Source organism: Saccostrea cucullata, unplaced genomic scaffold (genome assembly GCF_032062105.1).
Source record: "Saccostrea cucullata isolate Sc308-1 unplaced genomic scaffold, CSIRO_AGI_Scuc_v1 ctg159, whole genome shotgun sequence".
Taxonomy (NCBI): Eukaryota; Metazoa; Mollusca; class Bivalvia; order Ostreida; family Ostreidae; genus Saccostrea; species Saccostrea cuccullata.
The window spans coordinates 452,488-727,923 of NW_026936852.1; the positions used below are offsets into that span (position 1 = coordinate 452,488).

At 33.2% G+C, this 275,436-nt stretch overlaps 9 protein-coding genes, 3 long non-coding RNA genes and 2 pseudogenes across 22 annotated transcripts; 10 read left to right on the top strand and 4 right to left on the bottom strand.

Moving 5' to 3' along the window:
- Positions 1-9,404: 9,404 nt before the first annotated feature.
- Positions 9,405-13,177, top strand: LOC134246725 (A disintegrin and metalloproteinase with thrombospondin motifs 9-like). Its single transcript, XM_062729081.1, has 5 exons — positions 9,405-9,524; positions 9,688-9,962; positions 10,229-10,423; positions 12,375-12,528; positions 13,047-13,177. Exons 1-5 carry the CDS (start codon positions 9,506-9,508, stop codon positions 13,082-13,084), a joined length of 681 nt encoding a protein of 226 aa, XP_062585065.1. The 5' UTR covers positions 9,405-9,505; the 3' UTR covers positions 13,085-13,177.
- Positions 13,178-21,733: 8,556 nt separating this feature from the next.
- LOC134246728 (C-X-C chemokine receptor type 2-like) lies at positions 21,734-22,894 on the top strand. Its single transcript, XM_062729084.1, has one exon. The coding sequence runs from the start codon at positions 21,893-21,895 to the stop codon at positions 22,892-22,894; it is 1,002 nt and encodes a 333-aa protein (XP_062585068.1). The 5' UTR covers positions 21,734-21,892.
- A 9,914-nt stretch (positions 22,895-32,808) lies between these two features.
- Positions 32,809-37,719, top strand: LOC134246739 (uncharacterized). Its single transcript, XR_009987702.1, has 3 exons — positions 32,809-32,935; positions 36,763-36,854; positions 37,559-37,719. It is a non-coding gene; the product is annotated as an uncharacterized LOC134246739 (long non-coding RNA).
- A 1,085-nt stretch (positions 37,720-38,804) lies between these two features.
- LOC134246740 (uncharacterized) lies at positions 38,805-41,374 on the bottom strand. The gene is made up of 4 exons (XR_009987703.1): positions 41,302-41,374; positions 40,482-40,583; positions 39,731-39,815; positions 38,805-39,000 (listed from the first exon to the last, which is right to left on the bottom strand). It is a non-coding gene; the product is annotated as an uncharacterized LOC134246740 (long non-coding RNA).
- Positions 41,375-50,246: 8,872 nt separating this feature from the next.
- On the bottom strand, positions 50,247-56,720 carry LOC134246744 (uncharacterized). 2 transcript variants are annotated; one of them, XM_062729103.1, is made up of 5 exons: positions 56,477-56,720; positions 53,674-55,116; positions 53,422-53,572; positions 52,597-52,735; positions 50,247-51,446 (listed from the first exon to the last, which is right to left on the bottom strand). In XM_062729103.1, exons 2-5 carry the CDS (start codon positions 55,107-55,109, stop codon positions 50,731-50,733), a joined length of 2,442 nt encoding a protein of 813 aa, XP_062585087.1. In that variant the 5' UTR covers positions 55,110-55,116; positions 56,477-56,720; the 3' UTR covers positions 50,247-50,730. The 2 variants fall into 2 exon arrangements, with proteins under 2 accessions (XP_062585087.1, XP_062585086.1); XM_062729102.1 differs by lacking the exon at positions 56,477-56,720 and adding an exon at positions 56,164-56,300.
- A 1,048-nt stretch (positions 56,721-57,768) lies between these two features.
- Positions 57,769-93,563, top strand: LOC134246745 (uncharacterized). 8 transcript variants are annotated; one of them, XM_062729112.1, is made up of 20 exons: positions 57,769-57,793; positions 74,673-75,543; positions 77,328-77,509; positions 79,867-79,940; positions 80,752-80,871; positions 80,995-81,074; positions 81,633-81,796; positions 81,923-81,966; positions 82,110-82,208; positions 82,694-82,858; positions 85,815-85,910; positions 86,013-86,114; positions 87,252-87,368; positions 87,876-88,050; positions 88,401-88,516; positions 91,325-91,421; positions 91,791-91,873; positions 92,212-92,341; positions 92,884-92,981; positions 93,365-93,563. In XM_062729112.1, the coding sequence occupies exons 1-20, from the start codon at positions 57,784-57,786 to the stop codon at positions 93,467-93,469; spliced, it is 2,928 nt and encodes a 975-aa protein (XP_062585096.1). In that variant the 5' UTR covers positions 57,769-57,783; the 3' UTR covers positions 93,470-93,563. The 8 variants fall into 8 exon arrangements, with proteins under 8 accessions (XP_062585096.1, XP_062585093.1, XP_062585088.1 ...); XM_062729109.1 differs by lacking the exon at positions 57,769-57,793 and adding an exon at positions 59,887-60,621; XM_062729104.1 differs by lacking the exon at positions 57,769-57,793 and adding an exon at positions 67,576-68,444.
- A 6,059-nt stretch (positions 93,564-99,622) lies between these two features.
- Positions 99,623-102,339, top strand: LOC134246726 (probable G-protein coupled receptor 85). The gene has a single exon (XM_062729082.1). The coding sequence runs from the start codon at positions 99,953-99,955 to the stop codon at positions 101,084-101,086; it is 1,134 nt and encodes a 377-aa protein (XP_062585066.1). The 5' UTR covers positions 99,623-99,952; the 3' UTR covers positions 101,087-102,339.
- Positions 102,340-111,853: 9,514 nt separating this feature from the next.
- On the top strand, positions 111,854-218,625 carry LOC134246747 (prestin-like). 3 transcript variants are annotated; one of them, XM_062729114.1, is made up of 19 exons: positions 111,854-112,418; positions 121,253-121,579; positions 121,812-121,922; positions 122,348-122,574; positions 123,001-123,165; positions 124,168-124,329; positions 127,603-127,685; positions 127,919-128,066; positions 134,783-134,896; positions 135,177-135,254; positions 135,503-135,598; positions 135,937-136,043; positions 136,295-136,364; positions 137,047-137,232; positions 138,953-139,114; positions 139,365-139,419; positions 139,596-139,711; positions 139,936-140,029; positions 218,127-218,625. In XM_062729114.1, the coding sequence occupies exons 1-18, from the start codon at positions 112,358-112,360 to the stop codon at positions 140,026-140,028; spliced, it is 2,361 nt and encodes a 786-aa protein (XP_062585098.1). In that variant the 5' UTR covers positions 111,854-112,357; the 3' UTR covers position 140,029; positions 218,127-218,625. The 3 variants fall into 3 exon arrangements, 2 of the variants coding, with proteins under 2 accessions (XP_062585098.1, XP_062585097.1); XM_062729113.1 differs by lacking the exon at positions 218,127-218,625 and having other exon boundaries at positions 111,855-112,418; positions 139,936-140,507; XR_009987704.1 differs by lacking the exons at positions 139,365-139,419; positions 218,127-218,625 and having other exon boundaries at positions 111,856-112,418; positions 139,936-140,028.
- LOC134246750 (uncharacterized) lies at positions 130,241-132,739 on the top strand. The gene is made up of 4 exons (XR_009987705.1): positions 130,241-130,394; positions 130,669-130,773; positions 131,071-131,232; positions 132,359-132,739. It is a non-coding gene; the product is annotated as an uncharacterized LOC134246750 (long non-coding RNA).
- Positions 145,842-164,136, top strand: LOC134246749 (prestin-like; annotated as a pseudogene).
- On the bottom strand, positions 173,484-174,737 carry LOC134246753 (neurotensin receptor type 1-like). The gene has a single exon (XM_062729116.1). The coding sequence runs from the start codon at positions 174,735-174,737 to the stop codon at positions 173,484-173,486; it is 1,254 nt and encodes a 417-aa protein (XP_062585100.1).
- Positions 197,155-218,125, top strand: LOC134246748 (prestin-like; annotated as a pseudogene).
- Positions 218,626-227,322: 8,697 nt separating the features above from the next.
- Positions 227,323-243,554, bottom strand: LOC134246727 (uncharacterized). The gene is made up of 6 exons (XM_062729083.1): positions 243,384-243,554; positions 237,972-238,175; positions 235,933-236,193; positions 233,301-233,588; positions 227,932-228,046; positions 227,323-227,753 (listed from the first exon to the last, which is right to left on the bottom strand). The coding sequence occupies exons 1-6, from the start codon at positions 243,445-243,447 to the stop codon at positions 227,585-227,587; spliced, it is 1,101 nt and encodes a 366-aa protein (XP_062585067.1). The 5' UTR covers positions 243,448-243,554; the 3' UTR covers positions 227,323-227,584.
- Positions 243,555-258,203: 14,649 nt separating this feature from the next.
- On the top strand, positions 258,204-274,146 carry LOC134246754 (protein crumbs homolog 1-like; the record flags this gene model as incomplete). Its single annotated transcript, XM_062729117.1, has 4 exons — positions 258,204-258,288; positions 268,057-268,260; positions 269,477-269,740; positions 273,859-274,146. Coding segments are annotated over exons 1-4 (814 nt in total), but the record flags the coding sequence as incomplete, so codon positions are not given.
- Positions 274,147-275,436: the final 1,290 nt, after the last annotated feature.

Below are 275,436 nucleotides of genomic sequence, written 5' to 3' on the forward strand. Positions count from 1 at the left end.
GAAAAAAAGCACTTACAATTCTCTGAATTAAATGAAATTTAGGGGACACAATAGTATATATGCATTCTTTAAGATATTATTGAGAATTTAACATCATTTTATCAATTTCATGAATTTTGACTGGATCTACAGTGCGTAAGTAAAATGTCTAACAGTAAAAAATCGTTTCGTTACATTAACATTAGCCGTAATGGCGATGTGTACCAGACATAAATTCCAAACAAATATTAATTTTGGTGAATAATCTTTTAGTACATATATTTCTAAGATTAATTGAATTGATGAATTTTATATTACTTTTCCAATGTAAATATTAGGAAAGCTTTCTTAACGAGGCTAGGGGGTGGCAGCCATTTTTAGACTATTTCAATCTCCTTTAAAAGGAGAGCTCCATATAGAGATATACAAAATGATAAAATTTTAAAACTAAAATATATGAATTTTTTCTTTGCCAAATGATAGTTGACAGCTAAATATACCATATCTAAAAAAATAAGTTAAATATTGTGGTTAATTTAAGATTAAATTTTTGACCCGCCAGCCTCCTTAAGTGTAGCCATTTTGTTATGGACGCACGAGTCACTGTATTGTTACTTAATATGCCTCAGTAACATATCAAAAATATATAAATTAATGTAAGATATATACCAATCATTACTGTAGCTTGAAAGAACATTTAATACACTATTAACTAATTACATAATTTTTACAGTAATGGTCTACACGAAATAAATGCAAGCATCAATAAAAGTGTAGCCATTTTGTCACAAGTACGAAAAACGTCATTTTACACACTGCGTACATATGACGTTGGGAGCGTCAAATTATTATCGCCGTTGCTTTTTTTCATGCAGGTCCGTAGTACCAGCTCACAGGTACTTGTGGACATGCAGGAACCCCCTCCCCCCCCCCCTCCCCTGATATTCAACCCCGGAGCTTGTTGGACATTTTTTCACAAATTACATTTATTACACTTAATCATCATGTGAACATGTACCATAGGAAAAAATTATGAAAACCCCAAAGTGATATCGTTCCACGGAAAAATATCCTACTGCATTATAAGACATCCCCCCTCCCTTCTTTCACCAAAAACAGTAAAAAGCTTTTAGAATTTTCGTGATAAACCAGATTTTCAATAATGGTGAAACGTCTCCATCCCTCCTTTTTTCACCCCCTCAATATACTAAATTGATACTTGAGCTTGAAGATGATTTTTATTCGTGTTCCACAGTATTCAAGACTAGTCTGAACAGCAGCCTACTACATGTACTTAAGCTGACAAAAGCAAGAAAATTTCAATTTAATATAAGACAGATAAGAATAGATAGCGATTACCTATTATAAAAAAAACCAATTCATATCACAATGACACATCAGCACACATAATCAAAAAATCTAGTTGTGTACTCAGCATATAATTTTTTATTCAAAATGACACCAGTTCCATTGAAACGTAGGAAGTATAAAAATTTTAACTCTCGTTTTTTTTCTTTATACACCCAAAGCACATGCAGACCAATATAGAAATAAAAGACTTGTACTGACTTAACTGAAAAAAAATTGAAGGAGGTTGAAAGGGAATACTATTTATGTATTTTCTCTTTGTAAGACAGACAAGTGAGAAAAATAAAGAGAGGAATAAAGGACATTCACTGAGTGTCTTTGTCATTTCAGTAATTAAAATTTTACAATTTATTAATAAGATTTATTTATAAACATCTAAATATTTCAAAAAGAAGGTTCAAACATTGAAAATTATGTGCCCTTTTATAATTTTTTTTATTTAAAAAAAAATTAAATTCATTTAAAGATCTAAAATATGCATGTATATGGTTCAAAACATTATAACAACGTTATGACTTTTTAACGTTATTTTGACGTAACGTCAATGTGTACCAACACCGTGCGCAACGACAATTTAATTATTTGTGATGTACAATAAAATATTAATTCGAGAACTTGAACTCATGCATGTAAGCGATGTAGATCATATCAGAGGCATTTTAAAAAAATCATAGACAGCTGCCTCCAACTCGTAAATGTGCCATAATCCTTGTCATTTACAAAAATATTTTGTTAAAAAGCATTCAGATAGACACAAGTTTTCTGAAGATGATAATAAAAGAATGCTTGAATTTCTGATTGACAATATCCAGAGACAAGGTCTTCCAAAAATCTGTAGGAATTCCCAAGGGTACCGATTGCACCATGTTATTAGCGGATCTTTTCATATCTAATTGAGCAGATTTTATTTTTTTTAAAAAAAGCAATGTGTTCATATGAGAAGACAAAAGCACACACTTGCTTTGACATTAAATTCAGAAAAAGATTGATTATACTTTTGTCCCCAACTCTCTACATTATGAACATAAAACAATACAAAATAGGAGCAGAGCAAACACGAACCCCCAAAACATCAGAGGTGGGATCAGGTCCCATGGAGGAGTGAGCATCCCCTGTCGTCCGGTGACATCCGCCTTGTGCTCCTTGTCATGATCGAGAAATAACAGCAAAATCCGTAGTCAATTCAGTGTATAAATAATGGACTAACAATTAGTATGAAAAACATCAGTCAGCATTTGACTCAATCATGAATGATAAATTGTAATTGCTGACAAGGTCATTGCATCGACCATAGAACTTACGAAATGATGACTTTAAACGAGACTGCTGAAATTCTTGTTTAAAGTCATCACGTTTATCATAGAGCTTGGTTGTTAGATTGCCATTAACGTCTTTTTCAAATGAAATATCTAAATATGTAACAGATGTGTCAGACTCTGTAGTATCTTTTATCTGAAGCTCATCAGGATATATCGTATCGACATAAGAATGGAAATTGCCATTGTTATTTCCTCGGAATTTTTAAGTATCCACATTTGATTTACACCAGTTCTTGAATATATTGTTTCACAGTACTCTTGAAGTTTCTCCTTCACTACTGTTACTATTCTTTGCAGCTAACTGTAAAGTTTCACATTTCGTCACGATCTTTTTCGTCAGATGCATCCAGCGTAAACAATTCACGTGATTGGTCAACTCAAATTATCAACATTGATACGGAAATAGTCTGTTGCACGAGCAACCAATCAGGGATAAGAAGAAAGTTCCAGTCGTAAAGCTTGCGGTTAGGAGGCGTGTACAATTTACCTTGAGTGCAGCTGTCAACTAGATGGTGACGTCACGTGAAACTTTACAGTCAGCTGCAAACAATAGTAATATCTTAGTGAGGAGTAAAGAAAGAGGCTTGGTTGAACATTTACTGGAACCTGCTATACTTTAATCAAGTTTTCATATTTATCTAGATCCATTTAATTATAAAAAAAAAAACACGTCGTACTTTTATCAAGATGTGTTCTTGCCATCAGTTATAGGACAAAATATGTGACAGAATAAATAAAATACTGGTATTCAATTGTTTAGTGAAAACTCTTAATTAAAGGGGAAATTAATTATCGAATGCTATTGATATCAAACATCCATATTAATGCATATATGCTCTCCTTTCTCTATAATATTTACATTATTTAAACATTTAAATTAAAAGAAATCTAAAAAAAAGACCAGTAATTTGAAACACGATTAATTGGACTGTCTTAAAAGTAAACCCAAATAACGAGAACTGTAGATATTTTTAAAATAATTTTAATTAATGTGAAATATCATTAATTTGAACACGAGAAAATTAACAATGAATATTGAATGCTATTTTTGAAATACATCGTTCACTTTGTCATTTTTTATTTGAATCAGAGGCAAAAGACTTCATCAAGAGCGAGTCACAGTCAAACCATCCGTGTGGAAACATTTCTACTCTTTTATTTTACAAACGGGGAATTACGAAAAGGTTTGTTTGATTTTTTAAATTCATAAAACAAAAAGAAGGTACAATTCGTAGTAAAAAAAATGTGTTAACGCTTCAGATGGAAAAGAAAGTATCCATATTTCGTACCAATCATTATTTATACTTGCTTAAAGATTGGCAGATGGCGTATCTAAATCTACCCCGTTCTGTCTGTTTTGGTAATGATTATAATTGTCGATTGACTGTTAAACATGTAATACACAACAGATAGACAAAAAAGTAATGAAGCTCAAATATACGTCCGTTTAAACAATACGAAGCGGGAGCAGAATAAACAGGGTCCCCCAAAACATAAGAGATGGGATCAGGTGTCGAATAAGAAATGCGTACCTCAGAGAATTGTAACAGGTTTATTTAAAAGTGTAAGAAATATTAACGACAGTTGAAAACTACAGTAATTGCTTAACATGAACTTTGCTTTCTTTTTTTTTTTTTTACTTTTTCAAAATAAACAAAATATTTGGACGTGAACTTAGTTTTGACAAGCGAGAATTTTCCTAAAACTTATTCTGTCAGTTTTTATGAAGTATTGACTGTGCAAAAAATAATTTAAATTGATTCTGATATTGTAAAAATGTTTGCTTCTTTGGAAAGTGATTAATCAATATTCAACGTTTCGATGCTTGCCATAGCATAAGTGACTGCAGTCTTATATGATCATATTTAATTTAAAATTTATTGGAATATAACCGAAATTATATCTGTTTTGAGACAAAAAATTAAAAAAAAAAAAAAAAAAAAAAAAACAAACCTATACTGGATATTTTCTTTTAAAACAAGTACAAATTTACTAGTAATTTTGGCTAGAGAAAAGGGTTTAATTCTAGAATCTTTCACATACCTGATCATGACAAGAAGTGCGCAACAGAGCGATGGATAGGGAATGCTTGATTCTCTATGGCACCTGATCCCACCCATGATGTTTTTAGAAGACCGAGTTTGCTCTGCTCCCAAATTCTATTATTCCAATGGACATTTTAGCTTGATTATTGCTTGTTATCTCCATATTTCATATACTCGTACTAAACACTTACATACCATTTCATAGGAAATCTTTTACAGGACATGGAAAAATGGTTCATAAAATTACTGTTAGCCTTGGCTTCACTAGAAATTGTGGTCATTACTAGAGGCATTAAGATGGGTACTTTTACAGGTAACTATGTAGAATTAATGAATTAAATTTCGTTTTAGCTATGCATTAAAAATATCAAAATCATATCATAACAAGATGTGTTAGTGAAGCACTGATGTCCCAGTATGGCAGCTTGTGGCAAGGATTGAAATATCTCAAATGCAAGTTAAACTCCAAGGTCAAGGTCAATAGGTCACAATTGTTGGTATCCCAAGGAAGGTCTTTTCACAAGAAATACTCCTGTAAAATATCAAAACCCTGGTACCAACGGTTAAAAATTATGATCAATTTTAATTTTTTTTGTAGTGGATCAACCTCAAAGGTCAAGGCCAAAATTGTTGGTATCCCAAGGTTGATCTTGTTACAAGGAATGTACCTGTGAAATATGAAAGCCCTTGTACTAACGGTTCAAAAGTTATAATTAAGGTTAACATTTTATAAAGTGGGCTAAACTCTAAGGACAAGGTCAAAAAGTCAAATACATTGTATTTTAGTACCCAATGAAACGTTTTGTCACAGTGAAACAATTGTAAAAAATGAACACCCTAGCACCAGTTATTCGAATGTTATGGCTATAATTAAAGTTCGGAAATTTTCTGTAAAAGTGGGTCAAACTCCAAGGTCAAGGTCAGGGGGTCAAATCTGTTTGGTACCAAAAAAGGGTCTTGTGAAATGAGGCTCCACACAACTAAAAGTTAAGGACTAGGTTCAAGTTTTGCGCACAAACAGACAAAAAGACAGAGAGTCAGATGGACGGACAGGGCAAAATCTATATACATGTACCCCGAATCTTCGATTACGGGGGCATAAAAATACTTTTATACGTTACATGTATTTTGACGCTTAAGGTCAGATGACACGTTCCTATAAAATGCTTGGATATGTATTTTATCTTTTGGTGTTATATCAAAACTATCAATAATTGTCATTTTATTGTAATTTGTAAATTGTTACCAATACTTTTTTATGCCCCGTAATCAAAGATTCGGGACTATACAGTTTTTGTCCCGTCCATCCGTCTGTCTGTTTGTATAGCTGCTCATCTGTTTGTCCAAAAAAAACTTTTGATTGGGTAAAGCTATAGCTTTCATATTTCACATGTGCATCCCGTGTGACAAGGCCTTTCTTTGGGTACCAACATATATGACCTCTTGACCTTTACCTTGGAGCTTGAGCCACTTTTACAAGAATTTGTCAAACCTAGGCACAACTTTTGAATAAAGGATGCCAGGACTTTTATACTTCATTGTGATAAGAACTTTTCATATATACATATATTTGACCATGTGACCTTGAACTTTGAGTTTAACCCACTAAAAAATCTGCATGGACATACCTTTTGAACATTTAGTCCTAAGGCTGTCATATTTTACAGATTCCTTGTGACAAGGTCTTCATTTGGATTCCAAAAGTTTTGTCCTTCTGACCTTGAAGTTCGAATTACTTTCGAAAAAGGTTATCCATGGCCGTAACTTTTAAAAAATAGTGTCAAATAGTGCCAGAGGTCTCACATTTTACAGATATATTCATAGAGATAAGTCAATTTTTTTTTGGGGGGGGGGTTATCATTAACAATTTCCCAAGATAAATTTAAATCCAGGCTTTTCGACATCATTGACAGCTGCTTTTTTTTTTTTTTTTTAATAAAAACGGAACTCATAAATTTACTTACCTTATCTTGACATAAAAAAGATGTTTCAGTTTCTGATTGACAATATCTATGTTTTTTTTTTGGAGACAAGGTCTTCCAACAATCTATCAGAATTCCCATGGGTACCAATTGCGCCCTGTTATTAGCAAACCTATTTTAATATTCACATGAAGCAGAATTTGTGCAAAATCTGATGGGTGAAAAGAAGAAAACATTTGCCGTGGCCTTCAACTTGACATTTAGATATATCGACAACGTATTGTCAATTAACAATGGCAATTTTCATTCTTATGTCGATACAATATACCCTGGTGAGCTTGAGATAAAAGATACCACAGAGTCTGACACATCTGTTTCATATTTGGCTATTTTACTTGCATGAAAAAGACGTTAATAGTATATAACAACCAAGCTCTATGATAAACGTGATGACTTTAACTTTTCTATCGTCAACTTCTCTTACTTATGCAGCAATATACCTTCATTGCCTGCATATGGAGTTTATATATCTCAGTTGATTCGATACGCAAGAGCAATTCTAAAAGGAAGTAAATTATTGTCAAATAAGTTGATGAAACAAGGATATCAACAGTTTCGTTTAAAATCATGATTTCGTATGTTCCATGGTCGATACAATGACCTTGTCAGCAAATACAATTTTTCATTGCATTTTCCCGTTATTTCCCGATCATGACAAGGAGCACACAGCGGATGTGACCGCTCGGCAGGGGATACGCGCTCCTCCATGGAACCTGATCCCACCTCCAATATTTTGGAGGTCTGTGTTTGCTCTGCTCCTATTTTGTATTGTTTATGGACTTTCAATCTTGAATACAGTTAGTTATCTCCATATGTTTCACTCTATCTCTTGACCTTAATTTGCGATAATTTATTTTGAGAAACTTGAACCTTCGCCAAAAGCTGTCATACGGGGGGCATCTGTGTTTCAAAAACACATTAAAAAAACTACAAAAATTGAAATGAGCAAATCAAAATAATATTAATCTTTATAAACAAAAATTTAATAATAGTACTTGTATATTGTTGTGTTCAGCAACTGCTCTACCTTGTCTTCATTAAAAAATATAAAATATTAACATTTGTAAATGGGAAGCTACTCTGCTAAGTCTGCTTCAACATTTTCTAGACGTTATGAAGTTAAAATGTAACTTCTCAAAAAACTTCAAGGATCTTTTAGAAAATTAAAAAACCTTTTATTAGAAAAAAGTTACAAACATTAATACTCATGACTTTTCCACACAAAACTTCATACAGTCTCGGAAGTTATAATTTATTTTTTTGAGTAAAAATCACTCTACTTCTACACACATTGGTATTAATAGGATGCTGGAGGTCCTCCTTGACAACTACTATGTTGTCCTTGGAAACCAGGGTTTCCAAAAATCTGTTGATTTAATTGTGTTCCTTTTAGCGACTTTTTAATGCTTATATTAAACAGAATCTAATCTATATCTTTTAAACTTCTGCGTGAGAGGTATACGACCTCAATTCAACATTCAGCCATACTGACGAAGGTGTACTTTGGTATATACATGTACTAGCATTTCCATGAATAGTTCAGGTATATAGTTTACGGATAAAAACTGTTCTTTATCTTCACATAATGATTGATTCATTGTATGTTGTTTAACGTCCCTCTCGAGAATTTTTCACTCATTTGGAGACGCCTCTTCACATAATGAATATTGTCCTTTGTTTCCATATATATGTGGAGATAAAGAACAGTATTCAACCTCAAAAGTTCTTTAAAGAATACAAATTTGGGGTAGAGCAAACACGGACCTCCAAAACATCAGAGATGGGATCAGATGCCATGGAGGGGTGAGCATCACCTGCCGGTCGATCATACCCGCCGTTTGCCCCTTGTCATGATTGGGGAATAACAAGAAAATCCGTTGACAATTTAGTGTGTAAGCAATCGCCTAACAATGAGTATGAAAATGTCAGTCAGCATTTGACTTAATGATAAATTGTATTTGCTGACAAGGTCATTGTATCGACCTTAAAACTGAAAATGATGACTTAAAACGAGACTGCTGGTAGTCTTGTTTCAGCTACTTGTTTTTCAATAACGTACCCCGTTTTAGAAATTGTACATACGTAGGGCATACTCTTGCGCATCGAGTCAGCTGAAAAATATCAACACCGTTTGCAGATGATGAAGATATTCTGCTGCATAAGTAAGGAAGTTGACGATTGAAAAGTTTTAATCATGCCATTTCTCATAAATCTCAGTTGTAAGATTACCATTAACGCCTTTTGTAAGTAAAAATATCCAAATGTGAAACAGATTTGTCAGTCTCTGTGGTGTCTTTTATTTTGCGCTCATCGGGATATGCATGTATCGTATTGACATAAGATTGGAAGTGATCGTAATTAATTTGTGAGATGTAAAATAAAATTAGAGGTAAATATCGAACTTTCGAGAGGAATGTCAAACAACAATTTTATTTGATAAATCATCTACATATAAACAAAGGGGTGTACATTAAGGATCCCTCAAATAACATTTTGATGAGACATTCCTCTTTTATGAGATTATTATAAAAAAAACTAGATCTGTTAATAAACAATTACATCGTTAAAGATTTCTCCTTGTATGGCAGATTCTTCTACACGATGGGCCTACATGACGAAGATGAATATAAACACCACAACAACGGAGACTACTGCTCAGATCTGGACCGGGTCCCTGACAATGTGTTTACACGCATGCCTAGGAAGGACTTCCTGTATCGGGGTTATCTTCTCCAGTAATTCTTATGAATGTCTGCTCCAGAGAAGATCTTCCCTTAACATAACACAGATTGCTGCAGACTCCGAGTTTTATATGATGGAATCTGAGAGAAGTATGGCAAAATACGTGTACTCCGAAAAATTGCAAAACAAGCTGCCTGAAAATGATTTTTTTAATAACAAAACACTGATTTGGGGCAAGGATTTCTTTCTAGTAGACAAGTAGTAATGAAATTTTGTTGTTGAAATCTGTATGGAAAAAATGTTTTAATGTAGATCCAGCCAGCTGTTCGGAGATAAAAGAATGCTGGCCTTCCTCTTATGATGGAGAATACTGGTTATATCCAAAAAGATTTGGCAGAAAATCCCCAGTGAAGGTCTATTGTCATAACATGTCTTCACCAGAAACAGCGGAGGAATATGTGACTCTACAAAGACAGAACTACTTTATCGGCCATGATGCATCCCATCTGATTTCCTTCGCGCGTTGTACTAGGAATTCTCTTCCTATAATGAGAACCGAGTTTTCAAAAGTCCGAATAAATATTGAGGTACTGACTTTATTTACAGCGATATCATCCTACTTACGAATTATTTTGTATTTTTTAGAATTTCATGATCACATCTGTTTCTCTCCCTCTCTCTATTTATCTCTGTCTCTCTCTGTCTCTCTCTCTCTCTCTCTCTCTCTCTCTCTCTCTGTGAGGGTGTGAGTGAGAGGGTTTGTGTGGGTGGATGTGTTCTTATGTTTGTTCTGAATTTTTGGTTAACATTTTATTGCTGAAGAAAATGAGCTTATTATAAAGTTTATATTCAGTCGATGAGCGTTGTGCAGGAAGATTTCACTTTTGCAATGACAACTGGAAACAGTAGCAAAGTTGAGAATGTACCATTCGGTACAAGCAGCGATTGTACTGCTGAAACTTGGTGGGAGAAACGCTGGGGGCCTTGCCAGCTGGAAGGAACATTTCTTATTGATTTACAAGACACGGGACTATCTATTGTCAAATCGGTAATATGTTATCCAACAAAATAATAAAAACGTAATTTGAAAGATATTTGTGCTCTAATGTTAATGTTTATTAAGAGAAATTCCATAGTAAATCAAATATATTTCAAAACTTTCAATATAAATCCGCTAATCAAAATGAAGTATCAAATGAATTTATGAGTATGTAGCAAATGATATTTATGAAAACTAAATATAACCTTTTTAAGATTAAAGGCACTTGTGTCAGTTCTATGATTACATGTTGTAATTGTTAAAATTGAAATATTTATCTAAGCATCAACTCCTGGCTTTCAAATCGCTCACAGAAAAAACTATTGTATGCTTAAAGAGACCAATAAAACCTAATGAAAATAACGTTTTCTTATTATGTTTTATCATGTTATCAAGAAGTAATTAATATCTTAACAATTTTATTTTTATCATTTGCAAATAATTTTTATCTGTAAAACAATGTAAATACAACTGTATGCGTCATCTTTGCATAATTTGACAGTGTACAAAAATCCAGTTACAATTTTCTGGCGTCTCCGTATGAGTGAAAAATTATTGAGAGGGACGTTAAACTACAGTCGTTTGGCCAGTTCCGGATTTTGGCCAGTTCCGAATAATTAGTAATTTAAGGACTGATAATTAATAAATTCAACGGTGTAAAAATAAATTGATTTCTATGGTAGGAAGGCTTATTCATGAGTGTTTGAATTACGTGAAGTTTTGATTTTTTGCCCTCAGTTTGGTTTCGTTATCGTACTTGAAACAGTCGACATACTTTTACAATGCAACAAATCTGAATCACCGCGATGCGTAAGTCTGCAGAAAAACCTCTGTAGATGCATAAATTTTTCACATAAAACAACGTTCTAGGTATCAAAAGTAAGTTTGATATGTACTCTAACATATACTAAAAACTTGTCAAAAATAAATATTTAGAACACTGGAAGATATCGAAATATTTTCGTGCTCTTATTTTACCAGTTCCGAATACCCATTTTAAACACTATTATAAATTCACTCTTCGATGTTTTCTTCATTGTAAACGTGACTTATTCTACCCCTGCTTGAAAAACAGGAAGAAGCGGTATATAGTAATGGGTTGTTTGTCCATCCATCCGTCCGTCCGTCCGTCTGATATGCTCTGGGGTATCCATTTCTTGTCTACCACTGAATGAAATTTAATGAGGCTTCAAAGAGTTTAATGAGTCTTTCACAGAATCTTTGTTGAACAGTGCCAAAGTGCACCTATTCTATTTTTGGATCTGGTACATAATTTGGACTCCCTGAGAAAAACATAGATACTGCCATTCTTTGTGATATTGAAAGGTATATACATCCATCTCTTGTCCGCAATTCCTCCTATACCACTGAATAAGATTTAATGATTCTTTCACATATTCTTTATTGCATTGTGACATTGTGACCTATTATTTTACACATTTATTTTGTCTCAAATAAAACATGGACTTTGTTCAATAATCATAAAGGAGGCGTGGGGTATGTTAAAAACAGTGCCCACAGTACATCTACAACCTTTGGAAATACAAATAATTTATTGGTAAGCAATTAATTTAACTTTTCTTAGGCATGCCAATGGATAACGTCTGGGACGTATATTTTTAAATTTAGGGTTGAATTGAATAAGAATCTCTAGGGTATCCGGAATCGGCTTATTCGTAACTGGTAAAATGGACACCTATGGTTTGCGAAATAAATATTTTTGAGGGAAGGCTGAACTTTTATGAAACAATATTTAATTCCACAAGTCATCGAACTACCTTGACAAAACACTTAGATTTTGAAATAAAATATATTTGTAGCACCGTCGAATCGGTTTCTTATTCGGAACTGGCCAAGTAACTGTATATACAATTAATCAATCAACAATTATCTGATTTCAGATGTTTAGTTAAATACATGTATTTTTGATTAAGATCAAGCTTACATATCTTTCGTGAAGGTCGGATGGGTCAACGGTAGTGCAGATTGGTTCAGTGAAATTCGACAATTCAGTCGATCCGCCGACTCCACAACAGTAAGCTGCCTCGTGATTGGTTGGTGTGGGAACTGTTTACCAAATGATACCATTATACTTGAACCTCTTACCGGAGCAGGTATAACATATATTTTGTTCATCGGTTTCTACAATATTTTTTATCCTTTCGGATTACCAATGATATTTTTTTAAACTTTGGAGTTTGAAGTTTTTATCTCACGAGTCACTCAAATAGTTTTTTTAAAAAAAATATTTCCCACTTGGAATACAGAATTTTAACAAGGTTATAATTTTTTTTGTTATAACACAACTCTATTTTTTGGAAGGTCACCTGGTAAAACTAAAAAACTTTATACAGACTAAGTTTTGTTGAATTGTGTCAATGCCAGAATTTTTCCAAAGGAGATTGGAATTTGGGAAAATTCTGTACGTATTGGTAAAATTTTAGTTTCAATAGGTAAAAAGTTTCAAAATGCATTTTATTTTCCCTAAATCAATACCAGTCATAGTGAGTATTTACTGAACCCTCCCCCCTTTTTTCAAAAATAAATCTTTCTAATTTTTTTTTCATTTTGACGCTGACCCAAAACTGAATACCATTTAGTTTAATATCATTCATTTTTACATCTTTTACAGAAACAACTGGAACAGCGCAGACAGTGATTTGTGACTGAATGGTGAACATTAGATGACTTTAGTAATGTGTTCACAAAATTTATATGCTAAACTATCCAAATCACATATCAAATTAAAAATATTCCGAATTTACCGACACACTTGTCAAGTGCATAAAATTATACTTAATAAAGTTAAATATCACAGATACGGTAACATCAGAATGTATATGTGCGCTGCTAATGCATGATTATATTTTTAGCTTTACTGGTCATAGACCAGAAGAGCTTATGCGACCTTACGTCTGTCCGTCTGTCTGTCTGTCTGTCAGTTTGTCTAGCTGTCCGTCTGTCTGTAAACAATTTTCAAAATGCGACTCCTCCTACAGTTTTGGTCTGATTTCAATATAACTTGACACCTGTGTATCAATTTTTGATTTCGATGAACGGTGTTGCCGTGGTTACTAAAAATAGAAATTTCTTGGAAAAACTTTCAAAATGCTACTCCTACAGATTTGGTCTGATTTCAATATAACTTGGCACACAAGTAGACAATACTAAGGTACATAATTCTTTGATCAGTTTTTTTTTAGTTCGGTGAACGGTGTTACTGTGGTTACTAAAAATAGAAATTTCTGTAAAATTCTTTCAAAATGCTACTTCTCTTACAGTTTTGGTCTGTTTTCAATATACTGTAGAAGTACTTTTTCCGCGTGGTATTGATTTACGCTATGTACGCGGACACAAATTTTCCGCGGAAATTTGTCCAAGCGTACTTAATATAAATGTAAGGCATATGGGACAGTCTGAGAAATCCGCGTAATATTCTACCCGCGGATTAAACAGAAATTGAGATTCCGCGGAATTATGACCCCGTGGAAAAAAGTACGTCTACAGTAACTTGGCACACAAGTAGACTACACTAAGATACATAATTCTGTAAACCAGTTTTTGATTTCGACGAACGGTGTTGCCGTGGTTACTAAAAATAGAAATTTCTGTAAAATTCTTTCAAAATGCTGCATCTCCTACATGTTTATTCTGATTTCAGTATAACTTGGCACACAAGTAGACTACACCAAGATACATAATTCTGTGTATCGTTTGATTTCGATGAATGGTGTTAGCATTGTTACTAAAAATAGAAATTCCTTTGAAATTCTTTCAAAATGCTACTCCTCCTACAGTTTTGGTCTGATTTCAATATAACTTGGCACACAAGTAGCCTACACTAAGGTACATAATTCTGTGTATCAGTTTTTTTTTATTTCGACGAACGGTGTTGCCGTGGTTACTAAAAATAGAAATTTCTTTGAAATTCTTTCAAAATGCAACTCGTCCTACAGTTTTGGTCTGATTTCAATATAACGTAGCACACAAGTAGACTACACTAAGATACACAATTCTGCATATCGGTTTTTGACTTGGATGAGCATTATTGTCTTGGTTACTAAAAATAGAAATTCCTGATAAATACTCTCAAAATGCTAATCCAAATACCGTTTAAATTTCATTATAATATAATGTGGCATGCAAGTAGACTACACTAAAACATTAAGAGACCTAATCAAGGATCATTTTTCTATTTATTGCTGCTGTAAAGTTTCAATTCCCAACCGCTGAAGTACTTTTCTCTTCCTTTGCTATAAGTACAAGCCAGTTGAGCTTCTGGATATTGTTTATATTGCTATCCCAAGAGCAGGGAAGGACACTTTATATTTTTTCTAAGGGAATGTTCCTTATAGGAAGATACTGTAAAACAATTTCTATTATTTAGACCTACTTTAACTCGCGAAAATCCATTTTCTTGCAGAACATCTCCTCAATCGAAAAAAAGCAATTGTCGCAGATTGATTTCAGAGAGACAAATCGCGAATAAGAATAGACGCCAATAAAAGTTGCTTTACAGTTATACCCTTGCCCTTTCATATTGTACTGTATTTTGAATCTCCCATTGTAATGTATGAGGGTCATTCAAAAAATACGTAGACAATGTTCCTCATCGTCAAATTATTATTACAAAATTATAGATAACACATTTTCGTAAATAAAAACATTTATTTTGTCGAAATGTGAAGTTTCATTCCATTTGATTTGATTAAACAGAACTCATGTTAGCCGATTTTGAAGCAACGTGTTTTTTTTTAACCGCGGAACACGGTTAACCAACATAAAATCCAAAACAACATCGTTAAAGTTTCTCAAAATTACTCTACTTTTTAATTTCATACACGGTTTGTAGCGTTTTCTCCATTCATAATAACGTATCCATAACACTTGATACCTAGTTTGCTAACAATTGCGCAAATATCTTGAACTAGAATGTCAGTGTTTTCAAATTCTTTACTGCGTAACTCTATTAGTTCCGCAACAGTGAAGCGCACATCACATTTAATGAACAGATTTTAAACGATAACCTGTTTCTTTGCATACAATCCATCGTCCGATTCAAACTCGCTACCACTCAAAAATTGTATTTTCCATTTTATACAAATACACGGCTTATTTTTCATGCATTTTCTGGTTTATACAGGATTTGTAAAGTTTGTTAAAGTTTCCCGAATGCAAAGCAAAATTTTATTGCTACTCTTTGCTCCATGACGTCCTCCATCGTCATGTTTTTGCCTTTTTTAATCAATATATATGTACTTTAGAAACTGATATCTTTTAAACGGAGCGATATATTACATTACCGAATATCATCGTAAGTCATACAGCAAGACTAGATTTAAACATATCAATTTTATTTCGTTTCAGATTCATTTATTAGAGGTATGGCTATAGAAACTATAAAGTGAAAATGAGTAAATTACTCAATTTTGACGTTGCTCAGTGACCCCATTTTGCTGTTCTAAATCTTTATTTATTTTTAAAAATATGAAGATATATTCAATTTTTTTTCATTCAAATTGTTCGAACAAGATCTGACAAGATCATTGTAGCGACCATAGAACTTCTGAAATGATGACTTTAAAACTGTACTGCTGATATTCTTGTTTTATCAACTTGTTTGTCAATAATTTACCTCGTTTTAGAAATTGTACATGCGTATCGAATCAACTGAGAGATATGATTCCCGTATGCAGGTGTTGAAAGTTTATTGCTGCATAAGTAAGGGAAGTTGACGATTGAAACGTTAAGGTCAAAACGTTTATCATAAAGCTTGGTTGTTAGATTACCATTAACGTCTTTTGAATTCAAGTAAAATACATGTATATAAATATCGAGTTGAAGGCCACAGCAAGTGTTTTCTTCTTTTCACGTACACGATTTTGGTCAATTTTAAATACAGTATCAATTTCAGAGTACTTTTGATATAATGTGCTTTATTATTTAAATATTTACAAATTTTAAACACTTTAATGAACAAGATAATTTGTAAAAAAAAAAAATAATAAAGTGTAACCCATCTAACTGAATAAATGGTGAACAAAGGTTGTGTGAAAAATATTTCTCTTTATTTCATCATTTTAGAGAAGATAGATTTCTGTTTTTTTCTTTCTTTGTCTTTTCATAGTAAATGAAGGATAGGCACTTCCATGTCCCAGTGATTTTTTCACAATGTACTATGAAAAACATTGGGTTTGTGGATACTTGATTTTTATGGTTTGAGAATGTTAAGTATTAATGCATATCACAGAGTCATAAATTCTTTCCATACCTCTAAAATGACGGAAATTATAAAATACCCACAAAATCAGTGATTTTACAGTATTAATTAGCTACAAGGGCAGTTTCAGTTATGATTTTTAATGTTAATTTCATAGGTTATTGACATAATGGTCACATTATAAACTGGACAAATCTCAAGCGAGCTTTATCTCCATTTCATTTGACAATCTTTCGCCGCAGGGCAATTGGATATCTCTCGGACTGAATAAATTTTCTAATTATCCCCCTTATATAAATTAAGTCATTCGTTATTGAAGTATCTCTTCTGCTTAAATTTACTATTGTTATAGATCTGTTGATGGACTAACCAATATCTCTTTTGACTGAGGCTGGACTTAGGAAGATTGTGGCAAGTGCAAGTTACATAGATAAGAACTAATTAAATGAGTATAGTATTTCTCATTCTGTCTAAAAATAAAAACCTCGGGGAGATTAAATGTTCAGCCAAGTGAGTATTTAAAGTTTCAATTTAATAAGATTTTTGTACAGCATTAAAACCAAATTAACAAAAACACACATTCTTAAATTTATTTTGATCATTAAGTGTTTATTTTTTCTCGGTGTTTATACGTGTATAATGTAATCCCTCATTTTTTCTTTCTTATTTGCAAAATTATTTGATATAATCTGAATTCCATATAGAGAAGTTCATTCGCTTCCATTTTTTACCTGTTTGCGAGTTAAGAACCAATGCTCTGTCTTAAATAGTTTAACAAATGCAGGGGCGGATCCAGCAATTTTTGAAAGGGGGGGGGGGTTCCAGGGTTGTGTCCCTCTAACCCCCTCCCCCCTTACACACTCTCAGGCAGATTCACACACACACACACACACACACATGTATGGAAAAATATAAGATTGTGGAAAATAATATCTTTTTTCTACGTCCTTTTTTCTTTGAAAAGGTACCCCCAGTCCGTCTAAAAAATCAATACATTTAAAAGCTACTGAAGCCTTATAATTGAATGGATTTGCAGCATTTCCGAAGAGTAGAATGAATTTTCTTAAAGAATTTAAAAATCCTTTTTGGGATGGGTATAAAACAATTAATGAATTAAATTTTAGTTTCTTCATAAGATTTAGTAAAAAAAAAAAGGCACCTTCTTGTATATATAGCCAACACAGCCAAATTAAGATCGCGGGAATCTAATATCAAATTTAACCTCGCATGTTACATATCATATATAAGATGTATAAAAATAAGTAGAATATTTTCTACCATTCACTCATAAAAAGTAATAGTAAAGGTGAATGGAAAAACTAAATGTGTGAGAATATATCTATTCAATACATATTAAAGTCAGACGTACAAATGCTTATTCTCGGGAAACGTTTTATCCCCCTTCTTTCTCTCTCTTTCTCCACTTGGCAAAAAATAAAGAGGGGGGGGGGGTTCCAACCCCCGGAACCCCCCCTCTGGATCCGCCAATGAAATGCGTTATTCTTATTCCTACATATTAGGAGCTGAGTAAAATGTATAAGTTTTTGGTTTTGATTTTTTAAAGATTTGGTTGCTACATGGAATGATAATTTGCAAAACTATGCATTCAAAGTAAATATGGAGTTTACGAAGAGAATTAGTTTAAATTTACCATTTACGAGGGTTGTTCGAAAAGTTCGTGGACAACTGTCATATCTTTTTTATTTGACGTTATATGTTATCCAAATTTGGTAAAAATATTTTGACAATAAATCCAAATGATATGTATTAATTTTGACAAAATATTATGATTGATTAAAAAGTTATCCAGATTTTAAAAATGCAAAAATAGGATCGCGGAGCAGGTCAAATTTTAGTCAGTTACAGACAATACAATAAGTAATGTCGATAGTCATGTTCTCTGTAACATGGAGGGAAAACGAAAAACTACCTAGAAATTCAAATGAAGAATTGTTACATCGATACTTGTACCAAATAATGGTTTTATATTTTGCTTTGTTGAAAAGAAATAAACGTGAGAAGATAAGTAGTCCTTATTGAAGACGACAAAAACGATGACGTTTTAGAACGTCACGGAGCAGCAGATACCGAAGCAATTTTGCGTTTTTCTCAGAAAAAATCCTGAATAAACTCTAAAAATGTTGAAGGAATTAAGAAAATATGTCACAAGCGAGTTGTGCATGTGTGTACAAATAGTACAAGCAATATTTGAGTGACAGAGACTCTGTATCGGATGAGGATGACCTGTGAAGAAACGGTTTTACTGTAAACATCTGAAAAAAAAACTTTAAAATTTGAAACGTAAATGAAAGACAAAGGCGCTTCAGAGTTTATTATCCTGTGAAAGCAGAGTTAGGACTAAAAGAAATTAAAACCTTAACAAAGGAAATTATACACTGAGATCAATTCTTAAAAAATAAATGTCAAGTATTAGAAAAAGAATTGAATGAATGGGCATTGGAATATTCTGTGTGAAATGTAAAGGTATAGTATCTATTATGAATTCTCGACGCTATGTGTTGACGTTACATTGCCGTTTTGTGTGCTCCGCGGGTACAAAACATGTTGATTTTAAAATGGAGTAAATTTATTTGTGTTAAATCGAATGGAATGAAACTTCACACATAAACATAACAAATATTTTTATATATTACAATGTGCTTGTTTTAAATTTCCAGTGAGTAATATAACGAAGATAGACATCGTCCACGAACTTTTCGGACAACCCTCGTAGATATTAACTTATTGAGCTTTTATGTTCTAGAATAATTTAAACATAATAAACCAAAATAATGACAATTGTCTATGATTGACGTAAACAGAAGGCTATTTTGTGTGAAATGGTGTTGACAAAATTGTCATCTTGTGAAACAAACAGCTTCCTTACTACGGTGTAGCTATGATGTAAGCCAAAGGACAGTTCAAAGCCACCAGGACTGAAATTACTTTTATTGTTACCTCATGTCCGTAATGACTTACTTGGTTTAATCTCTCTTTTCATTACTTTATAAATATATAAACCGTTCACGGTAGCTCAGTCGGTAGAGCGCTCGCTTCGTGATCGGGAGGTCGTAAGTTAGTATCTTGGCCGCGACTGACCTAGTCGTTAAAATTGGTAGCAACTGTTCCTTCGCCATGCGCTCAGCACTTTGAAGTGAAAGTTGCGGGTCCTTCGGATGAGACCTTAAAAACCGAGGCCCCGTGTCAGCGGCAGGCGTTGGCACAATAAAGATCCCTCACTGCTCAATGGCCCGGAGTGCCGAGTAAAGGTCAAAATTTGAAGCCCTTCACCGGCATACGGTGACGTCTCCATATGAGTGAAAAATTCTCGAGAGGGACGTTAAACAATATACAATCAATCAATCAATATAAATATTTAAAGATAACGAACAGTTTTCAAACTAAAAAGTTCAATGAACAATACAAAATAGGAGCAGAGCAAACACGGACCTCCAAAACATCAAAGGAGGGATCAGGTGCCATGGAGGAGTGAGCATCCCCTTCCGACCGGTCCCACCCGTCAAGTGCTCCATGTCATGATCGGAAAATCCGTAAACAATTCAGTTTGTAAAAATGTCTAACAATTACCGGGGATAGTATGAAAACCGTCAGTCAGCATTTGACTCAATGATATATTGTATTAATTTTGCTGACAAGGTCATTATATCGACCATAGGAATGATGGCTTTAAATGCTTTTGCTGATTTTCTTATTTCATCGACTTGTTTGTCAATAATTTACCTCGATTTAGAAATTGTTCTTATGTAGAGCATATTCTCGTGTATCGAATCAACTGAGAGATATGTATTTCCTTTGCCCATACTTTTCAAATTGTTATATTATATTCGGTAATAAATCTAAATCCAGTTTTAAACCCCTACAAAATAAATAAGTTCCATCTTTGTAAAGACCATTTAAAAATTTATTGTATCAAGTGCCAAATTTAATTTTTTTTAGTATTAAAAGTTTCAGTATCATGATAACCTTGTCTTGTATTTAACTACCGGGTAGCTGTTTTGCGTGTTTCAGAGTATTGGGGTTTGCATACTAGTTTACTTGATATAGTTTTCCTTAGAAAAACTTTATTTTAATAGTTTATATGCTACAGTGTATATAAGGAAAATTGACTTATATATTTACTTTATAGACTAGTAATTGTTCATTATTATAGCTGTCTGAGAGGAATTGATCTTGAACTGCTAAGACTAACACAAAACAAAATATTGCATAGGTAAACTAGTTTATTATATACAACACAGCAAATAACATATCTACAAACAACAAGTATTAAACATTCAATTTGGAAAACTGGGGACATACAACTGTTCTGCATTTACAAATTAAATATGAGTTATCCCCCTTTGAAAAAAAAAACAAGTTGAAACATTTACTTAATTCCCATGGTTTTCAGTATACGTTGTTGGCTATTTATGCGTGGATGCTTGCCAAATTATACACTGTATATGAATAATGATCCATTTATTTGCAACTAATCTTTATTATACTGTCATTGTATTGTAGGCATGAGTACATTATTGTTCATTGTCGCAAAGGCCAGAAAGGGATAACAATTCACAAGTGAGTATTTAGATTTCAAGATTATTATGAATAAATCTGGTAAAATTGACCCAGGGCGCTTAAAAACAAAAATAAAAATATATTTTGTCTTTTTAGATTCACATTTCAAGGAATACTTTATTTCTTAAACGTAAAACCGTTCTAACAACTCCGAATGACATGGTGTATTCCGAATATAATTTATTTTTTAATACAATGATAATCTCTGTTTTAATTAAGATATTCTTAGATATATAATCAGAGAAAAATGTGGCAATTTGGGCTAGGAGCTTTTTAATATTAGGTCTTCGAAAAACTATTCATGTAATTTTAAGTTTGTTACAAACGGTTTCTTTATGTAAAAACCGGATGATTTGAAGAATGAAATACCGGTATGTGGAGATCATTTGCTTAAGTACATCGGGAAATATTTTGAGCACACTTGCTAAAATACTACTTGTATGAAATTAATTGCTAGATTTGCAGAATTCTTTTAATTTCTTAAAAAGGTATCTTTTATTTTATTTTTTTATTTTCAGAAATTCGTTCTTCCGTTTCAGGCAAAGACTTCATTCTGAAGCAAAAGAACATTAGAAATGTTGTTAAAGGCATCGATATTAGCAACTGGAATCCCGCAAAATCCGGAAATGTCATAACACAAACAGCCTTTAATATTTTATGAATATAATATATCTGATAAGATGGAGGAGAAATACATGTTTAATGTATGGAATTTAACATTAAATGTATCGGAAATAACCCATGACGAGATTGTTAGAATTAACCAAGATCCATACTCCAACGAATCAATCCAGCTTTTGAATTTCTTCACATGGGAGTTCTACGATTCACCCACACTCAAATGGTTGGCCGTGTCCATTCTAATCATTGGAGCTTTTGGACTTACTGGAAATTTCGTCGCATTTATGAAAATTGTGTGCAGTAAAAAGTATCGTACGCCAACATTTGCAGCCATCGGATGTTTAGCATTACCTGACTTTTTCATGATTATACATTGCTATATCATCAGCTTCACGAATCTTGAAACTCATTTGCATGATGAATTTACTTTTGATCAAAATTTAGTCTCTTTAAGTGATGTGTACGATTTTCTATTTTATACGACCTACTATTGCTCACTTGGTCACGTGATATTTTTATCCATTGTACGATATATATTGATATCTGACCCTCTAAGGAGTAAGCATTATCTTACAGTGTCATTTGTCACTCGATATTCCATTATAATTTGGTTTATTAGTTTCATTCTATCTATTTGCACTGTGATTCTACTTAAATTAGACCTGAATCTGACTAAGGGTCAATCCTATCTAATTCTGGCCACACTTCGGGCAATAGTAGGACTTATACCTATTTGCATTATAGTCATATTACATTATTTCAAGTTGAAAACACTGAGAAATTCGTCGGTTTGTAGTCGTGTCCAAAACAGAATGAATTTTATCATTGTATTAATTCTCTCCGTCTTTGCCTCCTATCAGATATGTGTGGTTTTCAAACCAATTTTATGGGTACTGGACATAAAATTTAAGATTGCAAAGTCAGTTTGTAATATATTTTTTACAGTATTGGAGCTGTTTGGATTTTTACATTTTTCCTGCAATCCTTACATCTATTTTTTCATTTCGGTTTTTGTTTCTAAATCCAAACATAACTTAAGTACGCAAAATTGTACCACATGAACAATTACCATAATTTATTCTATTGTTCTTACAAATGATGTATTTTCAAACAATGAATTATATGGACAATTTACCATAAAAAGCTTTCATAGAGTTGTACTGATTTTGAATATGACGGTAAGAGGCTTCTGTGTTTATTCCTTATCATTAGATCAGATTGTTTTGAATACTAGTAGTTGATTTAACTAAATCTACATTTTGTTTTCTCCAGTGCATACATTTAGAATGAAAATTGAAAAAATATCCATATCTTATGTCAGCTAACGTTTTAACAGAATCATTCAAAAAATATTTTTTTCAAGTGTTTGTCTAAGACGTTCAAAACATCTTAAACTTTTATCAAAACACTTCTGCGGCTTATTAATTTCCTTTGCGATCATAGAAAATTTAATTGCCATTTGGTAATGATTCTTTAACTACTCAACAAAATGTTGAATATTTCAAGACTATTCCACTCAACCTTTTGAAAAAAAATTGATCGTTCCCTAAAGAAAAATTACTATAGTAAACTACAGTAAATCAATGTTCCAACTTTTTACTATAGTAAATCAAATTCCAAAGTTAAAACCATAGTAAATCAAAGTTTCATAGTTTTTACTATGGTAAATTCTAGTTCCAAGGTTTTCATCATAGCTAATCAAAGTTCCAAAGTGTTTAATATAGTGGTTCAAAGTTGTAAAGTTTTCACTATAGTAAATTCAATTTCCATCGTTTTTACTATAGTAAAGCGTAGTTCCAAAGTTTTCATCATTATCGTAAATCAAAGATCAAAAGTTTTCACTATACACATGTAGTAAATCAAAGTTCTAATTTTTGCCATAGTAAATCAAAGTGATAAAGGTTTTTTTTCCCATTTTTTTAACAACTTATGTATGTGACTTTTTTGTTCAACTGTTTAAAGGGGTTGATATTGGGACTTGTTTTTTGTGCACATCTTTATTTAAATTCACAAAGTTGTTAATTCAAATGCAACATTTACATTTAAAAAATACATGTTAACTGATGTTGATGAATCAAATATTTTATTGTAAATGACATATATTTTATAGAATATATTCTTTTTCTCCATAAATAAAACTAACGTTTCATCTACCTAAAATTAAATAGATTTGAATAAATACTGCTTATTTATCTCATACGTTTTGGGGATACAGCCCATTAGATAAACTTATGCTTTATCCACAGGTAGATGCTTTATCAACAGCACTTCCGGTTTTGACACGATACCTCGCTTCAAGATTTTATTTTATTGAAACTTTTATTTGTGAAAATTATTGCCCTAATAAAATAAATGATAAATATTGTCAAAAACAAGAAAAAGACTCGTATATGAAGTGTCTTATTTTATCAAGGAACCTGTATTGGCGACCTGAAGACCCCCCCCCCTTTAAATCGTTTTTGGAGAAAGTAAAGCCTAGCGGTTAATTTGTTGTTTTAAGATTCCTTTAACTTCTTCAATAATGCTTTCTTGCATTATACTATGTATGCCTACCTTGTAGTGTAGTTGTAACTTACCATGGATCATCAATGAATCTTCAAGTAGGCCCCTAGCCTTGCCTTACAAGTTTTGTACTGCCATCGTCCAAAGAGTTCATTTTCACGATCCCATGGTCCTTACAACTTTCAGTCAGACGTTTGTTTGATGTAAAGCTCCAAATGTTTTCAAAGACGCAGATAGCAAAAATTCTAAATTTTGAACACGATCTACATTTCAACATCAACGGTCCAACGTCATCAAGTTATACGTCATCAATTTGAATTAGCAATCATTCATGAAGTTTCGCAGTGGAAGTCTCAAAGTTTGTTTAAACGGAAGTCGTTTGAGATAAATAGAAGATATATAATTGTGTGATTGTATCAAATCACACAATATAGAAATCCTCTATTTATCGGCGCAAGAGACAAACTTTAGATTAAAATTCATTTCTTGTACATAACCAAAGATTCTCTGAAGCCTTAAGATTTAATCATAAAATGTACAAAATGGGAATAAAAAAATAATTTCAAGGGTTTTATAGTATACTTAATCAAAGTTAAAAGTTTTACTATAGTTAATTAAAGTTCCAAAATTTTCATCATTGTAAATCAAAGTTCGTTCCAAAGTTTTTACCATTAGTAAATAAATTTTTCAAATCAAAATTCCAAAGAAAGTTTTCAAAACTACAGTAAATCAAAATTCCAACGTTTCTACTTAAGTAAATCAAACCTCCAAAGTTTTCAAAATAATACATCAAAGTAACAAAGTTTTCATTATAGTAAATCAAAGTTCCAAAGTTGCTACTATAGTTAATCAAAGAACCAAAATTTTCACCATAGTAAATCAAAGTTCCAAAGTTTTAAATATACAGTAGTAAATCAAAGTATAATCACGAGTAGACCTCATCAAAAGAAATAATTGTATAGTATACGAGGGATGTTCAATAAATAATGTCATCGGTGCTCGGAAAGAAACAAAAAACGCTTTTCTATGATTTAGTCTAAACGATTAAGCTAAAACATTCTCTTTTAATTAAAACACATGTCTGTAACATATTTATTCCATTTCTAATTGTTTTTAGAAAACATTTTTGAGTATGACTCTTCGTATACTGGAATATGACAGATCCTATGATTTCCTGTACTTGTTTTGTTTTTTCTGAAAGGTGGTTTTTTTCAGGTTTGGGAAATGAAACAAATCAAAGGTAGAAAGTGCTGGCCAATATTGTGGGTGTGACAAAATATTAACTTTCTTTTTAACCCAGAACTCCTTTACTCTTCATGGCCTGTGACTTTGGACATTAAGCTAAAACATAAACCTTTCACTTTTTTTGCAAAAAAATTCTTTCTAGACTCTTCCAGAAATTGAAATTACTCACCTAATAAGAATTTGAACAACAAAACCACTAATATTTCATATAAAATTGTTTTTGTGCTCTTTTCTTTAATTGTAAATTTTTTTAAAACAAAATGGATTCAAGTTTTATTATCTGTTTGAATTTCAGACAAACATTGATGAGTAAAGTTTTTAATTTTTAAAAATAATTGTTTTGATATTCCTACACGCTGTCGTTTTCACTCATTTTTCAGAATATAGGATGACCTTTGAGTATTAAACTTTTTTACTATTAAATGATTCTTTAGAACAGTGTAAACCACCCTAAAATTATGTCAATTAAATTTGCAATGTGTCTTAAAGTCAATCAAACATACTCGGCGATAATGTGTCGAACTTTCGCAAATATACATTGGTTGTTGTAAGTCGTTGTCGCCAAGGACGGTACCCATTTTGATGCCCATTATATCATTGTTCCTTGAAATCCACCTGCTCATGTGTGTATAAAACAGACATTCGTTGTTGTAAATTTCACACATTTCAGTTAATATATCTTTGGGATTCTAAATAAGTTTAACAGGAGCTTAAATGAAGCGTTTAATTTCATTCTAGTTCAGTTTACTGAGTCTTGACTATTCATTTTAAATGCAGTGTCCCGAGTAGCCATTGTTTTCCTTCTTCTCACAATGAAACAATGTGATGTAAAGTGGTCAAATAAACTGCTATCAACTCATTAAAGATTCATTAATTAAAGAAAGTCAAACTTAGTGTCATATGATTTCTATGTTGTATGTCAACCAGCTAATGACATTATTTTTTGAACGTACCTTCATCACCTGCATACGGGGTTTATATCTTTAATTAGTTGATTTTGTACGCAAGAGCATGCACTAGGAATGAACAGTTTCTAAGTTATTGACAAAAAATTGATGAAACAAGACTATCAACATTCTAGTTTTAAGTCACCATTTTATAATTTTAGAGTCGATACAATTTTAAGTCAAATGCTGACTGAAGTTTTTCATAATAACTATCGGGCCATTTTTGCACAATGAATTATCAACTGATTTGTCCGCAAACAGCCTTAGTGACTAATCAACAGGGGATGTTTGGTCCTACATGACACCTTATCCCACCTCTGAAGTGAAAGAGGTCTGTGTCTGCTCCTGTTAATTGGACTTCTGAGCTTTAAATATTGTTCTTTATCTCCATATAATTTCATCATAGTGATGAGTACTAATTTTAGACTCAAAAGTAAAGAAGTGACATACTGATGCATCGCTTAGCCTATTTAAGCCGTGTTGGGTAATGAAAAGTTAGGCAATGTCTATTGTGGTCAAGAATAATAAGTCTTCAATGAGTGGAGCAATAGGAGTTTTGAGCTAAGGTCAAGCTAGAGTATGACAGTTTGATGAGGATTTGATAAAGATAAATCAAGCTAATTAATTAATAGGATGGCGCTAATGTTTCAGATAATCATCTATTAGAGCTAAGGTTCGTTTATACCCTGTGTAATAAGTGTGACATTTTAAGAATTAGGAGAGTGCTTAACTATGATTTAGACAGTACATATGCTAGCATGCTAAATGTAACATCTTTCTTTTGTACTCTGTCTCCTCATTGTACTAGTATATATGTAAATAAATCAGTACATTGTTTACTGACTTTTTAGTGAACTGAGTATTACAAGTTACAAGGATTTATTAACCAAGGATATTTTAACTACAATTGGATATATATACAGTGGAATTAAATGCTCAGTCACCTCCGAGACATTAGATTGACTGTCGTTAACGCCCCCTACGTTCAGATTCAACAAAGAAACACGAATAAACTCTACCGGGTATTGATTGTTGATAAAACGTCACCGATATATAACTGAGTACCAAAGCATTGTCTTTTTATGCAGGAGTTCTAATTCGAATTCCGCTACATATAATTATAATACGAGGCGTTATCAAAAAAATTCGTGGACTAATGCTATAAAAATGTAAACTAAGTAATCATTATTTACAAAAATTATTTACAGGAACATAAAGAAGGATATGGAGATAACGAACAGTATTCAATCTCAAAGTCCATATAACAATACGAAATAAGAGCAGAGCGAACACGGACCCCCGAAACATCAGAGGTGGGATCAGGTGCCATGGAGGAGTGAGCATCCCCTGCCGACCGGTCACACCCGCCGCGTGCTCCTTGTCATGATCAGGAAATAACAGAAAAAACCCGTCGTCAATTCAGTGTATAAATAATGGACTAACAATAAGTATGAAAAACGTCAGTCAGCATTTGACTCAATGATAAATTGTATTTGCTGACAAGGTCATTGTATCGACCTTAGAACTTACAAAATGATGACTTTAAACGAGACTGCTGATATTCTTGTTTCATCAACTTGCCTGTCAATAATTTACCTCGTTTCAGAAATTGTTCATACGTAGAGCACGATCTTACGTATCGAATCAACTGAGATATATATATATGCAGGTGATGAAGGTATATTGCTGCATAAGTAAGGGAAGTTCGATAGAAAAGTTAAAGTCATCACGTTTATCATATTGTTTGGTTGTTAGATTACCATTAGCGTCTTTTTCAAGTAAAATATCCAAGTATGAAACAGATGTGTCAGACTCTGTGGTATCTTTTATCTCAAGCTCACCAGGATATATCGTATCGACGTAGGAATGGAAATTACCATTGTTAATTGACAATACATCGTCAATATATCTAAATGTCGAGTTGAAGGCCAGAGCAAGTGTTTTCTTCTTTTCACGCATAAGATTTTGCATAAATTCTGCTTCATATGAATATAAAAATAGGTCTGCTAATAACGAAGCGCAATTTGTACCCATGGGAATTCCAATAGATTGTTGGAATACCTGGTCTCCAAAAACCACATAGATATTGTCAATCAGAAACTCAAGCATATTCTTGATGTCAACTTCAGAGTATTTATGTGTGCAATCAGAATCTGTTTTAACAAAATAATTTTGCAAATGACCAATGACGAGGTAAGTAAATTTACGAGTTCCATTTTTATTGAAGAAGCAGCTGTCAATGATATCAAAAAGCCTGGATTTCAATTTGTCGTGGGGAATTGTTGTGTATAAAGTTGAAAAGTCGTAAGTTTTTAAGCTGTTGATTTTTGTAAAGTCTTGTGATTTCAAATTATCCAAGAGGTCTTTAGAATTTTTTAGAATCCACATCTGATTCAAACCACTTCTTGAATATATACTTGCACAGTACTCTTGAAGTTTTTCGTTCACTACTGTCAATATCTTAGTGAGGAGTAACAGAAGAGGCTTGGTTGAACATTTACTGGAACCTGCAATGTATCTTTGTTTGTAAGGATTCTTATGAAGTTTCGGAATCCAATATATATAAGGTAGTTCAAATTCATTTTTGGCTCTGTGGAATATTAAAAGTATTCAAAACTGACACGTGATTTTGAAGAATTTCTTCCTTAGAAAGGGAAGCATGAGTATAAGTAGGATTACCATTTGTAGAATTAAAAGTTCTTCTAGAATGAAATTTATATAATGAACCTTACAAACGAAGACAATGTTGTTACCTGCTTTGTCGGCAGGAACCAGTACGTACTGATCATGTAATCTATCTAATTCTTTTTTCACTTCTGGTTTATTGAACACAGAAGGATAGATGGTTTTCATTTTTCCCCTCAATCTCCTAATACGCGACTTCAACATAGATCTAATATATTTTATCCATTCTGATAAGGTGTCAACGTCTTTTTTTCATATCTGGCTCATCGTCTGGCGTAATTTTCAAAAGAATCCATAATATTTATGAAATTTCGACGCCAGTTGAAGGATCGGGGTTCCCTATATTTAGGACCTTTTAAAATAAGTTATCTAAGGTCCTCATTACTAACTATATTTACGTCACCTGTAATAAAGTGTCCAGCAGGACTATAGTTATAGGGCGAAGAAGAACATGAACACGAAGGAGGATTATGTTTCAGATAGTCGGTATCCAGGCCATGTAAAGTGTTTTTGTAATTGAAAAGTTTGGAAGCAATGGTAGATGTATATATGTAGGAAATACAAGGTATAGTCTTTAACTTGAAATATGGTGGAATTAATATAAATAACATTAATATAATCGATGAAGAAGTGTTGAAAACGTTGATAATTTGTCAAATTACGCTTTTATAAAATAAAAACACTATATGCTCACTCGGCGCTGTCGCATTTTGTTTCGTTTTTTCAATGTCCGCTCCAACTATCTCATACACTTACATGTACCTTGATGAGATTCCCTGGAACTGAGTGAAAACTAAAAGACAGATGATACAAACATAAATATGGATGCCTGGATTGGTTTATATAATTTTTGAACTATTTTGGTTGTAAATGATACAAAAAATTTCTAAAAGATCAAGGATGTTCAAAGTCCAACCTTTCTCAAACCATCCTTTTCTATACATGAATAAATATATATTTCTTAGTTTTTTAAAGGCTAAAAAATTAAGATTATTGACATGAACACATATTTCTTGCGCTGATCAGCGCGTCACAGAATATAGGAAATAGAATGCTAGTTCACTTCACACATTCAACCCTAAGAAAATGTATTTTGATAGTTTATCTGTTACATTGTATAAAAGTAAAAAGTTGATTTGTATATGTACTTCCCATGGTGTCAGTGTGCTGTGACTGTTTATGCACATCTCCGCTGGCCAAGTGTCCATTCGGTTTTCCTCATCTCTTGGGAAAAATTGGAAGATGAGGGAAACGAATCGCACACTTGGCTAGCGGAGATGGTTTATGCATAGATGCTTGCCAAATTATCAAATGATGGTCCATTTATTTTCAACAAATGTACATTAAACCGTCTTTTTATTGTAGAAATGGGTACATTATTTTACATTATAGCAAAAACCAAACGGAGTAAGTATCTAGATTTTTAGATTGTTATGAATAAATATTTTAATCTGACAAAGTTTACCTAGGGCGCTAAACAAAACAATGAAATCATATTTTTATCCCCAATGCAAGATTTTTCCCCCGCGAAATACACTCAGTTGAAATAAATGTAATTTGATTTAACGCCATCAAATGACAAGATACACCTCGAATATAAAAATAAAACGATGTTTTCTATTTCAATTAAAATAGTGGCTTCATGAACTTGGAGTTTCCCAATAATTTTTAGATTATCGGAATAATATTAGGATGATTCATAGTTTGTCCCAAACGGTTTCTTGTGAATAATTGCAAGCTTTTAAAGACAATATTTAATTTTACACTATTTAAGAATTGTGCCACTCATTCGCTTGTGAAATATTTGGAGCTTAAAATGACTCTTATCTGAACAAAATACGAATCTTTATTTTTACAGAAACACTCTAACAAATCTAATTAACATAAAACAAAAGAATAACAAATATAAAAAAATAATAAACTTAATTACATACTGTACATGGACTATAAAATAGGTTACAAAATAATGCAAAATAATACAACCTCATGATTCCTTTAAAAATTAGACCACATTGTTTGTAGTAAACTTGCTAGAAATACCAATTTCATGAAAGAAAATGTCAGATTTGCAATTTTTTTTTATTTCTTTCCTTTTTGAATAAATTTTTATTTGCTTTTCAGAAACGTGATCTGCGTGCAAAGAATTTATTTTGAAGCAAAAGAACATTAGAAATGTTGTAAATGTATCGATAATGGCAACAGGATTCCCATTAATATCGTAAAACAAACAGCATTTCAATATTTTATAATTATTGTACATCTGATGAGATGGAGGAGAAATATATAAATAATGTATGGAATTCAACATTAAATGTATCGGAAATAATCCATGACAAGATTGTTAGAAGTTACCAAGATTCATACTCAACGAATCAATCCAGCTTTTGAATTTCTTCACTTGGGAGTTCTACGATTCACCCACGCTCAAATGGTTAGCCGTGTCCACTTTAATCATTGGAGCGTTTGGACTGACTGGAAATTTTGTCGCATTTATGAAAATTGTGTGCAGTAAAAAGTATCGTACGCCAACATTTGCAGCCATCGGATGTTTAGCATTACCTGACTTCTACATGATTATACATTGCTACATTAGTAGCTTCACGAATCTTGAAATTTACTTTTGATCAGCAGTTGGTCTCATTAAAAGATGTGTACGATTTTCTATTTTATACGACTTAATATATACATTTGTGGTATCTCTCCATTATATAAACATACAGAGAGAAAATATCTTCAATTCTGTATGAAGTTTGTCAGAGGTCAGAGGTCAATACGTGACCTAATCACACGGCGCAATAATATCTACCGGTACATAAATTATAATGTGACCTGCTCTACTTGCTTTTCATGTATAAAAATGAATAAAATAAGCAAGTTAAATGATAATTATTTTATTTTAAATGTAAACAAGTATTTCATACAGTTTTTGGGCTATCGATTCAACCTGTGTACATAGAGAAAGCTAGGAACCTAGCGTTTGTTTACATTTTTCTTCACTTTTGTCAGCTGCACAGTCTCTAACGTTCATCCTTATTTTTTGGATAGACCTTTGGTTAAATTTTCATGATAAACGTTTATTTTATCTTTAAATTTTACTCACGATAAATGTGTAAATCTGTTGGAAAATATCTTTGCAATCATGCCATGAACCGCTGCCAAACATCTCGGCGTTTTTGTAGTTCAATGTAAAACTGTCGCCAGTGTCTCCGTGTTTATCAGTGTTTTACAATAAGTATGCCTTTATAGTCTGTCCCACCAAGTTACTGTAAGCACTTTTCGCATAAAATCTCAAAATATATAAATACCTTGGCTTTCAACCCAGTTCCGATCGATAGATCATTTTTTTTCCAACCTTCCGCCGTTTATCCGAACCCTCGAGGTCAACCAGTGTATACACACGGCGGCAAATTCAAAGTCTACGGAGATTTAACGTGGTAAACTCGTCCATTAGCGTCTAGATTACGGGGCCGGGAACCAGTTTTCGAAGGGAGTAGTCGTCCTTTGCAAAGTAAATTTCCAAAAAATCGTTAAAAATTCAAGGAATTAATTTAAATTGCTTTTATCGATAATATAACTTTTACTTTGAATTAAAATAAATTTTAACAGCATTTAACAAATTTAATTATAAACTACGAGAAAATAGTCCGAATCTAACGAAGTACAACTTGTGGATAATGGCTGTGGGCATGATGATGCAAGCTTGCCAGGCGCAGTGTTTAAAACGTAAGTTGTTTATATATTCTATGGTACTTTTTGCAGCTGTTGTTGTTTTCCTAACTTATATACACACAAGAAAGAAGTGTCTACAAATGCTAAGAATATAAATATATTTCAAAACGCGTGATATTGCTGACATTAGAACAACAGCTCTGTTGTTAGTGCTCATGGTAACCGTTCGTGTTCAGTAACGGTCTGAATGTAAGCCCATGTGTGGAATATGAAAAGGGGTGTTTCTATGATTATAAAAGAACACGAATATGGTTAAACAACTAGGTGAAATAATACCAAAAAGAATATAACAGCTAATTAACTTAGTAACTAAAGTTTTAAAATTTTATTCCTACTTTCATTTTCAATTTATAACATTCCATGTACATACTACATGCATTTGGCAAATAAATAATAAGCTAGAGATCTAAAGTGCATTTTTATTTTTTCATTTATGTGTAGTATCAACACCCTGGGGACATCAAAACAGTTTTCAATAGATGACACATTGGAATTATTTTTCAAAACTTTTTATAATATTAAAATGTGCATGTAATTTTTCATCAAGTCTTTGGATTGAGTTCTATAATGGTCATTTATGTACATGCATGCATATTGATGAACTAATTAGCAGAACTAGGCATAAAGTAGATGAATATGCACGTACTGTTTCAGAAAATAATGATTTGTCTTGACCTTGCAGTTTAAATGAGAAAGTAATTATATATGTAGTATTCATGAAAGGAAAACAGAAAAACTAAATAGAAGAACATGTCTGAATAGTTTGATCAGCACAAGAAGTTAAGATAGGCTGAATTATTTCATCTGAGTACAGACTTTAAAATAAAATTGATATACATGTAACATCAAAGCAATCGGCAATCCTCGGCTGACTCCGCTCCGCTCCATTCAAACCTCGGATGTGATTAGTGGAGGAATACGCATCAGATCCTTACATTTCTCCGCCGGAAACTGCCTTATCACTCATTTCATATTTCGCTCTGCATAACGTTCTTCGAAAATGTTTCTTAATTTGTGCAATTCTTTATCGTAAACAGGTTTTGATTACAATCTCATGTTAGTAGGCTTTGAACGCAAGAAAAAACTGTTGAGTATGCCACAAAATAACTTCGATTTCAAATGTATGACATTTAAAAGAAATTCAAATAAGATCACATGACTGAATCAGCAAGATGGTAGATCAGCGTTGACGTCCGAGGTTATGTGCGAGGCACGAGTCATCCGAGGAACTCCGAGTGACATCAAAGGGAATCTTCCATTACCCGGTAATACTAGCTGTCATGCACATATTCAGAGTTCAAATTCTCAGTCTGGTCATCTCGAAAAAAAAAAATTTGATTGCCCTGTCCCAACCAACTGGCTAAAATGACTCAAAACTTTTTTTGTATTCAGGAGAACACATTATTAATTTATAATTACTGGTAATTTTTCTGAGAATAATTTTCTCATCTACCTTTATACCAACCTAATCCTGAGGGGTGTTGCTAAAACGCGGAACGGAAAACGGAACGGAACGGAAAACGGAATATATTATTTTGGCTTAAAATACACAAAATTTATCATAAACGATATATCTTGTACATATTCACCCCCCCCCTATTAAATACAAGTTGATTTTGTCATGCTCAGTCTCTTTTTTACGAAAATCGCTAACATAGCAGTCACCTAGAATCGAATTTGAAAAGGGGGGATGAACGAACTTGAAAAGTATTTGACAAGCAAAAACACAAAAAAGAAATAATTGTTTGATTTGGGAGGGGGATAAGTTCCAACTCCAACATCTTTCAATACTATTTTTTTTTTACACTATCTTACTGCATTAATTACATTCACAAAAAGTGTGAGGATGTCAACTTGAACGAACATTTCCGTAGTAAAAAGGTTATGACTGGGTGGGGATCAAATATTTGATATCTAGATGAACCATGAAAACAGAAATAAAATGTAAAAAAAAAATTATTAAGATTACGTTTACGGCAAGCTCGAATAAACATCTCATATACACACTGGTTGTTAAAATTTTATTCAGAATAGAGTCGCTTTCTATATATTTAAATTCTGGATAGACAAATTTGGAAAACTTTCATGTGGTAGATATAATGCAGAATATTTGCATTCAATGAAGTTAAATTTTGTTTGTTTGTGGTACATGTGTGTGTGTATTAGGTGGGGGGGGGGATGTATATGAATGACCTCGTAAGAAATGAGTTTGTTTTCCCGCTCATCGGAAAGGTCTGAGAAGTTGTAATAGGTATGCCCCCCCCTTTTTGTATCCAAATTATACATAAGGTTTAATAAATCAATTTTTAATGTGATTGCGGGCCCCTAAACAGACCCCGAAACTGCCGCTCCCCCTTTCATGATTCGCGAATTCGACACTGCGTGCATAATCTGAATATCATAACTAGTTATTTTTGTCTTTACATACATTGACATTGGAAACAAATTGAAAAGGGGGGGGGGGGTCAGTAAAAATTTTCCAACATACAACAAATTTGACAAGCCGAAAAAGGGGGATATGTCCTTTGCCCGAGCACAAAAATCCTATTTCGTGTGTGTGTGGGGGGGGGGGTCGAATTTTTTTCAGTACCATTCTTTCCATGGAGAGTGTGTATGACTCATAAATATATAATAGTTTACAATAAATTTTTATCAGAAATGATTTTTACAGCAAGAATATTGCTCTTTTATCTGATTTATATCGAATCTATGTTATTTGTTTGACAAAAATTTTCCGTTTTCCGTTCCGTTCCGCTTTCCGTTCCGCGTTTTAGCAACACCCAATCCTGAGTTGGGAGAGGGCAGGCCTCGATCAACAGCATTGTTTTTTTCTATAAAGTCCTATACTGCTCAAATGTGAACTTAATTTGAAAATTTCTGTTTCCTTAATTCCAAGATTTTCATTTAAAGTACTTGTTTTTAAAAACCGTAGAGCATAATTAAAATATTTTTGTTTGATGTACCCTGACACACATTTTTCAAGGTGGGTAGGTACGTATCTTTTTTGGCTTAATAATATTGATCAAATTGATATCAAAGTGTCATTAAAAAATTCCAGACTTGACAGAAATTTATTAATATTTTCAATACACACTGGATATCTAGACAGATGAAATATATATTGTTAAAAAATTATTAATCTAAAAGCATCCAATAGAAATCACATACCACAATTTTAAAAGGAAACAGTATCTATTTCTAATAAATAAAACAATTTTTTTTTAAATCAAAAATTCAAAGTGCTGAAAAAATGATTGGGTTGGGGTATTTTTGATGGGTCAGTCTGAGTACATCAAAGAAATTTGTTTATATTGTTGCCCTTATTTTCTAGTACTGTATTTGGTTGACTTGAACTTTGACCTACTTTACAAAGATACCCCAGAAACTTTAAATTAACTAAAGACTTTTTTAAATATTGAGTGATGTAATTAACATTAATTTTATACATGTTTATGAGCTCATAAAACTGTTCTTTTAAACTATATGATATTCAGTAAACCACAAAAACTGATATCTTAATATTATGAAAATACATTGGGATGGAATCTCACAAAGTGGATTGTGCAATGTGACAATTGCTTTGAAACATGTAACACATGTAAAATGATAAATAATTATTTATGATGATTTCAACTTAATTATTCAGTTGAGGGTTGCATTCTGTATATGCTAGTAGCATAAAAATAGCTGACCACTCTTAGATTTTATAGATACATCTTTAAAGAAGCTAAAAGCAGGTGACATATGTGTTCCTTGGAACACTTTAGTTTGTAATGATATTGATGTCCTGTACTCTTTTATAACACTTTCTCTTCTTTCAGCAATGTTAAGCTTGATTTAGCCACTGCATTATAAGGAGAGAAGCAGACCAGAAACCCTGACTGAAGTAAAGATGATTTGCATAACAAAGGCAGTAAGTTTACTATATATAATATTCAAAGGTCTTCAAAATATCCCGTCTCTTTTAAATACATGTATTGAGAATGATTTGTTGAAGCTCAGCACCTGTCAGATGTGAATACATGTTACATTTTTCCCTCATCATTCGTAATCTTCTTCCAAAGAACCACTGGCCAGAAAAGTTGAAACTTATGCAGAAGCATCCTGGGGTAGTGTAGATTCTAAATTATTTAAATTATGACCCTTGGGGTGGGGTGGGACCACAATAGGGAACCCAACTTTTACATTGAAATATACAAGAAAAATCTATAAAAATCTTCTTCTTTGACATTACCAGTACTAGGCAAGCAAAACTGAAACTTTTGCAAAATCATTGTGGGATAGTGTAGATTTTAAATTGTTCAAATTATGACCCCAGGGGTTAGGTTGGGTCACAAAAGGTATAACAAGGGGGAAATCTGGTAAAGAACTGCATCATCAAAGCTATTCAGGTAATTATAAGTGATGTGGCTCATGAGCCTCTTGTTATATAAGTTGATATTTTACAGAAAATTTGAGAAAATATTAACTGCAAATCTGTGTCTAAGCACCTGTAATACTGCACTATCTCACCATTTGAAAGAATAAACAAACATTGATAAAAAAAAAATGTAATTATAACTGAAGCATAGAATATTTGATTATACTTTTATTGCTTACAAAATTATGTTTTTATAGGATGAATAAATCACAAGAGTCCAAAGTTTTGATGACCATGCAGAGTCGAGATATTGAAACAAAGACATGCCTGCACTGTTCACTCAATTTCTCAGAATAACGTGTCAAATTGAAATCCATCTTATGTTGGACTAAACAATCAGGACATTTTTCTGGATCACAGGTTGTGTTTACATTGTATATCATATGAATGAGAAAGATTTTGCTCTTCCTATGTATACTTCAGATTGAAACCTGAAAATGAGAATTGACCAAGTATATGTATTTTTGATAAGTAAACAATTCATATTAATATGATGAGCACAATCTGAATTTTTATTGGATCTTTATTAGGGATGTCAAAATTGTCAATAATTGATATTCGAATATTCGATAGGAGTATTCGAATATATTCGAATATTCGATAAAATAAATACATTTTGCATTATAAAGTATATATTTTAACTCTCCTGTCAGCCAGTATATGTGGAAAGTCATTATTTTGGAATTAATTTTACGTAGAGTATTGTAAATGCAAACTCATAAAATTTTTAAAATTGTACAGAGTATATGAAGAGTGTACATCTAAAATGTAATGATTTTTTTTGCAAATTCAAAAGCTTCTTTAGTATTTTCCAAATTAAATGATCGTCCTACCAAAGTCTACACTACTTACTCCAATTTATACCAATTTAAACAATTATCTACTGAAGAACAATTAAAATCAATTAATTTTTGTGAAGTAATTTCCCGATATTTATTTTTAATGATATATACATAAACAAAGGATCCATGTGTTTTTTTTTTGTAAAACTGTGTCCTTACAACATTATAAACTGATTGTAAGTACTTGGTACATGTACCGTTATACCACTGATTAAATGATCAAAGACTAATTTATTCCAATAATTACACTCTTCACACTTTTACAGTAATCCTAGGACTGTCTTTTAATTTTTTTTTAAATCAAATCATATTCATGTCAACTGTACAAACTTCATTCAATTTCAAATAAAACTTGTCAGATTTTTCTCTTTTCTACTAAAAAAAACCGAATATTCAAATCTCAAATTTGTATTCGAATATCAACTCATCGAATGAATATTCGAATATTCGAATATTCGTTGACATCCCTAATCTTTATATTTCACTTTGCACAAATTTAAAAGTATTTTTTATGCACTGAAATCTTTATGACGATTTAAAATGTTTTATCATTAATTTTTTTTCAGGCACAAAGTATTGACAAAATCAAAGATTACCTGGTAGTCTGCAAATGGAGTGATCATTGGATGAGGCAGACAACACCATTTTCCTCGGAAATTTTAGAATAGAGGCAATCTCCATCTTCATAGATGACTGATGTCGACATTTTCTCACTTCTGTTTCATGTCTTTTCTACAGCATGGACTCCAGCATCAGTGGGCACTTGACAATTATTCTTCTTATTTTGTTCTAATATCCTTAAATATAGGACAAACAATTCATTTATCTTTTAAAATATTGTTAAATTTTACTAAATAAAATGATGAAAACAGTGCAAACAAACTGGTTTATCCTATAATCTAAAGCTGTTTTATGGTTCAAGCATTTATAATTTTACAAGACTTATTAAAAATCTGTTAAGGTACTTGGATTCTCAGCCAAGAAGGATAACTCTTTAATTTATAATTTAATTCAGAATCTCAAAATGAATCTTGAAAAATTAAATCTCTTCATGCAACAGTTTTTATTTTATCATGATAATGTTTATAACTTCTCAATGTCCTTTAAGGTTGTTTGAAGTTCTCAGAAAGGTCTTGTAGAAAGTCGAAATGTTAACCTTATATAGTAAAACTCTGTTAAAGAAAAGTCAATGGGACCTATGAAAATACTTTGCTATAACCATAATTTGTTTTATCCGTTTAAGGAATTCATTAATTTACATAGCTGGGGATCCAAGGTTACCTCGCTATATCTGTGAATTCGCAATATCTGTGTTCATATCTAGACAAATTTTTGATATAAAATCTCTTACTTAAATATGAATTTTACTCTTAATTCACACAAATAAACAGAAATAATGATTTGACATTTGAGGGCGAGACAGCACCATGACAATGGGCCGAGACAGAGATATCTCAGCCCCGAGGGAGAGACAGCTGTACTCAGGCCCCAAAAAATTATAGTCTTGTTTCCTGTTACCCAACCTACCTTAATTTTTCGCACCTGACCCTACAGTTTTTTAGGTTTGGAAAAAATCTGGAATTTCTGTAATTTCATGTTCCATGTTCTAAAACTGAAAAAAAAAATAATGTATATTCAAGTGGTATTTTACGAAAGACGAATAGGGCCACATAAAAAAATATTTTTATATCGTAATTACGAGATCTTTTCTCGTAATAACGAGATAATTAATTCGTAATAACAAGATCTTTTCTTGTTATAACGAGATCTTTTCTCGTAAAATTTTACGAGATAAAAATATTTTTTTATGTGGCCCTATTCGTCTTTCGTAGTATTTTATGATACTACCGAGTATATGTTTTAAATATGGACTTTCATAACATACTACTTGAGTCATGCATCAAAAGAAAAATTTAATTTGTAATGAAAATATTGGTTTCTGACATGTTTAATTTGGTTTTGTATTAGTTCATATCAAAAATAAAAAGAAATTAAAAAATAAAATAATTTTCCTGCCTACCTACCCAATTTTTTTTCAGGCTGGTAGCAGGAAACAAGATAATTATTTTTTTGGCCTTACAAGGCACTGTCTCACCTAGTCCAAAACATCTGTATCAGAGCTGATATACTACTAGGTATATGATATAGGCATATATGCATGTTTGCGTACTAGGGAACTGTCTATGAATAAACTTACTTTGAAAATTTACAAATACAAAAGGAAAAAAAATTGCTGGGACTCAAAAATCAAACTCAAGAAACCTGCATTATTTCATACCTTCAATATATATGTATCTGCAGGTACTTATGGCTTAATATGTATAATGTACATGTTTGTGCTTTTCTATCTTGTAGTTGCACCAGGCAGCTATTCAGATTCCTGCAATGAAAATTTTTGTTCTGAAAACTCATAAAAATTAAAAGGCTTTCTGTTAAATTGTTTTATTGAAATAGAGAAAGGAAAAAAATTATAATATATTTTAAAAAATCATAATCCTTCACACTTGCGTTATGTATTTTAATTTTATGTGTATAGGAATATTTTAAATTTTGGTATAATTCTGTTATATTTAAGGTAAACAAAAATGTATATCCTGGGTCTGAATTTACCTAACACCGATACATTACAGGAAGGTTTGGAAGGGCAAGGTCAAAATTCATTGGTGACGTAGTTTAATTGATGCAGACAACAAACGTTGTTTTGCACCGAGATTAAAAATAAAATATCAACGAAGGATTTATGTGTTCAAAGAGTTGGAAGTATAACAAAGTCAAGAAATACTGTGGCATGTGCATGTGAGGACATCACTTGTTCACATACTGTGACATAGAAACGATAATATGACTTATTTTGACCGTGTGTTACAGTTTTTTAACAAACGTAAAGGAGTTGGATTTATAAGGAAAGCTAAGGTGAAACGTTAAGGTAAGGCAGCAATTATAATTTTTAAAAATCTTAATCCTAGTGATATTACTTTGATTGATCTCTAATGTTACGTGTTGGCTATAAATTATAAAACTAATTTTACTTGAGCTAAATTTGCAGTAGCCTAGCCTCGATTATTCTATCGAAATGTTATGTATGAATTGAGTCATACCTCTTTGCCTTTATGCAGTGACTAACCCTTTTATGAATCTTTGGTCCCTTGGGTCTCAGTCTGGGTGTGAAAGTTTGTTGAAGAAGTAATATTTCTTGTAGTATAAATATATACTTGGAGGTCTCGGGCGTTATAGGTTTTTCGGACGTCGATAACCATAGAGCACTCCCGAACGTGTGTGACGTCATTTCCTTACTGACGACGACGTACGGAAAATTACGAACAATGGATGATCCCCTTCCGAAGTGGTGGCCATTTTGACAATGTTAAATCTCCGTAGACTTTGAATTTGCCGCCGTGTGTATACACTGGTTGACCTCGAGGGTTCGGATAAACGGCGGAAAGTTGGAAAAAAAATGATCTATCGATCGGAACTGGGTTGAAAGCCAAGGTATTTATATATTTTGAGATTTTATGCGAAAAGTGCTTACAGTAACTTGGTGGGACAGACTATAGTTACTGAAACCGTGGAATGTTTTTGATCAAATTGCAAATTAACTGGCTCGGACAAGTGACTCAGTCCATCGGATCCATCCATCCCTTTCCAGCGACCGAAATTCCTCCAACTTTTTATCATCAAACTTCGGACGTGTTTCTTCTGTCTTTTCAGCATCGATTATCATTTTTCACGAATAAAATATTCCCCGACAACAATCTGTTTACTATTACTGATCACAAGTAGCCTTTCACAAAATATTCCCTTCGAAATAGATTCCTTTGCTTAATGAATCTGAAGCGTAACCGCCATGCAAGCCGATTTACACCTTGCGTCATTTTTCAAAATCTACGACGGACGGTTAGTGCAATAATTTAAATTCGAAAATATTCAATTGTCTGTCTCAAATGTATATATAAGTAATAAATAACAAGTTTATAAACTTCAATGGGAATTGAAGTGGGTCGGTACGTGATCAAATCTTCTGAGAAGGCCTTCGGCCTTCACAGGATTTGATCACGTGACCGACCCACTTCAATTCCCATTGAAGTTTATAAACTTGTTATTTATTTCTTAACTATTGCTCACTTGGTCACGTGATCTTTTTATCCATAGTGCGATATATATTGATATCTGACCATCTAAGGAGTAAGCATTATCTTACAGTGTCATTTGTCACTCGATATTCCATTATAATTTGGTTTATTAGTTTCGTTCTAGCTATTTGCACTGTGATTCTACTTAAATTAGACCTGAATCTGACTAAGGATCAATCATATCTAATTCTGGCTACACTTGGGCACTAGTAGGACTTATACCTATTTGCGTTATAGTCATATATTACATTATTTGAAATTGAAATCACTCAGAAATTCGTCAGTGAGTAGTCGTCTTCAAAAAAGAATGAATGTTATCATCGTTTTCATTCTCTCAGTCTTTGCCTCCTATCAGATATGTGTGCTTTTCAAAGCAATTTTATGGGCGCTGGACATAAAATTGAAGATCGCAAAGTCAATTTATAATATATTTTTCACAGTATTGGAGCTTTTTGGATTTTTACATTTTTCCTGCAATCCTTACATATATTTTTTCATTTCGTTTTTTGTTTCTAAATCCAAACATAATTATCGTACGTGACATCGAACCAGTATTGATACTAAATATTATTTGTTCTAATGTTTCAAAGGTCAAGCAATATATTATATGAATTATTTACCATAATAGGCATTTTAAAGCTATCAAAAAGTTGTGATTATGTTGAGGCTGACGTTAAGTGACTTTTGTATTTATTCTTTGATCCGGTTGTTTCAACGAATTTTTAAATTAATGAATTATTAAGTCTAATGAATCATTAAATTTTTAATGACACATTTGTTAATGAAAGCTAAAAAACGTGTTGTACAAACCCTTTATTAGAGTCTTATTAGTTAATGAATCATTAATCATTTAAAGAATTCATTACAGAAGAATGAACATTTATTAAGGAGATCATTAAATACGATTTTTTTTTTTGACTAGCTGATTTTACTAAATCTAGATAGATTTTTTTCAGTGCTTATATGTAGGATTAAAAAGAAAATGAAAAATGCACCATCCATGTCTTATACAAGCCGGCCTTTCAACAGAATAATTAAAAAAGCCTTTTTTCAGTGTTCATTTAAGCCGTTCAATAGATTTACAATAAAATATCTAATTTATCCTGGTTGGCTAACTTTTTTATGATAAGGTCACTTCAGGACATGAGATATTGCCGTTTTAAATATTTTAGGTTTTAATAAATGTTATAATGGTGAATGGGTCTTTTAGAAGAAAAAATAGAGAGATGATTGTTTAATATAATTATTTCGAGTCGTTTCTTTTTATTTAGAATTAGAGATTTAAGGGACTATAGTTGTAAAGGACTTAAAGCATCTCATTTTTCTTAAGAAAAAGGGGGCAATTTGATTTTTCAAAACAATGAAAATTCTTTCTCTCTCATACGTTTTACTGTACTAAAAAATGTTAGTTTTTATCTGTTTAAAGTTAGCTCATTCATTGAAATTTTCAACACCATATCAGTTATGTACAGTAAATACATATATAAAGGGTGTTAAGAAAGTTCATTCCACATTTTTCTTTTATTTTCGAAAAGAAATACGATGAGAAGATATATACAATTTCTGATATTTCATGTTTACAGACTTTATTCTTATAACTGATAAGGTTTCAACTGTCTTCTGTTGAATCAATAAGGGGAGGGAAGGTATTAAAACAGATTATGTCTGTTCAGATAAAATTAGGGATGACGTATATTTGTGACATATATTAAGCACACAGGTCAAAACGTACTTTCAAATACTGTGCAAAAATAATCAAATCGGTAGAAAATTTCAACATGACAAACCTATTGTTTTAAAAAGTGATCTTTCGCTGTTACATCTTGTCTGACGCAAGATATGCTATGATGAAAGAAAAGTAATTTTTTCCTTGATTTTCACTTAAATTGACCAGCATTTCTATCATTAAGAGTGCTTTAAAGATATCACATATATTTTCATATGGGAAAAAAACCCCATGACTTCTTGCTAGAAATGAACTGCTACAAATCTAAAGGATACTCTTCTGATATTTTCAGACTTGTTAATTCTTGTTTTTAGTTAAGCACTACCTTGAAATTTTTGAAAATATTTCATCATGGAACGAACTTTCTTAACACCCCTTACATGTTAAGGGAATAGCATAGGCATCGAAACCGGGCGAAGGCCGGACAAGGGGAGGGGGCTGACCCCCCCCCCCCGACTTATTTTGGAAAAAATATACATCGTATTGGCACTGAAAATGCGGCTTACCCTTCTTTTGAATTGGGTTTATTACTCCCCTCTCCCGTTTTATTTGTTACCGACGCTTATATAATGGAAAGGTAAAGAGTTCGGCTGAGAGATCCTTTTCCCGTCTTCTGCTCTTCTCGACGGGAGTATAAGTTTTTCGATAGATAAATAAAAATCAATGCTTTGTGGCAACGCACTTTGAAAAAATTACGCACTTTTAAAATTTTTTTCAAACTGCGTTAAAATTAGGACAAAATCAACGCACTTTGAAAAAAAATTTCAAAGTGCGTTAAGAGTGTACATTAACATTTTTTACCATGTGGACATTTAACGCACTTTGAAAATAATATGTATGAAACAAATACTCTAGACTTAGATTTTAGTAACTGAGAGAAGCAATGCGTAATACATGTAAATTAAAACTTTTTTCATGTATTGATTTACCCTCATTGAGAACAAGGAGAAGTATATAGAAGGTCTCTCAGCCCAACTCTTTTTTTCTTATACTTAGCTTTCGGTAGGAATTAGAAAGTGGACCCCCCGAGTTAAGCTTCAACCAACTTTTAATGTCTATATTATGCAAATCTTTGCAAATTATTGGTGTAACTACCCCCCCCCCCCCATTGGTACTGATGCCTATACTACACCCAAATATATGTATTTGCATAACTTGTGTGACGTTGAAAACTTTCAATAAATTATAGTTTACATAAAATGCATGCAAACTGGAAAAAAATAAGCACAGTAAAAAATTTAAGAGAGAAAAAAATTTCAAAGTATGGAAAAATCAATATCACTCACTTTCACACCCTGAAGTGACCTTGACACCGAAAAATTATCCAACAGGTTCAATCATTTATCATACCTGAGATTTTCAATAATATTGACAAAGCCATACACATTTTTTTTCAAAGTGCGTTAACATGGTCGATATCAACACACTTTGAAAAGAAATTTTATTTTTTCAAAGTGCGTTGATTTTGTCCTAAATTTAACGAACTTTGAAAAATTTTTTCAAAGTGCGTAACTTTTCAAAGTGCGTTGTAACAATGCTTTCCCTAACTAAAATTTAGTTCAGAATTTTTTTTTTACATATTTTCTTTTTCAAAGTGCTTTAGGTGTCTCCATGGTAAAATATATTGATGTAAACTTTTAACGCACTTTGAAAAAATTTTTCAAAGTGCGTTGAGTTGGTCCCAAATTTAACGCACTTTGAAAAAAAATCTTCAAAGTGCGTTAATTTTGTCCCAATTTTAACGCACTTTGAAATTTTTTTCAAAGTGCGTAATTTTTTCAAAGTGCGTTGCCACAGGGCATGGACACAGTTTCAACTGAATTTTATTAACCAATTTTAATGTTAACAGTTCCTACCTATAGCCCCATCTAATGATTAGCAAAAATTTTAACATCATTTGTTGATTAACATACGAGATACAGAACTTAAAGTTCTTCATAATGTAAACAAGGCTCGTGCCTTGTTTTTGTTTACAAAATAGAAAATATCATATTTATAACAAAATGAATTCAGAAAATCAATGAAAACTGTCGAATAGTATTTAAAATTAACTTTTTTGTTGAAATTATCTACTTTGAACAAACATATATTAGTATATTAACCTATGTAAACAAAAACATGACACGGACCTTTTTTACATAACAAAGATTTGGAGCTCTAAATCTGTCTTATATCGCAACAACTGACGTTCAAATTTTTGATTATCATTAGAAAAACCCTATTTAAATATTTGTAAAAATGGAAAAATAAATTTTGAAATTTTAGCTGAAACTGTGTCCATGCCCCTTTAACTTGATTGACTCATTAGCCATGTTGTGTATTTAATGATGTTGTCTTGTGGTTGGAATCCTCTAGGAATGTCTTCTAAGTAAGATTTTCCTTTTTTGGTCATTTTTACTTTCATATTGACATAAAACCCTTATAAAGTCTTCATGTTAATACTGCTTCTTTAATTTTTACAAAATGACTGTATATGTATGAAATATGCTTAAAACGAACATCTATTGGGCTTTAAAAATCCATTTGAACATCACTAATGGAAAGCAGACGATGAGCAGACCTCGAAACATCAAAAATGAGATAAGGTACCATGGTGGAATATGCGTCCCCTTACAACCGAGCCCACCCTCACGCTCCATGACATTACCAGACAATCGAAAATCGAAAGAAATTCGTCGACAATTCAGTTTGAAAATATCGACATAACAAGCAATATGATTATATCTAATAACAATTAAAGTCATTATTTTGAATACAGAATTTCGTGAAATGTTGACGATAAATAATTTTTTGTTAAATGATTGCTTCTTTTCAAAAAATTGTTCGTTAGTTGTAAAAGCTTTTTGGTTTTTGAATAAACACCATTTGCAGCTGATAATTGCAAATTAAAATCAAAGTACTGAAAGTACTGAAAAGCGGTTAGCATGCTTTCATCGAATATGTACAGTGTACATTAACAAAAAATGCATTGAATGATAATATTAAAGTAGGCATGCATATCTTTTTCCAGTGTCATCAGCGAAGAAGCAGACACACTGAATTTTGTAGTATTTAACTAAATGGTATAACCAATAACATCCCAGACTGATATCACAAATGTTTGTTTCAAAATATCAACCTGAGATTTTCAGTTTGAAAGACAGGAAGTTCAATTTCAAAAATTTCTCCCTAATTGTCTCCATTGGTGGCATCCAAAAGTGCTCAGAACGAAAAAAAAATTATGTTGATGTTGCAAATTTAATTGGCTTTCATGCTCTATTGATTCTGAAATTAGGTAACTGTAAAGGCTGCTATAGCAAACAACTCAAAAATAAAATAAAATGATAATTCAAATTCTTTAGATTAATTGATTTGGAACTGTACATAGATCTTTAGCTGGCTAGTCTGAGAAAAACGGATGGAAGAGCAGAGAATTAATTAATTTCAGTGAGCTTCAGTTTCGTAGGCTCACTGCGGGTCAGCAGGTGTGACCTGTCACTGGGGATGCTTACTTCTCCTAGGCACCGGAACTTTCAAGGATACGTTTTTCTTTTGAGACCGATCACTGTTCATTCTGTATTTTGATACAGATACTGAGTACATCTGTTTATTAATATTTATGAACTAACAGGAAGAAAGACAAGTAAACAAGATAATATAAGAAATATTATTGACTTTTCATACAATTAAATGTTCGAATAAGTAAATGGTATATGACAATTATTTAAAAAAGAGTCTTGCACGAGATGTATAAACGAACATATACTGAATATTTGGCAAATATTTTTCATGAAAATTCTTTTTACTCTTATTCGGAAATGCTGCAGATCCATTCAATTTTATAAGGCTTCAGTAGTTTTTGAAATGAGTCTTTTTATTCGGACTTGGGGTACCCTTTCAAAGAAAAAGGATGTAAACAACGATATTATTTACCACAACATTAAATCTTTCAACACGTGTGTGTGAATCTTTGCTTGAGAGTGTGTAAAGGGGGGGGGGGGTAGAGGGACATAACCCTGGAACCCCCCCTTTCAAAAAATGCTGGATCCGCCCCTGAGAAGTGAAGTAAATCAGATGTAGATACTTTAAGAAAACGTAAACACCATTTGCAGATGATAATTGCAAATTAAAAAAAGGAAGTTATATAAGACAAATTAAAATAATTGCGCTTATTATAAAGTGTTATACTGTGCAACAATATTCGAGAAGTGAAGTAAATCAGATGTGGATACTTTAAAATTCCAAGGAGAATTTGAAATCACAAACTTACCAAAATTAATAACATAAAAAATTAACGACTTTTCTAATCTGTATACAACCATTCACTACGATAAACTAAAATTCAGGCTGTTTGAAATCATCGACAGCTAATTTTTCAATAAAAAATGGAACTTAATTTACTTACCTTTGTTATCGCAAAATTATTTTGTTAAAACATTCTGATTTCACACACGAGTGCCGTAGAGTTCATGTTACAAAGATGCTCGAGTTTCTGATTTTATTTTGCAGAATTTATTCAAAATCTTGTAAATGAGAAGAAAACACTTGTTGTGGACTTCAGTTCGATATTTAGATGTATCGACGACGTATTATTAATTAACAATAGTTATTTCCATACTTAAGTCGATACGATACATCCTGTTGAGCTTGAGATAAAAGATACCCCCGAGTCTGACACATCTGTTTCATACTTGGAAATTTTACTTGAAAAAGATGTTAATTGTAATCTAGCAACCGAGCTCTATGATAAACGTTATGACTTTAACATTTCTATCGTCAACTTCCCTTACTTATGCAGCAATATACCTTCATCATCTGTATACGGAGTTTATATCTCGGTTGATTCGATATGCAAGAACAAGCTCCATTCTCATTTTTTATTTTGCTACATTGACTGTTTATTGATAAAGAAAGTACATGAAGACTACTAAGTAAAATTAAATAATTTGTATATGAATTGTATGTAAATCTATATACTGTTTTAGGCACCAACTCATACCTAGTATAATATATTACAGCAATAAGTATGAACACTAGTGCTAATGTCTCAGATACATAATTTATAGTTACATGTATAAATCGTTACAATTTGCATAAAGCTTATAATCTTCTCAATAAATAAACAAATAGTTTAAATAGATAAATAAATAAATAAATAAATATCGTCATAAAAAATCATACATACATAATTGACGTAAGAAAGGAAGACATTACAAACTTAAAAGAAATAAATTTAGATATTCTGCATCAGTTTTCAGAAATAGCAGCAGTGCAGAATGATTTTCAAGTTCTATTACTGATACAAGCATTTCACTTAATTAACATGCGTAATCATCTCTTGAGTCCTATACATAATCAAATACATTGTAATAATAAAACCTAATTTAAATATGACTTGCTCATCTACAACCTCTATACAATAACATAAAAAGTTTTGTGTGCTTTTTACGTACATACTTCTAAAACATTTGAAAAGTAATTGATAGATAAATATCTTTCAAAATTTAATTTATAAGAATATTTATTATTCCTTGATATAAAAGAGTATTATAAAGTTATGTTAAAATACATCTAATCAAACGTATGACATTGTGCATATATAGCAGAGCAAAATACTCAGGTTTGTTTGGGACATTCATTCGAAGTACATACATGTACATGTAATTAATTAAGGGATCATCGTCTAGTTTGTTGGGTACTCCTGGCCCAGGATATTAACGACAGTTGGAAATGGTATAATTTTCATAACGGGTGACTTAAAATATAAGTTAAATCTAGCCTCCTTAACGATAGTTGAAAATGGTATAATTATCATAACGGGTGACACTATCGATGATGTCTCTTGTATACCCAACAAACCAGACAGTGATTCCTTATATTTCCATTTCAATGTGAAATAAAATTATAAAATCAGATTTTAAATATGTTGTCCAATATTGAAGTTACACGAGGCCTCCCATGCCAATTTCAATTTTTACATTCCGTTAGAATTATTATGAAACATATGGAGATAAAGAACAGTATTCAAAATCAAAAGTCTATAAAACAATAAAAAATAGGAACAGGGCAAACACGGACCTCCAGAACATCAGAGGTGGGATCAGGTGCCACGGAGGAGTGAGCATCCCCTGCCGGCCACATCCGCCATGTGCTCCTCAATAATTAATCAACTCAACTAACTTTCAAAGAGTTATTAGAGAAAACAAACAGAAATGGAAATATGTACTAGAATGGAATAATCAGGTAAATATAATACACCGAAATATCAGAGGTTTTGTTATTATCAATCATCAATGTATCTCAAATATTAAGTAACAAAATGGCTACAACATTGTAATCGATTATAGCTAGAGTAATGGATAAATACAGTGTACTTTACAAATTATTAATAGTTTTTAAGTGAAAAGATAAAATTAATTTTAACTTTTACTGTTAATCATACTAGAATATATTCATGCATGTTTTGTCATCATCGGCGCAAACCACGGCCAAAATGAAGTACAATCCTCTCTCATTCTAGAAGGAGAGAGCTATATGCCGACTCCGAACCGTGGCTTGAGACGATGGTTTGTCATCGTATTAACAAAAAATACGTAAAATATTGAAGTAAAAAAGGTAGATATATTAAAGTCATTCTAATTTATATCAGTTGCACATTGAGATATTCAAAGACTGTTATTGTTTAAGTCAGTTTAGCCGCCACATCCACCACATGCCCCACAACTTCCGCAGGATCCGCCACAGCCTCCACAACCACCACAACCTCCACATCCGGCTGTGTCCGGGATATCTGTCTGGTTATCTCCAACTGCTCCGTTTTCGACCGGCGTTTCCTCTGCAGCTGGCCGAATTTCCTCTGTTGGATCCGCATTATTTTCTCCTGTTGGTGCCTCATCTGCCGTGGCTTCCATAACATCAATAGGATCCAAAGCATACATGTATCCCACGCCATTTTGGTCGGTTTTAGATCCAGAAGCTCCTTCTGCTCCATGTTTTCTATATATATACTGATTATTAGGTGTTTTTTCTACGTATCCTGCTGCAACGACAAGTCCGAGGTCTTCCGATGGCAAATGTTTTATTTCCTTCGTGCCTCTAATAGGTGTCCCGGATATTGCAGTCGCACCTTCTCCTTCCGGTGTCAGAGGTCTTGGCTGACATAGTACGTGCAACAAAGCCACACCAAATGCTAACGCTAGATTTTCTGCTATCTCATTCTTCTCAGATGCTATCTGAATGACGCCATGTTGTAAGTCAACATCAGTCTCGTGAAGGTGAAATTTGAACACGTTTTCCAGATAAGGTAGGGCCAATTCACTCCAACTATTACGTGTGCACTTGAAGAACCGAATACTTAATGTTCCTGGACTGCCAGGAACGCCCTTTCTTCCCTTCCGGTGTTTTCCGCCTGTCAAAATAAACAAGAATTTAAGAAGTTAACGTCACATCACGGTTGACCGTAGTATGCATGAAAACACAGCCTTTATGAAGGATTGATGCAGGAATTCAACCTACGGTTGACTTAGAAAAAGACATACTCCATCTTAAGGCTACATCCTATCTCATGATGACAGATCATTGTCTCATGTAGTCTTCAATTCCGAGCTTTCCATTCTGATGTCTATGGTTTTACATTTGTGACCGGGTTCACAGGTGCGTGAAATTCAGTCTTTATATCGGGTCTCAATAGCTCAGTGGTTAGAGCGTTGGCACGGTACGCCAGAGGCCCTGGGTTCGATTTGTTTTTTTCACCACCTGTGATATTTGGCGCCCAACGTACAAAACCCATTGTTCCCTTGGAATATGCTTCATGCATTTCCTTAACTCCTAGAATTCGAGGACGAATTTCTACGAAGAGGGGGAATATGTCACCGTGTTCACAGGTGCATGAAATTCAGTCAATAGTCAATACTGGATAGCTAAGTGGTTAGAGCGCTGGCACGGTACGCCAGAGACCCTGGGTTAGAGTCCCGGCTGAGACTTGAATTTTCACCACCTGTGACACATTTAACCCCGGTAGTTGATATATACTGTCTTAAGTCTTAAAATGTCATGAGGTAATTTTCAAGAAATGAATTACATGTATTGGTTTACAATAATGAGGCTTGACCAAGGACATTTTAGGGAATATATTTGAAAAGAAAAAAAAATCTCTAGAAACGAAATACAATGTACATGTAACAGGCACGTAGCATCGTTTTTGAAAGTGGGGAGACCAGCCAGTGATTTTTTTTTATTACCTGTAAAAGTTGAAAAGCAAAAAAAAAAAAAAAGAAAAAAGGAAAATGCCCAAACTCGAAAATCCTATTTCGGGGGGGGGGGGGGGCAACATTATTCAATGCCAATTTCCTTTCACTTCCAATTTTTTTTCCATACAATACTACATTTCCTTGATGTCACTTTATTGTGGTTAGAAGTGGGGGGGGGAAGCCCCCCCCCCCCCCCCCCCCCGTTGCTACGTGCCTGTATTATTTGAATTTAAGGACATGGGCGTTAGCTTGTAGCCTTGTACCCTGGGACATAACATTTGTAAAAGTTAGATTCGAGGAAATGTTTACCTGGCACACCTGACTTGCCCCTCCTGAATCCCGTCCATTGTCCCGTCAGTATCCCCCAATCCCCCTCCTTATTCTTGATCAGAAGAGACCGCTGTCCAGAGAGGGGAACGATGGTTGGAAAGCTTCTTGGCTCAGCCACCTTAAAAATTTATGATATTAAGCGCCGTGTATTTTAAACCTTTATTTACTTTTTTATTTGTTCATTTGCAGGAGATTCTAAATTTGACGATCAACAAGGTATTTGAGCTATGCGGATCACGTGACAAGATGTAACTTGACAAGGTTATTTGATCTATGTGATTCACGTGACGAAATATTACTCACTTCAGATGACAAGATTATTTGATCTGTTTGGTTCACATAACGAAATCTTACTTACTTCAGATGACAAGGGAATTTGATTTGTGTGGATCACTGGCGACATGTTACTTACTTCAGATAACAAAATTAATGTATTTGATCCGTGTTTATCACGTGACGAGTTGTTACTTATTTCAGTTTGATTCGTGCTGATCACGTGACATGTTACTTACTTGATCTGTGTGGATAACGTGACGAGATGTTACTTATTTTTTGATCTGTGCTGATCACGTGACATCATGTTACTTATTTCAGATGATGTTATTTGAGCTAAGCGGATCACGTGACGAAATCTTATTTACTTCAGATGTCAAGGATATTTGATTCGTGTGGATCACGTGACGACATGTTAATTACTTCTTTGATCCGTGCTGATCACGTGACGATATGTTACATGTACTTCCTTCAGATGACAAGGGTATTTTATCCGTGCGGATCATGTAACGATATGTTAAATGTACTTACTTCAGATGACAAAGGTAATTGATCTGTGCTGATCACGTGAGCTACAGCCGCCATTCTGTCGTGATAAAACACCTGAATGGCTGACATCAAAAGAGGAAGGCTGTGGATTACTCGACAAGTAAAGGTCAAATCACCATTATGATTCACAAACCTAAAGAGAATGTATATAAATTTAATAATGTGCAATCATTAATAAAAACAGCATAATCAGATACGCGTATATGTTGTATAAAGATAAACTTAGATTTATACTTGTGTGTTGCAACGATGCACTGGTTGTCCTTTCCAGTTGGTAACCTGGGTAACGGAATTGGTCCCCACATTTGTTTCACATGTTCAGGCATGATACATATTCTGTTGTCGTAATTTCCGTTTTTCAGGAAAAGGAGACATGGTCCTGTTTTCGGAATCAATTTTACTGAAGCCTTGAGCTGGATACGAATGTTTTGTTCCTCATCTATAGTCAGTGTTTCAGAAATCTCCGTATCGTTTTCAGCAGATGCATTCTCAACGTAGCTAAGCATCTGCAAAACACACTGTCCTAATTGTTCATAAGTAGACACACAGAGGGGTTTGTGAATTTGAAGAAGTGTGAATTTAATCGTGTTATACAATTTTGTGTCAAATGTAAAATTTATTTTTTTCTTCTTGTCCCATTTCCTGTTTGGTCCCTTAAGAGCACCAATTTGAGGCCCTTCTTTATCGTTTGCCAAAAATTGTATCTTGATTTTGAATTTTCTCAACTCTTCTGGAAGTCCTTCAATTTCTACGCAATCCAGTTGAATATTTGCAGTCTTGGTTGAGAACTTCCGAACTTCCTCTGTGTTAGGCGGATTTAAAGCGTCATAGGGTGGGTCCCCGCGGAACATAGCCCCCGCCTTTGAAAAATTTTCTTTGAAGATTTCTTTCCAAAGCTCTCTTGTTTTCTCATCTGCCTTGTTCAACTTTGACCCAGGAGATCTATCAATCACAGAGTCGTCATGGTTAAAAAGCTTACCCAGAACATTCTCTGTATCTTGTTTGTAACATAACGGATGTAGTTGATGCGCATGCCAAACAATATCCATATCGTAACATGGAACCAGAAATACCCCTGGATTTTTCAATTTCAAATAAAGCATTTTCTGATATCGATCTACTGCCTGTTGTAGGTATTTCCTGTCCTTGAAATGTGGTAAGGACACTTGATAATTAAAGACACGCTGGCGCTGAGCAGCCGCCATGATGTCGTATGAAATTTTACTTTCAAATTCTGGAATAACTTCCGGAATATTTTCCAAATCAAACGGAACATCCGGATACTTTTCGTTCCAAAGATTCTTGGAAACAATTATTTCTTTATCCCTCTCTGCAGTAGAAAAAACCTTGTGATCGACTGTATGACCAAACATTTCCTGACATGCCTCTTCGTAATTGAGGGGAGACAACAAATGACAGTGCCATACCCATTCGATATCTAATGGGGCTGGCAGAACTTTGTCTTCATTTCCTGCCGCTAGAGGGAGCCAGTAAGTTTCGTATCGATGTAGTGCAGACTGGATGAACTTTTTGTCAAAGAATTTACTATCGTTTTCAATAAGATGAATAAAATCCAATTCTTTGAGTGCTGCTTCCACCAAATTAAGACCAAATGTTATTTTTTCGTTAAAATTTTCCTCACTTATTTCGGAGATGTCTTCTTCCGCCATATTTGATCTGTAAAATTTTTAGATATACAACAAAACAGTTATAAAACTATGTTGTTTTTATCTCTTAATTATCTGTTTACAAACCAGACAAAAAGTTGAAAAGCATAATGCCTGTGGAAAAAAAAAAAATAAAAAAAGCTTTGAAAATATATGTTCACTTGTAAGAGATAGGAAGAGATGTAAACTCTAGAAAGCAGCTGAAGAGTCAGGCAAACTGGCATTAATTTAATTATCCAAAACTTCGTGAGATCAATAATGAATATGGAGAATAAATGAGATACAAATTAAACGAATTAAGCAAACGCTGGTGATTTATGGATCATTAAAAAGGCCGAGGCCGCAGAAATACATCAAGCTATACATCTTGGGGTGTATGTGGGTACACATTTCTATTAGGTTTGCTATGTACAAGTGTATATATAAACGAATATATTTTGAATTGTGTCTAGGTTGGGATCTAAGGAACTTTTATAATTACAGTATTAGAAATGTTAAAAGGGAAGTGAAATTATAAACGTCAATTAACAAGAACCTCTGCAAGTGAGTATGCATATTGTAAGAATAACTTTTCTTGTAGCTAAACTCTAAATATTAAGAGAGAGAGAGAGAGAGAGAGAGAGAGAGAGAGAGAGAGAGAGAGAGAGAGAGAGAGAGAGAAATGGGTTTTTCAGATCTTTTGCAGATACCGCTATTCAACATTACGCATCTCGGCATTAATAACCCCTGAGTTTGCTTTTGCTGTGTGCTATCGTTTACATCTTTCTCCGCGTAGTTTATTGGATCAGCGATGCCTCTGTCAATTTTATACACTTCGGGCACTCGGGGAAATGTAAATAACACGGAAAATTTCATTTCCAGTCCGACCATCTGACGCAAAATCGTTACCACACTCTGGCCGCACCGGTCACTCGGTGACCAATTTGGAAAAAAAAAAGGATCAATGAATTTAAAGAATGTCGAAGCAGTGAACAATTTAAATCAAAGACAACAGTGGCAAAAAAGACTATATATATAAAATCTGTGAGGAATAGTTTCTGAAAGTAAATTAACTTACTTATGCCTTATCCTTCCTTTTTCAATTTTGCATGAATATAATCCTGTATACATGTAAATATCATCTCAAACATCATGATACACTCAAGGCTAATTAAATGAAACATCCTTTTTACAAAAGCAACTGTGTTAATTATGTGCATCTTTCACTTAAGTGGTTGAAAGTAGTTTTAGCTTATCCTGCTTCTACAATAACATTTATTTAAATTTCCCGATGCAGTATATAAATTGATCAAATTTATTCTCCTAACCATGGTAAAACAAACAAATAAAAGAGACAACAACCAATTAATTGGAATCAATTATTGTATTACCTGTTGATGAATTCTGACCGGAAGCAGACACTACACTGTGACGTCACAATCTTTCTGCAGCTAATAGTGCATCATGTACATTGTCGTGACTGGCACCACTTGCTTGTAACAGATTGGAATTTTAGGAATATTTCTTCCGTCAGGGAGCCGTGAATATGATCAATAACAACCAGTATAGGCTAATAAGCCAGGAATAGCTAGCGAGGCGAGCAGCGTCAGATCTGCATTGCTTCACTCGTCTTATCTTGGAAAATACTTTACTTCTCCCCTTCACGGCTCTTCGGAGTTCCTGATGCAACGGAAATTTTATCTAAAATAAGTTAACACGTGGCAGAGAGAGAGAGAAAGAGAGAGAGAGAGAGAGAGAGAGAGAGGATTTTATTCAATTATTTGAATGCACCGCAGCACGTATTCTTGACATATATTTATGTATGCCAAAATGAAAAATAAATCGGTTTATTTGAAAGTTTAAAAAATAACTTCATATTTTTCTTGGTTGTAACCGAGATTTATACATACATGTATATATACGGACAGAGTAAAAAGTCGACATTTACTGAATAGGATTATCCAAAAAAAGTCAGAAACCAGAATGAACCCTTCTATGGACTTTAATTTTTTTTTTATAATTCGTGCTTTTTAAAAACACAAAACCAGTCGCCTGGGAGGCGCGCAATGTTTAGAGCGTTCTCTCGAGCCACTGAGTAAAAAATCCTTATGTCGCGGGTTCGAATCCCCCTGCGGAATGTGGAGGCAGGTCCTGGATGAGACAGTATAAACCAATATAGTTGTAGTTGTATACGAAAATAACTGTCTGTAAGCATTCCACAATATTGGCGTGTGTTTCCGAAAGAGAATTTGAACTAGAATTGTTAAGGATGACCGATTCGACCTTTTCTCCTGCGTTGTGCATATTGGTAAATTTCCTAAACTACCTTTCCCGCCGAGTTTTACACCCTGTGTCAATTAATTCCATAGTAACGCATGGCGGGAAAAGTGGCGTGCAGCTGAATGCACAGTACCAAATAGACACGTAAAGCCACGGGCATCCTATTTTCCTTTTTTTTCTTTTGCGTTTCAACGTTTTTAAAAAGCCTGTCTAACACACTTTGTGTATATATGTAGTACTCGCTTTTAGTACTCAACACATCCACGTTGATTGCAAAATTTATAGGTACATCCAAAGCACGACTTGATGTAGGTGACAATTGATGCGCGTGTTAACAAGGACAAATCGAGGATAAACTCAATAGGCCCTGAACCAAATTCTACTTGGTGGATGGGAAAACTAACTTTACATTGTAATCATGATTACAGGTATTTATTTTGGTTCTACGTGGATTTCTTTAAGTGAGAACATTTATTGAACTTATTTTATATTGAACCCTAGTTTTAAGTTTGTGCCTTTTTTCAGGTAAGGTTCTTGACAAGTGTAGTTATTAGTTATAGGATTTTATTTTAAGCATAATTTTAAATTTTCACATAAATTCGGATTAACACTTTTTTATAAAATAGAATTATTTGGGTGCTTGAAAAAAGTCCCATCCACATAATCTGCAGTAAATCGGTTTTGTTATTATAATATTTTTGAAATATCATAAATATTCATGTATGATTATATCAATTGTATTCTTATATAAATATATGTACAACACAAAAAATGCAAATTACTTTTTAATGAATATTTACATGCACTTCGATTGAAATATTGGGTCAAGTACAAAATAAGACGAAAATGGTCCCATCCACATAATCTGCAGTAAATCGGTTTTGTTATTATAATATTTTTGAAAGATCATAAATATTCATGTATGATTATATCAATTGTATTGTTATATAAATATATGTACAAAATAAAAAATGCAAATTACTTTTTAATGAATATTTACAAGCACTTCGATTGAAATATTTTAGTATAATAAAAACCAAGAATAGATCTAAAATAACAACACAAACTTTAATTTTATTTTACAATTTGACAGGTCGACAGGTAGACAGGTCGACAGGTTGACAGGTCGACAGGACGACAGGTCGACAGTTTTTTTTTTTTTTCATAATTCAATGTATATTTATTTAGTTATATCACTACAAGTATCATCTTAAGGGTGGGGGGGGGTGTCACTCATATCATAAGATACATGTAACTGTACATTGAATGCCTAAAAGTGTAATTTCCATTCTCTTTTTATATGCACAATGTCTGATAACAGTTAGATGTATACATCTCCATTTGACAATCCAAACCTATGACGACATGTTGACAGGTCAAGGGAATTACATATTTAAATAAACATGTCTACCTGTCTACCTGTCGACCTGTCAACCTGTCTACCTTGAACCTGTCTACATGTGACCTGATATAGACCTGTCAACCTGTTAAGCAAACATAGTAACATTTGTTTGAACAGATAATCTTTTAAATTAATTTATATGCAAGATTAAATATCTTGTTTTGTACATTTATAATCCATTTGATATAATAATTGGTTGACGACATAGAATGCAATAAAGAATGCAATCGGTTGGTATAATTCACCAACAATGGCTCTAAATATTCATTAAAATAGCATACATTTAATTCATATACAAAATATGCTAATTTATATTGTTTTGTACATTTATGAATATAAATGAATATGCAAAAATATATATTATTACGAGGAAAAAAATGGAACTATTTTCGTCTTATAATGTACTTGAGCCGGAAATTTTAATATAATGTCTGTTTCCCCCTTCTCGACTCAGGGTAAAATTTTTGGGTAGTTAGGTAGGTGGAAAAATCTTTTTTGAGAAAATTACAAAATATTTGTTGGTCAAGAGAGGGCAACCAAACTATTTTTAAAGATGGTCTTAGGCTTCATATTTTAAATATTTATTCATTCACACGTCCTTTCTTTGGATAACAATGTTTTTGGTATCTTGACCTTGGAGTTAGACTTGCAGTTGAGAAACTTTTACCCTCTTCAAAAGCTGCAATACGAGAGCGTTACAATTGTCGTGTTTTTCAAACACAACTTTTTCTTCTTTTCTTTTTTTTTTTAACTGAAAAAACCTAATCTTCACAAGCTTGCCATTTGTATTTCAAGAAATTGTTCTCAAGTAAATTCTATATAAATAAAAGTAGCAGAACAAATATACATGTATGCATCTGGATTGAACTGAAGTATTTTTGCTTTGATGGAATTTTTTTTTTTTAAATTATTCGTATTAATTATATTTTGAAAACGTCTCCGTTTTTCGTAAATGGTCCAAGTTTTATTCCGGATTATCTTTCTTGACCTTGTATTCGTATAAGGGACAAACGATTGATTCCCACGCATCTCTGAAGAGTGGCAATTGCTTGATTAGCCTCAGGTTTTGAATCCTCCAATAATGAAATTACGGACATCCCAAAAAAACCTGGTAGATTGTCTTTACTGTCTTAGAACTACTAGCAGGAAATCGTTAAAACGCAGAAAAGCACTAACATGATTGGATTACATTTGATGTGTATTCACAAATTTCGAGAATTTTTGTGAGAACAATAGCCAGACAAAATGATTTTTTATGTCTTGACTATCTGTCAGCTATGGATTCTAAATTGTCACAGCAGCAAGCTAGCATCGTTTAGTAGTCGGAGCGATGTTGCGATAAAAGCCTTAGAAGTGATAATAAGAAAATCAACATCTCACACGCTGTTATATGCTTACATACGTATACCTGTACGTGTTGTACATGCCTTGTCATACTACTGACTGTAGTATTTACATTACACCAGGCTCTACCGTTACGAGTCATCCTGGAAAATTATAGATGTCACTTAACAAAGAAGTCAGGGTGCCCGGGAAATGTTATGGTGCCAGCCCCCAGTTTTGTATATCGGAGTACTTTTATCAATGAGATTTAAGAGTGATATGTCATAAGAGGTACTTCCGCTATCAGATGAAGAATTCTTCTTCTTGGACGACATCCTTAATGAAGACTGAATCCTCTTAAACAAATCAGATTGCTATGTTTGTGTGTATGTGTCGACTTTTCCTGGAGTTTTCTATAATTTTCTAATTAACATTGGAACCGGTATCACTACCTCTCCGGAATGTTAAAGTGGGTGCAAGTTGTTAATGCCAAAGTTAAGTCCAAAATATGGAAGTCTAAGGCTCTAAACAGTAAGTACTGATATTGAACAAGTTTGTGGTTGCGAAAATCCCCATGACGTCAGACGTATAATACATGTATTTGAAGTCGATTGTTATTGTAAGTGTTTGTTCAGAAAGTCACCGAAAACAAAGATATCTTTTATGATTCTATTTTTGATAGAAGCTAAAGCTTGCTACTTTGATTCTTGCTGGGTGTGAACAATATCTAAGAAACACTGTATGAAGTGCGGAATATCAGTTATGCACAGCAGGTTACTTATAATTAGTTATAAAAATCAGACACGCATATAAATATGCACATGTTTTAGAGAAAATTGTTTCTTGTTTGAATTTCGTGGTTCGTATTACTTTGTTTTTTATACGTAGTCTGACTACGGAATGTTTCGTTTATACCTGAGGTAGGTGAAGGACATTTATACCGAGGGTCAAGGCTAATTATCAACAAAATCTATCAACTGAAAAAAAACATCTCTAAAATATATGTACAAAACAAAATATAATTGAGATGTGTTCGTGAAATACTGATGCTCCCATATGGAAGTCAAACTCCAAGGTCAAGGGATAAAAAAAGTAACCCAAAGAAAGGTCTTGTTCTCAATGAATATACCTGTGAAATATGAAAGCCCAATGCAAGCTCTAGCCATGAAAAAGTAAGGGTCAGGGTTGAAGTTATTTAAATGTGGGTCAAACTCAAAGTCAAGGTTGAAAGGTCAAATTAAAGATATACAGGAGAAGGCCGTATTATTAAATATATATGTGAAATCTTAAGCCCTCGAACGGTTACCAATTGTTCAAAAGTTATGACCAAATTTAATAATTTTTTTAATGTAGGTTAAAGATCAAGGTCAAAAGGTCAATTTTTTTTATATTCAAAGAAAAGCCTTGCTTCATGGAATAAACTTGTAGATTATGAAGGACCTAGTTCTAACTGTTCAAAAATTATATTCAATATGATAATTAATTTTTTTTTCAAAGTGCGTCAAACTTAAAATTCAAAGTCAAAAGGTCAAAAATATTTAATTCTTGGAAAGGTCATATCACAATGAATATACAATTAGGTAAAGTATGAAGTAGCAAAAACTGTCTAAAAATAATAACCAAGGTAAAAGTTGGGAAAATTCTTGCAAAATTGGATGGGACTTCAAGATCACGAGGTCAACTTTTTTGGTACCTAAGGGAAGGCCTTCTCACATTAAATGCTCTAGGTACAATGTGCAATATAAGAGCCATAGCATTGCTTTGAATTAATTAAGTACTCTAAAAACACTATTTTTCCAGCCATCTTTTATTTACGTTTAGTTAGTTTAAAATTTTATACAACGCAAAACTAAAAGTACTGTGAGTACTGAGCTCACTAAATGATACCCCCGCCTCCCATATGATTATTACTACAAAGTTTTTTTTTTGCTGTGGGATACCCATCTTTTAACCGCAACTCCTCTTAAACCACTAAATGAAATTTAATCTTTCTAACATAGTGTCATTGTGACTTCCTATTTTACTTTTTTGAGGTTTCAAGTAGCAAAACATGGACACTGCCATTCTTTCTGTAATATTGAAGGTTACCAATCTCTTATCTGCAACTCCTCCTATACCAAAAAGTAAAATTTAATGGTACTTACAAGGATTCTTTATTACATAATGTAATTGTGCACCTCCTATTTTACTTTTTTGATCTGACACTTATTTTGGGTCTACCAGACCAAAACATTGATTTTGCCATTATAACCATATGGGAGGCGGGGTATCATTTAGTGAGCTCACTGATCACAACACCTCTAGTTCTTTTTAAGATCAGAACAAACATTTTAACTTAATTCGTCTGAAAGTTTTCTTCATCCTCGGTGCTCGATGCAAAAACAGGTCTTTGGCAATGTGTGGAAGTATGCAACAAAGATAAGGCAATGTCTACCAAGCAAACGTCGAGCAGACTAAGTAAATTGGTCGATTCCATCACATACATACTCAACAATGACAACAAAACCGTCTTTTCTGCTTTCCCAGATTCAGGATTCAGTTGTACTCAAACGCCTACCAATACCTTAGTATTTACAATACCAAAGCACAATGACTGATTCTTGTGAATTTTCTCATTTGAACCAATTTGAAAGATTTAGTTTGAGCCTTACAGATGAATTAATAATTACCGTATAATTGTCCGCAGCCTGTAAACTTCACATAGATTTAGTGTCTTCTACGGTACAGGACAAATGTAAACATGCTACATGTAGTTACTTATTAACTAATGGGTATAATGAAAACTAGAAGTTCTAGATGAGCAGTGAGCCCACAAAATGATTTCCCCGCCTCCCATATGGTTGTAATGGCAAAGTCCATGTTTTGCTCTGAGAGACCCAAAATAAATGTCAGATCAAAAAATAAAATAGGAGGTGCACATTGGCATTATGTAATAAAGAATCTTTGAACATATAATTAAATTTTATTCAATGGTATATATAGGAGGAGTAGTTATGTTTTCATGTAATGTCGCGTCGTGCTTTCCATAGTTTGGTGCCTGCATTTCTCAATGATAAAATGTAGTAAGCCATGTATTAATGCATTAATCATTATACCCCCCGCTTGAAAAGCGGGAGGGTATATAGTAATCGTTAATTCCGTCCGTCCGTCCGTCTGTTACGCTTTGGGGTACCCATCTCTTATCCGCAACTCCTCTCATACCACTGAAGGAAATTTAATGAAACTTTCACAGAATCTTTATTACATATTGCCATTGTGCACCTCCTATTTTACTTTTTGATCTGACATATTTTTTGGATTTTCCAGAGCAAAACATGGACACCATTTTATTCATATGGGAGGCGGGGGGTATCATTTAGTGAGCTCTTTGCTCACAGTACCTCTAGTTTTTTTAAAAATTGCTTGAAAAAGCATGGAATAATATATACCAAGGGAAATTGATTACTAAAGGCAGACTGATACAAGACCAGGACGATACTGTAATTTACACTTTGGTATGGTTTTTTCCAGCAATTTTCTCTCAGAAAATGCCTCCAAAATCAATTGTTGGTCCTGTTGTACACGATAAATTTCATTATCTAATATACGTAAACCTTTCCATGATCAAACCCTATATTTATAAAATCATAGTTGATTTAAAAAACTGTAATAGAAGGGGAAAGTTTTGTTGAGGCAGAAAGCTTGATGCAATCTTCCAGAAGCTCAAATTCAGAATGTCAGTTGAATCCATACTTTATTGGGATGCTTAAAAACTAATTCTACTACTAAATATGACCTAACTGCAGTCCACCCAATATTTGTATATTTGATGCCAAGCTTCAAAACTTATACAGTACTATAAGTATATTTACCTAATAGGGCGGTTTTAAACTTTGACTTTCAGCATAAAAAATTCGCATCCAACGTCCATGTTGGGGTTTTGTTAAAAAACACGCCTTGAACACTGTTGAAAGGTAAAGAGAATAGTAGTAAAATATATGGTTAATTAATAAATGTAATGGTTGAAGCAGGGGAACGCACACTGCCCAGAGTTGGCGACAATATAGCGTTGCCGTAAATTGAAGGTTTTTACGATGATTGGATCGGAAGCGACCGGAAGTAATGACGACGAACGAAAGTCGCGTCCTGGATAGTAATTATCATCTGTAATCTCTGAAAGTTCCACATTGATATCTTTTTACCGTTCTTGAGATTATCCATGGACAAAATGTCATTTCGTGACGGCGGACATAACGTGATGGCGGACAAAACGTGACTCAACAGTAGTTCTCTCAATGTCTAGAACTCATTTAAACATTTTTACAATTTGTATTTTAAGCACTACAAATGTATTCTTAAAAATTTTAATGCCCTGTATTCAATATTTTGCAAAAATCTATGATTATTACATGTAATTTTGTGCAACGTAAAGAAATGATTTTATTTTAAATTGAACGAATCAACATCAATTTTTTAGTTTTTTCAAATAGAAATTTCTGATTTTCCTTAGTTTTAACAATAATTGGATGTGATTTGGTTGAATTTTTATAGGTATATACTCCGAGACAATAAAACCTATGTTTTTTATGGGTGGTTTTGTTAGATTATGACTTATTCAAGATTTTGAAAAATAAACAGTTTGACAGAAAATTCTGAAAGTACGGGCCATAAAACTTAAACGAGCTCACTTTTGATCTCAATCTCACTTTTAGCACAGGAATTACTAGTAGAAAAGAAAGTGAGACTGGGATCAAAATTGAGTTCATCTAGCTTTTATCCCCCCCCCCGCAGGAACTGATTTTGCATCGGCACATTATTCAATATATATAACTTGCGTTACCCTCTTGTATACATTACTGCAAATGTCATAACCATATTATAGTGTATGCTAAAGCTGTATGTACCGGAGAAAAACTTTTAAGATTTCTGCAAAAGAAACAATAAGTATATCATAAACACATCTCTTTCAGACGGATTTCATATGAATTGTACATAGCACTTGACTTTAAAACCTTTAATGATTTATGTGGGTGAGCTTCCATTTATCCGTCAAATATGAAATCTCATCCTATTCCATGCACCACTGTCCAATCAAATTGAATACAAAATCATCCCGATAGGGAAATCTGATTTTTTTCCGAGTTGACGTCCGAAGTCCTTAACAAAAGAGCGATGTTGTGCTTTACATAAACGATTGTATTTTCAATATTTGTAAAAGGGCTCCAGGACATCCTAGCTCAAATCGATACTTCAATTTGTTTAACATATACGAGTAGTCTGTGCAATCTACGTTTGAGTAATACGTGGAACTTTCTTTCTTTCTTTCTCTCTCTCTCTCTCTCTCTCTCTCTCTCTCTCCAGCAGATATAATAACAGATTTATGAAAAATTAAGAGCAATGTTGTTAATTGATATAAAAATTATTCAAATAAATGTTTATAAAGTTGAGAAAAGCTACATGTATCTTTCATAAATGCGAGAGACATAAGTGTATATGGTTTACTAGAGGTGGATGGGGGTAACGTCATATTTTTAATCACTGGCGGATTTAGAGGGGGCAGGGATTATCCCCCCTTGTACCGAAAATATGCATAAGATTTGATAAATCATTTTTTTCTGATCAAAATTTGTCTGTCGTCGTTGTCGTTGGTGTTGGCGTCGTCGTTGTCGTAAACTTTTTACATTTTCATCTTCTTCTCAAGAAACGATGGGCCAATTTCAACCAAACTTGCCACAAAGTATCCTTGGGTAAAGGGGATTCAAGTTTGTTCAAATGAAGGGCCACGCCCTTATTTAAGGGGAGATAATTCAGAAATAGTGAAAATTTGGTGGCATGATTTAAAAATCTTCTTCTCAAGAACCCCTGTGCAAGGAAACTTGAAACTTATCGGGAAGCATCCTCAGGTAGTGTAGATTCAAATTTGTCCAAATCATGACCCCTGGGATAAGGGCGGGGCCACAATGGCGGATAAAAGTTTTACATAGAAATTTATAGGGAAATTCTTGAAAAATCCTCTCAAGAATAGCAAAGCCATGATTAGTCATATTTATATGGAAGCATCCTTAGGTAGCGTAAATTCAAGTTTGTTCAAATCATGACCCCTGGGGGTAGGGCGGAGCCCACAACATGGAGTCCAAGTTTTACATAGAAAATCCTCTTTTCAAGAACGACAAAGCCATGATTAGTCAAGCTAAGCCCCCCCCCCCCCCCCCCCCGGTTCCGACGCCTATGATATGAGTGAAAAATTCTAAAAGGGACGTTAAGTAAAACAAAAAACAGGAACGGTCATCTGTTCATAATAACGGTCAAGAAACATTCCAAGTCTTTTTTCAGTCATTCTATTAAGTAACTTCAGTTTTTCAAATTATGACTTGTAATAATGACATCTTTTTATCAAATAAGACAGTAAATCTATCAAATCGTCATGTTTGTTACACTGTAGGGATTTTGCCCACCTTATTCACCCATCTTCTTTTATTGGCTTAAACTAGGGTGAGGAATCATTTTTCGTCACACAATAATTATGTAACCTTCAGCGTCTTAAAATCATCGCCGTTCCTCATCTTCATATCCTTTTAAGATAATTTAACTATCACTTAACAAGTTTGAAAAATCCTGGCCAAACCAAATTATCGCTTTACTAAACAATTAACAGAGATGTTATCGACACAAAATCTTCCAGATCAAGCCTATTCGCATAGGGCAGTGCACTATTATCAAAAGAAATATCCCATTAAAGATGTTTACAAACAAATACCTTTTTACAAGCGCAAAGTATAGTGTTAATATTAAAAACAAAATGTAACGAATACTATGGGGATAATCAAGGCATGTTTATCAAGGCGATAAAACTTTTATGGAAAATTAAGCAATTTAGTTCTAGTTTGAGGTCCGCGTTCGATGGAATGTTATCGGTCTATAGATTGAGTTTATTTGAAATATTTTGTTTTATGCTGTGTCACCCCTGGTCTCTTTGTCCGAACAAGAGAATTGCATTTTTGGTTTTTAAACCCCCATTTGGCGCCGTCTGATTTTCGGACATCGGTTGATTAAGTGCTTTATGTGTTACAGCTTTACTTATAATCTCGAGGACATACGAAGGGCTGCTATGGTAGTGGAAATATTTTGTGTTTTGTACCTTCGGCAAATACTAGTGTCTGTGAAAAAGCCGGAGTTGGCAGCTTTTAATTGAGTTAATTATCGCCCTTGAAAAGTCGCCTAGTCCTTAAAATGATCGGCCAATATTTATTTACCTCTTAAAAAGAAACTCCAAATATGTACAAATAAAATTCAAGGATATTGGGCAACAATACAAATACCAGATTTCTTAAGCAAACAAATTCACTTATGGTTATTTATTTAAAAATGTTACGGAATCTCACCCAGGGGGCAGAGATTTTATACTTAGTTCATGAGTGTTCATGAGGGATTTAATCCCCACTGCATCAGCGCCTTTTTCAGATCTTTCTTAATTACGGAAGCTTTGTAAGCTACCATTCGTGTCCCGCAAAATCCGAGTGTAGAATATATACCTCTCAATTTCACTGACAATAGAAGTCAATCCGCTAGATTGCATTTTATCCGTAGAAAGCCGCATTTATCCAATTTGTATCACTCTCCGCGATCAATGGACTATTGTCGTGTTTAAATTCGGCCTGTATTAAGGAGAAACATTTTCATTTTATTATTTTGCACATGATGAGGGTAGTGTACGTTTTATGTACACTTGAACAAACTTGACATCATTACAAGAATATACTGTTCTGTGAGAAAACAAATCAGGGATCTATTTTATCGGGAGCGTAATGCGATTTGATCCGCCATATATCGCGGAAAAGGAACGGAGCGACAACTTATTTATATAAAATGTATGTAGAATTATTGATGATGTGTAAATGTGAAAAATTCTATTAAAGAACGCAAAAGCTTTTAGGGAATGAATTTAATAGCAGTAAGATAAAACGACGCCCGGAGCCTGACAAATGTTTCCATTGGGATCTAGCTGGCGTTTTGGACTATGTGAAGTCGATTGAAATCTTTCACTTATAAAAGGACTGTAAAAGTCACTCGCTCTTTTCCCATCTCAGAAACACAGAGACAGTAAAATGATAAAATGACCACCTTTTCTGTGATATTAATTATATTCTGATACTGAAGCATCACGAGTTCAGAAATGGATCTAGCTCGATCACGATTTTTAAGGAAACAGAAAAGCGCTCCATGCTTGTATCGAGATAGGACGGACGGGGCGGATCCAAAGATAAGCAGGCGTAGATCGGAGGAAGGTGGTCTTGACGGGGATTCTGTCAGACGCCTGTATGGGAAGTTGTTTTATCCCCGTGTCAGGACAATATCCGAGTCAGCTCTGGAGGAAGGTGAGAGAGACTCAGAGAGAGAGAGAGAGAGAGAGAGAGAGAGAGAGAGAGAGAGAGAGAGAGAGAGAGAGAGAGAGAGAGAGAGAGATTTTTTCTTTAAATAGTTTATTTTCTTTTAAAATGATATAGTTGAAAATCCGTGTATCTTTTTTGTTTTATCTAGTACTAATATCATTGAATAGATATTGTTACCATTTCGGAATCGTTGATAAAATACATATGTATTTGATATGTATAGCAGTTGTAAATGTCTATCATTTTTAGCTTCTAGATTATTTGTTTAAATACACATCTCTTTAACAGAAAATATTTCGGAAAGATTTAGATTCATTTCAAATAATAAAGACATTTGCAGATTGAGCAAGAGATATTTGTTAATCATAAAGACAGTGAAAAGTTAAGTTAAGTATGTGTGAGATAAATAACTGCCAACTATTCCGTGCACGCGTCCGACAATTGCATACCGAGCCCGATAAATGTTTACACCTGCATTACATCAGGGACACGTGTAACCGCCGATATATATATATAAAGCTACATCAGCTATGTTATCGGAGACATTGATAGGAAATTACAAAATGTGCATATTTATCGCGGAGGTATTTAATTAATTTATCGTACATATTCAGGTAACATTCTTTCTCCCACATTTCTTCAAGTATACAGGAAATTGTTCAGAGAATCCAGCGACTTAAAGATATTATTAATATAGGTTCAATACCAAAAGCGAACTAGTAACCTTTTATTTTCTACAGAATCGAGTTGACTTTTTTATTTTCAATTTCAAGACAAGAGTCTTGCTGAGTGGCTCTTGAAAATTCTTGAATATAAATCTCTCATCAAAATTCTGGCAGTCCTCTTGCTCAACATGACACAGTCTCTGCAACATAAGACAATATATAGGTCCAGATTTAAATTCTGTAGCAAAGAATTTTTTGTGTTGGGCGAAAATGTATGTTCCTAATTAAACAACAGAAAGAATTAAAATGGTTTAATAAATGTTCAACATAAAACATAGTACATGAACATACCTGCGACACCCAGGTGAGCTTCTAGGCAAATGTGCCTCTCCTTTACAAAGCTGCTTGTTTCAAAACTCGCGTCTCTTGGTCTGTTAATATGTGACATACAGTAATTTATTTATGAAAATGCTTCATTTTGTGTAAAAACTGGTTTTGATGAAATTATATTTTATAAAAAAAAAAAAAAAAAAAAAAAAAAAAAAACTTCTAATATTTTCCTTTGTGAGGCGGCATAATTTGATTTGATTTTGGATAAATAATCAGTTCTGACTGCGTTTGGAAAATTTCCTGATTCCCAGAAGAAAGTTGAGATGAAAATACAAAGCGGAGAGATTCATTACCTAAAACACAAGGCAAAATTAACGATATACTCAATAGATCCGTAGCTATTCCAATAAACTAAGCTGATGATCTCTTTAGGATAGACAAAACTGACCCCCGTCCTTCAGTGTAATAGGATTACCTTAAAAGACCTGGGAACCCGGGGTGCTCTGCTGATACTTCAGACATTGTGTTGACGGGATTATGATCAATATTGTCATATTGTAAAACGCTTAACGTGTCAAGTAGTTGCCTTTTTATAAGTGGGAAGGTGCCACAAAAGGCTACAGCAGTAAAAATTGGGGGAAACTTGGGATGACGCGGAATGGCGAGCAGGTGCTAGATTGGGAAAGAGAAAGGTTAATTAACGCTCAGAGATGGCTACAGTTAAAATGGGGAGATCTTAAAAGTAAGTCTAGATTGAATTAACTTAATGTACATGTATTCCCTAAAATATATCACGCTCTTTTTTGTCTGTATAGATGTAACGATAATTATTTTTTTTGTTATTGATAATGGATTTTAGTATTAAGTACTAGTATTTGTATTTCACCCTATGTTCATCTTCGCTAGCCAAGTGTCCCTCTTGGGGAGATGAGGGAAACGAATCGGCCTTTTGGCTATAGCGAAGATGCCCTATGTTGAGTGAAAATACTCGTAGAACAAAATGTATCATTATATTTAAGATGAAAAATTCAATTTTGAAAAAAAAAAACCAAGGTTCCTTAATTTGAAGCTCTTTAGACCATTAGTATGTTCGAACGAATGAGTTAATAAAAAAAATAATAAATAAATATCGTCAAACTTCATTATCTAGAACCCAACGGGCTGAGAAAAAACTTCGAGATATCCAATGATTCTAAATAATGAGGGTGAAATACTTGAAGAATATGTGGCTAGGACCTCCACATCACTCCTACATATCCATGGTCTTCGAGATATCGGATTTCAACTGTAAACATTCCAGTCAGTCATCAATTATCAATTCCTCTTACTTCATAAGCAAAGGAAGCGGCGATTGAACAAAAAAGTATTGGTTTTATTAATAATATATAGATACAACCGAATGATTTCATAGACTTTTTGTAGCCCGAATCTGAATCGATATCTGACTATAATTTCTAACTTCATCAGAAACGGATTTTAATGAATTGATTTGGAGTCATATCGAATGCCAGGTTGCAATTTAATTAATTGAGCTAAATCCTTGGCATGAAAGATAAGTTTTGTCTTGTATATATAACTTAAGCCCAACTTTTTTTCTTTTCTTTTTTTTTTTTTGGGGGGGGGGGTCTTATCAACTTACGACATTACTATCTCATTGGAATCATTTGAATGAAAAGGTTGATTTATTTTTATATCTTTAACATGCAGGATCTAAGAGTTTTTCTTTTGCATTGTGATCACATATCCTATTTGCAAACTATGAAGCCTTATTAATTAAAAGAAATGAATGCTATAAAATTCAAAATTATACAGGCACACTGAAGACGTACAATATAGAGATAATTAGGTTAAGGCGGAACTTGTAAAATCCTTGTCTGGCTTTATCTGTCTGAAACAATACTTCAGAGAGAGAGAAAGATAGTCTGCCAAGACGACCAGAGAGAGAGAGAGAGAGAGAGAGAGAGTATACAAAGTATAGTACGAGCTCATCATTAAATAACATGTAGATTACATTTAATTTTCCTACCCACAGTTCATGTAGCTAAATTCATTTGATCCCATTTTATTTGCATATTTATTTTTTTATTACTGCAGAATCATTTTAGACCAGCTTGAAAACTTAATTATCAATTATTCAACAATTTTAGTCCCTGTTAGGAAGTTCTGAAATACCAGGCAACTAATTTCAAAATTATAGGGTAAACATGTCCAGATTTTTTATCGAACCCTTTATCACTTTTTGCTTTTCATTAAAATTATCTATACACACAGCTTACGTTTAGAAGGAAAAAATCAGACCCATTAACATTTTAATTTTAACCTATTATTCTTAGTGCTTTATTCAAAATAATGAAAATATTGAATAAAAACATACAGGTGGTATATTTTTGTTACTCGTTCAATAGACATAACCCCATGTACAAATTTAACGACATCATGGTTATATTTTAAATAAAAGCTTTTCTTTAACTTCTAATAAAGTTATTAGTGGCTTTGTCGCCATTGTATTGGAAGAAAATATTTGCTTCTGTTCTCATGGTAGATTTAGAAAATTTTTACATTTCAATTCCTAAATGAAATTTCTTCCCATTCTGTCGCCAAAATGAAAACATCAACCGTCTACCCCTACTGACATGGCGCTGTTCTCATACATCAGTGAATCGCTTGCCACAAATCTCTTAATTGTGTATTGTATACCTATAGAATAAATATTTGTCTTGACGATTTCAAGATCGAGTGAATTTATCTTTGTTGTATAATTAAGAAAAAGTTCATCTAGTAAAACAGTTTGGGGGATGATCAGATCATTTAGGGTTTATCTAATCCGATAAATTATAAATTCATATACAGTTTGATACACTAGAAACGAGTTCACTATACTTTGAATAAATAAATCTAAAGGAATACCTCATTAAATTGCGGGGGGAAAGTATGTTATTTTATCATCGAGCTTTAATGACTGTTGAAATGCTGCATTTATGTTCGAACATGCCTAATACTGTTTTATAGACATTGCTTTGAATTTTATAATAATGCTTTTGAGTAAAAAGATTTTACTGGAAGTGCAGCTAGCTTCCTTAAGATAATCGGATTTTAACAATACAGAACAGCTATAGAAATATAAGTTGGGTTTTGTTTATTTTTTTTTTCCTAAAGTTCTCCGAGTTACCTGAATAGTTATACAGTCTGTAAAACTAGTGAACGGATCTTAATGCGTACATTAAAAGGTTTGTTTTCATTTACGATATTCTACTACCAATATTTTTCCCTATTCAATATAAGTTTTAAAATAAACTATCGGGTATACTTGTAAATTCCAAGTGTGTAGACCTTCATGGGAAAAAGGTGTATCGCAGAGAAAGAAAACAACTTAAATTAATTCGCCTGTTAAGAGGTTTTGTGAAGAAATCTTCGAATATTTTTATTTGAAACGACCAGAAATGTTTATATAAAGTTTTTATTACCCCAATGTCTATCTTGTAAATTTTATGTAAAAGGTGGACTGATTTTCATAATGTCATCCAAAATTAATATGCGTCGTAGAAATAGTGAATCCTCAATTTTGGGGAAATTCGGTAGGAAAACGGGACTTGCTCGACGTATTTCCGCTACTTCGGGCAAAATTCGATGGGAACTCTTTCCACATACTGGTAGGCAATCTTTTTCCTGCGCCGAATAAGCAATGTTTAAAGAATACAGATATCAATTGAATGTCAATTTTGTTTTCTTACATATTTACTTAATAAATTATTATGTGGAATTTGATATAATTTTGGTTTATTAGATCAAATATTTTGCTAATACTTAATTATGTTGATAGCCTGTGAACTGCCAAAAACAAACTTTTATGCAAAATAATATTATCCTAATGCTTTGAAAATGTTCAAAATCGTGTATGTATACTCCGGCATACACTGATAGTGTTGTATATACATGAACAGTGATAGTGCCAGGAGGTCAAGGGCTTTGTATACATGTAGCCTGTAAGTTAAACATGACGTCATATATAATGAACCGAAGGTCAAGGTCTTTTGTGGCAACGAATGTAGAGCTGGGTATTGGCTAGGAAGTTCGTAACAATCCTACGATATTTTTGACTTTATTGCAATATGTATGCCAATATTTTCAATGTAAATTAAAATTTGATCCTTTCCTACTTTATTCAATTCCATTTGTATGCAAGATGTACAAACTCTGTAATTATGATGGCTATTCAGGGGAACAAAACGTTGATATAATTATGTTCCGGAAGCTGATTTGAAATCATAGTGTTATATATAAACCTGCAGTTTTAAATACAGATATGCACTGAAATGAAGCACGTTAGACCTTTTGCATTGTTGTTTGGCATGATCGCAAATGCACCTGACACATAAAACGTGATATTCTAATATAGAAATATCGAGTACAAGCATATGGCCGGTATAACGGTACTACAATAACGTAACACAATGCGATAATTTTTTGTCAAAGAATCGCAATTCATGGGAATATTGGTATTATAAGAATACTAAAATTGTCACAAAACAAACAAAAGTGGCAAAACATGTTGAACCATCAATATTTTGATACTTGTAGTCTTTTGATTGCAGATTTTTCAACGGAGACTTTTTTAATGATATACACTTGTGTACTTATGATGTAAAAATGAACTTGAAAACCAATGAAAAGACTTTATTCATGTCATTTGGTAAGGTGATTCAGCTTTTATTTCCTTTTCTTAAATTACTCGTGTACGTGAGGGATCTGTGCATCGTCTCAAGCCATTGTCCGGAGTCCGCATATAGTCCTATGAATGGGAGAGGATCATACATATTGGCCGTGGTTTGCGACGATCAACTCTATGTGACATTTGAAATTTTGAGATAAATTCAATTTATTATCAATAGGCCTATATACCGGTTTTCTATTTTCTGTTTTGTGCATATTGAGGCTATGTTCCGGAAGCTGATTTGAAATCATAGTGTTATATTTTGTGAAACCATATAAACCTGCAGTTTTAAATATTTCAGCTGAAATAATTTTAAAAAGTTCCCAATTTAAATAATAAAGTATCGAAACTGTTTATACATGTATTTTTAAGTACTTGTACGTGAAAGCATGACGCGTTCACACAAGAAAGCACCTATTATAAAAATATAGAGCATTAAAATGGTTCAAGGGGCTGTCGATGTTCTGCATTTAGAGGAATGACAAATATGTATCTTTTCTTTTGAAGAAAAAGACGAACAGAAGAGTCACGTGGAGAGTGAAGCAGACGTTAATAATGAACAGACGACAGAGCAGGACAAACCCCCGCCAGTTCCACCTCGGAAGTCAAAGGTCAGAAAATCGTCCCGGAATTTCCTTGGCAACAGTTGGCCCCATGATGCTCAAAGAAATCTGAAAGGACATCTGGAAAACAATGAAGGTGTTTCTAACACCGGCGTGGGACAGACCCCTACCGAATGGAGGTCTCCACAATTTAGTCGTTTTTCTAACCCAGAAGGTCATTTGTTTAGTGATGTCAAAGACATCCTTAGTGATGACATTAACCAAGGTCATCCTCAACCTACCATTAATAACAGCTCACGTGTTAAACCACGCCTTATGACCTCAAGGTCATCGAGTTCACTCTACAGTCAAAAGGACGATGAAAAGTACCATGACTTTCGACGACGATTGTCGATCAAAAGTAATGTTTCAAACCGTGAGAACTTCTATCCAGGAAATATTTCAACAAATCTGGACCAAAATTGGAATTTGTCTCAAAGTGCTTCCCCAGATCTACGACGCTCTCCTAACTCCTGGCCTCGACTTCAGATGACAGAAGCGGAGAAGGAAGAAACAGATCAAGTTGAAGACCGCGTTAATTATTCATATGCAGGAAAAAATGACATAAGTGTTGCGAGGTCTAAAAGTTTGAATGACACTGCGGCACGAGAACAAATCCAGTTACATGGTAACAGACCGCATTCATTTAACGGACTCTTTGATAAGGAATTCTTGACGGAAGCAAACCCTATTGATTCTGATCAAGGGCGGATGGATACATCTTCAGGAACGAGGACACTGAGATCTCAAAGAAAATTCTACAAAGACTCCAACAGGTAGGTAATTATTTTAAATACCTGTAAGACATGTAGCATTCCTTGAAAATAATACGTCTGAAGTTCCATTTATCACTTATTAACTTATACAGCTTATTATGTAAGAATCATTTTTTTATGATCTCTGAAATCTATTCTAAATAATTATTCTTCCTACGTTAAACGTAATTTTGCCAAGTTTATGATTTAAAAAGTATAAGGAAAATCTTAGTTCTAGCCAATTTGAAATGAGAACAGCATAAATGTATAGAGGCGTGTGTCTTATAATATCTTGTGTATGTGTGGAAGGTTTAATTTCTTGTCACTGTATGTATATCTTGCATAGTTTTGTATCTACTTGCACTTCAATATCAAACAAGTCAATGTCTAAACTATATCTCATACAAGCTAATTCAAGGAATTAAGTCCCCTCGTATGGAAAGAAGTTTGAGATATATATTACATAGACTCTCATAGAGCTAATTGCATGGCTAGAAACTACATATAATTCCCTTGAAACCTGACCCTTACATCTCAGAATCATAGTTGTGTTAAGATCTATAGACGTATTGGTATTAGAAAACCATAAATTTGCGACCATAACCAAAGTCAAATTTCAAATCACATTCACTTCGAATATAGAGATTCATTGTAAAGGCTTAGGGACTTTAAAGAATTGTCATCTGGAAAGAAAGGCGTTATAAAGCCCAACAAAATGACGGACAGACAGACAGACAGACCCAAATTCGAGATTTCCCACCTTGAACGGAAGTTGGAGACAACGAGGACACTTCCTTGCCGTTGTTGTCGAGATATGGTAGATTACAGTGTATACCTTTGTTCTTGAAAATTGTTGATAATGACAACAAACTATTAATCCCATAACTTAAAAAAATATTGAGAAGATGATTGTGTACAATGTATAGATATTATCAGTATATAAGTTACCAGGGAAACGGTGCACTTGATTTGAGAATCGAATGTCAAGGTCAAAAGCTGTTCCTTTCACCTTGATAGCTGTTCCTTTCACTGCCTTTAACCTTGACCTTAGATTTAATTTTCCTCTTCTGGACATCACTCAGTCGCAGAAAAACGACTTCAAATCAAGTTGTATCGGGTACTTCCTGTATTGTTAAGAGTCTCCGGATACTCATCCGCACCAACATAAAATAGACACTGATCAGTCAGTATGTAATAGTCCTATGTAACATTGCTCTAAAAGAATGTAATATACAGAGGATAATTATTACAAAAATTATATAATTATGTAATTGAAGTATATTAAAAAACATTGTACTAATATGCTGTCCGGAAGAGTTCCTATTACTTGGCAGCATTGTTGATGAAACAACAGGTGGTTGGTGCTTAATATACACATTGATATTGCGGCGTGTGTCATCAGTTTTACCTGTAATTTATAAGGTTACTTGAAGGGATTGGCTTTTCTTTAAAGATGTCGATTTTTACGTCACATTTCTAATAAACTTGAGACCAATATTGGTTCAATGTTTTTTTCATTTGATATGAGGCAATTTTTAGTCTTTTTTGTCATTTATAAATGTCAGGTTTAACAGATTACTAGAGAAAAAAAACTTTAGCAGTGTTCAGTGAAATATGCCATTCTGTGGTTCTTTGTCTTGGACTCGGATATTGCTTTTGTTATGATGGAAGATTCCTAGACCACTTAAAAAAAAAAAAAAATCTGATTAAGAAATGGATTTGCGGAGGTGAAGGAATTTTTTGTGAAATATCTGACATCCTGTTTTGTGTAAAAAGACAAATATTTGATATTCTTATATTTTCAGTGGTGTTGAAATCTCGCGCGAAGTTAATTTGCCGACAGATAGCGAACTACACGCGGTGTATGCTGGGATACCTGGACTAGAGACCGGATCTGTAACCGTGCTGTCGTCCCCTCGTATCTCTCCGGACATATTTCACGACATTCCCGGACTCACAGTGACGTCAGAATCGGAAGATACCTCAGGTAGAAAATCTGTTCATTGAAAAAAATTGAAGTTTAAGATATTAATAGAAAGCATTGAATTTATTTCAGTATGTATGGACGCTGCAAATCTGACAGCATATAAGACTATTAAATAGTTTTAATGGGCATTTACATGTACATTTTTATTTTAAATTATTTTCTTAAAAAGATATGAAATCATTCTTAAATGTTGTGAGTGGTATGGAACAGTCCAGTATTAAAGTTTGCTTGGGAACTTCTTCTACCTAAACAGGAAAAAAAAAACCCCTCGGAAATCGAACGTGTTCGATTGTGTTGAACCTTGTATTTTCTCAAACTAGATTTTTTCCTTAATATTGAAGGAAATATTAGAACTACCATGATCATGAAAATTAATTCCAACTGAAATAAAAAGGAAAGCAATATCACACAAAAGTATTGTCAGTCAATGTTCATCTATGAATGAAGCCAATCGAACACATCGGTAATAACAGAATCTACGTGATTGTAAGGTTATGAAGAATGTCACGTTATTATTATATTGAATACGAAGATTTGTAAATTATTATTATGAATATTTTTTTAATAAATAGAAAAATTTTAAACTGTAAACATATAGCAAAATTGTCAATTGTCCGAATGGTACAGTAGTTTGAGTGTGGCTAGCGAGTCGGAATAAAAGTATTCATCCTTACAACGGTTCGGCTCCCACTGCAGGATTTGAGACCTGTCGTGCAGACACCTTATAAACCGTGGTCCTGTGTCGAAGCAGGTGCTTGCACAAAAATCCCTCAATGTCGAGGGCCATAAGTTCTGAGTACAAGTCTAAATTTGCAGATGTCCACCGGCAAGAATGGCGTCTTAACACGAGTGGAAATTTATCGAAGGGATGTTAAACAACCAAACAAAAAATATTTCAAACGTTCACAATCCTGATTGTATTGTCTATACAGTACAACATCGAGCAATATACCCCGTCCATACCAAAAAGTTTGCTAATACAGTAAAACGCGCTAATAGAGAAGTCCGAAGGAACGGAAGATTTTGGTTTCGTTATATCCGTTTTGATTGATTAATTGTACGTTGTTTACCGTCCCTCTCCAGAATTTTTCACTCATATGGAGACGATATACCACTTGCTGGTGGAGAGCTGCAAATTTTGTCATATGCTCGGCACTTAGGGCCATTGACCAGGGGGGATCTTTTTTGTGCCAGCACCTACTGTGACACGGGACCTCGGTTTATACGTCCCTACGAAGGACCGGTCTCCAAGTCCCACAGTGGGATTCGAACCCACGACGTAAGGATTGGCTCCTTAATTCACGAAGGAAATTTGTATACGTGGTTATTAGAACTACCAGGATCATGAAAATTAATTACAACTGAACTAAAAAGGAAAGCAATATTACACAAAAGTAATGTCAGTCAATATGTTCAGCTATGAATGAAGCCAATCGAACACACCAGTAATAACAGAACCTATTCAACCTACGTGATTGTAAGGTTATGAAGAATGCCAAGTTGTTATTACATTGAATACGAAGATTTTAAAATTATTATTATGAAGTTTTTTTGTAATAAAAAGAAAAATTTTAAACTGTAAATAGCAAAATTACCAATTGTCCGTGCATGGCGCAGTAGTTTGAGTGTGGCTAGCGAATCTGAATAAAGGAGTTCATCCTTACAACGGTTCGGCTCCCACTGCAGGATTTGAGACCTGTCGCGCAGACACCTTATAAACCGTGGTCCTGTGTCGAAGTAGGTTCTTGCACAAAAATCCAAAGAAATGTTTCAAACGTTCACAGTCTTGATGGCATTGTCTATACAGTACATCAACTTTGCTAACACAGTAAAACGCGCTAATTGAGAAGTCCGAAGGAACGGGGGATTTTGGTTTCGTTATATCCGTTTTGATTGATTGATTGTACGTTGTTTAATGTCCCTCTCGAGAATTTTTCACTCATATGGAGACGATATACCACTTGCTGGTGGAGAGCTGCAAATTTTGTCCTATGCTCGGCACTCAGGGCCATTGAGCAGGGAAGGATCTTGTTCGTGCCAGCACCTACTGAGACACGGGACCTCGGTTTATACGGTCCTTACGAAGGTCCGGTCTCCAAGTCCCACAGTGGGATTCGAACCCGCGACGTAGGGATTGACTCCTTACTTTGCAACTCAAGAGCAGACGCTCTAACTACTGTGCCACGCAGGAGACTAAATCCGTTTTGCGTATAACATATTTGAAAGTCAGTGGAAATGACAACTTCGCTTAAAGTATAAATTCATTATTAAGCGTGTTTTTATGTAATCTTAAAAAATTAGTGTTCGAAGAAACTCAGTTAGACTTTAAGATAATAAATTATTCCTGTTGTGTTAAGCAGGTGAATCCAATACTAGTGAATCTCTGATACACCTACAGAAAGGACAACAATTTCTAGCGGTCCCCAGGAAGGTTTGTATTTTGTATACTGAGTATTCTATTGAAAAATCCGAAATGCAATTTGTGAAGTCATGGAAGTCGCAAAGAAGTTTGAATCAAATGAAAAGAAAAAAAGGAAATATATTATCATAATAATCAATGTCAATTAAATTCGTAATACATGTACATAGAGGTTTGGATTATAACTTTATAAACATTTAGATATAGAACCTCTATATTACTTTTTTATATACGATAATTAACAGCTTTCTGATTTTCTGTAACCAAAGTGCTCAGATGTGCGTTAGTAACTGACACATATAACAAATATGATGTTTTGTGATGAGAATTCATAATTGTGATGCAATTACATGCAGTTAAAATATTTATCATGTGTAGCTTTACGGGAGATGATGGATATCTTTTTAACCTTACAGACAATGATAAACGATTTTTAGAGTGAACATGTTTTATTTTATTAATAATATACGGCGCGTGCAAACGTGATATTTGATATCGATCAAATTTAAATCTATAAGTTTTGAAACGTTATTATAAATTGAATAATAAAAATAATGCATAACCCATGCGATGTGATTTTTCCTGTAAGCTCTGGACTACTGAAATATTTTCCTCCTTATAGGTTTTAATGATGATACTATATAAATAATGGATTAAAATTCAAAGTGCTTTAGACTATATTCGATGCTTGAGATTGAAAAAAAGAATATAGAGATTGTAATAAATGTAACGAAATAAGCGTTTTTGTCGGCGTTTGATTGAATTTTAATTACTATTGAATAACCATGAGAATGTGAATTCATTCATACATGTACATGTATAGGTTCATCGAGGACGGAGACGCCGCCTATCGGCCAGCGTTAGTTGTTCCGAGGAGAGTGATAATGAACCCTCCCCTCCACTGTCCCGCAGAGGTCGAAGGTCAGCTATCGTGGATACCAAGGTAAAACTCTTATGATATTTCGCAGAAACGTGTACAATATAAGAAAACAGTAAATTTTAAAGAGAAGTAAGGCATCTATTTCGGGCCAGTTTAAATTATTAACGCCTCTAGTTCTTTTCACAGAATGTCGGCGATGTGTCCCCTACAAACCTCTCACCCGAGGGTTCCCCGGGGAATTCCTGTGATGAGAGTGAAAATCGTGGGTAGGTTAAAGTTAATCATTATGATAAATTTAATGATCTTGTAAAATGATAAAATTTTAATTTTCATGAGTAATTCACTACATTTTACTTTGAACTATAACTTTCGATCGGAATGTGCAATTAAATACAACAATACACGTACAGTATTTATTCAATGTATGTTGTTTAAAAAAAATGCTTTACAAGACATGTATTTACAACATGGATATTTATTATTGAACCATATGCAAATCAAATATAGATTTGTATTATGTCATTATGATAAATATATCTTGACAATATAAAAATACCATAAAAATATAAAAATATATATAAAATATATATAGCATACTATAATAATATTCTAATAGTAATAAATATTTTTATGGAAAGTAATTAACGCTTCTTGAAGGAATGACGATAGTATTGGAATGCCATGATTTATGACCAATAGAAAAAAAGTTAACATATATTTATTGGCACCCTTAATTGTGATAATTTTGTGACAGAGCAATTGTAGAGAGTAAGTTATTTTTGCTATAAATTGTTGCCGTTTTACTGTTTTCTTGGTGTTTTTAGCATGAACAGAGTTCAGCGACATCGCTCCTCGCTGGAGACCACCATGTACACACATCCTAGCGAGCTGTTGGGTGGTGATCAGCACAGGAAGTTGTTGAAAAGGAACACAATCGCCGAGTTCTCTCTGTCTCGTGGTCCTTCTGCGTCAGCCAATCAAAATGATGGTAAGATTGGAATTACTACAAGTATGACTGACAATACAGTTCTATAAGGTTGGTAGGAATTCCAAAATACATATTAACTGAGTTTGATGGTTTTGGACAGCTAGATACCTCTTATATTTCTTTCAGATTCTAAAAAAGGACGACAGTCTACATTTTCCCTGCTCAAACTTGTGAGTATAGTGTCTGTTTAATATATCAAACATGTATTAATAGTTCAAAAATAAGATGGTTATAATGAACAAAATGTGTGAAATCATTTCTTAAAACCCTTTAGCTGTAATACTTTTAAGAATTACACGTTTTCTCTCTGTAGATGCGCTCTCGTAGCAAAGAGTCCATGGCGAAGCTTGAAGATGTTCTGGCAAATATGAAACCCAGTGAATTTAAGGACAACCATTTACTGGCTTACAAAGTACGATAACTCGAAACAAGCAGTACGTCAGTCCAAATAGTAATGGTCTAACATATCAGAGAACTTCCTGTCAATTATAAGACATTTTTTTTTCCTGATTAAAAATGTATAATTATGCTTCAATAGATTAAATACGCTTCTGGGTATATTTTTTCCCTTACAAAGAAAACAATCAAAGGTATTAGATGTAAGCAAATTTTACGTTATTTCAATGTGTAGAGAATTTATAAGGGAAATGGCAATTAATAGATACCTTAGAATAAAATAACTTTTACTTAATTCCGATAAATTAACATAAGCAAATTCATAAGAAGCGTTAACTATAAGAACATGGTTTTACCAGCTAGGCATATAAAAGTATATAGTTTACTTATTTGAATTGTCTGTATGGAACAATCCTTTATTTCAGTAGAATTAACACTTCGTATACATCTGTAATTGAAAAATGCCACTGAATTGCTTAATTTAATTATCACATTTATTAGAATTTACATTGGTCTGAGCTGATAGCGAGCACGGACAAACACAATGATAAAGCCAGTGATCAACTACAGCTCACAGAAAAGGAGCGGAAGCGGCGCGAGGCAGTCTGGGAATTATTCCAAAGCGAGTGTGTGTTCCTTGTAAATCATCTGATGGTCCTCAAGCATGTATGTTTATCAAAGGCTTGGTAGTCAATAAAATACTTTTATTTTTTATGACTCTTGGCAATAGATCAATGTTAAAATTTTGAAATATGATTTTTTGATATTTACTATAATTATTATAAATAAGTAAATACAATCCCTCTGAAATAAGGACATTCATACATATAATTTTTTTTGCAACAGCTGCGACGTTAATTCCCGTACTAACAACCAAAGAAATCATTTAATTTTGTAAATATGCCGTTATCACAGTTATTGTTTCCGGGTTGATTTGATATTCAAGAACAAATAAGTACTTGAAACAAGGATATGAACAATCTCCTTTAGAGTCAACATTTTGCACATCTTATGGTCGATTAGCTGCAGAACTGTAGAATAATGGTTTCATATTTTAGTCTTTGACCATAACGCTATAGATCCTGTAAAAAATATGCAATTTACGGCGCAAGCGTTTCTGCACATGGTTGTTGAGAATTAGTGCTCCACTTTCCAGCATTGATCAATTAATTACCTTCACTATACAATTCTAGACAGATTATTTCACCATTCTGATAATTTTATTCGCATCCCAACCCTTCTTACTTGTCAAGTTCAAGTTCATGTTCAAGTTCATTTATTCTCTCAAAACTATTTAAAATACATGGTACATGAGGACAATGAAAAATATTTACAGCATAAATATATTCAGGTCAGAGGTATAAGTTAATGATATACATAATCAGAAAATGACAATGTGGGAAAAAGATAAAAGAGAAAAAACACGTATGATACGTGTACAAAATGAAATAAATAAGGAGAAAAAAAAATTATGGAGGACAGACTAAATCATATATTTTTAATATAAACATACAAAGTTTTTTAAGTGACATAGCATCTTGTTTTGTCATCAGTTGGAAAAATTTCAAAATATTTGGTCTAGTAAAGTAATATTCATTAATATACTTTTTCCTAATATTTGACAGTGCATTACATTCAAGTATAAAATGGAATTCATCGGCAACATGTTTAGCATTACAAAGTGTACATAATCTATCATTTAATGGTATACATGCCCATCTTCCCAGCTCAACTTGTAGACGGTGATTAGTAGTTCGGAATTTGACAAGTATTTTTTTAAATTTTAATGGTAAAATATTTAAATAATTTTCACACTCAAAATTTGTTTTAAAAGTTTTATACAAAGTGCCTTTAGAAGAACTATTAATATCAGAATGCCATTTTTGTGTAAATTGATCTTGTAATCTTTGTTTAACAACAGAAGTAACCCAGTCTTGATTAGGATTACAATGAAATTGTTCATTCCAAATATGAGATAGACCACATGAGTCAAAAATACGATGAAGAGATTGTGAGTTAGCAATTAAATATTGATATAATATACATGAAATTTTCTTATCTGTGCTATTCACTAACTTACACCAGAATGAGACTATTCTTGAATAAATAAGAACAGATAGTGGGAAACGCCCTGTTTCACCATAAACCATATAATTCGGGGTACTACTTTTCAAGTACAGAATATGTTTCAAAAATTTTAAATGAACACATTCAATGATATCTAGGTTTTCAAAACCCCAGATTTCACAGCCATAAAGTAACACTGGTAAAACCATTTTATCGAACAAATCAAGTTGACATTCCACAGGGAGGTTAAATTGTCTTATTTTTCTGATAACACCATACATTGCCTTTTGGGCTTGCTCACAGAGATGTTTCTTGGCTTTTAAAAAAGAGCCAGATCTTGAGAAAATGATACCAAGATATTTAAATTCTTTGACAGTTTCGAGACTCTTGTTATTATAGTAAAAAACTCTTTTGTTTAAGCGACCTTTTGAAAAAATTAATATTTTAGTTTTCTCAATATTTACTTGTAATTTCCACTCTGAGCAGTAGCTTTCAAATTCATTCAAAGCATTTTGTAAATCATCTGGAGTTTCTGCTAAAATAACAGTATCATCGGCATATAAAAGTATAAGAAGTTTCAAATACACACATAAATCATTTTCTATTGAAGTAGTAAGACTTTGTAAACCAATTATATTTCTATCAACAAGATAATTCTCTAGGTCATTAATGTACAATGAAAATAAAAAAGGAGATAAGTTTTCACCCTGTCGGACTCCGACATTACAAAAGAAAAAATCGCTTGTTGTATCGTTCATCTTTATAAGTGATTTAATTCCCTGATACATATTTGTAATATACGTAAAGCATTTGCCTTTAATTGTTTACTCCAGAGACCGTTTCTCCAAACAGTGTCAAACGCTTGCTTGAAATCTATAAAAGCACAAAAAAGTTTTTTCTTACACTTCATAAGCGTGTTTGATAAAAAATGTAAAGTCAGGATATGGTCTAAAGTAGAATATATTTTCCGAAAACCTGCTTGATTCTCTCTCTCTACAGACCAATAAAATCACTAAGTTGCTTTGATCTTTGTCAGATGGCAAAAGTTTAAAACAAGCAAGTTTTTTGGTCTTTAAAGACGACTTTAAAGGGTCATGAGGTATAAATAAAATGCTCACATTGGTTTAAAAATGTCTCTAGAAAGTAAATTGATTGACCAATTCTGGAAAGTAGAGAAACCGTGCACAGAAAAGCTTGCACCGTAAAATGCACTTTATTTTCATTACAGATTATAATCGTTATGGTCAAAGACTAAAAAAATAAAACTATAACGCTATATTTCTGCAGCTAATGGTCGATATAATGACCTTGTCAGCAAATAAAATCTGCCATTAAATCTCTCACTGACGTTTTTCATACAAATAGTAAGGCCATCCTTTTCACACTGAATTATCCACGACAGGGAATGCTTACTCCTACTTGGCACCAGATACAATATATCACCTCTGATGTTTAAGTTATTAACTATATTAAACCACGCGACTTTAAGGTTAGCGAAAAATACGTTTAATACTAGTAAAATGTATCATACATGTAAAAAAAATTGTTTTTGTAGTGTTTTATGGAACCACTAAAGAAGTGCCAAGTTGAAGGTCATCTGATGTATGCCGAGCCCGAAGATTTGTTCGGTAATCTTGACGAATTATGTTACGTAAGTGGAATAAAATAAAGAATTTCGTCAAGGAATATACATTTTTTATATGGTGTTATCAATCTATTATACTTAAAAAATACGTGTTCCTTTGTTTTGCAGGTTAGTTACACATTTTGTAAAGACTTTATTGCTACATTGGTCAAAGCCATGAGCTCAACAGAATTTGGTAGTACTACGGTCCTTCTAAAGGCGTTTGACAGGGTGATTTGATTACTACATTGTTTTTTATCAATGAAAATCTGCAATATAAATGCAGGAATTAGTTAATTTTTAAATAAACATCTCTAAATCCAGTCAATTAGATGCACCTATTTTCATCACTGTTATTTTCTATGCTTTTCGTTTTTATAGATTGTAAACGTTTTGAAAAACATGTATATGATAAAAGATTTTATGTGAAGCTTACCGAGTATTTATGATCAGATCAACATGTGGCTGCATAACTGACAAATACAAATATTACTAATGTTTAATTCTGCAAACAAATACTATGCCCTTACTGACTGCATTTATTTGATGTACATAACATCATTGATAATTGGGCATTGCCATATGAGTGAAAATTTCTCGAGGGGGACGTTAAACAAAATACAAACAAACCAAAAAAAAAAAAAACAAAACAAAAATTGATAATTGCATCCTAGATGTATACTTCGAAATTAAAAAATGTTTAGAAGTCTAGGTCAGTTCAGATCTTTGGTCTCGACACAATCGCCATGTCAATATAGCTTACATCTAGATGGATTGATTGATTATATGTTGTTTAACGTCCATCTCGAGATTTTTAACATATATGGAGAGGTCACCGCTTGCCAGTGCAGAGCTGCAAATTTTGACCTATACACTCGGCACTCAGGGCCATTGAACAGTGAGGTTCTTCCTTGTGCCAACACATATTGCAACACAGAGTCTCGGTTTAATACGGTCTCTTCCGAAGGGCCGGTCTCCACGTCCCATAATGGGATTCGAACCCGCGACGTAATATCAACTTCTTACTCCACTGACGCTCTAAACACTGCGCCACACAGGTGACGCTTACATTTAGATGTTTATTAAAGTGAATATGGGTATTATAAAACACTGACACTAACAATAAAGTGATTTTCATTTCCCGTGACTCCAAAATATATTGTGATCTAACAGATATAAAAAATGCTTTTATAACAAGCAAAATGGTCCGCCTCTTACACCCCGTTATTCGTTTGTTTTACGGTATCTGGTTTGTTTTACGGTATCTGGTTTACAAAGACTATTGTATCTACTGATCTAAATTCTTTTCGTGAATTTGAAGACCTTAAGAAAACAGAAACCGATAAGATTTTATTTTATTTTTGCCAGTTCTCTTCACATTCCAAAGATGGAGATGTTTACCACACATACTGCTTGAATTATACCAATGCTTTAACGTACTTAGAACGGTTACGCAGAAACGATGACTTTCACGAATTTGAAAAGGTAGGTCGTTACGGTATTTATTGCAAAGAGTAATTTATATCTTTTTCAAAAATTTTCAAACTTATCATTTCGTGATTACCGACAGAAATGTTTATTCCGGTTGGATCTTGGCTGAAAGTATTTGTTATAATGTCCTAAGCCAAAATAAAATTCAAAGTACTTGCATGCCTCTGGAAAAGTTCTAAAGCTCATTGTTTCAAATATAAAATGTGATGGACAGCCAGAAGGCTTTACGTACAAGCAGAGAGGGTGCATGCAGGGGAGGAACAGTCTTGTATAGAAATACACTGGTCATCCTTGTTTAAATTTTTCAAAATCGGCGAAGTATAAATTTCAGACTATATCCGTACTTATAAATTTGTATTTTCAATAAAACAGCCTGTTTGATGTCGCTTAGTATAAAGTTCTTACAATTAACATCTTGTATGACCAAATTTGTTTCAATAATATCTTGTACAAGCATATAGGTATATAAGTGTTTCACATTGCATAGTTTGCTTTTAAAAGGCATGTTGTCAAGATCCCCGATGCCAGCGATTAAAGCTTACAGACCTTCTGGTGGCCCCATTACAGCATTGTACCAAACTACCTCTGTTGCTGAACAACATCCGGAAGTACACAGAAGTTGAGGATGAAGTTGACAAATTAACGGAGTCAATATCAAGAGTGGAAATGTCTCTTCGTAAGAAAATTTCAATTTACAGAAATCAGTCTTCTATATTAATCACGCTCTCATCAACATTTTATTAAAACAAATGACTAAATGATTAATATGATTATTGTTTAACGCCGAGTCGGCCATATTTCAGCCATAATTCGGCACTGTGCATGCAAATTCAAAATTTTTATTGAAAAAAGACGTATGAGCGCGATGATGGTTTAAAAAAAATCATATAAAAAATAATTAAGAGCTAATATAGACTTTTCAATGCTGAAACCATTGTTTAAAAAGGATGACTCAAAGATCTATTACATAAAAATAGGTGTGGCATTCCACCTTAAGAAAATTAGACTAACTTTTGTTTTGAACAGAAAAAATGGAAGACAAAATGCAGTGGGCAAAAAATTACGAGAGAGTGCAGGAGATCGCACGCCAACTGTCATGGCCGCCGGTGACCGACCTTGACCCTAGAGTTTTCATTCCAGAGGCAAGTTAAAGGAGTGGGCTATAAAAATATATTATGTTAATCATATATTCCAAGCCCTCTGATTGGCTTAAGCTTGGTCTCATGATTAAGTATATAACATCATATAGACTTGAGTTACTATTTATAGTATCTGAAATGCATATCGACTTGATGTTTCTTAAAATGGAGGTAATTTTCCGTAAAATAAAAAATTAATTGTAGTGATTTCACAATTATAGCTAATACAATATATGACTTGATGTTTCTGAAAAAAAATACTTCAACTTAATTGTATTTAAATTTGTAATGTTCTGTAACTGATAAGACGTAACAATGGCCTGAACTAGGATCTACTTAATATTAGAACATATTGAATATCTTTGTCAAAATTGATACAAAACATAATCAAAAAGATGTACATTTATAGTATTTTCAATTAGTAAATCATCTAAAATACTCAAAAAATTGAAAGGAAACACATTTATATTAAACTGCTAAATTTATTTTGATTTCTAGTCTCTAAGTTTTAAGAGAGAAAACTTGTGGTTTGTTCCCATTTTTTCAAATTGTTTTTTATTAACTTCTGTAGCCCTTTAATTTGGTCAATCCATAGATATATCGACTTCGTGCTCGGTCAATATGCTTTTCTGTGAAGTCGATATATCTATGGATCGACCTCTTATATAGCATTTTCTTTACTTCTAAATACTTATCAAATAACTTTTAAAAACCCATCATTTTGTGTTGGAAAATTATTTTCAGTATGTACTGATTCCTGCTGACAAAGCAGGTACATGTAACAACATTGTCTTTGTTTGTAAGGCTCATTATTTAAATATTGCATTTTAGAGGAACTGGGATTTAATTGTACTAGCGGTAATCCAATAGCCCCTTTTCATTGTCAGTTTTAAATATTTGTTTTATATTCCTAAGTAGCAGAATAAATTATTAAGTCTTTATTGGATTCCAAAACTTAAAAAAAATCCTTACTAAGATACATAATGGTTCCAGTAAATGTTCTACCAAGCCTCTTTCTTTACTCCTCAGTAAAACATGAACAGTATTGAAGGAGCAACTTCAAAAGTACCGAAAGTACCGAAATCATGAAATTTTACTAAAATCAACAACATAAAACATACGACTTTTTATATATATTTTACACAACTTAATATACAACCATTCATTCAAACATTAAAGTCCAGGCTTTTTGATATCATTGACAGCTGCGTTTTCCCTAAAAATGAAACTCGAAAATCTTTACTTAACTTGTCACTGGTCATTTGCAAAATTATTTTGTTAAAAAGCATTCTGGTTGTACACACAAGTAATCCAAAGTTGATAGCAAAAAGTTGCTTGAGTTTTTGATTGACAATATCTATTTGGTTTTTGGAGAACATGTTTTGCAACATTCCATTGAAATACCCATAGTACCAATTGTGCTCGTTATTAGTAGACCTATTTTTGTATTCATATGAAGCAGAATTTGTCCAAAATCTTATATGTGAAAAAAAAAGCTTGCTGTGGCCTTCAACTCTTCATTTAGATATATCGACGACCTATTGTCAACTAACAATGGTTGTTTCCATTCTCATGTCGATACGATATATCCCGGTGAGTTTGAGATAAAAGATACTACAGAGTCTGACACTTTTGTTAGATATATAAATATTTTACTTGAAAAAGACGTTAATAATAATCTTACAATCAAGCTTTATGACAAGCAAGATGACATTAGCTTTTCAATCGCCAACTTCCCTCTCTTATGCAGCAATGTACCTTCATCACACGGGGTTTATATCTTTCAAGTGACTTTATACGCAAGAGTATGCTCTTCATATGAACAATTTTCAAAACGAGGAAAGTTTTTGACAAACAAGTTACTGAAAGAAGAATATCTGCAGTCTCGTCTAAAGTCATCATTTCGTAAGTTTTATGGTTGATACAATATTCTTGTAAGCAAATACAAATTATTATTACTTAAATCAAATGCTGACTGACGTTTTTGTTACAAATTGTTTAGTCATTATATACACACTGAATGGTCGACGAATTTTTCGGTTACTAGTATTTCCCAATCATGACAAAGAGCATACGACGGATGTGACCGGTCAGCACACTCTAAAAGAAATATCTATGCTGCACTTATTTTCACTGACATTGAATGAATGTTTTATGATAAATTGTAGGCCTAAGTAAATAATATCTTTATAACGTAAAAAATTACAGAGTGGTTGAAATTTTGTCTTAGTCATAGGATTTTTTGTGAAAAGTGCCACAGATCCTGAAAAGACGTTGTCACCGAAAATATATCCAACCAGGTTCAAATAATTATTATCATATCTAAAATGTGCTAGAAAATTGACTAAGTCGTGCCTAAATATGGTCGATATTAACGCACTTGGAAAAAATTCGAAGTGTGTTAACTTGGTCCCAAATTTAATGCAGTAAATGCAAATTGAAAAAAAATGTTCAAAATACGTAATTTTTCTAAGTGCATTGTAGCAGAGCGCACGGCGGGTGTGACTGGTCGGAACGGTATGCTCACTCCTGTATGACACATGATCCCACCTCTTATGTTTTGGAGGTCCATGTTTCCTCTGCTTTTGATATGTATTGTTTAAATGGAGTTAAGAGCAAGATTGCTGTTCTTTGTCTCAATATCATTTCATTTACATATATTACTGATCTCGTGGAACAGATTCTGGATAAAATTATCATGGTATAAATCCTTTAATGTAAAAGAAAACAAAAAACAAAACTGGAGTAAAAATCTAATCTTTGACTTAAGTAAATATATGGTTAACTTTTAAAATTTAATTTTGTTTACAGTATTTAAAGTCGACATTACTAAAACAGCCATGTGAGCACCTCCTGCTGACGTGCCCCGACCGGCAGCTTCTTCTTGAAGGGCAGCTCACTCTAATAGGTGGGGTCCTTAAACCTTTCTACAAGTAATTCCGGTCCATTTTCTGTTTTGCGAATGGTTTTGGATTGTTAGTGTAAAGGACATACTCGTGTATTGATCAACTATATGTTAATTTATTGATCAACAAACATTTATTGCAAATATTAGTGAAAAAAATATACCTTTACTTTTATTCATGTAATCTCACACTTATATGTATACTATATGACTGGATACTTTTACGTACATTTCATATACTTTTGATTGTTAATTCTTCGTAACTTAAAACCTTTTAAAGTGTAAGCATTTACAGTTTAAATTTTACTTGAATTTTGTTTTTCTTAAGATTTAAGATAGTACTGATTAAATTCATTTCGTCATTTTTTACAGAACCCACCAAGATTCTGGATATGTATCTTTTTCTCTTTGATGATATTTTATTACTAACTCGGTTGAAAAAATCTGCTAAAAAAGTAAGACATATTTTATTTCAATAGTGCTTAAATTATGATTTATTCTTTTACTGTTCAGTAAAATACATAATCATTATCTCTAAAAAAAGTTTGCTTTTAATTACTCGAGATTTTTAAGCTAATTCGTAGTCAAAACCAAACAATTTTATCATACTTTGTGAAGCAAACTGAATTCGTATTTTTTTTTTTAAAAAAGCCATTTATATGCAAGGTAGAATTGTGTTTATTATCAGATGGTCAATGATTCCTAACAATAATAAGTAATGGTAAAAAAATGTTTTTCACTTAGAACTATCCTAATCTCTAGGTGAGCGATGTTTTATTTTATCGTTGTGTAGAAACAGCAGACCTCCGGGGGTGACTTGAAAACCCCACTCCCCGGGGACAGGTGTCTGTACACGGTATACAAACAACCCATCTCCCTCGATAGAATCTGTCTGCATGATATTCCACCAACCGAAACAGTGGGTGAGTATTGGTAATCATGGAGAAGACATAGGTCTAAAGGTTGTGCTTTTATGCTCACTCCTCCATGGCACCTGATCCCACCTATATGATGTTTTGAAAGTCCGAATTTGCTCTGCAGCTATTTTGTATTGTTTTATGGACTTTTGATCTTGAATACTAGTTCGTTATCTTCATAATTTTATGTTTTATTTTATTTCAAAATGAATTATACATTTTTATTTTAAAACAAAATAATTGACACAGATTAAAAAATTAACAGAAAAAATTTTATGTCTTGATCCTTAAAATTAGTATTTTTTTTATATATATATAGAAACGGTTATTAATCGCTAAAGTATCAAACTATTCAGCTTAGCGTTTCGAGCATATACATGTAGTTATTTATCTTTAGGAAAAATCATAAATGGACTATAATCACTTGCTTCGGAACACACACACTAATATTTCAAGCAAGAAAATATTGTGACTTATTAACATGATTAAATGAACACAAGAATTGCCTCTTATTTATTGATATTCCGAATCCAATCTATGTTTTTCAGCTAACGGCATCAAGTCAGCATTCGTACTGGTCCAAATCAGCCGCTATCAACAAATTATTGGAGTCTTCACGCTTCAGTGCTCAAATGATGCGGCCAAGGTTGGTTATTGGATCCTCAGTGTAGAAAAAAAGGAAATCAAAAGTTCATAGACGGAAGATAGCAATTTTAATTCTATGATCCCAACACTATTTTTTACGTGCAAGGAATGTTTGCGAGCTTTGTAACTCAAGAATATTTCTATTTATATCTTTAAATGCGTGTATGTGCGGAATAATTCAGTTGAAATATTGATAATTCTCAAAAGACTTTAAATTCAAACTGAAAATTACAAAAAGAAAATCTTTTCACTTCTGTGTAGAAATCGTTCTGATAATCTTTAAAACACAGCAATTTTCTACATTCTTTTACAGCTGTTTAACTTTTTGGCATGATGCGTGAATATGCTTAAATAAAGAATCATAATTCTACTATTTTATTGTAGCTGAAGTGGATGGATAAACTCCGAGAGGCTAAGGAAGGATTGGAGAGTGTGGTATCCAGACGAGGAACGAACTCTTCCGATAAACAACCCAAAAATGAAAAGTGATCAAACTGACAGAATTAAAGAATTCATGTTTTGTTGGAAATACAATGAATTTTTATTTTGATTTAAAAATAAAAAAAATTAAAGTGTATATAAAGGAGTAATGCTTCTTTCTATTCCAGTATAGAAGTCCTCATCCAAAAGAATTGATTTTTCTAAACTTTGAGTTGTAAATTTTTTAAGGTTGAAACTGATTTCCATTTGAGAGAGCGATTACAGGGGTTTTAAATCCAAATATCATAACAAACCAAAATAAGCATGAACAAGGTCAGTTTAAGAACAACCGGTACCCTGTATAGCAGCTGATGACCAATTAAAGTTACTGAAAGGAGGGACTTTTCAGTAAAATAAATCTGTACGTAAAATATAAAATTCCCAGCACCAAACGCACAAAAATTGTATCCAAGATTACTTTGATCAAAAAGAACAAAATCTATATACCCGTAAATCACTGAATACAGGAACAGAATGATTCACAAAATGTGTTTGTGAACACTGACATTCCCGTAGGCACCCCAAGGCCTATATTAAAGGTATTCAAAATTAATGGTTGAAAATTCGAATGAATTTCAATTCAAAGGAGCGTGGGACCAAAAGAAAGGTCTTGTCTTAAGGAATACTCTTTTACAATCAAAACCTTTAGGACTTACCATCTTAGCCACAGCACTATAGCTCACCGAGAAAGGTCTGCAATTTTAAAAAATCTGTTGATTCAGAGTACCCGATACCGATGAGCTTGAAATAAGATACCACAGAATCTGACGCTTCTGTTTCATATTTGGATATTTTACTAGAAAAAGACGTTAGTGGTAATCTAACAGCAAAGCTTTATGATAAACGTGATGGCTTTTACTTTTCAATCATTAACTTTCCTTACTTTTGCAGCAATATGCCTTCATTACCTTCATACGGGTGTATATCTCTCAGTTGATTCGATACGCAAGAGTATGCTCTGTGTATGAATAACTTCTTAAACCAAGTTAATTATTGACAAATAAGTCGATGAAACAGGAATGTCAGCAGTCTCGTTCAAAGTCATCATTTCTTAAGTTCAATGGTCAATACAATGACCTTGTCAGCAAATACAATTTTTCATTAAGTCAGCTGACTGACGTTTGTCATACTAATATTTTAGGCCATAACTTACACACTGAATTGTCAACGGATTTCCCCATTATTCCCCGATCACGACAAGGAGCATACTGCGGCTATGACCAGTCGCTAGGTGTTTCTCTCTTCTCATGGCACCTGATCTCACCTCTGATATTTTGGAGGTCAGTGTTTGCTCTGCTCCAATTATGTTTTGTTTTGGACTTTGAGCATGAATACAGTTTGTTATCTCCATATATTTCATTGAGGTTTCTCAAATACATGTCAAATTCTAAGTTTGGCGGTTAAAAAAGTTGATACCAAAGAAAGACTAGGTGAGAAGGGTCAAAGTTGTCGGTATCAAAAGGAAGGCCTGCACATGGAAATTACCCATGAAATATGAACACCCTAGGACTAAATGTTCAAAAGTTATGCCTAAATATAAAAATTGGTCACACTCCAATGTCAAGGTAAAAGTTAACATGCATGTAAAGGTCTTATCACAATAGATTATCTGAAGAATAAAAGCTCAAACACCATTTGTGTAAAAGTTATGAAAAATTCAAAATTTTGTAAGTCTAAAGTTTGGTAAATTCTTGCAAAATTGTGTCAAACTCTAAGGTGATGACGAAGAGGTCAAATATGATGGAACTCAAAGAAAGGTCGTGCCACAAGGAATAAACTTATGACATTGAGAGCTGTAGCTCCAACAAATCGAATGTTATGGAAAAAGTTGAAAGCTTTTGCGGAAAAACAGAAAACAGCTTGACAGACTAACGGACAGTGCAAAACAATGTAAACCCGCATCTTTGATCAGAAAACTGCCAACCACCAAAACAAAATAGATTTAAAAAGAAAACGGAGAGTGCATCATTCCCTTTTTCTAACTTTTATACATCTGTCGAGCATGTTATGGTCTGAATAAACTAAAAAATGTTGAGTTTAATTAATATCAATACTGTCTTAATAAAAATGGAATAATAGAATATAAATGCACAGCTGTTGGTCTTTTGAGTATTAGATTGAAATGAAATCAGCGACAAAAATACATGAGAAATTGGTGGTCGATAATGTATTAAAATATCGCAATATTTAAGATTGTCACTTACTGAAAAAATTCTGAGGTTTAAGTTAATTACGAAAAGGGTGGTCTATGATAAAGGGTTTATCTACAAATGATTTCACTGTGGTTCCTTCTCCATCACAAAGTCTGGAAGATGTTCTTTTTTAGTCTTGAAATTTAAGAAACCCTTTCTGTCGAACACTTTTCAGTAGAATGACACGGTTTGGATTTAAACCTACATATGAACCTGCGTGTACTGATAACTGTTTGGTGTTCCAAAGACCAGAATGGATTTTGATACAAAAGTGAAGAATGGTTCTATAAATATCAATATCTAGCCATCCAAGGTAAGGATTTTTATTGTTTGTTATTCTTTAATAGTAAAAATCATGAAAATAATTTAAAAATAAACATTTCAAACTAATAATATACTTACACTTATGATATATATCCTAGTTTTCAGTTTTTGTTTTAGATAGTGTTTAAGGTTGGGCATTAAATAATGAAAGAGTAAAAAAAATTATTAATATGGTGTTACTGTAATCGGAGAAAAATGCAAATGAAATAAGTTTCACGACTTTGCTGGCCAAGAATTACAAGGAAGGATTAAAACCCTCGTCTTGCAAAGTTGGTAACAACGTACATGTTTATATATTTGCAATGGACATGTATTGAATTATACACAATACTGTCATTATTGAGCAGAATTGAACGATCGATTGGTCCTCTGTCGTTTTTCGTCCAATTTGAGAATGTTTCGGTCATATAGAGACGGCACCTCACACTTAGCACTCATGGCTTTTAGAAATTGAGGAATCTTTATCGTGACAACACCTGCCGTGACACGGGGCTTCGTTTTTTAACATCTCATCCAAAGAATCTGCAACTTTTGTTTCAAAGTGTCGATCGAACGCTTGGCGAAAGAATTTTTTTTATCAACTTTGGTTAAAAGCGGCCGGGATTCAAACTTACAAACTTCCGATCACAAAGCAAACGCTGACTGAGCTTTGTACAGTGTACCATGACGGGCTCATCGGGCAGGGAGAAAATATTTTGAGCGTATTTAAAAAATAGTAGCCCTCGTGGTTAGAGTGTTTGCTCTAGAATCGCGGCAAGAGGAGTGGATCCGAACGTCGCGGACTCGAATCCTTTTGCGGACCGTAAAGACCGGTCTTTCGGATGAGACGGGACAAGAAAATAGAGATCCCTCGCAGTAGCTGCTTGCAAGAAAAAGACCCCCACTACTCAGTGGTCCTGAGAATAGGTCTAAAAATTTCAGCGCTCCAACAGGCTTTAGTGGCGTTTCAATATTCATGAGTAAAAAAATTCTCGAAAGGGATATTAAAAACACAAACAAACAGTCAATGAATCCAGTAAAAAATAGATTGTATTTCATTTCTTACACAGTTTTGCACCAGTCAATCATAGTTGTTTAAAAAAACACTTAAAGAGTGAATTTATATTATGAAAATAGAGATAACAAGAGTAATCAAGTCAAGACTCCTTCGAATGAAGGATATGGGGATAACGAACAGTATTCAATATCAAAGTCCATAAAACAATACAAAATAGGAGCAGAGCAAACACGGACCTCCAAAACATCAGAGGTGGGATCAGGTACCATGGAGGAGTGAGCATCCCCTGCCGACCGGTCAAACCTGCCGTGTGCTCCTTGTCGATATCGGGAAATAACGAAAAATCCGTCGTCAATTCAGTTTATAAATAATGGACTAACAATTAGTATGAAAAACGTCAGCCAGCATTTGACTCAAGGAAAAATTGTATTTGCTGACAAGGTCATGGTGTCGACCATAGAACGTACGAAATGATGAACTTTTGAACATTTAGTCCAAGGGTGTTCATATTTCATGGGTAATTTTGTTTCATCAACTATTTTGTCAATAATTTACCTCGTTTTAAAAATTGTTCATACGTAGAGCATGCTCTAGCGCATCGAATCGACTGAGATATGTAAACTCCGTATGCAGGTGATGAAGGTATATTGCTGCATAGGTAAGGGAAGTTGACGATAGAAAAGTTAAAGTCATCACGTTTATCGTAGAGCTTGGTTGTTAACCATTGGTGTCTTTTTCAAGTAAAATATCCAAGTATGAAACAGATGTGCATGTCAGACCTCTGTGGTATTTTTTATCTCAAGCTCACCAGGATATATCGTATCAACATAGGAAATGGAATTTTTATCACTGTTAATTGACAATACGTCGTCGATATATCTAAATGTCGAGTTGAAGGCCACAGCAAGTGTTTTCTTCTTTTCATGCATAAGATTTTGCATGAATTCTGCTTCATATGAATACAATAATAAGTCTGTTAATAACGGAGCGCAATTGGTACCCATGGGAATTCCAATACGTTTTTGGAAGACCTGGTCTCCAAAAAGAACATAGAAACTCAAGCATCTTTTTTATGTCAACTTCAGAGTATTTGTATGTGAAATCAGAATGTGTTTTAACAAAATAATTTTGAGAATGACCAATGACGAGGTAAGTAAATTCATGAGTTCCATTTTTATTGAAATAAAACAGATTTGGAGCAGAGCAAAAAAAAAAGATCCCATTAAACCATCACAGATGGGATCAGGTACATGTACCATTGAGGAGTACTTATCCCCTGCCGACCTGTCACACCCGCCCTATGCTCCTTTGACAGTTCGTAGACAATTTATTGTGAATATATTGTTCAAGCTTTGCAAAATGTTTCTTTAAACGAGACTGTTAAATTTTCTTTTTCTTTTCTTTTTCAACAACCTGTTTGTCAATATCCTGAGTCGTTCTAAAAATTATTCATATTTATTGCATGCTATTGCGTATCAGATAATTAAACCCATATTCAGGTGATGATGGTATGTTTGCTAAGTTGACCAGAGAACAGTTGAAGTCATTACTTTGTCATTAAGTTTTTATTCTCAGATTAACCTTTTTCTCTCGTAAATTGATAATTTATGAAACGTATGTGTCAGACTCTTTATGATAACTAATCAACTTAGAAATGAACAAAGATATAGTAATTGTTAATTTTAAAAACATCAAATTTAAGGATTTGGGGCAAGATTACTAAAAATAAGTGTGAAAACCACACAGCTTGTTTATATGCACATTTTCAAGTAGAGTGATTTAAACACCAGTAATTCACACTTAAGTTTTCAATATTCTTTATATCTAAACTCTGTTTATTTAAAAGCATAAAAAAATAACTTCAGGGTATCAATTGTTTTTTTAATATAATTTTGCAAATTACCAATTACGAGAGGCGTAAATTTAAGAAATCTAATTTCATTGAAAAAGCAGCTCTGCATAAAATCAAATAGTCTTGACTTTATTTTATCGGAAGGGTGATATTTGTATGAAGTATTAAAATTCTTTAATTTTTGGTGTATTGGTAAATTTTGTGATTTCAAATACATGTGTTTGGAAAGTCCCTCGAAAATTTTAAGCTTTCACATTTGATTTACACCACTTCTCAATATTATTGTTTTACATTACTCCTTCATTGCTGCATATTTCTTAGAGAGGAGTAATTTGAGAGGCTTGATAAAGCATCTAGTGGAACTGACTAATAAATGTATCTTTGTTTGTCAGGACTCTCATGTAGTTTATCCAGTGTAGATATATGTATATTACTTTAATAACTAAATATACATGTATTATTGTTTAATTTTGCATTTACATCTAGCAGTTCAACTTCTTTTGTATTATAAAAGAAAATAATGTACATGAAGTATACTTTTGTTAAAATTAACATTTTTATGAATAATATATGCTTTTTAAAAAATAACCAACTTCTGCAAGAAACATGGGCTTTAAATTTTCTGGATGTTGCTGCATTGACCTTCATCCTGTATAAATTGAACATTACGCGACAGAATGAACAACGGAGGCTTCAATTTTCACAGCCCTTACACCATTAATCCTTCCCTTTTTATTATTTTGTGGAATATAAATTTAGTTTGGTCTCACTTATTTTGAATACCGATAGCGCTTTTTAGCGATGGTCAGAGTGTTATTAGGTTTGTTTGCGAAAAAAAGTAACGCTGCGCCTCGTCTAATTGTAGTTGTAACTTTTTCATATCTCTGGAAATTGCTTTTTCTGTTATTAAGCTAACAATTTAAGGGAAATCAAAGCCGAATCTCTTCCATTAATGCTAGAGCAAGGACAATAAGCGGTAATCGATATTTTTTGGCAGAGGCATCAGCAATGTTGACTTTATAAACGTTTCTCTATATTGATCAGAGACTACTCAAAACAAGTCACGTGGTACATGCTCTTGCGTCGAGGACACTTTCGTAAACAATTACGTGAATTGCTCGAAAAGGATGAGAGGCTATGCTTTATTTCACTCCGTCTATGGATGGGTATCAGTTAAAGACATCGCGGAATCTCCAAATCACACATCAGTAGTTCTTTCTATAAAAAGTTATATATCCGGGGTATTTGCCGTTATGAACGCGGTTGTAAACGTAGGCTTACTTGCTGGAATTCTTTTAATTGGAACTTTTGGTAATTTGCTGATTATTGTAACAATAACACGCAACACGACATTTCACAGGGCTCCATTCTACTTCCTGCTCAATCTTTCAATTTCCGATTTGTGTCGAAGTCTGTTTTGTATACCATTTGTGATTGCTTCCATTGTACAAGATGTCGGATGGATTCACGGAGAGGTGTCATGCATAGCAATTGCTTTTACTAACTTTTTCTTTGTGTTTAATTCGTTTATCAGTCTGATGGTCATTGCAATTGACCGTTACATATCAGTCGCCTATCCTTATTGGCATAGACGTTGGCTGCAAGGACCCACAAGTCTCACGCTGGTCGCCGTCGGCTGGATGCTATCGGCGTTGGTTTCGCTCCCACCCGTTTTCAGTGATGGATCATACACTTTTGTGGAAGAGGAAGATCAGTGTACTTTCAAATACACCTCCTATAAACATAATGACACGTTTGGATTTCTTCTTGTTCTAACGGCCGTGCAATTCGGCTCCGTTTTCATTTACGCAAGAATATTCATTTTCCTACGAGACCATCGACGAATGAAGCCTATTGAAACACCAGCTGCCATTAGTTCAAACTGGACTTTTACTGGTCTTGGGTTACGAAATATGTTCCCCAACGCCTGGAATGGACTCCCACTTCGTCCGATACCGACCATTACCCAGGGACTATCTAGTGGCCAGGGACACATTGGTCCAGCGCGGGAGAGGAGAAATGAGCACCTTACTCGTCTTTTCTTTGCTCTGACTTTGTGCATATATTGTTTGTGGGCCTTCTATTCCATTCAGTACTTTCTGTTGATTTTTACTGATACAGTGATTCCCAAAAGTGTTCGACGAATTACCACCTTGGCTACATTTTTACAAGTCTGTGTATCTCCTATTACTTTCACATTTCATTACAGGAAACTTTTGTTAAATAACTTACATTTCTATTTGAGAAGGGAATACAGTTAGGTTAATTTCGTTTTTAACTTTTTATCTTATTTGCTTAAATTGTAAAAATTTTGGTCAAACTTCGTTCCACATCTGTTGTTTGTCAAGTACCTTTTTTGATATTTTGAAACATGTAACTACCTTATAGTTAGTTTACTGTACATTGTACAAAACAAAATAATTTTTAAAACATCTTTGCCCTGTATCAAATCAGAATCAGTGTCGAGATGGCAATATGATATATGAAGATAACGAACAGATATCAAGCTCCAATATCCATCGAAACAATAAAATTCATAAGCAGAGCAAACACAGGCCTCTAAATCAAAAGAGGTAGAATAAGTTGCCATGGAGGAGTAAGCATCTCTTGACAACCGGTCAGACAAACTGTGTGATACTTGTTAAAATCAGGAAAAGGGGAAAAAATCAGTGGACAGATCATTGTGAAAATAATTGCCCAATCATAAGACAAGTATGAATAACATCAGTTATAGCTTTTTAGCAGTCTAAAACGAGGTGGGTTATTGACAATTAAGTTGATGCCACGAGAATATCAGCATTCTCTTTAAAAGCAATGATTTCGTAAGTTCTATGGTTGATACAATGACCTAATCAGAAATTCAAATTTATCAAACGCTGACTGACGTTTTTCATTGTTAGGTCATTATTCACACATTGAACTGTCGATGAATTAAATTTTTTCTGTTATTTTTCGATCATGACAAGGAGCACACGGCGGGTGTGACCGGTTGGCAGGGGATGCTCACTTCTCCATTGTACCTGATTCCATCTTTGATTTTTTAGAGGCCCGTGTTTGCTCTACTTCAAAATTTACATTATTTAATTGACATTTGAGCTTGAATAATGTTCGGCATCTCCATATTTTTCAATGACTGACTGTTTGATTTAACTCCGTATTGAACATGAAGAGGACTACCGAAATATTGATTGTAAACGAGACTTTGGTTATCAATAGCTTGTCTCTTTTTAGAAATTATTCGTAGGTAAAGCGTACTCTTGCAGATTGAATCTGCCTGGATAATCAAAAGATTAAGGAGCAATATGAAAAACCATATATCCTTCTGTATTCAATAATCCATGTGAAAAAAGAATTAATTTAGATGGATTTCATGATCAGTATGTATTGGTCCCTGCTGATAAAGCAGATAACAACATTGCCTTCTTCTGTAAGGTTATTTCATTATATATATTGTATTTTAGAACAACTTGGATTTAATTCCTCAAGTGGTAATTCACCTTATACTCATCGATCCCTTTCAAAAACATATGTCAGTTTTGATTATTTTTAATATCCCAAAGAACCAAAATGAATTTGAACTATCATATTTATACTGGATTCCGAAACTTCATAAGAATCCTTACAAAGAAAGATACATAGCGGGCTCCAGTAAATGTTCAACTTTATACACAACCATTCCCCGCTATGAATTAAAGTCCAGGCTTTTTGATATCATTGACAGCTGCTTTTTCAATAAAATGGAACTCGTAAATTTACTTACCTTATCATTGGTCATTTGAAAAATTATTTTGTTGAAAACAGTCTCATTGTACATACAAGTTCTCTGAGGTTGACATCAATAAGATGCTTGAGTTTCTGAATGACAATATCTATGTTGTTTTTGGAAGCCAGGTCTTCCAACAATGTATCGGAATTCCCATGGGTACCAATTGCACCCCATTTTAAGCAGACCTGTTTCTGTACTCATATGAAGCAGAACTTGTGCAAAATCTTATAAATGAAAAGAAAAAAACACTTGCTATAGCCTTCAACGTTTAGAATATCGACGACGTATGGTCAATTAACAATGGTAATTTCCATTCTTATGTCGATAGAACATATCCTGATGAGCTTGAGATTAAAGATACCACACAGTCTAACTCATCTGTTTCATATTTGGATATTTTACTAGTATTTGAAAAAACGTTAATGATAATCTTACAACCAAGCTCTGTGATAAACGTGATGACTTTAACTTTTTAATTGTCAACTTCCCTTACTTATGAAGCACTATACCTTCATCATATGCATACATGTACGTAGTTTATATATCTCAGTTGATTCGATACGCAAGAGCATAATCTATGTATGAACAATATCTGAAACGAGGTAAATTATTGACAAACAAGTTGATGAAACAAGAATATTAGCAGTCTCGTTTAAAGTCATCATTTCGTAAGTTCTATAGTCGATACATTGACCTTGTCAGCAAATACAATTTATCATTGAGTCAAATGTTCACTGACGTTTTTCATACGTAAATTGTTTTTCCATTGTTTATACACTGAATTGATAACGGATTTTTCCGTTGTTTCCCGATCATGACGATGAGCACACGGCGGATGTGACCGGTCGACAGGGGATGCTCACTCCTCCATTGCACCTGATTCCACCTCTAATGTTTTGGAGGTCCATGTTTGCTCTGCTCCTATTTTGTATTTTTTTTAATGAACTTTTGACCTTGAATATTGTTTGTTATCTTCATAATTAAGTTTTTAATAAATAAATTTCACAAGTAGGCGATAAGTGATTTTGACATTAGGAAGATTAATTAACGTCATCATGTTTGCTATAGTTTTGTTGTTAGTTTATACCGTCTTTTTCTAGAAAAATATTCAAATATGAAACAAATGTGTCGTCAGAGTCTGTGGTATGTTTTAAATCAGGTTGTGACTGGGATAAATCGAGTCTTCATTTGGATGGAAGTACACATACTCAGTTACATTTTTAAAATACATCGTCGTTTTTAGATTTCGAGTTGATGGTAACAAGTGCCTTAATTATGTATAATTTTTTTTAATATAAATTTTGCTTCATATGAATTTTAAAACAGGTATGCTAATAACGGGGTGCAATTTCCAACAGATCGGTCATTGTAAGAATTTAATTGGAAAATCCTATTAGCTAAAAATGTGTAGCAATTGTCAGTCAGAAATCAAGCATCTTTAATTTCGCCGTATACATAAAAATATTACTAACCCTGTGTTCTAAAGATTTTTACTACGTCCACCACCAGACTTCAAGTCATTGAGAGCTATTAAACAAGAGTTTGGAGGAGTGTTTTATTGTGAAAGTAGTAAAAAAACAAATTTTGTGAAGACACAGAACACGGACTGTAGAGTCATATTTTGAGATAGCATTTCAAATAAACGAAAAATAAATTTAAAAACGTGCACTTTTCGTGTGTTGTGAATTTTCAATGGGTGACATTTTAGAATATTTTCAGCCCATCTTTTTGGAGCTTTACAAATCAATGCTTGAACAAAAATCAAAATTCAAGAGATCTATAATTCTCTTTTGGGGGGGAAAAGTTTCGTCAAGAAAAGTAGTTTATTTTTATAGCTTTAATATTGAATTATCTTGAAGGTAGCATTGAAACAGAAAAAGGATAAGATTAATTTTGCAAAGGATTATCAATAGAGATTATAGAGAAAATATCTAATAAAACATGTACATGCACGCTGTAGTCAAAATGATGTTCAAGCCAGCCACTGTTACATGTAATATTAACTATCTATAGAAACCCCTTGTTTTTGACAGGAATATTTACCATAAAATTTGATTTCTTGAAAATGTATTTCAAAGACAAAAAAAATGATTTCTTTATCAGTAAAGTTTGAATAATCTATCTGTCTCGGGACATTTAGTCTCCGTCAAAGTTGCCAAGATTTCAAGACGACAAAAAAGAAAAAGAAGATGGTGTACTCTCTTAGATGTCTCCATGAATAAAGATGGCTCTACAATCATGTAATTGCTAATCAATGCTAGAAAATGGGAATTCAAGAATGAAAGTGTTACGTAACATGATGGTACAGTGATCTTCCGGGATTACAAGAGCAGAAGCATGACACAGCAATCGTCTCTGATTCAGTAAAATTAGGACAATTAAAATTGATTTTCTGTCATTTCAAGAGTCAAAAATAACTTTTTTGTATAGATTTATGCGCTTTACTCTTGAACGAATGTTTACTCGGACATTGCGTGGCTAACTGGTACGAGCTGTTGATTTCCTAGAATGTACATGTAGCTCAGGGTATCTGTGTGAGGTGGTAACGAACGGTATTCCTCCAATTAAACTAGATGTTAGCAGGACTAACACCGATCAACCTTTGAAAATATTAAAGGTGGGATTCGGTGCCATAGAGAAGTAAGAATCCCCTGTCAATCCTACTCATTACACCCGCGTCGCGAGTCGCTTTTCATAAACGGAAAAATCCGTGGACGATTTACAATGACCTAACACTTTGAGAAATTTCAATCTTCTTGAGAATATTGTTATTGATCAATTCAACTTTGTTTTTGACTTTTCTTCATAATCTCCCTTTGGAAGCAATCTTGGTCCTCAATTCAAGCTATTTAGAAAAATCACTTTACCCAATGCATTATGTTATTTTTTGTGGAAATTAGCTCAGTACTGAGGAAATATAGCATACATGAAACGTTTACAGATGGACGGACAGAGGGACCAACGGGCGCAGGAGAGTTGGTGATCAGAAAAACTCCTTGAACATTTAAATCGGGTGAGCTAAAATATAGTGGAATATTTTATACGCCATATTTACATTAAAGGCATGGCCTTGGATTGATTTGAAGCTTTGGTTTTGATTTCGTTTCGTTCAAGTATAATATATGGCGGACGAGAGATTTTAATCAGAGAAAATTCTGTGAATGTTTTAGATACATATGGTGAAATGCTGTACCAAAGCCATATGCATGTAGCTCTCTCAAGTAAGTGAAAACTAGAACTGCGTGATCCTTTTGGATTCGTTAATTTGGTGAAATCTGTGTGCAACGCGCTTGCATCATTCTCGATAATTTCTAAACTTCATAAAAAAAGAACAAAACGGGACGAAAAAGTTTAGAGTCTTAGATAGACAAACATAAATTAATTACAAAAAATAAGAAAATTACATACATGTACCACGGATTAAAAAAATTGCTAGTTGTATATTACCAATACATGTATTTATTAAATTTTTAACAAAGATCCTATGAAAAAACTAACTGGAGTTGAAGTAAAAGAAAAATAAAAATTCAATGTATAAAAAGGACATACTTGCTTCTGTACAACGTGTTATCTTCAATTTTGCCAAGAAATTTAAGATTAGAAAGTACGTATCTTATGTGATTAGTAACCAAAAAGTATTGTTTATTATTTAAAGCTGAAAATTTTAGAAATTAGTAACCAAAAAGTATTGTTTATCATGTATAGCTGAAAATTTTAAAAATTCAAAATGTTTTATTTAAGTCAAACATTTAGGTTACTGCATTTAAAAAATGGATCTCATCATCCAGGTATGAATGTGTTGAGATTACAACTGATACATTTTGAAAACGATTTTTTTTCCAAAAGATGACGCTAATTTTACACAAATTATGATAGTGAATTCTTAGATTTAATTATGTCTGAAGATACATAATTTTGTTTGTTTTCTATTATGCTTAATCATTGTGAATTTGTCATCAGGATGGTTTTATTGATTTTCGACTGAACATTTTTGTTTTATCATCATTATGTCCTGTTTCCAACGTATTTGCTATTTTTTTTTTTATTTTAAAGCCTTTGTGATGCATAGTCTCTCTCTTCAAAGGGAAGGTACTCCATTTAAATAATTGTACAATAGCCCCAGTTCTCTGTCCTTGAGAGCGGAGTTTGCCGAGGATTGTCGAAGAACACCTCGGATCTTTCAGATAACGGAACAAAAAAAGTCCGAGATAATCCGATAGATTCAAGGAATCAAGGGCAGGAAACCAATACCAATCAAAACATAGACGAAAAAGTTCCAAATGGATTGTTTACCATCTAAATATTGACTGTTCGTTTTGTAGAATTTTATGAAGATGCGATCCAAATCATGAGAGAAAAATAAATTGCACTAGTAAGTTAAATATAAATCGTCGATTGATCAAGTTTCTATTCCACCTAAATTTATAAATATCTTGACAACTTACTTGTCACGTTTCATGGACATTTCGAATTTCCTCAATTGCAGAATCTTGTGTTTATCTAAAAAAGTTTAGAAGTCAGACTCGGTGAACTGAATAGTAAGAATTTCCAAGTTTTCATTTTAAATATTCACCTTTTTGCTGATGTCTGGTTGTGACATTGTTTTCAGTAACTGAATCTTGGGACATTTCGTATCTTGATTCCACAAATTGACAAAGTCATAGGTGAAAAATTGTAACGTTCTCATCAGACCTGAAAATTCTATCTTTTATATTTCACAGTGACTTGTTCTAAATTGTACACACTAAGTTCACGTTCTGTGATGAAAATGTTATGCCTCGGTGTGTAATGTACGTGTATATATTTCTAGTTCTCTTGCAATGACTGGGCAAAAACTTATCTACTCGAGTCTTCAGGTTGAACTTAACTTATAAGTAATTTACCTGTAAGTAAAACTGTAAGTCTTTAGCATTTTTTCAAGTAATTTCAAAGGGAAGCACAGTAGTGCCGAATTACAATTATTTATTTGCCTATTGACATGTTGAACTTATTTATTTACGAAGGCATAGGTGACATCTAAGGGTTCAATATGTTTATTGTTCATAGGAGTTTTAACTTTAATCAAAATTACCTTCAAGCATTGCAATATAGGAATTAACAATCCGTGAAATTGAATATAGGTTAATTGTTCAAAATTGATTAATTTAGTTAGTAAAGGACTAAAGTTACTTTCAAAAGTAAATAAAACTATCAATAAAAGTATCAAAACATCAATAAAGTATTGACATTTCATGTTGAAAATTGTTTTAAATGCTACATGTGTATTTCATGAATAAACAAATGAAATTCATTGCCATAAAGGTAGGTTGATATTTTGTATTTAAAAAAAAAATAATTTGAGTGTAAATTACACAGACTTGTCATTTACATGATTTAGGCATATTTCAGTAAGTGTAGTGCAATAGACTTTATATTTTGGTAAAAATGTTTGAATGTATGCAAAAATTCTAAACAAATTCAAAATAATATCATCAGTTGGTTCACAAAATAATATCAATATTTTAAGCATACGATTGTAATTTTTAAAATCCAACAAAGAAGTTGCAATAAATTGCTATATTTAATATGTGTTTAAAATAAAAGTTAATTGCACCACGAAGAGGAAGGATGGACATCATTGTGCAATAAATGTGTTACTGTTATCTGTATAAATTTACTTCAAATACCAAGAATATTTCTTAGTCTTCACATTCCAACACCTGCAAAAACATTCTTCAAACAATACGTCTGTATGCATGCATGGTGAAAATTTTATAAAAAGTAAATCAAAATTAAATATTGCAATTGACCAATAATGTGTTTTCATGCCCTTTCTTCAAACGGGGGTAAACAATTCTCATTTCTGAACATGCATTTTTTTTGTTGCACTACAGGTGCCATTTTAATACATGATGATCATGAATATGTATAAGATATGCAGTGAGAGTATATGTGCATATAAAGATCATTTGTAGTTAAATATGTAGGCTTTCCTACTGCTGTTCATTCAGAATGAATGAGGATTGCTTCATTTTAATCATAATTGTTGCTTAATTTAACTACTAGACAATTAATATCCTTTCCGCCTTGCAAATAGTAAATATTCCACTTTTAGAAAATCTGCTTGCCCGATTATCCATAACATTTTTAATATTGTTTCATTTTATAACAAGTTTTAGAAAGTACATTTTTTGCTGTTCACAGTTGACTGTTTAATGTCATATAAACTGATTTTCCTACTGAGCCAAATCAATTCTTATCAGAAATAATTTAATACTAATAAATCATATTTATATTAATACTTGATGACAAGGAGAAAATATTTTATTTGTTAAGCTGTTAGCTAGGCAATCTTTAAATAAATGTTTCAAATTGCTTCGCGGTTTATAAAGCTGCCCTTTATTCCCAGTACAGAATGAAAAAAAAAATGTTTCCTTGAGGTAGTGACGTTAGATATTAAAGGTGTTGAGTTAGACATTTTTCAGTCAGTCAATCGAGATCAATTTTTTAACTCCACAGTCAAAATTTTATTTTTTCTTTAAAAAAAGATTTTTTTTCCAAAAAAAAATTCCTAGAAAGGTGAAGGTGTCAATTATCTCGGGGGAAGCGCGGCTAATTAGTTGACGCTATTCCTGTTGTAAAGCATGCAAACGCAGACAAGGTACCATGTGCCTATGCCTATAGACCTCTTCAGGTGATTATATTCTGCTAGTAAATAGCATGACTAAATTACAATTTCAGTAAAACATGCATATAATGAAGTGCCAATTATTGATGTATGATTTTGCTTTGTTATAAATGTAATTCGTTATATCCCTTGAAGTTAACAATTTACTTTTAATGAAAATTACTTTGCTGTAAGTGTCTATTTGTTAGAAGTGTATTTCACAATATGTTTTGCATTCAAATTATAATGATAAATACACTGTATTTTAGGGATGGGTATCGCCAAAAATTTTGTATCGCGATATATCACGATTTTTTCCCACAGTATCACGATAATAAATTATCATGATATTTTTAAAAGCAGTTTTTACAATGATTTTACATGAAAAGTCCTTAGGAAACGAGTATTTTAAATGACTTGTGACATGACCTTTCTAATGACCTCACATATTTACATGCGTATTTTTTTCTAAAGAATATTCTAGAAAAACAAAATTTTACTTTCTTGAAATTTTTATATATATAAAATCAATTATGTTTGGACAGTAAGATGCCGTTCTTTTCACTCTTTACAACATTTTTTATACTTTCTGCAATTGCATTTTGAAAGACTGAACAAATAAATGAATAATTTCTGGACTTTATAATATGTACCTAAAGACCGGTATTTAGGTCTCCATATCATGATATGTATCACGCAACAAAAAATCGCGATATACTGGAATACCGATAAAATCGCACATCCCTACTGTATTTACATTAGCAAATGTTTTCTTTAATAAAATAACATGTCTGTTAAAAGCAAAATGTATATATGTCTTTTGTATAGATCTATACATAAACACGAGTTCCTAATGACATAAATGTTTGACTTAATTTCTCACTAAAGTCATGGGGTTGACTGAATCAATTTAATTAAGAGATCAAACTGGTGCCGTTGAGTTTAAAAAATAAAACATTTCACACGGTTAAGATTGTGATCAGGAAAATATAAAGTACGAACTATGCAAAGCTCATTGCAAAGCATCGAGTAAGTCTTCTGTCAGATTTTCAAATGAACTGCTTGTGAGATGGGTAAATGATAAACGAATCATTCATAAAGAAGAAGGCTTCCAGACCAAAAAAAAAATTTGATCGGTATTTAATATTTTTATGATTGAAATCTATATTGATTTTCGTTTAATAAAGCAAATCAAGACTACATGTACTTCCGGTCTGACATAAAATTGATGTCCAGAACAAATGTACAGCCCCTCTAGATTCCTTTTTATAGGAGCCAGCCACTTTTTCGAGATGTAATTTGAAAGTTCTTGTTATTTGGCACAATTTTAGTTCTATATATTTAACAAAATATTTCCAAGTAAAAAGATAATTAAGTTAGAAGAAGTGTTAGAAATATTGAAACTCTCGCTTTTCAGGCCATAATGAGCGTCAATGTGCAGTGCTTCCGGTGGAAGTAAACTATATATTACAAATCTGTATTAGTTGCTTTATCTTGGCTGAAAGTTGACATGTGATAAATGGTTTAAGTTAACTTAAATAATTCCCGGAAAGACTGACCCTCCAAAATTACTTCATCGCAAAAATTTTGGGACTTGAAGCAATCTGATTAAAATCAGATCTTTGTTACGCTCCGAAATTCTGATGGTTGCTGTACAGTATGCAGCGACCATAAGAATTTTAAAGCATAACAAAGATCTGATTTTAATCAGATTGGGACTAGAAGTGACATCATCAAAACAAAATAAAGAGTTATCTGGAATTTTTAATGTTCTATTAGACCTGAAAATATCTCATGAAAATCAAACATGCCGTTTTAGAGAAATCAGGTACATAAAATCAGTACGAAAAAAAAAAAACAATAAGAAAACAGTGGAAAAGATCGAAACCTAAAAAAAGAAAAAAAAGTCTTTCGTTGAAGATGGAAGATCTTAATAAGTCACAAATGTAAACATAAGTAATAAGGTACCATTTTAATACATCCATCAGGATATAAATAGGGTTTGGTACAATTAAGAGATCAAATTTACCATGGAGCCCTTCAGAACCAACCTGAATTTAAATATTCCGATATATGCTGAAAGATGAAACCTTATTTCTAAATTAATTACTGTACTTTTAATTACTTTATAATTAAGGTTAGATTGAAATTAACATATAACTTAGATGTACAAATTAAATGCTGTTATGTGTCCTTAATTTAACAACAAATTACTTCGTTGGTAACAGAATAGATGCATTCAGTTTGGTCTTTGATGATGCCTGCAGTTAATATAATTTATTTACCATAAAAATCAACAAACATAATAAGATGTCCTTAATATTTAACAACCAAATCAAATGATTGAATTGAAATTTAAATATTTTGTCAGGTACAGCTATAATCATGAATCAACAATTGTAATGCTGAGAGATAATGATCATGCACACCTACACTTACAACTTGTGTTTACATCTAATTTAAGTTTAGATTTCCTGGTAATCAGAATATATAGACTGACAATTATAATGATGTATATTCATACAATTACAACTTTGTAAAAAAATAATTTTTAAAAAAATATTTACCAAAGTCCTTCCAGTTTGACTGTTACAAACTCCCCACAATTATAAGACATCCTGTATTGTCGGTTCACTTTAGGTTAGATTTTTCCGGTTTTCCTTTCACGGTGTGATCAATATCTCTCTGAATTCTGCATCACTGCCTTTTGTACCTTACAGTGCTGGCTAATTTCTGTGTATTTGTACCTGTATCTCAGTATTATACCGGTAGTGACAGGTGTTTATAGATTATAAACAACAGCTGTATGTCTATACTCTGTGGAGAAAATTCACCACGTGATTGTTTTTAAAATATGGAGCATTTTGTATGGAGACTCAATGATGCTGACTGTTCGAAGAATTTAGCTGTTTGAATCTTTTAATTGAGCTGTGTTTTATGGAACTATAATGACTTGGGAAGGACTTGACATTTTTGTCTGTGTGTCTGTACAAACATCCAGACTTTCTGCGAGGGGAACTTTTTATTATAGCTTTTGATTAATGGTAATCTGAGATTTCAGAGGGCAGACCTGCTTTTTGTCATTCTTTGTGTGTTTCTCACAAAAGAGGAGGAATCAAAATGAATAGAAGGAGACACTATAATAAAAAGCCCCGCTCCAGATGGATCCACCACATTTTTGGTAGGTGTAATATCCTTATGTTGCTGCCTAATATCGATACTTGTCATTCATTATATTGAAAATTGATGGTTACTAAAGGGAGAGTACTCTTAAACTTGTTTACACACTGTGTACGGGCATTGTTATCTGAAAGCTTATAGAGCCCAGAGGTAGAGGAAAAATAAAAGCTGTCAATCTTTATAATGAATACATGCCTACAGATAGATTGATTTAATCATGTATATTAAAAGGAGCCAGTGTCTCAGCTATTTCATTCTAAGGATGTTAATGTAAAATTGTTTACCGTACTAGCTATCATAGCTATCATGTGTTGATGTCATTTAATGCACAGACGATGCACAGCATCATATAATAAATACATGCCTACAGATAGATTAATTGATTTAATAGGAGTCAGTGTGACTGCATGTCTGAAGCTATTTCATTCTAAGGATGTTGTTTGTAAAATTGTTACCAGCTATCATATATGATGTCATTTTAATAATGCACAGCTGCAATATATTTCAATGTTTAACAAACATCATAAATTATTCTTTCTTTTTGTTGCTTACAAGCTTTTATCTTCTTAATCATATGGTTTTAAATTATCTTAATAATTAAATATTTATTATTGTCATACCCCATAATAATTCAAGCAATTTTATATTGGTTTTCATCCAAATATTGATGTTCAGTGCATTTATGAGTTTTATGCTTTCTTTAGAAGTGTTAATTTATTAGTTTATAGATATAATATATTTAATTAAACTCGCAGGAAATGAAAATCACTTCACTATAAGCATCATTTCTTTATAAGGGTGTTCACTATAAGCATGCTATACTGTATGTACTTGAAACAAACTGTCAGTGTCCAGCTAGCATTTTAGGTCTTGGTGGGGTCATGATGTGACCTAAATAGTTCTAGTGAACATGTTAGAATGAAAATTATGGTAGAGATTGAATTTAGAACATTGATTCAACAATGAAGATCTGAATATATATATGAGCAAATTTTAAGGACCATGATTTAGACTGCAGTTAATTTGATAAATACAGACATTTCCTTTATGTGACAGTTTGTTTATTTTTGTGGTCGTACTCCTTGTCACAGTTTAACTGTGGAATTAATTTTAAAAGGTTGATCTTGACATTAAATTTATCCGTTTGTAGAGTAGTAGAAATAAATGACACAAGTCACCTCCAACAGCTTGATCCAAGCTTAGTATAAGTTTAGGGGGATTGGGGGGGGGGGCTCTTTTGTGGATGCTCTTTAATATAGGTTATATTATATAGGTTATATTACATATAGTTACTTGCTTAAAACTACAGTTGCCAGGCACGTAGCTCTCCACCAGCAAGTGGTGGTGTCTCCATATGAGTGAAAAAACAAACGTAAACAATATATACAATTAAAAAGAAAAGAAAGCCAAAGAGAGAGCGGGAGAGCATGGACAGGCGTATATTATTTAAAGCGTTAAATATCATTTTTGCAAAATATTGGAAAATAATAATTAAAAAAATACTTAGAAACAATTTAGAATTAACAATAAAAAAATTAATGAAAATCTACAGAATCAGTTTAGGGGAAAATATGAGAGTATGTACACCTCACTGAAATCTGAATCAAAAGATTTTCCAGGATTTTGGTTTACTATCGAATATGGCAGAGTTTTTTTTCCAAGTGTAATTACATTCTTAAAGAGTTTCTCTATGGTAGATTTCACACTATAAAACCCCAGTTGGCTCTTTTAAAACAAACGATAATTTTATTTAATGCCTAAAATTTCAATTTCTATTACTGGAATGCCTAACTTCTGTAACAATATCCCCCCCCCCCCCTTCCGCCTTCAAAAAAAAAAACAAACTAATATCTGATTTGTGCGAGAATCATTATTCAGCTTTATATATGAACATTAAAAATCGAAAAATTAGTAAAATTTAGCTTTACCTTAAAGAAAATAACAAGTCCTCTCAAGTATTGACATCCGTGACACTACCTTAAAACATTTAGCATATACGAGGGCCGTTCAAAAATTACGTATTTTACAAGTTTTTTAAATGTTGCAAAAAGTACCAGATTTGTGAATATTTAGGTACATTCATTTTAAAATGTATACAATGTACATAGGGAATGTGCAAGAAAATGAGTTGAAAAGAATTCCTCTCTTTGTTATTTTAATCTTATAACGGCGTATTTTAATATTTCCGGAAATTTATATATTTTGACTACCAATAAAAGTACGAAAATGCTGTAAATTACACCATTTAAAAAAAATTCGTTATAAAGTTATCAAATTATAATTATTTATTATCCTGCAAGGAGTCTAAAATTGTTTTAGTTTTTCGTAAATCCACCAGCTTTTGGACATATCCTTTCTACTTTTAGATTGATAAACAAACCGCATTTTGTACAAGGTAAGCCCTATGAGATACAACTCACTTTTGACATGTGGCTGTAACAAATATAAAAATTTAAAAAATGCTATCAGTATCAAATATGCACATCTGTTATGACGCATATTAACCTTTTATTAATAATCGGGGTCAAAATGCAACGTGCCTCCTATAATTTCCCGTGGACATACGCGTCTACATTTAGACCTACTGTTTATGCACTTCCTGATTGCACAAATTAGTAAAAGAATAAATTTTTTGTTAATGCTTATATGGGTAGGTGGTTATGATATATGTACCTTGTTATAGTTAAATTTTGTGGAAATATTATTTTTTCATTACACCTTATGTGTTTCAAATCATTTATTAATCATTTTGTTTCACGTATAACTTTGAATTCTTTAATTTCTTCAAAAAAGATTCTATGCCTGTTTTGCACATTATTTCTGAAAATTTCATTAAAACCACTGTATTGTAATATAGGAATCTTACAAAGACTTGGTTTTTAAAAAATTGCACAAATTAGTAGTAAATAATTTTTTTGTTAATGCTTATATGGGTAGGTGGTTATGATATGTGTACCTTGTGATTTATAAACTAGTGTATATTGGTTGGGCAAGTGAAATTTTATCAAACACTCTCCCGTGGACAGGTGACTTAATCAATTATCAAAAATAAAATCAATATGTATGCCAATATTCTACTCAGTATTTTTTTTATATATATTTATAAATAAGTACAAGTTAATGTTTTGCACAAAAATTCAGGTAAAAGTGAATTTAAAACCACTGTATATTTGTGTTAACAGTGGTTAAAAAAAGTGGAAAATGGGTGTATAGCACTACCGAAAAATAAAGTTCTTTTTTTGGATGATTTAAATAATATTATTTTGAATGCATTCAACTCCTAGCTGACGCACATAAATGTCATTTAAGAAATTTTTTTTTAACCTAAAAAGAATTAACATTTAGATATTTTGTAAACATTGAAACTTACATGTGAGCACTAAAAGGTTTTTTTTTTCTTTATTGAAAAATAAACAACTACAAATTGAAATTATGTAATAACATGACGTTAACTGTGATATAGGGTGATGGTTTAGAAGGGAATCTTTGATATTTGATTACTTGTTTATTTACATGCAGAGGTACAGTTGTTGAATTTCTTGGTGTAATTTGATTTATTGTTGTATTTCTATAATGACATCTGAATGACGCAATGGTTTGACCTAAATAAGCAAGACTGACCTGTCAAGTTACACAAATATTTCATGTACTGCATTAAAAAAAAATAACATGTTTGTAAGAATTTCTTATTCTCATTTGTTCCAATGATAAGATAATTTCACATTTTCAGGCAAAAAGTGACGTATTGTAATTTGTTTTCCCTGTAAGCATTAAACAAAGTGTGGTATAAACTGTTATAATTTACCTGCGCTGCTTACCTGTGAGGAGATATATACGTGAGACTGTCATTCTCTCACCTGGTCATTCCGTTACTGCAGGCTCACCTGTGCAGTAGCTGGTGTAACCACAGAGTTTAAATAATCTGGTCAAGGTGTAACAAATTACCTAGGAGTTCATAGATTTTATCACTGTCATTGTGAAAGGTCAGTAATTAAAAGTATTAACCAGTCAAATGAATTTACAATATATGTAAAATGCATTTATTTTTGCCTTAGGATTAAGTAAATGTACATGTATTTTGTAAGTAGGCAATATTTAATCATGATAAGCAATGATTAGATTGCAGTAGTTGTACTTGCATATTTGCTATTAACACATAAATGAATGTACCTGCATGTTTAAATGTCATTGAGTAGTTTAATTGTTAACCCTGATGTACCTGAATTTTATTTAAAAAAAAAAATTTGCAAGATGCAGATAAAAAAAAAGTAAATTTAAGTGATCAAGAATTTCAAGGTGTTTTAGCTTTTAATTTTTATGCAGATCATTCAAAAGATTGTTGATGAATTATTCTTACAACACATGAATTATGAAATGATAATAAAAAAAAAATTAGAGGAATTTAATTTAATGCTATTATATGCATTAACAACTGAAAAAAGTTAGCAACACAAGATAAGGCTTAGTATGAAATGTCTTACAACTCAGTGGTACTTTTTGAGTCACTAGGGAGATAAGATAGGCATATATCAGTACATGATATAGGTCTGCATCGAAATTTGTCATTCCTCAAGTTTTGTTTTTTGGGCTGTCTGAAGTCTTTAGACATTTTTAGTGCACCATGTACTCTAGTATATTTAAGAATGCAGACTGCTTGAAGTTTATGAAAAATTTCAAGATTTTATTTTTTCTGCCATTTTGCTGTGAAAATAGAATGGAATTTATATAAAAAAATTCTCTAATTAAGACTAGATTAATACATACAGTATGTAACCATATTGGGCAAAATTAAACACACGAGTATATATCCATCATGTTAGGTATTGTTCTGTTCTGTCATACCATGAGGTCACTTACTGCTATTAAAGATGCAGGACCATCTAATCTGTAGGTATTTTTTGGATAAAAATAAGTTTTCCATGAACTTGACACAATTTTTTAAAAAATTCGAGGCCTAAAAATAGAAAACAGAAGCCGTGGTGATAACACATGAATTAAATCTACGCATACGAAAGAGTGCAGAAATTGTTTCGATCAAAACATAAACATTTTGTATCAAACTGAAGAAATTGATATGAACCTTTGTCTAACTCAACTAATAAAGTATTTTGATAATTTAAAACTGAAAATATTAACTGTAAATAACACTAGTAGACAAAGTACTATCCTGCGTATTATTATGACTGTGTACGCATCATCCATTGTTTACTTCCGGAAAAATTATTAGTTCGTACCTGATGAAATTCGGAGCAGTTCAGAAAGGTTTCCAGACTGAGCAATTATAAAAATTTCTACTTCAAATCAAATTAAATGAAAAATGTGAATGTATATTATTCATAGTTTTATTTTTAGTATGTTAATGAAAAAATAAAGTTGTTATTAAAACTCGTAAAAAAAATCACTTTTGTGAAATCTAGCATGAAGATTATTTTGACCCCGTCTTTCAGTACTATCTCAGTACTTTGATTATTTCAGTTTTGAAGTTTTGACTATAAGGTTCTTTATCCTTCTGTTCACTCATTTAATGCTAACAATTCTTCAGAAGTCCCATTATCTTGTAAATATTCATTACAAAAAGATTGCACAGTTTCAGCCCACCTTAAATCAGTGGGCAAAATTCTGAACAGAAGAAAATCAAGAAATGTCTTTGAACTTCATGATTTTATGAACTTGCCATGGTTAGTTATCCTTATCAGAGTTACCTCTCTTATCAAAGGGTTTTAATGAACCTTAATAAACATGATAAATCATACTTTAAAACCTTTACCAGTTAAGGTTTGGAATTGAAATTTTGAAAGTATAATTTTGGACCATTTTATTCTTTATGAAAGCTTCCTTAAAGTCCATTACAATCCGCTGTTCTTTCCAAAAAATTCTAAATTCCTTTTTAAGATTGAAAAAAAAAATTAATCAAATGATCATGAGTCTTAAATTAGCACTTTCTTAACCTGTCTTTTGCATTTCACAATTTGCTTTAAGAGAACTTAAATTATGATATTATATTTTCGGCAATGTCCATCTTGACTTTGACCTTTTAACCTTGACCTTTCTGTTAAAACAGATTTATTTTTCATGCATGTGAACAAGAGTTCAGCAGATAGTAAATCACCCACAGCCTTAATGCATGTGATTTAACAAAAGATGAATTAGTTTTACATGTAAAGGTGTCCCATTTATCTTCTAAATGGACTCCATGTCATTTGTTGGGGGGTCAGTTTTATGGGTCTATAAGCAGTTCCAGTGTGTAGAGCTATAATAGTTCATTGTCTTTCAGGTGTGATGTGAAAGAGAACATTTGTTAGAATTAATGTGAACTCAGACATATATATACATACAGTTTAACTTCAGTATCATGAACTCTATTATCTTGAATACCATTGATATGTTGAATTGATTTGGAAACCCCAATGTACTTTTTCTTTAAATATTTTACCTTGAATGTCTCAAATCTTTTTATATCTCAATTTTTTCCTCCAGTTCCATTGGGATCAAGATAATGAAGATTGATTGTATATACTGAAATCTTTTAAATATAAATACTATCAATTGATACCAAAAATTTAATCTAAAAGCTAAGGGAATCTGAATTCATAGGTCTTTTTAACATATCACTGCATGCATGCATATATGCATTTGTAAGTAAGTTAAGTTCACTTAATTATTCACATAAATTGATTTCTTTAAAGCTATATTACAAAGTATCTGTGAATCCTTTCATAGTGTAATCAATAATATCCCCTCATTTTTTGCAACTAAAATGTAATTTCCATTCACATTACAAACTAATCTAGTTGTCACTTAGTAACTTTGATCCAAATTGCTCATCTTCAAAATTCAAATAGAATGTTATAGGCCTGTAAGCTCTTGTCTTAGGAAATTATTCAGTTTTGATGAATTTTATATCACTGGGATATATCAGAAGGATTAATGGTTTCTATTCTCGTTGGTTGAACATGTATTGTTTGTTTAACAAAATCATAAATAACATATGGAAAGCTCATTAAATCAAAAATCATGGCTGGAGAAATTCTTGAGTGTGCATTGTAAAAGTCTCAGTTGCACAGAGCTGTTGTATGGGATAGATCAAGGTAGTTTAGTCTTTGATGTACAGATAAGCTGGATTTTAAGTCTGGCACAAAGTCCTGCACAAGTTATATTGTGGTATATATCACCTGGACTTTCTTTTGATGTTGATGTTCTTGGGTGCCATGAAGTACTTTGGTGTGTATTTTTCTGATTAAAGGACATTTATAAGTTTGATACAGAAGTATTAAGTAAGTATTTCCAATGTAGAGTCAGTTAGATTCAGTGTCCTTGAAATGGCAGTTTTCATTTAATAATCGAATTAAGCATTAATTGCAACAATTTACAGAATTATCATCGTCGGAAACCACGGGAGGTAAGAGAAGCGAGACCGACCGTGGGTTTCCGACGATGCAGATCCAAATTATAATAAATTTTTAGTAGATGCAGAGATGTGAAAAAAAAATTAACAAGCTCTTTATTGACTAGTAATTTTATTTTACATCTTAAGTTATTACATCTGCAGATATTTCTTAGTTCTAAATGTTTTAAAAAATGATACTTTTAGAAGTGGCATTGAGGTGCCTGCATGTCGTTAATGATATGTCATCTTAAACATGTTAAAATTGCCGGTGACGTGAGCGGTAACCTTTTATTGTGAGAAAAAGAAATGTCGGTGAACTTCAATTATCTCTGCTCAGTTTTATATTGAGTTTGATTTAATTTCCCTTCAATTTTTCATCAACTTGCAAGAATTTACATATCTTTTGTCAGACCAATATTATTAGAATGAACGCGAGACATGGAAGTCTTAATTAATAACATAATTCATATTTATAACAAAAAAATTCAATCAAATTAATACATGTATATTTTTGCAAACCAATTAATGATTAATTACAGACACTTGATGTCTTCATTGATAAAATATCTGTATGCTTTACTCATGATAATAATAATATTGTTATAGTTTAGGGATATTTTTATCAACGAAGAGATTAAAACATCAAGTGTCTGTGCAATTAATAGCAAATGTAAGTTGATTTTATCATGAGTCTAACAATCTCGTCATATCCTGTAATTTACACATGTTACGAGACGATGTACATGATGTAACAGCTAGCACTTAACTTGTGTGGACAGCGTCAGATACTAGAGTGGTCATGGAAGAGATAGGGACGTCTCAATATTATCTATTTACTTAATAAAATGGCTGATGTCATCTTCATGAGTTCACGGATGTATGTTGCATATAGTTTGTTAAGTGCACATAACTGAAACGTATAGCACAGATTATTTTATATTCATATTTATCAATAAACTTCTTCAAAACATTGATTGATTGACAAAAGATGAGATATGAGACATTAATTGAGTAGGATTGTGATCCACAGAGTAAAGGTCATCCTCAATGTGAAGGTCACACTGAGGAGGAAAATGGTAATGTACATTTAAATCTAGGAAAAACTGCTTATGAAGTATGTGTTATGTATGTATCTACATACTATAAGTGCACTATATACTCATAATAAAGTTATAAAATTTATTAAATTTCACTTCAGAAATTCAATATTTTCATGTTATTGGATGGTAAACAAAATAGAATTTTGACTGCTGATTGATGAATATAATTTCTAAATTTGCATTAAATGAATTTTCTAACTTGTGCTATCCCAAATTAATTTTGCGATGATTTAAAAGGATGTGTTTTCAGGTAATACAGTGCAAGCATGCTGTTGAAATATTATTTTCTGTAAAGTACATATGCTCAAAACAATTAATCTAAAATGTTTTCACTTCTTATTTTTAAAGGTAAGAAGAAGATGAGTTCTGAGGATGTGGAGTCACGGGAATCCCTATTGGAGCCGAACGGACAGGCCAAAGTGGTGGTGGAACGGCCCGTCTTCTCCCAGCAGAAATTTGATGAGGGATTTAGCCCGGGGTCGCGACCCCAAACCACATTTAAGGAAAGTCTCCTTAAGTCCTGCAAAAAGTGCCAATGTTCCAAAGACTGCTTCCTGAGTTTTCTGTATAGGATTTTCCCATTTATTGGAATCATGAAGGACTATAATATTCGTACGGATCTGACGGGGGATATCGTGTCTGGACTCACCGTGGGGATCATGCATATCCCCCAGGGTAAGGGAGATATAAATATAGCACAGTAAATCCTTCAGGCCTGTTAAGTTAATTCATTTAAATGTTCTATACATAAATATCATCTTTTATTCCCGTACATGATGTGTCAAAGTTAACACTGGCTATATTATACAAGATTTCAGATTACAGAATTAGAAAAGTTTTACTGTTTATACAAACTTTCAAAGTTAATTTTATGCAAATGAGATTTGAATACAATATTGTGTTGTAGGTATGGCTTACGGAATGTTAACCACTCTTGATCCAGTGTATGGCCTCTACACTTCATTTTTTCCTGTGATTATTTATTTCTTTTTTGGAACCTCCAGGCACATTTCTATAGGTAAGATATGGATGCCATTCATGGAATACTAAGGCTACTATAATCAATATATTTTATTTTTATGTTACTTAATCTACTTCTTTGTTACTAAGTCAGAAAACCATTTCAGTTTATTGCTATATTGGATTATTTCATTTTTTTTTAGCTCACCTGAGCTGAAAGCTTAGTGAACTTTTCTGATCAGCCATTGTCCATTGTCTGTCTTTCTGTCTATAAACTTTTCATATTTTTCAAGAACCACTGAACCAATTTTAACCAGTGAAGCGGGAGTTAAATTCATTTCTTTAAATAATGAGCCATTAAGCCACCCTTACAAGGAGAGATAATGGGCGAAGAAGAGGCAAAAATATTCACCACATCAGAACATTAATTGGCTCACAGACTTCTTGTTTTTTTTTTACTAAATAAAATAATTATAATTGTAGGTACCTTTGCTGTAGCATGTTTGATGATGGGCTCTGCCATTGAGAAAGGATTAAAGTCTCCAAATGTACATATTATTACGACATGTGTCAATGAATCCATCACCATGGTAACCACAAATCTGACCAATCAGAGTCTTCCCCTGTACACACTATCATGTAGTGACAACACAGAGTCTGTCAAACTGGAGATAGCGATGGCCGTCACTTTTGTTGTTGGTCTTATACAGGTGATTATGGTGTCCAGTTATCACAGTAAAATGAAATCTATTGATCGTGAGAGGAAAGAATTTTAAGGGGGAACAATTAACTCTTGGCTCACTGGGACATTTTATGCATAGTAAATGATACTGATTCAAAATTTCTAATGTATACAGAGGATGGTAATGAAAGTTAATTTCAAGCAAAATTAGAATTTATGTGGAAATTTTTCAGAAAAATCAGAATCATAATTTATTTTATATTTCATTATGATATACTTACTGAAGCATAAGTATTTTCTGGACACAGTAATCAGTTTATCTTTTCTTGTCCATATTACAAGACTAAATTGCATGTATAAAAAGTACTTTTTATTTTACTTTATGTAGTATACGTATATAATTATAGATGAACTAATTTCTATCAGTTGTTAACTGTCTATGTACCTTTTGTAGCTTTTGATGGGTGTGACCCGCCTTGGTTTTGTGACGACCTACCTCTCTGACCCCCTGATTAGTGGATTCACCACAGGGGCAGCTTGTCACGTGTTTACCAGTCAAATCAAACACGTGTTTGGAATCACAACTGACCGCTACAGTGGGGCTTTTAAACTTATTTATGTAAGTATAAGGGTGTGCATGTTAATTTAAGTATAAAAATGCCATTAATCAAAGTTGAAGAAATGAACAGCTATAAACAACTTTTACATTTAAGGAAGTTTTATCCCTTTGTGGGGTCAATCTAGGGTTAACCATCTTGGTTCACAGCTTTCCCTCTATAACATACGGCCATGGCTTACAAATTAAATTCTCATTTATGTTCTTTATGATTTTTTGTTTCCCCATTAATTGACATTAAGGAATGGTATAAAAATTGTTTGTAAGATACAAAGGAGACAGTTAGGTCTTAGATTTGAATCTGCATGATGAGGCAACCAATGCTTCAAATGAGACTGTATAAATCAAGGTTCTGTGTGTGTTTTAACAAGACAATCCTTCACTGCTTAAAAGCTGTAAATGGTGCATACAGATCTAAATTTGAAGCCCTCCACCTGCAACTGATGGCTTCTGAATATGATGGAAACATTTTCAAGGGATGAGATTTTTAATCGACAGACAATCAAACAAAGGATATAATGAGAAGATTGAATGTGGTGCCAACGAAGAGAGATAACTCTTAAGAATGTGAAAGTTGGCGATTGTCTGTTTGTCTGTTTATATGACAGAATTAGTCTCTATGATGAGGATGGTAAGATTCTGCACTCAGTTCACATTGACACTTGGAAAATATTACAACTTAAATGTTCCTGTGTTTGAAAAGATAAGAAAGTTAAAGAGCAGAATTAAATCTCCAGAAAGATGATGTACTGGTTGAGCCTTGATGTGCTTGTAGGGGGACATCGCAGCATTGCAGACATTTATTTTATTTCATTACCAATAAGATTAACTATTCTAATAAACAAATATTGTAGGAAATTAAGTAAGGAGTTACATAATTTTTCTACAAGATGGTATTTGCTAATGAAAGGAAATTAATTTATTTTATAGCCTCAATTTAAAATTTTCGCATTTTGTGTTATAAGAATATTACTCTCTATAATTAGTTTTCTTTTATGGTTTCAGACATACATTGATTTCTTTGGAAAATTGGCACACACCAATGCAGTAACCCTAATAGCCTCAGTACTGTGTATGGCAATGATCTACGTTGTGAAAGAGTATATCAACAATAATCCAAAGATTAAACCCAGACTCAAAATGCCAGTCCCTATAGAACTCATTGCTGTAAGTATATATTAATTATCATGTAATCTCGCGAGAAGCACCACTTGTGAAATAAAATTACTCGCTTTTATTTAAATGGTAATGAATTCAATGTAAAATCACTTGATCAATTGTCCACTCCAAAATTAATGTTCTCGCGATTTGTCATTAAAGTGCCATTTCACGATAAAAAGTGCTCACGAAAAATAAGGAATCTACAGTAAGAATTAACTGAAATCCCCAGGATCAATCTGCTTCACTCCATGGCATGAGCTCGTAAAATATGACAATATAAATCCTTGCAGGCTCAAAAGACTTGTTAGTTAAAGTGTACAGAATTTGTTGCTGTAAGTACTGTAGATTCCTTATTTTTTGCGAGTACTTATTATTGTGAATGAGTTCTTCAGCGTCAAATCGCGAGAATTTTACATAGATTTAAGCACCATTAAAATAAGGAGAGTCATTTTATTTTACGTGTGGTGCTTCTCACAAAATTACGCTATAGGGTAGGGTAGTGTAATTTCGACCACCTGGTTAATTTCGACCGTTCATAAATACCTTAATATATTTTGTTTATGGCGTATAATTTTGTATGTAAATTTATATTAAGCAGAAAGAAAAGGTATTTTTAATATATTGTGTCCAAAATAATTTGATTTCCATGAGCGTTATTAAGATCGTTATTGGAAAATTACACCAAAGAATAGGCTTTATCACCCGAAAAATTACAGACAAGTATATTTTTTGCCATGCACTATGGCGAACTATCACCTAAGAAAAATCTTCTATGGAAAGACAATCAATGGATATCCCATTTATCAAATATTATTTTTAAAAGGAAATTTATACCCTTTTAATTTATAGTATTCAGTTTTTACAAATTAAATTGCAAATCAGCTAAACAGAAATCGGCCGAAGTTATCCCTACATGAATACGGCGTCAGTGGGTAACTTCGACCAATGTAAAATGTAAAATGACGCAATTTACTATCTGTCACCAGAAAAAATTCATGACCGTCCGCAAAAAATATTAGGATTAGTATTATGTACATTAATATCTGGTAGAAACTAGTACTACAATAGTGAAAAATTTACATGCAGTTTAGATGCCTGTACATGTAGATTTGTAGAATGCCTTAAACAATTGGCAAATCGGCGTCATAGTCATCTGGTGCACTCGATGTCTTCTAATTAGTACATTTTGAAAATTGTTATTTTTTTGTCAGTATTTTTACTCGATCTTTTGTGCTGTACAGCAGAAAAATTTAATTTCATATTTTTTAGCTCTACTGGTCAGAGACCAGAAGAGCTTATGCGATAGTAATGCGTCCGGCGTCCGTCCGTCTGTCTGTCTGTCCGTCTGTAAACAATTTTTCAAAACGCTACTCCTCCTACAATTTTAGTCTGATTTCAATATAACTTGGCACACAAGTAGACTACACTAAGATACATAGAATAGTGCATCGGTTTTTAATTCCGATGAACGATGTTGCCATGGTTACTAAAAATAGAATTTTCTGTGAAATTCCTTTAAAACGCTACTTCTTCTACAGTTTTGGTCTGATTTCAATATTACTTGGCACACAAGTAGACTACACTAAGATACATAGAATAGTGCATCGGTTTTTAATTCCGATGAACGGTGTTGCCATGGTTACTAAAAATAGAATTTTCTGTGTAATTCCTTTAAAACGCTACTTCTTCTACAGTTTTGGTCTGATTTCAATATTACTTGGCACACAAGTAGACTACACTAAGATACATAGAATAGTGCATCGGTTTTTAATTCCGATGAACGGTGTTGCCATGGTTACTATAAATAGAATTTTCTGTGAAATTCCATAAAAACGCTACTCCTTCTATAGTTTTGGTCTGATTTTAATATAACTTGGCACACAAGTAGACTACACTAAGATACATAGAATAGTGCATCGGTTTTTAATTCCGATGAACGATGTTGCCATGGTTACTAAAAATAGAATTTTCTGTGAAATTCCTTTAAAACGCTACTACTTCTACAGTTTTGGTCTGATTTCAATACAACTTGGCACACAAGTAGACTACCCTAAGATACATAGAATAGTGTATCGGTTTCTGATTTCGATGAAAGGTGTTACCATGGTTACTAAAAATAGAATTTTCTGTGAAATTCCTTAAAAACGCTACTCCTTCTACAGTTATAGTTTGATTTCAAAATAAGTTGGCACACAAGTAGACTACACAAAGATACATAAAATAGTGCAATGGTTTTTGATAAGTACATACCAGTAGAGCTACAGTCTTGACAGAGACTTCTGGTTTTAACTATATTAGAGCTGATGCCAATTATTTCCTTTGTATTGTCCCATCGGTCGAAAATACCCCGTGTGCGGTCGAAATTACCTAACACACATTTCTTGTAAATCAAACGCATTTATTTCATATTATGACCAAAAATATATACAAAATCTATGTAATCCAAAAGATAAAAGGTATTTCGAATGTAAAAGGGTCCAGTAAAAGTTGTAGCATAACATAGCAGTGACATACTTTAACAAATCTTAAGTACAAAAATATAATCGGTCGAAATTACACCACCCTACCCTAATTAAATCCATGTCTATAATTAGGAATCTATGGTATTGGTAATGTTGAGACCTCAAAATTCAAGTTCCTATAAAATGCATTGATGTAAATGCTGATAATGTAGACCAAGACCCCAAATATATCCCTACAGAACTTGTAACTGCATGAGTATTCATATTCTACCCCCAGACTCAAAATGGCTATACCACGGTCCCAGTAGTACTCATTGCTGTATATACAGAAAATATTTTACAATATGGCATTTATGGCAAATTCAGCTGACTGTAGAATCATTTCAAATCATGGAGAGTCAATTTTTGTTGGTTCATGGGGACATTTTTTCATGCTGTCACTGGGTAACTCATATTTTTAGAAGATTCAGTGAATGAATATATTCACAAAAGAATTTTTGGGATATAAATTGGTGGATAAGACCCATTAAAGGCAAAGAATGGAAAAGATAAATTGGTGGATAAGACCCATTAAAGGCAAAGAATGGAAAAGATTCTCTTTTCTGAAGGATATTAATTTTAATTTGTGAAAAAAATCTACAGGTCATGAGTATATACTATATATATGATATTGATAATGGAAAGCTGTGTCCTATAAACAAACTTTAGTTCAAAGCATTAGAAAATGAGATGAATCAGTTCATATGTACACTGTATGCTTTGTATCTAGTACATTGTAGCATATAAAATCTTTCTTAATCTGTCATTTCAATTTCAGGTAGTACTAGGAACTGTGATATCCTACTTTGTAGATATTAACAACAATTACGGAGTCAAAATAGTCGGAGATATTCCCACAGGGTATGTGATCATACGATGCATTATTGTATAAATATTAAAGAATTATTTCATTTTATTCATTTGTTGGGGAAAAAAATTGCTGATTATACAGTATGACTTTTTCTCACTTTGGTGAGCTAATATGAGATTAGATTGATAATTCTTATGATTGGTACATTTGTGTTTGACAACTCCTGTAAATTTTTGAGAGATATTTACTATCAATTAAAAATCTTTTTGACTTTAATCTTCAGACTTCCTGTACCCACTGTGCCAAACTTTTCCCTGATGCCTGATGTGATCTCTGATGCCTTTGCTTTAGCTGTTGTTGTATTTGCTATCTCTGTATCTATGGGCAAAATCCTAGCCAGGAGACATGGATATGAAATCGAGTCCAACCAGGTATTTATAAACTGAAACTAGTCACATACATACATACAGTTGTAATGTGTACTCTAGAAAAATGTCTATATTAAACAAACAAAATATGTTAAGCCTAAATCATGTAAACCATTTTTTTTTTAATATTAAGTTTTTGAAAGCACTTCAGTGTTACAAGTTCTTGAAAATTCTGAATATTTGAAAAAGGCACAAAAATGGATGCACTAGGGAAATTACACCAATTGTCTGTTTCTGCATGGTTTTTAGTTGCTGTATGTTGAGGACCTCTATATGCAGACGTCAACATATTGAGATGTAATGTACAAACGTTTCTTCATTACAGGAGTTGATTGTCTATGCTATAACTAATGTTGGCAGCTCTTTTTTTCATTACAGGAGTTGATTGCATATGCTATAACTAATGTTGGCAGCTCTTTCTTCATTACAGGAGTTGATTGTCTATTAGGGCTGTATCAATATATCGATATATCGATACGTATCGATATTCAAGAAAAATATCGTATTGAAAAATAACTTCCAATAAGTATCGGACATACCATTTTTAGCTCTACTGGTCAGAGACCAGAAGAGCTTATGCGATAGTAATGCGTCCGGCGTCCGTCCGTCTGTCTGTCTGTCTGTCTGTCTGTCCGTCTGTCTGTCCGTCTGTCTGTAAACAATTTTTCAAAACGCTACTCCTCCTACAATTTTAGTCTGATTTCAGTATTACTTGGCACACAAGTAGACTACACTAAGATACATAGAATAGTGCATCGGTTTTTAATTTTGATGAACAGTGTTTCCATGGTGACTAAAAATAGAATTTTCTGTAAAATTCCTTAAAAACGCTACTCCTTCTACAATTTTGGTCTGATTTCAATATAACTTGGCACACAAGTAGACTACACTAAGATACAAAGAATAGTGCATCGGTTTTTGATTTCGATGAACGGTGTTGCCATGGTTACTAAAAATAGAATTTTCTGTGAAATTCCTGAAAAATGCTACTCCTTCTACAGTTTTGGTCTGATTTCAATATAACATGGCACACAAGTAGACTACACTAAGATACATAGAATAGTGCATCGGTTTTTGATTTCGATGAACGGTGTTGCCATGGTTACTAAAAATAGAATTTTCTGTGAAATTCCTTTAACCCCTTCACTTCCGTACCGGTCAAATTGACCGGTGGCGCGTTAAAACACGACTTCGCGAAAATAAGATCTCCGTATCTATTTTGTGGTAGCATGAAGGTATATAAGCTATATATCATCTTTTTGGAAATTTTCTCTACTTTTAAGATATCTAAAAAGATTATATCTTGATAGTCAGTATTTAATCGATTTTACGTTGTAAAGACAAACGAGACTTTTTGAAAATGGCGTAATTTTCCAAAGCGATTGTCGATTTTTAAGACGATTGTCAATTTTTTTCCTGATTAACTTTATTTGAAAGCATGGTATATTCTTAAAGCATATTTTCTCTACTTTTCAAATATGTAAAAATTATTGTTATTACTTTAAGGTATATTTTAAAAACAAGAATTTTCTTGCACTTGTGTGTTTTTTCTCGATTTTATTCGTAATATTTAAACAAAGCTCAGTTTTACGTTTATTTCTGTGTTGAAATAGGGAAAACAAAATAAAGCTGGTAAAAGTACAGAAAATTTCCTTTCCAACAAGCCCTTATAGGCCTTCTTACGCTCAGTATTTTCTTAATTATGATAATTTGAATTTGTGACCTTCGCATACTTTTTATGGAAAAATCGGTCAATATTTACATGTAACGTCAAGGTCGATATTGTTGCGTATTACTCGAAACAACAAATTCTTTTATAAGACTTTTTTGACCATTTAAATATATTTTTTACTGAAATAAATGCATAATACAAAAAAAAAATAGATTTCAAAAAACAAATTATACTTTCGTTCTGCCTTTAGTGTTCAGTGAATATTGATTTATTCATCTACATGTAAGCCCTAATGATGTATTTTTCATGAAGTGATAATACAATATTGATAAAAATTGTAGATTTCCGAAACGTCGATCTTTACTAAAAAAAATCAATCAGATTTTTAAAATATTGTTGTATCTTCTTATACTGTATACTTATTAATTTGCAATTTAATTAGATCTATATTTTAACAATACAAAAACTCGTATTTATTTATAAATAAACTGTATCACTGTATGAGTTGATACGAATTGAAATAAACACGTGTTTCCGCTGTGATAGCTGTAAACAAAAACATGATCCGAAATCTGAACGTCAATTTTCATGATTATTTCACGACGAAGATCCTCACATCAATGAATCAAATAATACGGACATGCCTTTGGTATTAGCAGGTGAGAATACGTGTATATTGACTGAAAAGTTTAAGATTAAAACGCATTAGTTCACGTTCAAAAGAAAACTAAATGTACACATGTACTAGATCTTTATGTTTCAGTGTGCGTGTTTCGTATCGTTCAGCCAATTCTGCATTGTTTTTGAACTTTGATGCTTTTGACAATCACTCGTAAGTTCAAAGTAAAATCAAAGTTGTCATAATAATGGATAGTTGTTTTCAGTATCAATGTACCAGTGTGTACATGTACAACTTTCACATTGAAATTTTAGGGTGCTTTCACCATATGCAACAATACTTTCATCTGTGAATACCCACTTTCTAAGCCCACCATGAACTACGAAGGTCAATTAATATGTAAGGACACCAATGAACAGGTAAATTTTTGTTTTGGTATTGAAAATTTCTGTATTTTTAAAATTTCAAAAAATAAAGTCTCATGATATCGCATTCATACAAGTTTATAAACATTTGATTTATATTTTGAAAAAATAAGTGTTTCAAACACATAATACTTATGATGCTTGATTTTTCATACAGACACATTATTTAAACATGTAATATCTATCTGAATGAATGCCGAGATATGGAACAAGCTGTTTTTATAGACTGCTGTTGTATTTCCAATCTGCATAAAGTATGTGGTTAGCATTTCCATTTTCTCAATTTTTCAGACACTTTCCAATTATGGTACATCATATACATGGGTGGTCAAACTCACTGGATGGTTTATCAACACTCCCATGCTCACGAACAGCCTTGCCCCAGGAATTTTGCCCTGAAGTAACATTGCAGTCTATTGTCACCTTTTTTTTACAACCCTGGCAGCCATGCAGGTATGAAATCTATGAAAGCCATGAAGGGACATAGAATTTTTAAAATTTATAAAAGTAAACCGAGTTCTTGATTTATACAATCCGTTCTCTCGGATTGACAATCTGTTATAACAAATTGCCAATTCATTCTCACAGATTATCAATTTGTTCCCTCAAATTACACAATCCGTTATCTCAGATTGTATAATTCATTCTCTTAGTTTAAATGATTCATTCCCTCGGAATGTAGCATGATTTCGTTTAAATTATTTATCTGTACATGTTGGATATGGTAATACATGTTTAAAAAATAAAATGTTGTAGTATTTTACATCCTAACTTTTATTACATATTACGGTCCAAAATGAGAAAAATACATGAACATTTTCAAATCCATGTGCTAGTACTGATATTTGTACAACAAAAAATCTTAGAGGTTTTTGTGTTACTTGTATATTAGAATAATTGAAAGTCCTAGATAGTAAAAGTGAATATGGGTCCTGTGTAATCATAATATTTCTAAAATAAATATACGTTGAATTAGTTATGAAAGAGGTTGGAAACGACCGGTTGCTGAAACAAAATAAATAGAACGCACTTATTGATTAAAATGGTTGGATGTATCTGTACATATATGTAATGAAATTCAAATTATGAATCAAGGGGGCGAATTAGTAATCCTTAAGATCGGATTGTGTAATCCGAGATCTCATATTATAAATCGAGGGAACAATTTAGTAATACGTGGGATTGGATTGTCTAATTTGATTCGATATCATTTTTTACTTTTTTGAAAAATTTACATGTCCCTTCCTGGCTTTCGTAGCAATCTAATGCCAATTTTTTTTTTACATGTTGCGATAGCGTAAACAGAGGTCTGGCTTTAGTCAGCTTGCCATATATGCTATTTCTTTTAGTTCAGTAATTTTACCATGACGGTTTACTACAAGGTTGTTGAATTATCAGTCCTGATACATTGACTTAACAATATCATTTAACTACTTGGATCACATAATAAATACAATTTTAATTTTAAAAGGAAAATCAAATAAATGTAGTAATTTTAGCATTCTTAATTTTATTTATAAATATAAATTTATATACACAATGACATGTATCTGTTTCAAAATACTTAAATCTTTTACAGGATAGAAGCTGATCACTTGTACTTGACAGCAAATAATAATGGACAAGTCAAAGAATTTCCTCCAGTCTTACAGAGAAATGACAGTTGATAAAAGAATGGTGGACACAAAGTAAAAGTGCTCTTCAACATTTTGTTGAAGATTTCAGTCTGATTTGGAATTCATCTTGCAATATTTCTGGATTTGTATATTTGGATATAAGCGTCAAATTTTCAACTTATTGACTAAACAGTTATGTGTTAAATATTGCCAATGCTATCTATTATTATTATTTCCCTCCAAGATAATATGTCAAGTCTTTATTGTACCCCTTAAGCTCTGTTATACCAGAAAAATCTTGTAATGAAATCATTTAGTTTTTTTTTCTTGTTTGATTAAATCCATGAAAATAAAGATTATTTTAATTGGCGTCAAGAGAATGGATTTATTGTTTAACAAAAAGATAGTATACATGTTTTGCTAGGGCTTTGTAAGAAGCAGACCAGAATTCTTTGCTTGCAAATTTTGTCGTTCGCCATTTTTATTGCGTCAACTATTAGATGATTTATCCATGTTTGAAGCATTTCATAATTGATATTTACTTACAGTTTAAAGCAGAATTCTGTACTGATATGACCTTGACCCCCTGAAGAACAAGAGTGTCAAGGTCAATTTTTAATACAAAAATGTTCTTTCATCTTTCTGGCCCATATCTTACAAACAATATGATGAAATATACAAAAAGTGTCTAGAATGTGTCCAGAATGTGAAATAACAAACATGTAAATAGCCAAAAACTTTAAAATGATGTTGCTTAGCAACCACTTAAAGGTCATTAAACAGATATTTGAACTAAAATGATGCATGGATATTGCAGTTCTGATCCCTTCTTGAGAGTATATTCAGAATTTTCCATTTCAGCATCCATTGTGTAAAATTATGGCAAGAATATTGAAAAGTGTTGAAAAAAATTGATGAAACTTTTGCACTTATTTGACCTTTGACCTCCTAAAAATAGTTCTAATGAGGTCAGACTTTAAGACAATTTATCTGTTGTATGTCCCTTGTAATTTTATGACCTCACATCTAACTTTTATATGTGCTGGGATGCATAAATGTGTCTAGGATGAGTAAAAAATGTAAATTTCTGCCCGAAAATTAAAGAATTCTGCGTTGCTTAGCAACCCCTTTTAAGTAATTATATGCAGAATTGAAAAAAAAGTTTATGTGTTTCATGTAGTACATTATAATGCTCTTTTGTGGGTATATCCCAAATTTCCTATTTCAACACGCATCATACTTAATATTTAGCTTAAACATGAAAAAGTATCAAAAAATCCCATAAAATTTTGCACTTAATTGACCTTTGACCTCAATTTTTACTAATAAGGTCAGTGGTTGAGTATCTAAACAGTCATAAAATATCATCTGTAAGAAATTTCCTACAACATGGTATGCATTATGCCTAGCTTTCCCCTTGGATAAAAAAATTAGAAATAATTTAATAATGCCATGTCAACAGGCCTCCAAAATCACGTAAAATGCGCCGGAAGAGAAAGGGTTAAAACGCTACTCCTTCTACAGTTTTGGTCCGATTACAATATAACTTGGCACACATGTAGACTACACTAAGATACATAGAATAGTGCATCGATTTTTGATTTCGGTGAACGGTGTTGCCATGGTTACTAAAAATAGAATTTTCTGAGAAATTCCTTTAAAACGCTACTCCTTCTACAGTTTTGGTCTGATTTCAGTATAACTTGGCACACAAGTAGACTACACAAAGATACATAGAATAGTGCATCGGTTTTTGATTTCGATGAACGGTGTTGCCATGGTTACTAAAAATAGAATTTTCTGTGAAATTCCTTTAAAACGCTACTCCTTCCACAGTTTTAGTTTGATTTCAAAATAAGTTGGCACACAAGTAGACTACACAAAGATACATAAAATAGTGCAATGGTTTTTGATAAGTACAAACCAGTAGAGCTACAGTCTCGACAGAGACTTCTGGTTCTTCTAATTCTGTTAAAAAGATGGGAATTTCAATCACTAAAAATTATATTTCTTTTTTTTGAAATAAAACTGTTCAATAATTATATAATTTGTAAGGAAATAACACAGTTATTTTAATTATTACAAAATACAAAGAGAATTTTATTTGAACATATTGATTTTGCTGTCATTAATAGTTTTAATTTGAAGTATTATTTGTAATGACAATGAGACAAGAACTTTAAAATGGGTAATAAAATACTTAATTGTTATGAAATTTATGCATCAAAATGATTCATTAACCTTTTCTGATGGATTTGTTTTAGAGTCCAATATATCGCATATCGCTTTAAAAAATATTGTATCGTATCGTATCGAAATTTTTGGTTCAATACACAGCCCTATTGTCTATGCTATAACTAATGTTGGCAGCTCTTTTTTCATTACAGGAGTTGATTGCCTATGCTATAACTAATGTTGGCAGCTCTTTCTTCTCTTCATTCGCATCTTCTGCTTCCCTGTCAAGGAGTCTCATTCAGGAGCATGTAGGAGGAGTCACTCAGGTCAGTTGCACAGGGTCAGAGGTCAAAGGTCACATTGTACAAAATGTATAACTATCTACAATATCAATGATTTTATGCTCAACATTTCCTTAAAGGAGAGTATCAGATGCACAAACTTACATACTGATTTTAACTTACTAATCTATGTACAATGGTCAGCTCTCTTGTTTCCCCCTCTGATATACAGTATCTGAATCATGGTGTATTAGAGATAGACCTGATTGATTGATAGCGACTTACTCACCCAGTAGAGTTATGTTCTTCTTTTCTCCTTCCACAGTTGACTGGGCTGGTATCTAGTGCTCTGCTCCTCCTTGTACTTCTTGTATTAGGGCCATACTTTAAAACTTTACCCAAGGTAAGCTCTAAAAATCTTTAAATCTTGTGAAACACATTTTAGCACAAACAAATCCACGAAGGTTTCTTCACACATAAATTGTAGCACAAAGCAATTTTCCCCCAAATATTCAGCCTTCATACTGTGTGATTAAATATCACTTTGATATCTTTCACATTGAGACAGACTATCACTTTTATTCCATTATTAAATCAGAGTATTTCACTAAAATGAAAATGTAATAAATCTGTTTATTTCTTACTTTTCAGTGTGTTCTGGCAGCAATCATTATTGTAGCTCTAAAGGGGATGTTCCGTCAGTTCCTGGAACTTCCTAAACTCTGGAAATTGTCCAAAATTGATTTTGTAAGTTAAAAGTTCTACTTGCAGTGGAGCCTTGTTGATATGGATGTTTCAGCTATTTTGTGATTTTCATGGGAATCAATTATACTCATATACATGTATCTATGTATACTAGATGAGTTTAAGTTATTTAGATAATTTATCTTGAAGATTTGCATGGGAACTAAACCGTCCATTTTACATAGGCTCAACTGTAATTTCTTGGTGTTATCTTTTCTGGTACATTGATATTTATGTGAACAGACTATTGATATATCAATCAGCTTTATAAAAAATACTCTATCTCTGATTACAATGAAACTCCATATTTGTTTACAATATAATCTTATCTATAATTACAGTTGATCTGGATCCTGTCTTTCCTGGCCACTGTGATATTAGATGTGGATCTAGGACTGTTATTTGGAGTTATTGTAGCTATATTCACTGTTGTATATAGGGTACAGAGGTATGTAGTATTATATGAATAAGCCCACAGTCTCTTTACATGTTTGTTTTCTACTTCTTATAAGTATTAGATTAAAAAATTTTAATTGTTTGAATTTCAAATTTTCTTTTAATTAACGGGAGATTTATCAATGGCCCTTAAATATTTCTCTAAAAGTTTTCAATCTGGAGACTTGTCTGAATAGATTTGAAAAGTAATTGACAGTATTCTTTCTCTTTCATTGTGTATAAATGATACTTATAAATTTTCAGACCTTATGTATGTGTGATGGGGCAGATACCAGGGACTGACATCTACAGAGATATTTCTGTTTACAAAGAGGTAAGGCCAAAAAAAATTAATAAATAGTTTCTCAGGCCAAAAAAATCAAAATCCAATGCGGCAGGCAGGCTTTTTTTTTTTTTTTTTTTTTTTTTTTGGAAGCAGGTTTTAAACCTTTAAGTCATTGTTGAATAAAATGATAATAATCTACTAATTCTCAGTTTTTGTTCTCTGAAATTAGTTATAATATATATTCAACTTTGAATAATGTTATTCCAAACATTCCTTTAAAAGTTAATTCATAAAATACTGTCAATTTAGAAGTCTAATAAAAACGTCTACCTTAGCATTAATGAAAAGGGGATTAACTCGATTTTCTTCTTCAACTTGGAAAAATAGAAAATTGGGTTATTTCCCTTTTCAATATATCAATAAAATTGATCCATGCGGCCGTTTTTGAACTGATGCGGCGGTGCCTGAGAAACTATTGATTAATTTTTTTTGGCCTAAACAAGACTTAATTAAATCTAAATTACCATGATCTTCTTGGAAGACTTCTTTTCAATTTTTTTTTATACAGAAAGTGTATTTCTATTTTTCTAAAAACATTTTTTTTATTCTTTTATCTACTTGTGTTAAAGTTTTATTTATAATAAAGCATTTGTTGGAAATTTTTTTGACTAAAAAGACTTTCAATTCAAAATTCCATTTTCAAAAAAAAAAATATACATTTTTTTTTCAGGCACAAGAAATTCCTCGTGTAAAGATTTTCCGGTTTGAAAATGCCTTATTTTTTGTGAGTGTGGAACATTTTAAAAACAGTCTTTTTAAGTTCACCTGTAACCCACGGCATGTGAAACAGGACATGGAAACAGCTAGGCATCGCATACAGAAAGAGAAAGACAAGTTTGACAAAATAACATTCAAGGTACATGTAATAAACTCTTCATTTGTTAGCATATCAACTAATCTAAATTACTTAAAAAATACATGTAACCGTGTAGTTTTGTTGTTATTAGTTAATGTAAACTTAAATTTAAAGGAATGAAAATAAAAATTACAAAATATAATCTATATATATAACTTGCCTTATTTCAGTAACACTTTTGCCCACATTCCTAATTTTACATGTAAATATTTTCATCAGTGTTAGGTGATTTTGACAGTTAATCATCACTTAATTTGTTAATGGTAAAGAAAGTAATCTAGTAGATATTGATGGTAATTATAAAAAAAATCTCAGGAAAAAATATGATTTTTCAAACTCAAGGAATCCAAGTTAACTTGAACATGACAGAGTTATCTTTCCTATATAGTGTTAAGCTAATATTGGTATGTTACTATCTTCTGAGCAAGATTTAGATAATATTGAACATGAAGAAAAAAAAACTAATTTTGCTATTTATTAGGGCCCCGCAAGGATTTGCGGGTGCCCTATAGTAATCACTCTGTCTGTCCGTCTGTCAGTCTGTCATTCTTCCGTCCACAAATTTTCTGTTTTTTTCTAATAACTTTTTTTATGGTTGACCAATCAAGTTCAAATTTGGTATGGTTGTTCAGTAGGCAGAAATACATATTTTGATGCTAAGTTTGGTTCTCTATGTCTTCTGGTTTGGAGCTGGGGTGGTGGGGTAGATGCCTTAACTATGCATAATAGTGAATGGGCAAAGAGAGGTAACTCCTGAGAATGTTGCCATTGTAAACTGGGAAGGCTGTGCAATTGTCCTTTGGGATTAATTAACCATCCACATGAAGAAAATCTTAAGCATTATCTTTATCTGTCACATTGAGATTAATTACTGTATCGCCTTTGTCTGCAAATGAACTTTGTTTTGAAGTTAAGGTCGATTTTGAATGATGTGTACATTCTCTGAAATATGAATTTGAAATAATGTTCATACTTTATTTTGGTTAAAATACCGTACACAATGATTTATGATAATTTTATTGAATTCTAAAATCAAGATATATATATTGTATATTAAGATATCTTTATTTATTATAACTACTTTATTTTTTTAATTACCGGTATTTTTTTTTTTTTGGCTGCCTTAATGCTGTTAATTTTAACAGGTAATCAGATAATATCCCCATTCTGTCAGTGCTGAAAAAAGTTTTTATTGTAAATTTAGAAGAAAAGGATGAGAGAGCAATACAATTAATCCCCTGGGATTAATTATCTTGCTTGCTGCAGAAAATTTAGAGGCTTATCTTTATCTGTCACATGAAGATTAATGAACACCTCTGTCTGTAATTAACTGATGTTTGTTTTGAAGTTGAGGTCAACCCTGGGTGATATTTGCATTCACTGAAGGATTGCATTTTATAAAACACCTGCTTAAATCTTTTTTAAATACACATTTAATTTAGTTTTTTTTTTATAAGACAAGAGGTTTTCCGTGTTTTATGTAAATACAAGGTTACTATTTACAGGTTTTTGGACATTCAGGAATTATCTTGAAATTTTAAAAATACAGTTGTTACTTATAATCTTCATATATTGAAAAAAAATGTAATGAAGTAAAACTCTCATTCAATGAGCTGCACCCTTATATTTCTACCCCTCAGCGGGGCCCTTGCTGACTAGTCAGTTTTCTAGTTGTGTGAAGGTACTGAGAAAACTTTAATAATATCTTGTATATATACAGAATTCCACTGATGAGGTTGAGCTGGCGGTGAATGGGAACGAGACCCAGATTTCAGAATTCCAGTCCTCCATTGTAGAACCACAGGTCGACTTTGACACAATCATCTTTGATTGTTCTACATGGAGTTTTATTGATGCCATGGGCGTGAAAGCCCTCACATCAGTAAGTGTTTTAAGGGACCTATTTTTTTTATCTCTTCTTTTACATATAATGCTTCAGTATAATTGGCCCATGCTTTTATTATAATGTACATAATATATATACTGTGTATATATTTTTGTTATGAATTAATTGTTCTATATTATTAATCAGACATAAGATTGATATTTTTCTACAGATAAAAAAACATACATGTAATGTCAATGAAACGATTTTCTTCAAATTGCATAATATTTTTTATTAATTCTTCCAGGTTGTCAATGACTTTCGTGAAATTGACATTAAAATTCACTTGGCGTTTTGCAAAGGTAAATTTTGTAACACTTACATGTAAGCTAAAAAATTCAAAGATTTTTAAACTTTACTTTTCTTTGTGTACATTTCACAATTGTTTTTAGTGTTATTTTAAAGAGAAAGATTAATCCATTTAGTGTAAATGTCTCTTAGACATAATTTTTATATGAATTGACTTACATTTTGTCAGCTGGAATTCGAGAAATGCTTGAGAAGACGGGTTTCTTTAGTTGCTTAGACCGACACAACTTGTTTGTAACAGTACATGATGCTGTTCTACACGCTCTACACCAGAAAGCTAATGGAGTAAGTTATAAATAGATTAATTTGACGTTTAACTTTGACAAGATGGCTAATTATAAAATACGGAGTTGAAAAAATATAACTTAAACGTTATCATGCAATGTTGAAGGGCAAGGACAATAGTTTGCAATTTTCTATGTAGGATTAAATATCCCAGTACGTAATGGAGCTAAATGGGTACACCTTTGCTGTAATTAGTTGTTTAATTGTTGTAAATGATTTATCAGGATGTTGACTCGGACTCACCACAAGATGGCGCTCCAGACTCGGTAGCTGTGCAGTCCACTAGCAGTGGGAGTGAGACCGATGATAAATCGTGAGGTTTACAATGTTTCTATATGTAACTGACACAAATTCTGGTCAAGAGATCAACCCTGTTCAATCTCAGGCATTATCAAACTAACAGCATTCCACCCAGCCTTTGTGTGTATGTCACATGCACAAACTGAATCAGCTGGTCTAGGATGATTATAGGAGTATTTCACACCGTTAACGTTGTATATTCAGCGATGTAGGATGTAAAGCTAAAAATTTATATAATGCTGGGATCTCACCATTTTATATTCAACATGTGTAATGTGTGCCATTTTGATATTCAACTGTGTCAAAATCGGTTTTTCATTGATTTGATGTTGGGTTTTAGAAATGGTTTCATTTTTTCTTCAGTTCAATTCCTTTTATTTTAGCACTTTTCATTTCCTTTTGTATAGTAGTTAGACTACAAGTATGTGCTGTGAACTGAGAATGAAGTCATTTCACTCAGATTTGTGAACTGAAACTTCTCACTTGGTAAAGTTCTTTTTTTTAGTACATCACAGATTATTATTTGAATCTTGTTGTCATAATCTAATAATCTCCATGTTAGGGTGAGCCATCAGAAGAAAGGTGAATTTGCAATTGTTATGAATGTTTTATAAACATGTTTCTGTTTTGTTAGAACTTGTACAGATTTTCTTGTATGCAGTGATGTAACTGTTAAATATTTTCAGGTGACAATGATGCATTTTTTTGTGAAAATCAATGTTCTTTTTCTATAGATTTTTTCCCTCTATATATGCAATATTATTTACAGTTTGATGTTTGAAATATGCATGTGTCTGTGATCATTTTATTTAAGGTTTTATGAGTTCCTAAGTGTACACAGTGGATGAGCTCAAACATTGTATTGTTCTTCATGAAATAGTACTACATGTATGTACTACATATCCATAAGTCTGTGTAATTAATGATTGCTTACCACTGCATTTTACGGTAAAACTCGGTTATAACGAAGTCATGGGGACCTATGAATTTACTTCGCTATATCCGTAATTTGTTATATCCAAATAAGAAATACGTTCAATTTATATAGCTGGGGATCCAAAACAACTTCGTTATAACCGTGAATTCGCTATATCCGTGTTCATACTAAACAAGTTTTGTTGTACACTCTTTACTTTGAAAATATTGGCAGTGTTTTATCACTTTGTTGTTAAACTCAAAGGGAATCTGTATGAAAATGTAATAACCTGTGAGAAATATATATATTTAGACAAAAACCAAGGATTTAAAAAAATCCAGGCTCTAATACTATTTGAATATTTCCTCTCAATTGCCGGTAAACATACCTTCTTACACAATGTTTTATTTTCCTTTTTTGTCTTTCAACAAATTTGATGCTTTAGAGAGTAATTGACTGGGTGCAGTGACATAAAAATTATCTCTGATTCCTAAATTTTTACATCACACACTACTGTAAAATTTCAAGAATATTTCATAGAGAAAGCAGAAGTCAAGCAAGTATGGTAATAGAGGAAATTAATTCCATAACACCTGCTTTTAGTTTCTCAAGTTAGAAAAATTCAGTACATTGTAACTTGCAAGGGTTTTAGAGCATATGTCTTTATTGTGTTTATTGTTTGTAGGTTTAGTGAAATTGGTACATTATTTTTTTGTAAATTATTTTTTTAAGCAACATTTTTTTTCTTTATTGTACATGAATATGGATTTAAACTGGGCTCTGAGAAATTTGTGATTTTTCATGACACAATTGTAGAGGGTGTGGAAAATGTAAGATTTATGAGTATTAAATATTTATGTACAATGTTAAGTTTAGTTATTCTGAGTTTAACTTTCTGCTTTGTTTTTTTTTTTCCATTCCAGTTTGAAACATTTGCAAGTCGAAAAATTTTATTGTTGTGTTTTTAAGAGGTATTTTAACCACATTATATATAACCATTATCCTCTGTATACATGAATTTATTTTTTCAAAATAAAGGTTGTCATCACATGGATATTGTTTTTGTAAGATAGGTATTTAATGCAAAGATATAGAAGTAGACAGACAGAAATATACTCTCACAGTATCTTGGAAATCCTCAGTAGAAATGTGCATATTACTGTATTGGAATCAGAAGTTTCATTATCATTTAAAAATGTTTTAAAAAACTTTAGGTTTGGAATGACATTTCAATAAACAATGCTGTAGATATAAAAAAAAAAACTCCAAAACAAGTATTTCTAAAACACTAGCCATATGCTATCCCTGATCCCCCCTGAGTAGTTTTTTTTTATAAGCACAGCTTTTCTGAACATCTGTTGTCCAATGTTTGGCTGTCTAACTGACAGTTAACACAGTGACTTAACATTTTTAGCTTCTCAATAACCACAGGGTCAATTTAAACTAAAGATAAAAACTATAGCTCTAGATACAATTTCTCAAAGCATATGTGCAAAAACACATGTCTGGATGTTAAGATGCAGTAGTTTTTTTGCATTCAAGATCAAAGGTCCATTAAACAATACAAATTTTGGAGCAGAGCAAAGACAGACCTTTAGAACATCAAGGATAGGATCAGGTGCTTTTGAGGAGTGAGCATCCTCTGCAAACTGGTCATACCCGTCATATGCTCCTTGCCATGATCGGGAATTAACGGGAAAAAAGTCATGTTTGTACGTGAAAGGAATGAAGAGGGGGTGCTTTTTCTACTGTGATCAATACTCATTTCTTTAAGCATGTTACAACTTATGGTTCAGTTCGGGGTGACATACTCTATTACTTACAGTAGCAGATTATCTAGTTTGATTTGTGCCTCTTTCTCCTCGTCACCTGATCCCACCTCTGGAATTTAATTTCCCAGATTCGTATTTCATGTACTTTTCATAGATGTTTATATATATTTTTTTTCAGATTTATCACTATTGTTTATATATATATTTTTTTATTTCTCGTTTTCAGACAATCTTTTATATAAATCATTCATCTTAAAACATTGCTGTGACGTCATGCCTTTGTTCTTGCAGTCTAAAAATTTACCTGTAGCCGTCCGATAATAATAATTACCAGTCTGATAATATAATATCGGACGGCAATGATAACAAAATCGGACGGTATTTAAAAAACAAAAAGAAGAGTGAAATAAAGGTCAAATATGTCCAGAAACCCCCAATAAAAATGCTAGGAAACAAATTCAGGGAAAGCAAATGCAAGGAAATTAAATTGCTACAAAATAGCAAATCCATGAAAAAAAAGAAGTTTAAACCTTCCACAAAATTAATGCTTTCCACTCTTTAAAAGAATTTTTGATGCAGCACTTTGAATAAGCGAATTTAAATCCATTTCTGCAAAAGAGTCTGAAAAACTCCTTATTTTATGTTTGTTCCCCGATGGCCACACTTTTAAAACCTGAGAATATTTCCATTATCTAAACTAAAACTTCAGGGTAAAAATCCGCTTTTTTACTTTCCATGGTGATGGTTATAATATCACCCAAAATTATGTTGGTATCAATGTCAATTTATGCACATCATAAATAAAATTGTTCCCCCAAATATTTTTCACCACCGGACCCCTGTCCTGCTAAACTAAACAACTGCCATTGAATGAATGAAACGAAACAAGAGTTCACTCACTTTTTTTATTGTCTCATTTCTTTTATCTACTTATCAGATGGGTAGAAAACAATGGATGCCTAAACTCCCATTGTGTTATTATCGGACTACTCCAGGTAACTTTTGGACATTTAAATGGCAATGTTTTAAGTAAGATATATGCCTCATACTATTCTATATGTAAAATTATCAGACAGTTTTCGGCCCTAACGGGCCTCAAACAGTCTGATAATTTTACATATAGAACAGTATTCGGCATATATCCATTACATACATGTATATGATTGGTTTCTTTAAGGTGCAAAGGTTTTTGTTAAGGCATATTATTTATGTCTATTTAGCACTTGTAATTTATAAACATTTCGTTTTCCCTTGATAATTTCCTTTTAAATATTCTTAATAATTATCAGCTAATTTTTCGCAACAAGGAACTGTGGAGCCAGTCTTACATTGTACATTTATCTAGATTTATCAGTGATTTAAGTTTATTTTTATGTATAGATAAAGAAAATACCTCAATATTTATTTGCATAAATTTCTTAATATACTCTCTCCGTTAAAATTGTAATACAAGTCATCTAGATCGTTTCCTATTTTGAACTTAAAAAAATCTTTACAGTCTTTTAGTCGGTTACAAAAATGGATGTTGAGTAATAAACAAAAGAAAAACATCTTCGATGAACTTCGGATTCGGGAAAAAAGCAATTTAATTTCTTATCATTTATGAAATACAATATGAAATACCTAAGTAAAATTCAACATATTTAAAAGCAGTCATTACGATTTTTAATAAGTCAAGTGAATAGATAAATACTGCTAAAATTTTTGTAAGTCATTCAGCGCATAAAATTGTAAAATTGATATCAGATTGAATTATTAAAGCAACAAATATATATCTTGCATTGAATTTGATATTAATATTACAATTTGTGCACTCAATGTTCCTCAAAAATGTGAGAGCAGCATTTATTTATTGCCGACATTGATATGTTCGTAACGTAGATTTGGTTTGGTTTTTGAACATACTCTGAGAGTCGGACAAAAGCACGGGCGCTTGTTTTTGTAAAAAATAATCAACGCATATGTAGTAGTATAATATCACAAGGTACATGTACCCTACACCGAATAACACGGAATTACCCCTCAACAGAATCACACTTATTTACAATTTCAGGGGAAGCGCTCTAACAAACTTTCTACTTTTGGTGGAAAAAATTATTACAGAATACTGTGGGTTGAAAAAAATATACAAAATAGCAAATAATGGACAAATCACACTCAGTAAAGGTTTACAGGTGAAAACAAATTTCAGAATATGTATATATATAAACTTAAGAAATATATATCAAACCATGTGAATTTTATTGGGAAAAGCAACATGGTAAAAAATCAGCCTATGTGATTTTTAAGATTTTTCGTCATTTTGTTTTTCCTCATAAAATTCACCTGGCTTGGTATAATTTTGTCAAGTTTATATTACACTTTTAGCATCAAAGTAACATATTCTGAAATTTATTTTTACCTGTAAACCTTTACTGAGTGTGATATGTCCATATTTGCTATTTTATTGAAATATTACTAATATTTTCCAAGTCTATTTCATTTTCCAGTTCTAGGGAGACAACATTCTTAACATTATCCACTTTGTCTAAACATGTCACATGATATTAAGTCTCTTCCAAAGAAAAAAAATTGTATCATCTGTCCTTTAACTTTAGTCAGCATTTGATTAATAAGATTTTCCATGAAAATATATTTTAATAATTTCCCCAAATTAATAAAGACTTATCCTCTCATGTTTAAAGTGCACATTCCCCACACAACCACAAGAAAAGTCTGGTCGCTCCTGTAAAAGACAACAAAGGGGGTCAAATGAATTCAACACTCATCCAATATACAGCACAATTTTTTTTTTTATAGATTTTTGAGCATCCTTAAATAACCCAGGGTTATTGTCTTATCTACATGGTTTACCTGAGTTTATAAAGCGACGCAGAATATCTGATCGCACGTGATGTGATTAAAATAAAAAAATCTGACTGAATAAACAAACGGGTGAAAATTAAACGCAAGCCATATCGCTGCAAAAGGAAAAATCCAGTTTTGATTTATTTTGTTATTTCTGAAAAAAAAGTAACACAGAAGACGAAAATGGCGAATCGTAGCTAGAGCACTTGAATGGACAGTTCATCATAGCAGGCGAGTGGCGCGTAAGTTTATTATTTTGTTTTACTATGTTCAGGTACAATATACGTTCTCTCAGAATATATAATTTAGAAATGATTTTGCTTTAACCGTTTCAAAGATGGAAGGAACATGACTTCTGATGACAAGGATTTGAGGAGGTCCTTTCTGGATCCCAATGAACACGCAGAGGTGGCGGTCCAGAGATTTGGTTTCATTAAGGAGAGTCTCCTTAAGTCCTGTAAAAAGTGCCAATGTTCCAAAGACTGCTTCCTGAGTTTTCTGTATAGGATTTTCCCGTTTATTGGAATCATGAAGGACTATAATATTCGTACGGATCTGACGGGGGATGTCGTGTCTGGACTCACCGTGGGGATCATGCACATCCCCCAGGGTAAGAGAGATCTAAATATAGCACAGTAAATCCTTCAGGCCTGTTAAGTTTTAAATTGCTTAAAAAATTGCGTAGTTTTGTGTGTTGTTTCTATAGAACTAGTGAGGCACATATGTGACAAAATTTGAAGTACTTTAAAGGGGATGGAGATCCCGAGGTCTCACAAATTCATGTTAATACATAATAATTTATTCATAGCACCAATTCAATTCACTAAAGCAGCATCATATATAGAGAGCCCATTGTAGGATGCCACTTAACCCAGATATATCCAATGATGTTCAATTGACAAAAAAGAGAAAGAAAGTGATTTTATTGCAATTTACAGAGAGTAGTTTAAAAGACCAAAATCGACACTGCTTTATAGATATTTCATGAACACTTCTTTTATTTCAATTGAGCAGATAAAGAAAACTATTGAAACCATTAACTGAACTAAAATGATAATTATTATCATATGAAAGATACTTATTCCTTTAAATATATAATACTGAAATTGATTAAATTATCTACTTCTACCAAAATGATGCTATTTCTTATAAAATGTTAATACGTTTAAAACATCAAGGATAGCATAAGGATAACAAACAATATGACATAACTAGAATTGAGTCAGAAAACAAAAGATTAAAAGTAAAATATTGATCGATACTGTTGCTTAATTAATGCTCCACACTATATATTTAAAAAAAAATTACATGCATGATGTATAAACAAAATCTTTGAAAAATTTCTTTCTTTTAACTTTGAAATCTTATATTTCCTCAATTTCATACATTAGATAGGAAATAAAAATGCATTTTGGTGATTTCAGGAAGGTCCATACTTTTGCGGATCCGGTTTTACTTTTACACACTAATATAAAATTCTGCTTAACACATTTTTAATTGAAATTATATATTTTGGGTGCTTGAAAATAATTAAGTAAGTATATATTTATTAATTATATTGTCAATTTGCATACAAAACATTTAATATTTACTATTAATGGAAACTAGTGCTAATTGTAACGGAGACCGTTACAGATGTTCCCCAAACGCTCCCCAACTCCCTTTTGGTGCCATATTCCCTGTAAACTTCATTAAATAAGACAAACTCGATGCATTTGAGACTTTAATAACGTTTACCCAAAAGTGTACAAAGTCCATTCAAATTTTGCTTGCGTATGTGAATGCATGTGCGTAATGACCATATCATCTTGTCTACACAATGTGCTAAATATTAAAGCATTTAATCCAAAAGTAATTAAAAGATACGCTCATTCAAGTGTTCTTTTTTTTATTTTGCTCATTTCACGTGCACGCACGTGCATACATGAGCATGGTGACCATATCTTCTTGTAGATGTCCGTTACATCTATCTATGTTCTAAATCCCACCCCGTTTGATTGAAAACCAAGGGAGTTATAGCTGTTTAAAGTTTCAGCCAATCAGAATGCAGCGCACGTACATGCACGTGTATGCATATGCATGGTGACCATACCTTCTTGTAGTAGTCCAGTATATCTATCTATGTTCCAAATCCCATCCTGTTTGGCTGAAAATCAAGGGAGTTATAGCTATTTAAAGTTTAAGCCAATCAGATTGCAGCGCACGTGCATGCACGTGTTTTCATGATAATTGCTATATATCTTGTTGTAGGATATCCTAATGCATGGATATTTTCAAAATTTCAAAGGATTTCGTCAAAAAATAAGAAAGATATTGAGACTTTAGTTTCAGCCAATCAGAGCAAAGCGCACGTGCATGCGCGTGAGATCTTGCTATTTTGACCATGTCATATTGTCTATGCTTCTAATATATCCTTATATTTTAAGTTTCATAGCATTTCATCAAAAATTAAAAAAGTTACGCCTATATCAATTAAATCGGTCATTTCACATGTTGCACGTGCACGCTCTTGCAAGCACGTGCGCGCAAAATGACCTTCGTTCCGCAAATCTACATAACATGTCTACTGACCCTAAAAACATTTCACCTTAGTCGGATGTATAGTTTACGAGATCATTCCCGGACAAAAAAGTACCCAGGAAGAAGAAGAAGAAGAAAAATAATAATAATAAGAAACAGAGTAAAAACAATATGTTCCCCAACTTCGTTTGGGGAACATAATTACCACTTTACACTCTATCAATATGATTTGTATGTTTTAGCACATGCACAGATACAAAATTCATAATAACCTAATTGAACCCAAACTTTTGTTTTTTAAAACAAACTAACATGAGATCATTTTTATAGATTTTAGGCCTATATCTTCTTTTTTAATTTCACTTTCTTAATGAATTTTGCAAAAAATGATTGAAAAACTTGATATTCAAAATATGGGGGTATACTTGTTCAAATGGCTCTTTTGTTTTGTTTCTGGTCAATCATAGCAAAGTTTGTGTTTTTATTAACCTTAGATATAATTCTTACTTATTTCAAATTAAAAATGGCATATAAACAGTTTAGATTTTGAGAATTATTAAGAAAACTAGACAGATTCAACTTCAATTTTTTATTCTTTTCCAGGAAAATTTCAAATATTCTTCTGGCAAATGAATATTTTTGTTTCCAGAAGTTTTTATTTTCCACAAGTTTTTACATAAATTTGATGTGATTTGGTGCATAGCTAAATAAAATATGATCTCACACTTCTTTATGATTAATTTTGGCTGTTGAATATTTAGTGGTATGTACTCTGAGACATGTTGTATGAAAAATAACCTGCAAAGATTTGTCTTTTATGGGTGTTTTAGTTAGTTCCTGAGTTATTCAAGGTATTCAAGTTAAAAATTGATCAGTTTGACAGAAATTTTTTAAAGTACAGACCTACCTTTATAATATGCAACTATATACGGAAGCAAAGAAATGTATTAACCCTTAAAGAAAATAACCTGATTTAGAATGGTTCAGACTAGTTTCTCTAGAGCATGTATTCAAGTCTTTTTATTTAATGAAAATTTAAATCTACAAAGTTTATGAAATTAAAAAGAATTAGAATAACGTTTTTTTTCTGAAATCAATAACATTCCGAATTCATACACTTTATACAACCTGCACATGTTTGTTTATCCCATGATATGATGAAACAAAAGCTAAACTTTTGATATAATAGACAAATTGTTTTTTTACAATAAAAAGGGAACTCGAAAATGTTCATATCTTGTAATTGGTTCAAAATATATTTCTAAAATCACTCTTATTCTATAAAACATTCTTTTTCAAATAAAAAGGATGCCTGATTTTCTTATTAACAGCATTGTTCTAGTCTTCGGAGACTAGGTCTTCCAACAGTTGTTTAAACATTTTTCATGATTTTACATTTTCATGAGGGAGACTTTATAAAAGAAAAGAAAGCACTTCCTGTATTCTGCAATTTGACATTCAAATATATCGAGAACGTTGATGTTTTATTTATGTTTTTTATATTTCCAATAATTACTTGGACATTTTACTTGAAAAAGACGTTAATGGTAATCGAACAACCAAGACTTATAATAAACGAGATGACTTTAACTTTTCAATCATCAACTTACCTTACTTTTACAGCAATATACCTTTATTACCTGCACACGGCACACGGAGTTTACTGGTATATATCTCAGTTGATTAGATACGCAAGAGCATGTTCTACGTATGAACAATTTCTAAAATAAGGTAAATTATTGACAATCAAGTTGATGAAACAAGAATATCAGCAGTATCCTTTAAAGATATCATTTCGTGCGTTCTATGGACGATATAATGACCTTGTCAGCACATACAATTTACCATTGAGTCAAATACTGAGGTTTTTCAAACTAATTTTGTCGTCCCGAACGAAGTCGGTTGTACGCGTGTTTCTGTTATCCAGGCTGTTTCTCGGAGATGGCTGGGGCAATATTCCTGAATCTTTCTTTAAAGGACGACCACTGGTTGTTGTTCTGTTTTGTGGTCATTCGTATTCAAAATAGCTACCGTTGCCATGGAAACCTGCAAGAAGCGACGAATTTTGTCCGCGAGTGTTCTCTCTGGTCCCTTAAGCATTCGTCATGAAACTTTTTTTATTTTAGTGATAAGTTATTGTAGTTGTGCGATTCGCATATAAAATGTTCAAATAATCGATTATTGCCATGGAAACCAGGGAAAAGGAGAAATTCTTTAACTTTGACTTTTAAATCAAAGTACTAGAAGGACTGATACGAAGTGATGGTTGACCAAGCTTAGCTAATGGGTACCGTTTTAGCAATACTAAATCGACATACAATATTGCTTGCAATAGTAGACTTTCTAGTTGTTAGTCTATTATTTATATAATAAATTAATGAAGGATTTTACGTTATTTTCCGATTAAGACAAGGAGGAACGGCGGGTGTGACCGGTCGGCAAGGGATGCTCACTCCTCCATGGCACCTGATCCCACCTCTGATGTTTTTGAGGTCCGTGTTTGATCTTCTCCTATTTTGTATAGTTTAATGGACATATTTACTATTCGTTTTCTCCGTATATTACATAAGTAATGATTATATACATGAACAAAAATCATAGCTCTTGCTAATGAATATGCATAGCTATGAATAGCTATTAGTTTCTCCCAGGAATTGAGGTTTCGGAAAAATATTGATCTAAAGAACCTATTTATTTGTATATAGAGACGTCCAAAGTTCGACGAATTAATGAGATTTGACGGTTTATTGTACTATACAAACCATGTATCTTGTAGGTATGGCTTCTGCATTGCTTACCACTCTAGACCCAATATATGGCTTGTACACTTCATTTTTCCCTGTGATTATTTATTTCTTCTTTGGAACGTCCAGGCATATTTCAATAGGTAAGGCATGAATGTCTGACAGAGAATGTTAAGTCTACAATGAATTCTGTGAAACTTTCATGTTTTGGGGAAATTGTTCATTTTTTATTCAATTAATTAGTTTCGGTTTTGGAAAATGTAAAAGTTCATTACATTGTCTAGACAAGTAAGTTTCACTGCATGAGTTTTTATTTTTTGGGGAGTTCTTATTTTTTTCAAAGATTCACAAACATGGAATTTGTATTGTCCAAACATTGTGACGATTAATAAGCAAGGTTGCAGAAAGAGAGAATGTTGAACATCATGAACAGTTTACAATATCATGATTTTTGGGAATTTTTTATTCGCATCAATAATATCCATCATTATATCCATTAATTTGTTTGATATTTCTTTACAAGTTCATTGCAATATTTATCACCTAGTTTTTGTTTTTCTAAATAGCAATACTTTCCTCATACTTAAATGTTTGAAGGGGTCCATGCTGTAGCAGGTTTGATGATGGGTTCAGCCATTGAGAAAGGTTTGAAGTCTCCAAATGTACATACATGTATTATTACGACTTGTGTCAACGAATCCAGCGCCATGGTAACCACAAACCTGACCAATCAGAGTCTTCCCCTGTACACACTATCATGTAGTGACAACACCGAGTCCGTCAAACTGGAGATAGCGATGGCCGTCACTTTTGTTGTTGGTCTTCTACAGGTGATTATCATGTCCATCTTTGACATATAAAAATTATATAAATGATGAGCACTGTATTTCAACAAGTTTTGTCCAGAAAATAAAATGTCTGGATTATCTGTGTCCGTGCTAATTAGAATTTACTTTATAAATAAATCACCGTACTTTTTGAATCAAATATATGTAAACTATTGATTAGCTTTCAACTGTCTTCATACCTCTTGTAGCTGTTGATGGGTGTGACCCGCCTTGGTTTTGTAACTACATACCGGGGCAGCTTGTCACGTGTTTACCAGTCAAATTAAACACGTGTTCGGAATTACGACTGACCGGTACAGTGGAGCCTTCAATCTTATTTATGTAAGAATAAAGATGTACATGGGTTTAGATGCACATAATGCCAGGCTCGTCAGAGAAAGTATTTACAATGAGTTGTGTATTATAATGTTGTATAAAGTTGACTCTCTTTTGGTTTCCTGTTGTCGTTTCAGACATACATTGATTTCGTCAGAAATCTAGCTAACACCAATGTAGTTACCCTAATAGCCTCAGTACTATGTATGGTGTTGATCTACGTTGTGACAGAGCACATCAACGACAATCCAAAAATAAAACCCAAACTTAAAATGCCAGTCCCTATAGAACTCATAGTTGTAAGTATATTGACGTAATAAATATCAGACATCTCAAAATAGTGATCCTTATAGAATTCTTAGCTGTACGTACTGAGAGTAAAACCCAGACACAAACAACCAGTCCTTATAGAACTCATAGCTGTAAATAAAAGGACAGAATAGACACAGACTTAAATGACCCGTCCATATACACCTCATTGCTGTACCTATATAGACAGAATAGAAAGGGAATTATGCCAGTTCGTGCTAGAGTTTCTAATTAACAATCTCTATATGGTTTTTGGAGACCAGGTATTCCAACAATCTACTGGAATACCCATGGGTACAAATTGCGCTCTGTTATTAGCAGACTTATTTTTATATACATATGAAGCAGAATTTGTGCAAAATCTTATGCGTGAAAAGAGGAAACACTTGCTGTGGCCTTCAACTCGACATTTAGATATATCGACGTTCGACGTATTGTCAATTAATAATGGTAATTTCCATTCCTACGTCGATTCGTTATATCCTGGTGAGCTTGAGATAAAAGATACTACAGAGTCCGACACTTCTGTTTCATACTTGGATATGTTACTTGAACAAGACACTAATGGTAATCTAACAACCGAGCTATATGATAAACGTGATGACTTTAACTTTTCTATCGTCAACTTCCCTTACTTGTGCAGCAATATACCTTCATCACCTGCATACGGAGTATATATATCTCAGTTGATTCGATACGCAAGAGCGTGCTCTAATTATGAACAATTTCTAAAACGAGGAAAATTATTGACAAGCAAGTTGATGAAACAAGAATATCAACAATTCATCATTAATTCAAATGCTGACTGACGTTTTTCATACCAATTGTTAGTCAATTATTTATACACTGAATTGAATTGACGACGGATTTTTTCCGTTATTTCCTGATCATGACAAGGAGCACACGGCGGGTGTGACCGGTCGGCAGGGGATGCTCACTCCTCCATGGCACCTGATCCCACCTCTGATGTTTCGGGGGTCCGTGTTTGCTCTGCTCTTATTTTGTATTGTTTTACGGACTTTGAGATTGAATACTGTTCGTTATCTCCATATCCTTCTTAGATCTGTACATATCTAGACAGAATAGATATAGACTCAAAATGCAAGTCCCTATAGAACTCATTGCTGTAAGTATATAGACAGAATAGACGCAGACTGAAAATGCCAGTCCTCATAAAATTCAAAGCTACATGTATAAGTATATGAACAAAAAAGACTCAGACTCAGAATACCCGACCTTATAGAACTCATAGCTGTCAGTGTGTAGAAAGAATTGAAAAAATGCTGAATAGAAAAAAAATTACATACCAATTGCAAATCAATAATCATGTTACAAATTAGTATGTTGAATAATAATTCAATTTTTTCTCTGTGTGTCGTCAATTTTCAAATTTCTTATAAAGATATTGATATTTCAAAATCAGTCAGGTCATATTTCAATATTTACATTTGCAAATATAATGAACCAGTTGAAGAGAAAATATGTTCAGATTTGAATGAACTTATTTGGGGGTCATAGGTCATAGCACCGCGACCGAATCACACGGGATTCACAGGATTTGATCACGTAACCAACTAAGTTCATTTCTAAGAGAATTCTTTAATATTGTTGTTTAATTCTGATCTGAAAATAAAAACATTTTAGCTTAAAAGAACAGTAAACATTACAGCATCAAAAAATAAAAAAAATAAAATAAATCGATTAAATTTATGGTTCTCATCTTGTACAATAATATATATATATATATAAATATCAATCAAAATATCATAATAGCTTGTGTTTTCTTTGAACTGCCATACAGACTTTATCTAGTGCTTCCCTTATCTCGAGGACTATAAAAATTGTTATAATTTTTTTCTTCCATTTTCAGGTAGTGCTAGGAACTGTGATATCATACTTTGTAGATATTAACAGCAATTATGGTGTCAAAATAGTCGGAGATATTCCCACAGGGTATGTGATCAGGCACTATTGAGAATCATTCCACTTTATTCATTGTTGGGAAACAAAAAAAAATTGCTTTTCATACAGTTTAAAATTTTCTTACTTTAGTGAGCTATGGGAAATTAGATTGATAGTTCTTATGACCGGTATTTATTTGTGTTTTATAATACCCGTTGATAATTACTAGATAAAAAACTTTCTGACTTTAAATTAATTTCTAGACTTCCTGTACCGACAGTGCCAGATTTTTCCCTGATACCTGATGTGATTTCTGATGCCTTTGCTTTAGCTGTTGTTGTGTTTGCTATTTCTGTATCTATGGGCAAAATCCTGGCCAAAAAACATGGATATGAAATCGAGTCCAACCAGGTATTTACAAAAAGGAAAATGTTTTACAGAATTAATCAAATGTTGTGTAGGATAATTTCTCTTCAAACAGAAATATTAAGCATATCCATTCCAAATATTTCCAATTAGATATAAACAGGTTTAGGGCAGTACCTTCAATTACGTCAACATGTTCAAGTTCTCTACAAAACTATACATATTAGACGTTTTATTAAATTAATTTTATTAAAAGGAAACAGGAAAAAACTAAATAATTACATCAATTGCCAAGATATGATTTTTAGTTATGTTGAGAAATCTCGATATGAGATCAAATTGAAATTATTTCACAAACCTCTTTTTATGACAGGAGTTGATTGCCTATGCCATAACTAATGTTGGAAGCTCTTTCTTCTCTTGCTTTGCAACTGCTGCCTCCTTTTCAAGAAGCCTTGTTCAGGAACACGTTGGAGGGGTCACTCAGGTCAGTCACACAAGGTCAGAATTCAACCATCATATTATACAGGACTTATATTTTGTATCTGTAGTAGAAGGATATGGAGATAACAAACAGTATTCAATCTCAAAGTCCATAAAACAATACAAAATAAGAGCAGAGCAAACACAGACCCCCGAACCGAAACATCAGAGGTGGGATCAGGTGCCATGGAGGAGTGAGCATCCCTGCTGACCGGTCACACCCGCCGTGTGCTCCTTGTCATGATCAGGTAATAACGGAAAAAATCCGTCGTCAATTCAGTGTATAAATAATGGACTAACAGTTGGTATGAAAAACGCCAGTCGGCATTTGACTCAATGATAAATTGTATTTACTGATCGACAAGGTCATTGTATCGACCAAAGAACTTACGAAATGATGACTTTAAACGAGACTGCTGTTATTCTTGTTTCATCAACTTGCTTGTCAATAATTTACCTCGTTATAGAAATTGTTCATACGTAGAGCATGCTCCTGCGTATCGAATCAACTGAGATATATATATATTCCGTATGCAGCTGATGAAGGTATATTGCTGCATAAGTAAGGGAAGTTGACGTTAGAAAAGTTAAAGTGTAATGAAAAATATTTAAGGACCCCATTGGAACTAAGCCATACTGGCTTTCATGGGCTATCCATGGGTTTAGGCATATTTAATACAATATATTTATTTGAATTATATAAAAATAAGATTTATTTGTCAATTTGTTTTATAACATCTCTTAAATTATATATTTCTATTTTTATATCGTGTTAAATACTCACACCTCAATGCTCATGTACATTGCATACTTGCCTATACCTGATTAAAATTATTATTATTATTACATTTATGTCATCGATGGAATGATCCGGTATGTAGTTAAATATCCTTGGTTGAAGCGTTTATAATGCTCTAGCTGTTTTCACTTTTCACAGCTGACAGGACTGGTATCTAGTGTTCTGGTTCTCCTAGTGCTCCTTGTGTTAGGTCCATACTTTAAAACCTTACCCAAGGTAAAAATGTAACATCAAGTTTTAAACTTGTCTTTTCCACGGTCTTCTTTTTTTTATTCATAAACGTTGTATGTTCGAAGAATTTACAAATATAAATATATGTAAGAAAGTTTAAATATTGTTTTTTTTTCAATACACAGAGCACACCTTTACTTTTCAGTGTGTTCTGGCTGCAATCGTGATAACAGCTTTAAAGGGGATGTTTCGTCAGTTCCTGGAGCTTCCCAAACTCTGGAAATCGTCCAAAATTGACTTTGTATGTTGTAATTGCTTTGTAAAGTGGAATTTAATTAATGTGAATGTTTCATCTCTTGTGGGAAATTCATGGTAAAAACATATATTCAGATATTCCAAATACGCATGAGGAATCGGGACGCCAGTTACAGCTGTATTTAACTGTTTGATATTTTAACTTAAATTAATTACAAGAAAATATTATAGCTAGTTTGGTCCTGTTTAAATGATATTTCCGTTAACAGTATAATATATATTTAATATAATTTGTACCTGATAAATGAATGATTCGATATTCCTAATCATGGTATCATTTTGAAGATGTTATTAAAATAAATGCTCCATTAAATAAATTTACAAAATTTTGATTATTGTCCAATTAATTTTACAAGTCTATGGGCAGCGCATGTTTTTATCAGATATTGTAAAAATATTTTGAATTTCATACAAATCTTGATGAAAATATGCACAACCTCCCTCTACATTAAATTATGAAATAACGTTACTTACCGCAGAAATTTTGAGGAATCAAAATTTTCTTTTTTTCATCGATGGCAGATAACGCTAAATTTTAAATGCAAAATGACTTGTGAATTTGGTTCATTTAACTTTTATCGTTATCTAGTAATACGTTTTTAGCTAGTTTAAAATTAATTTAAATTGTTCAAAATCTCTTCATTATACATTGAATACCTTAATTACAGCTGATCTGGATCCTGTGTTGTTTTATCCCTGTTTACAGTGTGTAATCTTTATCTAATTACAGCTGATCTGGATCCTGTCTTGTTTTATCCCTGTTTACAGTATGTAATTTTTATCTGATTAGAGCTGATCTGGATCATGTCTTGTTTTATCCCTGTTTACAGTATGTAATATTTATCTTATTATAGCTGATCTGGATCCTGTATTGTCTTGTCCCTCTTTACAGTATAATCTGCAAGTTTATCTTATTACAGCTAATCTGGATCATGTTTTGTTTTCCCCTCTTTACAGTATATTCTCTATTTTAATTAGTGCTGATCTGGATCCTTTGTTGTTTTATCCCTGTTTACAGTGTGTAATCTTTATCTAATTACAGCTGATCTGGATCCTGTCTTGTTTTATCCCTGTTTACAGTATGTAATTTTTATCTAATCAGAGCTGATCTGGATCATGTCATGTTTTATCCCTGTTTACAGTATGTAATATTTATCTTATTATAGCTGATCTGGATCCTGTAATGTCTTGTCCCTCTTTACAGTATAATCTGCAAGTTTATCTTATTACAGCTAATCTGGATCATGTTTTGTTTTCCCCTCTTTACAGTATATTCTCTATTTTAATTAGTGCTGATCTGGATCCTGTCTTGTTTTATCCCTGTTTACAGTATATAATCTTTATCTTATTACAGCTGATCTGGATCCTGTATTGTTTTGTCCCTCTTTACAGTATAATCTTCAAGTATATTTTATTACAGCTGATCTGGATCATGAATTGTTTTGTCCCTCTTTACAGTATAATCTACAAGTATATCTTATTACATCTGATCTGGATCATGTCTTGTTTTTCCCCTCTTTACAGTATATTCTCTTTTTTAATTACAGCTGATCTGGATCCTGTCTTTCCTGGCCACTGTGATATTAGATGTGGATCTGGAACTATTGTTTGGAGTTATTGTAGCTATATTTACTGTTGTGTATAGGGTACAGAGGTATGTAGTATTCTATGAATAAGCCCACTGTTATTTTACATATTTGTTTTCTACTTGTTATAAATATAAAATTGAAAAATTGAAAACTTGGTTATCTCGAACCTGATGGGACTGTGAAAAAACTTTGAGGATTGGAGATATCGAAGGTTAAATACCTAAAGAAAATGTGGTTAGGACTTCCAAATATCCATGGCATTCGAGATATTTGAGTTCCAGATACCAAAGTTCAACTGTATTTGAATTTCAAATTTTCTTTTAATTAATAGGATATTTATCAATTGCCTTTATGTATTTGTCTAAAAGTTTTAAGGTATTTCATTCGTGAAATTTGTCAAATCAAGGATTTATTGAGAAGTATATTTTGGATAAGAAGTCATACAGAGTGACTCAAAATCGCAGAGAAAATAGGTGGTCAGTGACTCGGTGTTCATCTTACTGATCTACGGTACAATGAAGTTGACCTTTTAGCACTTAGATTTTAACTATTTGGTTAATTACTTAAACCTTAATAATATAATATCAGATGTAACCATGGCAAAAATATGATCTTATCGTACGTAAAATATTTTTGATAATATGTAGGGTCAGTGATGTAAATTTTGAAATATTGGTCAAAATATGTGATTTTCAGGCAAAAAAATGTGTAAATTTTATATTGACATATTTAACATATCTTAATTTTTTGCAAAGTTTGTTCAAGAAAGGCGTACAACTTGTTCTAAAAATATTAATTAAGACTATATTAAATATTCCTAGCAATATCATAATGGAAAATATTCTCTGAGTAAAAGTATGTGAGGCTAAAGTTCCAAGATATTAAATTTGATAATTGTGCAGATTTGCAGAATTATCTGCTAAATATCCTTCGACCACAAAAAAAGTCCTTTAAAATATTGATTTCTGTAGCTTTTTAAGCAGTTTTTTCGTCGAATGATAAAACATTAACATTGTTGAAATTAAGTATGTTATAAAAATTGAATTTTAATAAATAGTTTTGAAGTAAGAGGTTCTGTGTGAACTTTTACAAAAAGCTGACCTACCTTTATTTGGAAACTTGTATAAATAGATTTGAAAAGTAATTTTCATTGTGTATAAATTACATCTGTAAATTTTCAGACCTTATGTGTGTGTGCTGGGACAGATACCAGGAACTGACATCTACAGAGATATTTCTGTGTACAAAGAGGTAAACAAGAAGCTCAATCCTACCTTTGACATCGTGAAGATTTCAATTTTTTTGTAAAGAAAATTTCTGTTTTTCAAAAAACGTTTTGTTTTATTCTTTTATCTACTTGTGTTGAAGTTCTACTTTTCATAAAGCTTCTGTTAAACATATTGTTACTTTAAAAGACTTTTTAATTAAAATGCTATTTTCGAAAAAATATAATGTATACTGGGAAATTTTCGCCCCGTTTTATTTTCGCCCCTTTCGCCCTCTCGTTGATTGGGCGAATTTAAAACGGGACGAATTCAAATTACACCTCATAATTTCTTAAACAGAACTATGACTGGGCGAATTTAAAACGGGGCAAAATTGTTCATAAGTTCAAAAGGGCGTAAATAACACGGGGCGAAAATAACCCAGTATACAGTATATACATTTTTTCAGGCACAAGAAATTTCTCGTGTAAAGATTTTCCGGTTTGAAAATGCCTTATTTTTTGTGAGTGTGGAATATTTTAAAAACATGCTCTTTAAGTTCACCTGTAATCCACGACATGTGAAACAGGGCATGGAAACAGCTAGGCATCGCATACAGAAAGAAAAAGACAAGTTTGACAAAATAACATTCAAGGTAATAAACTCCTCATTTGTAAGCATATTTAACTAATCTAAATTACTTAAGAAATACATGTACTTGAATCTGTGCGGTTTTGATTGATAAGTTAATGTAAATGTATAAATTTAAGTAATACAAATAAAATTACAAAATACTTATATCACTATATATATCATCTGTGCCTTACTTCTGTAACACTTTTGTCCACTTATTCTTCATTTTACATGTAAATATCTTCATTAGTTTTAGGTGCTTTTGACAGTTAATTATCACTTAGTTTGTTAATGGTTAAGAAAGTAAGCTAGTAGATATTGACGGTAATTACAAAAAAAATCTCAGGAAAAAGTATTATTTTTAAACTCGAGGAATCCAAGTTAACTTGAGCATGACAGAATTATCTTTCCTGTATAGTGTTTAGGATATCCGATCCTCAGCATGGAAAGATAACCCCAAAAATGAAGCTTGAAAATCAAATTTTTTCATGCAACAATTTTCATTCTGTTCATCTTTATAAGATTCAAGGTCTTTGAAAGTCTTAGAAAAGGTCTTATATAAGTTGACATTTGTACCGTATGAAAGGGGGAAAAAAATTCAGTTTTAATACAGTTTTAGAGAAATAAAATTTTCTTGAATCCAGCGTTAGATACACCAATGCTTATTAGCATGATATGAAATGAGAAGTGTTTTGTGGTGTCTTGCAATGATAGCAAAAGCCTTTTACACTATGTATTATAGCATACATGACGGAAATAGAAGAAAAAAATGCCAAATAAGTATAAAACACATGAATGCCTGGATACCTAAAGTTTTTTAACCTTAAATATATTTGTAGCACAATTTGCAATTAGAATATGCATTGCTGATATTCCAATTCACTTTTTCTGCAAAAATATGGGAAATTTGACAGTTTTCCCTATATTATATGATTAACTTTAATCTTTATCTTTAAAGAAATACTGTGAATAAATTTACATAAGTTTGTGGATTCAGAAATACTTTTATAAGTATTTTTGATTACTTAAGTGCCAATTTTATAAACCGGTATGTTATTATCTTCTGCGCAACAGTTAGATAATATTGAACACGAAGAAAAAACTAATTTTGCCATCTATTGTGTGAAGGTACCAAGAAAACTTTAATAATATCTTGTTTATATTCAGAATTCCACTGACGAGGTTGAGCTGTCGATGAATGGGAACGAGACTCAGATTTCAGAATTCCAATCCTCCATTGTAGAACCACAGGTCGACTTTGACACCATAATCTTTGATTGCTCTACATGGAGTTTTATTGATGCCATGGGTGTGAAAGCCCTCACATCAGTAAGAGTTCTAAGTAACTGACTTTTTAAATTTCTTTTTAAAATATGCGATTTTGTTTGATTGGCCCATGCTTTTATCATAAGGTACAGACAAATATATATATATATATATATATATATATATATATATATATATATATATATATATATATATATATATATATATATATTATTAATGAAACAATTTTTTTTCTAAAATGCACAATATTTTTTATTAATTCTTCCAGGTTGTCAATGACTTTCGTGACATTGACATCAAAATTCACTTGGCTTTTTGCAAAGGTAAATTTTGTAACAATTAAGCTAGAAATTTTTTTTAAAAAAATCAAAATTTACTGTTTTTTGTTTAATACTTTCCATTTTTTGTGTGCAATCTTTAAAAGAAGGATTAACCTAAGTAATGTAAATAGTCTTCAAGACATTATTTTACATGAATTTACTTATATTTTATCAGCTGTAATTCGAGAAATGCTTGAGAAAACGGGTTTCTTTAGTTGCTTAGACAGACACAACTTGTTTGTAACAGTACATGATGCTGTTCTACATGCTATACACCAGAAAGATAATGGAGTAAGTTATAAAAGATTAACTTGATGTTTGTTTTTGACAAGATTTCTAATTAAATACAAGTACATTGTCAAGTATTTGAAAAAATATGAGGTTATCTTGCAATGTTGATGGACATGCAATTGTTTTAATGTTTTCTGATTCTTTATGTAGGATTAAATATCCCTGTATTTTACAGAGCAAAATTAGTACACCTTTGATGTAATTAATAGTTGTTTAATTGTTATAAATGATTTGTCAGGATGTTGACTCCGAGTCACCACAAGATGGCGCTGCAGATTCCTTGGTTGTCGTGGTGCAGTCTGCTAGCAGTGGGAGTGGGACCGTTGATAAATCATGAGGTTTATAATGTTTCTATGCAACGGACACAAACTCTTGTTGAGAGATCAACCCTGTACAATCTCAGGCATTATCAAACTAACATCATTCCACAAAGCCTTTATTGTGTGTACATCACATGCACATACTGAATCAGCTGGTTTGTGATGATTACAGTATTTCGAACTGTTAACATTATTATATTCTGCGATTCAGGATGTAAAGCTTAAGATTTATATGATGCCAGGATATCATCATTTCATATTCAACATGTTTAATGTGTGCTATTCTGATATTCAACTGTGTGTCAAAATCGGTTTTTCAATAATGGTTTGATGTTGGGTTTTAGATCAATTTCTTTTATTTTAGCACTTTTCATTTCCTTTTATATAGCTGTTAGACTACTAGAATGTGCTGTTAAATGTAAATGAAGTCATTTAACTCAGAATTGTGAACTGAAACTTCTCACTGGGTAAAGTTCCTTTTAGTACATCACAAGTCATAATATGAATCTTGTTGTCATAATTTTGTTAGAACTTGTACAGATTTTCTTGTATGCAGTGATGTAACTGTTGAATATTTTCAGTTGATGATAATGCATCTTTTTGTGTGAAAATCGGTGTTCTTTTTATATAGATTTTTTCCCTCTATATATGCAATATTATTTACAGTTTGATGTTTGAAATATGCATGTGTCTATGATCTTTAATGAGTTGAATGTACACAGTGGATGAGCTCAAACATTGTATTAATTGTTCTTCCTGAAATAGTACTACATGTATGTACAACATACCCATAAGTCTGTGTTATTAATTTAAAAAAAAAATGGGGCTCTTATATTATATGAATATGAATATTTTCTCTCAATTACCAGAAAACTTTGCTTTTTACTTTTTGTTTTATTTTCCTTTTTTTTGTCTTTCAACAAAGCTTATAAGAGTAATGGACTGGGTGCAGTGACATAATTATCTCTGATTTGTAAGTGTTTACATCACACACTGCTATGAAATTTCAAGAATATTTCATAGAGAAAGCATAAGTTAAGCAGGTATGGTAATAGAAGAAATAAATTCCATAATACCTGCTTTTAGTTTCTCAGGTTATAAAAAAATTAAGTACATTGTAAGTTAATTGCAAGGGTTTTGGAGTATGCCCTTTTTTAGCTCACCTGAGCCGAAGGCTCAAGTGAGCTTTTCTGATCAAAATTTGTCCGTTGTATGTCGTCGTTGTCGTTGTCGTCGTTGTCGTCGTTGTCGTAAACTTTTCACATTTTCATCTTCTTCTCAAGAACCACTAGGCCAATTTCAACCAAACTTGGCACAAAGTATCCTTGGGTAAAGGGGAATCAAGTTTGTTCAAATGAAGGGCCACGCCCCCTTCCAAGGGGAGATAATTATGAATTTGTGAAAAATTTATGGCATTTTAAAAAAATCTTCTTCTCCAGAACCGCTGGGCCAGGAAAGATGAAACTCATGTGGAAGCATCCTCAGGTAGTGTAGATTCAAGTTTGTTCAAATCATGACCCCCGGGGCAAGGGTGGGGCCAAAATGGCCGACCCAAGTTTTACATAGGAATATATAGGAAAAATCTTTAAAAATCTTCTTCTCCAGTACCACTGGGCCAGGAAAGATGAAACTCATGTGGAATCATCCTCAGGTAGTGTGGATTCAAGTTTGTTCAAATCATGATCCCCGGGGCAAGGGTGGGGCCAAAATGGCCGACCCAAGTTTTACATAGGAATATATAGGAAAAATCTTTAAAAATCTTTTTCTCCAGAACCACTGGGCCAGGAAAGATGAAACTCATGTGGAATCATCCTCAGGTAGAGCAGATTTCAGTTTGTTCAAATCATGACCCCCCAGGGCAAAGGTGGGGCCAAAATGGCCGACCCAAGTTTTACATAGGAATATATAGGAAAAATCTTTAAAAATCTTCTTCTCCAGAACCACTGGACCAGGAAAGATGAAACTCATGTGGAATCATCCTCAGGTAGGGTAGATTCATGTTTGTTCAAATCATGACCCCCGGGGCTAGGGTGGGGCCAAAATGGCCGACCCAAGTTTTACATAGGGATATATAGGGAAACCTTTTAAAATCTTCTTTTCAAGTACTTCAAAGCTACGATTTGTGATATTTATATGGAATCATCCTCAGGTAGTGTAGATTCTAGTTTCTTCAAATGATGAACGCTTGGAGGGGGGGGGGAGTAAATTCAAGCCTTATGTGCTCAGGTGAGCGCTGTGGCCCCTGGGCCTCTTGTACACATTGTGTGTATTGTTTATAGGCTTAGTGATATTGGTACATTATTTTTGGTAAATTATTTATTTAAGCAATATTTTTTCTTTGTAGTAGTTACCCCATATCATACTGTTGGTTATGTGTAGATACCCGATGGGCGTGGTCATAATGACACGAGGGAGCGTAGCTCCCGAGTTGTCATTATGACCAAGCCCATCGGGTATCTACACATAATCAACAGTGTGATATGGGGTAAATGACTTGTACCATAGTTTTCAAAAATCATTCATATGTAAGTCAGCTTAGGAGTCGGTCGGACTGATTGAAACATTAAGTGTTTGGTTTCAAAGATGCATTTGGATTTTATATGATTTTACGCTCCTTCGTGTCCTTCTGACCACGTCAATGGAATACAGGGTAAGTGATTTGTATACAATACTTTTCAAATTTTGCTACAAATTTTGCCCTATACACGGCACTCAAGGTCATTGAGCAGTGAGGGATCTTCTTCCAGTCAACACCTTCTGCGACACGGGACCTCTGTTTATACATTGTACTTATAGGTCTCCACGTCCCACAGTGGGATTCAACTCCTTACTTCGTGACTCTAGGGCAGGCGCTTTAACCACTGGGCCACGAAAGCGACATAAAAATTAAACATATTTTAGACCTGTTTAAAAAGTTTGATTTATGTAATTAAAAAAAATATAGAGAGTTTAGTTTCAATGATATACTGTATGTTAAATTGATATGATAATTTTCTCGTAAATTTCAATCGTCAAAATTACATACTAGTAATTCTAATTTATTATCAACTTGGTTTAACTTAAATTTTTGTAAACCTGATACAAACTTTGCCGTGCACATTGGTACGTAGCGTAGATTAAAATGTTTGTTAGAGGTTATGTATATTTCAATTCAATGAAAATTAGATCTTTGATCGGCTAGTCCGCAATCGAAAAGATTATTTAAGTAAGTACAGTAGTGTACACTTGTTTTTACGTCAAGTATGTTCCGTGTTTCCTTTGCTGGTTATCAAAAGAGTGATATATTGGAATCTACTAAGCTAATGTCACCCTGGTCATTACACTATTTAAAAAGTTTAAAAAATCAAGCGATTTCTGAAGGTTTTTTTTTTCTTCACTTTTAACTAAAGTTAAAGTATTAATAACCGTTTTAAACTGTTATTTATTACAAAATACTGTATACAATTGAAAATTTTTTACTCTCCTAAATTTGGTATAACAAGCCCGTGTGATTGTTTCATTTAAAAACCGTGCATGATCGTTTTATAAATAGTTCTTTTGTCCCGACTCGATGGGCGGAGTAATAGAAAAGTGTGGGTTATGTACAGAAAACCCACACTTTTAACAAAAGAAATCACACCTAACTATGGTACAAATTGTACATATATATGGATTTAAACTGGGATCCGAGAAATTTGTAATTTTTCATGACACAATTGTAGAGGGTTTTGAAAATTTAAGATTAATGAGTAATATTTATGTACATCGTTAAGTTTAGTTATTATGAGTATAACTTGCTGCTTTGTTTTCAAATTGTTTCTTTTTTTCATTCCAGTTTGAAACATTTGTAAGGCAAAAATTTTTATTGTTGTGTTTTTAAGAGGTATTTTAACCTCATTATATATAACCATTACCCTCTGTATACATTAATTTATTTTTTTCAAAATAAAGGTTGTCATCACATGGATATTGTCTTTGTAAGATAGGTATTTAATGCAAAGATATAAAAATAGACAGACAGAAATGTACTCTTACAGTATCATGACATTGAAATTCTGGGTAAAAATATATTCATATTACAGCATTTGAATTAAAAGTTTCATTATCATTTAATAAATGTTTTAAAAAGCTTAGATTTGGAGATACATTTCAATGAACAATGATGTAACTGTTACCTCCAATGGTGGGGTAGTTTTTCTTTTGATGTTGGCCATATACTTTAAATCAGTCAGATAGAAAACCTATGAATTCCAATTTACTATACATGTAACTTCTAGGGGGCGGAGCTTAGCCGTACAATAACTTCCAATGTACCGTACAATAACTTTCAAAAGAATTCAATAGTTTTTTTGGCGCCCGGATCAATAGATCCGAGGCGTATATTGTTATTGTCCTGTCTGTTTGTTTATTTGTTTATCTGTTTGTCTGTCTGTTGTCAACTTTAACCTTCGCCATGACTTTTGAACCATGAGAGATAGACAGTGTCATATTTGGTATGCATATTTGACCATTAAAGCTCTTTCAAATAGCACCAAGGTCAATGACCTTGTGACCTTTAATGTGACCCAGATGCTAAAAATAGCTTTTTAAAAAAAACTTTCGCCATAACTTTTGAACCATGAGAAATACTAGTAGATTCTTCATATTTGGTATGCATACTCCACTTATGAAGTTTTTTTCAAATGACACCAAGGTCGATGACCTTGTGACATTAAATGTGACTTATCTGCAAAAAAGTTTATTTTTTAACTTTGTTACCTCCGGGCGCATAGTGTTTCACAAACACATCTTGTTAAATATTTTTTCTTTAATTTCTGTAAGCTTAAACAACATATCTATCTAGAGGAAACCTTTTCAATCTGTAAATGCATACGTGACAGGGATGGGGTAATTGAACAAAAAATAATTGTACTTGACTGTAACTAATTACATTTTTTGTAAAGTAATTATAAGTCAATTAATTACATGTTTTACAAAGCCTGAAATTTAATTGAAGAAAATGTCAAAGTAATTGTAATTTTATTAATTACTTTTTAAAGTAATTGACCTCATTCCTGAATTACTATAGTACGTGAAAACCATTTTTAAGAGGAAAACATGCAAACTCATTAGTTAACTGCTTAAACAAAAAATACAAAAAAAAAAAAAAATACACAGAATTTTACGAAAAGCATGTATGTTCAAATGAAAACAAATAAATTAAATTTGACAATATTAAAACACGCACAATTCGATGATTTTCTTCAAAGTACCTGTTTCCTGGGTTCCTTGAGTTACATGCACACTGATACATGTTCGTATAATATACAAGAATGCATTCGGACTTTTTCACAATTTCCATAATTTTGACACCTGTGGCTACGGTACTCCATTCGGATTTTCTCCGAACATGCAACCATATCCGTAAAAACAGCAATGAAGCGGATCATGGTGCGGACGGATCCAGGTTTCCAGTACCTTATGTTTTTTTTTTTAAAATATTCATACTGCTTAAATTAATCCATCAAATACAAATGCACACTCGTTTAACATCAGTTGACTTTCCAATGTAACCATATCTCCTTCAAACTTTCTGATTTGTTTGAAGCGTCTACGATGGACCTATGCCTGTGTCGTAATGTCGCGTGCAGTTTGATGTCGAGGGGGTGACTATGCAAATGAGTTGAGGATTTGTAAAAATTGTGAACAACTTTTTTATGTATATGTATAACAACTCTATTTTTAAATATATAGTTTGTAAATTTCTTTTGTTTTTTATTTAATTCCATTATTGTTAAAGGTAATCATGTATATTCACTTTGTAGTTTGTTGTATTGGGTATATCTTTCCATTCTGAGAACAATGTACATTGTATTACCATTTAGAGAGTTCAGATATCTCACAAACAATATTGATGTTCTAGAAATTGAGAATCATCTGTCTCTTAATACGACTTTGAATTTAAATACCAATAACTGGATTTTGTGTTGGGAACTTTTTTAGCCTGATATTTTGTGATCTTTCTTGAAGGACATTGAAGGATACTCTTTGATAGACTGCAGCGATTGTGACTCTAGACGATGCCATATCAACTGTGAATCGATCTGACTCTTCCAGCTAATACGTAGTGTGATATTCATATTCTCATAAAATTTACAAGATATTTCATTGCAAAAATTAAATGTGTGTCACCTTATAGAATGTGGAAACCACTGAGTTGGATCTCTCTTTATTGACTCTATGACTTTTATATCTTGCTGAAATATTTTTAACTTTTATTTGGAATTGTGCCTTGTTATGTTTTCGTAATTTGATAGTAAAACATGATAAAACTGGATATATAAATAGTTATTATTCTACTGAATTAAGAGTATCTTATTTGTACTATGAACTTCTTTGTAAATATGCTTCTTCAATTACAATTCCATTTATTTCTAGGGATGCAGTAATCTTAGATGCAGTAATCGGATGTGTGCTTACTTTGAATTTGCAGTAATCATGTGACGCTCAAATAAATTTTCTTGACTGAAATTAAGTTTAAAATTGCAGATGTATGTTCAATTATTAAAAGGATCGAAATTTTATGACGTTACAGTGCCTTCTAGCAATTTAAATGAAGATTTGAAGTGATCTCAGTGTAAATGTGGACACGTTTTCCGTGCCTTGGTCGGAAGTTTGGTCGAATGTTTGTGAAAACGGGTCGCAAGTTTTTGGGTCTGTTGCTTGCAATAAAGTGTTGAAATATATCGTTATTGGATAGGCTTTGCTTGAGCATTGAATGTTTTGTCTTATAAAAAATATCAAAGATTGTTCACCGGAACACATACCTCTATCCTTGTTTTTCTGCAGCAGTAATGCCTAGGTCACATTTAAGCCGATGGTCGGGTGACTAAATTTTTCTGGTCTTGTCGGCTGAAAGAACATGATCGGCCGATACAGTATCGGACGACACTGAGCAGTCACATTAATTCCTAGGGACACCGACGACTTGGATAAATAACACAAAAAATCTTTTTTCTTTAGAAATCCGCAATATTTTTTCATAGATCTATATTCAGGTAGGTCACGTTAGTAATTTTTGCATGGCAAAGTGGCAAAATCTTATAAAATTGTGACTCAATGTTGAAAATGTGTGCAAAATTTTGTATGGAATTGCATAAAAACGACAAATGGTGCATATCTAAGCAGCAAAGAAAACTTAAGATTTCTTTATACCTTACGGATTAATTATTCATGTTATTTCCGTTCAAAAAATTTATATCAATCCATGCATCAAAATTTTGGCTGTGTTATGTATCCTTACTAGATTAAATATTCACAAGTCGACCAATCGTCGTCCGATCATCGAACTCTGGGCTACAGTCTGATTTTAAGCGTCGGCCGAAATTTTAAACACCCTTATTGTCCAACGACGGACGACCGACTTAATAAACTGACCACCGATGGTCGGACGATGATCGAAGGTTGGTCGACGGATAACTTCAATTGAAGGAATCGGCCACCGATGCATAAAAAATTATAACTTGGACCGATAGACAAAAAATTGGTCGGCCGACAATAAAGAGGTCAAAATCGGGCAAGACAACGGCCGATGAACTGACGACTGTCACCCGAAGAATCATATGATTTCTTTCGTTTGAGGAACGAATTAGACAGAAATCAATTTCTACTTGGTGTGATAATGAATTACTTTTTCGGAATTGCAAGGTTTTCATTCGAATACCTGGTGAATATCACGTGGTTCTTTAGAACCGGTCTCGTTAGCAGGGCTATATAAGAGGTGAATAGTGGTTTAAATACCAGTTTAGGACGACACGTAGAGCACGATAAAGTTTAACTTTTATCATGATTTATTCAATCCAACATAAACATGTATATATACAAATTGATTTTCATATTTTACATAATTATGTTATGTACACTGTAAAAATAAAGCTGCTGCGTGTCGTTGCTATGTCCAAATGGTGTGTTTGTTGTTTATTGTACTTTCATTTGAAAGTAATGCATGGATTTAGAGTAGAACCATTTTTGCTTCAAAACCCGTCGACCGTTGGTCGTTTTTGGAAATGTGACTGAGGTTTAAGTCTTACCGTGTAACCGGAAGAACGCGCAGTGATCATTTTTAATGCTTACTGACACCGCAGTAAAGTATCGGTCACATTATCCAGCGATGGGGTATACGATGAGAAACCGATGCATTTTTTTATGAAAATGGCGTGGTTGCCAGCCGGGCACCACTAGTGATCGGACAGTGACTGAGGCCATTTTGCAAATCGGTGGGGTCATCGGTAGGAAATAATTCGTAGTTAAAATTCAGCGATGTCTCCAACGATGCCTCACGTCGCTCCTCATCGGCAACCTATCATTAAAACATCTTTCAAGGATCGGCCGATGTATGGCCGAGCATCGTCCAATATCCGTTGAATCTGAGATCATCGGGGGGTTGAGTGGTGTTCAACAGATAACGGCCGATCATCGGTCGATGTTCGACCAAACATTGGCCCGTAGTCGACCGATGTACGAACGATGTTCATCAATGTATGAGCGATGTAATATACATCGTCCGATTATCCTGGAACATCGTTTTATGATTAGCAATGCGTCACTAGGCCTTTGTAATTCCGGCCGGCATCCATGTCACTTTTATCATCAAACGCATTGGTTGCCGATCGTTTACCCATCGCTGGATAATGTGACTGATACTTTAAAGACTACTAGGCCGATGTGGACCGATGTTGGGGCATCGTTAACACCACGGATAACCACCGATTACCACCGGTCTACGGCTACCGGCCGGGAAATGTGACCTAGGCATAATCATGTCACCGCTTACGCTTGTCAGGGGGTGCTTTAAAGAGCCGCCTCTACATTCTGTTGAACTGAATTGTAACGATATATTGAAACGATATATTGTAACGATAAAATTTTACCGTATTCTGTATGTAATGCAAAACAGACCATGCACAATTTTAAAAACGTTGTTTTTTTTCGAATAATTATTATTTTATGCATTAACTTCACTCAAAAACGAATTTTTGCTTAAGCGGTCATTGAAAATAATGACCGGATCATTATATCCCACGTGCAATGATTCCTAGGTCAGTATTGCTGTAAATAGTACCATTTGGAGTCATTGTTGTGTTTTAAAGTTTTCTTACCAGCCAATCAAATTCGAGTATTATCAATAGATGAATAATAAAGTTTAATATGTACCACATTGTTAACTGTTTTATCTGTTATTTTACTTAAAAAGAAAGTTCATATTGTTAACTGCAGATAATGATAATTACTTAAGACTTACATAACTTAATTTCTTTTTACTGCATAAAGTTTTAGGCACAATCATGTATTTTTATTATTCACTAAAGGGAGGTTAGTAGCTGTGATTGCACTTGTCAAACTGAATACAAAATGCGGTAATTTTTTAACAATCTTTGGGCTCATAAAAGGAATTACAGTATGTGCCCCTATGTCTGAAGCCTAGATGTTCAACTTTGTGGTATATGAAAAGAACACAAGTAGTCAAATTGACTAATAAATGATCATTGCAAAATTCCATAATTTCAGACATATGTAATATCAAAACAAGCAGTTTTGTATAAAATAATATACAGTTTGTAGCTGACATTGTTCGTCAGCAGCAATGACTCGAGTTCGTTGTTAAAAAAAAAAGAGATACAGGTATAAATTCAACAGTAAAATTCTTATCCTTGTCAGTCCATTTCAAAATCTTAGATTCTATTAATAATTATCGTAAATATTGTAGAAATTAGAGCTTCGATCACGGTCAAATAGAAACAGTTACTTCCCGTTTGTATAAAAAGTCGTGTGGTCCTATTTTTAGCAAATGTACATTCTGTATCTTGTGAAAAATTCGCCATAACGATGGTTTCGTCAAGTTAAAATTACATACAAATGTGTGTATTTTTATAGATAAGGAAATTTAGATTATAACTTAAAAACTTAAAACAAAATATTGATTTATTTCTAGCTTCTGTATTTCTTTCAAAACTATTTTTAACACCTGTGACCTTGAACGGAGGTAAGCACCCACATAGCATTGCATAGCAAGAAATGCTCAGTTATCAAAGAGAAAAAGGAACAGAAAGAACCTCTTAATACTTTAGTACTTGTCCAGGCGAAGTTGTTACTAACCAAACATTTTGTTTTCAACCTTACTATCCATCTCAAGCAAAAAAATGTTACCAGTTTATTTTTCTCCTTTATTTTCATCGTATTTTTTTCGCCGAGTCTCAAAACAAGAATCTTTTAATTTACAAGTGAAAACAAGATCTCATTCAACTAGGCACTTTTCATTAAAAAAAGATTACACAATCTTGATTTATTTTATTGAAACATTATGAGGATATTTTCATTTTTTAATATTTTTAAAACAGATAATTATAATCAATTATAATCAAGCTAAAATTATTTGCATTGAAATGGCTTCCTCATTGCGATGGTGATTTAGCGGTAAACATCAGAAAACTTTAAGTTAATTTGATGGTGGCCACGCGTGTCTAACAAGGTGAAAGAGATATACACAGGGACTAGCAGCTAAATTTCAATCATTTTCAAGTACCCAATGATGGACCTTACTTTATTTGATTGTCGGGGGAATACAGAACAGGTAAATCTGAAGGCGGTGCTTATTATCTCGGGCTTTAAGCATCTTCATAATGTGTGGATTTAATATACTACTTGTATTATGACACATTTGAGTTTAGTTTTGATGATGCAAGAAGATGAAGTAATGAAATATTTCATGTCAGGAGAAATAAAAAAATCCTTGTTTTTAAACTTGAAAAGATGAGCCAAGATGGCTTGGGTGAGCGATGTGGCCCATGGGCCTCTTTATTTGGTATGTTAATTTTCCAAACCTATGATTCTGGAGACTTTATTCTTTTTATAGATTCTATTTTCAATACGTGTACTTGTACTGTAGAATCTTTTTTAAAAGTGCCGTTCCCTACACATGCTACAGTTATGATTATAATTTCAAAATTTAAAAACTTTTTCGGATTCATTATTTTTTTTTACAGGAACGATAATAATAGACCGTTTCATAGTAACTGTGGTACTACTCTTTTGCAGGGCAAAATGATATAGTTTGGTGAAATATGACATAAAAAATTATTTAAAGTACATCATTTAATTATCTGTCAACAAAAACTTAGCCAAACGTTATTATGTTGCCCTGCAAAAGTGTGGTACCGCAGTAATAGTTACTGCTATTATATAATTTATACAATATACTGTGAAATAGTTTAAAATAAGCATTGTAGATCAACACTTTTCATGGAATTTCTTGGTGAAAAATATCCTTATACCCTGAATAACATTACGTAATTTGTATATATCTACAATCCCTCCCCTCTCCAGTGTCTAAAGAGGCAGCATTTTAAAGAAAAGCTAGTATGCATAGTTCTTGGGACTTGAGCATTCCAACTGTTATCAATAAATCATTCCCATTTTTTGTTCCTTTTTGTACGCAGAAAATATTGTCAAATACATGTAAAGAGGTCATGTCTATACAATTTATACAGATTATACAATCTGTATTCAAGTCAAGTTATGGCAATGTGTTGGTGGCATACGTTTGATGAATCGAGCTCTGGGCCGACTTTGGCGACAGAAAGGAACAAGGTTACGGAGTGTTTTTCTGAAAGATTTGTTAACAGCACAGTATAAGATGAAATTGATTGAAAAGTTCAGAGCTTGCATAAAATTCGTCACATGCAGTATAATATTGTGGTAGTAATAGTGCTTGTTTTTACCAACGGAGTCAACTATGTGAATCTTGGCATAAATAAACTTAATGATTTCAGATGGGGAAACAAGCATTAAAAAGAGCACAACCACTGCCAGTAATGTGGCGGTCACACTGTTAAGGGCACTGTCAAAGCTTCGCCTGCAATGGGAAACCATTCCCGGTTTTCTGGTTTTTATTAATGAGCTCTGTGCCAGGTCTTTTTTAGGACAACCATTACATCTGTTGTTGGATCTGGAGGAGGAATGAGTGCCTTGTTCCTCTGTGCTTTTCATTGAGGAGCAGTACATAACAAAGTCGTTGCTCTGTCCGGGGGTCAGCTCTCTGTGTATACGTTTTGCCCGGCGAATCTTCCAGACCAGACAGATATTGAAGAACAGGAGGGCAATACATGGAATGAAATCGAAAATAATAGACCACAGCATTCTTCGTGTTTGGTCATTGTAATTTTTACGTCTCTCAATTCTGTACAGTCTGGAACCATCAATGCACGTCGTTTCTACTATTTCTGACTCAAAAAACAGTGGTATTATAGAAAGAATGCAGATCATGTACACCAGACAGATAGCAATCTTGGTCTTTTTGACCGATATCAGTTTCCTGGCCTTAAAAGGATGGCAGACAGCAAGGTATCTTTCCCCTGCCATTACCACAATTAACAAAGTACTGTTGATGATGAAGAAAGTGATGAAACCATTTCCAAGCCAACGATAGTAGAGGACTCCATTTCGCTCTCGATATGTTTCCTGTGGTGGCAGTATGGTGAACAGTAACGCCAGGAGACAGAACATGAAGTCGGAAACAGCTAAAGCAATTAATCCTATATGAGCTGATTTTTCCATCTTTGTTAAACAATGGTTGACCTTTTCTTTGGTCAGTACGAGCAGATTAAGGATGTTTCCCATTAATCCAAAAGCACTGACAGCTGGCACCCCGACCTCCATGAATATAAAGTGCATTTTCTTTTCCAGAATCGACTCCATGCTGTTATGCTCAACGGGAATGGAGAAATTGTCTTCACTCAGATTTTTGCATGCAGCCATCATCTGAGAAGATAAATCTAAAGTCTATGAATATCAGACAAAACTATTTATAGGCTTAAATTTATTAAATGTCAATTTCAAATGCAAAATCAATTCATTTAATTAATGTCACGCTGAAGTAAATATTTTCGTTTTAGTTCTGCATTTGATGTGTTATTGATTTGGAGGAGTTGGTAATTTTCTGGGAGCACTGACCCCAATGTTTTTACACAGAACCTTATAGTTCACATGTTTTCCCAAATGGTAAAACGGATCAGGGAATTAAAAATGTTTAAAGCCATCCTTGAAAAACAAGTTGTGAACAGATAGCTTTTGTATGCGTACTTATGTCTACGTCATAGTTCTGATGCTAGTTGTGATCAACTTCTGATTTCATGTGAGTTTAGGTTGGATACCTTTCTATATCACTTTTTTAATGACTTTCAAATGTGATAATTGGTGAATAAAGCTTGCTCTTATTTGTAATAAAAACACAACAACATGCTTTTGGACAGTTTTCCAAGATTATGCTTGCATCTTTTCTTGCAGTGTTTATAGATTCAAGATTTTTTTTCTGGACCATGGGACCCTTAGTTCCCCCGTATCAGGGATGGGGCATCTTCCCAATAATCAAAGGAAGTTTTACATGTAGCGAAAAAACTGACTGGCCAATTTGGAGAGAAATACTGGATTTTATAGACTTTGTGAAAAATTTTAGCAATTCACAGTTTTTGGCCTTTTCTGTTGCTTTGCTTGTAAATGATGTTGTGATGGCAACACAAAATTGATTTCTGAAAAAAAACCCAGTAGAAATACAAAATTTTATTTTTGTACTATTTTCATATACCCGTTGTTGATTTGGAACGATTTAAGACTTTTGGACTTGAATAACACGGATTTGTAGTGCTCTTGATATTTGGAATTTCTTTTCTGGCTTATTTTAGCAATGATTCCTTGTCAGTTTTGGCTCCTGGTTTTATTTTACCAAGATGAGATCTGATGTCAACCTCATCATTTATATGATGCTTGAATGTACAGATCAAGCCCAGTTATTGATTGTTTGATTGAATGTTTAAGGGGGCCGACTATGGTTTTATTGTGTAAAAACTACAATAGCAAAATCTTCATTTTTATACCATATATAATATACATTAACTTTAGTGTGCTTGCAAAGTTTGGCCGAAATCTGCAATCCAGGTATTTTAAGGGACCATCTCAAAATATAGGTACATTTACTATAGGATTATATAGGGAAATGTCAATTTTAGCGCTTTAAAGCAAATTATACAAATACTACGATAGACTTTTTGTTCAAACTATAATATATGATGAGTAATACTATATTTTACATTATTTGTAAGAAACAAAAACTTCTACCGCCTTGTTACCAGAGAGGTCATCTCAAAAGGCCAAAAATTAACGAATTTTCCTGTTTTTTATAGAGTACTACAATATATGATGGGCACAAAGGTATTATATTAAAAAAATATAAGAATAATGGAGAAATTCTCAAATTTCTATGTTTTCAATTTCAAGAGCGTATGTTTAACACTTTTTATTTAATAACATTTTTATTTCCACTTTCTTTAAGAGCTTCAACTCATTAATTTTGTTTAATTTTATTAATCAAGTGAAAAAAGGTGCTTTAAAACAGTAAATACGCTTCATTTTACTATGATGCGTGAAATATTGTGCAATAGAAACTATAGACGGCCCCCTTAAATCGCAGATGAATAGACACTTAATAGAAGTGTTCTGTTAATTATGCATTGATTTTTGTAGGTCATGCCTTTTCCCTATGTAGTATTATTTTGTCTTGATCTTTTAAAGATTAATACTTAAAAAAAAGAAAATCATTGCATTTATATCCTTTAGAGAAGAAACTTTCAAAATTAGTAAAAATACTAAAATTCAAGATACATGATTCAACAATTGTATTTTCATAACAATAAGTACTTTCAGATGCTACTTTTCACATCTGAAACAAATCTTAATTTCAAAACAGTAGGGCTATAGAGGCTCTGGTTTAATTTACAGAACAGTCAAACCTGACATAGTAACAACTTGTATTTAGTTAATACATTTATAAATATATTCATCTTTTAAATTTCTTCCAAAGATTTTTTTAAAATTGAATTTTTTAAATATTAGTACAGAGACTCCCTGTTTAATGCAAAGTATAATAATTTTCCATCCTAAAGCAGTTGATGATCCTGAATAAAAGTGCATTTAACGGTTTTCAGCCCTGCTTTGTACAACAAAGGTAATGAGCATTCTTAGAGCATTGCATTAACGATACTATAGCCTTACAGAAAGTGTGATTTGGTTCTGAAAAATAGAACAGGCCTTGATTCATTCAAAATCACCAAAGTGGAACAAAATGCATAACACTTTCAGCCAAAGTCAAATTGGAAACATAGTCCCAATTAGCAATTTTTAAAAATGCATTATTCCATAAGAAAAAATTTCAAAGTATGACAAAATGCAAACTTGTTTGCAACTCAATTAGGTTCACTCACATACCAAAATTCAGTTTGTATTATCTGCCAGTGTTCAGGGTAAAGTAGGGGGGTGGAGTAAGGCATACTGTACAGAAAGAAAAGGGGAACAGACAGATGAATTATAGAAAGACCTAGGGAAACCTACAGCATGGTGCCATATACTTTTTCAAAACTTCAAAGTTAAGAAAGATTTAAACAATGTCGTATAGATTTTTTCATGAAGAGAAGTATTGGGTACTGATTGCTCAACTTCTTTTTTCTAAATGGCAAAATAAACACAGCAATTAATTGTCAGATGTGACGTACTACAAATGTGTTCATACAATTTATAAAGAGTGAGCATTAGAAATTTCAAAATGTTTACAGATAAACAAGTCTACACTTTGGAAATTTTTAAAGTGTTGCAGAGAACATGGAAATCAACATAGAGTTGCAAAAATATGCCACAAACATAAAACCCTGAAATATAACTGACAAAGGAGGATGGGCACTTTCTTGCCCACTTTGATATAAAAATTCTGGCTTAGGATAACTTTGAAGAATATAACGGCAAAATCAAACAACAGTTAATTTCTTGTCGCACAATACAATGGACCCTTCACTCCATGGGGTTATACAAGGCGATCTTCTCGGAAGTCTGCAGGAATATGGAACGTTAACAAAAGAAACACTTAGCTTGGTGCAGAAGGAAGTTACATTGGAATGTCAATAACCAGTGAAAGGTGGTGATGTTTTATGATGAAATGATGTTATCATTAAACCTGACAGAAAGTTTTTTAAAAATGTGAAGAGATTCATCAGAAAATGAAGACCTGTTTGCTTGGGCCATTTGGCCCACTCTTAAGATAATGGTATCGGAATGAATCATATACAGTGCTATGGGGAAGGTAGTTAAGCATTCATAAATGGAAATATGAACTCTCAGATAAGTTGGTCTCCCAAGTTTCCTGATTTGAGTCCAATTAAGAATGTTTAGAGCCCAATCAAGAATTTCTAGATCCCAATCAAGAATGTTTAGATCTCAATCAGGAATGTTTAGAGCCCAATCAAGAATGTTTAGAGCCCAACAAAGAATTTCTAGAGCCCAATCAAGAATGTTTAGAGCTCAATCAGGAATGTTTAGAGCCCAATCAAGAATGTTTAGGGTCCAATCAAGAATGTTTAGAGCCCAACCAAGAATGTTTAGAGCCCAATCAAGAATGTTTAGAGTCCAATCAAGAATGTTTACAGCCCAACCAAGAATGTTTAGAGCCCAATCAGGAATGTTCAGAGCCCAATCAAGAATGTTTAGAGCTCAATCGGGAATGTTTAGAGCCCAATCAAGAATGTTTAGAGCCAAATCAGGAATGTTTAGAGCCCAATCAAGTATGCTTAGAGCCAATAAAGAATTTCTACAGCCCAATCAAGAATGATTAAAGCCCAATCAGGAATGTTTAGAGCCAAATCAAGAATGTTTAGAGCTCAATCAAGAATGTTTAGAGCTAATCAAGAATGTTTAGATCTCAATCAAGAATGTTTTACTTTCAATGACAAATAAAATTTTAAAAACAACAGACTTTACCTGATCCACTATGTAAATGACTTAAAAACTCAGTTACTGGTGATAACTTTAGTTTTATTAGAGATTTTTTCACTGACATTTAAATGAACATCTCCTTAATGCCTAAAAAGACCCCTATTGATATTGAGGTCAAAGGGTCAAATGTCATGGTCAAAATTTATACCTTTTGTCTTTGTGTAACACTTTCATTTCTATATGATAATATTCTAAAATGAATACGCCTTATGACTTCAAACAATTCCTAAGTGTTTTAATGTTCAAAGGTCAAGGTCAGGAATTAATGTGTTGCATACATAGTTTTCAAATAATAACTTTAATTGTCTATAAGCTTTTGATAGTTTGACTAATTTTTCTGTGTATTTCAAAAACTAAATTTAATTCAACAAGCTGTAAACCAAATTAACATTGAAAGGGAATAGACGCATTTTTTTTTCATTTCACAAACATTTTTCAAGAAATTCTATTTATTTCAAAGAAAATGATGAGTTTTCTTTAATTATATAAAAACTTGAGAGCAAAATAACTTCCTTTAAATATGAATAAAATTGAATTTATTGCTGAAAACTTACCCAGCAGTTACATATTTTTACTTATCCTCAAACAAACAGTGATATAAAATAATTCCTTTTTTCCCCATCTCAAAGAAAGCATCACAGCACAAGTTTTAAACCTGATATTCTAGCATTAAATTGCTGCTGCATTTTCAACAGTGCTGGCTTCTAAATCTGCAGGCTAGATCTCTCCGACACTATGGTCTACAAGCCGAGGATTTGAAAAAATATTCACTTCCAATAATTCATGAAAAATTACAAGAAACATGTTTCTATAACTATTATTGGATTTTAAAAAATCTGCAGATTTGTCAGACAGAAGGACAAATGAAACCTCTCTCATAATTAATTAGTGTGTGTTTGTCATTTGGACTGATTTGTCTGCATAATGAAGTATTGATTTCGTTATTTCACCAATAAATGGGGGAAAAATTTATAGCATAAAAGCAAGAGGATGTTAAACTGGGAGGAGATGGACAGATGATACTCTGTACTATTGTATAACTAGGATACAAGGAAAGACATAAATATAAACTTTGAGTTTTACTTGCCCTTCTGACAAGTCTTAAACATGCATATTGTCTAAAATGGCTGATAAATTAATGTTTATTATTTATAGCTTAATTACGTTCACGAACATCTCCCAACAACATTTATACTTTCATTGTGATTTTACTGAAAAAAGAAAAAAATGGACATCTGATTTTGCTTTTATACTTTTTAAAGCAATCTTTATTTCTTATATACTAAGTAGGAATGTGTTTATAGTTGTAATACAAGTGTTTGTGTTCTAACTTGTTTAACAAAATAATTGCCCTTGAAGCATGTAAAGAAAAATTACAATTGCAGTTGTTTAAAAGTTTGTTTTTTGGACAAGTCCACAGGAAAAAAATGTTAATATTTACCATTTGCATAAATACCACCAATGCAAATCTCCTTGCCAATTAATTCTTGCTCATGACCAATATGCAATTTGACTTTATATTTGAATGTTGATACCTCCAAGAATCGCTTATTTTGACACTTATTCTGAAATATTTGGTTCCTCTCCTTATGACACATTAAAGATCCAGTGAATAGTTACATACAAATGTTAGAAAAGTGTAAGACGTACAGTTTGGAAAGAACTTTAAAACCACATGTTCTGAAACCATCTAAAAAAAATTCTGTACTTTACTATGATTTCATTAGTTCGATCTATGTACTTTTTTTGTTAACTTAGAGTTCTAGGACATTTGTGTGACTTCAAAAGGCTGTTTTACCATTAATGAAGTTTTGCGGAAGGAATTTTTTTTTGTAAATGACTGGACCTCTAGCTTGCAAGCTGTTGTTTTGTTATTTTTGGAAAAAATTATTCAAGAGATACTGAGGCACTATGATAGGTAACTCAGGAGAGAGTCCATTATATTCAAATGATTTACAGCAATCCATCTTTAACGTTATAAACCTTACACATATTAAAAAAATGATCATCATAATTGTGAGTAATTCTTGTGCTCATGCATAGAAGCGTGAAAATAATTCTTAAAAAGCTAGACATGAAAAATTTAAACTAAATGTATAATTTGAATGTTGAAAAATATGCAAACTAATGTATATGTAAGTCTTGAGGGTTGTCCAGTAAAATTGTGGACAATAATTCTGTTGAATATAAGTGTATAGATGCTCACACGATTCTCAAATTTTCAGCATTTAAAAATTCGGTACATCTGCCCCTTTTTTGTTGGCAGTTTTTTGAAGGATTGAGATGGAAAATGATAAACACAACAGATCAGATGCACAGCTTTTTGTAGACGTAGTAATTCAACGATAAAAGAAGATTTAAACACCAGATCTAGACAACAACATCACTATAATCTTTAGTATACAAGTGCATGGTTGAATATGGGCTTTGTTAAGCAGAAACCTTTTCATATTTAAGTCTCCGATTTCAAACATACATTTTGCAAAAAAGCATATTTGGGTTAGGGGGTGTAAAGTTTCTTTAAGGAAACAATTAAACTAAAAAGGCTATGTCCTCTTTCAAAGGGAAATAATTAAGAAATTAGTGAAAAGGATAAGGTGACATACGGTCCCTGGTAAATTTATACAAAAAAAAATGTCCAAATTTACTCTAATTTTTGCATTCCACTTATCACTGAAAGGAGAAAATTGTACCTACATGTAACTGCGCTCACATGCCAGTTTTAAAAAAATTGTAATATCTAGCTTGTTTTGACGAGATAGACGAATCAGATTTTCAGACGTAAGAACAAATTTATATGCTTATTGAGGCACTGGCGATACTTTTTAACTGACCAATCAGACAAATGAGATGCGTTGCGAGTGAGTATTACAAAAGTATGAAGGAAATTTCTTGGAAAAAGGCTTATTTTACCTGCTTTTCAGTATATTTTTTTATACCTTTCAGTCACATGTTAGACAAGGATCTATTATATTTTTATGTACAATTTCCAAGATCACTAATACAAACAATTGATTGATAAATATACATAGTTAGCTCTACTGGTCAGAGACCAGAAGAGCTTATGCGATAGTAAGGTGTCCGTCGTCCGTCTAGCTGTCTAGCTGTCTATCTGTCTGTAAACAATTTTTCAAAATGCTACTCCTCCTACAGATTTGGTCTGATTTCAATATAACTTGGCACACAAGTAGACTACACTAAGATACATCATTAAGTGCACTGGTTTTTGATTTCGATGAACGGTGTTGCCATGGTTACTAAAAATAGAAATTTCTGTGAAATTCATTTAAAACGCTACTCCTCCTACAGTTTTGGTCTGATTTCAATAAAATTTGTCACACAAGTAGACTACACTAAGATATATTAAGTGCACTGGTTTTTGATTTCGATGAATGGTGTTACCATGGTTACTAAAAATAGAAATTTCTGTGAAATTCATTTAAAACGCTACTCCTCCTACAGTTTTGGTCTGATTTCAATATAACTTGTCACACAAGTAGACTACACTAAGATATATTAATTAAGTGCACTGGCTTTTGATTTCGATGAATGGTGTTGCCATGGTTACTAAAAATAGAAATTTCTGTGAAATTCATTTAAAACATTACTCCTCCTGCAGTTTTGGTCTGATTTCAATATAACTTGGCAAACAAGTAGAGTACACTAAGATACATCATTAAGTGCATCGGTTTTTGATTTCGATGAACGGTGTTGCCATGGTTATTTAAAATAGAAATTTCTGTGAAATTCATTTAAAATGCTACTCCTCCGACATTTTCGGTCTGATTTCAATAAAATTTGTCACACAAGAAGACTATACTGAGATAGTTACATTATTTAGTGCACCGGTTTTTGATTTCGGTGAACGATGTTGCCATGGTTACTAAAAAATAGAAACTTTTGTGATATTCCTCTAAAACGCTACTCCTCCTACAGATCTGGTCTGATGGCAATGCCTTCTTTTCTCTTCCTTTGTTATAAGTACAAACCAGTAAAGCTACAGTCTTGACAGAGACTTCTGGTTTTGTAAAGTGGGCAATTCGCTAGCAAATATTTAAAATCTTATAATAAATGTATTTTTTTAAAAAAACATACAAGATACAAGATCAAGCAATGTTAATAACAATTTTAATTAAAACAAACTGCCCCGGGGCCCCAGTGCTCACCAGAGAAATGGTAGATAAATGACCCTTAATTTTACCTTACCGGTCTATTTGTTCCCCAGCCATGCAGAACTTTCACTGGTACACTAGAAGCTGTGTTTTATGTATTTTTCTCAAGATGTTCACTTCAACAGAGAAAATGATGTTCTAATTCATGAACTGCATTTACTTTTTAGCTCACCTGAGCCGAATTTTAGGCTCAAGTGAGCTTTTCTGATCAAAATTTGTCCGTTGTCTGTCGTCGTCGTAGTCGTTGTAGTCGTCGTTGTTTTCACATTTCATCTTCTTCTCAAGAACCACTGGGCCAATTTCAACTAAACTTGCCATAAAGTATCCTTAGATAAAGGGAATTCAATTTTGTTCAAATGAAGGGCCACGCCCTCTTCCAAGGGGAGATAATTATGAATTTGTGAAAAATTAATGGCATTTTAAAAAATATCTTCTTCTCAAGAACCACGGGGCTAGGAAAGATGAAACTCATGTGAAATCATCCTCAGGTAGTGTAGATTCAAGTTGCTTCAAATCATGACCCCTGGGGGTAGGTTGGGGCCACAATGGCTGATCAAAGTTTTACATAGGAATATATAAGAAAATTTTTTAAAAATCTTCTTCTCAAGAACCATTGAGAGAGGAAAGATGAAACTCATGTGAAATCATCCTCAGGTAACGTAGATACACATTTATTCAAATCATGACCCCCGGGGATAGGGTGGGGCCACAATGGCCGATCAAAGTTTTACATAGGAATATATAGGAAAAATCTTTAAAAATCTTCTTCTCAAGAACCATTGAGACAGGAAAGATGGAACTCATGTGAAATCATCCTCAGGTAGTGTAGATTCAAGTTTGTTCAAATCTTGACCCCCGGGGGTACGGTGGGGCCACAACGGCCGATCAAATTTTTACATAGGAATATATAGGAAAAAATCTTTTAAAATCTTCTTCTCAAGAACCATTGAGACAGGAAAGATGAAACTCATGTGAAATCATCCTCAGGTAGTGTAGATTCAAATTAGTTCAAACCATGACCCCCGGGGATAAGTTGAGGCCACAATGGCCAATCAAAGTTTTACATAGGAATAAGTTGGGAAGTCTTTTAAAATCTCCTTCTCAAGTACTGCAAAGCCATGATTAGTGATATTTATATAGAAGCATCCTCAGGTAGTGTAGAATTAAATAATTATGTTCAAATCATAATCCCCAAGGGTAGGGTGGGGTCTCAATGGTGAATTAAAGTTTTACAATGGGAAAACAAGAGGCCCATGGGCCACATCGCTCACCTGAGCACTGTGGCTAGGAAAAACAGAAATTGGTTTATTATTGAAAAGTTTAAATCTAAAAGTAGTCCCATGACCAATCATGGATTTGCTATTCCTGAGAAGATGATTTTTGAAGAATTCTCCTATATATTTCTATGTAAAACTTTGGTCGGCCATTTTGGCCCAGCCCTACCCCCGGGGGTCATGATTTGAACAAATTTTAATCTAAACTACCTGGGGATGCTTCCATATAAATATGATGAAATATGGCTTTGTCATTCTTAAGAAGAAGATTTTAAAAAAAATTTCTTATATATTTCTATGTAAAAATTTGGTCGGCCATCTTGGCCCTGCCCTACCCCCAAGGGTTATGATTTGAATAAACTTGAATCTACATTATCTGAGGATGCTTCCATATAAATATGATGAATTATGTCTTTGTCATTCTGGAGAAGAAGATTTTTAAAGAATTTACCTATATATTATATTTTCTATGTAAGACTTTGGTCAGCGATTTTGGCCCCAGCCTACCCCCGGGGGTCATGATTTGAACAAATATGAATCTACACTACCTGGGGATGCTTCCATATAAATATGATGAAATATGGCTTTGTCATTCTTGAGAAGAAGATTTTTAAAGAATTTTCCTATATATTTCTTTGTAAAATTTTGGTCGGCCATTTTGGCCCAGCCCTAATTCCGGGGGTCATGATTTGAAAAAACTTGAATCTACACTACCTGAGGATGCTTCCATATAAATATGATGAAATATGGCTTTGTCATTCTTGAGAAGAAGATTTTTAAAGAATTTTACTATATATTTCTATGTAAAATTTTGGTCGGCCATTTTGGCCCCGCCCTACCCCCGGGGGTCATGATTGGAACAAACTTGAATCTTCACTACCTGGGGATGCTTCCATATAAATATGATGAATTATGGCTTTGTCATTCTTGAGAAGAAGATTTTTAAAGAATTTTCCTTTATATTTCTATGTAAAACTTTGGTCGGCCATTTTGGCCCCGCCCTTCCCCCGGGGGTCATGATTTTAACAAACTTGAATCTACACTACCTGAGGATGCTTCCATATGAACATGATGAATTATGGCTTTGACATTCTTGAGAAGATTTTTAAAGAATTTTCCTATATACTTCTATGTAAAAATTTGGGCGGCCATCTTGGCCCTGCCCTACCCCCGATTTCAAGGTCATGATTTGAATAAACTTGAATCTACATTATCTGAAGATGCTTCCATATAAATATGATGAATTATATTTTTGTCATTCTTGAGAAGAAGATTTTTTAAGAATTTTCCTATATATTATATTTTCTATGTAAAACTTTGGTCGGCCACTACCCCCGGGGGTCATGATTTGAACAAATTTGAATCTACACTACCTGAGGATGCTTCCATATAAATATGATGAATTATGGCTTTGTCATTCTTGAGAAGAAGATTTTTAAACAATTTTCCTTTATATTTCTATGTAAAATTTTGGTCGGCCATTTTGGCCCCACCCTACCTCCGGGGTCATGATTGGAACAAATTTGAATCTACACTACCTGAGGATGCTTCCATATAAATATGATGAATTATGGCTTTGTCATTCTTGAGAAGAAGATTTTTAAACAATTTTCCTTTATATTTCTATGTAAAATTTTGGTCAGCCATTTTGGCCCCACCGTACCCCCGGGGGTCATGATTTGAACAAACTTGAATCTACACTACCTGAGGATGCTTCCATATAAATATGATGAATTATGGTTATGTCATTCTTGAGAAAAAGATTTTTAAAGAATTTTCCTATATACTTCTATGTAAAAATTTGGTCGGCCATTTTGGCCCCGCCCTACCCCCAAGGGTCACGATTTTAACAAAGTTGAATCTACATTACCTGGAGATGCTTCAATATAAATATGATGAATTATGGCTTTGTCATTCTTGAGAAGATTTTAAAAGAATTTTCCTATATATTTCTATGTAAAACTTTGGTCGGCCATTTTGGCCCCGCCCTACCCCCAGGGGTCATGATTTGAACAAATTTAAATCTACACTATCCCAGGATGCTTCCACATAAGTTTCAGCTTTCCTGGCTCAGTGGTTATTGAGAAGAAGATTTTTAAAACATGCCACAAAATTTTTATTAATTCCTATTATCTCCCCTTGAATGAGGGCGTGGCCCTTGATTTGAACAAACTTGAATCCTCTTCACCCAAGGATGCTTTGTGGCAAGTTTGGTTGAAATTGGCCCAGCGGTTCTTGGGAAGAAGTCGAAAATGTGAAAAGTTTACAGACAGACAGACAGACGGACAGTTAGACAGACGGACGCCGGACAAAATGTAATCAGAAAAGCTCACTTGAGCCTTCGGCTCAGGTGAGCTAATAAAGGGAAAAATCCTAATAACAAGAAAGCTATGTTTAGTCATATTGACATGTAAGCATCTTCATGTATTGAAGATTTAAATTTGTTCAAATCATGACCCTTAGGGGTAGGAAGGGAAACAACGGGGAATCAAATTCAAATTATAACGAAGTAATATCATGACTATATACAAACAAAATGTAAAAAAAAGAAATCTTTAAAAACCTTTTTCTCAAGAACAGCAAAGTTATATGCTGTATTGATATGGAGGCATTCTCAAGTAGTATTAAAATTCAAGCCCCCCACCCCCTCAGTAAACTTTTCAATTCTGATCTGATTTGTGCTTTTTCCTAGCAGATCTGCTCAGGTGGGTGATGTGGCCCCTGGGCCTCTTGTTTTTATACATGACAATATTTCCTAATTTGGTTTAATTGATTTCAAACTGTTAAATCATTACCTGTACCACACATCTTTTTGAAAACATCAGTTATATCTTAATTATAAACAATTTCACTCCTTGTTGTAAACAATATGATGGAACAAAGATTCTTTGAAATTGATGAAAGATCAAGTCAGTGTCCTTTTCCCTTTTATATTTTATCAAATTAGTAATCAAGTCTAGCAAAAGACATACATGTTAACTCTACCGATTTAGGCGGAAGTATATGCCACTTTTTATGACATCTCCCACCTCTCGCTTTTACTCGCAAATATACCGCTTTTCCTACAAAAGGAAATTTATATTTTCCCCAGGTAAACACACCTCAGAGAACTTTTGAGAAGTTCAGTTATATTGGATCTTTCTATTTGCTACCATTGTTATTTAATTTTGAAATGGCATTTTAAACCATAAGGAATTGGTTATTATTATAAATAATCTCATAAAAAAGCTAAATTGTTGTGTTTGAAAAAACTCATCAAGTCTGCCAATATTTTTCAAAATGAATTCCATCATATTGTATCTACACAAAACAGACATGTTTTTTAAAGAATTCCATCTGCCTTATATGTCCACAGAAATGAAGTTCAATAATGAGAGCAATACCCATGGTCTCAAGTAAGGATTTTGGCGGCCAAGAAGCCAATTAAGCCATTCCCTCCAAAAATTGCAAAAGGACATAGCAACACATCAATCCGTGCATGCATTGCTAACAAATGTTGTGAACAAGATATTTCAAAGTACTATTTGATCTCTCAGTTTTAAATTTACCAATATTGATTACTTATTGGTTGCACAACAGTATTCAGCTATATGTTCTTAACAAAATTGCGCAAGTTTGAGTAGATGTGATTAAATGAAAACAAACTTCTGAGAAGTTTCTTTTTCAGATCTTGTAAAACAATTCTTTATAAAGATTTTAGTACCAATAATAGCCATCCAGCAAGGCACGCAAAATTGTTTCGGTCGAAGTTGAGCAGGTGCTTGAAAATCAAGTCCAGGACCTAATCACTCCCCACTCAAATACAGTATGTAGAAAAATCATCACACCCTAAATTTTAACAAATCTGGTTAATAGAGGAAGTTCACATGTTGTTTTTTATCTCATTAAAAAAATCAGCTCCAGTCTCGTGTCAAAATGCCCAAATCGGAGGGGAGATTCAGGAATTATTTTGCGTCAGCCATGATTTGACATGAATTCTAGTGAAATACTGTTATGACACCTGCATTGTTTAAACATCTTTTTGACCAGTTAGTGTCAAAAATATGCTTAAGAGGTGTATGTAAATGCAACATGAGTCAGTCCTTAGAAATGTCATTTGAATGGACGAAGTCAATGTTCGGGTGGCTTTCATTTTCTAAATTTTTGCTGTATATGAATTAAGGTAACAAGATGAAGATTTCTGTAAATACTGAAGTTTTAATAGAGAAAGGGCAAAGCTTAAGTTACCAAGTTTGTATTACAGTGCTGTTTGCACAATGTGGACAGTGGACACTGTCGACTCTACAACAACTCACCAAAAGAAAACTCCTACGTATTTATTCATCAATATCTCCACCACATGTCGAGAAGACATACATGAATTTACGATATACCCTCGATGGGGCATTCATGTCCTATGGATATTTTTCTAGTTAATAAAAGTTGTGCATTCCCAATGCAATCTTTTCTGTAAATTATTTGGCTATGATGTAAAGAATAAACAATGCATATAGTTAAGTTGGGCAAATTATCACCCATGCATATAATCAAGTAGTGCTGGAGAGGGCTTATATAGGCTATGCCTGCTGCCCAATCCGTTTATGTATTTATTACATAATAAAATATGTTCAAATCAAATCTAATCAAGTAGTGCAAATTATCTCCCATCATCTGGACCTAAGGCTGATTATTTCCCCTGTGATTATTCGACATTTGTTATTTAGGCCATTTTTGTCATCATAATATTTTAGCTGATTTATAATCACAAAAGGGTAAAGAAATTTTGTTTGTCATTAATTTCATTATTTTTTATCTGATAATACTCTACAAACCTGCTCAAAATTTTATTTTATCATAAAGATTTAAATTAATTCAGCTAAATAAAACAAAAATGATAGCAAACAGGTTGGGTATCTAATATTTTTTATATGCCTATAAAACCATATTTTTATAACTCCGCTTGAAAAGTGTTCAAAAGATATGGCCAAATTAAAAGTTAAGAAGGGTATCATAGGTCAAGGTCAAAAGGTCAAAGTCAAAATTGTTGATATCCAAAGAAAGGTCTTGTCACAAGGAATGCACATGTGAAATATAAAAGTCATGGCTCCATTAAATCAAGTTATGGGCAAGTTTAAAGTTTTTGCGGACAAACAGACAGACAGAGAGACAGCTAGACAGTCAGACGGACACGACAAAAATTATATACCCCCCGAAACTTCACTTACGGGGACATAAAAATCATGTGTAAATGAATAATGCATTTTATGTAAAATTGAAGTCACATATTATCTAAAATTTATTAACCTTTAGCCAAAGTCAAAGATGAGGGATCTAGCACATGGGGCCTCCTGTTTATAATGCTGCCTTTGATGGATCAAATGGCCAAAGAAAAATTTTACTGCCAATATTACCTGTTTACATGATAAACTGATTAAAATACAGTATTTAATCAATGTGTCTTAATGTGTGTAGATGCCTTTTACAGAGTCCTTCATATTCATCATCAGCTGTTTAATCTTGCCATATGTGATAATAATAGTGTTATAATGTGACAAACGGAGACTGAACTTTGATGAAGACCTTTTCTATGACATTTGATATAACAGACACTAATGATTATTAATGGGTAGAATTATGAGTTTCATTTTACAAAAAAATAAAGTGTAATTAATATAGACTGAGGTGTTATAAATCAAGTAAAGAGAAATCTTTAGCTACATTAGTTATTCTTTATCTAACTCCTGGATTTATGAGAATAAGAAGTACTGTGTTAAAGGCGGACATTAACTTTATAGGTGTTAATTTTACACCAAACTTAACTTTTATTAGTAGTTAGTAAAACTGAATGCAAGAAATTATGACAGAGAAATAACCGTGGAGTTAATTAGTCTTGAAGTAATTTGAAATTATTATTATTAATAGCATAGCCACTTTTTCACACTTTGAAGTTGACCTTGAGCATTGTCGTAACATAGTCAGTTCCTTGTTTAACTGGCAGTGCTATTGTTAATAGGGGTTCCATTTCATTTTTTGCGTGCTTCATTGAATGGAAGAGGGCTGAGCAAAATACAGTGTTTTTCTCTCCAGGCCTTCAAAGAGAGGTAAATGATTGATTGATCATATATTTTGTTTTGATCAATAACAAAGTTTCTCAATAGCTATGAGAATCCATTCTGCATGTTTTCCCTGTATTTTGTACATGCTACAGGAAACTCTGACTAGTATCTAATTGTTTTCTTTTTATTCCAAGAGGTAATTCACATGTTTTTCACTAGGATGAAGAGCAAACTGTCAATAAAAATACACAGCTTTTCTGATGTTTTCAGGATAATCACTTTACTTTGATACGATACAACATTATTGTCATTCTACTGCAGTAGTCATATGTTTGACCTATGAATTTCACTCCGCTTCACACATTATCCATCAAGAAATGAAATCTGTATAGCATGCATCATTTATTTCTTGATAACAACAGTAATTGTTGTAGAAAAACTTTGCCATTTTTTGAGATGACACAATGGAAGAGCTGTATACTCGTGCATTTTAAGCTCACCTAAGCAAAATGCTCAAGTGAGCTTTGCTGATCAAAATTTGCCCATTGTCTGTCTTTTGCACCGTCTCTTTATGTAGACTAGCATATTTTTTATGCATATTATAGTTTTTTGCCCATTTATAAGTGAGTTTGATGCATTTAACTTACGTTTTCAAAAAATTCAATTTGATTTGGTTTGGGAATGACACCAGAAGAGTTTACTGCAGGATATATTCAATGTATAATAGACTTCAAGTTGAAATCGCAAGCTATAATTACATCAATAAAAATAACGTAAAGTGGGTGGGTATAAGTGATTAAGATGGTCATCCGTCTGTACGTCCGTCCGTTACGTTTGGGGTATTCATCCCTTATTCGCGACTCCTTTAATACCATAGAATGAAATTAAATACACTAGACAAAATTGCTAATGTACAACTTGTTTATTCTTATTTGTGAACTGAACATATTGCTGGATCAGTGATAGTGTATGAAATACGCCATTATTTCCAAAACAGTGAGATTGAAAAATGTCTTGGTATCATGAAAAGACCCTTAAATGAGCTTCTTTTGTTCGAAAACCAATTTCCATCTGAGCACTGCGCATCATTTTTGCCCAGATATGAAATTATTGATCACTATATGTGAGGTTGCCACAGGACTAGTCCTCCAGCTATAAATCAAATAACAAACAGTCATTGACTCTCATATAGAATAGTAATCATCCGGGGCCTTAGTGTCCATACCAAATCCACTCAACTTCCGGTTGACCTATTTTTGTGAAACAATTTTCAACTGATTGTATGCTCCTAAATGAATGCCGTGGCTATCTATAGTAAATATTTTGATGTTTGTTAATCTATTTGCAACATTTTTTATGAGTGGAATTAATAAGCTTTTATTGTTTTCATTTTTTACAGATTTTTCTAAATGAACGCCCTGCAGACGCCATACTGTCTTGCTTTAGCACGCTCTTCTAGCGTCAAACGCCGCATACGGTGTAACTTTTTTCTGAGTTCTGACATTATTACAAATGTAAAGAACACAAATACAAAGAAAAAATTGATTTTTTTCGTCGAAAATGAAAAAGACACGATTTCAACTTTTTCTATGAATTGGTTACACTTCAGTAAACGCTGTAGTAAGTTATAAGGTATTGACATTAATATGCCTTATTTTGTATTAAAGTAACATATTTTGTATATATCAAACACATCATTAAAAAGTTTTTTTTTTAAAAAGTAAATTATTAATTCTGTTAGGTGGTGTGTTAGCAATTTTGTCTACTGTATATGATCGAGACTTTCACAGAAACTTTGTTACAATGTGCCAATTTGACTTCCTATTTTACTTTTTGAACGGATATATATTTTCGGGTTTCCCATAGCAAAACATGGACATGTCATTCTTCTTATAATATTGAAGGGTACCCATCTCATATCGACAATTCCTCCTATATCACTGAAAAAAAATTAATGATACTTTCACAGATATAACATTTATAACATAATGTCATTGTTCACCTTCTATTTTACTTTTTGATCTGACACTTATTTCGGGTCCAAAGCAAAACATGGACTTTGCCATTGTAATCATATGGGAGGTGGGTTATCATTTAAAGAGCTCATTGCTCACAGTACCTCTAGTTATTATTTAATTTGTCAGTAGAAATGGGAATGCCAGTTTTTTATTCGTGTAGGAGAGCATAGGCGTCGGAACCGGGGGAGGTGGCTAGGGGGGCTTAGACCCCCCGCACTTGTTTTGCAGATATATGCATAATATAGGCATTTAAAATTGGGATTTACCTTTTTTTGTTGGTTTAGCCCCCCCCCCCCCTTTCAATTTGCTTCCGACGCCTATGGAGAGTTTTACCCTCTGTGACAAATTTCTCCTGAAACTCAGCTGATCTTTATTTTTTCCCTTTATTGTGACCTACAGTTCCCTTTGAAGTACCCTCTTCAAATCTTTCTTGAAATCACCCACCCTTATCCTTAAACCATCCCATGACCATTATTTAGAAAAACTGTTGAATGGACTGTTAATTAACACACTCAAATGTCACACATTTTCGGTGTTTCTCCATTTCTCTTGTATTTGTGTCATCTTGCAGTTTTGAAAGAAGAGAGTATTTGATGAAGCATAACCTTTGTCACTTTGCCATTTGTTTCCATTTCCTTTGTGTCATTATCCTGATGGTCACCTATTGTATTGTTAGAGTTACAATGCTTCAATATTCAGCATATACGTTGCAGGGTTGAATCCCCGCTGTGGGGCGTGGAGACTGGTCCTTCGGATGAGACCCGTACAAACTGAGGTACTGTGTCGCAGTAGTTGCTAGCACGAAAAAGATCCCTCACTGCTCGATGACCCTGAATGCCGAGCATAGTTCAAAATTTGTAGCTCTCCACCGGCAAGTGGTGGCATCTAAATATGAGTGAAAAATTCTCGCGATGAACGTTAAACAACAATCAATCAATCAATCAATCAATCACTTGCTATTCAACAAACAGGGTCTTTGTGCTTTATAACAAACTCCAAGTACACTTACAGTTGCAAGATATTGAAAAACGTTTAATGAAATATATGGAGATAACGAACAGTATTTAAGCTCAGAAATCCATCAAATAATACAAATTTGGAGTAAAGCAAACACAGACCCCAAAAACAATCAGAGGTGGGATCAGGTATCATGGAGGAGTGAGTATCCCATGCCGACGGTACATCCCCTGCGTGCATCCCTATCATGATCGGGAAACAACGGAAAAATTTGTCGATAATACAGTGTGTACAAAATGACCTAGCTATCAGTATGAAAAACGTCAGTCAGCATTTGTTTGCTGACAAGATCATTCTATTGACCATAGATCTAGAATTTACGAAATGATGACTGTAAACGAGACTGCTATTTTTGTTTCAGCAACTTGTTTGTCAATAACTTATCTCCTTCATACGCGAGAACATGCTCTCACGTATCGAATCAGCTTAGAGATATAAACTTCGTTAGCAGGAATGAAGGTACTAGTATATTGCTTCATAAGTAAGGGAAGTTGACGATTGAAAAGTAAAAGTCATCACGATAAAAAGCTTGGACTTTAGATTACCATTTACATCTTTTTCAATTTAAATATCCAAATATGAAACAGATGTGTGAGACTCTGTGGCATCTTTTATTTCAGGCAAAATGGGAAATACCCTATCAACATAAGAATGGAAATAAGCATTTTTAATTGACAATATGTCTCAATGTATCTAAATGTTGAGTTGAAGGTCACAACAAGTGTTTTCTTCTTTTCACGTACGAGACTTTGGACGAATTCTGCTTCATATAAATATAAAAATTGATCTGCTAATAAGGGGGCGCAATGGGTACCCATGGGAATTCCAATAGATTGTTTGAAGACCTGGTCTCCAAAAACCACATAGACATTGTCAATGAAAAACTCAAGCATCTTCTTAATATGAACTTTCGAGTATTTGTGTGTATAATCATGCTGTTGTTAACAAAATGATTTGGCAAATGACCAATTGCAAGGTGAGTAAATTAACAAGTTCCATTATTATTAGAAAAAAGCAGCTGTCAATGATATAAAGACTGGACTTTAATTAATCATGAGGAATAGTTGTATATAACGTTGAAAAGTCTCAAGTTTTAATTCAGTTGATTTTGATAAAATTTTGTGATTTCAAATTTTCCAAAAGTTCCTTGGAATTTTTTAAGTATCCACATCTCATTTACACCAGTTCTCTGAAGTTCCTCTTTCACTACTGCTAATATTTTAGTGAGCATTAAAGAAAGAGGCTTGGTTGAACATTTGAACCCGTTGTGTATCTCTGTACTCAAAATTAAAGAACAGAGCTGATTTTTTCTGTGTCTTTTTTCTATGTACTTGTATTTTTAGCGAAAATATATAGCTGTCATCGGAAGTGAGGATACGACATTTAATTTTTTTTCATGTATGAAATGAATTGGTTTCAAATTTTCTTAGAATTTTTAAGAATCAACATCTGATTTACATCACTCCTCGAATATATTGATGCACAGTACTCTTTCACTACCGTCAATACTAGTATTTTAGTAAGGAGTAAAGAAAAAAAGGCTCAAGTTGATAGAACATTTGCTGGAACCCGCTATGTATCTTTATCTGTAGGGAGTTTTGTGAAGTTTGGAATCCAATATAGATATAGTAATTCAAATTCATTCTAGTTGTTTGAAATATTAAACATATTCAAAACGGACATATGATTTTGAAGAATTTCTTTCTTAGAAAGGAAACTATCAGTATATGTTGGATTAACACTTACTTGTAGAATTGAATCCAAGTTCCTCTAAAATATAATTTAGACAATGAAACTTACAACCAAAGGCAATATTGAAACCAGATTTGTCAGCAGAGACCAGTGAATACTTATGCATGAAAAGCAGAAAACACTTGGTGTGGCCTTCAACTCGACATTTAGATATATCGACGACGTATTGTCAATTAACAATGATAATTTCCATTCCTATGTCGATACGATATATCCTGGTGAGCTTGAGATAAAAGATATCACAGAGTCTGACACACCTGTTTCATACTTTGATATTTTACTTGAAAAAGACGTTAATGGTAATCTAACAACCAAGCTATATGATAAACGTGATGACTTTAACTTTTCTATCGTCAACTTCCCTTATTTATGCAGCAATATACCTTCATCACCTGCATACGGAGTGTGTATATATCTCAATTGATTCGATACGCAAGAGCATGCTCTACGTATGAACAATTTCTTAAACGATGTAAATTATTGAGAAGCAAGTTGATGAAACAAGAATATAAGCAGTCTCGTTTAAAGTAATCATTTCGTAAGTTCTATGGTTGATACAATGACATTGTCAGCAAATACAATTTATCATTGAGTCAAATGCTGACTGACGTTTTTCATACTAATTGTTAGTCCAACATTTATACACTAAAGTGACGACGGATTTTTCCGTTATTTCCCGATCATGACAAGGAGCACACGGCGGGTGTTACCGGTCAGGAGGGGATGCTCACTCCTCAATGGCACCTGATCCCACCTCTGATGTTTTGGAGGTCCCTGTTTGCTCTGCTCCTATTTGGTATTGTTTTGTGGACTTTGATATTGAATACTGTTCGTTATCTCCATATCCTTCATACTGACAGTATCATTTATTAATTTCTTTTTTCAATCCCAAATAACTGAACAGAGAAGGATAATTTGTTTTCATTTTGTCCTTCAATCGCGATATTTTAACATATATATGATACGTTTAATCCATCAAGACAACCTGGCAATGTCTTCCTTTTCTTGATTAGCACATCGCCTGAACTTCAACAGAATCTATTATATTTATAAAATTATGACGCCAGTTAAAAAATCGAGGGTCCCTTAATTTAGGGCATATATTTTGGTGTCGAGATATCAAAAAATGGACTTTCTTTAAACTTTTTAAGTAGACTATTTAAATGTTCTATGGAACAGAGTAAGTTTGGTGCGAATGTGATGAAGATCTGTGTTTTCACATAATGAATCAAAAGGGACTTCGTGTATCAATGAGGTTGGACCCCAATATTCAAAACATATTTAGATAATTATTTTTTTCAGAAAAAAACATATTCTATCATTTACCAAAGTTGCACTTTCTCATTTTGTTAAAATGTACCTTCCTCGGGTTGACACTTTTCGATTAGATTGTCCAGATATCTTTTGAATCACATTCGTAACGACTCTCCCTAGTGAACACTGTTGAAACATATCCGTCACCCGAAGAATCAGAAATGGTTAAAAAAAAATTCAGTGGTTACTTGAGTACTTTTCCCCCTTTTTCTGATGATCATAACATCCCCAATACTTGAGAATATTTCTCTTGTTGACTTTTGCCTGAAGGGGCTTATGAATTTTAAATCTTTTGTATTAAACATGGAGATGAATCAAAATTCATAACAACCACAAAAACAGACTGACTGCTCCCGCCAATGACGACTTAGGAGGTCAATTGAATTCATCACCCATCCAAAATACAGCACAAAACAAAAAATAGATCTTGATCATCCTTAAATAACCCTAGGTTAAATTGTCTTATCTGCATGGTTTACCTGAGTTATGAAGCGACGCAATATATCTGGTCACACGTGATGTGACTTAAATAAAAAATAGTCTGACTGAATAAACAAATGGATGAAAAATTAAACAAGCACAAGCCATATCGTTGCGAAAAGAAAATTCCAACTTTGATTTCTTTTGCAGCTTTAAAAAAAATAAACAGATGACGAAAGCTCGAGTACTATCAATGAACAGTTCATCATAGCAGGCGAATTGCGCGCAAGTTTATTTATGTTTAGGTACAACCTGTTTTTCAGAATATCTTTTTTAGAACTGATTTTGCTGTAACCGTGGGAGGAACATGAGTTCTGATGACAAGGATTTGCGGAGGACCTTTCTGGATCCCAATGAACACACTGAGGTGGCGGTCCAGAGACTTGGTTTCATTAAGGAGAGTCTCCTTAAGTCCCGTAAAAAGTGTCAATGGTCCAAAGACTGCTTCCTGAGTTTTCTGTGTAGGATTTTTCCGTTTATTGGAATCATGAAGGACTATAACATTCGTACGGATCTGACGGGGGATGTCGTGTCTGGACTCACCGTGGGGATCATGCACATCCCCCAGGGTAAGAGAGATCTAAATATAGCACAGTAAAACTTTGTTCTCTAAGTTAATTTAATTGCTTGAAATATTACGTAGTTTTGTATGTTGTTTCTTTAGAACTAGTGAGGCACATATGTGACAAAATTATAAGCACTTAAAGGGGATGGGGATCATGAGGTTTCACAAGTACATGTTGATACATAATTCACAGTGTCAAATAGTCAATTCACTAAAGCAGTATCATAAACAGAGAGTCCATTTTTAACGAAGATGCCACTTAACCTAGATATTTTTACGGATTTTAACGTTATTTCCCGATCAAGACAAGGAGCAACGACGGGTGTGACCGGTCGGCAGGGTATGCTCACTCCTTCATGGCACCTGATCCTATCTCTGATGTTTCGGAGGTCCGTGTTTGATCTGCTCCTATTTTGTATAGTTTAATGGACATATTTAATATTCGTTTTCTCCATACATTTCATAAGTAATTATTATATATAACAAAAATGATAGCTCTTGCTAATGAATACCACTACTAGTTTCTCCCGGGAATTGAGGTGTGAAAAAATTGATCTAAAGAATCTATTTATTTGTATATAGAAACGTACAAAATTCGACTAATTAATGAGAATTGAAGCTTCATTGTACTATACAAACATGCATCTTGTAGGTATGGCTTCTGCATTGCTTACCACTCTAGACCCTATATATGGCTTGTACACTTCATTTTTTCCTGTGATTATTTACTTCTTCTTTGGAACGTCCAGGCACATTTCAATAGGTAAGACATGGATGTCTGACAGAGAATAATAGGTCTACAATAAATTCTGTGAAACTTTCATGTTTTGGGGAAATTGTTCATTTCTTTATTCAATTATACAGTTTCAGTTTTGGAAAATATAAAAGTTCTTAACATTGTCTAGATAAGTAAGTTTCATTGCATGAGTTTTTATTTTTCATTCAAAGATTCACAAGCATAGAATTTGTATGTCCAAAAATTGTGACGATTAATCAGCAGAGTTGCAGAAAGATAGAATATTGAACGTCATAAACAGTTTACAACATCATGATTTTTGGGGACATTTTTTATTTGCATCATTAATGTCCATTATTTTATCCATTTATTTGTTTTATATTTTCTTTGTAAGTCAATTCAAATATTGATTATCTAGTTTTTGTTTTTCTAAAAAGCAATAGTCTTTACTCATACTTTAATGTTTGTATAAGGGGTCCATGCTGTAGCAGGCTTGATGATGGGTTCAGCCATTGAGAAAGGTTTGAAGTCTCCAAATGTACATATTATTACGACTTGTTTCAATGGATCCAGTGCCATGGCAACCACGAATCTGACCAATCAAAGTCTTCCCCTGTACACACTATCATGTAGTGACAACACAGAGTCCGTCAAACTGGAGATAGCGATGGCCGTTACTTTTGTTGTTGGTCTTATACAGGTAATTATCATGTCCACCTTTGACATATAAACGTTATATAAATGAGCATTGTATTTCAACAAGTTTTGTCCTGAAAAAAATGTCTGGATTATCCGTGTCCGTGATAATGAGAATTTACTTTATAAATAACATCATCATACTTTTTGAATCAAATATGTTAACTATTAATTAGCTGTTAAATGTCTTCATACCTTTTGTAGCTTCTGATGGGTGTGACCCGTCTTGGTTTTGTGACGACCTACCTCTCTGACCCCCTGATTAGTGGATTCACCACCGGGGCTGCTTGTCACGTGTTTACCAGTCAAATCAAACACGTGTTTGGAATTACGACTGACCGCTACAGCGGGGCCTTCAATCTTATTTATGTAAGAATAAAGATGTACATGGGTTTAGATGCACATAGTGATGGGCCCGTCGGAGAAAGTATTTACAATGAGGTCGTCAACCTTTTAGATCTCGGTTCCGTTCACTTTAACACCTGAATTCTGTTGGAACTTTTGGTATTCAGCAGCGTTGCAAAAACGATATTACATGTATATGAAATTTGATGAGGACGTATATTCATTTTATAATGTTGTATAAAGTTTACTCTCTTTTGGTTTCCTGTTATCGTTTCAGACATACATTGATTTCTTCAGAAATCTAGCAAACACCAATGCGGTAACCCTAATAGCCTCTGTGCTATGTATGGCAATGATCTATGTTGTGAAAGAGTATATCAACAACAACCCAAAAATAAAACCAAGACTCAAAATGCCAGTCCCTATAGAACTCATAGTTGTAAGTATATTGACGGAATAAAAATCAGACTTCAAAATGGCAATATTCATAGAACTCTTAGCTATACGTACTGAGAGTAAAACCCAGACTCAAACAGCCAATCCTTATAGAACTCATAGCTGTAATTATAAAGACAGAATAGACACAGACTTAAATGACCCGTCCTTATAGACCTCATTGCTGTACCTATATAGACAGAATAGACACGGACTCAAAATGCGAGTTTGTGTAGATCTTATAGCTGTACATATCTAGACAGAATAGACATAGACTAAAAATGCATGTCCTAATAGAACTCATTGCTTTAAGTTTATAGACAGAATAGACACAGACTGAAAATGCCAGTCCTTATAAAATTCAAAGCTACACGATAATTATATGGACACAAAGAGACTTAGGCCCGACCTTACAGAACTCATAGCTGTAAGTGTGTAGACAGATTTGAAAAAATGCTGAATAGAAAAAATTACACACCAATTACAAAGCAATAATCATATTACAAACTAGAAACGATCTCGTTGCGAGCAACGAGAGGTCTTCCGTCCGTTTTAGGAAAAGAAACCCACGTAAAATCGAGCTGAAAAGTGATTCAATATTTTGGTCGCAAAGAGGATTGAACCCATGTCGTCTTTTTTTTGTTTTATCCCCAACGCGCAAACCATTAAGCTTTTGGGAGTACTGCTCTAAATATACTTGTGTGTATACTTTTGCAACAGTACACCTGTCTAAGAATCATAAAAGGCGGGTCACTATTAATAATTTGCGCCAAACGCCACGAGTAAATATTCGCGCATTTTCTTTGAACTTATCTATTAAATAGGTGTGATAGCTTCAATGAAATAAAATAAATAAAACGTTCTTATCGCCTTTATTTTATTTCGACGTTTAAAATGTCTTTGTACACATTACATATATCGTATCTAGCCCAGTTACACTAAAGTAGTGAAACGGAAATCAAGTGTTAAGATTGACACTGAATTGCAACGAACTACTAGGTAAAAGTCCAAGTAGTTTTTTTTTTTACATTTCATGCATTCGTATGTCAGAATGGTTTAATCAAACGCTCAGCTGCCTCCATAAACCCCAATTGCGAAATGGCGGAATTGACAAAGACAGCCGCCATCTGGGGCCCGCTTCAGATTTTCAAATATTAATATCTAGAATTCAGATAAGCCAATTTTCAAACAACTTATATAGTAAGCATCAAATTGTTAAGATGAATACTTTTGCTCAGTAATGTATAACAAAATATTGATCATTAGAGGGTTATAGATAAAAGACTTTTGGCCCCTCTTAGCCCCTAATTTGAAGGGTAAGCCCTATTTTTGTGACATCAAATGAAAGGTCTTGCGATGTTGCACATTTTGTCTTCAATATGTTTTAACAAATTATGAACAAGTGTGAAGATATGAGACAAAATGTGTCAATTTTTGTGAGATATTTCTGAGACATTTTTTCGGCCCTAGCTACCGAACTCCGGTGCCTTTTGCGCTAGAAAGATTTGGAGACCCAATTACAATTCACTATACCTTTGTTTACTTTCACTGAAAATCTTAAGTCAATATCTTAAGTCGTTTTGGAGGAGTTTCTTGGACAAGCCGACCCTCTGAAAATCAGAAAATCGTCCATACCTCAAGACCGGAAGTGACGTCATCAATATAAAAAATTTCCAATAAGGTTCAGATCAAAAAAATATCTATTAGATCTGAAAGTTTCATTAAAATCGACCGAGCCGTTTTCGAGAACTCGCGTGCACAAAAATCGGTAAGAAAAAAATAATAATAATAGGGAAAAAGAAACCGAACGAAAACAATAAGGTCTTCCGTTGGAAACGGAAGACCTTAATTACAAATTGTCGCCTAGGTTCTAGAATATGGCGGACACAAAATAATTCCTGAATTTTCCTCTTTAACTCGAGCATTCCTGCATTGGACAGGTCTGATGTTTGATATGAGATGATAAACCCTGTGTAAACTTTCTTAGTTTAGCGGAATCATGAACATTTTCGGCGTGATGAATGAATTGTTTACAGTAGCGATGAGGCCACCGCGCAGCTGCGAGCGGATCCAAAGATTTATGAATGAATTAAAAAAGATGGAAATAGAGTTTGATTTCTTTTATTTTATTTAATGACATTATTCATATGCAAGTGAAAGATATACAAGAAAATGCGAGATGCTAATATAAATGCAGCTGACAATCTTCATTTTCTCAAGATAATTTTTTTTAATGAAATAATTATAAATTCTACAGACAAAACATAGGAAGAATGAATGATAGCAAATTATCAGATGACATAAGGGGAACTAAATTTTTTTATGAATGAAACTTTTAAAACGTTACTTGTAAGTTGTATATGTTATATCTGCGAATTCTACCTGGCTGCGCGCTTCCGAGGGAGGGGGGGGGGCTGTCTTGAATATAGACTTGTAAATTACCATTATTTTGTAGATAGAATTAAGCCTTATCATTTTCTTAACTTTAAGAAGAGTGCCTTGTTATATAAATGTCATGGTCATTTTATGTAGAATGTAAAACATTAAAGCGGAATTAGCATCCATTTCAATAAGTGAGAAAGGTGGGGGCTAGGTTTCTTACAGTTTTCAAAATAAAAAAAAAATGGGGGCGGGGTATAAGATGCACACACATGATATATGTTTCATACATTTTATTTGCTAAAAACCCGACTCTGCAGAACCAGAGAAGGTTTTCTACAGGTCAATTCCCCATCACGGGGAAGACCTTGCCTGCACATTGGCACCGTGTGTATTATCCGCGCAGCCTATTTATGAGAAAATGACATGAATATTTTTTAGTGTTTAAGAAAACGTTGAACCTACGCTTGCGAAAGTTCTAAGACATTCAAAGATATTTAATTTCTTCTTTATCAAATCAAGAAACTGGTTATACGTTAAATCAGCAAATAGGGGCCTTTACTTATGCCATGAATATCACAGAAAAAGATAGAAAGAAAGACAAAGAAATTTAAAAAAATCGACTTTTAATCCCCTTTTTCGCGACGACCGGAAGAATTGACGACGGACAAAATGTTGTTCAACACATCTTCAAGTCATGATCTATGATATCCGACACAGTAAACTTTCATATCTTAAGCTGTTCGGGAGAAATGGACCGGACAAAGGTCATTTCCAGAAGTTGGTCAATACGAAAATAGTAAGAATACTAGATACGATCTCGTTGCGAGCAACGAGAGGTCTTCCGTCCGATTCAGGAAAAAAAAATTTGTAAAATCGAGCTGAAAAGTGATTCAAAATTTTGATCACAAGGAGGATTGAATCTAGGTCATTAACGTGAATGCGCCTTTTTTTCTCTTTTCTCCCCAACGCGAGAACCATTTAGCTATTGGGAATACTGCTTTAAATATACTTGTGTATACTTTTGCAACAGTACACCTGTCTAAGAATCATAAAAGGCGGGCCACTATTCATAATTTCGTGTCAAACGCCACGCGTAAATATTCGCACCTTTCCTTTGTACTGATCTATTAAAGAGGTGCAATAGCTTCAATGAAATTAATTAATAAAACATTCTTATCACCTTTATTTTATTTCGGCGTTAGGAAAGTATATCTAACACATTGTACACATTACATATCGTATCTAGCCCAGTAACACTAAAGCAGTGAAACGGAAATTAAGTTTTTAAGATTGACACTGAATTGCAACGTACTACTACGTGAGAGTCCAAGTAGTTTTTTGCATTTCAGGTATCCTTATGTCAGAATGGTTTAATCAAACGCTCAGCTGCCTCCATAAGCCCCTACTCGCAAAATGGCGGAGTTGACAGAGACAGCCGCCATCTTGGACCCGCTTCAGATTTTCAAATATTAATATCTAGAGTTCAGATTAACCATATTAAAACAACTTATATATTAAGCATCAATAGAAGTGTCTCTTTTAATATTCCAAAAATAAATGAAAAATATTGAAAAACAACGAAAGTTGAAAAATTAGACTTTTTGAATTGGCTTCCGGTAGCGACAGGAAGTATTGACGACCAACGAAAAGTCGCGTCCTGGAAAGCATCGATCATCATCTATAAACTCTGAAAGTTTCAAATTGATATCTTTTACCGTTTTTGAGTTTAATCGTGGACAAAATGTCGTTTTAAAATCAGGAAAATGGTCCAAAACTTGGCACCAGAGAGGAATTTCCAAAAACTGTCTTGGAACTTTGAAGAGTATCTTACAACACATCTTTCCTGAAAATTTCATGTAATTCTATCCAGTAGTTGTCGAGAAATCGTGTCAGAAAAATAATAATAATAATAATAATAATAAGAAACAGTAGAATCACTATAAGGTCTTCCGTGAAGACGGAAGACCTTAAAAATTAGTATGTTGATTGAATAATAGGTCGATTTTTTTGTGTCATCAATTTTCAAATTTCTTAAAAAGATATTTCAAAATCAGTCAGGTCATATTTCAATATTTACATAATTGCAAATATAATCAACCTATTGAAGAGAGAATATGTTCAAATCTTTATGAACTTATTTGGGGGTCATAGCGCCGCGACCGAATCACACGGGCTTCACAGGATTTGATCACGTGACCAACTAAGTTCATTTTCCAGAGAATTTTTTAACATTGTTGTTTATTTATTAACTGAAAATAGAAACATTTTAGCTTACAAGAACGGTAAACATTACAGCATCAAAAACTAAAATGAATCGATTAATATTTATGCTTCTCATCTTGTACAATAATATACAATATAATATATAAATATCAATCAAAATATCATAATAGCTTGTGTTTTCTTTGAACTGTCATACAGACTTTAACTAAAGCCTACGAGGACTATAAAAAATTGTTATAATTTTTTTTCAATTTTCAGGTAGTACTAGGAACTGTGATATCCTACTTTGTAGATATTAACAATAATTACGGAGTCAAAATAGTTGGAGATATTCCCACAGGGTAGGTCATCAGGCGTTATTGAGTCATTCATTCCACTTTATTCATTGTTGGGAAACAAAAAAACTGCTGTTTATACAGTTTGAAATTTTCTTACTTTGGTGAGCTATGAGAAATTAGATTGATAGTTCTTATGACCGGTATTTATTTGTGTTTTATAACTCCCGTTGATAATTACTAGATAAAAAGCTTTCTGACTTTAAATCTCTAGACTTCCTGTACCGACAGTGCCAGATTTTTCCCTGATACCTGATGTGATTTCTGATGCCTTTGCTTTAGCTGTTGTTGTGTTTGCTATTTCTGTGTCTATGGGCAAAATCCTGGCCAGGAAGCATGGATATGAAATTGAGTCCAACCAGGTATTTGCAAAAAGCGAAATATTGTGCATAATTAATTAGGTACTGTCTAAGATAATGTCTCTTCAAACAGAAATATTAAGCATATCCATTCCAAATATTTCTAATCAGATATAAACTGGTTTGTGGCAGAACCTTCATATACGTCAACATGGTCAAGTTCTCTGCAAAACTCTGACAATAAGACGTTTTATTAAATTAATTTTATTACAAAGACACAGAAAAAACTAAATTACATCAATTGTCAAGATATGATTTTTAGTTATGTTGAGAAATCTCGATATGAGATCAAATTGAAATTTATTTCACAAACCTCTTTTTATGACAGGAGTTGATTGCCTATGCCATAACTAATGTTGGAAGTTCTTTCTTCTCTTGCTTTGCAACTGCTGCCTCCTTTTCAAGAAGCCTTGTTCAGGAACACGTTGGAGGGGTCACTCAGGTCAGTCACACAAGGTCAGAGGTCAACCATCATAATATACAGGACTTACATTTTGTATCTGTAGTAGTTCTAAAAATGACTCCAAGCCATAGAGCTAAAAAGCAAGTAATTTAAATAATATTCTTCTATTAAAGAAGACTACTATTATTCTTGGTACATGTACTTTATAGATACTTATACCCCATTCATACGACATGATTTGCATACCTCAGTATATTTTACTCGTATGTAAATTTGCTCACATGTGCAATTTTTGTCGTATGAACTGATTTGCTCACATGTAAATTCTGCACAGTTGAGTAAATTTACACCTGGTCAGGACTAGGTGTAAATTAACTTTTGCATATATGTTGTCGCAAATTAATAGTTCATGTGTGTAAATTTTGTCGTATGAACACGCAGAAAATTTACTTATGTATGTATTTTGTTTTGTTTATTCCATAAATCTCCATTTTAAGTGTTGTTTCGGTTGTTTATGCATTGTTGTGTATATAATATCAGTCTGTTAGCACGGCGGCTAGAAAGCAAAGCATAAAAAAACTGAATTTTTCATGGTCATCTTTGCTGTACTTCAACGACAGCTGAAAGTAGTTTGAGTTTTGATAAGGGTACTGCTTTAAAGGATACGCGGGGTTATTCAAGCATAGTTCTTTCCACAAATGGCTTTTCAACTCTGAAAACAAGAATCCACACTATACCTGCAGTGTCCTCTGAGATAAATTTGAATTAGCAAAAACGTGCGCATCTTGCACCCTTTCTTGCAAACCTATGTTTATGCCTCTAAATTAAAAAGATATAGTGTGGTCCCGCAAACATGTGCCCTGCAGGATTAATAAGTAGTCCCCTTACAATTAAAGTAGTCTTCATGGGAATGCTCCGGGGCTGTGATAGGAATAGGCATTACATCAATCACCCGGGCCCCGGGCCATTACAGATTGACTTTCTTTTACCTTTCTTTTTTTTTAAACCAAGACAAGCTACTGACATATAAATTGATGCTACAGGAATTTCAACAACCCTGTTGAAAATAAGCATTTTTAAGCATTCTCGATCCTTGGCAACCGGTCCCACCATGAATTTCTAGGGGATTCGTGTTTCTTTCCTATTCATATTATTTGTTTCGTTTGATTTTTAAAAAATTTATTTCCCATTTCATTCTCCTGGAAAATACATATAATATTCAAGCAGATACCTCATAATGACCTCGCAAACTTGATGTAATGTAGATTTCCAAACACCAACAAGATTTCCAGTCGTACTTTATTCTGCTGAAGACGCCATTCAGTAGATGGCAACAGCCATCTTTTTCTTTATACCCAACGGCTCTTCTATAGACTTTAGGACCGAGACCAAGGCATTTTCAAATTTTAAACAATGAATTTAATTAATTTTCCTTTTTTCATGTGTAAATTTTTCCTAAAAGTTATTAAATTTGCCTTTTCTCCGTACCAAAAAATAAATAGATCGGATTTCCCCCTTCTTTCTTTCAGGAACATTCAAAAGTTAATTTTATATTCAAATAGTAAAAAACAACATTTTTTCTACTCAAATCCTCAATTCTGAATCTGTGGATCTCCTTATTTATGAAAATATAAGGATTTACTTACAGTACATAAATCTCGTTTGAACGCATCGCAAATTAGCTTTTACTTACGTGTGTATATTTACTCATATGTAAATTTGCACACATAAGCAAATTTTCGTCGTATGAATGGGGTATTAGATAAGAGGCTACATTGTAGGAAATTTATCTGTAATGAGCTACATTTAAGGACACCATTGGAAATAAGCCATACTGGCTTTCATGGGCTATCCTTTTCTAGGCATATTTAATGAAATATATTTATTTGAATTATAGAGAGAATAATACATACCTTTTTCCATATCACATCCTGTATCAGCCTGAGACACCAATATCAGCCAGAGGGCCGAAGGCCCGAGGGCTGATATTGGTCGAGGGCTGATACAGGATGTGATGTGGAAAAGGGTATGTTTTATTATATTTATTACATACTTAGTAATAAAATACAGAACACGTTAAGTTGAGAAGAAAAATAGTAAATAATCATGCACGGACTTCTTAAAATGTACACAGTCTATTGTCTCATACAGTTTCGGTTTGTTTCTGCATGTACTTCTATTTCAAATGTCCTCAATTCGTTATTTTAAAATTAACTATTATTTATAAGTTAGATTATCATTACATTCAAAAAGTTAAAATTAAGAGAATTATGTAACCCACAAAATATGTGTATGATCACAAGTACTGTTTTTTTTTTTTAGGTTTAATTTACTAGGGGTGTGATATTGATCCGTAACAGCCCTGCAGAGCTGATAACCTGTATCAGCCCCGCGAATCCATATCAGCCCTGCAGGGCTGATACGGCTATTGTGTCGTCAGCCATATCGCATGTGCAAAAAAACCTGTATTTATTACTAAGTATATAATAAATAAAAATAAGATTTATTCGTCAATTTGTTTTATAACTTATCTCTTGAATTGTGTATATCTATAATTTTTATGTCGGTTCAATACTCACACCTCAATGCTCATGTACATTGCATAATTGCCTATACCTGAATAAAGATTATTATCATTATTACATTTATGCCATCGATGGAATGATCCCGGTATGCAGTAAAATATCCTTGGTAGAAGCGTTTATAATGCTCTAGCTGTTTTCACTTTTCACAGCTGACAGGACTGGTATCTAGTGTTCTGGTTCTCCTAGTGCTTCTTGTATTAGGTCCATACTTTAAAACCTTACCCAAGGTAATAATTTAACATCAAGTTTTAAACTTGATGCTTTGAAATACGTGTGCATAAAAAAATATATGGATATGCATATTTCTTTCTGTCTTTTCCACGGACTTCTTTTTTTATTCATAAACTTTGTATGTTCGAAGAATTTACAAATATAAATACATATAAGAAAGTTTAAATATTTTTTTTTCAATACACAGAGCACACCTTTGACTTTTCAGTGTGTTCTGGCTGCAATCGTGATAACAGCTTTGAAGGGGATGTTTCTTCAGTTCCTGGAGCTTCCCAAATTGTGGAAATCGTCCAAAATTGACTTTGTATGTTATAAGTGCTTTGTAAAGTGGAGTTTAATTAATACGGATGTTTCATCTCTTGTGGAAAATTCATATTCAGATATACCAAATATGTATGAGTAATCAGGACGCCAGTTACAGCTGTATGTTGTTCTAAATCATTTTTCCTCAACATTCGATTTTTTTAACTGTTTGCTATTTTCACTTGAATTGATTACAAGAAAATATTATAGCTAGTTTGGTCCTGTTTTAATGATGTCTCCGTTAACAGTATAATGTATATTATATTTTTTTTATATTTTGTACCTAATAAACGAATGATCCGATATTCTTAATCATGGTATCATTTTGAAGATGTTAATCATGTATCATTTTGAAGATTTTAATCATGGTATCATTTTGAAAATGTTATTTAAAAAAATGCTCCATTAAAGGAATTTACAAAATTTTGATTATCGTCCAATTAATTTTACACTGAAGTCTATGGGAAGCGCATGTTTTTATCAGATATTGTAAAATATTTTGTATACAAATCTTTTGGTGAAAATATACATAAACTCCCTCTTTATTAAATTATGAAATAAAATTACTTACCGGAGAAATTTTGAGGAATCAAAATTTTCTTTTTTTCCTCGAGGGCAGATAACTCTTAAAAAACTTTGAACGTGCAAAATGACTTGTGAATTTGGTTCATTTTACTTTTATCGATATCTACTAATGCGTTTTAACTAGTTTAAAATTACTTAAAATTCTTCAAAATCTCTTCATTATACATTGAATACCTTACATGTAATTACAGCTGATCTGGACCCTGTCTTGTTTTTTCCCTCTTTGTAGTATATAATCTCTATCTAATTACAACAGATCTTGTCTTGTTTTATCCCTGTTTACAGTATAATCTCTATCTAATTACAACAGATCTGGTTCTTGTCTTGTGCTATCCCTCTTTGTAGTATATAATCTCTATCTAATTACAACAGATCTGGATCTTGTCTTGTTTTATCCCTGTTTACAGTATAATCTCTATCTAATTACAACAGATCTGGATCTTGTCTTGTTTTATCCCTGTTTACAGTATAATCTCTATCTAATTACAACAGATCTAGATCTGTCTTGTTTTATCCCTGTTTACAGTATAATCTCTATCTAATTACAACAGATCTGGTTCTTGTCTTGTTTTATCCCTGTTTACAGTATAATCTCTATCTAATTACAACAGATCTGGATCCTGTCTTGTTTTCTCCCTCTTTGTAGTATATAATCTCTATCTAATTACAACAGATCTGGTTCTTGTCTTGTTTTATCCCTGTTTACAGTATAATCTCTATCTAATTACAACAGATCTGGTTCTTGTCTTGTTTTATCCCTGTTTACAGTATAATCTCTATCTAATTACAACAGATTTGGTTCTTGTCTTGTTTTATCCCTCTTTGTAGTATATAATCTCTATCTAATTACAACAGATCTGGATCTTGTCTTGTTTTATCCCTGTTTACAGTATAATCTCTATCTAATTACAACAGATCTGGATCTTGTCTTGTTTTATCCCTGTTTACAGTATAATCTCTATGTAATTACAACAGATCTGGATCTGTCTTGTTTTATCCCTGTTTACAGTATAATCTCTATCTAATTACAACAGATCTGGTTCTTGTCTTGTTTTATCCCTGTTTACAGTATAATCTCTATCTAATTACAACAGATCTGGTTCTTGTCTTGTTTTATCCCTGTTTACAGTATAATCTCTATCTAATTACAACAGATTTGGTTCTTGTCTTGTTTTATCCCTCTTTGTAGTATATAATCTCTATCTAATTACAACAGATCTGGATCTTGTCTTGTTTTATCCCTGTTTACAGTATAATCTCTATCTAATTACAACAGATCTGGATCTTGTCTTGTTTTATCCCTGTTTACAGTATAATCTCTATCTAATTACAACAGATCTGGATCTGTCTTGTTTTATCCCTGTTTACAGTATAATCTCTATCTAATTACAACAGATCTGGTTCTTGTCTTGTTTTATCCCTGTTTACAGTATAATCTCTATCTAATTACAACAGATCTGGATCCTGTCTTGTTTTCTCCCTCTTTGTAGTATATAATCTCTATCTAATTACAACAGATCTGGTTCTTGTCTTGTTTTATCCCTGTTTACAGTATAATCTCTATCTAATTACAACAGATCTGGTTCTTGTCTTGTTTTATCCCTGTTTACAGTATAATCTCTATCTAATTACAACAGATCTGGTTCTTGTCTTGTTTTATCCCTGTTTACAGTATAATCTCTATCTAATTACAACAGATCTGGATCTTGTCTTGTTTTATCCCTGTTTACAGTATAATCTCTATCTAATTACAACAGATCTGGTTCTTGTCTTGTTTTATCCCTGTTTACAGTATAATCTCTATCTAATTACAACAGATCTGGATCTGTCTTGTTTTATCCCTGTTTACAGTATAATCTCTATCTAATTACAACAGATCTGGATCTGTCTTGTTTTATCCCTGTTTACAGTATAATCTCTATCTAATTACAGCAGATCTGGATCTTGTCTTGTTATATCCCGGTTTACAGTATAATCTCTATCTAATTACAACAGATCTGGATCCTGTCTTGTTTTCTCCCTCTTTGTAGTATATAATCTCTATCTAATTACAACAGATCTGGATCTTGTCTTGTTTTATCCCTGTTTACAGTATAATCTCTATCTAATTACAACAGATCTGGTTCTTGTCTTGTTTTATCCCTGTTTACAGTATAATCTCTATCTAATTACAACAGATCTGCTTCTTGTCTTGTTTTATCCCTGTTTACAGTATAATCTCTATCTAATTACAACAGATCTGGATCTTGTCTTGTTTTATCCCTGTTTACAGTATACCGTAAATCTGGAAATTTTTTCTGTAGATAAATTGTTAGCAAATTGGCGAGTTCATTGAAAATTTACAAAAATATTTTTCTTAAAACTAAATTACCAATAAGAAAATGTAAACAAAGCAGTGGCCGTTCACAAAATTTTGAAACGTAAAAATTAATCAACACCATTTTGACCCGAATTCGCAAAATAAATTCGACGTAAAAATTTCCAGATTTACGGTAATATCTATCTAATTACAGCTGATCTGGATCCTGTCTTTCCTGGCCACTGTGATATTAGATGTGGATCTCGGACTATTGTTTGGAGTTATTGTAGCTATATTTACTGTTGTGTACAGAGAACAGAGGTATGTAGTATTATACGAATAAGCCCACGGCCATTTACATATTTATTTTGAATTTCTACTTTATTTAATTATTAGATTTAAAAATTTAATTATTTGAATTTCAAATTTTCTTTTAATTAATAGGATATTTATCAATGGCCTTTATATATTTATCTAAAAGTTTTAAATTTGGGGACTTGATTAAATAGATCTGAAAACTAATTGTACTCTTTCTCTTTCATTGTACATCTGTAAATTTTCAGACCTTATGTGTGTATTCTGGGGCAGATACCAGGGACTGATATCTACAGAGATATTTCTGTTTACAAAGAGGTAAACAAGAATTTTAATCCTACCTTCTTATTCTTTGATGAAGATATTGTGAAGACTTCTTTTCAATTCTTTATACAAAAAAAATTATATTTCTATTTTTTAAAATAATTTTTATTTAGTCTTTCACCTACATGCGTTGATCGAAGTTCTATTTAATATTATAATGCTTCCATTGAATATTTTATGACTAAAAAGACTTTCTATTATAACATTAAATTCCATTTTCAAAAAATAATTTTCAGGCACAAGAAATTCCTCGTGTAAAGATTTTCAGGTTTGAAAATGCCTTATTTTTTGTGAGTGTGGAACGTTTTAAAAACAGTCTTTTTAAGTTCACATGTAACCCACGGCATGTGAAACTGGACATGGAAACAGCTAGGCATCGCATACAGAAAGAGAAAGACAAGTTTGACAAAATAACATTCAAGGTAAATAACTAAACTGAGTTAATGTAAACATGAAAAATTAACAGAATTCAAATAAAATTACAAAATATTGTCACTATACATATACTGTGCCTTATATCCGTAATACTTTTGTCCACTCATTCTTAATTTTACACGTAAATATTTTCATCAGTTTGACAGTTAATCATAACTTAATTTGTTAATGGTTAATAAAGTAATCTAATAGATGCAGATGGTAATCAAAAAAAATCTCAGGAAAAAGAATGATTTTGAAACTCAAGGAATCCAAGTTAACATGAACATGACAGCGTTATCTTTCCTGTATAGAGTTAAGCAAATCCGTATGTTATTATCTTCTGAGCAAGAATTAGATGATATTAAGCATTGGAAAAACCAACAAATTTTGCCATTTATTGTGTGAAGGTATTGAGAAAGCTAGAAATATATCTTGTGTATATATTCAGAATTCCACTGACGAGGTTGAGCTGGCTGTGAATGGGAAAGAGACTCAGATTTCAGAATTCCAGTCCTCCATTGTAGAACCAAAGGTCGACTTTGACACCATCATCTTTGACTGTTCTACATGGAGTTTTATTGATGCCATGGGTGTGAAAGCCCTAACCTCAGTAAGTGTTTGAAGTGACCAACTTTTTTAAATTTCTTTTTTTTAAAAATATGCTTCTGCATGATTTTATCATAAAGTTTGTAGGAATATGTTTTAGCTCTTCTGAGCCAAAGACTCAAAGAGCTAATGCTATGGCCATTTGTGCGGTGTGCGGTGCACGTAAACTTTTTAGAAGATGGACCATAACTCAAGAACCCCATGGCCAATCATTGTCAAATTTGTCACAGGGTATCCTTGGCCCAAGGGCTACCATTTATACTAAAACTAGGGTTTGGACTCTTAAACAAGGGTAGAAAATCAGGAAAATAAAACCAAAAGGACTGGTTGCTAAAAAATCTTCTAATCTAGAACCACCAGGCAGATTTTCACCAAACGTACAAAAAAGGGTCAGGATATGTTGAAGATTAAAAATTGCAAGGGGAATTACCTTGGAGCAAAGGGCGTGGTCTCAAGGTCACTTCAAAATTGACCAAAATTTACACTTATTTAAAACGTTGATATTTTGCTTACTATAATGACTAGTATTATCAAATCTTGCAAGTTGATGCATCTTAGGACTTCACATCATGTTAACTCAAAAGTAGGTCACGGTGACCTACTTTTTAGGTCACCTGAGTAAACTCAGGTGACCTATTGCTATCTGTTTTCGTCCGTCGTCGTTCGTCGTTCGTCGTGCGTCATGCGTTAACATTTAAACATTTTCAGCTTCTTCTCTGAAACTGCTGAACCAATTTCAACCAATTTTGGCATAAAGCATCTATGGGTAAAAGGGAACAAAAATTGTGAATTTCGTGGTCCCTGCCCCCCTGGGGCCTAGGGGGTGGGGCAAAAACCACTAAAATTAGTGCAATCTTTAAATATCTTCTTCTTTACTCCCGGACATCAAGCAGTCAAACTGTTGGTATGATTGTAATCAGCATTGAGTCCTCTACCAAAATTGTGAAATTCATGGCCCCTGGGTCAGGGGTTCTGGTGTTAGGGCGGGGCTCTATTGATTATATAGTGAAAATGCATTATTTCTTTGAAAATCTTCTTCTCTGGTCCTGGGTATTAAATAAACTAATTAAGTTCATAGTTATGATGAGGAAGAGTGCCTCTACCAAAATTGTGAATTTTATGGCCCAGGGTCAGGGGTTATGGTGTTAGGGCGTGGCTCTATTGATTATATAGTGAAAATGCATTATTTCTTTGAAAATCTTCTTCTCTGTTCCTGAGTATTAAATAAACTAATTTAGTACATAATTATGATGAGCAGGAGTGTCTCTACATAAATTGTGAATTTTATTGCCCCAGGGTCAGATTTATGGTGTTAGGGCGGTGCTCTATTGATTATATAGTGAAAATGCATTATTTCTTTGAAAATCTTCTTCTCTGTTCCTGAGTATTTAATAAACTAATTAAGTACATAATTATGATGAGGAAGAGTGTCTATACATAAATTGTGAATTTTTTGGCCCCAGGGTCAGGGGTTCTGGTGTTAGGGCGGGGCTCTATTAATAACATAGTGAAAATGCATTAAATCTTTGAAAATCTTCTTCTCTGCTCCTAGCTATTAAATAAACTAACTAAGTACATAGTTATGATGAGCAAGAGTGCCTCTACCAAAATTGTGAATTTTATGGCCCCAGGGTCAGGGGTTATGGTGTTAGGGCGGGGCTCTATTGATTATATAGTGAAAATGCATTAAAATCTTTGAAAATCTTCTCCTCTGCTTCTGAGTATTAAATAAACTAATTAAGGACATAGTTATGATGAGCAAGAGTGTCTTTACATAAATTGTGAATTTTATTGCCCCAGGGTCAGGGGGTTATGGTGTTAGGGCGTGGCTCTATTGATTATATAGTGAAAATGCATTACATCTATGAAAATCTTTTTCTCTACTTCTGGGTAATAAGCAGATGAACTATTTACATATTTATGATGGGCTCTTCTTCCAGAATTGTGAATTTCAAGGCCCCTGGGTCTGGGATACCAAATTTTGGGGGGAGGGCTCTACTTATATACTGAAAATGAATTGTTTGAAATATACTCCTTGGTATTAATCAAACATTTTTGATAAGCGAGTGTGCCTTTTCAAAAATTGTGCAATGTGTAGACCTAGGGTCAGGGGTTCATGTGTGGTAGGAGCACTCCTGATTATCGCTGAATATTACTGATTAGTTGACATACATTTTTGTTCCCCTACCCTGTTTATGGGTATTAAGTAAACAAACCAAACAATTGCTAAGTGTATAGTTATGATTAGCATTGGTGCCTCTTTCAAAATCGTGAATGCAATAGCATCTAGCTTAAAACATGAACCAAATTCAATCATTTGAAAGTTGTTGTATGATGCTCAGGTGACCTATAAGGCCCGTGGGCCTCTTGTTTGATTTTGTGGGCATATTTTGGACACTTTAAAGCCTATGATCATCAAACTTTGTCAGTTGATGTATCGACCAAAAAGTAGGTCACGTTGACCTAATTTTGACATTTTATGCCTATATTTAATTATCTCTGGTACTTATTGGCTTGGAAGCATCAAACTCCGTCAGTTGAGGCATCTTAGGTTTTCGGAGAATGTCGACGAAAAAGTAGGTGACGGTGACCTACTTTTGAATATCTCAGGTACTTATTGGCTTAGAATCATCAAACTTTGTCAGTTTAGGCATCTTGGGTTTTCAGAGAACGTCAACCAAAAAGTAGGTCACCATTCTACTTTTGAAATTTGATGGCTATATTTAATTATCTCTGGTAGTTATTGGCTTAGAATCGTCACACTTTGTCAGTTGATGCATCTTGGGTTTTCGGAGAATATCGACCAAAAAGTAGGTCACGGTGACCCACTTTTGAATATCTCAGGTACTTATTTACGTAGAATCATCAGTCTTTGTCAATTGATGCATCTTGAGTCCTCAGAAAAGTTCAAAAAGTTCAATCAAAAAGTAGGTCACCGTGACCTACTTATGGTATTTTATAATTATATCATAATATCTTCAGTCTTAAGTGGCTAAATATTATCAAATTTGTCAGTTGATGAATTTTGGGTCATATGATACTTAGATTGATTGATTGATTGTATATTGTTTAACGTCCCTCTCGAGAATTTTTCACTCATATGGAGACGTCACCGTATGCCGGTGAAGGGCTTCAAATTTTGACCTTAACTCGGCACTCAGGGCCATTGAGCAGTGAGGGATCTTTATCGTGCCAACGCCTGCCGCTGACACGGGGCCTCGGTTTTTAAGGTCTCATCCGAAGGACCCACAACTTTCACTTCAATGTGCCGAGCGCATGGCGAAGGAACAGTTGCTACCCATTTTTTTTATCGACTTAGGTCAGTCGCGGCCGAGATGCGAACTCACGACCTCCCGATCACGGAGCGAGCGCTCTACCGACTAAGCTACCGTAAACGGTATATGATACTTAGAGTTGGAGGCTCTAAAAGAAGTGATAGATTGTACAATTTATCAGAAGAGCGATTCAAGGCCCTTGGGCCTCTTGCTTATTATGAATTTATTACAGAAAAAAACATAATGTTAATGCAACAATTTTCTCCTTGATGTTTTCTACAACAAAAAGAAGAAACATAATGTTAATGCAACAATTTTTTTCGTGATATTTTCCTACAACAATGCAACAAGGACTGCGAACGATAGTATTGTTCTCCCACCTACCTCCAAGTCAATTTTCAAAAGTTAACATATTCGATTTAATTTTTGATATTTTTTATAGATAATTATATGGATTTTCATAAAACATTACTTATCTGGGAAAACAAGGAGAGATAGCCCTAAAATTTTAGTAAAACTTGTGTTTTTCGCTATAGAATTCAACGGAAAACGAAAAATATTTTTGAAACATCTTTCCCTCCGTGACACAAAAATTCCTTTTTACAGACAATATGGACTGTTATTTCACAAATTCGTACCAAAACTTTTTGTGTGACACGGGGGGTGGGGGAACTTATGGTTATTGACAAAAAACGACAAAATGCTTATTTTCCACCAATTTTAAAGCGATTTACAACTGAAACCTTATATTTTATTAATATATTTATGTTTTATTTATCTGCCTAAAACATTAAAAAAAGATATTATGAACATTTATTCATACCCAAGACTATTTCAAATTATTGTGATGCTTTCAAGTCCGATTGCTATGGAAAATATCGTCTACCCCTTTTTTCAAGAGCTGGAATTATGGATAATTTACTACTTTAGCCCTGGTGTTATGACAATTCATAAATTTTGGTATTATGACAATTCATAAATTTTTCAACTGTTCTTTGTATTGAACAAAGAATTTATGGCCAATTTGCCATTTACATTGAAATAAATGGTTGCAAAGTGTAGATGGGAATCGAGAGTTAGCGTGAGTATTTCTTTCTTCCTGATATTTTTGAACAAGAAAAAAAAAACATAATGTTAATGAAACAATTTTCCTCTAAAATGCATAATAATTTTTTATTAATTCTTCCAGGTTGTCAATGACTTTCGTGACATCGACATTAAAATTCACTTGGCTTTTTGCAAAGGTAAATTTTGTTTAGCTAAAAAATTTCAAATTTTTTTCAAACTTTACCATTCTTTGTTTACATTACACAATTGTTTTTAGTGTTATTTTTAAGAGGAAGATTAACCTACTTAGTGTAAATGTCTTTAAGACATAATTTTTACATGAATTTACTTATATTTTGTCAGCTGGAATTCGAGAAATGCTTGAGAAGACTGGTTTCTTTAGTTGCTTAGACAGACACAACTTGTTGGTAACGGTACATGATGCTGTTCTACATGCTCTGCACCAGAAAGCTAATGGAGTAAGTTTAAAATAGTTTTATTTGATGTTTGTTTTTGACAAGATTGCTAATTAAATACATGTAGTTGAAATATATAAGGTTGTCATGCAATGTGGATGGGTCAGGACAATAGTTAGAAAGTTTTTTTGACTCTTTATGTAGGATTGAATATCCCAGTGTTTAACAGAGCTAAATGAGTACACCTTTTCTGTAATTATATTTTTAATTGATATAAAATGATTTATCAGGATGTTGACTCCGATTCACCCAAGATGGAGCTCCAGACTCTGTAGATGTGGTTATACAGTCCGCTAGCAGTGGAAGTGGGAGGACAGATGATAAATCGTGAGGTTTACAATGTTTCTATGCAACGGACACAAACTCTTGTCAAGAGATCAACCCTTTTCAATCTCAGGCATTATCAAACTAACAGCATTCCATCCTTTGTGTGTACGTCACATGCACAAACTGAATCAGCTGGTCTAGGATGATTATAGGAGTGTTTCAAACCGTTAACGTTAGTATATTCAGCGATTCAGGATGTAAAGCTAAAAATTTATATGATGCTGGGATCTCGCCATTTTATGTTCAACATGTGTAATGTGTGCTATTGTGATATCCAACTGTGTGTCAAAATCGGTTTTTCATTAATGATTTGATGTTGGGTTTTAGAAATGGTTTCATTTTTTTTTCAGTTCAATTTCTTTAATGTTAGCACTTTTCATTTCCTTTTGTATAGCAGTTAGACTACAAGTATGTGCGGTGAACTGAGAATGAAGTCATTTCACTCAGATTTGTGAACTGATACTTCTCACTGGGTAAAGTTCCGTATAGCGCATCACAGGTTATTATCTGAATCTTGTCATAATTTAGTATTTTCCATGTTAGAGTGAGACATAAGAGGAAAGGTGAATTTGCAAATGTTATGAATGTGTAATAAACATGTTTCCATTTTGTTAGAACTTGTACAAGTTGATGTAACTATTAAATATTTTCAGTTGACGATAATGCACTTTTTCTGTGAAAATCAGTGTTCTATTTTTATAGATTTTTTCCTTCTATATATGCAATATTATTTAAAGTTTGATGTTTGAAATATGCATGTGTCTGTGATCATTGTATATAAAGTTTTATGATTTCCTAATTGCACACAGTGGATGAGCTCCAGCATTGTATTGTTCTACCTGAAATAGTACTACATGTACAATGTATGTACTACATATCCATAAGTCTGTGTTATTAATTATTGCTCACCACTGCATTATACTTTCTTTACTTTGAAAATATTGGCAGTGTTTTATCACTTTGTTGTTAAACTCAAAGGGAATTGGTATGAAAATGTAATAACCTGTGAGAAATATATATATTTAGACAAAAACGAAGGATTAAAAAAAAATTGGGGCTCTATTACTATATGAATATTTTCTCTCAATTACCTGTAAACGTTGCTTTTTACACTTTGTTTTATTTTCCTTTTTTTGTCTTTCAACAAATGTGATGCTTTAAAGAGTAATGGACTGGGTGCAGTGACATAAAAATTATCTCTGATTTGTAAGTTTTTACATCACACACTGCTATAAAATTCAAGAATATTTCATAGAGAAAGCATAAGTTAAGAAAGCATGGTAATGGAAGAAATAAATTCCTTAACACCTGCTTTTAGTTTCTCAGGTTAGAAAAAAAATTAAGAACATTGTCATTTAATTGCAAGGGTTTTAGATCATCCATTCATTTTTTCACAATGTGTGTATTGTTTATAGGCTTAGTGATATTGGTACATTATTTTTGGTAAATTAATTGATTTAAGCAACATTTTTTCTTTATTGTACATGTATATGGATTTAAAGTGGACTCCTAGAAATTTGTGATTTTTCATGACACAATTGTAGAGGGTGTTGAAAATGTAAGATTAATGAGTAATATTTATGTACGATGTTAAGTTTATTTATTCTGAGTATAACTTTCTGCTTTGATTTCATATTTTTTCTTTTTTTCATTCCAGTTTGAAACATTTGTAATGAAAATTTTTTATTGTTGTGTGTTTAAAAGGTATTTTAACCATCTTAATTATGTAAAACCATTATCCTCTGTATACATGAATTTATTTTTTTCAAAATAAAGGTTGTCATCACATGGATCTTGTCTTTGTAAGATAGGTATTTAATGCAAAGATATAACAATAGACGGACAGAAATGTACTGTCTTAGTATCATGACATGGAAATCCTCAGTAGAAATGTGCATATTACAGTATTTGAATCAGAAGTTTCATTATCATTTAAGAATGTTTAAAAAAGATTAGGTTTGGAATGACATTTCAATAAACAATACTGTAGATATAAAAAAAACCAAAACAAGTGTTTCTAAAACACTAGCCATATCCTATCCCCCATCCCCCCTGAGTAGTTTTTTTTAATAAGCGCAGCTTTTCTGAACATCTTGTGTCCGATGTTTGGCTGTCTAACTGACAGTTAACGTTTCAGATTTTCAGCTTTTCAATAACCACGAGGCCAATTTAACTAAAGTTGAAAATTATGACTCTACATAGAATTTCTCAAAGCATATAATTTGTTGTTTTGTTATTTCCCAAATTTTTCAAAACAAGGACGGAGACTGAAGCGTATTTGATGAAGAATAGAAGATTATCATCGTCCATTAAATAATACAAATTTTGGAACAGAGCAAACACAGACCTTTAAAACACCAGGCGTAGGATTAGGTGCCCTTGAGGAATGAGCATCCCCTGCTAACTGGTCATACCCGCCATATGCTCCTTGTCATGATCGGAAATTAAAAGGAAAAAAGTACTGTTCGTATGTGAAAGGATTGAGGTGGGTGCTTTTTCTACTGTGACCAATATTCATTTCTTTAAGCATTGAAAAATCTTTCAGGTTGTGGTTCATTTCGGGGTGACATACACTATTACTTACAACAGTAGACTTATTTAGTTTGATTTGTGCTTCTTTCTCCTTGTCACCTTATTCCACCTCTGGAAATATCCGGATTCGTATTTCGTGTACTGTTCATAGATTTGCATTGTTTGTATATTGTTTGACATTGAACACTTGTTTATATACTTTTTTCATTTCTCGATTTCAGACAATCTTTTACATAAATCATTCATTATACATGTATATGAATGATCTCTTTAAGGTTTTTTTAAGGCATATTTTTTCTATGTCTATGTAGCACTAAAGTCTTGTAATTTATAAACATTTCGTTTTCCCATTAATTATTATAATGGATTAATTTCATTTTAAATATTTTTAATAATTATCAGCTAATTTTACGCAACAAGGGACTGTGGAGCCAGTCTTACGTGTATATTGATTTCTCAGTGGTATTAAGTTTATTTTTTTAAGTTCATGCATAGATAAAGAAGATATATCAATGCTTAAAATTTGCCTAAATTTCTTTATATACTCTCTCCGTTAAAATTGTAATACATCTACACCGTTTGCCTATTTTGACCTAAAAGAAAATCTTTACAATCTTTAAGTCTCTAATCATTTATGAAATACGTAACTAAATTTCAACAGAAAGCGACACACTTTCGAAGATTTCTTAAGTTAACAGTTTTGTATCAGTCAATTACGATCTTTGAACAAGTCTAGTGAATAAATAAATACTTTTTGTACAAATTTTTGTAAGTCATTCAGCACATAAAATTGTAACATTGATATCAGATTCAATTATGAAAGCAAAAAGATATATCCTGCTTTTATTATTGAAATAGATATTAAAATTACAATTTGTGCACTCAATGCCTAACGAAAATGTGAGAGCAGTGCATTTGTATTTATTTATTGCCAACACTGGTATTTTCGTAACATAGATTTGGTCTGGTTTTTAAACATACTCAGAGGGTCGGGCAAAAGCACAGGCACTTGTTTTTGTAAAAAAAAAAAATCAACGAAGAGTATTATGATAACACAAAATACCCTACTTCGGTCCGAATTACACGGAATACCCCCTCACCAGATTCGAACTTACTTACAATTTCAGGGCAAACGCTTTGACAAACTTTCTTATTTGGGTTGAAAAATTATTACAGAAACAAGTACCTGTGTTATTATTATACTATATATATCGGTTAGAAAAAGTTGTATACAGAAACAAGTGCCTATGGGCAGAAATTAAACATTCAATAGGATACATCTAATGTATCATACACCTTCAAGTTGAATTCGCAAGTAATAATTTCATCAACAAAAATGACTTTATTTGTAAAGTGGGAGGGTGTATAGTGATTGGGATGTTCGTCCGTCTGTACGTCCGTCCGTTACGTTTGTGGTATTCATCCCTAATTCCCGACTCCTTTTATACCACTGAATGAAATTAAATGATCGAGACTTTCATAGAATCTTTGTTTCAAAGTGCCATTGTGACCTTCTATTCTTCTTTTTGATCGGAAAAAAATTTCAGGTTTCCCATAGCAAAACATGGACACTGTCATTTTTTTTTCTATAATATTGAAGGGTACTCATCTCATATCGGCAATTCCTCCTATACCAGTGAAAAAAAATTTATTGATACTTTCACAGATTTTTTATAACATAATGTCATTTTGCACCTCCTATTCTACTTTTTTGATCTGACACTTATTTCAGGTCCAAAGCAAAGCAAGAACTTTGCCATTGTAATCATATGGGAGGCCTGTTATCATTTAAAGAGCCCATTTCTCATAATACCTCTTGTTATTATGTAATTTGGCAGTAGAAATGGGAATGCTAATTTGTTGGTGTAGGAGTTGTGACCTTCTGTGACAAGTTTTCCTGAAACTCAACTTGTATTTCATTGTGCAAGTGGTGGCGTCTAAGCATGAGTTAAAAATTCTCGAGAGGAACGTGAAACAACATACAATCAATCAATCAGTCAATCACTATTCAACAAACGGGGTTTTTGTGCTTTATAACAATAAACACCAGGTACACTCACAATTGCAAGATATTGAAAATCGTTAAATGAAATATATGGAGATAAACAGTATTTAAGCTCAAAAGTCCATCAAACAATACAAAATAGGAGTAAAGCAAACACAGATCCCCCAAAACAATCAGAGGTTGGATTAGATAAAATGGAGGAGTGAGCATCAAAGTGGAGGTCAAACCCTCCGCGTGCATCCCTGTCATGATCAGGAAACAACGGAAAAATTTGTCGACAATTCAGTGTGTATAAAATGACCTACATTTAGCAATCAGTATAACAAACGTCAGTCAGAATTTGTTTGCTGACAAGATCATTGTATTGACCATAGAATTTAAGAAATGATGATTGTAAACGAGACTGTTGATATTCTTGTTTCAGCAAGTTGTTTGTCAATAACTTACCTCGTTCATACGTAGAACATGCTCTCACGTATCGAATCAACTGAGAGTTATAAACCCCGTAAGCAGGTTTTGAAGGTACATGTATATTGCTGCATAAGTAAGGTAAGTTTACGGGTAAGAATTAAGTCATCACGTTAATTATGAAGTTTGGTTGTCAGATTACCATTTACATCTTTTTCAGGTAAAATATCTAAATATTGAACAGATATGTCAGACTCTTTGGTATCTTTTATTTTATTCTTTTAAATGGGATATATCGTATCGACATAGAATCGACGTAGAAATGGAAATGACCATTTTTAATGGACAAGATGTCTAAATGTCGAGTTGAAGGTCACATCAAGTGTTTTCATCTTTTTACGTATATGACTTTGGACAAATTCTGCTTCCTATGACTATAAAAATTGATCTGCTAATAACGGAACGCAATTGGTACCAATAAAAAATCTAATAAATTGTTTGAAGACCCTGTCACCAAAAACCACATAGATATTGTCAATCAAAAACTCAAGCATCTTCTTAATATAAACTTCAGAGTACTCGTGTTTATAATCATAATGTGTGTATAATCAAAATGAATTTGCAAATGACCAATGACAAGGTGAGTAAATTTACGAGTTCCATTGCTATTAGAAAAAAAAGCAACTTTCGATGATTTAAAGAATCCTGGACTTTAATTAAACATAAGAAATGGTTGTATATAAAGTTGAAAAGTAATGTTTAAATGCTGTTGATTTTGGTAAAATTTTGTGATTTCAAATCTTCCAAAGTTTCTTAGAATTTATAAGTATCCACATCTGATTTATACCACTTCTTGAATATATTGTTGCACATTACTCTTGAAAGTTTCTCTTTCATTACTGCTATTTTTTTAGTGAGAAGTTGAACATTTAATTGAACCCCTTAAACCCGTTATGTATCTCTTTTTTTGTAAGGATTAAACTCAAAATTAAAGAAAAGTGCTGGTATTTTTGTGTCTTGTTTCTATTTTTGTATTTTTCACCAAGATATATAATGTCATCGGAAGTGAGCATACAACAATGAATTTTATTCATAATCTTTATGAAATGAATGGGTTTCAAATTTTCCAAAAGTTCCTTGGAATTTTAAAGAATCAACATCTGATTTACATTACTCCTCGAATACATTGTTGCACAAGACTCCTAAAGTTTCTCCTTCACTACTGTTACATGTAATATTTTAGTAAGGAGTAAAGAAAGAGGCTTGAACAATTACTGGAACCCGCTATGTATCTTTGTAAAAATTTCTCTTAGTGTAAGAATCTAGTAAACCAATCTTTAAGCAGCTGTCTATTGGTATGTCATAACCAGTCTTCTTCAAACAATCATTAACAGTAATTAAGTCATTTTTGAAAGCGTATAAACGCTGGAAAATATGTTCCTTTACTTATCATCAAATTTTTGCAGCCCAAAAATTCATTTTAATATAAGACTTAAGGTTCTTTTTAGGTTTACGAAAACCTAATATAGAATTTTTCTAAAAGAAATATTTCATATTACATTTTTCTTTTGAATATGGAAAGCTATATTCCGCTCTTAAATTCATGCGAAATACCGGATAGCGTTTTTTTAGAGGATGTTAAAAGAGCTAAATTCACTTTCAACCCCACGTTTCACTGAAGAAAATGCAGCTAACACGATCCGTCTTTTCCTTAAACTTCAATATGCCAATAAAGGAATTGATGTGGTTAAAAAAGTAATCATGCCAAGAAAACTTACGCATTCTATCCGGAGAGGGAACTCAATAAAAGCCGAATTAACGTTTATGTATGATTCTTCCCCAGGGAGGTGTGCGCGAGGCAATTAATATCGGCAGTTTTGAGGGAGAGATCTTAAGTTTTACTGGGTTTTAAACAAAGGTAGAAATACTAATTATTAGAAGCCTTTGCACCCCCCCGTTTTTTTTTGGGGGGGGCGGAGGGTGCATCTATACCAATTGCTGATAAAAAATTTATATAAAAAGAATGTTAGAATTAATTATAGTAAACTAATTCGTGAATAAAAAAAAATCTGCCTCTCAAATTTTAACGTATTTACATATCAAAATATTTTTTTTTTCTTATTATAAATTAACATCGGGTATGATGAACTTGGTAGTTGTGGAAGTACTAAGCGTCTAATTATTGGAAAAAGGGTACCAAATTCCCGGAAGTTTACATCATTTCCTGGTTAAACAAGATGAAGAGGAGTACTTAATGGGTAGACGTGACCTGATTGGCTACATAAATATTTTCATTTTAAAGTAGAAAAAAATATCAATGATTGAAATAAATGGTGGAATGTATCAAGTTTATTTTTCTTTAACTAAGAAAGCTGATAACCTAGAATCCACCCCCTGAAATCTGCTGCCGTAAATTGTCTTGCCTGCGTTTGGGGAATATGGGTGATTTGCATCAATTACACTTTCATTGAGTCCATCGCTTTGGAAAACCGGACGGGGTTTTTTGGCATGATTTTTACATGTAATCACAGAAGGATCCAGTCTTGTATTCCAAAATATTTCAAGTTAAAGACTATACCTTACAAATATACATCGACTATTGCTTCCAAACTTTTCAATTACAAGAAAACTTTACATGGCCTGATATCGAGTATCTTAAACATAATCCTCCATCGTGTTCATGTTATAAATATAGTCCTGCTGGACACGTTATTATAGGTGACGTAAATAGCAATTATTTTAAAAGGTCCTAAATATAGGGAACCCCGATCCTTCAACTGGCGTCGGAATTTCATGAATATTATGGATTCTGTTGTAAATTACGCCAGACGATGAGTCAGATATGAAAAGAAGACGTTGACACTTTATCAAAATGAATTAAATGTATCACATCCATGTTACAATCATGTATTAAAAGATATAGGGGCAATATGAAAACCATCTATCCTTCTGTATTCAATAATCCAGAAGTGAAACAAGAATTTCATAGATTACATGATCAGTACGTATTGGTCCCTGCTGACAAAGCAGGCAACAACATTGTCTTCGGTTGTTAGGTTCATTATATAAATTGTATTTTAGAAGAATTTGGATTAATTCTGCAAGTGGTAATCCTACTTACACTCATAGCTCTCTTTCTAAGGAGGAAATTCTTCAAAGTCATATGTCAGTTTTGAATATTTTTAATATTCCACAGAACCAAAATGAATTTGAACTACCATATATGTATGCTGGATTCCAAAACTTTATAAGAATCCCTACAAACAAAGATACATAGCGGGTTCCAGAAAATGTTCAACCAAGCCTCTTTCTTTACTCCTCACTGAAATATTAACAGTAGTGAAGGAAAGTACTGTGCAACAATATATTCAAAAAGTGGTGTAAATCAGATTCGGATACATGAAAGTTGATTGATTGATATTGTTTAACCCCGAGTTGGCAATATTTCAGTCATATTTTTGCGTTGTGACAATAGATTGGGATTACTTGTATAATTTTTTTTCCCGAAGATGTTTTTCATACTTAGTTGTTAGTTTATTATTTATACACTGAATCGACGACGGATTTTTCCGTTATTTCCCGATCATGACAAGGAGCACACGGCGGCTGTTTTGAATTGTTTTATAGACTTTTGATCTGGAATACTGTTCGTTATTTCCATATGTTTCAATTATTTATTTCAATGAAAATTAAACGCATTATACAGTGTGTAGATTGACATAAGAATATTGAAAACTATATTAGAACTTTAAAAGAAATTATATGATAGCCTTTTCTTGTTTATATTAAGAGTATTTTGTTTTTTGTTTTTTTAAATTATTTTTTAGTCTGACTCATATTTATTTGTTTAACAACTTATCTAAAAATATATCATTTATATGCTTGTGAAAATATTCATCACTGAACTAATGAGATTTAACATAAATTCGATGTCAGTTAATTAAATTTTGATAAAACATCGGATCATTATTCTTTATTATTTGAATATTTTTCGTATTCGAAATATAATCTCATGCATCAAATTAGAAATCATTTCACAGTTGCATTGTAATCTTTTATATTAATAAAGTTATATTTAGACATATTTTTTTATTATATAATCCAATTTGATAGTTTAGTCATGATAATTTCTAGAATGTTGTATTTTTTTGCATTTATGTACCTGAATTCTATCACAATAAGAAATCAGTTACACATTTAAAAATGATAAGGAACATGTAATTACTGATACACTAGTGAAAAGGTGATGAAAAAACGTTAAAGAATGAGTGAAAGTTCACTGTAAAGCGACTGAGAGGTCATTGAAAGAAAACTGAAATGTGTTCGGTGAACAGGGACTAAAAGGGACCTGAATTGCTGAAGGTCACTGTTATGTAACTGCTTAGAACCATAACATTTTCTACAGAGCAGGCGAAGAAGTGTCTAAATACTAAATTCATTCTTTTTAATTTAAAATTCTTAGCTTGTCCAGTATTTTAAAACCAGTTTTTACTGCCACAGTTAATGCTGGTCCTCCATTTACCGAAGTTCGTCATAATGAAAAGGCCCGAGTTCTTGATATCCTGTATTATTTTCCTTTTTGTCACACCCTGTTGAGTTTATGGTCGTGTTTTGGTCTTTCGTTGAATCCTGAAGCGTATTCACCTGCTTCGAGCTTTGTTTTCTACAAGTGTTTTTTCTTGCATTTCTGTAACTTATACACAAAATATACAGAAAAAATGAAAAGAAATACATGTAGTTATTTACTATCCAGAAAAAAAGAAAACACTGGGAAATATTTGTTTATAATTCATTATCTGTTTCATTTTTAGATAGATCATGTATATAAGTTTTTATTTAAAAAAAAAATCACAATAAAAACTTACCGCGCAATAAAAAATATGTTGAGCAAAATACTTATAAAAAGAAATGTGATAACACCAAACATAGCTGAATAAACCTCAGTGATGTTATTACTTCCCTTTGAGGGCTGGTTGATCGCTTCAAAAGAATAGAAAAAGAAAACAGATAAATATGTAACAAAAATAAATAATGAAGTTTTTTGGTCACATTACCCCCTCCAAGGAAACAGAAATGCATATAATTAACTAAGATGTTTCTAATTTTTAAAGAATTTTTCCGGCTGGAATTTTTACTCTTTTCATATTATAATACGACCGTGTATTTTATAGGAAAGATGTTTGTCCTTGTTTTATATTCTACATGTAAGAAGGGAGTACATCAGGGGAAAGATTTAGAGTTTATTTATTGTGCATTTTTACGCACACGTGCTTTCATTTTTATACAATATAATAAAATTAACCTTCAAATTAATGATATACTAAGTATCCCGTTCTCTAATTCGAGATATGATTTATTTTCAATCAGGACGCTAATAATTCCTTTTTCTTATGCTGTAATATTGTCAAAGCACTAACAGTTTTACAGTAATAAGTATTACTTATGGTGCTTTTGACCAAGAATTTTAATTAGTATGATAAATAAGTTGTAATAATTCAGTAACTATAATAGTAATTATGCTTAGACCAAAACATATTTTTATACTCTCGTTTCCTGTCACCCGACCTACCCTACATTTTACTCTCCGACCCTAAAAAGCTTTTTTTACGTTTTCATTTTCGTGGGATATTTTCCTGAAATACTAAATTTACCAAAAATATATAATGTTTCCGCAAATGAGTCTCAGAAGCGTTTGAATAAAAAACTTGGGCAGAACTGTCAAACAAGCCACCAGGGGCCACCTCTCTCACCAGAACAATTGGCTAGGTAAAAGCAAAAATCAGTTCAATATTGAAAAGTTTAAGTATTAAAGTGGGTTCAGGGGAGGGGGTTGGGGTATTTAATCAAACCTAAATCTACACTTCCTAAGGATGCTTTTGAATTGATATGACACATAATAGCTTTGTTGTTTTTAAGATGATTTTTTTTATTGCTATAGCCTTTATATTCCTTTACTATAGATTGCAGTTAATTGTGAAGTTTTAAGGTTACATCACGATCTAGTTTGACAGCTGCGCTCTAGGTAAATAGTACACGCCTCCTAACCGCAAGCTTTACGACTGGAAATTTCATCTAATCGCTGACTGGTTGTTCGTACAACAGACTATTTATGTGTCAATGTTGATAATATGAGTTGACCAATCACGTGAATTGTTTACGCTGGATGCATCTGTCGAAAAAGATCGTGACGTAATGCAAAACTTCACACTGAACTGAAATTGTTAGTACTATAATTAACTTTAATGGCTCCTTTATTCTCCTGATTGGTCATGATTTGAACAAATTTAGATCTACATTACCTTTTTCGATATTTTTTTATTGATGATCAATCATGGCTTTGTTGTTCTTGTGAGGAATTTTGACAGTTTTACCCATGTATTCCTACGTAAAACCTTGTTTACCCATTGTGACCCCAACTCTACCACCGGGGCTCATGATTTGAACAAACTTGAATCTACACTACCTTTTTTATGCTTCCATATAACTATGACCGATCATGGCTTTGCTTTTCTTGAGAAGAAATCTACTTAAAACTGTGATATCACCCACTGTGTCCCACCCTACCTCCCGGGGGTCATGATTTGCAGAAACATGAATCTACACTATCAAAGGATGCTTCCATTCAACTATGATCAACTATGGCTTTGCTGTTCATAAGAAAAAGATTTTTTAAGATTTTCCCTATATGCATTCCTATGTACAACTTTGATACTCCATAGTGCCCACACCCTACCCCGGGGGTCATGATTTGAACAAACTTGAATATTCACTACCAGAGGATACTTCAACATGAGTTTCATCTTCCATGACCCAGTGGTTCTTGAGAAGAAGATTGTTCTAAAGATTCCTAATTATCTACCATTGAAAGGGGTGTGGCCCTTCATTTAAACATTCTTGAATCCCCTTTACCCAAGGATACTTGGCTAGTTTGGTTGAAATTGGCCCAGGGTTCTTAAAAGAAGATGAAAATGTGAAAAGTTTACGACAACGACAACAACGACGGCAACGACGACGATAACGACAACGACAACAACGACAGCAACGACGACGATAACGACGACAGACAACGGACAAATTCTAATCAGAGTAGCTCACTTGAGCCTTCGGCTACAGTGAGCTAAAAATGCATAAACATTGACCATTTATCATGTTGGCATGTTTGAGATCAGCAAGTATGTTGTCTCTGATATTTCTACTCTGTGTTTATTTCAAAGAACTTAAAAAATACATCACAAGAGTAGAGGATACATTTACTTTATAAATCTTTATTAACAAATTTACTTTGTTACATGTAACAGTTAATATTCAGTTTTCTTGATATTACAAGTTTTGTGTTCTGCATTCATTGAGTTTTGAAAATATGTTTTTTTCAAAATAATTTTTCCCGTACCTACCCATACCCTATGTTTTTGGTCAGGGGATAGAAACAAGAGTAAATTTTCATTTACCTTATCCAAGCTATCTTTAAATTGGATTTTTCTCATAATGTTCGTAATATTGCATGGTGATTATACAGACGTACTTTCGACCTTTCTCTTTCTTTTTCATTCAGAAATCAAATTAACAACAAACTGCATTAAATATTTTTATGAAAGGCTGTAATACTAATTAAAGCCATATATCTCAAGCCAGATCACTTTCATAGACTTTAAATAATTTTTTTCCAAAATTTATTGTCAAAATACCTCTAATAGCCATTATAGATAAAACTTCTTTGGAAAGGCAAATCGACAGAGCATGTTTATTAAATGTTTTAGAACACGACGCTATGGCATGTTGAAAACTGTTTTTAAAGGGATTCGAGTAGATTATGCCCTGGTATACATCCTTTTTCGGTACAAGAGTCCACAAAGAACTATATGCGGTATACTGCATATCTTTGCCCCACAAAAGTCAAATTTTGAAAAATTCTTGAAATGTGCTGAATTCTATAATTTGTATTAGAAATATAAATTTACAGAATATGTTATAGTTTCAAAGTAGTTAATTGACAATTTTTGTTTTTATGACGTCAAAAACTAGTCCGATTTTACATTATTTCTTAGAAAGATGACAAAATGGACAAAATTTCAACAATTTTAGCTTTAGAATTTATAGAGCGCGTTTGCTCAGGAATAATATTTACATATTTCATTGATATTATCATTCTACTCATTATATCAAAATATTGATCATGATCACACCTGCGCTCGGTGATTTTTACTAAAAATATCGACATAATATATAAATTTTTCTGTAGAAATCATGGAAATTTTAAATTTACGTCATTTTCGTGACGTCATTTCAAACATATGACGTCATTGCTTATGAAAATATTCAGTGCTTTGAAGTCAGCATATATCCCCCTGTTTAAGAACATAATTAAATATTTCTCCGTCAAAGTTTGATTTTGGGGGCAAATATTAGTTATTACCGAATAAAGTTCTTTGCAATTTACTTAACAAATTGCATTTCTGTTGTCGATTTGTGGAAATTTTGTCTGTCTTTAACAATAAAATGTTGAAATCGTAGATTTTCATAGTGATCCCAACGAGAGAGACAAGAAGCTTAAACGCCATTACAAGGGAGAAGCCATGGAGCAACTTGAAACTGATGCAGAGGAGGCGGCAGTACGGGTAGAGCAAGTGAGAGTATACAAGATACATTGTATCAGTATCTGGTAAATTTAGAGGAAACACAGGAAGACCTATCAAGGACAAACACGGAACACTGCTGACAACAGAAGGAGAACAAAAAAAAACAAAAAAAAAAACAAAAAAAAAAAACAAAAAAACAAAAAAAAAAAAACAAAGAACAACAGAGATTGGCTGAATACTTCTGCGAAGTACTAAATCGACCATCATCTGGTGAATTAGTTGTCATACAAGAAGCCACAGAAGATCTGGACATAGATTCTAACCCAACAGCTAGGTATGATATTATGGATGCAATCAAGAACTTTAAGAACGGGAAGTCCCCAGGGTATGACAATCTTGATTCAGAGTTATTGAAGACAGACCCTGGAATAGCAGCCATCATCCTCCAACCACTGTCTACAGCAGTGGGATGGAGAGAAAGTACCTGAAGACTGGTGTAAGGGTGTAGTTGTCAAGATCTCAAGGAAAAGAGCACAGATCAAATGCAACAACTGGAGGGGAATCACTCTATTGTCCATGCCAAGTACGATCGTTGTTCAGATAGCCATCAAAAGAATGTCTGATTATGTTGACGCTGTATGGAGGAAGAAGCAAGTAGAATTTAGAAAACATCGAGGATGTACCGACCAGACCTATGCACTCCGCAACAAAACAGAGCAATGTTCAGAGTTGCAGAGACAACTGTATGTTAACTTCGAGTAATTTGAAAGAACATTCGACAGCATACACCGAGAAAGTCTTGGAGCATCCTATTTCATTATGGTATTTATATAGAGAAGACCAACAGGCTGCAAACCGGACAGTAGGTGCGGCTACGCATAAGTACGAAGAAGACGGAGACAATGACACTTTTCGTGGAGTTGCCTGTTCCTTGTGAATTGATGGACTTCGCCAGACAGAAAATTTTACTTTATTCACACAAAGGAGGGCATCCACAGCAGAATGGACAAGGCCAGGAGAGTATATTTAAAGAAATGAAGAACATCTTAAGGTCTGCACAGTACAGCACCACCACCAAAATGAAGCTTTCCCAGAGCTGTATTGTATAAACTCTCTTATATGGATCGGAATTCTGGCGAGCAACAGAGACAAATTAATCTTAGAAAATTACGATCCTTCCACACCTAATGCCTCCATCAAATAATCGGATTTTCTGGACTAAGAAAGCTACCAATAAAGACATTCTGAGCAGGCGCAAACAAGAGGACATAGGTACCATCGTTATAAACGCCGATAGAGATGGATAGGACATGTTCTCAAAAACAAAAACCCACCGGAATTCAACAACAAAAACAGCACTGCATTGGCTCCCAAAGAGAAAAAGAAAGAGAGGGGGAACAAGAACATCATGCCAACACATGAAAGCGAGATGAAAGTCATGCTGGGGATCATAGACGAGGCTTACCCAGGATAGACAAGAGTGGAGAAAGTTTGTTGCTGTCCTACACATCACAGGGTGCAAAGGACGATGAATGATGATATATATTACAGCATATAAACTTGATATTTTTACATGACTATGTCGACATGACCCCAACACGTATACATATATTTTTTATGTTATATTACATATAAATATACATAAATATTTTACTTACTTTTGCACATAGGTCCTGTAAAAGATTTTTTGCATCCACTGATGCAAGTGCCATTGTAATAATCACAAGTGTCATTCAAACAATGATCACTACATTTGTTGGTGCAGGTACTTCCCCAAAATCCAGGCTCACATCCACGATTACAAGTACCGTTTATTGCGTCACAAGATCTATTACTACATAGAGACTGACAGTTGTTTTGACACGATCGCCCCCAGCGACCTTCTTCACATGCGTCGCATTGGCCATTGGAATGGCACATTTTCCCTAAACATTCAGTACTGCATCCTGCAAGACAATATTATAGCCAATGCTTATACTTAAAAAAAAACTGATATATCAAATAAAGTTGAGTAAATTGATGCAAGTTTTATTTATCCTTACACAGACATCATACAAACTTTTTTTTGATTATTTTTGAACGCGAAAGTATAAAATTATTGCAACAATGGCAAAAATAAGAGATAAGTTAACGTTCAGCTTAACTGTTATATGGTTTCTTCGTCACACTAATATACGAGGGTTGTACAACAAGATTGCCACTTTTCCTAAGTATTAAGAATAAAATTAAAATTTGTGAAATTGCAAGGATGTGTCAATCAAACCCGTCTAAAAAATTGAAGTTTTAATAACTTTTAGATGAAAAAAGATTTTTAATATATTTTTGTGTGATATGCTATTAAAATATATAAATCGTAATATTATACAGAAATATTAACTTCAAATCTGTGTCCATGAACCTTTAAGTACAAAATGGCATAATGAAAAAAAAAACAGGACTGAAATCAGAGAAGCGTAAAGTATTTAGACAGTGTAATAAAGATGGGCAAAGTTCTCCTTAACCTCATTTTTAAATTGATATTTTGCTTGAAGATAGGCAAGTTCTCTTTTATGTGTACATGTGATAAAGACGAAGTAAACACACATTTCTTGTCCACATGATTTGAATTGTATCTTCCCAGACCCATGTTGAAGATAATGCATGAAATATAGAGATACTAGTAACGAAAAGTCTTCAAGCTTAAAAGTCTATTAAAACATTACAAATCGGGAGCAGAGCAAACACGACCTTTAAAAGTTCATTGGTGGGATCAGGCGGCACGAAGGAGTAAGAATCCCCTGTCGACAGGTCAAACCCGTCGTGTGCTCCTTGTCATGTTCTGGAAAACTGAATGAAAATCCGTAGAAAATTCATTGATAAATAATGACCTAACAATTGGTACGACAAATGTCAGCAAGCTTTCGAATTAATGATAGACGATTTTCTTGACAAGATCATTGTATTGAACATAGAACTTGTGTATTCCTGATCATATTTTCAATTTACTTGAAACGTATATATATTTGATTTTTTTTTCATCGGAACAATACGTTAAATTTGATAGATACGTTTCGACCAAGAATTACAATTCAAAAAAAAAGTCAATGATTTAGAAATATATACATTTGTGGTATCTCTCCATTATATAAACATACAGAGAGAAAATATCTTCAATTCTGTATGAAGTTTGTCAGAGGTCAAAGGTCAATACGTGACCTAATCACACGGCGCAATAATATCTACCGGTACATATATTATAAAATGACCTGCTCTACTTGTTTTTCATGTATAAAAATGAATAAAATAAGCAAGTAAAATGATAATTATTTTATTTTAAATATAAACAAGTATTTCATACAGTTTTTGGGCTATCGATTCAACCTGTGTACATAGAGAAAACTAGGAGCCTAGCGTTTGTTTACATTTTTCTTCACTTTTGTCAGCTGCACAGTCTCTGACGTTCACCCTTATTTTTTGGATAGACCTTTGGTTAAATTTTCTTGATAAACTTTTACCTTATCTTTAAATTTTACTCACGATAAATGTTTAAATATGTTGGAAAATATCTTTGCAATCATGCCATGAACACCTGCCAAACACCTCGGCGTTTTCGTAGTTCAATGTAAAGCTGTCGCCAGTGTCTCCGTGTTTATCAGTGTTTTACAATAAGTATGCCTTTAGTTACTGAAACCATGGAATGTTTTTGATCAAATTGCAAATTAACTGGCTCGGACAAGTGTCTCAATCCATCGGATCCATCCATCCCTTTTCAGCGACCGAAATTCCTCCAACTTTTTATCATCGAACTTCGGACGTGTTTCTTGTGTCTTTTCAGCATCGATTATCATTTTTTCACGAATAAAATATTCCCAGACAACAATCTGTTCACTATTACTGATCACAAGTAGCCTTTCACTAAATATTCCCTTCGAAATAGATTCCTTAGCCTAATGAATTCGAAGCGTAACCGCCATGCAAGCCTATTTATACCTTGCGTCATTTTTCAAAATCTACGACGGACGGTTAGTGCAATAATTTAAATCGAAAATATTCAACTGTCTGTCACAAATGTATATATAAGTAATAAATAACAAGTTTATAAACTTCAATGGGAATTGAATTGGGTCAGTACGTGATCAAATCTTCTGAGAAGGCCTTCGGCCTTCACAGGATTTGATCACGTGACCGACCCACTTCAATTCCCATTGAAGTTTATAAACTTGTTATTTATTTCTTAATTGAAGCATGAAAAAAATCACACTTCACTTACTTGAATAAGGGGAAAACATATGCATAACTGAATGTTCTTACCATAAACATCAATTTCACAGATTTCTAGCATAGGTCCTGCTCCTTCCTTCGGATTTTCAGGAGCAGTGTATGTGGTTTCTATGATGACGTATTGAGCTGTCTGTTTACAAGGAATGTCAATCACAGCAGGGGGCGTGGCTGGTGGTGTACTATTGTCCTTGTAGCATCGAAAACTCTGTGGTGTTGAACAACCTACAGATTTACTAGTATTTGATACGTCCAAGTGGAATTGTCGAAAACGGTTAGGTCTCCAGTTATAATCTGAGTAAAAAAAAATCAAAGTGATCTGAGACATCTGACATAAAAAATAACTGCATGGTTAAATCAACTTGCATGCAGATTGCAGTATTTACATGTATATGTACCCTTCCATCTAAATTATACTTTTACGTATTATTTTTTTTTTTCATGAAACTCTAAAAATGATAAATTATTTCTAAATACATTCAACAATGCAGAAGACAAGCGTCCCTATGGCGTAAGCGACATTTGGTAACAACCCATATCAGACCTGATAATTAATTGGTGATGTCTCCCTTGCAGAGAGTTCTTAATTGTACATTATCATTTTGTTATAACAATGTTGTTTTTAAAATACAAAATTTGAAGTGTATACAGAAGCTATTAATATCAGATCAGAAATCGTAGCATAAGTCGACTTTGTGAAAACATTCGCAATTGTGTCGGAGTTTACGGCCAGTAGTAAGTGATAAGAGCTTAAGGGCCAATTTTTAAATCTTTTCAAGCAGGCACTTTTGTCGATTATAAAAATTAAACACGTACATGAAATATAAATTCCACAAAAGATCAAATTTCACCAGATACTTAACACTCAAGAGTACTCATTTGTTTATATTCGATTACAGAAAAGGTTGTTATGAATGCATTTCATTTTTAAGTGATAAAGTATCTACAAATTCATAATGTTGTCTTTATTTCCCCCAGCGTTATATTACGCCCCTTGGCTCCAAGAAGGTTCACCAGTGGAACAGACCCAGGATTTGCATATGGAGCTGGGCTTTAAAAAAGTTTTTGTTTATCATACATAAATTGGGTTGAACAGTAGGCATACATGACCTGGTAGTTTGGGGTCAAGGACAGATGCTTGGGATGCAGCACGGAAGGTCAAAGTTTCAATGAAACTCCTACGAAAAATCTATTAGGAATAAAACACGCATTTTGATATAATGTATATTGATGTTTGACATTATAAAATTCTAAACTGCTAAAAGAAACATTTTTTCCAACTCATAAAAAATTTCTGATCTGATCCATAAATCTATATCCAGCTTCAAATGTCAAAAATAGTTATTTGTTGTGATTAAAACAAATAACTAAAACATAATGATGTGGTCCTAGGTCCCTAAATTCTGTACAAAACAGAGAAAACAGAAAATTTTGTGCTTTAAAATTGTAGCATTTTTAAGTAAATGTGAGTTTCACGTTAAAATGAAGTAATAAAACTATCTAATGGCAACTATAAATTGTAAAGAAGACCATCCTTCCATAAATAAATTGAATGAATACATACCGAGATTGATAAAGACAAAGAATCTATTCAACGTTGGAATGTTTCCAAGTGAATATCATTTAGTATAGTTCTGCATTTATAAAAACTATTTTTATATTACATGAAAAATTAATCCCCTACTGTAGTTCAGACGTTCTACTCTAGCTAGCTACCACCAGAGTTGTTAAACTTCGAACAATTTAAATTTGCACTACTTTTATAAATTTACTAGTACCGAAAATCATGATTCAGTATTCGACTAGAAAAAGAAATTGCAAATTACCTTTTTACTGAGTTATAATTTTGGACTATTGTAAATTTGCCTCTGTTTTGGATGACTAAATGATTATTTTTGCACCATGGAATTTTCACAGTGAATTTATTATAAAATCTTCAAGTGATTCATCTCAAAAATGAAAAATTTGCACTTGAGATAAAAAATCTCTGAACTAGCCTCAGCGGGCTTAGGTAGATTTAACTTTCAAAACATAAATTCAACAATAAACATTAAAAAATGCAGAGTATTTACCATTCCTGTAAAATATTTTTACAGAATTCAGATTGTAGTGCTTTCCTAGATCCACCTGGAACCAAGCTTGTTTTTGGTAAAGCGCAGTATGTGCACAAGAATAATAAGTTTGGCTGTAAGAACCGTCCACAGCTCTTGTTGCAGAAAAGCCTGGTCTTTCTGAGCTTTGAGTTACCTTTATGCCTTGTTTTCTGCATAGGTTTTCTTGAAAGAAAATAAGATCAAAACCGCTTCAAAAATAGTATATTTTAAGAGGTATTGCAAAGCAACATGCAATTATGATATTCATTTTTATACAACATCGACTCAGTTTCTGATCTAAAAAAAGATGTGTTTTTGAAACACTGATTCCCTCGTATGGCAGCTTATAGCAAGGGTTGAAATTTCTCAAATGCAAGTCAAACTGTAAGGTCAAGGGTCAAAAGATCGACTTGTTGTTACATGTATAAATAGGAAGTTCTTGTCACTATGAATACATCTCTAAAATATGAAATCCCATGAAATTGCTGTTTAAAGTTTTTAGGAATGGGGAAACTAACGTCAGTGCCAAAATCATTGGTATCCAAAGGTTTTTTTTCACCAAGAATACACTTGCGAAATAAAAAAAAACCTTGCTTACTGTTAAAAAAGTTATGGCCAAGATTAAGGTTTTAAAAAGTGGGTTTAATTCTAAGGTCAATGTCAAAAGGTCGAAATTGTTGGTATTCAATGAAATGTCTTGTCACAAGAAATACATCTGTGAACTTTGAAAGTCCTACTTTTAACTGATAAAAAGTTATTGCCAAGGTTAAAATTTGATATTTTTTGTAAAAGTATGTCAAACTCCAAGGTCAAGGTTAAAAAGCCATATATGTTGGTACACAGAATATGGTCTTGTCACAAAGAATACACCTGTGAAATATTAAAGCCATAGCCCCACCCACTCAAAAGTTATGGGCAAGGTTTATGTTTTGCGGACAAACAGACACATACAGACATGTATATCTAGACAGACAGACGGACGGACACGGCAAAAACTATATACACCTAAATCTCGGATACCGGGGCATAAAAGTTTTAAGACTAAAGATGTCTGATCCGATATCTTTCATTTGATAAGATTACAATTAATTAAGCACTTAAGCACCACCATTCATTTACAGTGTAAAATTTTCTCATTTTTCCATAGTAAAAGAACTCGGAAGGTATAAAACTTTTTTTGATATTTGACAATGCAACGACTTTCGATAACATACATTAACACTAGCTGCATGGTTTCGCTTCAGTAGTAAACATTTGCATTCACGAGCGAAGTTACAGGAAAAATATAATGAATCGCGAGACTACATATAGAATTAAAAACCGGAGACCATACAACGCCTAAAAGTTGCTTTATCAAAGTAGGACCAAATAGAAAGGTCAAATTTTTCCTCAAATTCAAATTTTCTGAAACTTTGACATTTTGTTCTTGGATACAAAATCTCTCTTTATGTATGATATGAAAGAAATTCAACCGCACATTTTTTGCCCACATAGTCTGAAATATGGCCTATCAGACCCCTGTAAGAAGATTGTGAAATCAGACATTCTACTTGAGAATGAGCCTTATTTTAGAATTTTCTATTGATCTTTTGCAAATTTGTGTGATACTTTTCATAAAGACCTTTTTTGTTACTTTAAATCAGTAAGTCACATTGATACTAGAAAATTTGGGTAAAATATTAAGTAAAATAAAACATACATTGTTTCAGAAACTGAAAATTCTCATGTAAATATTCGACAGTTTAAGTTTTCTTAACAGAAAATGTATAATTCAATTTTTTAAAAGAAATCAACAGAATGATTCAAATGGGTCCTAGAATAAAAATGTGTAAAAATAAAGAAAATTGAACCGATGGTTTCAGATATTTTGGCGATTAAAAAAATCAATGGCAAAAAAACTTAAAGATTCAGTAGATGGCGTCACAATGCTTGACCTTTGACCTCTTGATATGACCTTGAACTTTGTAGTACATAAAGAATAGACACTCCTTATATATGTGTCCAAATATCACCCCTCTATTATTTATGGAACAAAAGTTGCACTGCATTTTATAACAGAGTGTTACATGCGTGTTTATTGCACTTAGAGAGCGTAAACACATTCCAAAATGTAAGCTCACAAGTGACCAATATATAGGTTTCTCTGATTTTTTCACAAAATATAACGCAAATATGCCAAAACTTATTATTTTTCTTTCAGGGATTTTTCATTGTTGTCAATATAGTAATATTTTTCTTTTTTCCTCCAGTACTTTTTAAGAAATGGGTTAAAACAGAATCCACGGGTGTTTTGTCCTACCTTAACTGATGATTGAGAATTTTTTTTGTAGGGTCAGAGTCCAGTATCTCATAGGAACGTTCGTCTGGGACTTGTTTATGGGCCTCCGCCATGTATGTCTCTTTATCAAGTGCTTCTACCGTAGAGCCTTTGTTTGCTTCCTTAATTACAATGTCATCCTGATTCTTTAATGATTGTAATGCAGATTTCTCTTCCTTACTCGAATTGTCGGGGGCCTTGTCTGGCATTGAAAGGAGTTTCTCAATGTCTGACTCAACGGCGTCTATGTACGACTCCGGGGCTTTGCATTTGCCCGTTTATGTTCCCAGTCACTTTTTGTCCGATAGAGTTTGTGTCTCTCTAGGTTCTGCATTTGTTTGGGAAGATTCATATGGATCATCTTCGAAGTCTTTTCTAGAGAAGTGCTTCTTGAACCGCAGTCTCCGAAAGAATGCTCGAATGTCCTCTCTGACTTGTTTTTCGCCTACTTCATGTGGTGTTGGTAAGAAATTAAGCCCATTGAAAAGAAGTGAGGTCTCCGACTCGAAGAGTGAAACACTAGTACTAGATTTATTGAGCACTTGGCAGACGGCAAGAGTTCGTAAGGGTCCTCACTTTGTGATTATTTTTATGCGCTTGAAGCGTCTCGAGTGGGATTTGCGTGCTTTGTTAACTCTGACCTCTGACCGGTTGTTCCTGATCTGTGGAACACTATCTCGGAAAATTTCTTTCTTTGAGTCTTGTTGAGATAAATTTTAGGGCCATATTATAGGTGTGAATTATACTATGGGTTTCATGAAGATCGGCTAGGGACATGCTGTAAGACATAAAGCGGGATGGTTCTAAGAAGGTGATATCACTCCGAAATTGTCCTAACATTTGAGATCCCAAGAGAGACAGAGTGATATCAGTTGTTTAGAACACCTCTTTGTAATAAATACCCAGCGTTCTTAAACTAGGGATTGGTCCTATGTTAAGGTTGATATCAATCTGGAAACCTTTAGATATAACGTCACACTCTTAGTAGGTCTGTAAATTGGAGAACCGGTGTTCATATTTGATTGATTTTTCGTGTCAAAGGCGTCGGGGCCGGGGGGCGGAAGGGGGATGGGGCTTAGCCCCCTTTTTTTGCAAAGATAGACATCATATAGGCATTAAACATTTGGAGGTAAGTTTAGCCCCCCCCCCCCTCCACACACACACACTCAAGTTCGATCTTACCCACCCCTCCACAAAATAGGACTTTCGTGTTTGGACATATCCCACCCTTTTTTTGCTTGTCATGTTTTTTTTTTGTAGGTCTGATTTTTTTTCCTCATTCCCCTAGCCCCCCTTTCAATTTGCTTTCGACGCCAATGCGTGTTGTTTCTTTAGAAGATTGTTGGATTACTTTTAATTGACATGTTTAAAATGAAAAGCTTATGACATGACAATAAGAGCAAGCATTTCAACTGAAGGAGAGTTAAGTCGAAAGATTGAATGGAAGAATGAACAAAATACCTTACGTGGTTAAAATAGAAACACAACTTGCAAAAAGGAAAAAAAATGTCTTACCTTACTAACGGATTGTCAACCGCTATCACCAAAACTCTTGATAAAATGTTTGAGAAAAAATGAGATTGGTATCAACGTCTATGAGACACTCAATCCTAATGACTGTAGACTAGGACAATGTTATCTACTTCCTCAGATACACAAAAAGGCATGACAGGTCGTCCTATAGTTAGCGCATATTGGACATCCCACGAAGAAAATGTTTGAATACATTGATTTACATCTCCGTTTACACGTAGAGAACTTGCCATCTTATCTCAAGGACACCACAAACTACTTAAACAAGACGCCCTCTACTGGCCTTCTACATCATACCCTTCTCGTGACTTTAGACGTCACATCTTTGTACACCAATATCCAACAAAATGAGGTGTCGAAGCCTGTAGAGAAATCTTAGATGGTAGATCCATACCAGTTCCTTCCACCGAGTCTCCTGTTAAGCTCCTTGAACATGTATAACAACTTCATTTGTAATGGATAACATAACATACAGTTTAATGGTACTGCTATTGGTACGAAAATGGCACCATCTTATGCCAAATTTTTTGGCAGACTTGAAAGCAATCTGTTACGTCAAGCACCATTCAGACCCCTTAGGTGGTTGCGTTTCATTGACGATGTAGATATGAAGTGAGTGGAATGTCGCGAGACCCTCGAGGCATTCATTTCGTTCGCAAACACCATCTCAGTCTATCAAATTTACGGAAGATGTATCTAATTCGCAAAAATATTCATAGATAATCTAATTCGCAAAAATATTCATAGATACTACATCTACCCTGATTGATGGTGAAATCGAGTTCAGTCTCCACACGAAACCCACAGATTCCCGTCTATATCTTATGCCGACTAGCTGTCATCCCCCACACACATTTAAGGCGTGTCTAAGGGTCTAGCCACCAGAATTTGGCGCATCTGTTCATTTCCTGTCTTAAACCAGGAACCATTCGGTCTCCTTAAGTCCCACTTATGCAAGAGGGGCTACAATGCCCGCACTGTACAAACTGACAGAAGAGATAGGGCTCTCATATTAAACATGTGTATTGCCAGTGACAAGACCTATCTAAATACAGTGTGATTTTAATCTCGTGACCTTGAAGTTTGATCTTTTCAAAATTGTTAATTTTTCCTTATAACTTCTGATTGATAAGAGAAAGGGCTTTTATATTTGACATAGATTACCTGTGACAAAATATTTCCGAGCATACTATGATTTCTGACCCCTTGACCTTCGAATTCATGATTGACCTAATTTTCAAATGATATTCAGCTTTGGTGATACCTTCTGAATGACATAAGATACGGCGTTCATATTTGACACAATATGCCACAAATAATGACATTTAACCTACAAGGATGCCGAAAGCTGGGGCCGTAATTCTTTGAATTAATTTGTTTTATCTGATATATTTTAATTTGATGGAATAAGAAAAGATTGCAGTATTTAGTATAGTAATGAAATATTATTACATTGTATTTCTTACCTCTGTTCTTCGGGCACATTGTAAAAGATAGATAATAAAAGATAATTACATGAAAGAAAATATAAACATACAAACCATAACAAGCAGATCTTTCAAATAGCAACAGAAAGCACGCCAAGTGCATGTGCCTGGGAGCCATTGTACTGTTTATTCGTTTTTAAAAGATCCAAAAATAAAATGTTTGTGCACATTTAACTCAACTAATACTAAACTAAGATTTTATCATATTTATTATGCATGAAATATTTCACAGCTATAATTTTTCCCTTACAAAAGAAAGCTTGGGCGTCACACGATTTGATCACATGATTATTTTATTTTTGTTTATTCCTAGTCAAGAGTAAGCAAATGATTGGACATTTTAAAAAGTAATATAATTATGTTTTATTTACGTACGTAGTAGTTTAGATTTTTTTGGAGATCCTTATGACACATGGTGATATGTTTAGTGAAACAGTTTACAAATGATATTAATGTATACCGATCAACAACAAAGTCAAATTGTCAACAGGACATCCAAGACAATGAATTGTCAGCTGGTTATATCAAATAATACAGTAAATTTGCATTCAATTTCAATTTACTAGATACGTTCTTCCTTTGAGATTACTCCTGTGCATTATGCATTGTTTCTAGTTTACTTTCATCTTTCAATAATGGAGTCAAAAATAATTCAAAAGAAAAAAAATCTTGTTTCGATTTTCTTTTGCTTTGGTACTATAAAAAATTAACATACATTACAAAATATGTCTTTTAAACTTACATTAGCAAATGTAAGATAGTCTTCATTTAACTTAAGCAGTAGTAAGAAGAATTCAGCCCCCATGTAGGTCACCAGATATAGTAAAGTCAATTTTTCTGGTAAAAATCTCCTTTTTGGACTTACGTATCTAGTGGGCGTTGAACGTCAGTATTTCCTAAATTCTACGATCATTACATTACAAATTCAACCCATCAATATTAATGAATCGCATATAGATTAAGGAAATAAGAAATAAGGATATCAGCTCATTCGCCAGGAAGGATAACTCTTTGAATTAGTTTTCAAATTTAAAAGAGTCTCAAAATGATTGATTAATTGTATATTGTTTAACGTCCCTCTCGAGAATTTTTCAATGGAGACGCCACCATGCCGGTGGAGAGCTTCAAATTATTTCCTATACATTACACCTAGGGCCATTGAGCAGAGAGGGATCTTTTTCATGCCAGCACCTACTGCGACACGGGACCTCGGATTATACTGCCTTATTCGAAGGATCGGTCTTAACATCCCACAGTGGCATTCGAACCCGCGACGTAAGGATCAACTCCTTACTTCGCGACTCTAGAGCAAAAGTTCTAACTATTGCTCCACGCGGGCGACTCTCTAAATAAAGCTTGAAATTGAAATCTCCTCCTGCAAAAAATTTTAATTTTCTCAATGTCATTGAAGGTTCTTTGAGGCATATTAGAAACGGTTTTTCAAAAAGTTTTTATATCCAATATCGGATTTCTTTTAATCTGGCCTTATACACGGGTGTTTATGAACATGATATGAAATTAAAAGTGATTTGGTGTTTTGCAAGAATAGGAAACGCTTTACACACCAAATCTTACAACAGCATTGAAGTAAGAAACTTAAGTACAGTTTAATTATAGACTCATTGCGTTATCTTCAAATGCCTAGATACCTTTAATTTTCTATGCCCCGTAATCGAAGATTAAAGGGTATAGGGGTATATAGTTTTCGTCGGGCGTGTCTGTCTCTCCGCAAAAACGTAAACCTTGCCCACAACTTTTGATATAATGGAGCTGTGACTTTAATATTTCACACGTGTACTCCTTGTGATAAGACCTTTCTTTGGGTACCAACAAATTTGAACTTTTGACCCTGAACTTGGAGTTTGACCCACTTTTACACAAAAATCCAAACTTTAAATTCGGCCATAACATTTTCACGGTAAATACCAGGACTTTCATTTTTCACATATAATTTTTTGCGGCAAGTCTTTTCATTGAAAATTAAAAACTAACAACTTAACCATGGAGATTTTTGTACATATGAAAATACTAACCTTGGCCATAACTTTTGAACAAGAAGTGTTAGGGCTTTCATACTTCACATGTGAGAAGACCTTTCATATCTACATGTACCAAGAAGTTTGATCCTTTGACCTAGTAGTTTGACCTACTTTAAAAAAAACTTTAACCATGACTTTTGATGGGATAGGGCTAAGGCTTTCATACTTTACATGTTTAATCCTAGACCTTTCATTTGATAACAATAACTTTGACCCTTAGACTTGACCTATTTTAAAAATAACTTTAACTATGGCCATAACTTTTGAACTGTTAGGGCTAGGACTTTCATACTTCACATATTTATTCTTTATAACAAGACCACCAACAACCTTGACCTTTTGAACTTGACCTTGGAGATTTACGTACTTTAAGAAAAACTTTAACCTTGACCAAAACATTTGAATGGTTAGGGTTACGTTTTTTTCACAAATTCATTTCTGTAAAAAGACCTGACTTTTGATACCAGCTGACACATTAATTTGCATTTAAGAAAAGTTTAATCTCCGGTATGTTGCCATACAGGGACAGCAATATTTCAAAAACACATCTTTAAATATTTAAAAAGAAAATTGCATTTTAAAATGTCGTTTTTGGAGAAATTATGTAACATTCAATGGGGGATTTTTTCATTGAAGGGCGTCTTGAGGAGTAAAGAGAAACTTCCTTCTACCTTGTACATGTTGTATAATTTAACTTAATTTTTGTGTTTGACTTCCTTATTTATGTTTTAGTACTCATGGTTAAGACATATATGGCAATTTTTTTTCTTTAAAAAAATCAGATTATGCAATGAATCATTATTTGTTTAAAGTTGTAGTCTCTTAACTGTAATGGTGTGTGCAAACGTTAACGCGTTTTGAAAAATTGTTTGTACACACCGTTGTAGTCATGAGACTAATCTTTTTTAAAAAGTTGATTCATTACATCTTTTAATTCTTGCCTTTCACTGCAAATATGATTTATATTTCAAAATCCTTGTATTATCGTCCGAGTTAGCTACAGTCAATGCAACAGCTTCTGTTCCACGTGAACGTGATTTTTAATTTCGCTTATGACGTTGCACTTTCACGGATTCACGGTGACGGCAAAATAAATCTATGTGTTAACTTTTTGACCCCATTTCCGTGCAACGGTGTTTTGAATGCCGAAGATTCCTACAAACTTTATATGCAAAATAACGTGTAAAATAATAACCTATTTATTTACCGATTATGCATTTAAATATCAGGCAGTTTTAATTCAATTTAACCATAATAGAACCATAAAGTTATTCTAGTTCAAAACCAGTGAAAATTTGAATTTGAACATAACTTAGAAAAAAAATCATATTCATTAACATTCAGTCTCCTATTTTTATTTTTTAAACTCGGATACGCCATATATAGCTTTAATTGATTGCAGCATTGAAAAAACAGGGTTTCTACAAAAAAAATAATAATAAAGGCCCATCTCAATCAAGTCAATCAGAAATCACACTAATAAACGTTTTATGCTTGGTTAACATTTAATAATTCTCAGCATCATTTGACAATTTATGATTTCCCTGTACATAAGTATATGCATGTTGAGGAATGGGATGTTCTTTATACCAGTAAACATGTTTTACTATAATATAAAACATTTGACAGAAGTATTTGAAAACTTAGTCTATTTAAAAAGGCAACGAAGGAGGTACATTTTAGCGACTTAATTTTTAAGAGCTTTCTATTTGAAGGAAATAAAAATGCTGAAAAAGTACCTAGAAATACTGTAACTTGATTGGCTGCTTGATCAAAACTTTTAGGCTCTTGACAAGCTCTTAACGTCACCATCCAGTTGTCTTGTGGTGCTTATTTTGCTAATTAACATTATAAAATGCTAACAATTGTACAATTTAAGATTGTCATTTAAAGTCATGAGCAGAAGGATAAAACGTACGCTGAACTAGGACCTGAGGTCCCCTGCTCAGTTCACGACTATCGGGCCTGTTTACTCCGCTACAAAATGTAGTGCGTTGCATACGTAAAGTGAAAATAGAATAAATCGTAATACTGTGAAGCCTTTAAAGTGTAAAACAAACAACTTTTTAAAAGGAATAACCATCTGATGGGTATTAGAAAAGATAGAGGGGGTGGAGGGTGGGTGCTGAGCAACATTAACTGCAATTTTATGCGATATATGATATATAAGCGTTTAACTATTATGGATTACGTTAGGTGACCTGTGGTCTCCCCTATGATTTTATTCCATGTAACGTTATAGTACACATCAGTAGGGGACAACAGTAAGGTGACCAGAGAACAAGTAATATTGTACATCAGTAGGGGAACCAGAGGTCACCTTATATTGTACATCAGGAGGGGGACATCAGTACATGTATAGAGAGCAAAGGTCACCTTATAGTACATAAGTAGGGGGACCAGACGTCACCTTAAACTTTACATCAGTAGGGGAACAAGACGACACCTTAATGTACATCAGTAGGGGGACCAGAGGATACCTTATTTGTACATCAGTAGGAGGACCAGAGGACACCTAATATTGTACATCAGTTAGAGGACCAGTGTGTCACCTTATATATTACATCATTAGGTTGACCAGAGGTCACCTTATACTGTACATCAGAAGGGTACATCAGTAGGGGGACCAGAGGTCACCTTATACTGTACATCAGTAGGGGGACTAGAGGGCATCATATGTAGGGGGACCAGAAGACACCTTATATTGTACATAAGTAGGGTACAACAGAAAGGGGACCAGAGAACACCTTATATTCTACATCAGTAGGGGGAGCAAAGGTCACCTTTAATTCTACATATGTAGGGGGAACAGAGGTCACCTTAAGTTGTACGACAGTAGGGGGACCAGAGGGCACCTTATACTGTACATCAGTAGGGGGACTAGAGGGCATCATATGTAGAGGGACCAGAAGACACCTTATATTGTACATAAGTAGGGGACAACAGGAAGGGGCCAGAGAACACCTTATATTGTACATCAGTAGGGGGACCAAAGGTCACCTTTCATTCTACATATGTAGGGGGAACAGAGGTCATCTTAAATTGTACGACAGTGGGAGACCAGAGGTCACCTTATACTGTACATCAGTAGGGGACATCAGTAGGAGAGCAGAGGTCACCTTATATTGTACAGCAGTAGGGGGAACAGAGGTCACCTTAAATTGTACATCAATAGGGGGACCAGGAGTCACTTTATATTGTACATCAGTAGGGGACAACAGTAAGGGGACCTGAGAACGGCTAATATTGTACATCATTAGTGGGACCAGAGGTCACCTTATATCCTACATCAATAGGGTGACCAGGAATCACCTTCTATTGCAAATCAGTTGGGGGACCAGAGGCAACCTTATATTGTACATTAGCTAAAGTAGGGGGACCAGAGGTCACCTTATATTGTACATCAGTAAGGGGACCAAAGGTCACCTTATATTGTACATCAGTAGGGGGAGCAGAGGTCACCTTATATTGTACATAAGTAGGGGGACCAAAGGTCACCTTATATTGTACATCAGTAGGGGACCAGAGGACACATTAAATTGTACATCAGTAGGGGGACCAGAGGTCACCTTAAATTGTACATCAATAGGGGGACCAGGAGTCACTTTATATTGTACATCATTTAGGGAACCAGAGGCAACCTTATATTGTACATTAGCTGTAGTAGGGGGACCAGAGGTCACCTTAAATTGTACATCAGTAGGGGGACCACAGGTCACCTTATACTGTACATCAGTAGCGGACATCAGAAGGAGAGCAGAGGTTACCTTTAATTCTACATTTTTAGGGGGACCAGAGGTCACCTTATACTGTACATCAGGTGGGGGACTAGAGGAAACCTTATATTGTACATCAGTAGGGGGACCAGGAGTCACCTAATACTATAGTATTTACATCAGTTGGGGGACCAGAGGTAACCTTATATTGTACATCAGCAGGGGGACCAGGGGTCACCTTTTACTTTACATCAGTAGGGGGACCAGAGGTCACCTTATACTGTACATCATTAGGGGGACCAGGAGTAACCTTATATTGTACATCAGTTGGGGGACTCGATTCAACCTTATATTGTACATTAGCTATAGTAGGGGGACTAGATGTCACTTTATTTTGTACATCAGTAGGGGACATCAGAAGGGGGAGCAGAGGTCACCTTATATTGTACATAAGAAGGGGGACCAGAGGTCACCTTATATTGTACAGCAGTAGGGGGACCAGAGGTCACCTTAAATTGTACATCAATAGGGGGACCAGGAGTCACTTTATATTGTACATCATTTGGTGGACCAGAGGCAACCTTATATTGTACATCAGCTGTAGTAGGGGGACCAGAGGTCACCTTAAATTGTACATCAGTAGGGGGACCAGAGGTCACCTTATACTGTACATCAGTAGTGGACATCAGTAGGAGAGCAGAGGTCACCTTTAATTCTACATATGTAGGGGGACCAGAGGTCACCTTATATTGTATATCAGTAGGGGGACCAGAGGTAACCTTATATTGTATATCAGTAGGGGGACCAGAGGACACCATGTATCGTACTATACATCAGTTGGGGGACTAGGGGTCACCTTATCTTGTACATCAGTAGGGGGACTAGAGGACACCTTATTATTTACATCAGTAGGGGGACCAGAGGGCACCTTATATTGTACATCAGTAGGGGGACCAGAGGACACCTTATATTGTACATCAGTTGTTGAACCAGGGGACATCTTTTATTGTACACCAGTAGGGAGACCTGGGGACATCTTATATTGTACATGAGTAGGGGGACCAGGGGTCACCTTATATTGTACATCAGTAGGGAGAACAGAGGACACCTTATATTATACATCAATAGGGGGACCATAGGACTTCTTATATTGTACAACAGCAGGGTGAATAGAGTACATCTTATATTGTTCATAAGTTGGGGACATGAGTAGGGGGACCAGAGGACACCTTATATTATCTATCAGTAGGGGGACCAGGGTTACCTTATATTGTACAACATTAGGAGGACGAAAGGACACCTTATATTGTACATCAGTAGGAGATAACAGTAGGAGGACCAGAGGTCACCTTTTATTGTACATCAGTAGGGAGACAGAGCCATCGGTTCAGTTTAAACGTTCGTTACTGGGTGGACCAGAAGTAAACTAATATTGTACAACAATAAGTTGACCAAAGGTCACCTTATATGTTATTTCATTATGGAGACTTATGGTCATCTTTATATTGTACAACAGAAAGGGGACCATAGGTCACCTTATACTGTACAAAAGCAGACGTCAGATTATATTGTACATCATAAGGGGAAACGGAGGTCACCTTATACATCAATAGGGGGTCAAAGGTCACCGTATGTTGTAGATCATTATGAGGACCTTAGGTCACTCTATATTTTACATCACAAGGGGGACCAGAGGTCACCTTTTATTGTACATAAATAAGAGACTAGTGGTCCCCTTTGTTGTACATTTTTAAAGAAATCAGACATAAAAAAATATTATATGAATACAGAGAGATAAAGCAACAACGATTCTAGACTCGTCTTAACCAACAGACACCTAAAAGGAAAACAAGGGCGGACCAGTGGGTACAGATAAAATGGATTTTAACGAGATGCTAGACGTTCACTTAAGTACACGACAAGAGGCCTATGGATCTTATATGGATCTTATAGGTCATTTGAACATCTTGTAAAACTTTAAAACTTTCATTTCAAATAAGCGGTAATAATTAGCAATAATTAGTAGTGCTCATTGACCACAAAAACCCTCATCCTGAGGTCATACATTTCACAATTTTGAAAAAAAGGACCATTGTTCATAAAAAAAAAATTGGTTTATACCAAAGAACAAATTTCAAAGCATTAATTCAATTACAGTATTGTCTACAAATGACATGGTATCCATGAGCCAGGGGCCTTGAAATTTATAATTCTGGAAGACACTCCCTTGCTTATCATAACTATATGTAGTTAGTTTAATTAATATCCAGGAGCAGAGAGGAAGATTTTTTTTAAGAATTAAGGAGGCTGGGGGACAACAAATTAACCATCAGTTTTAACTTATTTTTTTTAGATACGGTATCATAAGCTGTCAACTATCATTTGGCAAAGAAAAAATTCATACATTTTAGTTTTTAAAATTTGATCATTTTTGTATATCTTTATATGGAGCTCTTATTTTAAAGGAGATTAAAATAGTCTGAAAATGGCTGCCACCCCTCAGCCTCTTTAATGAATATAAACTTTACAGTTTATATAGCCCCAGCGTAACACCGGAACCCCTGACCTTTGGGTCACGAATTTCAAAACTTTGGAGAGAATACCCTTCCTCGTCACAACTTTGCATGTAGTTAGTTTGTTTAATATCCAGGGGCAGAGGGAAATATTTTCAAAGAATAAATGCATTTCATAATTATTAATATTATCGTTATGGGTATTTCCTGTGTGAACAGAATGGTGGATCTGTGTGGTTTATATGTCACGTGACATGGTCATATAAATAGCAGGTGCGTGCTTAAAAAGTTACTATACCGCTCGTACAGAACGTGTAAGGAATGGAAACCAGTAAATTAGGCACACACACATATATATGTATGTATATAAGTATTATTTAATGATTAAAAATAACGTGTGTTGAAATAAATACAAATGTGTTAAATTTGTAATAAACGTTATGACGAGCAGCATTCCATACATATGAGTTGATTATTCTTTCAATACAGAATAAAAAGTATAAATGATTTATATTCGGACAGACGAAGTGAGAGAGATTATAAATTAATATAAATTTTATAGCCCTGTCCTAACCCCAGGGCCCCTGACCCTGGGACAATGAATTTCACAATTTTGGTATGGAGTCAATGCTTATAATAGTTATTCCAACAGTTCGACGCTTTGATGTTCATGAGCAAAGGAGATTTTTAAAGATTTCATCAAATTGTAGTAATTTCGCCCAACATTCTTGCCTTAGGGGTAGGAGGGCAGGGACCATGAATTAAAAAATCCCCCTTTCACCCATAGATGCTTTATGCCAAAATTGGTCGTAAATGGTTGAGGGATTACAGAGAAAAACTGAAAATGTTCAAATGTTAACGCACAATGCACAGCGCACGACGCCAGAAAAAAAACTGATAGCAATAAGTCACATGCGTTGATTCAGGTGACCAAATAAGGAGTCCTTTGGTCTCAATATTTATGTAAAATATTAGGTGTCTTCTGGTCTCCCTGTTGACTTACAATATAATATTATAAGATTACCTCTGGTCTTCTTATTGATGTAAAATATAAAGTGTCTTCACGTTTCTTCATTGTCGTTCAAAATAGTGTTATCATTAGTTTTTAATGATGTACAATATAATGTGACCTCTTGTCCCCCTACTGATGTACAAATTACGAGGGCTGTTCAATAAATAATGTCCTGAACTGTATGACATACAATACTAAGCTTGAATTTATAACAATTGATGTGACTACTTTTCATCACATAGTTTAATTGTGAGAAGCTGGAAAACAAGGGTATTCGAGACACTGCATTAAAAATGAATTGTAAAGAATCAGTAAACTAAAGTAAAATTAAACCGTCCATTAAAACTGCTGTAAAATTTGTTAAGAATCCCAAAGAAATACTCACTGAAATATGTAAAAATTTACTGCAATCAATGTTTGTTTTATAGACAATTGAGCAGGTGGATTTCACTGATAAAATGTATATAATGGGCATCAAAAATGAATACCGTACTTGCAAACAAAAATTAAACAAATAATGTACTGTTTGCCAAATTTCAACAAATAATCACTGATGGTGTATGATTGACTATACGACACATAGCAGAGAATGGAGGCGTACAAGGCAAGGACAATTCCGCGCTCTGAAAAAACATATTTCTCAATTCGAAAAGTAGTATTTTTTTCAAAATTTTATGGTTTATATCATCTTTTACATATCAAATTCTTTATTTCATTGCTTTAATAATTTATGAATAATTTATTTTTTATTCATGTTTTTATGACATTTGAAAACAAAAAAAAAAAAGAAAAAGAAAAAGCTTCATGTATGATTCGAACTCTCCTCATAGCTCAGGTTTAGTCCAAGACCAACCGCTTTAACCACTACCGGTACGCTACGAAGTATATGCACTTTTGACGTCTTTCAGTATGATTTAAATGGACGTGTTTGTAACATTTCCATCATTTCAGCGTTCACGAAGAATGGAGATTTGACCCATTCATGTTCAAAATTCGTCTTTTATAGCTCTATTAAACCCATTTTCTACTAAATTTCCTTAACTGTCAACTTTGAAATAAATATTATCAAATGATAAATCGTTCAGAAAAATAAAATGATAAAATATTTTGAAGATGACATTACTGAGAACATGATTTTAGAAAAATATTAAAATAGCTTCTTTGAAAATTGGAAAACATTTGTCTCAGAGCGGAGGATTGTACAAGCCTTATACGCCCTCTTTCAAAATATACATCATTTCGGGAGTAGTTCACACTGTTTAAAAAACGTTTGACAGAAAAAAAGCTTATTACTCAAAAGTAACCCTAAAAAAATGAGTGAAAACGACTGCATATAAGAATATATGAACAATTATTAAAAATATCAGTAATTGTAGTTATCCACGTTTATTTGAATTTCAAACAGATAATGAAACTTGAATCTATTGCTTAAAACCTTCAAAACAAATTTACAATAAGATGTACTTGACAAAAAAAGCAAAGGTCTAAGAGGAGCAGAGAATTGCAAGAGCACAAGGATAGATTTACAAATGTATAGGCAATTTTCTTAAATATTAGTGGTCTTTTTGTTCAAATTCGTATTCGGGGATGCAGTTTAATTTCTGGAGGAATCTAGAATGCAATTTTTTGGCAAAAAATCAAAAGGTTAATGAGAATAAGGAATCCACATTAGAAGATTTTTTTCCATGACAGCGTCCAAACCCGAAAGCCCTGAAGAGTAAAGGAGTCTTGGGGATATACAAAAGTTAATGTACATTCACGTTAACAATATTCGCCAAATCTTTCGCCTTTTGACTTGTTCCATTTGCCAAACTTGAGAAAACGCCTTTCAGAAGGAAGAAACAAGTCCAGGAAATCATAGGATCTGCAATAATACAGTATACAAAGATTCATACTAGAAAATGAGTACGAAAAACAATTAAAAATGAATCAGAAATTGGATAAAAATGTTACTTACATGTATTTTAATGAAAAGATAATTTTAGGTTAAATCATTACAACTAAATTATTGAAAAGCGACTTTTGTTTCTTTCCGAGCACCGAAGACATTATTAAACGACCCTTGTATAAGGTGACCTACCGATGTACAATATCAGATGTCCTCTGGTCCCCCTACTGATGTACAATATGAGGTGTCCTCTGGTCCCCCTACTGATGTACAATATACGGTGACCTTTGGTTCCCCTACTGATGTGCAATATAAAGTGGCCTCTGATCCCCTTACTGATGTACAATACAAGGTGACATCTGGTCCCCCTTCTGATGTACAATATGAGGTGACCACTGGAGTTTTATGAAAAGACTTATTTTGACAATCGACTACTGACTTTTACAATTTAAACAATGACTTACTCCATTACTTAAAATGTTAAAGTCAGCTGTCTAATGTAAAAGTAAGTCTCTTCATAAAACTCCATTAGTCCTCCTACTGATGTATAATATAAGGTGACCTCTGGTCCCCTTACTGGTCCCCTACTGATGTACAATATGAGGTGACCTCTGGTCCCCCTACTGGTGTACAATATATGGTGGCCTCTGGTCTTACTGATTCACAATATAAGGTGACCCCTGGTCCCCCTACTGATGTACAATATAAAGTGTCCTTTGATCACCTTACTGATAAGCAATATAAGGTGACCTCTGGTCCCCTTCTGATGTTCAATTAAAGGTGACCTCTGGTCCCCCTACTGATATACAATAAAAAAAATGGCCTCAGGTCCCCCCTACTGATGTACAATATAAGATGTCCTCTGGTCCCCTTTTAATGTACAATGTAAGGTGACCTCTGGTCCCCCTGCCAATGTACAATATTAGGTGACCCCTGGTATCCCTGCTGATGATCAATATGAAGAGACCTCTCATTCCCTTACTGATGTACAATATAAAGTGACCTCTAGTCCCCCTTCTGGTGTTAAATATAAGGTGACCCCTGGTCCCCCCTTTTGATGTACAATATAAAGTGGTCTCTGGTCCCCCTACTGATGTACAATATAAGATGACCTCTGGTCCCCCTTCTGATTTTAAATATAAGGTGACCCCTGGTCCCCCTGCTGATATACAATATAAAGTGGCCTCTGGTCCCCCTTCTGATGTTAGATATAAGGTGACCTCTGGTCCCCCTTCTGTTGTTCGATATAAGGTGATCTCTGGTCCCCTTTACTGATGAACAATATAAGGTAGCCTCTGGTCCCCCTACCGATGCACAATATAAGGTGACATCTGGTCCCCCTTCTGATGTACAATATAAGGTGACCCTTGGTCCCCCTGCTGATGTACAATATAAGGTGACCTCTGGTCATCCTACTGATGTTAAATTTAAGGTGACCTCTGGTCCCCTTACTTATGTATAATATAAGGTGACCTCTGGTCCCCCTACTTATGTACAATATAAGCTGACCTCTGGTCCTTCTGCTGATGAACAATATAAGATGACCTCTTTTCCTACTACTGATGTACAATATTAGGTGTCCTCTGGTCCCCTTATTGATGTTCAATATAAGGTGACCTCTGATCCCTCTACTGATGTACAGTAAAATATTAGGTACCACTAGTCTCCGTACTCATGAAAAATTGATATACAATATAAGGTGACCTCTGGTCCCCCTACATATGTAGAATTAAATGTGACCTCTGCTCTCCTACTGATGTCCACTACTGATGTACAGTATAAGGTGACCTCTGGTCCCCCGTACTGATGTACAATATAAAGTGTCCTCTGTTTACCCTACTGATGTACAATATAAGGTGAACCCTGGTACAACTGCTGATGATCAATATAAAGCGACCTCTCATCCCCTTACTGATGTACAATATAAGGTGACCTCTAGTCCCCTTTCTGGTGTTAAATATAAGGTGTCCTCTGGTCCCGCTACAGAAATACAGTACAATATTAGGTGACCACTATTCCCCGTACAATATAAAATGACGTCTGGTCATCCTTCTGATGTTAAATATAAGGTGACCTCTGGTCCCCCTACTGATGTACAATAAAAGGTGACCTAAGGTACCCCTGCTGATCTACATATGTAACTTCTGGTCATCCTTCTGATGTTTAATCTAAGGTGACCTCTGGTTCCCCCCTACTTATGTAAAATATAATGTGACCTCTGCTTCCCCCTACTGATGTTCAATATAAGGTGAACTCTGTTTCTCCTACTGATGTACAATATTAGATTACCTCTGGTCCCCCTACTGATGTACAATATAAGGTGTCCTCTGGTCCCCCTACTGATGTACAATATAAGGTGACCTCTGGCCCCTCTACTGATGTACACTACAATATAAGGTGACCACTAGCCCCCGTATTAATGTAAAATATCGGGTGACCTCTGGTCCCCGTAATGATGTACAAAATAAGGTGCCCTCTGGTCCCCCTACTGATGTACAACAAAAGGTGACCCTTTTTCCCCCACTGATGTACAATATAAGGTGTCCTCTGGTCCCCCTACAGATGTATAGTATAAGGTGTCCTCTGGTCCCCCTACTGATATACAAGAGAGGACCTCAGGTCCTTCTGTTGATGTACAATATAAGATGACCTCTGGTCCTACTACTAATGTAAAATATAAGGTGTCCTCTGGTCCCGCTACAGATGTACAGTACAATATTAGGTGACCACTAGTCCCCGTACAATATAAAGTGACCTCTGGTCATTCTGCTGATGTACAATATACGATGACTTCTGGTTTTACTACTGATGTACAATAAAATTAAAGGTGACCTCTGGTCTCTCTACTGATGTACAGTACAATATTAGGTTACCAAGAGTCCCCGTACTAATGTAAAATATCGGGTGACCTCTGGTCCCCGTATTGATGTACAATATAAGGTGTCCACTGGTCCCCCTACTGATGTATAGTATAAGGTGTCCTCCTCCCCCCCCCCCCCACTGATGCACAATATAACGTGCCCTCTGGTCTCCCTACTGATTTACAATATAAGGTGTCCTCTGGTCCCTCTACTTATGTACAGTACAATATTTGGTTACCTGTAGTCCCCCTACTGATGTACATTATAGGGTGACCTCTGGTCCCCCAAATGATGCACGATATAAGGTATCCCCAGGTCCCCCTATTATGTGCAATAAAAGATTACCTTTGGACCCCTATTGATTTAAAATATAAGGGGGCCTATGATCCCTCTGATGATGTACAATATAAGGTGACAACTGGTCTCCCTAATGATGTTAAATATAAGGTGGCCTCTGTTCCCCCTACTGATGTACAATGTAAGGTGATCTTTGGTCCCCCTATTGATTTAAAATATTAGGTTACCTCTGGTCACCCTTTATTATTTTCACGTTTCTGCTAATATATATATTAGAAAGTTGATCTTTATAAAGTTATTAATATGATTATTTTGGAGTAAGACAAAGAAAATTGTCTATCATATAAAATTCAATTAATATATAAGGTGACCTGAGGTCTCCGTATTGATGATATCGATGAATTTACTTTTGTGCCTTTAATGCCTGGAGAGTTCCTAGAATGTTTTATTACTACGCAAAATGACGAACTATTTGCGGGGGACCCCAGGTCCTAGTTCAGCGTACGTTTTATCCTTCTGCGGTCTATATCTTTTTACAAAACGAATACACAGTTCATTTTACTTCCTCTCCCGTTATGGCTACCAAGTTTTGGGCATGTTTTCTTCTCCTGTTTGGAATAAGTGTCGGTTATGGTTTGATTACTTTATTATTTCTTTTACATGTCTTTTCAGTTTCATTCTTTATTGCGACATATATGATAGATGAAATTAATATTTATATGAGAAATATATATTTGGCTTAGAATTGAAAGTTATCTATAGGCTTCTACGAAGTAATACCGAGGGTTTTCTTGGCGGGTGTAAAATTTGGCGTTTTACCTGCTCAAAAGCCATTAATTTTTGCGCCATTTATTTAAACGGACACGGAGTTTCAGTTCTTTGCATATGAAAAGCACTGACTATTTTAGCCATTAAAATTTTAGAGGGCTACCATCAAAGCGCCAAAATAAGCCAAAATTAAGCCCCGTTAAACAACCCGCTATACGGTATTTAGATTTTTCTGTTTTATATCAAAGGTAAGTATATTTTCAGGTTTCCTGAGTCACTCCGATGACCTATTGCTACCTCGTTTTCATCCATCGTCGTTCGTCGTACGTCATTCATCGATCGTGATCTTTTGAACATTTTTAGCTTCTTCTCTGAAACCACTGAACCAATTTCAAACAAATTTGGCAAAAAGTATCTATGGGTAAAGGGAAACAAAAATTGTGAATTTCGTGGTCCCTGCCCCCTATGGCCTGACGGGTGGGGAATACACTTAAATGAATGCAACCTTTAAAAATATTCTCATTTTTCATGGACATCAAGCAGTCAAACTGCTGGCATAATTGTAATAAGCATTGAGTCTTCTACGAAAATCGTGAAATTCGTGGCCAAAAGGTCAGGGGTTTTAGTATAGGGCGGGGCCAATAGCTTATATTGTGAAATGCATCATTTCTTTGAAAATCATCTCTGCTCCTAGGTATCAAAGAAACAACTTAATGTATAGTTATATTTATCGAGGGTCTCCTATGCAAAATTGTAAATTTCATGGCCCCGGGTCAGGGGTACTGGTGTTAGGGTGGGGCTTATTTGTTTATATAGTAAAAATGCATTAATTCTTTGAGAATCTTTTCCTCTGTTCCTTGGTATTAAGCTTATGAATTAAGAGCCTCTTCCAAAATTTTGAATTTCATGGCCCCTGGGTCAGGGATTCCCTGTGAGAGGGGGCTAAATTATGATAATTTTACTGAAATTAGATTAATGCTTTGAAAATCTTTTCTATCCCTTGAATTAGTATTAATTAAAGAAACTATATCTAGCTATGATGAGAAAGGGTGCCTCTTCCAAAATTGTGAATTTCATGGCCCTTGGTTTTTTTGCGCTTTGGTGAGGCTCTATTATAAACAAAAATGCATTTATAATTTGAAAATGTTCTCCTCTGTCCCTGTTTAATCCGACACCTGTGTAATTCGCCTCACTGTGAATTCCGACAATAAAGGATGACTGCACTTAAGGATATGCGAAATTTGCGTCAAAATAAAATTAAAAAACAAACATTTTTCTTTTAATTGCAGGAATGATCAATATCTAAAATACAACTTTACTTAATTACATTAAATAAAAGTATGTATCTACGATGTATGAATCTGATTCATCATAATCGGGGGTCTTCATAAGTTCTTCAATCTCCGTACGATAATGAAGACGCCCACTTTTTTACTGACTTTATACATAGTAGCACATGTTTGTCTATTGTTTACCTTTAAACAGTAATTGTATATTTGCATTAGTAATGTTGTATTGAAAGGAGATTAATAGACAAACATGCGCACATGGTTTAAAAGAAAAAATGCATCTTCTTATATTCTTCTCTCTATTGTAACCAAGGGCCGTGACGCGTTGAATATCATAATTCACCACGTGATATATTTCCTAAGGTAATTTTGTGAATACGAAATTCCGTCACTTGACTTATAGGTAGTAGCATGTTTTCAGCTAAATAGGACACTGTGTTCGAACACGTTAAACAGGTCGGGCGACTTCGATTCGTACCCGAGTACGTACTCGAGTTATTGAGTTTCAATCGAACGACCATAGTTACTACTCAAAATACGTCATATGACCTTATGAACTCTACCCAAGCTAACCCAGCCATACAGTAGGATTGCTAGAGTTTCGATATGGCGTCGTCGAAAGAAAAACCCGAACATAGGAATTATTTTTTTTACTAAATATTATATTTAGCATTGCTTATCCTTAAAAGCAAATTTCGAAACGCACTTTCTATATGAACGCTTTATAATTTATATGAATACATGTAACTATGTTTATTTGATTAGATTTTTCAGGCTTACTGCCCGATAACAGCAGAGATATAAATTCAAATTCGAAACCAAAAAAGTTCAGAGCTGAAAAAGAAAAACATTTCAACCGCAGCAAAAGCTATAGAAAAAAATAACTCAACAGATGATGTCAAAATGGACCTATTCGACCGCCTTTTAAAACCCATAGAGGAAATTTATTTTATTTTCGCTACCCTTCAAACTCATATGAGTTCGCTTGAAAACAACATGTTTGTGTAAACATCCGGTCATGTGACGTCAACCAAGAGTTAATACTCGGGTATGAATCGAAGTCGCCCGTCGAGACCACTAGATTTTCTGACGTCAGGATAAATTTGCATGTAAATTAGCTATCTGTTTACTTTACCCACTGATGAATGAGTCGCAATGCATTGTGGGCTACTACAAGTACTCAGCTGTATTGAAAATAAAGGTCAACTTGAATTGTCCCTTGGAAACTTATTTTCAATTCTTTTTTGAGATTTATGGAAGAAATATATAAAATGATGTATAATCTTTCATTTCTATGCTCACATTTACAAAATTTACTTTATGAAGCCTTACATCAACTTATAATACATCGGCCTAAACTATTGTTCGAAGAGACGTACTTGTAGGTGCTATCGTGTCGATAAAGCATTGAGTTTTTTTCACGTGATATACGTGTACATAGTTTTAGACAGCAGTACAAGTTTCGCTTTTATTATTTAACCCCTAAATATTATAAAAAAGATTTTAATGTACATCCAAACATCAAAGCGTTTGCACATTATTCGAACTTTTGAAGCAACTATTACTTATATAAAACAACTCCAATATTAAATGTGAGCATGGAGCAATGTCTTGGGAATGTAATCTTTCAATTTCGGACTTAAAAAGTGACAAAGAAGCTCTACGGTTTTTCCGGTGACGAATTGAATATTATGCAGAAACCGACGAAAACAACGTTTCGCCGTTAAATCGTAAACACGTAGTAGAGTGTCATGCTTTCGGACTCATTCACTTGATTGGCGAATGGGTGTGACGAAGATATCCTCACGTGTTGAAAATTGCCTTCCATATAAGGTAGTGGTCTCGACCTGTTTAACAGTTTATACTGACAAACCTTTATTTGCCTTATATGGCTATTGTTATTAATGCGCACAGAGGATCTTACCACGGGCAACTGACCAATTGTTGATTGAGTACGTTAACGCCAAATACCGGTGCATGTTTACATGTTACTTCGAGCACGTGGTTCAGGTCAATCTATGATCATGTCAATGGAGTGCAAAATAAAAAAATGTTCTAATAAACAAAATGCAAACATTAGAAACTATGGAAAATATCTCGGGCATTTTGAAGTTGTTGTTAAGTAGAGATAAATATGTTTAATAAAATGTATACGTAGTTAGTGTCAAGTTCAGAATACTAGCACTTCAAGGGTAAGGAAAACGAGCAGCTTCTCCTCTGCATTTAAATGGACAAAACATTTTTACATAACTATACTCGTGATCACGTGTGTTAGTCAGGGAATCCACCTGACAATCGTATTCCCCGATAGTACAATAAAGGAATTTATCAAACGTAAAATTCCTGTAGTATTCGTAAAGTAACCCATAATGCAATTCTCATTCATCTGATTTGTCAGTTAAAGTCACATTGGTGCCTCATTTGCTAATCTGACGCCAAAAAATATAGTCCCGGTTCCCATGCAAAATATTTGTCCAAAAAGAAATTTTAATTCATGACAGCAGAAAATTGTATCAAAGAGATACATATAATTTAAACTTAAATGAATTCAAAAAAGATCGATTGAATTACATTTCCTCAGAAAGCTATTATAAGGTTGTGAAAACTAAAACGCAACATAACTTTTCTGTTTTCCATGTCTCCACGTGCTAGTCACTTCCTAGCCACATTTCCGTAAATAATTTACCCTATCTCGCTGAAGTCTCGCTAACTCTCACCAAAGTCACTGTCAGAGCTACTCTGAACTCACCGGGTTTTTTAATTTGCAGAACACCGAAAAATAAAAGGTTCCGAACACATTAGTAGGGGTGAGAAGCGACCGAAAAGATCCAAAACATAGCGTTAAGTGCAGTCATCCTTTTGTTCCCATTTTATTACTTTCCATGCATTGGTACGCTGTCTTATCTGACACCCTGGCTAATCCTACATAAAATTCATCCCCAAGCTTATGTCAGATTAGACAGTTTTCACTGTATACACATGTAGTTTAATTAACAGGATATTCGATTGAATGGGAATACAAGAAAGAATGTTTTATATAAAGAAACAAAATAAAATTAATGCTTGGTTAAAAAGGGCAAAGCGTGCTCAAGTCAGATTCTTGGCAGGAATGCAATATAAAAGATTGCCATAAAGATTATGCATTCAGCAAGTTATAAATAAACATAGTGTACACTGTATTGATCTAAGTTATTGCCACTGGTAAAATAGTTATTATAACCGGGTCAACCTCATTGAGGACTCCCGCCTATGATAACTGTATATCACACCTCAACCATCAAAGTTTGAGGAGGCAGAGTCCCAAATGACGTTTGGCCGATCATAAGTTTGTTCATTTACACCCGGGATCGTTTTTATTTGAAGGACCTTTGGAGGTGTTCGATTTTTTCCATTTTTGCACCTGAGATTCCTTAAATAATTGTCCCCAACATCCTTAAGTCTGGTGATCTAAATCCCCTTATTTCTGAAGATATGAAGCATTTATCTCCCTTACTCCAGAGCAGTCAAGAATAACACACAGAGCACTCTAGAAGCAGTTTTTTGTGCATCTTTTGAAGCAGAATTTCATCATTAAAAGAATAAGCTTAGCAACCAATTTTTTATCTGTGGAGAGTATATGCTTTGTTCTTCATCACAAACAGAAAAGAGTTTACAAGTCTAAGGCCATTATGTAATTATTACATAACAAAGTTGCATTTTCCCCTTAAAGGAATGAACAAAAATACAGAAATTGTTAAATACTGGGTTGATAATGAAAACTGTATCTGGTCAATTTATGTTCCAAATAAAGCCTAGGTATTTGTCTACAAGCTGCTGTGCAGAAGTTTATCTAAATGCTGTGTTGTAACTCAGGGCAGTCAAAATCATATCAGCATCTAGGGAGGTTCTTCACAGCTCCCACACTCCATTAAACTGGCTTTGATGATAAGAAACTGGAGACAACAATTCAGATGTAATTTATTGTTGTGATTTATGTAACTGGCTTTCTCTTAAGACACAAATTAGCCATGAAATTTCAGTTTAACATGCATAATTATTCTCTTTTCATGGATTTACTCAGGAATTCCAAAGGTGTTTAATGAATTTCCATGATTTATGCTAGATTATATCTTTTTGTTTCAACAAATTTACAATAAAAAATAAACATTTAAATTTTAAAATATAAATATTAAACATTTTTATGAGTTTGAACACTTTTCTATGTGACAAAATACATCACAGAGACCAGATTCAGGACATCCTCCATGATTCTTTGAGGTGGGTGGGTGTACAAAAACTGCTGATCAAATTTATAGGAAGTAATCTGAGAAGAAAGGTGCACCTTATTAGCTGAATTATAGTTATTCTGATATTTTAATTATGTAAATATGCCAAATTTTTTCATCAGTTAAATTTGCAATTTATTAATATTTCAGTACATTGATATACTTAATAGATCATGCTCATATAAGCATCACTGATTGAGAATTAATTCAAAAATGACAGTCAACATCTACATATAAATGAAAATATAACAAAAAACAGTCTCCGACAAACTGAAAAAAAACATGAATGTCAGCTGCGAAAGCATGAATGAAGTCCTGAGAACCACAAGAGGCATGCCATACCAAGTGACATTCTGCACTACATGTATATGATGCATGGTTAGAACTCAGAATAGGTATTATCATGCAGATCCTGACAGTATTTCAAGATTTTTTGGTTTTAATGTTACCTTCCTTCCTGTGAAGAATTCTTGATGAATTTTAATTCTGTAGCTTATGCATAAGGTTTATTAGACAGATCTGACTCATTTCATTATTTCTATTCTTCCAATGCAGTAATATATGTATCACTGGAGGTGTGAATAAATTAAAATAAATCATGTGTCTGTAGAAATTATCATTCTGTGAGAACATATTTTACTTGTTTACATTTTATCGCAGTTGTCGCTTGTGCTGAAAATTCATTCGCAAACCTAGAATTAGTCTATTCTTGAAAAATCAGCTTTAACACCCTTTACCGCAAAGTCTGTAGACACTATTATTGACTGCGGTCAGCTGGTGCAAATAATGTTAAGTCATATAAAATGAAAAAACAATATTCTCTGACTTCTCTCCACATTTTAGATGCATAATGCTACCTTTTTAGTCATATTTTAAAGTGTTGAGTGTAAAAAATAACCTATTATTAATTTTTACACAGAAATCTGTGGAAAAAAAAATGTAAATTCTAATTCTAATTTTAAAATTGAGTGTTTTCAAACAAAAAGTTAATAAAATCACATATTTTGTTGAAATATGCCTTTTAAAAATGAAAAATGTCTTTAATAAGGATTAAAATGATTTTTCATAATCACCTTCAAGGTATCACACCGGTAATTGTTTTCACTATATAATTCTATATAGAATAAAAAATCGTTAAAAATCGGGTATTTGTTTACATGAAAAAATATTTAGCAAAAGGTGTTAAACATTACCTGTCACATTAGCTGACACCAAAAAACAGGGTACCCACACGGCATTTTCGGACTTTTTCCATCTGCAAACACGGCTACCCTCAAATCCACGTGTTTTCACTGTGTTTATAAACACCTCGAGTGCACTACAGGAAGTAGCCTCCTATGCCATGAAAAAAATAGTTCCTGTCAAAAACCTTTATTTATTCACAAAGTACATAAAATTTACTAGGCACAGGTACCAAAGTTGTAAAAATGGCATGGAAGAAAATAGAAAAACGTCTCAAAAGGAAAGAAAAAATATTTTATATATATGGACCTACATTTGACTAAGTTCATTTTGATTGGTCAATTACCGGTGTGATACCTTTAGTGAGAGGACACACCAAGTGGAATAATTCAATTTCGCTTTTGTATTATATTAGATCTTTCTTTGATGTTGCGATATGCAATTCCTTTTGCCCTGAGGACCTTCCCTGACCAGAACTGTATAAAATGAAACAGAGACAGACACAATCCAGCTCTTGTCTTTATTTAAAGAAACAATCCGTTTATTTTATAATTACAATAAATAATTTTACACACAATACTAAACATTATGATAAATATTATTGTGTTACAATGTAAACTATTTAGACCTGAAAATAAAATAAACAATCTGAAAACTTAATAATTTTACAAAATCGCGCAAGTCTACCAAATAATCTTACCTGTATAAAATGAAGCAGAGACAGACACAATCCAGCTCTGCCTGGCGTATGTCCGTCGTCCGCTCATTTTATACCTCAACTCTTACTCCGTTTTTCATCTCCATATTCGGATCGCCTTCAAAATTTCCATTAATTACTTTAACTCCAAATTTGAATTTTTAACTATCATTTCTCTATCCTTCAACACTCTTAGTTTACTAATGCGTTTTAAAAATTACTTCCTGTCTCTTGCAAAATCTTTTAATTTCACTTGGTGTATTTAATTTATTCGTACAACTGACCCCTGGTCACTCAAATGTTATTGGACGCTCCTTCCTCCTAACCAAATACATCTTCTGATAAAAAAGAAAAACTGCATTCCAATGATTCATTTCTTAGAACCGTCCTGGTTAAAGTTCAACTTTTATTGGTTCGTCTCTTTAATTGCTTTCATCTGTTCTCGCCCGCACGTGTTATCTCTGCTAAGCTAATCTTCGCTGAGCCAACTAATGCAAATCCATTACATATGTTATCTTCTTATTTTTACTGCAATTTTTGTTATGATATAGTCATGGTGGCCTGGACACTGGAAACAGTTGTTTTATATTTTATCAAATTGAACAAAGAATCACAAAGAGCAATGAGACTTATTGTAATACGTGAGAGAGGGAAATAGCCAAGTTTTATACCCAAGTCTGTGTGTACTTAAGTGTAGCACTAAGCAAGTGACAAAACATATCTGAATATATTGAATACCTTACGTTATAGGCAAGTGTCTATAGTATTTGCATATTTTACATTCATTATCATCCCTGTAAAACTTGGGAAAACCAAGTATGATTCCATGGAGATCACTCGGGTCTAGCTCGTTACAATAAGCACTGATATTTTTTTACCAGATTCTTGAAATTCGTGTGCAACATTACTTCATCTATCAGTTAATTTTGGTATCCTTTTCAGCGTTAACGTTGTATTATACGCAGGTGACCGATATAGCCCTTTCGCCTCTTTAATTGATATTTTAACTGTCTTTATATCCCTGGATAATTACTGTACATTTTCCTAGATTTACAAAGTTGACTACAAGGAGCAATGTTTGATTTATTGCAAGTTAAAACAGAAAACTTTAAGCTTAATGGCAAGCTGTTAATGGGCACAAAATGCCTCTTACTCTCTTGATGTTTAATGTAGAATGCGTTAGTCAGCATTACTGTCACAAAATCTAGAACATTAGCATGTACATACATGTATTCATCTAACAATGACTACAAAAGGACTGCAAACGATAGTTTTGTTTCGCCATTTATATGCAGAACAATTTTTTTTTAAATATGAAAAAAGGCATTATTGTTAATTGTATCTGGTGCAAATTTAATTCATATCAATTCATAAATTACTATAATTTTATAGTTCTTCACAGAGGAAATTCGACTCGGTTACATTTAAAAATTTATTTTCATTAAAAATAATTTTACACCTATTAAATTAAGAGATCTAATTAACGAATATTGATATATCACCCCATGGTTATAGTATTATTAATCAATCTGATCAATTACTATGAGGAATACTCTGAAAATGTGCCAAATTATTAATGCGGAAAATGAAGGCGGGAATGAGGAATAAATGTTCACTTTTCTGTGGTTATTCGACCTTTAGAAGCGAAGTTTTGCTACTAAGTTTGAAAACAGCTGTAGTGTTTTTACATTTCAATTTAATTTCATGAATATGCTTATTACCTGACTTTTGCGAAGAGCACCGACTTTTACAGTCGACAGCTTACTTTTACACTTGGACAATATACGGAAGCTCTTGACCAATAAAAGTATTAAATTCAGCATTTAATTACACGAAAATAGCGGGCTGAAATGCAGCACATATGTTTAATAGTTAATTTAGTTTAAGAAGTATTTTATTCATAATATACAAAGAAGTATACAATGAACATGGATTGAACAGCAGGCCAACGGCCTTAGTTGCCCATGAAGAATATGACCCTCAAATACCGCCCCGTTCACATACTAATGCCCCTAACACCATACCTATGACCACTAGAAAGTTTTTTTTATCTATGATCAATTCTGTACCTCCATACATTACATGTTTAAATGGCGAAGCCAAGTGTCAACAGTAAAAGTCATCGTCTCCGCAAAAGTCCACAATGAACTACATTTATATTGTGTGACATTTATTTTTACACCAATATATCCATTTTTAGAAAACTTGTGCAGAAAACCAGGTATAATTGCATCACAAAGTTCCGACAGAGGACGTCTTTCTGCAACAAAAGCTGTTGATAGGAATTACATTCAGACATTTTTAGAGTGCTCACACACTGCGGCTAACAGAACAATAGCGTGGATTCAGGTTGACCTGAGGAGACCCTTCAGAGTAAACTCTGTGACAATTTATTACAGGAATGGTACGTATATAGATAAATCTATTATGACCAACGCTCCAATGATGATTATGATCTAATTATGTAATTAATCATGATTTAATTTTGAAATTTAATTTCTCTGAGATGTAACTTTTTACATGATTTTAATGACCTCTTTTAAGAACTCTAGATTGCATAAATCTACACACATCCACTTTCAATGTAGCCATTCAAACATTTCACTTAAAAATGCCTATCAACATTATATCACGAACGTTCTAAGAAATAAACGTGTCTTTTTTTTTATATAATCATTGTTGATATTGTATGCAAAAAATTCATTCGTTCTCTATACTTTTATTGAAAATTTATTGACATTGAATTCCATGAAACTTACAAAACTAACTGTTTAAACATGTTAAAATCTCTATGAAAATAGATATACTGACTTTTTTAAAATTCGTTGACAACGTCGCTTTTCATCATATTTGACTAAAATTAAAATCAACATACGAATATATTGAAATGTACATTTATAATGAATTATTGGACGTGTATTACCGATCGACAGATGTTTACTCCTTCATGGCTAGTGATCCTATGATTTTAGAGGTCCGTATTTACTCCGCTCTAGATTGGTATTGTTTAAATTGATTTTAAAGCTTGATTACTTTTTGTTTTCTCCATTTATAAATCATATGATTAAATAGAAGTTGGGTTGTTTAATATAAAAACCAACATGTTCCGTCATCAAGAAGAATTCAGCAATATGATAAAGTCGAAAACAACGTTGTGAAAGTTTAAAAAACTTAATTTCTGAGAACAGCGTAACTTTCTTTTTAAGGTTTATAAATCCGTTACAATTATACACATTTAATTAAGCAATTAAGAGAACTACCTGAGAGTGAATTCAATTTGAACGTTTGAATTATAGTGTGCTATATACAACTGAATAACTAAATTTTAGAAGTCTATATATTTTTGAATGACCTCGTATAGCATGTATTAGTAAATAAGTATTTTATTAACTTCTGGCAACGAATCCATAATGATTTTATAATAAATAAATGTCTGGGTTTTTTTTACTGTTTTGAACACATTCCAAGGAAAATATAAAAATAATGAAACAAATTGACGAGGATAATTTAAGAAGTTTATGTCGTTCCCTCAGTTGATTATTTTAATTGTATGGATTAAACATGTTAAAGGGACCGATATATCAAATGGTATAATGTCTATTTTGTATACATCTTCTTAGAAATTAACTGGAAACCATACCGATTTCGTCAGTTTTACTTGGATGTATCAAACACATCAGCAGCTGTCTCCACCACATTAACACCACAGAGGGTGCGATGCTACAAGGACAACACTACATACCCAGCCACGCCCCCTGCTGTGATTGACATTCCTTGTAGACAGACATCACGTTATGTCATCCTAGAAACCACATATAATGCTCTCGAAAATCCCCCACTGGAGAATGGGTCTATCCTAGAAATATGTGAAATAGATATTTTTGGTAAGATCATAAAATGCTTGAAGAAAAAAATGGCATAATGAAAAAAAAACTCATTTAAAAAAAATCATATATATATATATATATATATATATATATATATATATATATATATATATATATATATATATATATATATATATATATATATATATTCCAAAGGTGGGATCAGATGCCCAGTTTGTTACACGTTCTCGCAAAGTTTACTTTTGAAACTGATGATGAAAAGACTCAGCATTTATTATTTATTGGTTAATTGTGCAGAAAATCGAACCAGAATATGTTAAGGAATTAGGGCACAAAAATATTACTGTTTTTGGCAAAGAAAATGGACAAACAAAGCAAGCAAAATGCCCAAATTGGTGTGCCAAATTTGAAGGTGTAGAGTTAAATCTCATTTATGAATAAGAAAATTTATGTTGATTTCTCATCTAAATTAAAGAATACGAGGGCTGTTCAATAAAAATGTCCTCGGTGCTCGGAAAGAAGCAAAAGACGTTTTTCAATGATTTAGTCTTAATGATTTAACTTAATATTCTCTATTAATTATAACACATGTCCATATTTTTTAATCCAATTTCTTATTGTTTTAGTACTCATTTTGGGGTATGACCCTTAGTATACTGGAAGATGGCAGATCTTATGATTTCCTCGACTCGTTTCTTCCTTCTGGAAGGTGTTTTTTTTTCAAGTTTGGAAAATGAAACAAGTCAAAAGGCAAAAGATCTGGCGAATATTGTTAATTTGAAAAAAAAAAAAATTTCTGTTTATCCCAAAAACCTCTTTAATATTCAGGGCGTGCGGGTTTGGACACTGTCATAAAGACATTTAATGTAGTGGATTCCTGATTCTGTTTCCTTCCTCTAATTAAGCTTTTGATATTTTTGCAAAAAAATTGCTTTCCAGACACCTCCAGAAATTAAATTGCCTCCCCGAATACGAATTTGAACATCAAGACCACTAAAATTAAGAAAATTGCATATAAATCTGTCTTTGTGCTCTTGCAATTCCTTGCTTTTCTCATACCTTTGCTGTTTTTGTCAAGTACACCTTATTGTAAATTTCGTTTTGAGAGTTTTAAGCAATAAATTCAAATTTCACTATCTGTTTGAATTTCAAACAAACGTTAATAACTTCAATTACTTATATTTTAAAATAACTGTTTAGATATTCTTTAACGCTGTCGTTTTCACTCATTTTTCAAAACATATGGTGACCTTTGAGTACTAAGCTTTTTTACTGTCAAACGTTTCTTTAAAAAGTGTTAACTACTACCGATATGATGTCATTCAAATTCGCGATTTGTCTTAATTAAAGTCAATCATAGATCTTCAGTGATTATTTGTTGAAATTTGGCAAATAAAACATTAGTTGTAATATTTTATTGTTGGCCAGGACACGGCCCATTTTTGATGCCCATTATATAATTTTCATCATTGAAATCCACCTGCTTATTTGTCTGTAAAACAGACATTGGTTGCCGTAAATTTTACATATTTCAGTGAATATTTCTTTCGGATTCTGAACGAGTTTAACAGCAACTTTAATAAAGCGTTTAATTTCACTCTATATATAGTTTACTGATTCTTTACCATTCATTTTAATGCAGTGTCTCGAATAGCCCTTGTTTTTCCAGCTTCTCACAGTGAAACTATTTGTTATAAATTAAATTAAATTCAGTAAAGATTCAATGATGCGAAAAAGTCAAGCTTAATGTCATATGATTTCTGTATTGTATGTCATACCGTTCAGGACATTATTTTTTGAACAGCCCTCGTACCTTAGGTAAGATCTCCACAATTTCCAAAAAATTACAAAGACTTATTTTTTGGTCTATGAAATAGCATAAACATACATATACCAAAGTAGGAAAAATAAATCATTCTTCTAATATCATAATATACCGATATTTCTTCCCCGTGTGAATGGGTCCTCACCTCACATTCTGAAAGTTTATTCTTAAGGTGCTCCAATCCTTGGGTTCTGAAATCAGGCATTGACTAATTGAAAAAGCTCATACAAATGTGTTTTTACCCACGGTAATTCTTCAAACTTCATCTTTAAAGTAAATTCTTAAATTTAGGGAAAATTAGTAAATCTCAGATATTTTTTTTAAAGAAATGCCAAAAAAAACATTAGTACTAGTCTTGCTATGCATTTTTAAATTAAAATTTGATCAACAAATATATATTAGAAAAAAAGGAAATGAATCCAGACCTTTGAAGAAATTGCAGAATTTTAGCGCATATTAGGTACTTTAGTTTCTTTAATTACTTCCATCATTTTACAACCATAGCGTATTTAGATTTTCCTATCATTGCAAAACACTATAAATCACTTCTAATTTTATATCATGTTAATTAACATTGTTATCTACGGTTAGATTATAAGAACCTCATTTTCTTTAAATATGTATTAATTAAAATACTTTCATGAAGTAAAATTTTCTACTTTTAATATGACCTTTTTGAGAACTCTGAAGAACTTTGAAGTTCATTGAGAGGTATAAAATGAAAATTGGTGTATGAAAAAATTTAATTTGCAAGATTAATTTTGATACTTTTCGAATCGAAATACAAATTAAAGAGTTATCCTTCTTGGCTGAGGATCGGGGTACCTTGAAGTTTGTGTACAAAATACATTTTTGGCTTCCTAAACATTGAAATAAAAAACAACTATACCTTAAAATCATATTCATGACATATAACATTTTAAACCATAAACAAAGTTCAAATTTTCAATATTGCATTAATTTATACTGTTATATAATTGAAGAATAAGAGGACAATGGGGATACTGATGGAGAGTTTATGTAGCAATAAACACGTCATAAATGGCATATCATCCAGCCCTTCAAATTCGGAGAGTCACACTCTCACGATCTGCACGGGATGCTACTGATGATCAAGGGTATTGTGCCATAAATGTGCATGCTTCTGAATTTAAAAGTTAAAGCCATTCTAAAAAAAGATTCTGAAGAGAAAGAATGAGATAAACAGTTGTTGAAGTCGTCAATAAAACCGAGACTATGCGCCGTCAAATACAGGATGTGGTCGACCAAGGGCAACAACGCAGGCATAGGACAAATTTATCTGCACTATTGCTTTTAGAAATGGACTGGTAACAACAAAGCAGATAAGGTCTCATCTTCAAATGAACACTGATTTACTAGTGAGTGGTCAGACCATCAGGAATCGACTGCATAGATTTCACTTATACAACTTATACAAACCCGATGTTTCGTGTCATTCTATGTTATGAGGGATCGTCAGGATATGACCAGTCTACAATGGTGTCGTCACCATCAACACTGCGATAATAGAACCATGTAATGTTTTTAAATAAATCGAGGTTCACTGTGGAATTTTTGGACAGACGCCTTAGGGTTTTGTACTGACGTAACGAACGTTTTTATGACATTAAAGTTATTAGACATAGTTAGTACGGGAGTGCATCTGTAATGGTGTGGAAGGCATCACTGTTGCCGATACAAGAGACTTGAATATGTTGTTGCTGGATGTGTCACAGGGCAGTACTACCGGGAGAACGTCTTTGCCCCCCAGATGTGCCGTTTGCAAGTCGTAATGTACGCTGTTTCATTTTTCAAGATGATAATGTCTGATGCAATAGGTCCAGCATCTTACTCCAACAGCAGAATATCACTTCATTACAAAGGTTCGCACTCAGTCCGGAACATTCTTCCATAAAGAATGTCTGGGACATGCTTTGACAATAGCTACGCGAACGTCGAAGTCCTCCTGCCAGTAACCAAACACTTACTGCAGCATTGCAACACGATGAATAACCTTCATAAATATTCGTCTCGTTTATCTCACGCACTGAACCCGAGCTTGTCTGGCCAACCGAGAGAATTTTAACCACTATAGATTCTGTTCCACAATGCCTTATGACCCTGTGTTGGTGTCGACCCTCATTCTGGAGAATCCGTCATTTCTTACTGTACACAGGGTTTTGAATAAATTGACAGATGTTTTCTCAATATTTTTCTCTCATTTTTTCTTTCCTGACCTCATGATCTGCATTTCATTTTCCTTGTAAGTCAAATATCCCTAATGTTTTAATAGTATATAAACACCTTATTTTAATGCTTTGTCTTATAGGATGTCGTACTGACTGTTTCGGGGATACCTGTTACTCAAATGGTGTATGTGACACGTGTGGAGGAGGGCACTGGGGACAAACCTGTCTATACAACTGTCCCTCGAATTGTTATATGGGATCTTGCGACAAATATAGCGGATTCTGTAATCGTGGATGTGAGCCTGGATTCTGGGGAGTTAACTGTACCGAGAGATGTAGCGGTCACTGTTTGAATGAGATTTGTGATCATGGAAATGGAACCTGTATCAGAGGATGCAACGCAAATTTTGCAGGAGAAATGTGTCAAAGTAAGTGCAATGATATCAAACATTTACAACTGAATTTCAGTTTCATTACAGATGTGTCTATAAATGATTTTGTTATTTGAATCCGCACTTCTTTTAGATAAATAAATGCGATGTCAATTTATTTAACAATAATTTTCGCGCAACTGTTTGAGTACAATACTAGTATCATCCGACATAAACCATGGTAAATTTTGCAACTTTTCAGCGCATGCGTACAATAAAAAGGAAGACAATATTTTTGTGTTGTGTAATACAGAGATTCTTTTTAACTTTTATTTTTCTTCCTTAATGTTGATTCTTTTTTTTTGGATTTTTTGAAATCTTTAAGAACTGCACAAAATTTGAATGTGTCATACAAACATTCTACTTTTGTCAATTTTCCCGTTTTTCCGTCACGGTGTCACTTTGGTAAACTGTGAGTAATATTATTATTTATTGGCTTGGCAAGTTCTATCTGTTATCAGAGGGTTGATGTCCCCTAATTATGTTTTAAATGTCTTGGAAACATATTCAGATGAAACATATGGAGATAACAAACAGTATTCAAGATCAACAGTCCATAAAATTATACAAAGTATGAACAGAACAAATACGGATCTCCAAAAACATTGGAGGTGTGGGAGCAGGTGCCATGGATGTAATAAATATAAGAATCTCGACTTTAAAATATATATGCATTTAAGGATGTACAACACACGTACCCCAAAAAATTCCTGTCGTTTAATTTTCGTTATTTTTGTATATTTAGTACGTGACAATATCTACTGCATGTATGCACATTTTGGACAAAATCGTTCGAGTGGTTTTTGGACAGGAACTTCCAAAAGTTACCCCCCTTTAGTTGTTTATAAGGAGAGAACATTTTTAATCAATGAACGACATAAACCTTGATTTTCAAAAAAGCCAGGTTAGATATTAATGTCAAATTTCATTGGCTTATTCCTTTAACCATTTAACTCAAAAACATAGTCATCTTTTTGATATACGTATCATCAAAACAATTTTTAAAGACCTTAAACTGGAAAACTATGAATTATCTAAGCCTTGAAAATTGCGTATTTTTTAAATTCAAATTTTTTTTGTGAAAAAAACCTGTCGTTTAATTTTGGTAAAAAACTTTCTTTAGGTAGCTGGTAGTAAAAATAATCTTCATAATTTTTTGTATAATTTTTGTACGACCAGTTTTGATTTAATAGCGAAAAATTACCCCCTCCCCCTTTCTCTATAAATCACGTTCCCGCGCGTCTTTCAGACGGGGGTCGATCACTTTGTTATATGAATCTACAAAAA

Coding starts and splice junctions, on each gene's coding strand:
- LOC134246753 (XM_062729116.1), bottom strand. CDS start 174,737: ATGATGGCTGCATGCAAAAATCTGAGTGAAGACAATTTCTCCATTCCC.
- LOC134246744 (XM_062729102.1), bottom strand. CDS start 56,216: ATGTATACAGGATTATATTCATGCAAAATTGAAAAAGGAAGGATAAGG. Junction 53,573..53,673: donor TGCATCGTTGCAACACACAA/GTATAAATCTAA, acceptor CATTCTCTTTAG/GTTTGTGAATCATAATGGTG. Junction 51,447..52,596: donor GGGCAAGTCAGGTGTGCCAG/GTAAACATTTCC, acceptor TTATTTTGACAG/GCGGAAAACACCGGAAGGGA.
- LOC134246747 (XM_062729114.1), top strand. CDS start 112,358: ATGAATAGAAGGAGACACTATAATAAAAAGCCCCGCTCCAGATGGATC. Junction 137,233..138,952: donor TTGACAAAATAACATTCAAG/GTACATGTAATA, acceptor GTATATATACAG/AATTCCACTGATGAGGTTGA. Junction 139,420..139,595: donor TCACTTGGCGTTTTGCAAAG/GTAAATTTTGTA, acceptor ACATTTTGTCAG/CTGGAATTCGAGAAATGCTT.
- LOC134246726 (XM_062729082.1), top strand. CDS start 99,953: ATGAGAGGCTATGCTTTATTTCACTCCGTCTATGGATGGGTATCAGTT.
- LOC134246727 (XM_062729083.1), bottom strand. CDS start 243,447: ATGGCTCCCAGGCACATGCACTTGGCGTGCTTTCTGTTGCTATTTGAA. Junction 233,589..235,932: donor CTGTGAAATTGATGTTTATG/GTAAGAACATTC, acceptor ATTGTCTTGCAG/GATGCAGTACTGAATGTTTA. Junction 227,754..227,931: donor AACATATTTTTTATTGCGCG/GTAAGTTTTTAT, acceptor TATAAGTTACAG/AAATGCAAGAAAAAACACTT.
- LOC134246745 (XM_062729104.1), top strand. CDS start 68,243: ATGGATCTAGCTCGATCACGATTTTTAAGGAAACAGAAAAGCGCTCCA. Junction 68,445..74,672: donor CGAGTCAGCTCTGGAGGAAG/GTGAGAGAGACT, acceptor TTTCTTTTGAAG/AAAAAGACGAACAGAAGAGT. Junction 85,911..86,012: donor ATCTTGACGAATTATGTTAC/GTAAGTGGAATA, acceptor TTTGTTTTGCAG/GTTAGTTACACATTTTGTAA.
- LOC134246728 (XM_062729084.1), top strand. CDS start 21,893: ATGGAGGAGAAATACATGTTTAATGTATGGAATTTAACATTAAATGTA.
- LOC134246725 (XM_062729081.1), top strand. Junction 10,424..12,374: donor GACTATCTATTGTCAAATCG/GTAATATGTTAT, acceptor TCTTTCGTGAAG/GTCGGATGGGTCAACGGTAG. Junction 12,529..13,046: donor TGAACCTCTTACCGGAGCAG/GTATAACATATA, acceptor CATCTTTTACAG/AAACAACTGGAACAGCGCAG.